At 32.5% G+C, this 288,358-nt stretch overlaps 10 protein-coding genes, 1 long non-coding RNA gene and 1 other non-coding gene across 27 annotated transcripts; 6 read left to right on the forward strand and 6 right to left on the reverse strand.

The window, feature by feature from the left end:
* The first annotated feature begins 20,791 nt into the window (after window positions 1-20,791).
* LOC110650730 (pumilio homolog 6, chloroplastic) lies at window positions 20,792-37,987 on the forward strand. Its single transcript, XM_021805843.2, has 10 exons — window positions 20,792-20,948; window positions 21,953-22,617; window positions 22,795-24,200; window positions 24,282-24,423; window positions 24,525-24,632; window positions 30,784-30,996; window positions 31,099-31,209; window positions 33,709-33,903; window positions 36,230-36,401; window positions 37,578-37,987. The coding sequence occupies exons 2-10, from the start codon at window positions 22,024-22,026 to the stop codon at window positions 37,592-37,594; spliced, it is 2,958 nt and encodes a 985-aa protein (XP_021661535.2). The 5' UTR covers window positions 20,792-20,948; window positions 21,953-22,023; the 3' UTR covers window positions 37,595-37,987.
* Window positions 37,988-40,465: 2,478 nt separating this feature from the next.
* On the reverse strand, window positions 40,466-48,806 carry LOC110650728 (18S rRNA (guanine-N(7))-methyltransferase RID2). The gene is made up of 9 exons (XM_021805841.2): window positions 48,555-48,806; window positions 48,401-48,476; window positions 48,235-48,318; window positions 48,081-48,136; window positions 47,404-47,460; window positions 44,651-44,700; window positions 44,342-44,494; window positions 41,138-41,273; window positions 40,466-41,059 (listed from the first exon to the last, which is right to left on the reverse strand). The coding sequence occupies exons 1-9, from the start codon at window positions 48,651-48,653 to the stop codon at window positions 40,895-40,897; spliced, it is 876 nt and encodes a 291-aa protein (XP_021661533.2). The 5' UTR covers window positions 48,654-48,806; the 3' UTR covers window positions 40,466-40,894.
* Window positions 48,807-81,895: 33,089 nt separating this feature from the next.
* On the reverse strand, window positions 81,896-82,934 carry LOC110664976 (60S acidic ribosomal protein P3). Its single transcript, XM_021824891.2, has 2 exons — window positions 82,638-82,934; window positions 81,896-82,181 (listed from the first exon to the last, which is right to left on the reverse strand). The coding sequence occupies exons 1-2, from the start codon at window positions 82,836-82,838 to the stop codon at window positions 82,005-82,007; spliced, it is 378 nt and encodes a 125-aa protein (XP_021680583.2). The 5' UTR covers window positions 82,839-82,934; the 3' UTR covers window positions 81,896-82,004.
* Window positions 82,935-84,133: 1,199 nt separating this feature from the next.
* LOC110664977 (protein NUCLEOLAR FACTOR 1) lies at window positions 84,134-126,914 on the reverse strand. Of its 6 annotated transcripts, none has more exons than XM_021824893.2 (27): window positions 126,758-126,905; window positions 126,475-126,521; window positions 126,168-126,293; window positions 125,775-125,897; window positions 125,414-125,546; window positions 119,926-120,017; window positions 117,639-117,819; window positions 110,140-110,284; window positions 109,586-109,709; window positions 107,679-107,779; window positions 107,443-107,574; window positions 100,288-100,368; window positions 98,737-98,930; window positions 98,008-98,080; window positions 94,869-94,928; window positions 94,701-94,739; window positions 94,514-94,602; window positions 93,656-93,720; window positions 93,236-93,282; window positions 91,621-91,680; window positions 87,316-87,387; window positions 86,729-86,758; window positions 86,541-86,635; window positions 86,284-86,389; window positions 86,054-86,116; window positions 85,857-85,928; window positions 84,134-84,537 (listed from the first exon to the last, which is right to left on the reverse strand). In XM_021824893.2, the coding sequence occupies exons 3-27, from the start codon at window positions 126,193-126,195 to the stop codon at window positions 84,463-84,465; spliced, it is 2,280 nt and encodes a 759-aa protein (XP_021680585.2). In that variant the 5' UTR covers window positions 126,196-126,293; window positions 126,475-126,521; window positions 126,758-126,905; the 3' UTR covers window positions 84,134-84,462. The 6 variants fall into 6 exon arrangements, with proteins under 6 accessions (XP_021680585.2, XP_021680586.2, XP_021680584.2 ...); XM_021824894.2 differs by having other exon boundaries at window positions 126,367-126,521; XM_021824892.2 differs by lacking the exon at window positions 126,475-126,521 and having other exon boundaries at window positions 126,758-126,914.
* Window positions 126,915-148,855: 21,941 nt separating this feature from the next.
* Window positions 148,856-165,640, reverse strand: LOC110664978 (2-methoxy-6-polyprenyl-1,4-benzoquinol methylase, mitochondrial). Of its 3 annotated transcripts, XM_021824898.2 has the most exons (10): window positions 165,335-165,640; window positions 164,591-164,641; window positions 164,382-164,480; window positions 163,380-163,506; window positions 163,223-163,284; window positions 160,954-161,112; window positions 160,707-160,851; window positions 158,914-158,985; window positions 150,448-150,556; window positions 148,856-149,113 (listed from the first exon to the last, which is right to left on the reverse strand). In XM_021824898.2, exons 3-10 carry the CDS (start codon window positions 164,473-164,475, stop codon window positions 149,012-149,014), a joined length of 870 nt encoding a protein of 289 aa, XP_021680590.2. In that variant the 5' UTR covers window positions 164,476-164,480; window positions 164,591-164,641; window positions 165,335-165,640; the 3' UTR covers window positions 148,856-149,011. The 3 variants fall into 3 exon arrangements, with proteins under 3 accessions (XP_021680590.2, XP_021680589.2, XP_021680591.2); XM_021824897.2 differs by lacking the exon at window positions 164,591-164,641 and having other exon boundaries at window positions 165,335-165,624; XM_021824899.2 differs by lacking the exons at window positions 158,914-158,985; window positions 164,591-164,641.
* Window positions 165,641-165,701: 61 nt separating this feature from the next.
* Window positions 165,702-174,746, forward strand: LOC110664980 (flavin mononucleotide hydrolase 1, chloroplatic). Of its 5 annotated transcripts, XM_021824901.2 has the most exons (7): window positions 165,705-165,982; window positions 166,309-166,384; window positions 168,411-168,462; window positions 169,349-169,463; window positions 169,542-169,612; window positions 172,330-172,417; window positions 174,099-174,746. In XM_021824901.2, the coding sequence occupies exons 1-7, from the start codon at window positions 165,768-165,770 to the stop codon at window positions 174,226-174,228; spliced, it is 747 nt and encodes a 248-aa protein (XP_021680593.2). In that variant the 5' UTR covers window positions 165,705-165,767; the 3' UTR covers window positions 174,229-174,746. The 5 variants fall into 5 exon arrangements, with proteins under 5 accessions (XP_021680592.2, XP_021680593.2, XP_021680596.1 ...); XM_021824900.2 differs by having other exon boundaries at window positions 165,702-165,982; window positions 169,349-169,612; XM_058139119.1 differs by having other exon boundaries at window positions 165,942-165,982; window positions 168,341-168,462; window positions 169,349-169,612.
* Window positions 174,747-175,385: 639 nt separating this feature from the next.
* LOC110664981 (uncharacterized) lies at window positions 175,386-176,460 on the forward strand. 2 transcript variants are annotated; one of them, XR_009145796.1, is made up of 3 exons: window positions 175,386-175,827; window positions 175,966-176,007; window positions 176,142-176,460. It is a non-coding gene; the product is annotated as an uncharacterized LOC110664981 (long non-coding RNA). The 2 variants fall into 2 exon arrangements; XR_002496774.2 differs by having other exon boundaries at window positions 175,966-176,460.
* Window positions 176,461-182,163: 5,703 nt separating this feature from the next.
* Window positions 182,164-203,049, forward strand: LOC110664982 (villin-4). 4 transcript variants are annotated; one of them, XR_009145403.1, is made up of 24 exons: window positions 182,164-182,446; window positions 184,055-184,176; window positions 184,379-184,478; window positions 187,879-187,947; window positions 188,036-188,272; window positions 188,362-188,539; window positions 188,636-188,765; window positions 188,963-189,125; window positions 189,226-189,373; window positions 189,541-189,641; window positions 190,422-190,577; window positions 192,993-193,061; window positions 193,154-193,222; window positions 193,343-193,480; window positions 194,347-194,475; window positions 199,641-199,788; window positions 199,932-199,942; window positions 200,188-200,328; window positions 200,600-200,725; window positions 200,811-200,876; window positions 201,639-201,966; window positions 202,059-202,276; window positions 202,361-202,552; window positions 202,642-203,049. XR_009145403.1 is itself a non-coding variant. In XM_058139067.1 (23 exons), exons 2-23 carry the CDS (start codon window positions 184,121-184,123, stop codon window positions 202,472-202,474), a joined length of 2,895 nt encoding a protein of 964 aa, XP_057995050.1. In that variant the 5' UTR covers window positions 182,164-182,446; window positions 184,055-184,120; the 3' UTR covers window positions 202,475-202,589. The 4 variants fall into 4 exon arrangements, 1 of the variants encoding a protein (XP_057995050.1); XR_009145405.1 differs by having other exon boundaries at window positions 202,361-202,526; XR_009145404.1 differs by lacking the exon at window positions 182,164-182,446 and adding an exon at window positions 183,341-183,375.
* Window positions 203,050-208,531: 5,482 nt separating this feature from the next.
* LOC110664983 (putative glucose-6-phosphate 1-epimerase) lies at window positions 208,532-220,311 on the forward strand. The gene is made up of 8 exons (XM_021824910.2): window positions 208,532-208,832; window positions 210,850-210,924; window positions 213,023-213,079; window positions 213,163-213,323; window positions 213,465-213,605; window positions 217,468-217,570; window positions 217,690-217,789; window positions 219,898-220,311. The coding sequence occupies exons 1-8, from the start codon at window positions 208,734-208,736 to the stop codon at window positions 220,110-220,112; spliced, it is 951 nt and encodes a 316-aa protein (XP_021680602.2). The 5' UTR covers window positions 208,532-208,733; the 3' UTR covers window positions 220,113-220,311.
* Window positions 220,312-221,132: 821 nt separating this feature from the next.
* On the reverse strand, window positions 221,133-233,858 carry LOC110664984 (NADPH:adrenodoxin oxidoreductase, mitochondrial). Its single transcript, XM_021824911.2, has 14 exons — window positions 233,288-233,858; window positions 227,209-227,338; window positions 227,012-227,116; window positions 226,499-226,612; window positions 226,333-226,386; window positions 226,064-226,180; window positions 225,572-225,681; window positions 225,407-225,480; window positions 224,892-224,953; window positions 223,187-223,379; window positions 222,752-222,812; window positions 222,317-222,384; window positions 221,735-221,880; window positions 221,133-221,654 (listed from the first exon to the last, which is right to left on the reverse strand). Exons 2-14 carry the CDS (start codon window positions 227,317-227,319, stop codon window positions 221,421-221,423), a joined length of 1,449 nt encoding a protein of 482 aa, XP_021680603.2. The 5' UTR covers window positions 227,320-227,338; window positions 233,288-233,858; the 3' UTR covers window positions 221,133-221,420.
* A 15,647-nt stretch (window positions 233,859-249,505) lies between these two features.
* On the forward strand, window positions 249,506-253,313 carry LOC110665395 (PTI1-like tyrosine-protein kinase At3g15890). Its single transcript, XM_021825482.2, has 4 exons — window positions 249,506-249,552; window positions 249,651-249,801; window positions 250,373-250,635; window positions 252,596-253,313. Exons 1-4 carry the CDS (start codon window positions 249,506-249,508, stop codon window positions 253,311-253,313), a joined length of 1,179 nt encoding a protein of 392 aa, XP_021681174.2.
* Window positions 253,314-286,665: 33,352 nt separating this feature from the next.
* Window positions 286,666-286,772, reverse strand: LOC131175659 (small nucleolar RNA R71). Its single transcript, XR_009145851.1, has one exon. It is a non-coding gene; the product is annotated as a small nucleolar RNA R71 (small nucleolar RNA).
* Between the last annotated feature and the right edge of the window lie 1,586 nt (window positions 286,773-288,358).

Raw genomic sequence — 288,358 nt, forward strand, 5'->3', positions numbered from 1 at the left:
TAGCTAATGAGTACTCATGTAGTCTTACCCCACTAACCGTTATTAATGGGAGACATAATCAATATCAATTATCAACCCCAAGTAACCGTTACTACTAGAGAGTTCTGAAAGGGACTGTCATGCTAACTGTGGTTTCAAAACAGTTTCCAAAAATTTCCCACTCAACAATGACATTTATAAACCAATAAACAGATTTAAATTCATCATAATATCCATATAAAGGTGGCAACACCCAAATTTCTTATATGCAAGAGAAAAACCATATTTCAGTCAAAGTAAACTTGTTCAAAGCAAACTCATTCAATTTAACACATTCCAAGCAATTTACAAGTTTAAAAATGAAGAAAATGTTAGTTGTGTACAAACCTTCAATAATTCTCCTTATTTCTTACTTACTTCTCCTTGTCCGTTCCAACTTTTTTTTCTACTGAAAATACACAAATAGAATACCTCAATACCAATCTCAATTGCTGCTAAGAACTCATTACATGCATGTCTAATGCATCCCAAGTTAGCTTTGAAAATTTTAGAATATTTTGGTTTTGGGACAGCTTGATGCCCCAATCTTTGAACCAAATTTTTACCTAGTTTTGATCATAATTTGGTGAGGTCTTCCTCATGAAAATTGTTCATTTATGTCTTAACTTTATTTTCCTTTTTGAATTTCCTAATTTGGAGTTGTGTAGCTCAAGTTATGACTAAAACACAATTACTGTTCATGTCACTATTCATCCTGCAGATTTAGTTCTGGCAGATTTATCGATCTAACTTCGTTTAGCAATTTGATCAAGTTAAGTCCATAATTTGGCCTAATGTTCTTCACACAAAATGTTCTACTATGTCTTAGGTTTCCATCGGTTCAAGAATCACCCAAATCGGAGTTTTCTAGAGAGAGTTATGGCCATGCAAAATTTACTGTTCATATGGTAAATCTGCAGATTTCTATAGATTCGATGATTCAATTTTGCTCAGCAATTTAATTGGGTTAAGTCCATAATTTGGCCTCAAGTATTTCATATGAAATGTTCTACTATGTCTTAGGTTTCCATCGGTTTAAGAATCGCCTAAATCGGAGTTTTCTAGAGAGAGTTATGGCCATGAAAAGTTTATTGTTTATATGATCAAATTCTGCAGGTTCCAAAATTTTATCTCCCATTTCAAGGCTTATTTCGGGTAGCTTAAGGTCTTTTTCGGGGCAGGGTATCTTCACGAAAATTCTAGCCCTATGTCTTAAGTTTCATTTCCAATTGGTTTCACACCAATTGGAGTTGTGTAACTCAAGTTATGGGCTTCTAAACACACTGAATTCAATGTGCAAAATTCTGCCCTAAGTTCAATTTTTCATTTCTTCAATTGTTCCCTCTAACCAACCTCAATTCACATTTAATTCACCCAAAATGACTATAATTTAGCATTGACACATTAGTGGCACTTCCTAACACAAAACCCACAATTTTCAAATACCAAAGTTTACAATTTTCCCCAATCCTACTATTTCATTACTTCCATTCATCAACCCAATGTCAATTCAAATTAAATAAACTTCAAATGATCATAATTTAACACTACACACACCAATTTCACTCTCTAGCACTAAAACCCAATTTTCTCATGAACCATAATCTTCCATAATTCAATTTATGCAATCCCATGAAATCTTACTACTCCCAATCATGCATACTACCTCAATTTAACTTAGATTTATCATCAATTTAACTAAAATACATCAAAACCCTAATTTTTCCTAAGTTGGCCAAAACCCTAGTTTAGGTTCCATGCATGTTTGCTTTCAATTTCTCATGAAATTTTATCATAAGTTGACTTCATTCAAAGCTTATACAACTAATCTAACATGAAAAGAAACTTACCTCAAGTGATTTCTTTCTAACTTCAATTTTTCTTCTAATTTATTTTTCTCTACTTGCTCCAATGCCTCAATCAAAGTTCTCTTTGATCTTTTCTTTTAGTGGATTATGAGATTTATGAAGGAAATTTAAGAGAATTAAAACTTGGGAGGGGAAATCAATGAGGGGAAGAAGTGGAAGAAGAAGAGAAAAAGAGAGAGAGAGGAGTGGGTGGTGGCACCTTATGAAAAAATAAAAATGAAGAAGACATATATATATATATATATATATATATATATATATATTAACTCCAAAATTAGTTTATTAAAATTATAAATTTTAATTGTGTCATAAGGATAATTAAACTTAAATTTTTATTCTCCTTTTTTTTTACATTTACACTTAATTTTTCCTTTTAATTAAATAATTAAATTTAATTATCAAAAGCCCATAAGTCCTTCATTTTAATTTTGTCATAATAGAAATGAAAGTTTAAGTTTTCATTTCTTAAATTTTCCCTTACGTATTTTTACTTGAATTTTTCTTTAATTTTTACCCCATAATTCAATTCATTAATTTCATTTAATCTAATTGATATTTCGGTCAAAAGTCAACTCTTGAGGTGAATTGACCAAAATGCCCCTTATCGGGTCATAATCCCTCTTTTTCAATATATCCGGTGAATCCTTATATTTTTGGGTCACTTGAATTTTTATTGTGTCTATCTCAATTAATTTTCTATTATTTTTGGTCCTCAAGGTGTCTTTAAATAGTACTAGTCACGGACCAAAAATGGTACTATTCATAACTCAGAGGTTCGGGGTGTTACATATGAGATGGGGATTGGGAGCTATCTCCAATGGTCACTACATTAGCTTTTGGTTTTTTACTAGAAGGTGCCTTATTGTGTTGACCATGACGCTTGAAGCAATTTTTGGCAACATGATTGGCCTTTCCACAAACCCAACATTCTACACCCCTTTTCTGATTAAAATTGTTACCTTTCATTATATTGTTGTTGTTCCTATTAAAATTCTTTTTGGATGCAACCTTCTTAAAACTCTTTGATTTTGGTTTGTGAAAATTTTCACAACATGTGCCTTGGCTTGAAATTCAATTTTTTGGTTTTGGTTTGTGTAAGACGATGCCTATCTTCAATTTTCAAGGAGACAAGCAATTCATCGAAAGAAAAATTTTCAGTTTCTATTTCAAACTTTTAGCAAAATTGGACCATGAAGGTGGTAATTTTTTAATAAGAGATGTAATCAAAATAGAATCATCAATTGAAACATCTTTTATTTTCATGTCAAAAATAATATTTTCAAAATCATGAATTTGGTCAGAAACACTTTTTCCATCAACCATTTGAAAATCAAGCCATTTTCAATTGAACATCTTTTCAAACCCTTTTCTTCAATGCCATATTTATAATCTAAAGCTTCCCACAATTCAAGAGCAGTTTTGGTATGATAGAAAATACGATAAATATTATCAGACAAGGCACTTAAGATTTTCCATAACATAAAATATCTTTATCAGTTAAATCATCCTTAGCAGTAGTAGACTGACTAGTGGATGAAACAACTGCAACAGTTTTTTCAGTGGGAAAGGAAGACTCTTTATCCTTAAATTTAGTCAAAATCACTGAAAATAGTCCTAATTCAGTAAGCCAAAATTTCATTTGTTGTTGCCAACAAAGGAAATTTTGTCTAGTAAATTTTTCTGGTTTGCTAGACAAAGATTTCAACGCATCCATTTCAACAATCAAGCACAAACGATTTTCTCTCAAAGATTAATAGAAAACTTAATACCAAATCAACAATCATATTAAATAAAAAATAGTAAATATAGACCACAAACAAACAATAAAATTATGATGATAACAATATAAAATCAAGAGAAAAAGGATTAGAGTAGCCTGTGAATTTGTGGATTGAAGCACGCTGAATTTTGGCGCTACCCTTTGAAAGGAAACGGCCCGTCTGCACCAAGTAATCAATCAACCACGTCCCTCTCGCAAGATACTTCAATCTGTTGGAGCTATTGTGTGCAGCTAAGAGTTCCCCGAACCGATTATCCTCAATACTCAAAATTTATTGGTCGATATACCCAAAAATATCAGACAGAAAAATTGCTTCCTTTGGTAGAGTAAAAAAAAATTGGTTGCTGGAAGATGTAAAAAATAAATAAATATAAAACGAATATATAACAATCAATTCGTGATAGATAGAAGAAAACAAGATTAAAGGTTAGATGGGATTTAGTGGAGAGTACGTGATGATAATGGTGATTCAAGAACAGAAAAAATATGTGTTTTTCAACGACTAAAAAATCCCTAGTTTTAATCCACTAATCAGAGATATTAGGCCATAAATCCTTAAAAGTAGCAAGCAAGTGACGTTAAAAAATAAAAATAAAATTAGTTCCCAAAAAATAGGGAACAAACTTTACTAGGTCAAAAAGATTTTTTAATTTTTTAATTATTATATATATTTTTTAAATTTTAAATCAAAAATCCAACAGAAAGGACCCCAAAGGTCTACATGTATCAATTCAAATGGTTTATTTGTACTAGAGGTACTAACAGGAAATGAGAGTTTCTTTTATTTAGCAAAATGACAAATGTCATAACTAGCATTATTTACAGGAGAAAAACTAGGAAGATACTATTGAAGAATCTTGAGTCTTGAATAAGATGGATGTCCAAGTCTATAATGCCAAGAATCAAAGGCAGTAGAGGAAGAAGCAAAGACTTTGTGAGAATGGAATGAACTTGCAGGATTGTTTAATGTGTAGAGGCCTCCTTGCACTTCAGTTGTACCAATTATCTTCCAATTTGGAAGTTTTTGAATGAAACACATTTGTTTATGAAAAAATAAACAACAATCAGAAGAAAAAAATTAATTTTGTGACTGAAATGATATTAAAAGCAGGAATATACAAAACATCATACAGAATTGAGTGAAAAGAAAGAATGATAGTACTAGAAATGTTGGTTGTGACTTTAGTACCATTTGGCAAAGTGACAGAAACAGGAGGAATTAATTTTAAAGAAGAAAAAAAACTTTAAAGAATGAGTTTTGTGATCCATGGCTCTAGTGTCAAGGATCCACTGATCAGATTTACTTTAACAAGAAAAGACAAAATGATTATCTATGTTGGAGTCAAAGGAAGAAACAAGATTAGTTGTATGAACAGGAGGAGAATGAACTGAGTTAGAAGCAGTGATGAATTAATTTGTGGAGCCTGAAGTAGGGCCAACAAACCTTGGTATTGATCTTGAGTGAAACCATAACCAGGATTATTACCAAAACTCCCTTGGGACTGACTAATAGGAGCACCTTCAGAATGCTGAACAACAGCAGTAGGATCATCATTTGTACTAACATAATTGGTAGCAGTAGAATATCTCTTAAAACTTAGTGGATAGCCATGCTTTTTATAGCATGTTTCCACAGTATGCCTTGGCTTCCCACAAAAAGTACAAAATTTTGTGTCAACAAAAGGTGTAACTGGTCTTGGACCATTTTTAGCCAATGATCTTAGACCACTGTAAATTGACCTTGGCTTGAATTCCTGTTGATCACGTCTAATAGCTTTATTAACAAGCACTTTGGGTTCAATTTGATTACCCAAGGAACTGATCTGTCTTTCTTATTGAACAACTAAAGAAAATGCTTTGTTGATTGTGGGAAATGAATCCAACATCATTGTCTGAGATCTAACATTAGCATATTGATCATTCAAACCCTTCAAAAATCTGATTACATAATCATGATCCAAATACTCTATAACTTTCAGCAATGCACCACAGTTACAAGTATTTGCACAAGAACAATTAGGAATAGGTCTAAAATTCATTAATTCATTTCATAATATTTTTAATTCTATAAAATATTCAGTAACTATTCGATCACCTTGCTTGAGATAATAAATCTCTTCCTGCATATCTGAAATTCGAAGGATGTCTCCCTGAGAAAACCTCTCTTTCAAATCTTTCCACACATTTGCTGCCTTATCAATCCAAATCACACTATGAGTAATTGATTGAGACAAAGAATGGATTAACCATGATAACACCATAGTGTTGTATCTCTCCCAAGTAGGATACAAAGGATCCGTAGTTGTAGGAGCCCTCAAAGAACCATCAATAAAATGCAACTTATTCTTTGACAGAAGTGTTATCCTCATTACATGAGACCAAGAATGGTAATTAGGACTAGTGAGAACTAGAGATACCAGAACAAGAGCTGGATTTTTATTAGGATGAAGATAATACAGACTAAAGGGGTTTTGGGTAGGATCTCGATTAGTAGCCATGAACAAAGACTTAGGGTTTCAACAAGAAAATGAAGAACAATGAAGCAATCTCGAGAGACAAAAAAATGTGCTCTGATACCATTTGAGAAAAGGGAAAAGAATATTATTGATTGAGAAGAATGAAAAAAATACTGGAGTCTCTTTAGCTTATACATATATATATACAACTAGCTAAAGAAGGAACTAAGAATTTATCTCTAACTCATTGACTAACTAATCAAATGCACGTGGAATAGCTAACTAACTGACTAACTAACTTTTGAAGCTTTAGCGCCTAATTCTATTTTCTAGGCTAATAATTATATACAATATATTATGTCATTGTGTAATGTGCTAAAAAATGACATCTTGGCTTTGTCACAGGATACCATTGGATAGTGGCGAAGCCAGAAACTTTAGTCAGTGGGGTCAATGTTGGATTAATATATAAACTTTCTAAGTTGATTTATTGTTTTAACGATTTTCGCTCATTTTGTCATCCATTAGTTTCTTTGACAATTTGCGGTTAGCATAAGGCATTTGATAAGAAATTTATCCATTACTTAAAAAATAAAATATGTTTCATAATTAAATTCAATTCTTACAAAAAAAAAATAAATAAGTTGTTGCTTTTGTATTACAGTGATATCAAACTATATGGGTTGAAACAAAATATCATATTGACATCACACTAAATGTATTGAAATAATTTCTACATGATTAATTTATTAAAATTTTACTAGTTAAGTCCAGGAAACAAAATAATATCCACATAATGAAGAAAAGATGAAGTTTAATTATTTATCCAATTCATAAATTACAAACTAATTTTCAATAGAAATAAACAAAATTAGAATAATACCTTTTGCTGCTCAATTTTGAGAAAAAAAAAAAACAAATCTTAAGGGGGTATGTTGAATTTTTTATTATAGAATGACAAGAACCAAGTAAAAATGAGGGAGATTAAAAGAATTTTTGATAATGGAATGATAAGAACCAAGTAGAAATGGGGGAGATTAAGAAAAAGGAACAAAAGGAAGAAGGTAATAGAATAGTGGATGCAGGAAAGAGGCTGGACAAATTTATTTTTCTTTCCAATTGGCTTTTTGGACACTTTTCTTTAAAATTTTTAACTATTTGTAGGGTCAAAATTTTTAACCTTGCTGGGTCAAAGTAAGTCAATAATGTGTAATTGTGACACCCCTTACCCGTCTACAGTATATCCGAGTAAGATATGTCACACAGTGTACCGGAACACTCTATTTTATCTCAATCATTTTTATTCTTCCTTAATTTATTTTTATCATAGTTTTGAATATAATTTGTGAAATATAATTCATTTAAGTCATTTATTGAAATTATAATTTATTTGAGGTTTCGAAAATTTTATAAAAAATCCGGCAGAGTACCGACTAAAAATGGAGAAAACAGTTCTTCGGAACTTGTAAAAAACACTTCCAATAATCATTTCCAATCATTCTCAAACTCCAATAATCATCAAAATCTCAATATTTTTCAACAACATTTCCATTTCTCAATCATTCATTTCTCATGGTATTCATATATAAGCAATAAATAAATACTCAATTTTCCATTCATAAACACAATTTTCACTATTTACATTAACATCAAAATACATTACATAAGTCTCAATTACACAAGAGAAAATAAAAGTTAGTTACAAAATACCAAAATGAAACCTAGTGTCCTACCAATGCACTGAAGATGGTGAGGTGACACGGACACTATGCAGAGCTGCAGGAGGTCTCACCCAGTCTATGGTCTACTGGGCTCTCGGTCAGTATCTCCAGAACCTACGCGTGGCAAAAGCAACGCGCTAAGCAATAATGCTTAGTGGTGCCAATAATAAAATAAAAAGAAATAACATGAAGTAAATATGCAGTGCATGTTTTGATGTCTTATGCAAACAATTTTTTTTATCATATTTGGTAATCTTATTTATTATGTACTTGTTCTATTCATTATTTCATTAAATTTGTTCACTTTCATTTTTGGGTGCCCAAGTAACCTATACTGGATGACTGGACTGGATAAACGGGTAAACTAGCACTGGGTATCTAGTACCTCGGGCCGTCACACCATCGATCACATATGCATCTCCCTGTGTGCAACAGAACGGCTAATAAGCTGTAATAACGATAGGCACAAGGCCAAATATCAACACAATGTCAAAATGGCTAAAAGCCATGAAATTACAGAATAGCATAACGCCATGTGCAGTACTGCTAACTGAACCCTATTGGCATGCCAACCTATCCAAACCAATCACATTAGGCCTACTAGGGCATTTAATACTTTTAAGTTTCACAATTTTTGAAAATTAAGTTTTAGTGTTACTATTTCATTCATTAGTCAACAAAAATGTTGACTTTTGCATAGGCAATAGGTACATTGGTTCTAATACTCACAACATACCACATTTTGCATTCAAAATTTGTTGGTATTGGTTGCCAATACCATTTCTAAGCTTAATGTTAATTGGGTAGAATTTTCAATTTTTATGCTTTGTCTTTGCTGTTCCATTAGTCATTTTTACAGTGGAAATTTGGTAAAATAATCAACATGAAAGTTGTTCCTTATTTTGTCTAGTTGAATTTCCTTTTTTGAATCACTCCATTTGGAGTTTTGTAACTCAAGTTATGGCTCAAAAACCACAACTGGCTGGATTGAAATTTTTCCAGAATTTCTGGACTGACCAAATCTACAGTGTTAGGAACAGTGACTGCAACTCACTTTTTGAATATATTCTGGTCATAATTTGGGTTAGGTTTCTTTATAAAAGTTGTTGGTCTATATCTCAGCTTGTTGCTGGTAAAATTTCAGGTTAATTGGACTTTTCTACACTGAGTTATGGCCAAATGACGAAATACTGTTCATTTAATCATTTTGCCCAGGCAGACTGCAGGTCACCCAGATTAGGACAAACTTTTGGTCAACTTGGTTTGGTTTTCTGGGCATGGTTTCTTCACCAAAGTTGTGCCATTATGTGTCTAGTTTCATTTCCAATTGGCCTTGCACCAATTGAGCCTACACAACCCAAGTTATGGCTGCCCAAACAGGCTGGACTCACATCTAAACCTGCAGTTCACACAAGGCAGCCCACCCAAACTCAAATCCCAAGCTACAACTCACTTCATTTCCTCCTCACACACATTCAAATGGTCACTAATTGACCATTACAAGGTTAATAAACCATCACATGAGCAAACCCTAGAATTGTTCAAGTGTCCAATTTTTTTCATTTCACACATGCACAATTCTTGCATTTCATTTACTCAATTATGTTCAATCCCTCATCCACTACCAAAGGCTGCTCATAACCATTTTTTCTACCAAGCAAAATCATCAAACCCTAGCTAACCCTAGCTGCCAAAATTGTATAGTGTACACACACACTTGTTTGTTTTATTTTCTTACATTTCCTACACAATTCATGCCCTTAAACATGAATTAGAGCAAAAGGAACAAGGATTGGACACTAACTTTGAATGGAGCAGAATTTCAAGCTACCCAAACTTCTTTTTTTCTTTCTCTTTTGGCTGCCTAGAGGATGTTCAAGTTGCTAGGTTAATTTTTTTGTGAAGAAGGCTAGGGTTTTGAGGTGAGATTTGGTGAGGTTGGGAGCTTGGGATAGCTTTCATGGAGGTTTTCTTTCCTCTCTCTCTCTCTCTCTCTCCATGTTTTTGGCTACCCCAAAGTTTGAAGAAGCAACTAATTTTTCTTTCTTTTTTTCTGGCCATTAAGTCATTTTAAATAAGTTAATGCCATGTGTCAAAGTTTGATTGGGTGGGAGGATTTTTAATGACATCATAATGATATCATAATTCCAATTCTTTAATTTTCTTTCCTTTTCTTGTCTACTAAATTTCAATTTAATTTTTAGCAATATTTATTCATATTTTATGTCATAATAATTATTTACTTAACTGGACAAGTCGGCCAAAAATTATCTCTGAATATGAAATGACCAAAATGCCCTCATTTGGCTTAACAGACTAAAATTTTCTGTACCAATTGAAAAATTTTTCTAAACCTTTTCTTGGCATTCTAATACCATAGAAACCTCAATGACTCTTCTCTGGAGTGCCAAAAATTATTTTATGAATTTTTCCCTAGGTCTAAGTCTCCTAGTTACGAAAACCGCAACTTCCCACTGGGTTACCCATCGCTAGGGCATCGGCTCATTCAACTTAGTTATATTTTATTTCTAAAATTTTTTATAAATTTTCCTTATTAATATTTGAGTTAATTATGGTTCCTCACTTTAGTTTAAATATTTTTCCGAACGTTCTAGCTGTCCCGACCGACACTGGTCACCGAAATAGTAGAATGTACAGAGTTGCTACAGGGAGGGTGTTACAGTAATATATATGAAAAAGAATATTTAATGGGGTCATTTGACCCCACTTCATTGCATGCGGCGCCGCCACTTGTATTGGACTACCTCCATTTATATGTGTATTTTGACTTTTTTTTTTTATAGGACTGTGGGGCATTGATGCATCTTTTAATTTTAAAAATAAGTCATAAGGAAAAAATGTATCATTAATAGATATTATTTTGCTATTCTAAATTATTTAATTACAAAGTGATAAATATTATTTTAAGTGTAGTAATATATAAAATATGAGTATATTATTTATCTTAATAAAAAAACACAAATACAAGATTATTATGTTAAGTAAAATGAATATAATTATGAATTTATTATTTATTTTATAAGATTGGTATGTTAAGGATATTTTAGGAAATAAATGCAGAATTGAAAATTCATCTATATTTATTTCAAATATGAATTTGTAGAATTCAATTAAAATACATATTTTAAGTTTCAGCATGTCAAACATGAAAATTTGATTACAAATGAATTCTACCTAAAATTCATTTATAAATAATTTTGGCATTTTGAATTTCAGCATGCCAAATGAGGGCTTAAGCATCTCAACCATTTGTCTCTCAAAGTACAACTTTGCATTTACATGAACATTCAATAATATTATACAAAAGTTTAATCTTGTTGAAAACAAAACCTATAATTTTATACTTTCTAACAACAAGTGTAAGTTAGAGTTGATAAGCAAAATAATAAATATAGTATGTGTAATGCCCTCACTTTAGGTAGTTTTGTATATTCCACTGTTCTGGCGACTAACGTCTATTTGGAAGGCTGAAATGTCTGGAACTATCCTTAAATTAAGGTGAGGAGATATAATTTAATCTTAAATTGGTCAATTAAAGGTGAAAGAAATCAAAAGAAATGGATTAGAAAACAATTAAATGTGCTTAAGTCCTGGCAATTAGTGACTCCCATGGGAAGTAGCTAAAAATCGGTGTTTTGGATATGTTTGCTATTTCAATTCATGTAGGACCTTGTAAGATTCTTAATTAAGACTTAAATAAGGTATAATGAAGAATTAATAAGTTAAAGAAACTAAAAAGAAACAAATAAAATGCATTAGAATTAGAAAATATCATATATGGTAATTTTAAGGAAGATTAAGGGCAAAGATGAAACTAACACTTGTCATGTGACTTGCACATGACTATGGCAGCCATAAAACATCTCAAAATTCATATTAGGATGCAGAAAATAAAAAGAAAGGAGAGAGAGAGAGAGGAGGTGGCTGAATAAGGAAAGAAAATGGAGGAAGGAGAACCACCATTTTTCAACTTAAATTTTCACTCCAAATCAAGGAATTTTGCTTCCCAATCACTACTAAGCAACTTATTTCTACTTTTCTTTAGTTTATTTCATGGTTTGAGAGAAAGGAAAGTTAAGTTTTATGTGGGTTGGATTATGGAAGTTGATGGAAAATTAGAAACTCATAAAAGTAACTTGTTTAATTATGTTTAATTTGATTTTTAGCATGATTTTAACATTCTAAACACAAGAAACCAACAAGAATTTTGCATGAATCAACAAAATCCACCTAGGATTCCTTGTGATATGGTTCAGCCAACATTAAAGAAATTAGGGAAAATTTATTTTTGGTCCAATTAACTAGTTAATTTAACTAATTAAGCAACCTATACATGAATTCTAGCATTTGATTAATTTATTTGGTGTTGAATCAAATTTTCCATAACGCAAAGTATGTAGGAAGTTATTGAAACATGGTGAAATTGTCATATTTGGCAGCCACTTTGTTGTGTTGGTTGGTTGATTGAGAATTGCAGGATTAAAGTGCTTTTGACGGAGAATACCAAGGTATTTTCCGAGGGTCCGAAAAACAAAGGAAGCTAGTTCTTTTTTGCATATAAATCTTACACACCAAGTGTTTAATAAAATGCCTAAATGAACTTGACATAATGTGAGAGGTATAACCAATTGGTTAAAAAAAATTGTTATGGTTTATCAGGTAGGAAAATTCTTAAGGAAACAGCAAAATTAGCTCGGCAGGTGTACTTATTAGGAATAATCGAGGAATTTATTCTGAAATGTCTGAATTTTTCTATATGACAGCAATTCCAAAGGAGCAAGGTGGAAGTATTGACTTAGGAACCAAATCCACCTAAACTAGAGATAAACAAGTTTGTGCACAACTAGTATTAAACTATTAAAAGTTTTTACATATTTATGTTGATAAAATGGCTTTATTGATACATGTTTTATAATCTCCAAAATATAACTTTACCACAACAATTGATTGAATTTCATTATTGTTATGATGAATTTTAATTAAAATTATGATTTATATTGTGTTTTGTGTGAAGAGTATATGTTGCTGAGATTTGCAGTAAATGGATCCACATTGAGATTTCATACCCATACAAAAGGAAATGAATTTATGATATTATTTTCACATCTCACAGCTAATGCTTAATATGGTTATTACCCATCTCTTATTTGTTGAGGTGATACACTAATGTTTGGATGGATGTGATCTGGATACTATGGTTTGTGCACATTGATATGATATGATCTCCCTCATGTAAGAGATGAGATAAGATTTGAAGATGGCCCTAGCGGATTATTTATATATATGGTGTTATGGATGGCATGTGCAAAGTGATATGATATGGCCTCCCTTAGGTAAGAGTTAAAATGAGATTTGAAGATGGCCCTTGTGGATTAATCTTGCATTAGGCTGGTGAAATTAAGAATGAAATTTGAATTGTGCAAATGTGTTTTAAAGATGATACCATATGAGTAAATGATATGTAAGAAACTGTTTTCTATATGTGACCCATACTTTTATATTCACCTTATGAGTATATTTGAATATCCATTTCCATAACTTGTTTTGAATATTGTTTTCAGTACTTATTATTTGATAATTTAATTGTTTATGGTTTAATATTTATTGTGCACTACTGCGTACATTTGTACTCAGCGTTAGTTATTTTCCTAACTAACGTAGATAAAGGAAAAGAAAGATTATAGGCAAGTAGGAGCAGCACTTGTTGTCACCAAGATCAGAAGTCAACTTGACGTAGGTGAATTGGTTCCTTGATTTTGTGTATATATGATGTTGTCCATTTACAACAGGATATTTTGTTTTAATATCTGAGCAGAATAAGATAAAATTTTGTTGTCTGTATATAACTATAAACTTTATGAAATGATTTATTAGTTAGTTGATTAAAGAAAACTAGTATGCAATTCTAATATCCATGGGACTATAGAGTTGTGGACTGCCACAGGTTTCCACAGGTGTTAATTTAAGTATTATTTGAACTGTTTTAACCAAAATACAGCAGTTTTTAAATTTTAAATTATTTGATTTAATGCTTTTCTATAGGGAAGCTTATATTTGAAAACTATATCATTTTCTTAAGGTGTACTGCATCTAATTTTAAAACAAAATATATAGTTGCAAAGTACTTTGAAATAGATTAAAATGACTGGTAGCGAATTTCTGATTTACAGTTATTTTGATAATCTTTTTGTAGTATGAAGTTTTGTAGTAAAATATTTCTTACTCTATTATGTTTTGAATTAAAATGATTTTAAATCGTATTCATTTCCTTGTAATGTATTCACCGGGTTCTAAGGATTCGATTTCAGCATCCATTGAACATATTACGGGAGACATGTTACGTCTAGGAGAGGGATAAGGCGTGACAGTATGCACTAGAGATTGATGAGCACTAGAATTTTCTTTTAATATCAAACTTTTAAGACCATTGAATTTGCTTTACATATTACAATCTCTATCACAACCTTAAATTTTTAAATTGGATGTGCTTAAGCTATAAGTGAAAAAATAAAGAATCAATATTTTTCTTAATTGATGTTGCACTCGTATCATGAACATGCACAATACTAGGAAAAATGCTCAATATATAATACATCTATTTCTATTAACATAAAGTATAACAACTCTCCTATACTCTTTTGACTAATATATCCTAGCACTTGTCAACTAAAATAGAAAACAATTGGCTTATTGGATAAAAAAATCCAAATTTTTTAGGGTATTCACAATTGGAGCCAAAATTTTAAATTGTGTATTATAGCCAAATCTTAGTTAATTGTCATAATTGTAGTCAAATGACTAAATTCAATTTGAGAAAGTTAACAATTAACTATAATATAGTCCTTAAAGTTTTATTTGATTAATAAAATAGTTCATTGATTTAAACTTTATATTTAAATATTTTTATTTATTATATAAAATATAATTATAATATAAAATAATTTATATTTATTTTTAATTGAAATTTTATACTAAAAAATAATACATATATTTTTATTTTAAAAATACTTTTTAGCATAAAATTTCAATTAAAAATAAATATAAAATATATTTTAAATTATAAATATTTTATATAATAAAAAATATTTAAATATAAAGTTTAAATCGATTGACTATTTTGTTAATCAAATAAAATTTTAGGGACTATATTGTAATCTACCGTAAACTTTCTCAAATTTAATTTAGTCCTTTAGCTATAATTGTGACAACTAATTAAGATTCGACTATAATACTCACAATTTAAAGTTTTAACTGCAATCGTGAACTCCTTAAAAAATTTTAAATTTTTTTATCTAATAGGCCAAAACAATTCATCTCCAATATTTTTAACGATAATATATGTTATCTCAACTGCAATTGCATTGATGATATCTCTTTGAATATGATGAGATATAAATTTGAGATTTTTAAGAGCATTCTTCAATACAATATTACTAATATTCTCATTATATAAAGCAAGAACTTTTAAAAATTTAATAAAATTTCCTTGATTTAATAAATTTTCTATCTCATCATTCCCTTGAGAAGCCAATCCTTGTATCAAAAGATAGCAATGACAAACAATTAATACATTCAATATACAATAGCACCTAACCTTTACTTGTTCCAATTGTTTAGAAAAGGCAATTGGATGAGAAATTCTAAACATTTATGTCAACTCACATTTATATCTATAAGTTTTAATTTTGTATGAAATAGCCTAACATTTAATATTGTCACAAATGTAGCTAAAAAGGTTAAATTGAATGTGAAAAGTTAATAGAAAATTATAATACAGTACCTAAAATTTTATTTGATTAAGAAAACAGCCCATTGATTAAATTTTATGTTTAAAAAGAAGGCCAAATGGCATAATAAATCCAAATATTTATGTGTATCGCTCATTTTATCAAAAACTTTTAATTTTGGATAATTTTTTTTTTAAATGTGATTTCTCTCTCTCTCTCTCTCTCTCTCTCTCTCTCTCTCTCTCTCTCTCTCTCTCTCTCTCTCTCTATATATATATATATATATATATATATATATATATATAATTTTATGTTTAAAAAGAAGGCCAAATGGCATAATAAATCCAAATATTTATGTGTATCGCTCATTTTATCAAAAACTTTTAATTTTGGATAATTTTTTTTTTAAATGTGATTTCTCTCTCTCTCTCTCTCTCTCTCTCTCTCTCTCTCTCTCTCTCTCTCTCTCTCTCTCTCTATATATATATATATATATATATATATATATATACACACACACCAGTCTGATACTTTGTATATGTGCTCTCGCATATTAGGATTGAACTTTGTGAAATTGAAATTGGTATTTACTATGTATTTTAATGTAAAAAGTAAGGTAAACAAAAATATTAACTAGATGATAATTGCAGAGAAAGATTCTTGATGTAAGGGCAATTTGAGATTGTGTACATCCATGGTTGTGTACTTTGGTTTGCAAATGAGAGAAGGGTTTGCTGCAAGCTTTTGTTTTGTTTCATATTTATTATCAAGATTAATAAATTGATAATAAAGAGGGTTGTTTGTGAACAGAGAAAGCTGGAGAAAGTGTAAAAGGAAAGGAGAAAAAGATTTTATTTATTTCATATATAATTATTGTATATTTTAAAATTTTAAAATTAAAGTTTCATGAACCAAACAAAGGGCATTGCATATATTTTTCTATTTTATATTTCAAAAAGTTTTAAAGATGATAGAAATTATCAGAATTTGACAAGATACACACTCATCATTGAATTTGGCTCAATGGCAAAGCCCAAATTGACTTTACATTACTAACCTAATTCAATTAAAACTAATGCATAACTTCTTCAATTTTATTAAAAAAGGTTAATTTAAACATCTGGTTAGTATATGAGATACGCTAGAGACAAGAAAAAAGAATTAAAAAATAATAAACAAAGCAAAATGGACAGTAGAAAGTAAAAACACTTTACATTGTAGAATGATCATAGGTTATAATTAGAAAAAATAATTAGAAGCTATTAAGGACCTGAAAGCTTGGCCTGGCATGGCCTGGCCTCAGAATCATTAGCACCAAGTGATAAAAATTCAGAGAATGAATTTATGTTGGCTTGATAAGACACAATATCAGGTACTAAAGCTTTAAAATAGGGTATATCGATTGAGAGAGAGAGAGCAACGAGCGATAAAAATTCACAGAATGAATTTATGTTGGCTTGATAAGACACAATATCAGGTACTGAAGCTTTGAAATGGGGTATGGAGAGAGAGAGAGAGAGAGAAATGGTTCAAAGTAGAAGTTTTTTTATAAAATGAGCAATACACGTAAATGTTTAGATTTATTCTGCCATTTGACCTTCTTTTTAAATATAAAATTTAATCAATAGACTATTTTGTTAATTAAATAAAACTTTAAGTACTATATTATAATTTACTATTAACTTTTCAAATTCATTTTAACTCATCTGGCTATAATTGTGAGAAATCTTAAAGGTTAGGGTATTTCATACAAAATTAAGAATTATGGATATAAATATAAATTGACGTAAATTTTTAATATTTTTCATCCAATTGGCCTTCAAAAAAAGACATTGCAATATCTTAAACTTGGTTTATCAAATCTTGACAAAGCGAATTATCATTTGTTATTATCATTATTATAATCTCCAATATGATCTTGCAACCTCTTTCTCATATGTCAAGTGGTAAAACCATCATATACAAAAGCATCATAAGTCATTCCATTATGTCTTGCTATAAAAAGATAACAATATAAATAATATACAATATATTTTGCTAGACTATAGTCAACTCTAAAATTCATCAAACCAAAACACAATAAATTTACGTTTTCTACTCCCTTTTCCATTTAAGTGAACTTATGTTCTCTTGTTTGACATGGATGAAGTAAACTTTATGAACCCAACCCCTCATGTTTGGTGGATAGAACAAGGGGCATACAGAGAAACTGCCAAACCGATCAATCTGACCAACCCGAATAAATCCAAATCAAAATTAGTAGTTTCACATATTTAAATATTAGTTATGATTTGAAAATAATTATAAATTGAATTTTCGGTTTGGGTTTCGGTTTGACAACCGAACTCAAACTGAACCCAAACTATATATATATATATATATATGTAAGAAATACGTGAATAACTTTATTTCATTTTTAATTCTTATTTATTTTTACTGAATAATACATCTTAAGTTAATATTTTATTTTTAATTAATGTATGATAAGATGTATATGAAAAAAAATTTAATTAGAGTTAAATCATAAAAGTCTAAAAAGTATTAAAACAAGTAAAAACTGTCTAAATCGAACTCAACCCAACTAATGTGAAAATTGAACATATGTAGTTTTATAATTTAATTTATTGATTTCGATTTGAATACTATCAAAATCGACTTTTTCAATTTGGTTTAGCAAAATACATTAAACCTATCTAAACTGACCCATGTACATGCCTAGATAGAACATTATATTAGGTCATAGTTCTAGATTACAAGTTTTCAATCATCATCAACAGGGGTGTGCAGTTCTCGTTTCGGTTCCGTATGATTCTTAATTCCGATTTAGTTTGGTATAATTTCGGTTCGATTCTTAAAATAAATTTATGCAATTATTTCTATAAAAAGTCATGCTTGAATTAGCATTAAGTTTTGAAGTGGGTTATTAATAAAAAATATATCTATAATACATATTTTAGCTACTTTTAAATTATATAATATTTAACTATAAGGTGTATGTATAATTTAGTATTAAGCATATTATATAAAATAATAGTACAATTATATCATATAATAGGCCTTTTAGCTATTTATTAATTATGTAATCATTAACTATAAGATACAAATATAATTATGAATTAAGCATATATAGTATAATAATACACTTATAATTTAGAACTATAAGATAATTTAATGTATTTATTACTAAAATTATTAAAAAAGATAGATAGTTATATTTAGTTCATAATTATACATACATATATAAATTATATATAATTTTATTAAAAGTATATAATACATCTAAAAAATCATAGAAAATATAGATATAAATTCAATTTCAATTCAGCTTCAAGTAAATAACTATAATTGAACCAAAAATATTAAAATAGGTTAAGTATAGCTCTTATCAATTCAATTCAAGACCCCAAGATTGTGCATAGCCCTATCATTGACAATTACTTGCTTGGGTGATGATTGAACATCATATTGATTGGCTGATGACAAAACTTTATTGTAATTGATTTTCTTTTCAAACAATTTGATACCTAAAGGAGCAAATATATTCAATAGAATGCAATGTTCAAGCACACTTAAATTGAGAATTGATATTATAATATAACAATTAACATAACTTTTTTTTTAATTTTTATATTGATAAATTTGTTATTGACTCCAACTTTTCAATAATCAAATATCAATTACTTTTTAAATTATTCAAAATTTGATATTAAAATAGAAATTACATATAACTTTTATTAATTCAATTGGACAATAAATTCTAAACGTTTACATTATTTCATGATTATGATTAAACATTCTACTCTTCGACAATAAAGTCCAAACTTTTAACATTGGACACAAAAGCAAAACTAAATGAGAAAAGTTAAGGGTAAAATACAATTTCATTCTTGAGTTTCGGTAAAACCTATAAATTAATTCTTATATTTCAAAATAAAACAATTTACGGTATGTTTAATATCATTGTAAGTTTTTTATTTTTTAAAAGCCGAAAACTATATTTAGTTTTTTAGTTATTGGTTTTTAAAAATTGTTTTTATCGAAATTCTTTTGAATTTTTTGATGTCATTATAGAATCAATAAAAATACTCACATATTTTTTACACATTTAAAAAAATTATAAATATATCAATTTCATTACATTTAACGATACTATTAAAAAAAGGAATGATTAAAAATTTTATTCAGAATTAAACTTCGTTTGTTTTACAAAAAATGACTTATATTTAAAAAATATTTTTTTTAAAAATATTTTCTATAAAAATTATTTTTTGTTGTTTAGTTGTAATATTAAATTAATAATATTTATTTATTTTATATATAAAATTCATTTTTCTTAAAAATGACTCAATTTTCTTTTGATCAGAAAATTTTTTCCGTTGACTAATTTTTATGAGTGCTCATAAATATCAAAAAATATAAAAAATATTTTTCAAGAAATATTTTTCACGAAACAAGCATAGCCTTATATTCATAATTTTTATACAAGTTCAATTAAAAATCATTATCTAATTACTATAACTATTAAATAATATATATAAGTTTAAAGAAGGAAAATAGAAAAGATATCCTTCTTAAAAAAAATCTAAAAAACAATTGCAGTATCTAATGGTAGAGTGGCACGTGGCCACAATAATGCATTTACTTATTAAAAATTACTTTTAATTATATATATAAATTGTTTATTCATCTAATTTTTTTTTAATTAATATTAATTTTAATAAAAATAATTAAAATATTATTTATTATACTTTCAATTTGAAATAATTAAGTTCATAATATTTTTATTTTATTAATAAAATAATTACTTGATTTACACTTTATATTTAAGACTTTATTCATTTCTTAGAAAATAATTTATATGTAAAAATATTATTTAATTATTATTTTAATTTAAAAAATAAAAATTATTTTTTAAAAAAATTAATTTTTATAAAAATAATTTAATTTTTTTAATCAAAAATATTTTTTATTAATTTATTTTTTAAAAATTTTAAATATAAAAAAAATATCATTCTAAAATAAATAGAGCCTAAAAGTAAATATATTTTATATTTATTATATAATATATTTTATTAAACTCGTTTTATAAGGTGCGTCCTGCTTTTTTCCACAGCCACTTTTGCCACATGTCCGTCTCAAACCAGCCTGAAATAGCAAAAACATTGACTGGCAATAGCACTTTTCCTATTCAAACCAACAAATATTTTTAAAATCCCCTGACTCAAACTAAACTCATCATTCTAGAGCTAATCTCTCTCCCTCTCTCGGCGCAGCAAAACGCTCTGTGTCTGTATACGTCTCTCTCTCTAGAAAGAATCTAGGGTTCTCAACAGTGAATCTTCCTCATCACTTGCTAGGTAAGAGAATCTTCACTGTTTCGTTAGGGTTTTCAATAGTCAAGTTCTTGTCTTTACTTCTTCTCTACCTCTGTGCTTCGTGCTTTCTGTGGAACCTGTGTAATATCTTTCATGGGTTGTTATTTATTTGTTTATTTGCTTCCGTTTATGTTCCCTTCAACTGGGTTGTTATTTTTTATTGTTCTAACTGTATGTCTATTTGAATGTTTGAGGATGACTGTGATTCTGTTTAGGCTTTTGTTTATGCTGTATAGGTCGATTAGCATGCCCTGATTGGTTCCTGGGAAATTAGTGATAAGAGAAAAGGAAAGTTTGCAGCTTTTATGCCTGATTTTGGGAAAAAAGGAGTAACTCATTTGAACTGTGTAGAGTGGGAGTGTTGGTTACTGTAGGTTGGAAGTTTTTGTTTTCCTTCATTTGCTTGCCTTCTCTCATCAACCAAACCAAAGGTCAAATTTTGTAGACTCTTGTTGATTATTTCCAGCTGTTTTATTTGCTCATTTGCTTGATATCGTTTCTTTGACTTTAAGAGCACATTTTCATTTATTTTTGTGCCCTGAACTTGAAATTTCTTAATTCTATACTCCAAGAAGTCTCACTGCATCCATTTGTCACAAATTTGCCTGTTTCTCTTGTTAATATGCATAGGGTCAGGTTTGTTAGCTAAGGGTGCGCACACATGGAGATATATAGTTTATGCTTTTCTTGAATTTTTGTTGAACTACTAGCTACCTGTCTCTGAAACAAACAATCCAGTTCTCTATTAGCATATTTTGATTGAGAACAACTCACTGTTAGTGGTTCTTTGTGTAAATATTCCATATGACTCCTAATAGGATTGGGTTTCGGTTATTGATGCTGTAGACTTGGATCTTATTCTGTTGATTTTATTTTGTCGTTTCTAACTATTTCTTTTAAGTGTATACTTTTTCTCTCTTTCAATTCCCCCTTTTTTCTTGTCATTTTGCTTTAAGAATAATGATAAATTGATGGCTTACTTTCAGGGGGACTATGTGGGATATTCTGTTACTCGCTGATTAGGATTAGATAGAGGGCATAACAATATTTTAGTAATATGGCAACTGAGAGCCCGCTTAGAATGCCCTCCCACAGTGAGGCTGCAACTTTTGCACCGTCAACTCCTAACATGGCTATGGAGGACCTAGGATTGCTCAGGAAGGGTCAAAAGTTCCGTGGCAATGGGAGAGACACAGCCCCCAATCGAAGTGGTAGTGCGCCTCCCAGCATGGAAGGTTCATTTCTAGCCATAAATAACCTCATTTGCCAGCAGAGCTCTAACTTGGAGAATTTAAGTAATGCTCTTCAAAACTCTGAGTCAGAGAAGCAATCATATTTGGCTTTTTATGATTCCGATGTGAACCCAAACCCCAGACTTCCTACACCTCCCATTGCTAGGGAGAATCGACATATGAGATGCGATGTTGGTAGATTTGGAAATAATTGGGGGCTGACTTCAATAGATGACAGTGGTGACAATTCCCTGCATTTCTCACAAGTTACCCTTTCTACGCACAAGGAAGAGTATGAAGATGATCACTCATCCCATCAACCCTTTGATGATTTGGTTGACCGGACAAATGGGTTTTGGTCTGGAGAGGACACCTCTTCATTGGTAGGCCAATCCAGAAGCTTGGTTGATTTAATTGAGGTAGGGAATTTGCTGATGATTTCATTCATTGAACTGTGTCTATTTCTCTGACAAGATGTTACTTTGCCTGGATAAATTTCGGGTGGAAATTCCACAGTTGACTTAAAATTTATCGCCCATTGCTTATATATGTGTTCTTTTCCAATTGCATGACTAAAAAATTCATAATTATTTCAGGAAGATTACCCTTGCACTTCACCTGTACATAATCAGTCTCACTCCTTAAGTTCTGGAACAACAGATGAAGCAGCCGATCATGATGTGGCTTCCAGTTCTTTGCATAATCCACCTGTTGGTACATCAAATGCTGTGGCATCAACTCTAGGCGCAGATAGGGTTGGCTTATCTTTGAATGCTGATCCCTCAACTGCTCCTGTTTCTAGCTTATCCCCTCTTAAATGTACAGGAACCACAAAACCCTTACAAACACTTCGTAAAGGAAATTTAAGAATTGCAGATTCTATCATCATTGAATCTGGAATGAGAGATCTTAATATATCTAGCCTTCCAGTTTCCAAAGACCAAAAATATCAGCAGCAAATGCAACACAGCTACCAGGGTAATGTACTGCAACATCAAGTACAACAACAACAGAACAACTCATTTCAAGTTCAAAGTGTCAAGTCTCAAATGAGTTCTCAAGGACTAAATTCCACATACATTGGCATGGATCAGTTTCTACGTGGCCCTTCAAAGTTCTCGGCAGAGGTGCAGCCAGTACTGCAATCATCTGGGTTTACGCCTCCTCTTTATGCATCTGCTGCAGCTTACATGACTTCTCCAAACCCATTTTACTCTAATCTACAGCCTCCTGGATTATATTCTCCGCAATATGGTGTGGGAGGATATGCTTTGAGTTCAGCTGCTGTTCCTCCATTTGTTGCTGGATATCCTCCTCATGGTGCTATTCCAATGGTTTTCGATGGGCCTGCTAGTCCAAACTTTGGTGCCCGCATGCCTGGGACTTCAACTGGAGGGAGCATTGCTCATGGAACTGATATGCAACATTGGAACAAATTTTATGGACAGCTTGGATACCCAACACAAACTCCTTTTACTGATCCTGCACATTCACGATACTATCAGCAGGTTTATGGACCTGCGTATAATATTTCTGGTCAATTTGATCCTCTGGCTTCTGGAATTGGGTTTATTGGGAGCCAAAATAGTGCTCCTGACACAAAGAAAGGATCTGAAGTTACTGCTGGCTCAGATGAGAAGAAATTGCATCACCAGATCAGTGGTGTGAATGACCTGTACCAAGGTAGAGGGGGGATAATTAGTCATTATATTGAGAGCCCATCAAACATGGGTATATTGATGCAGTACCCATCATCCCCACTTGCTAGTCCAGTTTTGCCAGCATCCCCTGTTGGGGGAACGGGGAGTTCTGGAGTGAGAAATGAGCTGAGGTTCCCACCAGGGACTGGTAGATATGCAGCTGCATATTCTGGATGGCAAGGTCAAAGAGGATCAGAAAGTTTTAATGACACAAAAATATATAATTTTATTGAGGAGTTGAAATCTGGCAAAGGTCGCAGATTTGAGCTATCTGATATTGCTGGGAATATTGTTGAATTTAGGTAAGTTCTCATTGTGTTTTATTTCCTTTGTTTTATTTCTTTGTGTTGGAAAGTCAAGTGATGGAGACTTTTAAACTTCAGTGCTGATCAACATGGGAGTCGATTTATTCAGCAGAAGTTAGAGACTTGTAGTCCTGAAGAAAAGGCATCTGTATTTAAGGAAGTTCTTCCATTTGCTCCCAAATTAATGACTGATGTTTTTGGCAATTATGTCATCCAGAAGGTGTGCGTTTGAAATATACGTTTCTTTTGTTTAAGGTTTACCCACCCAGTCTGCTGGCTATGCTAATTGTGTTAATTTTCGTCTCTTTTGTTTACTCCTAGTTTTTTGAGTATGGAAGCCCTGAACAAAGAAAGGAACTTGCTAATCAGCTTACTGGTCAGATTTTGCCTCTAAGTCTGCAGATGTATGGTTGCCGTGTAATCCAGAAGGTATGGTCAATCTTGCCTTGTATCTATATTGCATTGGTGTCGCCATGTGTTTTATTTAATTTTCTTTAGTGATTTTCATTTCCTGTCCATCCTTGACCATTTGCATAGTTTCTCTACTTGGCCTTTTTTATGTTTCTTTTTTTAAAAAAAAAAAAAAATTAGCAATGATTCTGGATTAGAGTTTTGGAGATATTTCTTGTAGCAGTTTTCACCATTCTATGTACTTACCATTATTTGCTGCGAAGAAAAGAAATTTTATATTTCTTTCAATTGTTGTCAGTGTACTGGTTGGGTTGGAATTGTAAGTGGGTACCTATGAAATTTAGCACTGTTAGATTTTTTGGATTATGTACACCTTTTCCTAGGTTAGGAGAAAGTATGAACATTGTGGGGACTGGGGGGCAATTAACCATTCACACTATTGACTATACTATGATGTAAATCTCATCCAGCTGAATATGATAAAGAGTATTTGCCATCATATGTCCAGAAAATTTCAGATTCTGGTCATATTTTTAAATGATTATTCACAATAGTGTTGAAATTTAATTTAGTCTGGGTTACTATGTAGGCATCTGCAGTTACCAGTATGAGGTGTTTCTATATCAATTATCAACACATGGACTGTATATGGGACTTTTGTGGTTTTGCTGTTTTGGTGGTTTCACCTTTGGATTAATCTTGTGAGCCTAAATTAGCAAAGCTGATTCTTAGTAGCCATCCATTCAAGCAGGACTTTTGACTCTAAAATGTTCTATAAGTTCTGTTTCTTTCCCTTTAAAAGGCATCCTTTATCTCTTATTTTTAGATTGAGGTGCATTTTGTTTATTAAAACAGGCTGCTAACTCCATGGCATTTTCTATTATTAGAATTCAGTACAGGAACAAAAGTGAGTGAGAGAGAGAGAGAGAGAGAGAGAGAGAGAGAGAGGGGAGGAGAAATTTAGGCGGTAGTAAGCAACTGTAACAGTTATGATTATGGTACCTCTGGAACATGAGATGTCATGTGTGGGAATTATAGTAATACGATTTAGATTGAATAAAAGCCAAATCCTTCTGACGTATATTCTATGTAGTCATATTAATACATAATAGGAAGATGATATACCTATAACAATTTAAGAATTATATTCCATATAAAATTAGGAAATTTAAGAGTTTTATTCTTTAGAAATTTTATTCTTATTAGATCTATTATTTCGGAATTTTATCATTTCTTATTTTATTTTGGTTTAATTTAGTATTCCTAATAAGGATTGAATTAGGGTTCTAAAATCCTAATGTGATTGGGACTCATAATTCTATAAATAAGAGCTAGGATTTCTATTGTTATTAGAGAAGGTTTGTTAGGATAATTTTTATGAGATCGATAATATCTTGATAGTTAGTTCTCTCTTTAAAGGATTGGTCCTTGATTTCTCTTAGTTCTTTATTCTTCTTTGTTTGTTTTACATCAATTTTGATATCAGAGCCCAATTTCACTCTAAAGCATCCGCAAACATTCAAACCTTCTACTGTTATCTTCCTCACCTCGAAATTCCTTAGTTACTGTTTAAAAAAAAAATTTACAAAACCATAAACAGAGTCTCCGAAAGGAATCAAGCAGTACCGATCAACAAACCAAGGAGTACCAATTGCCTTCTCCTTCACCAACCACCGTTCGACAATCAGAACAACCCCACACCACTGCCAAAATACTTGTCGGCCTGTGGCGAGTCCAAAGGTGCCATTCCAGTCGCTAGAAAATGGCTTGAACTCCAGATTTGATCGGATTGGATTTCTACCCGAATATCAACCCGCTAGAATTTCAGATTTTCCGTCCATCTGACCCTCCCCAGCCCTTCTCCAGTGGCCAATCTGCCCATCTTTGTAGTCGGAACTGCTATCCAACTTCCCAACTGCAAAAATCCATTGGGTCAAGTCAAGGAATCTGCTGAATTCAATTTTTTTTTATGAAAATGACTCCTAAATTGCTAAAATTTCAGTTTTCTTCAATAAGGTATGCTTCTTAAATTTGAAATCTTAATATGAATTAAAAGATTACAAGATGATATTGATGATACTAAGGTACAAGATGAGTTATGGGATACAATTCAAAGAATACAAGATAAAATTGATGATTATTATGAACAACTTGATGAAGTGTGTTATTTGATCGATTTGTATGGAGGTCTTAACTATGCTCCTTGTGGTTTATTTGACGAGTATCAAAATATTCAACTAATCTTATAATATAGGAGAAATCACTTGAAGAATGTAAGAATGAGTATCATGATCAACAGGTTTATCAAAAGTTAAGGATAAAGAACTAGAAGAATTTGAAGCATGGAAAGAAACACATTTGTTCTAATTGAGAGAACAGTTTGATACAGTAAAAAGTATTGAAAATATTAAGGCAAAAAGTCTTGAAAAAGCAAGCCAACAACAAGAGAAGCTTGAATTTGAAAAGCAACTTGAGGTTGAAGATGAAATTGAAGAGGAGCAACATGAAGAACCTGAAGATTTGAGTCTTGAACATTCACATGTTGAAGAACCTATTCTAGAGCAAGAAGTTGATGAAAATGCACAAGCAATGCCTGAGGAGGAAAAAATAGCAGAACAAAGAAGATCACTCTATGGAAACTTCAATAGAGATTGAAGAAAATCAAGTTATTCCTAATAATCTGAAGAGCCTTTTAACGGTTAATAAGCTTATTTTATTTGTCCAGATCCTTTTAGAGATGCAAAGGAAAGCATGAAGTGCTTGATTTCAAGTTTGTTGCCACTATATAATAATGAAGAGTTGATCGTTTTCCTAATGCAGTTTCTGAGTTTCTCGCACTTCAAGGCTTGAGGACGAGTTTTTTCCAACTACGGGAGAATAATGTAGAATAGGAAGATATGTCCCTAATACAATTCTAATGCAATTTAGGAATTATATGCCATGTAAATTTAGAAAATTTAAGAGTTCTATTTTTTAGAAATTTTATTCTTATTAGGCCTATTATTTAGGAATTTTATTATTTCCTAGTTAATTTTGGTTTTTTTAAGTATTCCTAATTAGGATTGAATTAGGGTTCTAAAATCCTAATATGATTGGGATTCTTAATTCTATAAATAAGACCTAGGGTTTCTATTGTTATTAGGGAAGCTTTGTTATGACAATTTTTATAAGATCAATAATATCTTGAGAATTAGTTCTCTCTTTCAAGGATTGATCTTTGATTTCTCCTTCTTCTTGGTTCTTTCCCTTTGTTCTGCATCACATATGATATGAGTTGGCTTGCATTTCTAATGTGGAGGTGATGATTTAACTTTTCTGTACTTATATGTGGAATTGACTAGTGGGGAACTAAAAGAGGAGGGGAGAACAGGAGATGAGGGAAGGGAAGCTTGGGGAAATAAGGGAAGGAAGAATGTTGAGTAAATTAAAAAAAAAAAAAAAAAAAAAGGAAAAGGATAGCAGTGATGGAGAGGCAGTAATTTTGTAAGTTATGCTTCCATAGCAGCTCTAAATGTCAAGGAATATAAAAGGTGCCCTTGATGCAAGCACGAAAAGTCCATTACACAACTGGAAATGGAAATAAGACTCTAGACTTAATTCTATTTATAACTCAACAAGGTTCTTCTACTTAATATTATAGGATCGGTTTTATTGCTGTTATTTGAACTTCTCATTTGCATGCATGTAGGGTTATTGGAACATAAAGTGCAGGCCAAATTTCTCAAAAAGCCATGTCATCAGTCATTCTTTGCACTTTTAGTAGGAAATGGCATCCTCTGTCTGTCTTTGTTTTGGCAGGATAGGGGCGCTAATTAGGTTCTTTTGCTTCTGATCAATGATCAATGTGGTACCAAATGACAAGGGCTTTGATTTTACCCTGTTTTTGTAACATTGGTTATCTATGGTGAAGTATTATTGTTTTGCCCTTGCTGGGTAATTTTCTTGGATTAGGATTTGTGTTGATGGGTTTTGGGTGGTTGTCCAGGAAATTTTCTTCTGTTGTTTTTGACAGCATACAAATTTATGGATCCTTCCTGACCCTTGCAATGCTGTGAGTATCACACACTAAGGGAACCGTATTACAAAGTGTTAAGATAATGGAATCGAAGACGGTCTCATAATTGGATTAAACTGTACAGAGTCAGACACCTTTATCTTGAATTGTTTTACAAAATTTTCAAAAGGACTCGTATCAACTTTGAATACAATTTTAACCATCATAATAATCTTCTATATCTCGTGAAAATATAGTCAAAGAAATTGCTTATTGTAAGCAGTCATTTTTAAGAAAATCATATTTTTATAGTAATGGGTAATAATGCTAGATTATTTAAAAAAACTGAGAAAAAAGTAACAAATAAGGGTTGATGGTCTAAATAAAAAATTATAAAAAATTAAAAGAAATAATCTTTGAAATAATTTGTGTTAAAAATTATAATCACTATTTATATACAAGTCTAAAAGTAAAAATCTAAATACAAATTCAAACGGAACCCTACTATGCATTAGGGCTTAAAAAATAGATTAAGCTTTAGTTTTGGTTTACATGAAATGCTCCAAACTGTTTTCTGCTTTTGTTGCTAGTTTGCTACTTGAAAATAGAATATTAGGATGTCCAAGATAACCATAATGTGTCATTTGGATGGTTATGTGGATTAGTCCAAGAAACCATCCTGTCTCTCTTGCTTTCTTACACACAAACAACGGAGACATGCATGCACAAAGAAATGATAGTACTTTTGTCTCTTGTGAGTTTTCCAGAAGCTTATTAAAGTTACAATACATGTTTCCAATTTCTCTTTTCATACTTTTTCTGTACTAGTGAAAGAGAAGCTCTAGTGAAGTTTTAGTAATGGTAATGTTGGATTAAAAAAAAAAGGGCTTATTTTTCACACATTATGAGACCCAAAAAAAAGAAGAAAATAAATTACAGATGCTAGTATTTGATGTGTTGATCACTCAACATATATGCTAAATGCTAGTGGGCTGTCATTTTGGTCCTGAAAATTGCATGGAATATATAAAACTGTTTGCTCCATGAGGGTAGAGAGAGCCCTATCCTTGAGCTTTAGAAGTTCAATGATTCTTGATCTGTAAAGTTTTTTTTTTTTTTTTTTTTCTGGTGGTCTTTTGTTGTGAATTATTCAGTAAGAGTGCTTTTAGGTATGGTTCTTTTCGTGCTCAGAGTTGTTGCTGTGGTATTCTTCATCTCATTTAGTGATTTCCATATGTATTGGCATTCTAACTGGGTGTATATAAGTGAAGGGGATAGATTGAGGATAGGAATAGTTTTTTGGACTAGAAATTTTTTCACCATTTATTGTAGAAGAAGATAGACACTTTTGAATGTATAGTTGGGATTTTGCAGCTACCAAGTTTCCCAATGGTATATGTGCCCTGTTTGTCATAATCATACTGTACTCCTGGCTATTTGTGCGGTGTGGATCTTTTGGTGATCTTTTTGTTGCAAATATTAGTACTTATTAACCAGCTGGTATGTAGGTTGCGGTTTCTGTAAATATTCGTGTTATTCCATGTTCCAGGTTAAAGTTTGGTTCTCTTTTTTGTTAGTAGACTTGCAAAAACTTTTTTTTTTTTTCTTCCATTTTCTCTGATTTGTTGTGCATGATTGCAGTGTTCTATTCTTTTCTTTTGGGTGGTGGTGGTCCTGTGTTGTTTTTTGTGGTAACCCTCATATTCTTTAATTGGGGGTTTTTGTTGTTAAATGATTGGCTTAGAGACCGAAGCATTCAAACTTTGTTTTTGGTCTGACTGCTTGCATTATTTGTGCATGGTTTAGAAAGAATTTGCAGCTTTATCTAATCTTTTTATTAGACGAAATTGATCAGCTTTGAACTGTATAGGTCAAAACCTTCATAGGCTGTGCCTACTTGTGAAGAGCAAAAGCAATTTGCCAATTGGAAGTGTGAAGTCACTAATACGATCACTCTGGACAACAGAATGTTGCAGCTGTCAGTAAAAGATGATTTTTGCTAGTATCAGGCAGTTAATGAATGTTGTAGAAAACCTACCAGAATAATGCTTAAACGCATTTTTATTTATTGTTTTTGCTTGTCAGATCTCTTACTGAACTGAATGTTAGCTTTCCTGTCTGGAACTATAATTTATATATAAATTTGAGATTTATTTTGATATTATTGTGGTTTAGGCATTGGAAGTAATTGAGCTTGATCAGAAATCACAACTTGTTCTTGAACTGGATGGACATGTTATGCGTTGTGTACGTGATCAAAATGGCAATCATGTGATACAGAAGTGTATTGAGAGCATTCCAACAGAGAAAATTGGCTTCATAATTTCTGCATTTCGTAGTCATGTTGCAGCACTTTCTATGCATCCTTATGGTTGCCGTGTCATACAGGTATATTATTGTGTTGGCAGCACTGTGCACATTTTCCTTATATCTCCTTTGGTTATCTGTGAAAATAGGCTATTAAACTTAGATGTCTATGATTTATTGTAGAGAGTTCTAGAGCGCTGTACAGATGAGCTGCAATGTCAGTTTATAGTTGATGAGATTTTGGATTCTGTCTGTGAACTTGCTCAGGATCAGTATGGCAATTATGTGACTCAGGTCAGTTTTTATCTTGTGCCGTGTCACCAGGAATTTTTCTCCAATTATAACTCCAAAAATACTGTTATGGGTAATGTAAATGCATTCTATAAGAACTATTCTTCAGTTTCATCCCTTGCAAACTTAGTAACATTTCAATCCATCTTGTTATGTTACTGGCATGGTGCTCATACATCATATAATGAGCTTATACCTAAGCTTGAAAAGAACAATTACTGGGTGGCTTGTGGGGGAATCCTGCTTCCCCAGGGAAAAAAGAATGAAAGAATTAAAGGAAGGAAAAAAAAAAGTGAAGTAGAGGAATTTGCCTTAAATAATGTAATCATTTTCTAAGAAATAGAAATTTACCCAACTCGAAGTGTTGTGGTATAGGAGGAAGGTTTAAGCCTCATGAAAGGAAATAATGATGTACACATAACCAACCATTTTCTGTCTCCAAGCAGGGGGATCATTTTTGGAATAGACTTGAATTTGTCAACCTCTTTTTGTTTAGGATTCTTTTGAAGGCTATTCGTAAATACTTCATCAAGAACTCAGCTTTGATTAACTTCAATTATGTCGTACATTGTTCCTTTTATTTGGTTAGTCATCGTCTTTTTTCTTTTTATAGCATGTGAGGAGGATGTTAGTCATAGGATTAAAGCCGGATGGTTGAAGTGGAGATGTGCCACTGGAGTTTTATGTGATCGCAAGATTCCCAATAAGTTGAAAGAAAAATTTTACCGTACAGCCATACGACCGACTATGTTATATGGTAGTGAGTGTTGGGCATTGAAAGAGTTGTATGCGTCTAAGATAAGAGTTGCAGAGATGAGAATGTTAAGGTGGATGAGTGGCCATACTAGACTAGATAAAGTCCGTAATGAGAGTATTAGAGAAAAGGTAGGAGTGGTACCAATTGAGGATAAGTTGAGAGAAGGGAGATTGAGGTGGTTTGGTAATGTGAAGCGTAAACATACGGAGGCTCCAGTTAGACAAGTAGAGCGCATTAGGTTAGAGGATAGAAAGAAAAAAAGGGGTAGACCTAAATTGACTTGGAGGAGAGTAGTACAACATGACCTAGAAGCATTACAAATTTCTGAGGATTTAACCCAAAATCGTTTAGAGTGGAGAAAGCGAATCCATATAGCCGACCTCAAATTTTTGGGATAAAGGCTTAGTTGAGTTGAGTTGATTTGAGTTGAGTTGAGTATAGCATGTTTAGTTACAATATTTGTAGGTTTTCTTATCAAAAATAAAATCAATTAAAGTTAGGTACAAATTACCTTTTAAAGATTTGCCCTGTTTTTGCATCTTCTATATTCTTAAATTTCTTTAAGTTTCCAAGTATATTGTATTGAAAATTGTCCCGACCATTTTAATATCTTTCATTGTAGTCTCTTTTTCTCACTCAATTTCCTGTTATTGCTCTTAGTATCATTTTAATTGAATCTGCTTGAAACTTTCATGTGGATTACATTAACTAATCCAGATTTTGCCAATTTTTTTTTTGGTACTTTTGAAGAAATAAAATGTTGTAATTGGCATTTTCTTAGCAAAATATGTGCATTACTTAGTAATAATTTATTCGTCACAATATTGTGTTAATCAAAATTTTGATATGGAATTCTGGAAGGTTAAATAATGATGAATTGCCATGAAAAACATTGTGATTAAGTTAAATAGATGTGTTAATTGGTAAGTGTTATTATTAGATTAATTATGTATTAGGAAATAAATTAATGGATACAGATTATAATTGAAATTGAGTTCATGGATTATAATATTTCTTTATATTTAACTAATTGAATTAAATTGGATGCTTAGTTCTTTCCTTTCAAAACCTAGCGTATGCAACATGAGAACATATAGCATTAGTTTGTTATGGTGATGGAAATTAAGATAATATGTTGCTATACAAGACTTATTATTAACATTTGAAGGTGTTTTCTATTATTTTTGCATTAAGTTACTTGATTTTCATGTGCTTCGTATTTTTTTTCTCCCCTTATAAAAAGGTAGAAAGTGATGGGAATTAACAGGTTACATGTTCAGGTGAGGTTACTGTTTATATATAGAGTTGGATCTAGATTTATACCTTGTCAACAAGAAGCATGATGTTGCATTACCAACCTGATCATAAGTGCATTACTGCCTTTGTGCCATCACCAAGTCCATGCTATTTAGTTGGTGATTTGGTTTGTTGACAACTCGAATATGCTTGGCATGTATGGTTGCCTTCTAAAGGCATTTCTAAGGGCTCCAATAAGCAATTAAGCATTCTTGTGTTTTAGGTATGATTTGATAAATAAGTTTCTGGCTAGTTGATATTTAGGATGTAGTTTACTGCTATGATCGCCTTGTTTAATGTAGAATCCAATTTTGTTTTAGGTATGTTTGATGAATAATCTTCTGGCTAGATGATGTTGGAATGTAATTTACTGCAATGACTGCATTTCTTAATGAGAATTCAATGTTTCATTTGTTGGATACTAATTTTAAAACTTGTATGTTTAACAGCATGTGTTGGAGAGAGGAAAATCTCAAGAAAGATGCCAAATTATTAGCAAGTTGTCAGGGCATGTTGTACAACTGAGCCAACATAAATTTGCATCTAATGTTGTTGAGAAATGTTTGGAGTATGGTGGTGCCACTGAACGGGAGCTAATAATTGAGGAAATTCTTGGGCAGAATGAGGGTAATGATAATTTATTGGTAAGTCAAACAAAGCTTTTCTAATATGGCTTAAATTCTTAATCAGATCATCTATGTTGCTGTAGTCACTTTTTGAAGGGTTTTGTGAATAAATATATATATTTTTTTAATTTTTGGAATAATCTATAAATTCACTAGCCAAAGGCATACTATTATATGTAGCAAATTTTATTAAAAAAGTTATAGGAACAGATTTAGGATTTATTAAATATTATGTATTAGATTTTTTTTTTTTTAAATATTATATGTTTTTTTTTTCCTGTGAGGAAACTTTATTTTTTTTTTCCATCAAGTTAATAAATTTTTCGTAATTAACTACTATACAGAAAAAATAATTATTCTATGAAAATTTCATGAGATTAGCTGTATAGTTATGTTAAATCACTTTATTTTCCATAACAAAGTAATTTTACTGTGTATGAAACCAAGTAAATATAAAAGGCACCTATAATTTATAAATAAATTATGCTTCATAAGTTTGCTTTATATAGCAAGAAGAGAGCAGTGATAGCTTTCTCTTTACCAGTAATTCTAAATTCAGTCAAAGTTCTTTCACGGTACAAGGGACAACACTAACAGAAAAATAGGGGTAATTTTTATAGCTCATCCCTAAACTTTCTCCTATGTTTCACTTTCGTTCCTTAACTTTAATTTGTATTAAAAAATCCCCTGAATTTTAATTTTGTTTGGCAAAAATCACTAGAACCTGTTACAGCGGGTTTTCAGGTAAAAAAAAAACCAATAAAATTACTTTTTTATCCTCTTTCCTCTCAAACTAAAAAAGTACTGGTTATTTCAACTATCATATGGACTTATAACAAGAATACCAATGCCATCACAACGATCCCTTTCCTGTAAAGGAGGAGGATTTTTCCATAATTGAAAAGTGCTAAAACTACATTTGTAGGCGTCATACCATAGTTTAAAGGGATTTTTTAATTTGAAAATCCGCTATTGCAAGTTGGAGGGTTTTTTTCAAAAAAACAAAATTAAAATTTAAGAATTTTTTAGTAACAAATTGAAGTTAAGGTACAGAAGTGAAACATGGGGCAAAGTTCAGGGATGGACTATAAAAATTACCTAGAAAATAGGCACTTCACTCTATGAGTTCTAATAATATTTTAAATGCTTCTTTGTGCTATCTCATAGATACCTCGTATGATGTACCGAGTTGTGTTAATATATCTGCTGCTTTGTGACCCGTGGATAATAATTCTACTGTTGAGCATTTGAGCGAGTGTGGCTAGATTATCATTTATGCTCTCTCTCTCTCCAGTTACTATAAGAAGGAACTCTTTTAGTGCCTCGATAATCCTGTGTTCAAGTTTTAGATCTGATGAGGTTTGGTGCTTTGTTAAGAGAAACTAAGTCTGTACTACTTTTTATTTTCTTCTTTGATTGAAAATAAATTGTATATAAGCTTTAAAGAAACATTTATTAATATGCCAAGATATCGTCAACTTCCAGCTTTCAATTGCTTCAATAATGGTTTCCAGAATTGGATTGGCCTGGCTGGTTGGACTGGGTAATTGGGAATCAGGCTAGTGTCTGGTTCAGTTCAAATTTTAAAGTCTTTTACCCAGAAACCTGCAAGAAACCACAAACTGGCTGGGAAACCTGTGAACTGGTCTACCTGGTTGTAGTTCAGGCTAGAAAAGCAAGTCAAACGGGGAGATATAACATCTTCACAAGTTGGGGAGAGCCGTTTAGGCTGCAAAGGAAGTTGCGATACTCCTACCAGAAGTGTTTATATATTTCATTTTCATTATTTATTTTTCAATTTAAAAGACTAAACTTTAATTTCTAAAATGATAATGTGCATACGAGGAATGCATACTATTTTTATTTGTGTTAAATATACTTCTTGTTCTCCAAGCTAAACTTTAACTATTCCTTTTATTATTGTTATAAGGAAATGCAAATTAATCGTCAAAAGAATATTTAATATAATTTGATTTGGTTTTAACTTTTAATACTAATTTACTATTTGATATATACATGTATATGCGTACACTTAACTCTTAAATATATATTATATTTAATTTAGCATAAAAAATATATATATATATTTAATTTAGTCCCTGTTGAACCCTTGACACTCGGCCCTTTGAATTCTCCAGTTTGATGATTGGGCCAGGTTTGAAAACCTTAGCTTTGCGCCCCCAATGATGTTTATTTATTCTGCTTGTGTCCAATAAGGAGCACAATTTTAAGTGCAATGATTTATCTTAATAACTGAGTCAACTTTGTCTCTATTTAGTATTATTCATTTTTGAGGCCGACATTTTACTTTTTAAATTTTTTTTGTCTGGTTTCTATGTGCTAGGTAATGATGAAGGACCAGTTTGCAAATTATGTTGTCCAGAAGATTCTTGATACATGTACTGATACACAGCGAGAAATGTTGCTTAATCGCATAAAAACACATGTGCATGCTCTGAAGAAATATACTTACGGGAAGCACATTGTTGCTCGGTTTGAACAGCAATTTGGAGAAGGTAAGTTCTTTTATAATGTGGCTGGCACTGCATGACACTTCATTGAAAACTCAACTCAATTAAGCCTTTATCCCAACTGCATGACAATTCATTATATATTGTAAATTGAACATCAGGAGAATCCTGTTACCTAGCTTGGATTCAGACGCAATCTTATTTACATCCCTTTCTCCCATGAAAAATAATTCATCTGGTCAAAGCATATCTGATATGGATTCATTAGTATAGATGGGCTAATTTCAAAATGTATAATTGGGCTCAAAGTGATTGGTAGTTATCAATCTTGCTTCACCTTTCCATGGTATTTGGGTAGAGTATATATTATTAGGCAAAATGTTCAATTTCACCCCTGTACTCGTTAGGGAAGTTCAATTTAGCTTATTTTCAACTTTTTGTCCAAATTAACCTAGAATTTTCAATTTAAGCTCAATTTAGCCCAAAAATTAAAATTTATGACCTAAATTTCTTGATTTTTTGGGCTATATTTCTTTATTTCTTAATTTAAATAAAAAATCAAGGAGCTCAAATTCTTTATTTTTTGGGCTAAATTAAGTTTAAATTGAAACTTCTTGGCTAAATTGGACAAAAAGTTAAAAATGGACTAAATTGAACTTCTCCAACAAATATAGGGGTGAATTGATCTTTAAGCCATTCTTATAGGTCAATTTCTCCTTGTAAGTTTTTTTAAGGTGTTAGAATATTGCATATGCATTTTTTGGTTGGAGGAAAAACAGAAAAAAAGCCAATATATCATCCAGTGGGCCTGAATTTTAAGATTCCCAGGCCATAGAAATCTGAGGTTTCCTTTTCAGAAGGGACACCAGTGGTTGGATGAACACAATTGATTAGGGGCTCAGGAATAAGTCTTTTGCCATGTAGTCTATTTTCTTTCTGTTTTTGTGGTTCTAAGTAATAAATTAGTATCACAGTTATATATATATATATATATATATATATACATATGGGGGCTTTTGTTTCATTACCAGAATAAGTAGATCACGATCATTACATGCTGTAGTCCCTCTTGAGTAATAGGGGAAAATCATCGTCATGGAATGGGTCATAGATTCCCCTAATATCCTCACTTTGACATCGGAGGATATGAGTATGGGTATTGAATGTCATTCTTTCCACTTTTGCACTGCCTTTTGAACAATGTTCATCTCCCTTTTGCAGAGAATCAAACATCTTGATCGTGATTCATACATTGGGAATCATCTTTAGAGGCATCTGAATGTGTCGCAACGAGATTTCGCCGGACATCTGAAAGAGAATGGGTTAAGACAGATGGAATGAAGCCGTGCAGTGTCCTTCAACGTGATTGTGTTATGATACGATTGCTTCAGCTTCCACCATTAGTAACAATAGAATGATGCTGTAAGATTGGTAAATATGTGTGCCTTAAAAGGGATTGCTTTTACATTTCATAGCTCAGTAATCCAAATATTTAAAAATTAAAAAAAAAAGAGTAATTTTAGGAGTATAGATTGCAGCAAATCCAAAAGGGAATTATTTGGAAGGAAAAGATTGTTGATGGCTGATGTTGTAAAATTATTTACTAGATTTGTTTGGCTGATTTCTGTTTATATGATAAGTCACAGAAATGTATATATATATATCTATAGCTATTGCACTCCTGAAGAAAAGAAGCTTAGTCATAGAAGTTGTTGGCTAGAAATAGGGATCAAAAATTAAATTACGTTAGCTGATTTTTATTAATAATTTGGAATGAAGTAAATTACGGTCATAAGACCCGGCTGACTTGGGAGGATGATCCGGTGAATCGGCGACTCCGACATAAAATTTCAGTGGGATTTTACTGGGGTTATGTACGGTCATCAGGGATTTTAAATCAAACCAAATTGAATTAAAGGGTCACGTTAAATTAACGAAATTTGGACTAAATGGAATTTATTTTAATGTTTTCGTTTGATTTTGATTTTTTAATAAAAATTACATGGAAATCGAATTGAAATTGTACTAAATTAATTTGATATATATGTTTGTCTATATTTTTTTAAATGCATTATATTTTTTTAATGTAATATATTTTTATGTAATTAAATGTGTGTATATATATATATAATTTATAATTATTTTATATCTTATATTTAAAGATTATATATATGCTTAATTCTAAAATTATAACATGTAGCATATAATTAAATATTATATAATTTAAAAATATATTATATAATATATGTTAATAAATTATTTTAAAAACTAAATGTTAATTTATGTATAATTTTTATTGAAACAATTGGATAAAATTATTTTTTAGAAATTGAGAGTTAAATTAGAGTGGTATGGAATTGAATTAGAATTGAAATCGAAATGGAAATAACGAATAATTAAATTAGAATTATATCAAAATTTTGATTCTATTTCAATTTCTAGATAAACTTCGAATCAAAATAGGAATTGCCCACCCTTAATTTTTTTTTTTTTATTGAATTGGAAAAGAGTTGAGAGGAAAAAAAAATTTGATGACTGGTAATTAAACCGCTGATCCGTTAATTGACATAACCTACTTAAAATTCAACAATTAAAAATTTTTTAAAATATCAATGATATTGATATTTTAATATTTATAAATTTAAATTTATATTTAGTCATAAATAAGATGTTTACCTATTACAATTATAGCAATACAAGAAATTTTATATATTATTTTATTTTTAATATATTTTTATTTATAATAATTATAAATTGAGAATAAAACATATTTAAAATTTAATATTTTAAAATTTTTATATAAATTTAAGAGTATTATTAAAATATTTGTAAATATAACTTAATAAATATTGAAATATTAATTCTAAAATTAAAAATTTTAGTTGATTAAACTTATTTAATTATGTTATTAAGTAATATTTTTATTAAAAAAAAGTATAATATTTAATTAATATATATTTAATTAATTTTTTAATAACTCACTAATTAAATTAGTAATTTATCAATTTGATCCTTAAGCTCTGAGCTAGGTTTAATAACTATGACATGAATGAGAATGAGAAGTTGAGAAACAGAAAATTCATATCAAGCATCAATTTAATAACAGGCAGCATTAGAAGATTTGAACAGATAATTGTTTATTTTGTTCACTCTCTCTCTCTCTCTCTCTCTGTGCATGTTTTACCAAAATTGCATTTGATTCCCAAATTAATATTTTAGCTCTTCAAAAGATCAGTTAGATACATTTTAATTATTTATTTGGTTGCTGCTTTAAAAATTTTGAAAACTTTAGCTTCTTGACTTTGCTTTGGCTTGTATTTGATGCCCCTTTTTCACTTTGATTTTCAATAAGCATGCTTGATTCATATAAAACAAATGAAGCATGAAGAAAGCAAGAATTTAGAAAGATTTTAATAGAGAACTAAGAGGGGAATGAATTTTTAATCCATATGTTCTATAAATTTAGTCTATTTTAACAAAATTAATTAGTTGTTAAAAAATATATTAATTAATGCATGAATTTTTCTTTTATTTACCTTTTTAATTCATTCAGTCATTTTAGACACTGTTATAAATTCCATTCAATTTTTATAATTTAAAAAACACTACAATATAATCCATTTTCTAATTCCAGGAACTAAAAAACTATTTAATTTCCGTACCAGTAATCTTCCCCCTATAAATACATTAGCTAATAAAAAATTTAATTTAAATTAGATGAAAGGATTAAATAGTAAATTATGAGTGCATTTTTCAAAATATGAAGATTAAACAGTAAGTTTCAATAAAATAAATTGACCAAATAATAATTTTTTGTTTTATTTATTACGTCAAGAATACTTATGGAATTACTATAATCTTCGCAGAACCAGAAGTAATGAAACATTTAGTTCATTTATTTTAGCAAATCTTAAAGAGTTGCATAGTAATTCACTCTTCACATTTGTCGTCATCAAATATAATAAAAAAATTGCTGCAGGTAAATCATGGCATATGACCACAAAACCAGAATTATTTGCAAAAATAACAGATGGTATCATTAACTTAAAAGATTTCACATGTCCGATTTCAACCAATGAAATTGTTAAGCTATGGATAAAAAATAAAAATAAAAAATTGCAAAGCTTACTAGGCATGAAAGCCAATCTGGACAACTCTCAAACGATTGTTTTTTACTGTTTTGCAAATTGCCATAAAAAGAAATGGGAAACTCTCCATATAAATAAATTCACATGATTAAAAAAAATGATTACTTTTACATGCAAACAAAATAATTTAGGAAAACAAAATTGCAGGATTTTCTTCCTACCATCCTCAAAAAGTAATTCACACCAAAACAGTACCTTTTGGGTTCTGGCTAGAATAATCATCCTTCACCACCTGACTAAATGCTCATGCCACTGAATGTAGCATTCTGTGCACCTCATCAGCTCATCTTAGTTATCTCTAATCATGTCTTAACCAAAAAGTAGCAGGAAACAGGAGTGTGCTCATCAATGTTCAGACGGGAACATCCACACCCAAAATTCAAATAGAGATTAAAACCGAGCTTTCCGTTTTCTAGCAGTATACTTTGTGTTAGGAGGAACATTAATTCCTTTATTTCTCATTTGCTCCTTTTTCCTCAGTACCCATTCTCTGCCCTTCCCTTTCTTGGTTATTTTTTGCATTTTCCTAGGTCTCTGCCTGTCTGAAAAGCGAACCTGGTAAAGGTATATGCAATACGATGATCAGTAATATGAAAAATGCCCTGTAACAGAAAAGTGCAACAAGCAACTTACTGTCTGATTTTCCTCATCTTCACTGATTTCGTCATCAGAACAACTTTCTTCATCTTCACCTTTTGCCTTGGGAATGGCTGTCGTTATGGATGGCGGTCCACAAGTGAGGACAAGGTATTCTTTCCTGCTCTTGGTACTGTAATGAAAAGATTACATATGGATTAGTGACCCATCAAACTAACAATATTGCGAGGCACAATACATTAATTGGCCCTTTACTTTCATTGTAAGTCTAGCAGTACCTAAGCTTTTATTTCGATCAATTAAACATCTCAACTTCTATATTTGCACCTATTAAATGAAAGTTCATTTGATAAACAGATCACGCCAATACACACAAATAAAGAAAAGTGAAAACAACCATAAAAAAGTTCGCATATCCCCTTTAACAATACACTAATATGGGTCATAATTGTTATTTGAGAGCAAGATCATAGTTACGTAATTTGCTCACCCCCTATGGTACTCCAATTTGGGATGCACATTTCAGAACGCAGCTTGTCGGCATTCCAGAATGCTTTGGTAAGCGACCTGGTTTGCTGATATGGGTTTTAAGCATGATTTCAAATAACAGCCGTTACAAGTTTTGGAAGAGCCCATTAAGTGACACACTGTTAGTTACAGGCAAATTTGGAATTGCACATGTAACGGTCATTACAACTGTTATGTAACAGTAACGGCCGTTATTTACCGTTATGTAACAGTAACAACCATTATTTACCGTTACGTAATGGTAACAGCCTTTACTTCCTCTGTTGCAATCACATGGAAACAGTATTATGTTGCTTCTCTTTTCTGCCTTGGCATTCCTTTTTCCACAACTACTATACCTCTCATATTCTCTCAAATTTTCACCCAAATTTCTCCTTTCTACAAATTCTCCCCCTTATTGTTTGCTAAGCTAAGATCATCATTAAATATCTCTATTCTAGCTATAAATTATTTAATGCTAATGATATTTAAACATGATACATTTAATGTCTTTATTTAATGTATTTGTGCTTATTATATAGTTGTGCATCTTAGTTTTACTTGTATCTATCAATATATAATTATTTTATGAACTTTGCAAAATTTTTCAAAAAAATTTGCATAAGCACCAAGCCGTTACCATTACGCTACAGCCATTACAGGCCTGTTTCCATTACTCACGACCATGAACACGATTTGAAACCATGGTTTCAAGCCTAAAGGTAATATACTGTAAAGAAGAAGAAAAACAGAAGAGGAAAAACAGAGAAGAATAAGAAGTAGCAAAGCCCAAAAAAGGTGGAGAAGAAGCATTCAACTCTAGAGAAAGAATTGTCCACTCTTTGATTTAATCTCCCTGCATTGTTAGGATAAAATTGGGCTCTTTGACTCTTCGATTTAATCACTGTTAGGTGGGTTAGATGCATAGTTATTAAAGGCTCAAGACGTACTAAGGCACAAAGAAGTCTCAGAGCCTAGGTGCAAGGCCCAAGAGCGCGCCTGAGTATTGTGAGGCGCCAAAAAAAAAAAATTCAAAGTCAAATAAATGTGAATATTCCATCAAACTTCAAATAACATAAAACTAAAAATAATAATAACTAATAAAAATTCAACTATTAATATATTAAACCTTGAATATTCTTTTAATATTTTAAAACTAAAGTCAAACAATTATAAAATAACTACTCTTCAATCTTAATCAAGAGTAGCATCATAATCTTCTTCAATATCTTAATAATCATCTTTAAAATTAATATCTTCATCATCTTCCTCATCTTTAAGAACTAAAGGAATATTATTTAATTCTCAAGTTAGATGGGCATAGATCTTGAATAGGTGTATATGCGGCTTTTTTTTTTTTTTTTGAAAAAGATAATAAATGGTAGTGTTGAAAATGGAAATATGAGAGGTTCGTGATTCTGAGTGTGGTAGTTTGACGAGATTTTGGTGACTAGTTATCACTAGCAATACTAATTCTGAAAACTTTTAAATCAACAAATTTTGAGTTGAGTAGTAATACTTTTTGTCAATAGAAATGTTCATCGAAGGTGGAAATAAAGAAGGTGCGTCTTTCTAGAGCCTTACACCTGGAATAAGGCGCACACCTAGGCGCATAAGGCGAGGGCTTGGTGAATATCACCCGCCTTTCTCCTGCAAAGGCACTAGTGTTAGAGCCTAGAGCTTGAGGCGCGCCTTTAATAACTATGTTTAGGTGAGACTTTGGAGAGTAAACATTTATTATTCTTTTGTTTGTAATTGTTCCACATCCCATAAAGACCTAAGTTATAACTTATAAGGCATGTTGAACTCTACAACTTGTATCATTAACTAGCAACTCTAGGATTAATATTAGTTAATGCCTATCATATTCAAAATATTATTATGTTTTGAAATCTAATTGATAAAAAAAATTTAATAGTATAATGAAGAAAAATAATAGATTTTTGGGACTTTCTTTTTACTAATATTAATCTTGTAAAATGAATACATCATTAAAAGAAATTATGAAAAAATAAATGGAAACTATTTTAATAGAGTGTTTTTAAACTTAGGGATTATACTAGTTAAGTGTAATTCATGTATCACAAATCAGATTGATACAATTTACGTACGGCATTCTAAATTAGTATGCCAACTAAGCCCATCCCCATGTACCTTATATCCAACTAAGTGCGTAATATGTACCTGTGCCATGATCCAAGGCGTACCATGTCTCAGGTAATTGAGCGAGATATATGTCAGAGATGTGGTAAACAATTGTTAAACAGTTAAAAAAAAAAGGGATGTTAATTTTTTTTTTTTTTTTTTGTATTACCACATGTATGATAAAATAATAATGATGGTAAATCCAATTTCAATGGGCTTTGCAAGTTCCATAATTTGTATAAAACAATAATGATAAGAAATATCTAAATTCTCCAGGATAGTTCAATCCTAAAAATGTCTAGAATGCAGACATTATTATTGCATGGCAAGACAAATGGTACAGTATGTGGATAGCTAGTGCTACAACTACCATAGAACTCTCATCGTATTGTTCACATAGAGAGCATATTCTATCAATCCAACAAGTAGAAGCTATTTTATTCCAACTGCCACTAAAGACATTCAAGAGTATTATTTACCTTATATACTTGGCATTTTGAAAAAGTAAAAACTTCTAAACTAATCATCAATATTCCCACAGATAAAATGAATAGCTGATATAGAGATTCTGATAGATGCCTAGCATACCTGTGTGGATAGTCAATTACCACGCCACCAGCAAATCCAGCATGCATTGCAGATCTCAAAATCAGCTCACGCTGGGCTAGATTTTCAGGATACACTTGAAATACTGCTCTAGCTCCCCTTGCCAGGCATCTATATAATGATCCAAAGAAAGCCCTATATTGAAATTGACAGACAAGTTAATAATGGAAGGGAACACGTATCAGTAGTTCAAAAGTACTCCAATTAAATAAATCATGTGCAATTTTTTTGATGATACTATGTAATAGAGTAGTAGGGTAAATAAGGGAGAGAGGGAGAGAGAAGACATACTTCAATCTCAGTTTTGGCTCATGGGAGGACTTGTCAGCATTGCATAACCACTGCCATGTCAAATCAAAATAAATAAGGTTAGCTGAGCAAGACATTCAATAAAGTGCCATGTAATTTGACAATTAAACAAAAATGTTTATGAACAAGGCTGCTGTACTAAACACTCCAAAACAATGGGAAGTTTCCTGCATAATAATGAATTAGATATCTGGATATGCACCCACATCAAATATTGGAACATTAGTTGACATAACATACACAATAACTTAATACCCTTTCATCCTCCCGTCCAATGCAACTTCCTCGTCCAATTTCAAAAACACTAAATAGCCTACTGTATATGTGTTTAAGAATTGACATCATCAATCCTGGGCCATTTCTTTACCTTGATTTATATATTTTTAACAAAGTAAAGCTTTTGAAAGAAAAGGAAAAAGAAGAAGTACAGATTCATCAAATGCAAGCTTCATCACTGTGGTCTTAGCTCAAATAGTAAACGGGTAGAGGGTGGAAAGGCAGGTATACATTATTAGCATCAAATCAACTGCCATCTATAATCTATAAAACAAAAAGGCACTAAATTTGCCTACTAACAATTTTCAACAAACAAACAGTATAGCCATGTGCTTGAAAATATGAAAATACATGGATTTGTGGGTCCTCTTTCAATGGTCATTCCTATTCTATAGTGTAGTCCCTCTCCCTAAAAGGTGTACTGCTATAAGTAGTCAAGTCAACAGAAACCCATATTATGCTATCATGAAAGTGGAACTCAGTAGTCAGAATGCATCATAACCACAACTGTATGTAATCAAAACTACAAAGCATAAATTAGCTTGCTTTCTTTATTAGATCTTTGCTACATACAGTGACGGACTAACTGATTTATACAACAGGCTGAAACATTTACCTACAAGCTACATGTAACGGAAAAAGAGGCCATAGAGAGCCTCAAATATGATTGAAAAAAAAAAGTGAAATATGATTTAGGAATTTTATTTATATAAACGGAGATGGAGTGGTACTGCCCCAAAGTAATCACTTTAAATATCTCGGCTCAATCCTTCAAGTAAATGGGGGATGTGAGGAGGATATTAGTCATAGGATCAAAGCCGGATGGTTGAAATGGAGAAGTGCCACAGAAGTGTTATGTGATCGCAAAATTCCCAATAAGTTGAAAGGAAAATTTTACCTTACAGCCAAACGACCGGCTATGTTATATGGTAGTGTTGGGTATTGAAGGAATCGTATATGTCTAAGATAAGAGTTGCGGAGATGAGAATGTTAGGTGAATGAGTGGCCATACTAGACTAGATAAAATCCGTAATGAGAGTATTAGAGAAAAGGTAGAAGTGGTGCCAATTGAGGATAAGTTGAGAGAATTGAGATTGAGGTGGTTTGGTCATGTGAAGCGTAAACATACGGAGGCTCCAGTTAGACAAATATAGCACATTAGGTTAGAGGATAGAAAGAAAAGGAGGGGTAGACCTAAACTGACTTGGAGAAAAGTAGTATAACATGACCTAGAAACATTACATATTTCTGAGGATTTAACCCAAAATCGTATAGAATGGAGAAAGAGAATCCATATAGCCGACCCCAAACTATTGGGATAAAGGCTTAGTTGAGTTAAGTTGAGTATTTATGTAAACGGAGATAAGCAAATTACACCACCAAGCCTCCCTTCCAAGAAATGAACACTTAATACATGTCATAGCTTGTCAAGTTACTAAACATATTAATTATGTTTATTCCCTTGTATATAATTTATATTTTCTCTTCCCTGTCACACAATGCAGATCTGCAACTCTTACACTCTACCTTATGTGTAAGGATCAAAGGGGTCTTGAAACCTAGGTGCAAGCCATTAGCTTTAGGCATGTGCTTGAGCGGTAGCTCAAAGGAAAGGCGAAGGTGAATGAATGGGCCAAGACGAGTCCATGAAGAGTGAGATGGGCTTACTTGAGCTTGGACCAACTATTGCTAAAAAGTTAAAACTAACCAATTAGTTAACTGACCCTCCACCTTTATAAGCCGACTCTTGACACTCCCCTCAAGTGGTAACCATTTTAGTTGACACTTGAAACTTAAAATTCTCTCCCTAAAACTTTGAACTTTAATGTAGTGGCAACACCGGGAGCCTTGACACTTGAATTGAACTAGGCCAGACCCGCTTTGATATCATATCACAAACTTGAATTGAACAGGCGAAAGTGAATGAATAGGCCAAAGCAAAAGTCTATAAAGAGTAAGATGGGCTCATTTGGGCTTGAACTAACCATTGTTAAGAGGTTAGAACTAACCAATTAGTTAGTTAGCCCTCCAACCTTACAAGTCTGACTCTTGACAATATTCAAAATTAAGTATCTTAAAATGCACAATGCCAAATTGCAATTGAAGGGGGTAGGGGTCGCAAATGAAGTAAACAAGAGAGAAACTATAAACCCAAAGCATGAGTTTTCCAAAAATAAGCTTATTACTTCCTTTTAGTGAGTAGACGCTTTATCAAAGAATGCATGGAACAAACCTAATGACACAGGGTTGCATAACAATAATGACTCAAACAGGTAGACCATCAGGGAAATAAGGACAAGAAATTGAAGAAATTAGAAAAGCAGACAACAACTTGTACAAAAAAAAAATGGTAACCAACATCACAGTTGTGTAAATCAAAAGAAAAATCTAACACTGTTTTAGCAAAGCTTTCAACACAATATATGCATACAAGCTATCAGCACACGAGTATGTCCAACCTGAACAGCAGAGATACTGATGGCACCATCAATAACTCCAGGACGAAGAGCTAAACCCTGCATATAATGTACACTTATTATTGCCAAAAGAAAACTATCCATTAAAGCCCACAGCAACAAGAATGCAAGTACAATCACATGCCATCATAGTTTTTTACTAAAATAGCATCGAGCAAAAAAATCCATATATAAAAACAACAAAGAGAATTAAGGAATTCATGATGATTATGCAACAAAAGATAACTACAAATGAAGTTGCAAAAACCCTAATTTTATTTCTTAAATTACCCTATCTAGTCCTCCATTTGCACTCAGATTCAGTCACTCTTGTCAACCAAGTGAATTACTAACAGGCCACACATGCCAAATTACAGACCATGTATTGTATATTTTCCGGTGGCCTTGATGCTTGTTTTAATTTCAATTTTTCCTGCTGGCCATATTCATTTCTTCAGCTTGTAGTATGTACTGATTAACCTATTTAAAAATTATCCCCTAAAATGCAAGAAACCAGAAATAACTTCACTTCAAAATTACTCATGCATTTTAACTTCACTTCAAAATTACTCATGCATTTTATGTCTGACATTACATTATAAATGTAATGATTGCTCAACCGTCCTGATGATATGACAAATAAAAATGGAAAAAAAAATAACAGAATTTTAGGTGCATACCTGCCCCATATCACCAAGCAAAAGATCACCCTCAACCTCCCGCTCCAATGCAATATCTAACTTTCACAAATAGTTCTTGCTATAAAATGATCTTATATAAAAAGTGTCACAAGACAATAAATTAACAAATCAACTAAACTGGTAATAGACATACTAAGCATTGATTGTGAAATGTCTAAACCAATCCATTGGTGCCCATTTTCAGTGAGTGTCTCTCCACTAAGTCCTGACCCACAACCTGCAAAAAGAGACAAAAACAGTCAAGATTAACAGAACAAAACATATTCATCTAGATATTTAAGAAATTAGAAATTTAATACCAATGTCAAGAAGTAATCTAGGGACTCCATCATCAGGCAAAGCAAGAAGCTCTACTGCTCTCTCTGATAGCTTTGCCTAAACCAACACGAAAAAAAAAGGGTAATTTATGATTACTTATCAAAAGCTAATTATCAAAATTGGGCACATAAATACCTGAATTTCAATGATACGAGAAGAAGAAGTGTATTTTCGAGCTTCAGCATCATCATAGAATATCTCCGGCGGTGCTAATAACTCAGGCCGACTTGCCATCTCTTCACTCAACAACTAAGAAAGCAGAATTCGGGAATGCAATTACAATCAGAATTTCTTATTATTATTATTTTCTTTGTGTTTGGGAGAAATTCAAGCAATTTACGGTAGCAAATAAAAGGATTTTTACAGCCAAGGATGGAGGCTAGGGTTTGAGAGGGATTTTTATTTGCATTAATGTCCAATTTGCCCCGTTAATTATTTAAATTTTCAATTTAACCCATTTTTCACTTTTAATTCATTAACTATTTTTATATTCTCATATATAATTAAATAAATTTATAAAATTAAAATTGAAATTGAAAACTAAATTGTTATAATTATAAGTAAATAAAATTAAAAAGCATAAAAATATTATATTAATATTTTCATATAATTAATTAAAATTTAAAAAATTATAATCAGTTTAATTAACTAAAATTAAAAATATAAAAATATTATTTTCATATTTTCATATAATTAATTAAAATTAAATAATAAATAATATTTCTATACTTTCATATAATTAATTAAAACTAAAAAATTTAAAATTATTTATAATTAACTAAATTATAAAAAATATTTTTTTATATTTTCATATAATTAATTAAAATTACACAAATGACAATAATTATAATTATAATTAACAAAAATTAAAATTGTATAAAAACACTATTTTTATATTGTATATAATTATTTAAAATTTAAATTTAAATTAAAATTCATTATAAATTAAAATAAAATTAAAACAACTTTAAATTAAAATTAAAAAAAAAAAAACGTACGCACCTTTAGAGGTTGTGGACATCATGCATATCAATTTTGATAATTTGAGCTTTAATGAAAATTTTAAGGATTAATTTAGCTCAAAAGTAGTTAAAAAAATAAAATAAATATGTTCAATAAATATTGAGAATAAATTAAATAATATTTTAATTTTATTTTTATACCAAAAAGGTGGAGGTTAACCCAAAATTAACGAGGAATAAAAATGTATATGAATTATTTCATTTTTTGGTATTTAAAAATTCAATTTTTTTCATTTTCATTCTCACATACTAAGAAATTTGATTACCACAATTAAGAGAATTATCATTTTTCTTTTCAGTCTAGAATTAAAACACAGGAATGAGAATAATTATTTTATTAAATGCTAAATGTTCAATCTTACTCATTTATTTATGTTATATTTTTATATTATTAATTAAAATAAAAATATAAAAATAATATTATATATTTCAAATAATTAATAAAAAATTATAATTATAATTATAAAAATTATAATCATTAAATAATTATAATAACTAAAATAAGTGTAATTATAGTATTTAAAATAATCTTAATAATTAAAATAATTAATTAAAAATAAAATAATTATATTAATAAGTAAAATATAACTATATTATTTTTATATTTTCATATGAATGATTAAAATTGAACATTATAATTATAATTAATTATACCTGACTTAGAATGAAACACAGTAAAAATATAATATTTATATTTTCATATAATCAATTTTAAATAAAAATTTTAATATAATTAATTTTAATTATTTAAAGTAAAAGTATAAAAATATTATTTTTATTTATAATTAAATAAAATTAAAAAATTATAATTATAATTAATTTAAATTAAAAAATATAAAAAAAAATATTATTTTTATAATCTCTTATAATAATTAAAATTAAAAAGTAAAAATATACAAAAAATAATTTTAAATTTATTTTTATTAAATACAAAATAAGTTTGATTTCAATTTTATAATTTATATATGCAAATCAAACACATTGTAGTTTGATTTCGATTTCGATTGTAGTTTTACACATAGCTACTAAAAATTTTAATATATAAATAATTTTAATTTATATATTTTTTAAATTTAATATATAAAAATAAAATAATATTTTAAATTTATCATTAATTACTCTATATTTTATTATTATTTTTGTTTACAAATTAAACTTTTTATCCTTCAAATTTCTTTAATATTGATTTCACAATAAAAATATGAAAAATATAACAATATTAATAGAAGTATTGATTAAAGATATAGGATAATTTGAAGTTGATTAAATTATTTAATATTGCCATCATTTTAAAATATTATTATTTTATATATTATCTTATTATATTGAAGAAGCATAATATACTCAAATATTATCTTTATTTAGTAATATTAATAATATTCTAAAAATAATATTAATAATTTAAAAAGCATAATAATGCTACTTATCATAGCATTAACTTACATATACAATGAATTAATAACCTAATAATTAATTTACTCTAAAAAAAAACTTCATAATTAATTAGTAAAAAATAAGAGAACTTAATGAAATTAAATAAGCATATTCTCATTTAACAATATCATCTTATATTAATAAAACTTTTACGATTATAAAAATTAACTACATTATAATTTTAATAAAAAAAATTAAAATAGCTAAATATATAAATTTCAAAGAAAAAGTTATTCACACCTTTAATTTTTAAAACCTCTCTGTGCACCTCTAAACTTTAAAAACTACAATAAGCTAACCTCTATCCAATTCAACAAAAGTCATGCACCCAATTCTATCTCCTCCTGCTGTAGGGATGACAAAAGTTTTCGAACCCAACCCACTCTGCCCGCTCCAAACCTAATCAAATTCCTCTAACCTTGATTTGTGTAGGGTGGGAACAAAAAAACCTTCTCCCTATGCCCGAAACTTTGTAACCCGCCCGACATAGTAATATATTATTATTTTTTATTAAAAATAATTTATTTTTTATATATTTAAATATTATAATTTTAATAAAATATAAAAATATATTGTTAAAATAATGTGTCAAACTTGTTTTTCTAATTATATTCTATTTTTTAATAAATAAATTTATATTATATACTAATAAATTAAAATAAAACAAAAATAAAAAGAAACCTTCCCCGCCCCATGTCACGACCCAACCTATAGGCCGGACTGGCACTAGGACCTGGGCCAGCCTTGTAACACCCCTAATTTTTAAATTTATTATTTTTGGGTAAATATTGATATTTTATTTTAATTAAATTTTGAGAAATTATTTGAGATTTTTCGGATTTTAGAAATCGGATTCGATTTTCCAAAAATATAAAACTTTGATGATTTTTAAAAATTAATTTAAAGACCATGTGGCAAAACTAAAAATATATTTGGAGTCTACGAATTTTACTGAGTTTTCTAAAATTTTTTCGAAATTTTTGGGCCTCGTTTTCAATCGCAAGGCAGAATAAAAATTTAAAATTTTGTATCCTGAATAGGACCGGCCGAATCGAACAGGATCGGATCGGATCGGTCGAATCAGACCGGCCGCCTTTCTTCTTTTCTTCTCTTCCCCGCGCGTCCCGACCCTCCTTCCTCTCTCTCCCATTTTCTCTCTCCTCCCTCCTCCCCACGCCAGCCAGCTAACGCCCCAGCCTTCCCTCCTCGCCGGCACGCCACCTCGCCCTTCCCTCCTTGCCGGCCGTCGCCTGAAACGCTAGAAAAGCGAGCGTGAAGCCCACCCGACGGGCAGCATGCCGCTTCAGCTTCCCGACCGAAATCCGGCCGATCTAGCCACCGATTGGGCCGGGTCTTGTGTCAAACACCATCTACACCTCAAGAGCTTTTCATAGACACCAAGAACACGAAAATCCATCGAGCGGTTTGTCCAACTTTTGTCTGGGAAGTTTTAGCCCATTTCAATTTTTGGGCTAGATTTCTCGCAAACCGTGAAACCCACGAGAAAACCGAGAGTACTAGAGCGCTCCACTTGTCGAGAGTTTCACAGCAATATAAATTTCAAAATTTTTCGATACCATTTTTCGATAGGTCCCACGAAACTTCGTAGTGTTTTTTCGAGCATTAAATGGGCTTAAAAAATTTCGTAAAAATTATATACTAACCCCCGTGTTGTGGGCTTCGTGTAGGTACCTTCAATTCGCGAAAATTCGACGGTTGCCCAGGTCTGTGAATTTTTGGCCAGACAGACAGGCTACCAAAAAAGTCTCGAAATTGGGTCTAGATTTTGGCTATCCCACCGTTGTCAGACGTCCCGAGCGCGTTCCTGAGATCGGAATCGGCATAGGTAAGCCCGAACCTTACCTTTTCTAAATTTTTTAGTGCTTGAATGGGATTAAAAATCCATAAAATATTCGTGGTAGCTCAGAAAATTATGATTCTTTTTGCATTAGCTTAGTAATATTGCTATGGACCGCGGGGCAAAGTTTTAGAATTTTTAGAGCTTATTTGGATAGTTTTTGCAAAAAGGATCAATTATAAGGACTAAACTGTAATTTTATATATTGTGATTGATTACTGTTTGGATGGGCCTAGGAGGGGCAGTGTGATGTGATTGAGTTGTGGGTGTATGGTTTGTGGATATAGAAGTGTGTTTTAAACCCTTTTACAGATTGGGTAGGTCCTAGGTATAGGGAAGACTCTGCCGGATTTTCGGCACGACTTAGGACGCATTTGGTCTTTTCTTAGTTTATATTGAGTCAATTGTATTAAATAATTGTAATAAAATTGTAAGGTGAGCCGGGACAGCCTTCCTCCTCCGCCCAGCCGCCATAGTGACTTCGATTAAGTCTGTGAGTAAAATATTAATTTTAATTGTAATTTCGATATTATTATATGTTCAAGCATACCCATGCATCACTTATATGTATGTATCTATTTAGTTAAACATTAGGCACGTTTTATGTTGCATTCATAATTGTTAAAGTGCCATGGATGTTGTTGTGGTAATTTGGAGCAGTGTGCGTGAGTTGGCATGCGTGTGGTGTGGTGTTGGCTATGGATAGGACGGGTAGACACGGCTTGAGATCTTCGCTGGGACCCGGTCCTTCGGGGTAGACACGACTTGAGTTCTTCGCTGAGACCCCGATTTGGTTTATTAATCGAAAGTTCGAGCTTGAGTTCTTTGCTGGCACAGTTTGGATTAAGAGGGCTGTATAGGGGATCGGCTCCCATATATTGTTTGACATTATCGGGTGTGTGAGTGCTCCAAATTACCTTTTCGCTGTTATGATGTGAAAATATTACCGATGTTGCATTTCACTCTACAGGGTGCATTAGCTTTAGATAGTTATAGAGATTATGGTTAAACTTGATATTTTACTCTCTGAGTCGAACGCTCACTCCTGTTCAATATTTTTCCAGGCTACAGGAGGATTATTGTTGTGGTTAACCTGCTTTTCTCCTTCGCAGGTCGTCTATTCATGTTTGTATAATTCTGTTAACTTCTAGAATTCCGCATGTGTTAGAAATATTCATTTGATTTGGGTCTGTAATATAATTACCATGTTGGACTTGTAAACTTATTATTATATGCATGTTTGTTGGACTGGATGAGGGAGCTGAGCTCCCATTTATTTTTATGTTGTTATGAGTATGTGGAGGGTGAGCTGAGCTCCCCAATTGATTATATATCATGTTTACAAGTCGGGTGAGTCAAAAACTCCCCATTGAAAGGTCCACTTTATGGCTGGACCCTGTCCTGTTGAATTCTTGAAATTGGGCCCAAATGGGCCTTAGAGTTGGGTTGAGGAATAGTTAGGCTTACTACGGGCCTCGGGGGCTTTAGGCTGGCCCAGGTCCTAGTGCTGGTCCGGCCCATAGGTTGGGTCATGATAAATGTGGTATCAGAGCTTAGGCTTCAGTTTCATATGGAAAAATTGTCTAAAGTGTTGGGAAGAGTCTAATAGGAGTCATATGCGGAAAATAGGGTCCACATTCGTCTTGCATTGTCATCTTTGCTTCTAGTTTTTGCTTCATATATTGTGTGTAAATATGAGTCTATAGAGCTGTGTAATATGCAGTTTTGAAATTTTGTGGGCTAATGCTGTTGAATTTCAGGAAAATGTGTAGAAGCAGGAGAGCTGCCACTGCACCAGAACCAGATGTGCCTGACTAGGTGTCAGCACAGGATGAGGGGCCTGCCCCTAGGAGGCGGGGTAGGAGGCCTAGAGCTGCTCAAGTAGAGGAGCAGCCACCACCAGTACAGGAACAGTCCTTTGTGGCCCCAGGTCCCATGGACCCAATGGCAGCTACTATAGCTGGTTTGCAGAGAACCATCGATATGATGGCGCAGTATATGATTTCACCCCCCACAGCAGCAGCAGTCCACCGCACCAAGAGGGGAACCTTACAAACAGATAATTAATTTCAAGAAATTGGTGCTTGGTACTTATGATGTGTCAGATGATGCCTATTGGTTTTTGGATTCCTGCAGACAGGTAGGAACAGAGTTGCAGTTGACTGATAGGAGACTCATAGAGTGTGTGCAGCATGTCATGGGGTCTATGCCTAGATAATGGATGAATGACTACATATTACCTCGGATGGAGGGTTTGTCATGGACCCAATTTATGGAACTATTTATCAACCGGTTTGTACCAGAAAGTTTCAGAGATCAAAAGCAGTGGGCCTTTGAGGCCTTAAGGTAGAATGGCAGGTCTGTAGATAAATATGTTACAGAATTTCTGAAATTGAGCAGATATGCCCCTACAGCAGTAGCTACAGAAACTATGAAGGTGAAGAGGTTCCTAAAGGGGCTGGACAGGAGGTATGCAAACCTGGCCATGATGTCTGATCAGTCTTTGGATGTGGTAGTTGATCGAGCCTGACAGATTGAGATTAGCTACACTGGAGATGACAGTGGAAGAGCAAAGAAAAATAGAGCAGAGGGTTCTTTAGGTGTTCCCCACATGGGTGCTCCGGACAGTGGAGGCCAAAGTAATTACAGAGGAAAAAGCAGGAACAAGAGGAGTGGTTTTAGACACAAATCTTAAGGATCTGCACTGTGGTACGGATCCAAAGGTGGTCACAGCTCGATACAGCAGCCTGGTGCAGTTCAGGATCCTCCTTTACACCTTGTGCACAGTGTGGAAGAGGACATTCAGGACCTTGTATGATGGGTTCAAGAGTATGCTTCAGGTGTGGCCAACCAGGTCACTTTGCTAGGGAATGCCCCGTGTTCAGCGAGCCACAGATGGGGTCATAGGGTTATATTGCAAATGTTCCTCGTCAGTTGTATCCTAGTGCTTCCAGCATGGCAGGCAGTCCGTTCAGTGGCCAACAGGGCCGAGGACAAGGGGGACGTTGATTTGGAGGCAAATTAGGAGGTAGAAGTCAGTATCAGGATTCTGCCACCCAGGGTAGGGGTCAAGCATGGGTTTTCACCCTGACCCACCAGGATGCTCAAGCTTCCAATGCAGTTGTAGCAGGTATTCTTCTAGTCTGTTCCTATAAGGCTCGTATTTTAATAGATCCGGGTGCTACGCACTCATTTGTCTCCCCAGTGTTTGCCATGAGATTGGGTAGGAACCCTACAACTTTAGAATGTCCTTTGTCTGTAGCTACCCCGCTTAGTGACAATATAGATGTAGATATGGTTTTTCTGGGTAGCATAGTAGTAGTGGATGGAAAGATCCTCCCAGCAGACTTGGTTCCTCTACCAGTAATGGATTTTGATGTAATCTTGGAAATGGATTAGTTGGCAACTCATTATGCCACTTTATACTGTAGGAATAAAAAGGTGTATTTCCACATACCTGGTGTGGAAGAGTTTAGCTTTGATGGTGACAAGAGCGTGGCTCCATATAATTTGGTGTCAGCAATTAGTGCTAGAAAAATGTTGAGGCGTGGATGTCAAGGGTATTTGGCATTGGTGAGAGATACAGCTGTAAAAGGTGTCAACATGGGAAATGTTCCTGTTGTCAGAGAATTTATGGATGTCTTCCCTGAGGAGCTTCCAGGGTTGCCACTAGGAAGGGAAATAGAGTTCTGCATTGATGTTGTGCCGGGTACAAACCCCATATCAATGCCATCTTACAGGATGGCACCAGCAGAATTGAAAGAGCTGAAGGAGCAACTACAGGAGCTTTTGGACAAGGGTTTCATACGTCCGAGCACTTCACCCTGGGGCACTCCTGTTCTATTTGTGAGAAAGAAAGATGGGTCATTGAGGTTGTGTATTGATTATAGACAGCTGAACAGGGTGACTGTGAAGAATAAGTATCCACTTCCTTGGATCGATGATCTGTTTGATCAGCTCCAAGGAGCTAGATTCTTTTCCAAGATAGACCTGCGATCAGGCTACCATCAGTTGAGAATCAGGAATGAGGATGTGTCCAAAACAACATTCAGGACAAGATATGGTCATTATGAGTTCTTGGTGATGTCTTTTGGACTCACTAATGCACCAGCAGCCTTCATAGACTTGATGAACAGAGTGTTCAGGCCATTCCTGGATCGTTTTGTCGTCGTATTCATAGATGACATTTTGGTATACTCTAGGACCAAGGAAGAACACGTGTGGCATTTGAGAATGGTGTTGCAGACTTTGATGGAGCACCAACTATATGCCAAATTTTCAAAATGTGAATTTTGGCTAGAAAGCATCTCATTCTTAGGACACGTGGTTTCTAGTGAAGGCATTCAAGTGGATCCTAAGAAAATTGAGGCTGTAACTGATTGGCTTAGGCCTACAATAGTCACTGAAGTGCGAAGTTTTTTGGGCCTAGCTGGCTACTATAGGCGTTTTGTGCAAGATTTTTCTAGGATAGTAGCTCCCCTAACTAAGTTGACTAGGAAGAATGTTCCATTCATTTGGACAGATGATTGTGAGGAGAGTTTCCAGAAGCTTAAGGAGTGTCTAACCACCGCCCCTGTGTTGACACTACCGATGAGTGGTGAAGGATATACCGTGTACTGTGACTCCTCCAGAGTTGGCTTAGGGTGTGTTTTGATGCAGAATGGAAAAGTAGTGGCTTATGCTTCAAGGCAGCTGAAGAGGCATGAGCAGAACTACCCCACTCATGATTTGGAAATGGCGGCTGCAGTATTTGCACTAAAGATCTAGAGACACTACCTGTATGGTGAAGTGTGCGAGATATACACCGACTACAAGAGTTTGAAGTACATCTTCCAACATAGGGATTTGAACTTGAGACAGAGGAGATGGATGGAGCTTCTAAAGGACTATGATTGCACCATCCAGTAACACCCTGGGTGTAACACCCCATTGCATAGCCTGGTAGATTTCGCTGTTCCGGTGACCGGTGTCGGTCCGGACAATTAAGGGGATTATAACCATACTTAAGACAACTTGAGAAGCCAAAAACACAAATAATTAGTAATGTTTAATTAGTTAAGTATAAACAAGAAAAACAGAACATAAGAGGTTAAACGAGCCGAGAGTCACAGCGATGAGTGACCTCCTCGGGAACGACTGCGAAGTCATTTTAAACTCAAATTTTGAACCGTAAAAAGTGACGCTGCGGTCCTTAGGACCCTTATGGACACAGTGGAAAAGAGAAAATCACGAAAAAGAACTGTTAAGCCAGTCAAATAATTAGGTCAGGGAGCCGGAAGAAATATTGGATTATTTGCAAACCGGGATGAACCGGCGAGGGGCAATTTGGTCAATTGACCGAGAGTCGACTCGACCTAATCACAAATTAAATCAGAGAAAAGAAAATTTCGGAATCGAGAATTAAATTAAAGAACTAATAAAAAAAAAAGAGATGAAAATGAAAAAAGTCAAAAGTTATGACATCATGCATGATGTCATAACTAAATTAATAAATTGAATTAATTAATTTGAATTTAGTGGTCTTCCATAAGCAAAAAACGTATAAAGGAAAGAAAAGAAAAAAAAATATTAAAACCATCTCATTTCTTCTTCTTCTTGGACGTTTCATACCTCTCCCTCCCTCACCACCATGTGCAACCACCATTGATGAATGCATCAAGCTTCCATAACTTGATTTTAGCCTTTCAAAATAAACCCTAAACCCTAAAAAGCTTCCAATCTACACTAGAAAAGAAGATTACAAGAAGGAAAAAGAAGCAAAAGATAGGGTTTTGAAGATTTAAGTTGAGGTTAGTATGTTAACCCTTTTTTTTATCCATTTAAATGCATAATTAGTTGTGAAAATGAGCATAAAATTTATGAAATGAAATAAAATCATGGGAGAAGGACTAAACTGAAATTTTGGTCTGGTTGAAAGGAGTATGGATTGCATGAATTTAATGGGTTTGAATGAGTTTAGGAACCCTACTTAGTTGATTGATTATGGTTTAAAGTTTTGAATTTAGTTAATTGCACAATTTAATTGAATTAGGGTTTGGAGGCTAGGGTTTGTGAACCAAAATTTGGAGAAATGCATAAATGGCATGTTTGACCTATTGTGAAGTGAAATAGTGGTCAATTATGACCAAATGAATTGTGTGGGAATGGTAGGAAATTAAACCAAATTCGTAGGTCAATGGTCATCTTCTTTGGCAAAGATGACCAAACCTACTTTGAAGGACCAAAACTCAAATTTTACAAGCCTAATGGATATGCCACCAATTGGAGATGAAAATAGACATAAAAGAGCACAATTTTCATTAAGGAACCATGGCCAAAAACTGACCAAAACTTGGTGAAACAATTGACCAAAGTGAAATGATAGCAGGCTGCCACTACACTAAACTGACCAAATGAACAGGTCATAACTCGAGTTAGACAGGTCAAATTGACCTAAAATTTGGCCAAGGGTTAGAGGAGGTATAGATCTAAAACTTTCATGAAGAATATCACCCCAAATTATGCCATTAACCCATTCAAATTATTGAGCAAAGTTGAGTTATCAAACCTGCAACTCTGCAGATTTTTATTTGGGCAGTAATGTTTGGATAGCTATAACTCTCTCTAGAAAACTCGGATTTAGACGATTCTTGAACCGATGGAAACCTAAGACATAGTAGAACATTTCATATGAAGAAAGTGAGACCAAATTATGAACTTAACTTGATCAAATTATTGACCAAAATTGGATCAAAATCGAGAACCCAAAATTGCGGCATGAGCGATTGACGTGAGCGATAAACTTATTTTGGCCATAACTTGAGCTACAAAACTCCGATTGAGGTGATCCAAAAATGAGAATACACTTAAGACAATAAGGAACATTTTCTATGAAGGAAGTTTTGTTAAATTCCAAAAGTAGATTGACCAATGGAATAGTGCAACTTCGGAGAACCAAAACCGAAAATTGGCAATTTTGCCAAAATGACCTAAGCTTTAAACAAATGACCAAAACCAACAAGTTTGGTGACCAAAATGTGGTATGTGGGTGAAGTTGGAGTTCCCATACCTATTAAGCCTTAGAAAGTCAATAATTTGACTTGAATAGTACAGTGAATAGTAACCCAAAACACAAAATTTCGAGAACGTCGAATTTAACACGTTAGAGCTAGGTAAATGTGAAGCTAAGTTTATTTTGGATTTATTTTAAGTTCTAGTACTGAAACATTGTGAAATTGCATGTTTCAGTGGAAAAGAATACCGGGACAGAACCCGAGGAGTCGAGTCAAGGCCAACAGGCGACTCGTTTGAGGTTTGTGCACAACATATACTTTTATAATCATCTTTTACATATCGTTTTGAATAATGTGAAATATTGGATTATGGCATTCTTATGATGTTTGATCTAAATTGTTGAAAGTTATTATGTATATTTGAAAAGACAATGTTTAGCAAATTGTTAAGATAAGTTTTGAAAACACAGTGTCATGACCACATATTTGAACACCTCATAGCACGACTAGTGGGGGTAATTAGTTTCGAATTTTGATTCCTTCTCTGGAGAAGTGTTGAGGTGTGCCAGTAGAAGAGGATGTGAATGGATATCCATATATTTGAGCTAGCTAGCCTTGTGATATGATTTCTCTTTAGGCTCTGGCTATTGAGATTCATGTGATTTCTCTTAGCCTCTGGCTATTGAGATTCTATTTGTTTCGAATGGCATGATCTAACTGTGGGTTTTATGAAATGTGTTTTGATACTTTGAAATGAACTTGGTTTACATGTAAAATCTCACAATGCATGATTGTATTTAATTTTCATGTTTAGCCAAATTTTTGAATGAATGTGCTTTAAGTTTTGCATAAAGATTATTTTAGTATATTGTGCACCATCGAGTCCTAGTACTCGTGATAGCTTTATTCTTTGTCGCAGATACAGAGAACTAGAGGAGCAGCAGATCGAGTCTTGAGGTGTGAGAAGCTACCACTAAAGTTTTCGGGTATAATTTATACCCTAATCAGTAAATATTTCTTTTGATGTATATATTGCACATAAATGTATGGACATGTACATGGGTCTTGAGCAGCTTGTACAAAGTTTGTATAAAAGTTGTAATAAATTTTAGTTTGGACTTTCTGAATGTAAATTTTAGTATGATGAATATATAAATTGTTTATCTTGAATGGAATATGAATAAATGTTATTGATGGACAGTATTTTGAAGGAATTATTGAACTTGTGAATTTGATAAATTGATTGAGATTGAGTATTAAATTGAAGCAGCTGTTGAGAAAAATTTTTAGAAGTGCTTTTACAGGTATTCGAAGAACGGTTTTCTCAAAATACAGAGGAAACTCTGTCAAAATTTTTATAAAATTTGCGGATAACTAAAATGGACCAAAAATATTAACTAGTTTTAATATTAACTAAATGTTTTAAATACTTATTAGAAAATGCTCATCACTTATCAAAAATAAGAAAATTGTTTTAAAATCCCTTGTAGGGTACTTAATGAGTTATCGGTAGGCGAAGTGCGGTAGTTCATTAGGTATTTTACGGGATCATGTTATGCCTTACAAAGGGGTAAGGTGTGACATGTTTTAGTGGTATCAGAGCAAATTTTTGAATTATGTTTTAAATTGTGAATTTGTGTCTTTTCTTTGTTAAGTACAACTGCTCAATGTCCATAATTGTTACATACAGTGCATTACATCATGAATATGAACTAACGGAGGGAAATCTCCTTGTGTTACTTGTTCAGGAGATACCCTAACTTCAGCTTGAAATGGAAGAAGGGGATCGCTCAGTTGAGCAGTCTGTTGAAGCTGAGGCATAAGGGGAAGCCCCAGCTTTGCAGAATGTTAGTGGGTCAGCAGCACCAGCCCCACAAATGTGCAGTTCCCTGCACAATTCGTACAACAGATGGCTGCGATGTTTCAGCAAATGGCTGGGGGTATGCCTGTTCAAGCTCCACCCCAACCACCTGTGGCACAACCACTGCCTCCAGCCAGACAGTATGACAAGTTATTGAAGTATGGGGCTGCAGAATTTAAGGGTACAGTAGACCCACTTGAGGCAGAGCAATGGCTTGAAAGAATGGACAGAGTATTTAAGAAGGCGACCTTGCCAAGATGAATTGAAGTTTGAGTATTCTGTGTCTCTATTGCAAGGGGATGCGTATGGTGGTGGAAGACCATCCCCACGCCTTGGTGAACCACGATCTTGACACAGGATGACTTCATCAGAGAGTTCAGAGAGAAATACATCCCAGACGCATATGTTGATCAGAAGTTGCAAGAATTTTTGAGTTTGAAACAAGGAAATCGATCAGTGGCAGAGTATGAGAGGGAGTTCTCCCGCTTGAGTCACTATGCGGAGAGTCTCCTTACTACCAGTAAGGCAAGGTGCAAGAGATTTGAGACGGGTTTGAAGCCCAGCATAAGGATGCTAGTTGTGGGATTTTGACACAAAGAACTTCTCGTAACTTATGTCTCAAGCACTTGAACGAGAGAGTTGAAGCGAAGCAACTTGATGAAGGAAAAAGCTGAGAAATCAGAAAAAGACAAGGGGGAAAAGTCAGTAGAGCCAAGTTCTGGTGCTACCTCTGGAAAGAAAAAGAAGTTTAGTGGACCCAGCAGGGGTCGAGGTGGAAGATTTGGTAGGGGCCGATTCTCTGGACAGAGACCCCCTAGGTGCAGTCGCACTGCCAGGGTTCACATTCTCGCCCGCCTGTGAGACTTGTGGCAAGATTCATGGGGAGTGTTATTGGGCCACTGAGCTGCTTTAATCTGGAGGCAAGGGCCATATGGCTAAAGATTGTACTAGTGCTCAGAGATATGGTCCAGCTCCTACTCTGCGAGGATCTATTGCAGTCCCGCTCCCGAGGTTCACAGTCATTTGGCGAGAGGAAGAGGCAGAGGTAGAGCCTTGCAGGCGATCAGAATGCAGATTGGTCAATCAGCACAAGGAAGTGCTTCAGCCAGAGTCTACACAATGAGACAGCGAGAAGAGGCTGAGACTTTTGATGTGGTAGCTGGTACATTCTCTATCTCTGATCAAGAAGTATTTGTATTGGTTGATCCGGGTTCAACCCATTCATATGTTAGTGCTAGCATTGTCAGTTCACTTGCTGTTCCATGTGTGCAAATGGGTTTTGAAGTGCTAGTAACTAGTCCATTAGGACAAGAGGTCCGGGTCAACAGAATCTATAGAGACTGTCTTTGGTGATCCAAGGACATGTTTTCCTGTCAAACTTGATTGAAATGCCCTTCAGAGAGTATGATATCATCTTGGGCATGGATTGGTTAGCTAGGCATCACGCCATGATTGACTGTAGACTGAAGACAGTCACTTTTGGTCTCCCTTTGTACGGTGATGTGGTAATACACGGGGAGAGGCATTTACTGCCATCAAACATCATTTCGGCTGCACTAGCCAGAAGAATGATTAGAAAGGGGTGTGAAGCATATTTGGCACATGTAATAGACACCCAAGTGCGGAGTCCAGCACTAAAGGACATCCCTATTGTATGTGACTTTTCGGATGTATTTCCTGATGAATTGCCAGGATTACCTCCAGAAAGAGAGGTGCAGTTCGAAATTGATGTTATGCCTGGTGTGGACCCAATCTCCATAACGCTATATAGAATGGCACCTGCAGAATTGAAAGAGTTGAAAGTGCAGTTGCAAGAATTGCTTGACAAGGGCTTTATCCGCCCTAGTGTGTCACCTTGGGGAGCGCCAGTGTTGTTTGTAATGAAGAAAGATGGCACTCTCCGCTTGTGTATTGATTATCGGCAGTTGAATAAGGTGACAATAAAGAATAGATATCCATTGCCCCGCATTGATGACTTGTTTAATCAGTTGAGGGGTGCAGCTGTGTTCTCCAAAATTGACCTGAGATCAGGTTATTATCAGCTGAAGGTACAAGAGCAAAGTATTCCTAAAACTGCCTTCATAACTCGCTATGGCCATTATGAATTCCTAGTCATGCCATTCGGGTTAACTAATGCTCCGGCTGCTTTTATGGATCTGATGAACACTATCTTCAGACCATACCTCGACCAGTTTGTTGTGGTATTCATTGATGATATATTGGTCTACTCGAGGTATGCAGAAGAGTATGATAGACATCTGTGGATTATACTGCAGATTTTGAGGGAGAAACAGCTATATGCCAAATTGTTGAAGTGTGAATTTTGGCTGAAGGAAATATCTTTCTTGGGGCATGTAGTATCAGAAGAGGGCATTAAGGTAGATCCAAGTAAGATTGAAGCTGTCCTTAATTGGAGGCCACCCAGAAATGTCACAGAGATTCGCAGCTTTAGGTTTAGCCGATACTACCGTAGATTTGTGAAGGGATTCTCCATGTTGGCATCTCCATTGACCAAGCTACTTAGAAAAGATGTAAAATTTCAGTGGACGGATAAATGCCAACAGAGTTTTGATGAATTGAAAAGATGTTTGACTGAAGCTCCAGTCCTGACTTTACCTACATCGGGTAAAGAATACACCGTTTATAGTGATGCTTCTCACAATGGGTTAGGCTGTGTATTGATGCAAGATCGAAATGTCATTGCCTATGCATCACGCCAGCTAAAACCGCATGAAGGAAACTATCCAACACATGATTTGGAGCTTGCAGCTATTGTGTTCGCTCTTAAGATCTGGAGGCATTATTTGTATGGGGAGAAGTGCTACATCTATACAGATCATAAGAGTTTGAAGTATTTGGGCACCCAGAAAGAGCTGAATTTGAGACAGAGGAGATGGTTAGAGTTGATAAAAGACTATGATTGTCTGATAGACTATCAGCCAGGGAAAGCTAATGTTGTGTCTGATGCCCTAAGTCGTAAGACTATGGCAAGTCTACAGGTTACTCCTTTGTCTTTGGTACATGAGTTGAGATCATTACATGCCAGCTTAGAGATTAGTGATGATGGGCAGACAGCAGTTGCATGGCATGTACAGCCAGTGTTGATTGATCAGATTAGAATGGTCGTAATGATCGGAAGTATCGAGTCGTTGGAAGAAGTCCGCAGGCAAGAAACCAATTCTCAATCGAGAGATGATGGTTTCTTTGCTACACCGAGCGAATATGTGTTCCTAATGATGTTGAATTGAGGAAGATCATTTTGAAGGAAGCACATGAATCTCCTTTTGCCATGCACCCTGGTGGCACAAAAATGTATAGAGGGCTAAAGGAGCATTACTGGTGGATAGGTATGAAAAGGGATGTGGCAGAGTTTGTATCTAAATGCCTAACTTGTCAGCAAGTAAAGGCAGAGCATCAAGTACCCGCTGGGTTGTTACATCCACTACCAGTGCCAAAGTGGAAATGGGAGAGAATAACGATGGATTTTGTGATGGGACTTCCGAGGACACAGAAGAGTCATGACGCAGTTTGGGTCATTGTTGACAGACTGACTAAATTTGCTCATTTTCTGCTAGTTCGGATGGACTACAGTTTAGAAAGATTGGCCAAGTTATACATCAATGAGATTATGAGACTGCATGGAGTGCCAGTATCCATTGTGTCAGACAGAGATCCTAGGTTCACTTCTAGATTCTGGGGTAGTCTTCAGAGAGCCCTAGGAACTAGATTGAACTTCAGTACTGCATTCCACCCACAGACAGATGGCCAATCTGAGAGGGTAATTCAGATCTTGGAGGATATGCTACAGGCTTGTGTAATTGAGTTTGAGGGCAGTTGGGATACACACTTGCCTTTGATTGAGTTTGCTTACAACAATAGCTACCAATCAAGCATTGGGATGCCTCCATATGAAGCTTTGTATGGCAGAAAATGTAGAATCCCGTTGTGTTGGGATGACGTGGGTGAAAGAAAGATGATCGGACCCGAAATTGTTCAACAGACTGAAGAGAAAATCAGAGTGATCAGAGATCGACTTAAAGCTGCATCAGACAGTCAGAAGTCCTACATTGATCTGAAGAGAAGGGATATTGAGTATGCAGTGGGTGAGAAAGTTTTCCTCAAAGTTTCTCCTTGGAAAAGAATTATGAGATTCGGCAGAAAGGGGAAACTAAGTCCTCGTTTCATTGGGCCATATGAGGTTCTGGAAAGAGTGGGTCCTTTGGCATATCGGTTGGCACTACCTCCAGAGTTGGAGAAGATACATAATGTCTTCCATGTGTCTATGTTGAGGAGGTATCGATCAGACCGATCTCATGTACTACCAGTAGAAGAAATAGAAGTGAATCCAAACCTCACATATGAAGAAGAACCCATAAAGATTCTGGCTTATGAGGTGAAGCAGCTACGGAACAAACAGATACCATTGGTAAAAGTGCTGTGGAACCATCATTCAGGCCAAGAAGCTACTTGGGAACGAGAGGAGGACATGAGGAGACAACATCCACAGCTGTTCAGAGATTGATACCAGGTAAAATTTCGAGACGAAATTTATTTAAGGGGGGGAGAATTGTAACACCCCATTGCATAGCCTGGTAGATTTCGCTGTTCCGGTGATCGGTGTCGGTCCGGACAATTAAGGGGATTAGAACCATACTTAAGACAACTTGAGAAGCCAAAAACACAAATAATTAGTAATGTTTAATTAGTTAAGTATAAACAAGAAAAACAGAACATAAGAGGTTAAACGAGCCGAGAGTCACAGCGATGAGTGACCTCCTCGGGAACGACTGCGAAGTCATTTTAAACTCAAATTTTGAACCGTAAAAAGTGACGCTGCAGTCCTTAGGACCCTTATGGACACAGTGGAAAAGAGAAAATCATGAAAAAGAACTGTTAAGCCAGTCAAATAATTAGGTTAGGGAGCCGGAAGAAATATTGGATTATTTGCAAACCGGGATGAATCGGCGAGGGGCAATTTGGTCAATTGACCCCGAGAGCTGACTCCTGACCTAACTGTCAAATTAAATCAGAGAAAAGAAAATTTTGGAATCAAGAATTAAATTAAAGAACTAATAAAAAAAAAAGAGATGAAAATGAAAAAAGTCAAAAGTTATGACATCATGCATGATGTTATAACTAAATTAATAAATTGAATTAATTAATTTGAATTTAGTGGTCTTCCATAAGCAAAAAACGTATAAAGGAAATAAAAGAAAAAAAAATTAAAACCATCTCATTTCTTCTTCTTCTTGGACGTTTCATACCTCTCCCTCCCTCACCACCATGTGCAACCACCATTGATGAATGCATCAAGCTTCCATAACTTGATTTTAGCCTTTCAAAATAAACCCTAAACCCTAAAAAGCTTCCAATCTACACTAGAAAAGAAGATTACAAGAAGGAAAAAGAAGCAAAAGATAGGGTTTTGAAGATTTAAGTTGAGGTTAGTATGTTAACCCTTTTTTTTATCCATTTAAATGCATAATTAGTTGTGAAAATGAGCATGGAATTTATGAAATGAAATAAAATCATGGGAGAAGGACTAAACTAAAATTTTGGTCTGGTTGAAGGGAGTATGGATTGCATGAATTTAATGGGTTTGAATGAGTTTAGGAACCCTACTTAGTTGATTGATTATGGTTTAAAGTTTTGAATTTAGTTAATTGCACAATTTAAGTGAATTAGGGTTTGGAGGCTAGGGTTTGTGAACCAAAATTTGGAAAAATGCATAAATGGCATGTTTGACCTATTGTGAAGTGAAATAGTGGTCAATTATGACCAAATGAATTGTGTGGGAATGGTAGGAAATTAAACCAAATTCGTAGGTCAATGGTCATGCTGCTGGCAGCATGACCAAACCTACTTTGAAGGACCAAAACTCAAATTTTACAAGCCTAATGGATATGCCACCAATTGGAGATGAAAATAGACATAAAAGAGCACAATTTTCATTGAGGAACCATGGCCAAAAACTAACCAAAACTTGGTGAAACAATTGACCAAAGTGAAATGGTAGCAGGCTGCCACTGCACTAAACTGACCAAATGAACAGGTCATAACTCGAGTTAGACAGGTCAAATTGACCTGAAATTTGGCCAGGGGTTAGAGGAGGTATAGATCTAAAACTTTCATGAAGAACATCACCCCAAATTATGCCATTAACCCATTCAAATTATTGAGCAAAGTTGAGTTATCAAACCTGCAACTCTGCAGATTTTTATTTGGGCAGTAATGTTTGGATAGCTATAACTCTCTCTAGAAAACTCGGATTTAGGCGATTCTTGAACCGATGGAAACCTAAGCCATAGTAGAACATTTCATATGAAGAAAGTGAGACCAAATTATGAACTTAACTTGATCAAATTATTGACCAAAGTTGGATCAAAATCTGCCAGAACCCAAAATTGCAGCATGAGCGATTGCGTGAGCGATAAACTTATTTTGGCCATAACTTGAGCTACAAAACTCCGATTGAGGTGACCCAAAAATGAGAATACACTTAAGACAATAAGGAACATTTTCTATGAAGGAAGTTTTGTTAAATTCCAACAGTAGATCGACCAATGGAATAGTGCAACTTCGGAGAACCAAAACCGAAAATTGGCAATTTTGCCAAAATAACCTAAGCTTTAAACAAATGACCAAAACCAACAAGTTTGGTGACCAAAATGTGGTATGTGGGTGAAGTTGGAGTTCCCATACCTATTAAGCCTTAGAAAGTCAATAATTTGATTTGAATAGTGCAGTGAATAGTAACCCAAAACACAAAATTTTGAGAACGTCGAATTTAACACGTTAGAGCTAGGTAAATGTGAAGCTAACTTTATTTTGGATTTATTTTAAGTTATAGTACTGAAACATTGTGAAATTGCGTGTTTCAGTGGAAAAGAATACCGGGACAGAAACCGAGGAGTCGAGTCAAGGCCAACAGGCGACTCGTTTGAGGTTTGTGCACAACATATACTTTTATAATCATCTTTTGCATATCGTTTTGAATAATGTGAAATATTGGATTATGGCATTCTTATGATGTTTGATCTAAATTGTTGAAAGTTATTATGTATATTTGAAAAGACAATGTTTAGCAAATTGTTAAGATAAGTTTTGAAACCACAGTGTCATGATCACATATTTGAACACCTCACTAGCATGACTAGTGGGGGTAATTAGTTTCGAATTTTGATTCCTTCTCTGGAGAAGTGTTGAGGTGTGCCAGTAGAAGAGGATGTGAATGGATATCCATATATTTGAGTTAGCTAGCCTTGTGATATGATTTCTCTTTAGCCTCTGGCTATTGAGATTCATGTGATTTCTCTTAGCCTCTGGCTATTGAGATTCTATTTGTTTCGAATGGCATGATCTAACTGTGGGTTTTATGAAATGTATTTTGATACTTTGAAATGAACTTGGTTTACATGTAAAATCTCACAATACATGATTGTATTTAATTTTCATGTTTAGCCAAATTTTTGAATGAATATGCTTTAAGTTTTGCATAAAGATTATTTTAGTATATTGTGCACCACTGAGTCCTAGTACTCAGCGATAGCTTTTATTGCTGTCGCAGATACAGAGACTAGAGGAGCAGATCGAGTCTTGAGGTGTGAGAAGCTACCAGCCTAAAGTTTTCGGGTATAATTTATACCCTAACTGTAAATATTTCTTTTGATGTATATATTGCACATAAATGTATGGACATGTACATGGGTCTTGAGCAGCTTGTACAAAGTTTGTATAAAAGTTGTAATAAATTTTAGTTTGGACTTTCTGAATGTAAATTTTAGTATGATGAATATATAAATTGTTTATCTTGAATGGAATATGAATAAATGTTATTGATGGACAGTATTTTGAAGGAATTATTGAACTTATGAATTTGATAAATTGATTGAGATTGAGTATTAAATTGAAGCAGCTGTTGAGAAAAATTTTTAGAAGTGCTTTTACAGGTATTCGAAGAACGGTTTTCTCAAAATACAGAGGAAACTCTGTCAAAATTTTTATAAAATTTGCGGATAACTAAAATGGACCAAAAATATTAACTAGTTTTAATATTAACTAAATGTTTTAAATACTTATTAGAAAATGCTCACCACTTATCAAAAATAAGAAAATTGTTTTAAAATCCCTTGTAGGGTACTTAATGAGTTATCGGTAGGCGAAGTGCGGTAGTTCATTAGGTATTCTACGGGATCATGTTATGTCTTACAAAGGGGTAAGGTGTGACACTGGGAAGGCCAATGTAGTAGCAGATGCTTTGAGCAAAAAATCTTCTGGTAGCTTAGCGCACATATCAGCGGAGAAGAGCCCGTTGATTCAGGAAGTACATGAGTTGATGGATCAAGGTCTAATCCTAGATCTTTCATATGAAGGGGTATTGTTGGCTCATTTTTCAGTGAGACCAGACCTACGAGACAGAGACAACTGATGAAGATCATAGAAAGAGTACAGCAGGGTGAAGGTGATGAGTTTGGATTTGCCAATGATGGCGCCCTTATGCAAGGTTCCAGGATATGAGTGCCCGATGTGGACAATCTTAGAAATGAAATCATGCGAGAGGCACACTATACACTGTACAATATCCACCCAGGCTCCACCAAGATGTACCATGATGTGAAAGATAGTTACTAGTGGAATGGCATGAAGAGAGACATAGCAGATTTTGTATCTAAGTGCTTGTCTTGTCAGAAGGTGAAATTTGAACATCAGAGGCCGTTAGGGAAGCTGCAAGAGCTCCCTATCCCAGAATAGAAGTGGAAAATGATTACTATGGATTTTGTGACTGGGTTGCCTCGTACCATGTGAGGATATGATTCGATATGGGTAATTATAGACCGCCTAACTAAATAAGCTCATTTCTTGCCTGTGAAGACCACATATTCTGTGGCACAGTACGCTCGGCTTTATATTTGAGAAATAGTCAGATTGCATGGAGTTTCTGCTTCCATAATATCTAACAGAAGGCCCCAGTTCACTTCTCGATTTTGGAGAAAGTTTCAGGAGGCATTTGGCACACAGTTGAACTTTAGTACTGCTTTCCACCCTCAGACAGACGGACAGTCCGAAAGGACAATCCAAACACTGGAAGACATGCTTCGCATGAGTGTCTTAGATTTTGGAGGTCAATGGGATGATCAGCTACCTTTGGTGGAGTTTGCCTACAACAACAGTTATCATTCCAGCATAGGGATGGCACCCTATGAGGTACTATATGGGAGAAAGTGTAGGTCTCCTTTGTGTTGGACGGAAATGGGAGAAGCGAAGGTGCATGATGTGGACCTAGTGCAGTACACTTCAGAGATAGTTCCTTTAATTAGGGAACAATTGAAAACAGCTTTCAGTAGGCAGAAGAGTTATGCAGACCCCAGACGGAGGGATGTAGAGTTTGCAGTAGGCGACTACATATTCCTGAAGGTTTCTCCAATGAAAGGAGTCATGAGATTTGGGAAGAAGGGCAAGTTGGCACCTCGGTATATTGGACCTTTTGAGGTTACTGATAGAGTTGGAGCAGTTGCCTACCGGTTGGAGTTACCACCCAATCTTTCTCACATTCATCCTGTATTTCACATCTCCATGCTCAGGAAATACATTCCTGATCCTTATCATGTGCTACAGCCAGATGTAATAGAGCTGAAAGGAAACTTGACGTTTGAGGAGCAACCTGTAGCCATAGTGGACTACCAAGTGAGGCAGCTAAGATCAAAACAGATCCTTATGGTTAAGGTTTTGTGGAGGAGCCAATCAGTGGAAGAGTGCACCTGGGAGTCAGAGCGGGACATGCATAGCAAGTACCCTTATTTATTCAATATGTAATTCTGTACTTTATTCTGCCTTGTGTAAAATTCGAGAACGAATTTTCTGTAAGGGGGGAAGAATATAACACCCCTAATTTTTAAATTTATTATTTTTGGGTAAATATTGATATTTTATTTTAATTAAATTTTGGAAAATTATTTGAGATTTTTTGGATTTTAGAAATCGGGTTCGATTTTTCAAAAATATAAAACTTTGATGATTTTTAAAAATTAATTTAAAGACTATGTGACAAAACTAAAAATATATTTGGAGTCTACGAATTTTTTTGAGTTTTCTAAAAATTTTTCTAAATTTTTGGGCCTCGTTTTCGGTTTCAAGGCAGAGTAAAAATTTAAAATTTTGTATCTTAAATCGGATCGACCGAATCAAACCGGACCGGATCGGACAGGTCGAATCGGACTGGCCTCCTTCCTTCTTTTCTTCTCTTCCCCGCGCGTCCCGACCCTCCTTCCTCTCTCTCCCGTTTTCTCTCTCCTCCCTCCTCCCCACGCCGGCCAGCCACCGCCCTAGTCTCCCCACCTGTAACGTCGGGAAGCATGCGCGAATACCACCCGACGCACAGCGCACCGCTTCAGCTTCCTGATCAAAATCCGGTCGATCCAGTAACCGATTAGGCCGGGTCTTGTGTCAAACACCATCTACACTTCGAGAGCTTTCCATAAACACCAAGAACACCAAAATCCATTGAGCGGTTTGTCCAATTTTTGTCCAGAAAGTTTTAGACCATTTCGACTTTTGGGCTAGATTTCTCGCAAACCGTGAACCCCAAGAGAAAACCAAGAATACCAGAGCGCTTCACTCGTTGAGAGTTTCGCGGCAATATAAATTTCAAAATTTTTCAACACTGTTTTTTGGTGGGTCCCACGAAACTTCATAGTATTTTTTTGAGCATTAAATGAGCTTAGAAAATTTCGTAAAAATTATATACTAATCCTCGTGTTATGGGCTTCGCGTAGGTACCTTCAATTCGCATAAATTCGACGGTTGCCCGGGTCTTTGAATTTCCGGTCAGACAGACAGGCTACCGAAAAAGTATAGGAATTAGGTCGAGATTTTGGCTACCCCACCATTGTCAGATATCCCGAGCGCATTTCCTAGATCTGAATCGGCATAGGTAAACCCGAACCTTACCTTTTCTAAATTTTTTAGTGCTTGAATGGGATTAAAAATTCATAAAATATTCGTGGTAGCTCAGAAAATTATGATTCTCTTTGTATTAGCTTAGTAATATTGCTAAGGACCACAGGGCAAAGTTTTAGAATTTTTAGAGCTTATTTGGGTAGTTTTTGCAAAAAGGGTCAATTATAAGGACTAAACTGTAATTTTATATATTGTGATTGATGACTATTTGGATGGGCCCAAGAGGGGCTGTGTGATGTGATTGAGTTGTGGGTATATGGTTTGTGGATATAGAAGTGTTTTTGAAGCCCTTTTGCAGGTTGGGTAGGTCCTAGGTATAGGGGAGACTCTGTCGGATTTTCGGCACGACTTAGGACGTATTTGGTCTTTTCTTTGTTTGTATTGAGTCAATTGTATTAAATAATTGTAATAAGATTGTCAAGTGAGCCAGGACAGCCTTCCTCCTCCGCTCAGTCGCCACAGTGACTTCGGTTAAGTCTGTGAGTAATGTTAGTAGTATGCCCTAGATCATATCATTTAGTATGTATCTTGTACATGTTTTTATTAATAAAAGGCATTACCACTTTTCCATTTACATATATATTTATGTGTAATAGAAAATGTCCATTAATATTTTGTTAGAAATTCAATTCTTAAGTTGTTAAGAATATGAGTGATAGTATTTCTAGTACAAAGTATCATAAATAGGTTCACAATCGAGGATACTTCATAATAAGGACATGAGTTATCCAGAAAAATTGTATTCATGTTTGTTCCCAAGTTATTTATATGAGATACAAATAAGATGGAATGGTGAGTCTCATGCCATATGACAAACATGATAGGCACTTATACATGATAAGTAGGCCGAACCAGTGAAACTTATGACAAGCATATGGAGTTTACTCTTGTCAATGTTTTGTCATAAATCATATCAATGCATATAATTTTTAGACCTGAGATAGCACAGTTATCTTATATATAGGTAGTTTGAGTTTGATACTGCTTTCATACTTGTACTGTGTATGGGTTATATGGGCATGTGTTGGCTCCTACTAGTTATATATGGAGGTAGGTGTTGATCAAGATGGAATCTGTTCCTCTAAGTAAATAGAGATAAAATCCTATATTCATTTAATTGTTCTTGATGTTTCAAGTTTCTGGCCAGGACAGATAGATTTAATCAGAAAAGAGTTTCTGATGAGAAAATCTTTTTAATCAAGAACTGAAATTAAAAGAGAACATAATATTCATAGCAAATGGAGTTTGACATAAACCATGACTCCAGCTTGAGTTGGGATTTTGTAACAGAGAGATTTTAGTGCATGGTAACATATGATTATGAGTTCATTTAAGGTAAACCTTATTACTAATTAGGTGGCCATGGCATGCTATTGTAGGTGTTAACCATAGTCTATGAGGTGCATAAAATGACTTAGAGAAATCATTTATGGTAAGAAAGAGTTCTAATGATATTAAGAGTTGATATCATGTCTCATTGCCAATTAGTGATGAGCCTAGTAAGTCACACACATACACAAGTTATCACCTAATTAAATATGATTTAATTAATTAATTAAAGAGTTTAATTGATTAATTAAATAGGTTTGGTTTGCAATTAGATTGCAAAGTCCCTAGCATGACTTGAAACCAAATCTAGGTTATTGGATGCACAGTATAAGTTAAATTTATATTTAAAGTATTTAAATATGAATTTAATTAATGAGAAATTAATTAATAAAGATTAATTAATTAATTTATATTTGATATAAATTGATTAGAAGAAGAGAAATAATTATTTTGAGTTGAGAATTCAAAATTAAGACACAGGGGCATTTTGGTCATTTCACAGGGTGACATGTAGCACCATGAGATGGTGACACATGGCATTACACATAAGCTTGCCAAATGTCTTTTAATCATGTAAGATGATTAAAATTAAGATTAAATATAGGTTTGACACTTGGCACAATGTGATTGGGTCAGTTAAACCTAGAACCAATCAGAGGGTGACATGTGGCAAGGGTTTAATGTGTCAACCTAGCTATATAGGTGTTGTTATGAAGAGAAAAATTACAACCAGCAGCCTCTTTCTTTGGTGCCGCCACCCAAGAAGGTTTCTCTCTCCTTCATCTTCTTCTCTCATTTATTCCAAGAGATTAGCAAACAATCTCTTGAATTAAAAACACTAGAAATTGTTTCTAGTGTCCTGTTTACATCTTTAATCTCTTAAAAGCCAGAACTTGATTTTCTAAATAATAGAAAAAGCTTTAGAAGTTGTTTAAGGGCTGCCATAGGTGTTCTTGGTGTGGACAAGCTAGAGGGACAACATCTGGTGTCCTGAAGACGCATCTCAAAGGCGCAAATACACTGCAGTGCATCAAGAGGTTAGTGTGTTTGTTCTTGATTTAATCTAGGGTTCTAAAATTAATTTGATTAATTTTAAAATCTTAAATGGCAAATACAGATCCAAAAACATATTAAAAGTGTTTTAATATGTTGTTTATCATTGAAATCAAATAGATAAAAATAAATCTTGCATGATGCTTGTGACCCTAGGTGAAAATTTTTGAATTCAATGGTATAAACTTGTGTTTTTCACGCTTCCGTTCCTTCAAGTAAAATATTAATTTTAATTGTAATTTTGATATTATTATATGTTCAAGCATGCCCATGCATCGCTTATATGTATGTATCTATTTAGTTAAACAATAGGCACGTTTTATGTTGCATTCATAATTGTTAAAGTGCCATGGATGTTGTTGTGGTAATTTGGAGCAGTGTGCGTGAGTTGGCGTGCGTGTGGTGTGGTGTTGGCTATGGACAGGACGGGTAGACACGACTTGAGATCTTTACTAGGACTCGGTTCTTCGGGGTAGACACGGCTTGAGTTCTTCGCTGGGACCTCGATTTGGTTTATTAAGCGAAAGTCCGAGCTTGAGTTCTTTGCTGGCACAGTTTGGATTAAGAGAGCTGTATAGGGGATCAGCTCCCATATATGTATTATTTGACATTATCGGGTGTGTGAGTGCTCCAAATTACCTTTTTGCTGTTATGATGTGAAAATATTGCCGATGTTGCATTTCACTCTACAGGGTGCATTAGCTTTAGATAGTTATAGAGATTATGGTTAAAATTGATATTTTACTCTCTGAGTCGAACGCTCACTCCTGTTCAATATTTTTCCAGGCTACAGGAGGATTATTGTTGTGGTTAACCTGCTTTTCTCCTTCGCAGGTCGTCTATTCATGTTTGTATAATTCTGTTAACTTCTAGAATTCCTCATGTGTTATAAATATTTATTTGATTTGGGTCTGTAATATAGTTACCATATTGGACCTGTAAACTTATTATTATATGCATGTTTGTTGGACTGGATGAGGGAGCTGAGCTCCCATTTATTTTTATGTTGTTATGAGTATGTGGAGGGTGAGCTGAGCTCCCCAATTGATTATATATCATGTTTACAGGTCGAGTGAGTCAAAAACTCCTCTTTGAAAGGTCCACTTTATGGCCGAACTCTGTCCGGTTGAATTCTTGAAATTGGGCCCAAATGGGCCTTAGAGTTAGGTTGAGGAATAGTTAGGCTTACTACGGGCCTCGGGGGCTTTAGGCTGGCCCAGGTCCTAGTGCCGGTCAGGCCCATAGGTTGGGTCGTGACAAGCCTAAAGCCCCCGAGGCCCGTAGTAAGCCTAACTATTCCTCAACCCAACTCTAAGGCCCATTTGGGCCCAATTTCAAGAATTCAACCGGACAGAGTCCGACCATAAAATGGACCTTTCAACGAAGAGTTTTTGACTCACCCGACCTGTAAACATAATATATAATCAATTGGGGAGCTCAGCTCACCCTCCATATACTCAAATATCATAAAAATAAATGGGAGCTCAACTCCCCCATCCAGTCCAATATACATGCATATAATACGTTTACAGGTCCAACATGGTAATTATATTACAGACCCAAATCAAATGAATATTTCTAACACATGCGAAATTCTAGAAGTTAACAGAATTATACAAACATGAATAAACGATCTGTGAAGGAGAAAAGCAGGTTAACCACAACAATAATCCTTCTGTAGCCTGGAAAAATAATGAACAGAAGTGAGCGTTCGACTCAGAGAGTAGAGTATCAATTTTAACCATAATCTCTATAAGTATCTAAAGCTAATGCACCCTATAGAGTAAAATGCAATATCATCAATATTTTCACATCATAACAGCAAAAAGGTAATCTGGAGCACTCACACACCCGATAAGGTCAAACAATACATATATGGGAGCTGATCCCCTATACAGCCCTCTTAATCCAACCTGTGCCAGCGAAGAACTCAAGACGGACTTTCGCTTTATAAACAAAATTGGGCTCCCAGCGAAGAACTCAAGCCGTGTCTACCTCGAAAGACAGGGTCCCAGCGAAGATCTCAAGCCGTGTCTACCCGTCTTGTCCATAGCCAACACCACACCACACGCACACCAACTCACGCACACTGCTCTAAATTACCACAACAACATCCATGGCACTTTAATAATTATGAATGCAATATAAAATGTGCCTACTGTTTAACTACATAAATACATATTTATAAGTGATGCATGGCATGTTTGAACCTATAATAATATCGAAATTACAATTAAAATTAATATTTTACTCACGAATTTCTTATGATCCTTTGTGGTGGTAGGCGGAGGAGGAAGGTCATTAAGCTCACCTGATAATTTTTATTACAATTATTTAGTACATTTGACTCAATACAAACTAAGAAAAGACCAAAGATGTCCTAAGTCGTGCCGAAAATCCGTCAGAGTCTTCCCTATATCTAGGACCTACCCAACCTGGAAAAAGGCTTAAAACACACTTCTATATCTACGAACCATACACCCACAACTCAATCACATCACACAACCCCTTCTGGGCCCATCCAAACAGTCATCAATCACGCTATGTAAAATTACAGTTTAGTCCTTATAATTGACCCTTTTTGCAAAAACTACCCAAATAAGCTCTAAAAATTCTAAAACTTTGCCCCGCAGTCCTTAGCAATATTACTAAGCTAATGCAAAAAGAATCATAATTTTCTGAGCTATCACAAATATTTTATGAATTTTTAATCCCATTCAAGCACTAGAAAATTAAGAAAAAGTAAGGTTCGGGTTTAACTATGCCGATTCCGATATCAGGAACGCGCTCGGGACGTCTGACAACGATGGGGTAGCCAAAATCTCGATCCAATTCCAAAACTTTTTTGGTAGCTTGTCTGTCTGGCCGGAATTTGTAGACCGGGGCAACCGTCGAATTTCCACGAATTAAAGGTACCTACACGAAGCTCACAACACGGGAGTTAGTATATAATTTTTACAAAATTTTCTAAGCTCATTTAATGCTCGAAAAAACACTACGAAGTTTCGTGGGACCCACCGAAAAATGGTATTGAAAAATTTAAAATTTATATTGCCGCGAAGCTCTCGACGAGTGGAGCGCTCTAGTACTCTTGGTTTTCTTGTGGGGTTCACGGTTTGCGAGAAATCTAGCCCAAAAGTCAAAATTGACTAAAACTTTTCAGACAAAAATTGGACAAACCGCTCGATGGATTTTAGTGTTCTTGGTGTCTATGGAAAGCTCTCGAGGTGTAAATGGTGTTTGACACAAGACCCGGCTCAAACAGTGACCGGATCGGCTGGATTTCGGCCGGGAAGGAGAGGCGTTGTGTTGCTCGTCGTGTGACTTCGCGCACATTTTCCCAGCGTTCCAAGTGGCGGCCGGCGATGGGGAAGCACTGGGGCGGCGCGTCGGCGAGGTGGGGAGGCTGGGGTGGCTACTGGCCGGCGAGGGGAGGTGAGAAGAGAGAGAAAACTGGAGGGGAAGGAGGGACGTCGGGCGCGCGAGGGAGAAAGAAGAAGAAAAAGAAAAGGACCGGTCTGATTCGACTGGTCCGATTCGATCTGGTTCGATTCGGCCGGTCCGATTCAAGATACAAAATTTTGAATTTTTACTCTGCCTTGGGACCGAAAACGAGACCCAAAAATTCCGAAAAAAAATTCTAGAAAACTCAAAAAAATTCGTTGAGTCCAAATATATTTTTAGTTTTGCCATGTGGTTTTTAAATTAATTTTTAAAAATCATCAAAGTTTTATATTTTCGAAAATCGAACCCAATTTCTAAAACCCAAAAAATCTCAAATAATTTCTCAAAATTTAATTAAAATAAAATATCAATATTTACTCACAAAATAATAAATTTAAAAATTAGGGTGTTACACCCCACATCCTTGACCGGAAATGTCTTGCTTCTACTCCAAACTCTTGTGGGGCAAAAATAAGAGGAGCGATATTCACCCCTAACCCGTTCCATTGTCATTCCTAACCTGCCCCATTGGCAGAGTGGGTGAATATAGTGTTGGGGGAATTGTGTAAGGCGTATAGACCTGGGAATGAGAATTGGATTATTGGGTTGCAGCAACCCATCATTGATAATCTGAGGAAGTCTGATTATTTGGAGAGAGAGTTGAGATTAGATAACTTGGTTCTGCGATGCTGTGGGATAGTGGCTTGGGGAAATTAGGGATTTAGATTAAATGAATTGAGTTTTGGGTCATTTTACAAGTCAAATTGTTTTATTATATATTTTTTTATTATTTATTTACGTTGACTCCAATAATTTATGTTAGTGCGATTGTTTTTTACGCTATCTCATCTTGGATTCGCATGGTTATTTTAATTTTAATTTTTTAAAAGTTAAGTGTGTAATGAAATTTATACTGCCACTATTTTTTTTATTTTTATACAATTAAGAGTTAACTTATATATTCAATCAAATTAAAATTAAAATTAAAATTAAGAGTTTATAGATTCTAGAAATGAATATATTTTCTACAAGTAGACTGTTTTATTATTACTCTTATATTGCTAATATTAAGAAATCAAAGCATCTTATGGAACCTAATTATATAAAAATAGGAGTTTTTGTGAATAAAATTATATAAAAATAGGAATAACTGTGAATAAAATGATTATTGAATGAAAAAGTTTATTATCAGAAAAACAAATAATCATTGAGAAAAATATAATTGATAAGAGTAATGACTACATGTGGTTACTTAATTTTATGAATATTTTTATAAAAATTAATTTTATTTATAAAATAGTTGACAAGTCAGTAAATTAATTTGATATTTTATGAAATTAAATTAAAATTCAGTGAGTTTTATGAAATAAATTAAAATTTAATAACTTTTATTTAAATACTTATAAAATTGAGTGATTACGGGTGATATTTACTCTAATTGATGATGATAAGGATGAACAATAATATATAAAAAATAAAATGTTACACTTAAAAAAATATAGTGTAACTTTGTTTAGAATTAATAAATTAAATGTATAAAAAAAATACAAACCAACTTTAATTAAGAGTAAAATATATTCATGGTAATTCAATCATAAATTTGAAATCCATTTCAATTGAATTCTTACGAAACACAATTTAAAATATATAATTTAATTAAATTTTATATAATTCATGTTAATTAGAAATCCATTTATTCTCACTAAATTATCTTCAAGAGTAAATTAAAAAATTATAATTTTCTATTTTATTCAAATATCTTATTCCTAAGAAATTTATAACAATTATAACATAAATTCGCATATTTCATAATACTAGTATTTGACGGACATGATTTGCGCGTACATCAAATAATTTGTAATTTATAATTATTTTATTTATATATAATAATTAAATATAAATATTAATTATTTAAATAAAATACTAACATTTTATAATAATTAATATTAAAATTTAAATAGTGTAATATAATATATAAGTATTTAAAATTTTTCATACCTATTATTTTATTATTCTTATCAAATTCTTCCATAACATAAAATTTTTTTGAAATATGATAATGTGATTATCTTTGACAATTATATTTTGTGAAAGTATTAATAAAAAATTTTCATTTATATTAATATATTTAGCATCAAATAATTTAACTATATGCACCATTGGTGATGATATAGGTCTTAAAATAATTGTTATATTAGTAAATATTATAATTATTATTTTGATTCTCCAAAATATAAAAAAGATGATAGTAAAATATAATTAAGAAAAAAATTACTATATTATTCATTTATTTTCTCATTATCAATAATTTTTGTACTTATTATTATTATTATTATAATGTTTAATACAACTTTTTTTTTTAAAAATATCATGATTTTAATCCTTCATTCTTTTTAATATTTTCAGTGATAATTTTAAGGGAAAAAAAAAACTTATTTCAATTAGGATGATCATAGATTTTGGTTCCAATATAGAATTATCAGTTTTCATATCTGAAATTAGAAGCTTCATAAAATTTTTTAATTTCTATTTCAATTACTTTTTTCGATATTTGAAAATTATTTTAATTTTTTACTTCAAAAAATTATTTTGATCATAAATTGGATAATTTAATTTCAATTTATAAAAAAAAATAAAAATGTTTGATTTCAACTTATCCTAATGATATTTAAATCTCAAATTAAAATGACAAATTTTAGTATAATTTTAAATTTTAAACATATTATGAACATGCCTTATTTAAATTTATAAGTGATCATAAGTCATAAGATTGTGTGATTTTAATTATGATTTGAGACTATCTAAAAATGTATTAAGATTTTAATATGATTTCAGTTAAATTCTTTAATATTTTAATTTTAATTTAATTTTATTTTCGATTCTGCAATTATAGTTGAATTTAATTAAGTTTCAGTTTAATTTTTTATTTTGAAATAATTTTATGTTATTGATATTAATTTACACCAAAATTAAGATTAATTAGACTATAATTATCATAAATAATTAATTATATAAAAATATTTTCATATCAAATAAACTAATTTTATTTAATAATTTTTATATTAAATAATTAATTAAATTAATAAAGAACTCAAATAGATAGGAAAGTTCGAAAATTTTTTTATTATTAAAAATTTTAATTTAATTATAATTTTTAAAGTATTAATATTTTATTATTTATTTATTATTTTTTTTGAAAACATTTATTTATTAATAATATTTTATAAATATATTAAAGGTATATTTATCAGTCATTCATATATATATATATTATAGATAAGAGATTTATATGAACATTTTAATTTAAAAAATACTATTATATAAAATTTATACCATTCATTCTAAATATTTTCAAATTTAATAAAAATTGATTTTAATTATAACTAATTTCACAGAATTAAAATCCCAAATTTTTATTCAAACTAAACACATAAAATTCAATTGCAAAATTTTGTAGAGAGTTGAATTGAATCAAACAAGCTCTAAAACTTGAAATTGCTAAATTGGGTGAACAGACAAATGCTAAATAAAGCATTGAAAATCTTCAAAAATATATATATTTTTCAATTAATACAAAAAGTTTCTCTACTTAAAAATGGTTAACGTCATATAAATCCAATTCACTAGAAATATTTTCTAATCAAATAGAGAGAATCCCATGTCATCATCACTTTCCTCTGCTGGCTCTTCCTTCTTTTCCTCAGCTGCAGCTGCATCAGCTGTGGCTGCTGCACCTCCTGCTGGAGCCGCTGCAGCAGCACCACCACCTCCACCAAAGAAAGCTCCTCCACCACCACCACCACCAATGATCACCTGTGCCGAACAATATAGAGTCCAAATCATATCAGACAAAACCAAATTCATCCATACACTTAAAATGGAGAACTGTTACTGCTGAAAAACCCAATTAGTCATAATTTTAGTTCCTAGAAAGCCGATCAACTAAACCAAAATCATCAAAACACCAATTACAAAATCAAACAAGGAAAAACAAAACTAGGTCTACAGAGTGTTATTAACTTCAGATACTGAGCTCCCCATCACAACCGCATTTAGATTTTTTTTTTTTTTTTAAGAAATAACCATATTCAGATAGTGAAATCCATATCATAAATTTTTTTCACAGCAAATTAATTTCTTAATCAACTTTAAAGGAAGACAAGCATAACACAAATCACAATTCTCACCAAGAAAACACTAAATATGATTCAAAGAATCAGTTTCTATCTAATAACATCTTAAACAAATGTAGGAGAGAGAGAGAGAGACCTGAAAAACGGCCGAGGAGGGGGTGATGAAAGAGAAAGAGGACTGGACACCGCCGGAGGAGTCAGCGGAGAGAGAGGTCTGGACGAGCTTCCTCTGTAGCTCGAAGGTGGATGAAGCGGAGGCCTCGAGGTCGCCGTCGGAGAGCTGCTTGGCAATCCATTGGCCATCAGAGTGGCGGCACACGAAGGTGAAGACTCCCATGGTGGATGGCTGCAGCGTCCGTGTTTTGGGCAGTCTTCAGAAAACCTAACAAAGTAAGAAGATGCCCTTTTTTATGTACAAAGTTATACATCAGATGCCTCGCCAAAACCCTAGGATATATTTTCCACCAAGAGACAAATTTGCCCCGAGCTTTTTCTTAATTCCATCGGTACCCTCCTGCACCTTTTATATATATATGTATTCTAAAAAGCCTTTTCTATTCTTTGTCAACACATAGAAAATCTTTATAAGAAATTAAAAAATTCATATAAAATTTTACAAAACATTTTAATTAAATTTAATTAAAAAAGGTATTTTCTATGTATAATTTTACATGATTTCTAGATTAAACAATTACATCAAAGAATTTTAAATATATTTTTTTTAAAATTAATAAATTATAATTTAATATTATTGAATTTTTAGACATAAGATATTGAGTTTAGATTCCTTAAAATTAAATAAAAAATAGCAAAAAAAGACATTGAAAAGAGATTTTACCCAACTACTAGCATATATTCTGTGTAAAAATATTCTAATAATTTAAATGCTAATTGATATAATAACTTTGCATAATATTGTATTCACTCTATTTATCTATATTATATAAATTCATTTGTTGCGTAGCAATTTATTACATTTATTAATAGCCTTTTTAGAACAATTTAAATTGAAGTATTCATTTAAATTAAATAAATATATAATAAATAATAAAAAAATTTATTATAATAAGAAAGTGATTGACTTAATTTTATGAAAAATTAACTTGTAAGTATTTAAAATTTTAAGTAATTATGCGTTTACTTAAAATATTTATAAATAATTGATTAATCATTGATGCGTTTAGTAAAAAATAATCTATAATTACTTCTATCATTAATATGATAAAAAAAGATATTGCATAAAATTTATATATAAACTTATGAAAATTAAATGAAAATAATATAATATAATAAAATAAAATATTTAATTAAACTAACTTATTAGCACATGACTTATAAACACTTAAATAAATAGTTTAATTTTCAATTTTTTTTAAAATTTTTTTAGCTTATAAACTCAAATATTATTATAAAAATCTAACCTATTTTTGAGGTTTGTCGATTGATTTAATTAACTTATAAACTAAAACAAACACTCAATATTCATGATTTTTTTTTCTATAAATATACTTCATTTACCGGTAATGTATGCTTTCTTCATTCTATTTGTCTTACATATTTTTTAATTTATAAACATTTAATTTACAATGATCAATTAATTTTGATTATTTAGGTAATCTAACAATTATTAGATAAAACAATAAAAAAATTATTAATTTAATAATTATAAAATCTATTAGTTATTCAATGAAACCAAGAAAAAAAATAAAACACTAATAACTAGTAGTTTCTAAGTAACCAAAGCCCTTTTATCTTCTGCTTTGGCCTCCCACCCACACTTTTTTTTTTTTTGGGAAAATCCCTCTTAGAATGCTACCATCATAATTTTGTCATTCTAAGCTAATTATATCAATTCTTCTGCCAGATGAGTTGTTAGCAATCAAATGGTTTTGGTTAGCCCGTCGAGCTTCCAGACTTTCCATGTTGCAGTAGTGAAACTTTATAGAGAACGAACAGGTCTTCTAACAGAATAAAAAGACATTCTTTTCCGATTTGATCATCCTTCTTGCAGAAGCAGTTCCAACGATTCTTTCCAGCTAAAGCATGCAGGAAATAAAATATATGTGTTAATTCATTGACATCACCAGTATGGTACTTCAAGAAGGAAAGGGCATGCACATGCAGCTTGATAAACTAATTATCAATTCTCTCATGATAAATAATTAGTTTTTCAGAGTTTGGCTAAATACCATACTACTAGTATGTCTTAACCTCACTGATGAACATTAGTTATATGAGCAGGAATCAAATCAGATTACACAAATGCAAGTTCATACTTTTTTAGTCTGCTACTTTCTTTTGTAGTTCATATTTTCACAAATCAATTGTTTAATTTATTGCATGCCAATTCTCATCTCAATTGTACATTTGAAGGTTATTAATCTAAAATAATATTTAAATTGAGCTTTTTATTAAATATTATTATAAGAAAATTTGTTGAAATACTAAATCCATATTGATGGACTTGAAATTTAGAATGCATAGCTGATTTATGAAAATGTGAATTAGAGAAAAAGTAAGACCCCACATAAAAACCTCTGTACCTCATAAATACACATGCAGATTCCTTCCTCCACTATTTCAAGTGTATTAGTGCTAAGGTTCATAGATAAGAAAAATATGGATGTGGTGAACAGTTTGTGTGATTCCCATGGCTTTTTTTACCCCCAATACATGTATCCCTCTATTTCAAGTATATTAGGCTTAGGTTCATGGCTAAGAAAAATAGGAATGTGGTGAACTGTTTTGAGTGATTCTCATGGCTTTTTCCTCCAATATATGTATGGCACTATTTCAATTGTATTAGTGCAAAGGTTCATGGCTAAGAAAAATAAGGAAGCAGTGAACTGCTTGTGTGATTCTCATGGCTGGTGACATTATGGGTAAAGAGCTCTATGGCTCTTTAAAAAAGCAATGGATTCTAGCGTATAAGATGTATAATGCAATTCTTGGGATAGATGATAAGTGTGGAGACTCCAAGAACAGCAAGCTCTGAAAGGAATTCTTGGTGTTGCTGAAGAAAAAGGGCATTAGAATTGATGAGATTCTCCTTAATCTAAGGGATAAAATTACTCCTTAATTTATGGGATGAGATTTTTCCTTAGTTCTTAGAAAAATCCCATTATATAAGATAGTTCGAATCCTTTCTTAATCTATGAAATATGTCTTGCGCTTCTCATTATAAATATGGACTATATATTATGTAAATGTGCAAGAGTGAAGTGAACAAAGATGTAGTCTTTGTGGTTCTTCCCTTCTCCTTCCTTTCCTCCTTTTTATTCTCTTTCGAAAAACTTAACAAGGGGAAAGGAAATTAAAAACAAAGGGAAGAAAAAGAAGAAAACAGAGTTTATACCCGTATTTGATCAAATTGAGAAAAAAGTACAGTGCATGTCATGTTATTGGCCCCTTCAAGCATGTTAACCACCTACAAGTAGGAAAGATTCCAAAAATGAAAAAACTCCAAAATGTCAGGGGGAAAAAGATACTTCAATAGTCAGCAGGCCAATGATGGGCAAACTAATCAGTTTTTGAGAGCTATACAGTGCTCACCTCAGGATAGAACTCCTTCCTCTCCGGAAGAGAATAGATAATCAAGTTTTGAATGCCCCGAATCTATTCACCAGGAAAATAAATATAAGGTTTACTGTTATGTGATATCAAATGATTGATTGTAATATTTGTAAACGACATTTTCATGCGAGAAAAGACCATCTGAATAAGCTTTTAGAAATGTAGCAAAAGTAATTGGCTATTTAATAAAATAACCAGGTTTAGAGAACCTTATATCTGTGGAAGAAATGAACTCTCTCGGTATAAAGCATGATCTTCTTTCTCCCTTCAAAAAACCAAACTCGAGCACGAGATACGTCACTCGGTTCAGTGTAGCTAAAGAAAAAAGTTAACATATTAGAATTGCAGTCAACAGTGGAATTTTTGTTTCTGATCAATAGTTTTTAGTTTTCTGATAAGATGCCCAATTTTTGGTAGGGAAGAAAAAAAAAAAAACTAGATCAAAGATGGAAAGGCAGCTTCTTACTCTGCTAGTACGCAGAAAGATGCATTCTGTGACTTCAAATAGTTGCGAAGTCTCACATATTCGAAGTAAGAACTAATAAATAGCATAATTCCTCCCTGCACAAAAGTTCCACGGATGGATGCTCAAAGCATAGCTGCACAAAAAAATTCCTATTTCTGTTTGCAATAAAAATAAAATAAAATAAATACCTGAGTAGAATCTTTGATCTTTGGGAACACCTGCATCAAGAAAACCATCAATCCACCTCAATGTTTTACCATGGCAAATGAGAGAGCAAGTTTATTTCACTCATTCTCAGAAACTTTAAAGTCCATAAACCCTATTCACTCCCCTTTTTTTTTCCTTTCCTTCATTAAGTTCCTTAATCCTTACACCCTTCAGCTAAATAATAATAATAATAATAATAATAATAATAATAAGAAAGCAAACTCAAGTATTATAGCTTTAAAGGTGTTTCTCTCTATACAATGATCACATGTGAGATAAATAGGATGATTCAAACAAAGCAGTCACTTGAATCTACTCTTACAGCCTGCTATTGCAAATATTACAATAAGAAAATTGTAAGGCCTTCGCTAGCCTAAAGTAAAAAAAAAAATCAATAAGAAAATCAATCTGCTGCTGAACTCGAGGAAAGTTGTAAGGCCTTTCTATAGCCTATAGTGAAGCAAAATGAGAAATTGATGCACTGGCCAAAAGAAAATGTACTATCTTACATAGTTTATCCACAGAAGTTTACATTGACAAAACTAAAAGAGCAACTTGAGAAACAAACCATTTTAATGAAATATTCAAGACGAGCATCATCAACATTTGCCACTGAGTTTACATCAAATCGCTCGTAAACCTGTTATAATAGAAAGCAACAGTATAAATAAAAAATTCAGAGGCTGAAACAAACTCCACTTATCAGTGTAAAGTTCATTATCTTGCCAAGTAAGAAACAAATCAAACTAGTAACACATCTAAATAAACAACAGAACCACACTACCCATTGGGAAGAAGTGATAGAAATATCCTTGAAGATTCAAGAATATAATAAGCACATCATGTGCTTCAGTATGAATACATTGTGTGAATGTTCTCTAGCTGTGATGTATGGGTGGGTTGTGTACAATTGTGTGTATTTTTTTCTTGCACGTCTGCAGTTTTTGTGTTTTTTATGTGAACCTGGTGTCTAACAGAGCTGAATGGCGAAAAAATATCCATATAACTTACCTCAACTAGTTTGACATTAAGGCTTAACTGTTATTGCATGCAGTTTGTGTTTGCATGCAATTGTGCATACATGTGGTCATAAGCATGGGTATCTATATGTATTGTGGATGTAGAGGTGGCCATAGTTGGTTTGAAACCGGACCGGTACAGCGTGGAACTGAAACTAGTCAAAACAGAATTTACCGAAGCCAATCCTGGATTTGTAGAAACCAACTTGAACTGGAGCAGAACAAACAGGTCTGTTTTTAGGTCAAAACTGAATTTTTCCCTTAAAAGAAGGGAAAATTTTGACCATTGGATTTGATCATTGGAATATCACTTGGGGGAACAAGTCCTACTTTGGTGGTGAACTAGAAAATTAGAAGGCATATAAGTACTAGCAAATCAAACTAAAATGACTTAGGCAATTTTGGTGATGGGGAACCCTATTTCAAGAGCCCAGTTTCAAGCCTAGTTCAGTGTGTAGCCTGCCAATTTGATATTTACACTCTTAGATACATAATCCTTAACATGGTATGAAAGCAGGTTAGAGCTCGATTTCAGTTTTAGTTCAATTTCCCCGTGTTGTCGCTGCATTTCAGTTTCAGGTTTCAAGTGTCAACCGAATGTCCTAGTTGTCACTTGATGGGGTATGTTGGAATATCACTTGTGGGAATAAGTCCCACATTTGTAGTGTGCAAGAAAATTAAAGAACATATAATTGTTGGCAAACCAAATCAAAATAACTTGTGCCATTTTGATAATGGGGAGCCCAATTTCAAGCCTAGTTCATCGTACAGCTTGTCAATTTGATACACACTCTTGGTTCCTTAATCCTTAACAGATCAAATTCGAAAGTTGAATCAGACCAAGTCGAAACTGAAATTGGAACCCAGGGGACCTTTAGGTCCAATCTAGGTCCCCATAGCCTTGGAATCGAAACTGCCAGTAAAGCTTTGGCTTGGAACTACACCGTGGCTGGCCCTATGTAGATGTATCCACATCTACATGAGTTTCCATGAGAATGTGCATAGTTACCTGAAACAAGGTACATCTCATGTTGAGGTAGGGGCATAGGGATGAGATACACCACTTAATTTAGTGTATAGTGCATAGGCATAGGCTTAGTTGGTACATTAATTTGGATTGCAACAAATGAATCATACCTATTTAGGTTGTAAGGCTTTTTATTAAATAATTCTATTAGATCTAATGTACTTTTTCCATCTAATAAGTACCTTGTATCAGAGTTGAGAAATTCTATGGCTCAAATCTTTAGTATTCTCTTACTTGTTACCTGTGTCTACTCTTTAGACAAAATACCGTCAGCCCTTTTTATTAAGAAATTAAGAAACTTTAGAAATGGAAGGAAGGAAGAAACAGATGTAGAAATAGAAAAAACTTGTGATTTTACATTTAATTTGATAATTTCCTTCTTACCATAGTAGACGTAATAATGAAAAGTATCTAATTTCAATTAGAATGGAAATTACAATTATTTTAAATATATCAATGAATAGTTATTGAAATGAAAGTCTTCTTTAAACAATTTAAAAATTGGTCTACCTAACCCCACAAACACCTTCAAAAACCCTAATGTTAAATAAGCCTACACAAGAAAGTCACCAAACTAGAATTATGAGAGCCCAAAAAATAGTCACTAACTTTTCCTTCTTATTGTTCTTTCCTATTACCTCTCTCTCTCTCTCTCTCTCTCTCTCTCAAAATCCATCTTCAATATCTTTCTCACTGCCCCCCTTGGCTCTTGCTCTCACTCTCCCTCTATGAATTCAATTTGAAAAAAAAAAAAGGAAAGAAATGGGATCTCCTGTTTTGGCAAATCCAAAATGTGCACCACCTAAATGGCTAAATCCAAGCAGCATTACTATGATCTTAGACACGTCCTGGACTGTGGTACTATCAAGGGGTGCGTATTGGGTAACTGTGAACATGGGTATGTATACATGAGCTTAGAAGGGGTGGACAAAAATCCATAGCTATATTAGCATTTTTTTCAACTAATTATCTATTTCTCTACCAACCTATCCATATAATATCTAAAAGTGCAAATCTTGACAACAACATATTGGAGAAAGAAGTCCCTTGTAATTTACGGATAAATTATTTGTTCGATTTAAAATTTTCTGATATCTACCTGCTTATATATCCACACATGATCTCATCCTCCTCTATGGACTTGTAGTGGTTATATAAGGCCCTTCTTACAAAGAAAGAGCCATGAGATTAATAAAGGCAATGATTTTTGGAAATATATTAACGTACTTTCGTGCCAATACTAAGTACTGCTGCTAATGCCATTACTGCTACCAGGACACACTTTACATCCTTACATTAAGTAACTGCTAAAAACCATTTAGCCAAGAACTCAACTATTGGCTTCATGGTTCATTGTCTCAAATTTCGGAAGTCCTAGCATCAAGCTGTAAGCTAGTCACACCGTTAGGAAATAGCATTGTTGCAATTAAAGTTCAGCAACAAAATTAAATATCAGTATGCAAGAATATCAAGTTTCAAATTTTGTTAAGACAAATGACTAAGGCACATTTTGGTCATTAGATAACAAAAATTTGGAATAGAAGCTGGGAAAAAAATCTAGCTGATCAATCCTTTGAAGGAAAGGAGGCAGAAATAAACTTTAGTTTTGAATTGCAATGTTTTGTATTCCCTGATTGCAGTAAAATATTTTATTTTGACAAAAAAGATAAACATTCAGTAAGCAGTTGAGCAAAACGTGACATACATGACCTTATTTCAATGAAATTTCATGTTGGGTGAATTTGAAGCAACAAATTAATTTTACTTACAATGTAGAAAGCAGGTGCTAATTTTAATGACCAAGGGAAAGATAACCACGATATCAAGTTATAGGAAGTCGCAAGAAAATTCCTAAAGCCTAGATTATAATTGGGGCGTGTTATTTGCACTCCACTAATTTATATTCACACTCCCCATTTATACTTTTCAAAAGTAAATAACAAAATTTCCCTTGACCTAAAATCACAACCTTTAATCAATAAAAATTACCCGAAATGACAAGTTATAGTCTACACCAACCATTATTCTCCCTAGCTGAATTATTTATCACAAGGACTGGAATCTGCATCTCAATACATAAGGCTTTAAAAGTTCACTTAAAATGATATTATCATATTTATACAAGGTTTTAACTGCTATGTTCTATATGAAATTCATTCACTAGGCTGAATTTCTTCATAAACACAGGAAATATAGCCAAAATTTGATTATTAGCCCTACCACTAAACTGCAAAGAATTGTAGTTGTTTGACAATGGTGATATTTTTACTAGAACATTTTCATTCTAGTTATATGGTAATTTAGCAGGAAGTCAAAGCAGCAAAATGACATCAGTTTTTTTTTTTTTGGTCGAACAAAATAATGTAAATTAAACAACTAATTGCAAGGCTTTTTTACTTTTACACAGAGACTTCTTGTTAGCACCTTCTTTGCACAAAAGGTGTCAAGCAAGAAGAGAAATAAACCGTAAGTTGAACAATTATGAATATTCGAATTAATTATCATTCCAGATTAAAGTTTACTTGTCAAAAGATTAATTTATAGTGCAAGTATAAATGAGTAGATACAGTTCCATCCCAGAAGCTTAAATGTGCCTTGCTCTTGAAAACTTCATTAAGCAGACATTAACAACCAGGATTATAGCATATTGTTTGAAAAGGGAAAAACAAAACAATGATTATAAATGAACGTTCAGGGAATAAGGATTATAAACCAAAACTAACAACCTAAGCAGACAGAGAAAAATACAGCAATATAAATCAATTTGGCTAATTTATCATATCAAAACTAATTTCACAATTGAAACAAACAAGACAAGCAACCATACCTGTCGCACTTGGAGTAAGACTTTTGAAAGAACACCTTTATACTCGCAAACTAACTTTACCTGTCAACACCACCAAACAAATGATCCTTGCATAACATTTGAAGATGATGGAAAAGAAAATGCAATATTATTTGGATAAATAAAATTTATGGATGATGCATATCTATTTCACATGCAAAAGCAAAGAACAAGACATTACATGACAACAAAAATAGGCAAAACCTTTCAATTTCCTACATATAAATAACTTCATATAGATCTTCCTTCCTCAACGTATTTGCAAACGCATGTTATGGGTATTCTTAGTTTCCTGTGTGGCAGTACTGGTTGTGTTTTGGTTTTTGATCATTTAAGTGATCAGACCCTCATTAGCTATCTAAAAGCCTCAAATTTCAGCATAAATCAATTTTTTACCATGTTAGTCATAGGATTAAAACCGGATTATTGAAGTGGAGACATGCCACAGGAGTTTTATGTGATCGCAAGATTCCCAATAAGTTGAAAGGAAAATTTTACCGTATGGCCATACGACCGGCCATGTTATATGGTCGTGAATGTTGGGCAATGAAGGAGCCGTATATGTCTAAGATGAGAGTTGCGAAGATAAGAATGTTAAGGTGGATGAGTGACCATTCTAGACTAGATAAAGTTCATAATGAGAGTATTAGAGAAAATGTAGGAGGGGTGCCAATTGAGGATAAGTTGACAGAAGGGAGATTGAGGTGGTTTGGTCATATGAAGCGTAGATATACGGACGCTCCAGTTAGACAAGTAGAGCACATTGGGTTAGAGGATAAAAAGAAAAGAAGTAGTAGGCCTAAACTAACTTAGAGGAGAGTAGTACAACATGACCTATAAGCATTACACATTTATGAGGATTTAACCCAAAATCATTTAGAGTGGAGAAAGAGAATCCATATAGCCGACCCTAACAAATTTTTTGGATAAAAGCTTAGCTGAATTGAGTTGAGTTGAGTTCATACTTCTTGCAGCTTCACAACAAAAGAAAAGAAAGCATACTTACTTAGGACAGTGTACATATGACTAACTAATATTGAATTGTGCGTAGTGATGGTAGCATTTTTTTTTCCTTTTACCCATGCTCACACAAATTACATTGAACTAGCCACAATAGTTATATCATCTGCAGTAATTATGAAGTTTTTGTTATTGGAAGTCAACTAACCCTATATATATGTCCTTACTATTTTCCTAAATGGGTAGCTCAATCTTAGGGATTGTTTTCCTAAATAGCTAGAAATAATTGTATATAAATTTTTATCAATTATACTTGATCAATACAACAAGAAATTCAATTCCCTTACAGTTGGGATACTTTTGCATTCAATCGCTACTACCCAAAAATTGAAAACACCAAGATCTTAACAAGAGTTAAAAACTTAATAGAAGGAGCATATGGCTCTTGAAACTAGGTATAAAAAAGAAAGGTTGTCTCCACTTGCAATGAATGCACCTAGGTGCAGGAGCATACAGCTCTTAAATGAGACCTATGCAGCCTCAATGCAATGCAGAACCACATAGAAAAAGGACCTGAAACTGCCTCCTAAAATTCAGATGTGTAGCACAAGAAAAAAAAGAGAAGTAATAATCGCACCTTCCCTTGGTGGTTAGCACATTGGTGAGTGAATGAAGCATTAATGTCTGGAACAAGAAAGCATAGTCATAAAGAGTCATAAATTAATCAATTTGGGCAGAGATACTTTGCAACATACTAACTGCATCATAGCATGCATAATACACAGAGATGATAATTAAAATAAAGCACATAATCATAAATCCATAGTATGAGAAAAATTGTTGTAGCCTACTCCGAAAAAAGCAGGATGAATCAACATATGGGATTTCACAGTAAGTGTCATCAATTAAACCAAGCAAACTCTGTTCTTTAAGCTCCTTGAATTGCATAATTAAGGGGGAAAATTACAGTAACATCATTGAAATGCTTTTGTGATTAAGTAGGAAAAACTATCAAAAGCCTGCATGTAGTAGGAGAAACACACAAGAAATAAATTACCTGGGTTTACATAATGACCTAAAACAATTGTTTGCCGATAAAATCTTGCATTTCCATCCAGATACCTAACATGAAAACCAGTTCCAATGAATCAACATATTTCAAGGAGATATGACAAATAATTCCAACTTGTGCAAGCACCCATTACGTTAAGACTGAATGATCAACAAAATCCTAAAGTTTATGTACAGTATCAATTTTGGTTGTGTATTAACATTAGAAACAATTGCTCCTAGGGCTAGCATGTTGGTTTAAGGTCATGACTTGTGTATTTTCTGAGTTGGTGCCAATATGACAATGTTGACTAGGATTCTAACTGAATAGTAGGTTCTAATTTGACTGATTAAACAAACTCAATTACAATGAAAAATGCATTAATTCGGTCAAAGAGGCGATTAGTAGTCGATCAAAGTCCTAGTCAACATGATTTGTTTCTATTATGGAAAGTCAATCACTATATTATTTCTCTGTATATTCTGTATTCTGTATTCCTATTTAGAATTTCTTATTTAGGATTTCTTCCTAATTAGTAGAACACAATTATAGGAATCAATTGTATATATATACCCATGTACAGATTAATTGAAATTAAGGAGAATCATCTCTTTCTACAGTCCCAATCAGCGTGCCACCAAAGCTAGCTTATCAAAGGCATGCACCCTTAAATCCCAGCTCCATGCATAGGAATAGTTGTTGCCAATGTCAAATCACATAGCCAAATTGAAAAGAAAAAAATTGACAATATTGAAAATGCATAAAAAATTCAAATTTTGCTTTATCATTCGCCCTAACATCAATGGTAAGCATCAAACCTAAAGAAGAAGCTTTATAAAAGCTTAATAGAGATGGTACACATACCACTTTCTAATTCGCATAATATCAGTCCCATGTTGCTTAGAAGGTATATGGTTCAATTGTCCGAGAACCTTAGTGAGAAAGTTCCAATTCTGGATATTATTTGCCAAAAAGAGGAAGGAGAGAAAAAGGATATCAACACTGTCAGCCATAAATGCATACAATTAAACCAATAAATTTCTTGACTTACCTGCATTGTTATTACATCTGCATGATCAATAACAAGAACCTGCTCATACCAATTAAACATAATGTGCCTGTTAGCTTTAAGCATTCTAAAGATAGAATTAAAAGAAACAAGCTGACAAAATCTAAAGGAATTTTTGTAAAACCAGCAAATAATTAAAAATATTATTACCTCTATGGAAGAAAGATAATCAACATCTGTTTCCTTGTCAAGTATGGCCTTCTCAATTCTCTGGCAATGACAAAATATTATTAATAGGATACTTAAGAAAATTACATAAAACATTTGCCAATCCTCTGCGTTTGAGTAAAGAATTAATGATGGTACGAAAATAGTCATCACACATTACGCCATCCCTTAGTAACTTCACATAAATACAGTACACCATTGTTAAACTGTATAATAATCTTTGACATTTTCGTTTCTCTATTTAAACTAAAAATTCGCTACCTCTCGATGCCATCTAGCTAAAAATAAAATAAAAGGAACAAAACAATAAAAGGGAAAAGGTCCAAAACAAACCCTCTGGTTTATCACATTGGCCCTTCAAGAACTAGGGTATTGTTAGTCAATGCCAGGGATATCTTTTGTTATTTATTAGGGAATTTACAATTTAATTTCTGTACTTTAATGAGACTAACTATTTGGTCCCTGTATTTTGAAAATTATACTATTTAGTTCCTATATTTTTTTCGGTTAAACCATTTAGTCCCTTCATCAAATTTACCGTTATTAATGCTATTCAAACAACTATTTAGTCCCTTTATTTAAGGAAACTAATTAATTGATCCATGTATTTTGAAAAATACAATCCCTCAATTTTAGAGAAAATAATTAGTTGACATCTGTATTTTGAAAAGTACATTTTTTTGAAAACTATATTCTTAGATAAAAATAAAAATTTTGCTATGTGAAGACTAAATCTGAATTTACATTTTTTTTTTAAATTCCAATTCCTTTGACATTATTTTTGTATTTTCTCTACCACGAAATAATTTTCCTAATTACTTGGAAATTCAAGGAATCTAATTAACTTTTTTGTGTAAATAACTTGTATTATTTTTATCAACAGATGAAAAGAAAGAGAGAATAAGGGGGAGAAGAGTATTGGTGTAGAGGAAAAGAAACATGGAGAGAGAGAGAGACAGAGAGAGAGAGAAAGATAAAGGAAGATAAAAGAGAAATAAGAAGAAGAGGATTAGGGTAATTTAGGTATAAAAATAATTATGGAATTAAATAGTGAACAGAGTCAAATTACAAAGACTAACTAATGTATTTTTCCAAAATTTAGGGATTAGTTTTATTAAAATAGAAGACTAAATAATAGTTTGACTAGTATTGACTAATGAAAAAATTTACAGAGGACTAAACGGTTTAACGGAAGCAAATTACAAGAAATAAATATTGTATTTTTCAAAATATAGGGACCATGTAGTTTCATTAAAATACAGGGACTACCTATTTATTATCACTTCTAGCAAAAGATAATAAGCGCACATTTCACATGGTGGTTATCCATCAATACTCTACACAATTGAACTAAACCTTAATCACTTAATTTTGCAAACCTTTACTTCATTTTGTGATTTATAATCAATTCTTTTTTATTTTATCAACTATATGCACTACTTTTCAAGTTGGTGTCAATTGTAGCCAATTTGGAGAGCACATGCCACAATTCCCAACTTGCTAACATGGCACGTATATTGATAAAAAAAAGATTCACGTAAACATATTTGAAGAGAGGGAGGGAGGAGTAGATAGTGAGAACACTGAAAATTTCATACTATTTTCTTTTTTGACTTTTTAAACCATTTCTTAATAAAATATATGTTACCAGCAATTTAAGAGTCTTGGCATATGCCCTTCTAAACTTGCTTTCAATATACACCAATTTCAAAGGTTGTATATATAATTGACAAAATCAAAAGAATTGGTTATAGTTGCAATTTTAGGCAAAGGTTAGGATTTTTTCCCATAGATAAATGCATTCATAATTTTAGAAGAAACAATCATGGTGGGGACTTGGGCCTACACTTCTTGCCTTATGCACAAGAGCCTTCCTAGTCGGCTTCATAATTATACATATATATTGAAAATTTGTATCAAATCTTATGATTCAACTCTCAATTTGACAACTTAGGCTTAATTTGATTCATGAAATAAAACAAAGTAGGAATGGAATGACAATCCATGGTCATAGAATAGTTATTCTCATTCTATGCAATAACTATTCCATATTTAAAATTCAACAAAAAGTTGACATTTACAATAGATATTCTATGAAATAACAATTCCACAGCCCCATATAAAACTTGAACCAAATTTTCGAATAAATATTCAACATTGGATAATTATTCTATTCCCACGCTATTCCATTATGAAGATCTCAAACCTCAACAAGAATCTCATAGACACTGGTCAACAAGCTACTATGAAGAATCTCAAACCTCGATAAGAATCTTATAGACACTAGTCAACAAGCTACTAGCACTAGTTAAAAAATCCTTAGCATTACTAGACCTATCCTTTTAGGAAAAGGAGAAAAAAAAAATGGAATCTAACTTTTCTTGATCACAATTGACAAAAATTAATGAAAGACTTGCAAGTAAATCATCCTTAACAATATCTCAACAATTTTCGTAGTAAGCAACCAAGAAATCATCGAGCTAAAATGCTTCATCCCGTCCATTCCAAAAACCAAATCCCTAATATTCTCCCCAGAATCTTGGGCACCAATCTAGTCAAAATAACAAAGGTGTTGTCTCCACCACTTTAGAAATGGGGAACACTATAAAAATGGGTACCACAAATATATCATTTATTGTTGGTCCTCCTACCAATTAGTCGCCCTACGAAATTACAAGGTATTGCAATAAGAACAATGCATACGATAAAATAACTATAGTAAACAAGAATTCACAAGCTTAACAAACCATAGGAACAATGTGTGTAGAATGAGATGATTCTCCTTAATTTCAATTAATCTGTACATGGGTATATATATATAATTGATTCCTATAATTGTGTTTTACTAATTAGGAAGAAATCCTAAATAAGAAATCCTAAATAGGAATACAGAATACAGAATATACAGAGAAATAATATAGTGATTGACTTTCCATAACAATGTGCATGAATTGTGACATAACAACAACAATAAACCTTAATCCCAAACTAGCTGGGGTCGGCTATATAGATCCTTTTTCGCCATTCACGTCTATTTGAGACCAATTCTACATCAACATTCGAAAATTGTACAAACCATGACATAAAGATAAGAAAATTCAAGGATAGGGTACAAACTTACAGCATGCAAGTTGAGAGGAGAAGCGACAATCATGTCGGAGGAATAGAAATCACTGTATAATTTTATGCTCCTCCTACAAGAGAACAAAAGGGGAAAAAAGTAAGTAGTACAAAGAAGAATTACAAGCTAATTGATTCTCTATCTGTTTCTTCTTTATTAAATAAGCACAGTGGAGAAAAGATAAGAGGGTTATTTCGGTTGTTCTCATCATATTAAAAGGCTTTAAATGCCAAAGCATGGTTAAACATAATTTACTGAATAAAATACCATAAGGTAAAGAATCAGGCAAAATTAAGACAAATAGCCACAGAAATAATGCTTTTCAAGCATGGGTATTTATAACCCCAAACCTTTAATTGGATTCCTGTTCCATGAGAAATTTGGACCCAGACTCCTCTATTTGACTAGGATTATAACTTAAAAGACTCATTTATTTGAGACCTGTGATGACTAGGATTATCAATAAATAAAATAAATTAAGAGTTTAAGACTCATAGCACTAGCACTCAAAATTGACAAAAATTACAGAAACACCCTGTTGAATCCTGTAGCAAAATAATTGATACCATAGGAATTACCTTACTCTTTGCATCAAAAACTCCCCTAATTTAATTTAGATCTCAAAAATGAAGCATTTTAAGTAATCAGAACACTGAAATTCATTTAACAACTTGGTCAAATTATAACACGAATCTGAAACAGCCCACAAATATAAGAGCAATAATTTACCTTGTGAACTTAATGCCTATCATAAAGTCATCATCATAATTTCCACTAAAAAGTGCTTTATAGTCGCATGGTTTTGAAGACTTCGAACGTTTTGAATTTCCAACATTTTGCATGAATTCATCACCATCTACAATTTCTTCATCATCCCGTGTTCCAAACTGATTATAGAAACGATCAGCATGCTCTACATTGACCTGTGAAATTGAGTAGAAGGGTAAAAATATAGAAAACTGTTGCTCAAGAAAGAGGGAGTGAGAGGGATGAGACATTGAGACCCTTCAATGCTCTGTCATCATTTGTGAATCAAATAAGAATTTTGCACAAATTCAGATGAGGAACAATGAGACAGTACAAATTGAAATGGGTCCCCTATATAAAACATAGTTTGAATTTAAGTGATGATCACAAAATTTAATATCAGCAGTATTTGTGCGATCAGCCATTATTGCATTCAAATGTTGAGTAATCTTATTATAAGAAAGAAGAATCCATGCTACAACAATCATAGCATCCCATGCAAATAGATGACAAACCATCCAATCATGATTTCATAAAAAATCAATACCAGAAACCCAGCACTTTGAACCCTTCTGCAAATTTCATAGGTTTCAAAAACTCAGACTTTCAGAGGCACCACTTTGCATTAAGAAATTATTAGCAAGAGTCTAACAATGAAAATCTTATTGCAAGCTATCAAACTGTATCATTATTAAAGAACACATTAAGAATGAATATGAAGCCTCTGCACAGGTTGGGCAGCGAAGAATTCATTGTTAGTCTCTTGGCAAAACCTCAACCACCTAAATAGAAAATCAAAGATAAATGACAGAGAAATAGTTACAACCATAATGCTCATAAAACAAATGTGACAATTGATGGAGTATTATGCTAAAAAAAAGCCAACACATAATACCTGTTAAATAAAATAATTTAACTGCATGCTGTCCTTGTCTTCATAACCACTTTGATATGTGTGTGCAAAGGCTTTGAAAAGTCATTGGCTTATTTAAATATTTAACTTTACTTGAATATCTTTCGAAAAGAAAATATACTTTCCAAAATGTAACAAAAGAATATGAATAAGCCATTCAAGAAATTCAGCATAGGACTATATTTACTGAACCATTTGATGTGCAGTAAATTTGAGCAAAAGCAAATGGGGATGAGTGTTTCAGAAACTTCAACAAAAAGCATAACTTGTTGAAATAGTTTATTTATACCATTAGGAATTCTCTCATATGCAATAAATAAACAAGACGATGAGGAACACATGTTCCAGTTTAAGTGAAACAGCCAAAAAAATAAAACAAAATTACAAGATAAATAAAGATTCCATATGAGGGCAAATCTGAACATTCCGCTGAATCAGACAATTCACAGACAAATCACCAGTGGTTTAATGACTAACAAAAACTAGTTACACAAATAGATATCTGTCATATAAAATGTAAACAAGCAATCTTAGGCATTAAATCAAGTGTTTGAAACTACAATATCATGCTGGTGGCACTGGTTCAAAAGAATGCGTCACAAATAAAAAAGACAGAATACCTTGTATGCTTGAGGCGTCAGTTGTATTAGCCTCCTAACAACCCGAAGTGCTATATTTCTAAAAGGCAATAAGATCAAAACCTGTAATCACAGCATCACAACAAGTATTATTGAGTGTTCTTGTAAATAATGCAATTAAAGAAAAGTGGCAACTAACGAGAAAGAATAGGAGGACAAAAATTCAACCATTCATTATGTTTTGATAGATGATACATTTCTTTCACTGAATTATGGTGAATAAAATTACTTCATGGAAGCGTATCAGTTGGTAACTCCTTAAACTCTGGATGCCATGGTTGACAATAAAATTATAAATGGCTGGTCCAAGAGTAGATGTGATGCAGTCACGGAAGATTTATGTTGATTTAATTTTTCATTGTAAAGTTGGAAGTTTTATGTTTATATTAATTAGGAAATTTATATTATTAAGAATTTTATTATTATTATGGAAGTAGCAATGGTGAAGCATAAATTAAAAAAATATAAAATATAGTCGAGCTATACCTTTACCCCAAATAAATTTAACCTTTTATTAATTTCGCTATAATTTTACCACAAGTTAAAATTTTTATAAATTTCTTTTGAAATTACTTTTTAATCAATAAAGACAATTAGAAAATTAAAGTGTTTTTAATTAATTAAGATAATTAGAAAATCAAATTTCCATTAATAAAGCAAAATAGAATAAAGGTAATAATAATAAATTACAAAACAATTAATTGTTTTATTGCTTTTTTTTTTTTAATTTTGCTATTATTCATAATCATGAAAAAGTTTAAATATGGCCCCTTCAAAGTTAAAGGTCTAACTCCACCATTGGAAAGTAGTATTTTATTTTATTTAGGAAGTTAAGTTGTTTTTGGATTTCCAATAAGAATTTGCCAAGTATTTTCCTTTTTAGAATTCCTAATCCTAATACTAGTAGAATCATAAATACTACTATAAATACCTATGTCCTCTAGGTATTTTGAGAGAGAATTTACCATGATTATAATAGATATTGAGAATTAATGAAGTGATGAGAATATGTTTCTCTACCCTTTATGCTCTTCTTATTCCACATCAATATGGTATCAGAGCCCGAAAATCCAACCTGTGTTTTGGCTTTGAAATTTTCATTCCTTAGTTTACTATTAAACAAACAAACTCCCCGCTACCATATAAAGCCTCACAACAAGCCTAACCTCACTACCTCTCACTTCCCACCTCTTGCTGCCTAACCTTTCACCTAATGTTTCAAAGTCCTTCGTTTGCTGTTTTCTTCCTTGCAAAAAGTAAAGGGGAAAAAAATAAAAAGAAAAAAGAAAACTCCCCGACCATCACAAAATAGAGTTTTGTCATTGAAAAAACCCCACCGGTTGGTCATTGTACCACAGCACCACCACCGCCAATCCACAAGCGACCTATAGGTGACATCCCGGAGCAAATCCCACCACCTAAAGTCACCTAGAAGCCGAGATCCAATCAGGTTGGAATCTAGCCCAAATCGCAACCTGATCGAAACTTGACAATTTCCGAAATTTGAACTTCCCTTGCAACTCAACATCTATCGGTGACTTCTTTCCTACTATTGGAACATCCATCTGATGGCCCATAAGCCCAAACCCAACAAGTCAAGTTTCAAATCGAACTAGAACAGCAGTTGAGCTAACACATCAATGGTGTTTTGCATACTTCTGTTTCACCCGATCTTGCGCCAAACGCCAGTCACTAACACATCACCTGCAACCTAACACATCATCTCCACCTCACTTGCCACATCAACAAATTTTTGACAATACGAAATGTTGATTTGACAACGGAAATTGAAGATTTAGCTAATTCTTTTGCTCCTAGCAGATTGAACGTGAAGAGCCTTTCAACTTTAATTGCCACTGATTTTCTATGTTTAGATGTTTCAAGGGATGCGATGAAAAAAAATAGAATTCTTTGTTTAAATCTGACTACTACCAATCAAGAAGATCAAGTTGTTTATTCTCCAAATTCAATTTTTAAGTCCTCGGCACTACAAAACTTGAGGTTAAGTTTTCTCCCATCAAGAGAGAATGATACAGTCAAGGAAGATTCAATTTGACAATTATATTGAATTAATTTTTCATTGTGAATTAGGAATTATAGGTTTCTGTTAATTTGGAAGTTCATATTATTTAGGATTTTATTATTATTATTTAGAAAGTAGTGTTGTTTTATTTACAACTCTAATTAGAATTTGCTCAGTATTTTCTTGTTTACAATTCTAAATCCGAATACTATAAATATATACCTATGTCCTCAAGGTATTTTGGGAGAGAGTTTATTATGATTATAGTTGATTCAGAATTAATAAGTGTTGAAAACTTATTTCTCTACACTTTGTGTTCTTGCAACATTAAGGTGGTTCTAGCAGCTGCTGCGTTTCACATGTTTTATCCATGACTAGGTTATTCTGAGGACAAGCCAAATACAATCCCAAAGCATAGCAATAGAAAGAAACAACATAGAACAAATATAACCATGTTTGAGAAGATGTAGAATAGTTAACTTATGCAAATGGACTGAAGTATATGGTCTACACTTCCAAGCTCCCATGGACTTCCCAAAAGGGCATATATATTTACATTTATATTTGCAGTCAATACATGTGGATAGAGACAGTGATAGGTAGCAATTGGAGGGAGGTCATAATATAGCTCAAAACGAAGCCTAAGCACAAAGACCCTACAAGGTTTATTTTAGATTTTAAGGGAAAAAAAATAATAAGAAAGAGGAGGGAACACGTGAGTTGTGAGCTGGAGTTTGTTATACTAGAGAAACAATATATATAGAGGGAGTTATGAAAATAAGAGGCATGCTTTTTGAGTCCATTTTTCTAGTTAAAGGCAGCGTGTTCTACTTGGGGATATTTCTTAGGGCCATTGTTGGTCATTTTGTTATCTTTTTCTTTCTTTTCATGATTACCCAAGTAAGAATGATATATCAGATATGCTAAGCTGTAACTCTAGAAGTTGTCAATATACAATTCAGTGTGGCTTTTTTTTTCCATTTCTACTCTGCATTTTTGAACTCTTTTATTATAATTGTTCTTTTCTCTACCAAATTGGTCCAACCTACCGGCGTTAGCTCATAACCAAAACACAAATGGATTCTAGAATCGATCAGGAGGAGAAGAACATGGAGCAAGTGGATTGCAAAATGAGTACTTTAGAAGAAGCATTGGAGCCTTTTCGCCTTGACTAGGATCAACGCCTTTCCAAACTCGAATCTCTCATTATTTCCATGTCACGTAGCAAACCCATTTCCGAAGAGGGTGAATCTTCTATTCTAGTTATCCAAAAACCCACCACAAAGACGGTTTTTACCCCAAGACCCAATCCTCGTGATTTGTTATTGGATGACGAAACACTTTCAGCGAAGAAGGTCGAAATGCCTACCTTCAATGGCACAAATCCGTGGGCTGGATTGCTCGTGCTGAACAGCATTTTGACTTGCATGCCAACACCGATGCTCTCAAGAACTATTTAGCTCTTGTTAGGATGGAAGGGGCTCCTCTCCATTAACTTCGTTGGCTTTGCCTGCGTCAACCTCTTCTATCTTGGTCTCAATTAACATTAGCTCTCTTGCAGTAGTATAGTGTGGTTGTTACTGATAATCCCATTGAATATTTGGCTTCCATTCGGCAAGAGGGTACAGTTGCTGAATATAGATTTTATTTCGCGTGCCACGCATGTTCCAGATCTCACTGATTACCAATATTTGGGATTCTTCTTGAATGGATTAAGGATATTAGGATTCGTCTCCATTCCCATGACACGACGGATTTGTGCTACATCATGAAGCTTTCTCACGAAATCAAGCGCGAGCATCTATTCCTTACCAACCTCAAAGCTTTCTCTAGTTCTCTAGGGCACGATGGTAAAGTTAAATTGGGCCATGGACAGGGTTCAAAGTCCAGCTTCTTGACAACAAGCCCAACGGCTTCCTGGAGCCCCAACGTGGATTTTCCTTCATCAGGTCCTCCTTAAACAGAGTCTCCTTCCTCTCAAGTGACAGTAAAACCTATATCAACCCCTGCTTCTTTGCCACAACTTCCACCTCATGCCTCTAAACATCCAATCTCTACGCGGAAATAGCGTGGTCTTCGTCACTATTCTGATTCGGAGTATCAAGAGCTCCGTGCTAAGGGATTATGTTTCTGTTGTAAGCAACCTTACTCTCCTCTACATGAATGCCCTAACAAATCACTTGAGCCTTAATTGCAAGTGAGGATGAATCCCCTTTGGTGGAGACTGAATTGTCACTCCTGGAGGATCCCCAATTACAACTTCTTTTTAATTAAAGTCATTTCTCTTCTGGAATTGCCTCTTTTCTTCGTCAGTGGCATTTCTCAACCTAAGACAATGAAATTGCAAGGGTTTATTGCTGGGTTGCCAGTGGTGGTTATAATCGATAATGGGGCCAACCACAATTTTATCTCCCATCAGTTTTGTCAGTTGGCAAATTCATGTATCAACTCCATAATTAATTTCTGAGTTTGCCTTGGTGATGGACATTGTATTCCAGCCTCTGGTGCCAATTGCTATACAGTTCCGTTGAGAGGCATGGAATCTATTACACATGAATTTTCAGAGGTATTTTCAGATATCACTCAACTTCCTCCTCAACGCCCCGTAGACCACCGCATTCCTCTACAAACTGGAGCTAGCCCTATTAGTGTAAAACCTTACAGATATGGGCACATACAAAAAGATGAGATTGAAAAATTGGTCTCCTAAATGTTGTCTATCGATATCATTCGCCCCAATTACAGTTTTTTCTCTAGTCTAGTTCTTGGGCAGAACAAGGAAGGTAGTTGGCGTTTTTGTGTTGACTATTGCCAACTCAATAAAGCTACAATTACAGATAAAAAACCGATTCCCGTAATTCATGAGATGCTGGATGAATTCAGTGGTGCCGGTTATTTTTCAAAGCTAGACCTTAAATTGGCCTACCACAAATTCAGACAGCTGATTCGAACATCCACAAGACTGCCTTCCACTCACATTCGTGGCATTATGAATTAGTTGTCCCTCCATCATCCTCTCTGGTGCCAAAATTAATTTATGAACGTCATAATACTCCCTCTGGTGGCCACTCTGGTGCCTATAGAACATACCGCCATCTCACTGCCACATTTTATTGGAAAGGTATGATGCATATGGTTCATAATTTTGTTGCTGCTTGTCTTGTTTGCCAACATAATAAATATGAGGCTCAGTGCCCTGCAGGGTTGCTTCAGCCCCTGCCAATTCCTCAGAATATTTGGAAAGATGTGGCTATTGATTTTATTACGGGGTTGCCTCGTTCAAATGATGTTGATTGCATATTAGTGGTAGTTGACCGGTTGTCACAGTATGGGCATTTCATTCCACTTAAGCATCCTTTCACAGCTCGATCAGCAGCGGAGATCTTGATCTGGGAGATTGTGTGGCTCCATGGCATTCCTCGCACAATGGTTAGTGACGGGACCCACTATTCCTTAGTTCTTTTTGGATAGAAATTTTCAGGTTGCAGGGCACTATTCTGAAGTTTAGTTCGGCCTATCGTCCTCAAACGAATGGCCAAACTGAAGTTCTCAATCGTAGCATTGAGGCCTATTTGCGATGCTTCTCTTCTGAACAGCCTAAATCCTAGTCAAAAAGGTTAAGCTAGGTGGAATTCTGGTATAATACATCTTCCCATGGTGCTACTGGCAAAACCCCATTAGTAGTAGTGTATGGACGTCCTTCCCCCTCTATTCTCAGTTATTTACTAGGTGAAACTCATGTGGACTCAGTTGGTGAATGTTTGACAGATGGGATGAGATCATTCGACAGCTCAAGTACAATTTAAGTTGAGCTCAACAGCAAATGGTTAAGTTTGCCAATTCCCATCGTCGTGACCTGCAATTTGCTATTTGGGAAAAGGTCCCGCTCAAGTTGTGCCCTCATCGCCAACATTCTGTTACTAAATGAGTGTATTAAAAGTTAGCTGCCCGTTATCATGGACCAATTGTGATATTCTACCAAATAGGGGTTGTTGCTCATAAATTGCATTTGCCTATTTCTTCTCGCATTCACCCCTTTTTTCATGTGTCTCAATTGAAGAAATTGAAGGGTGATCATCCAATGGTTACTTCTCTTCCTATTGATATGGCAATAGATGATTATCCCCTTATTGAACCTCCGGCTGTTTGTGATACTAGATTGGTTCAGCGTCATGGCATTTCTGTTAAACAATTTTAATTCATGGCAAGGGCAAACTGTAGATGAGGCTACATGGATAGATGAAGCTAATATAAGAGGTCAATTTCCTCAATTCAGCCTTGAGGACAAGGCATGTTCATTGGGGGGAAGTAATGATAGGCAGCAATTGGAGGGAGGTCAAAATATAGCTAAAAATGAAGCCCAAGCACAGAGACCCTTCAAGGTTTATTCTAGATTTCAAGGAAAAAAAATAACAGGAGAGAGGAGGGAACACGTGAGGTGTGAGCTGGAGTTTGTTATGCTACAGAAACAATATAGAGAGAGGGAGTTATGGAAATAAGAGGCATGCTTTTTGAGTCCATTTTTCTGGTTAAAGGCAGAGTGATCTGCTTGGGGATATTTCCTAGGGCCATTGTTGGTCATTTTGTTATCTTTTTCTTTCTTTTCATGATTAGCCAAGTAAGAACGATATATCAGACATACTGAGTTGTAATTCCAGAAGTTGTCAATATACAATTCAGTGTTTTTTTTTCCCCCATTTCTACTCTGCATTTCTGAAAGCTTCTATTATAATTGTTCTTTTCTCTACCAGGCAGCTTTAAACTTTCTAAAAATTTCCATTAGCAAAAAGTCTATCTTTTTGATATTGCACTGCCTTGTTTCCCCCTAAACTATTATTTCATTTGCTTATCATGAACAAATAAAAAGAAAATGTGAACTTAAAGTTCCACAACAATGTCCGTCATTTACATTGAGAGCATTGATGCATACAGAAAAATAAACTAAATATTTACACAGAAAACTACCATGTATGTAAGTAAACATAATGCTTATGTAAATGCATTGTCAAAATCAATAGGAGTCAATGATCCTGATACTGAAATGTGAAAGGCTTTAATACTATGTCAAATTACAGTTAGTTAAACAAGCAGTCACGGGAACAGCTAAACAGTACCTTTGGACGAGTAAATCCATGATCAAGGAAACCATCAACAGTAAGTGATTCATCCCCAGCACTCTCTTGATGCTTTTCCATTTTTGAATCATTCTTTCTTATAAGATCTCTAGTTCTGAATACATGATTCAGCTGCATGATTTTTCAATGCATTCAGTATAAGAGAATAAAATATTAAAATTTATCACAAACAATACCAAATCAAATCTGTAAAGGACAAGGGCATTGGTACACACAGAATGCATAATATAAGCGTCCATGATACTGGAATCCTCTTCCAAACCTTTGAGATAAAAGGGTTTCTTGTTACAGTGCAGTATATCCCTGTAGCTGTTACCTAGTAAAAACAGATGACATTACCCACATAACCACAAAATAGGAACACTTGTTATTGATCGTAGTTGTGATGTCACAAGGATGTATCAATAAACTAAAGTGGGAAATTTAGCAATACAACATTTCATGATTTACAATGTTATTGGTCATAGCATGATGCCACAAAATGCAGAACAAGGTATCATATTGGTTGAGACTACCATGATTTAAGAAAATGGCTTGAAGTAATGGTTTGTCAATAATTTAGATAGATATTTAATATACTAATACTCCCAATACCTAGAGGAACAATTAATTGAGAAAAAAATATATATTAAATTAATGCCAAGATTGATATAGTAGCAATAATGTCTAATACAACAACAACTAGGCCTTAATCCCAAATTAATTAGGGTCAGCCAGTAATGCCCAAAAAAAAATTGCATTTATTTTCAATTTTAGCTAAAACTTTTAATTTTATTAACTTTCGAAGCCTTGATTCTCAACCTTTGACATTTGCTTCAATTTTAGCAATCAAGTTATTGGATGGGTGAAAATACATGAAATTGGCAACATAGTGTGCTGATTTGGACAAGAAATTATATTTTATAAATAGGTTCTATATTTCTTATTTAAAAGTAATTTTATGAATTAAAAACTAAATTCAACATAAGCGATTTTTTGTACAAATGACCCAATTGCTAAAAATTGAAACTAATGTCAAAGTTTGAGGATCGAACTAATAAAACTAAAAGTTTTGGCTAAAATTAAAAATACGCGTAAAGATTTGAATTTTCTTGGTCATTTGGCCATAGCAATAACAATGTTCAAAATTGACAAATGCATACATGATAAAATATTTCAAAATTTTATCTTAAAAAAAACTGCAATAATTTGGTAAAACATAGTGATTTTATATGAATGGGTTGATAATGCTTTATATAGTTTAAAAAACATAACATGAAACCCATCCCTAATAAAACTTTGAAAGATGGAAAACAAGTATCACTTTAAAAGGAGGCCCAAATAAAAAATTAAAAAAAAAAAGAGGGGAAGAAAGAGATGCCCAATAATAGGCATGCCACTCTTTTTTCCTCCTCATCATCATGTTTTTTATTACGGGTGAGCATTCGGTTCAAACCAAATCGAACAACCAAAACCGAATTGTTGCTGTGGCCAAGGAACGCATGTGAAAGAAAGAACAGAAAGGAAAAGAAAAGAGAAGCAAACATTCGATTGAATCAAAGTCCACCACAAACAGCATAAGAGAAGAGAAACAAGATGATGCACGGGTAGAGATGCACGACAACGAATGATGTCTGGGGGTGAGGCAAGAGGCAGTCAGGCAGAGGATTTCGGCAAGGATTTGAGTAGAAAGGAAAATGATAGAAAAAGAGCAGCTGGGGCTAGGTGGGTACTGGGTAGCAGAAGAAATTAGGGATTAGGGAATATGAGTGTTAGACTTAGGTATATATATCAACTCTACATAAAACGGTGTTTTTGTTCGGTTCAGTATGGTTCAACCAAATTTTTTCCCTCCAAAATCGAACCCAACCGAAATAACCGAAATTCTTTAAAATTAAAACCGAACCAAACCGAATTACCGAATTAAGGCGGTTCGGTCCAATTTATTCGGTTTGAACCGAATACTGCTCACCCCTATTTTTAATGGTCAGTACGCCCATTACCCTTTATGTGATACAATGTATGACAACTATACTTGACCAAGGATCTTCCATGAATAGGAGTAAGAAAAGATGAAAACAAGAACAAATTAAGACAAGATGAAAAAAGGACAACTGAAGCTCCATCAGAGTAAGAGACTTACAAAGGGAGAAGAACAATCTCTGCTTAGATGAATGAAAGTCATTGCCTCCACTTATTTTGTAATCATCCAACCAGTGCTTAAATAATCTTTGCTTTACACCATAATTAGAATCGATGTCAACACCCTGCATAAAAAGAAACATAAAAGTTAGTGACATAAATGAATAAAACAATGCAAGAGGTTTTTAGAGATGCTCAAAGTATCAGATTCCTTGGAGGATTCCAATGCCAAACTAATCATAGGTACTCCATTTAATATACCTAAACTGTGGAAGGGAGTGGATTAAATAAACTACAAAAAATGATGCATGTCGATTGTCTACTCGTTCAACTGCTTATACCATATAAATACAGCATTAACTAGCAACATTTCTTCATTCTTACCTCCTTTTCTTCACTTACTATTTCATGGTCTCGAAGTAATAAATATTTGCAAAGGCATAATTTGAAAGTTTAAACAATGACAGTGGGATATGAATATCCACATAAAACTAAGCAAGAAAAGAAGAAGATATAAAAAGATCAGCGGAGCCGGACATATAATATTGAAAATACCTTTAGAAAACACTTCCCTGTCCCTATCCACTTGCAATTTGACATGTCAAATGCAGGCACCTCCCATTTATACTCCCACTTTTTGTTTGATAGATTCTCAATCTCTCCCTCTGATATCTTTTGGCCCAAGTGATCGTGAAAAGAACTGCATAAAAAATTCACATTGAAGATTGAACTTTAATGTAGACAAGAAAACTACAAGCCAAATGTAAGTTATAATGCAAAGCTAAAATCACATATTCAGATGTGCAAGAGATACAACAAAAATAAGTTTAACTCCAAAGAGATATTTCATGCATCAATAAAATAATGGAAAATAGGAAGCAGGTACAGAGAATAGCTCATGCATTCTTCACATTTTACTTGTCATTGAGCAAGTGATACATAGCCCAAATGCCAAAACTAGAAGAAAACTATCAAAGATATTATGATTGTTGTCCTTTATATCATAGAAAAAGCAAAGTCTCAATATTGACGCTTTAGTTTTATTTATGAGATCCAGAGCTTTGAAGTTTTATTAAACAGATTTTCAATAGCAGCAACTACCATTTTACTTAAAGCCTAATGGTAAACCCAAACCCTCCAAACCTACACGCTTTTTCAATTTAAAATCTTTTAATTTGGGCAATTTTACACAACACTGCAAGATTGGCATAAATTTTACCCACTAATGAAGACTGAAAATGAAAAATAATATTTTTATTATTAAAATTATATTAAATCATTTTTATTTTCCTCTCTTTTTCTCTCCACAACCCCCACCACTCTCACCCTCATCTAAATTATTACAAATGAACTTTTATTTAATTTTAGTAATAACATATTATTATTTTATTTCAATTTTGATCAACTTAGGTCAATTGAGTAAATATTACACTAATTTTACAATGCTTGGTAAAATTGCCCAAATTAAAATATTGGCATAAAAGTTTAAAAGCGAGCGAAGGTTAGGGGTTCTTTAACCATTATACCTTTCATCAACCTACAAATCATATTTAATATATTAACAAATAACTGAAAGCATTTTAAGAGGCTGACTTTTGATGGTCTGAAATCTATTAATTCATTCAATTCTAGGACTGTAACATGATAGTTTCATATCGTGCACATGCAATGCAGATTTTGGCCCATTTTAATAGACATTAAAAACAAATCAAAGAATAGGAGAATTGCTTACTGCATTACACATAAGAGATGGTATGATAAATTTCCTTTTAAATAAAAATCCTACAAATGATTATTTATTGATAAAAGGGTCTACCATTCATGTCCAATAGCAGGAGAGCTTTGGTGCTTTATTTAACACACACGCACACTCGCATGCATTTATGTTTTATTTAAGACATACACATGCAACCATCATTCAACGAAAGCATAAATCTGAACACATAAAATATCTACAAACAGAAGAAACCAACCAAGAAAACAGAGATCATAAAATCATTTTTACACCTGTGTGGAATGATCTTGAATACACAACTATTGCTCCCTAACCAATATATTCCACATCACAGACAACAGCATTGCCCTCCCTCCCCATTGCCTTCTGCCTCTTCACGATTCACAACTTAACTTACTAACACTCACCTGATGTGAGTCATTCAACTCCAAGTAAAGAGATTGAAATTGATTATTATTCCGATGCAGCAGGTAAATGAAATAGAAAATTTTTAATTATTTCCCATCACTATAATACATGCAATTACCAACTAATTTTTTTTCACCATTTGACCATCTTTTTCAGTGTCAGAATGTGAGAATGCACACTGCTAGGGAGGGAGCTAACATAAACAACAACTTTCTAAACACTCTGGAAAAGAGATTCTTAAATGATACTTGACCAAGTACATACTTCCCGTTTTCCAAAAGGTTCACTTTTAAAAGCCCCTAAGCTAGGAAGGATATACAAGGGATAAGATCAGCAAATGACCAAATTGAGAAAGCAATGTCAACTGGTCAAAGATTCAATCTGAACACTGGTGAAACAATGAAATTCTAGCAGAAATGTATTCGTAAGACATGTCTCGAAGAAGGGCTTCCACAAACTTCCATACTATTACTATTTACTTAATGAGAATAGCCGCTGATAAGCACATGATTTTGAGATGGATACGAATAGATTAGGAACCAGGGGAGCAGAAGAAAGTTTTTGTTCGGGAACAAAAACAAAGTTCTATTTTGGCAAACATGATCAGCATCCAAATCAGTCTCTCCTCTTTCAATAAATTTCTCAAGATATGACGATTCCATCTTCTTTTATTTTATTTATTTATTTATTTTTTGGTGATATAATTTCATCTACTTCAACATGTTGTGTGAGTATTAATTTAAATTTTTCATATATATTAATATGTCATATAATTTGACTACACATACCATTAGACAAACTGATAATCAAAATGAATTAAATTTAAGTTTCACATATGCTATTTATTAAAATGATGCAGGAATAATTATCAAATACATAAATTATGCTATTTCACTTCCATTAGGGCATTCAATGAATTTACATGTTCTCCTACCAATAACAATATTAATTTATAAGAATTAGATTTCAAAATTATAAAAATTATTTAAAAAATTGGCAGTGTTGCTACATCAGTGATAAAGATTGTATGCTAGTAAAATAATAAAAATAAATTAAAAAAAAAAACTACACCTCATACAATCGATCATTGATGAACTATTTATGCTATATGTTCAAAGACAAAATTTCATTTATAGAATATATATTACATGATATTAATAGAATTAAAATTAAATAAATAAGAATAATAGTTAAATTCAAATTAAAATAAAATTTTCATATAATTAATTCAAAAATTTTATGAAATTGGAATTCTAGCCTTTTTTTATAATTCTTAGGCAAAACGAATATCTCGTCATCTATAATATGGCAAGCGTAGTAAATGCGTAGGAAGTTGCCATTTAATTTATATTACCTTTGGAATAAGATTTATAATGAGATTAAATTTTTAATTTTATATGAATTAGCTAGTATTTATCAAACTTTTAAATATATAATATTAAATTCACATTTAATAAAAAAAATATTAAATCAGCACATTTGTACCTATTTTTAAAAATAAGGGAGACATACAGAGTTGCTCAAATTATAGGGGAATTAAACTCATGAGCCATACTATGAAGTTGTGGGAGAGAGTTGTGGAACATCGACTACGTCATGATACTTATATCTCTTCCAATCAATTTGACTTCATGCCCATTCGTTAAACTATGGAAGCGATCTTTCTCATTAAAAGCTTAATGGAAAAACATAGAGATGTGAAGAAAGATCTACACATGGTTTTTATCGATTTGGAGAAGGCTTATGATAGTATTCCAAGAGATATCTTATAGAGAGTGTTAGAACAAAAGAGGGTATCTATTAGGTACATACAAGTGTTGAAAGATATGTATGAAGGAGCAACTACTATTAGGCGTATAGTGGGAGGAGGCACAAGAGATTTTCCTATCTCAGTTTGATTACACCAAGGTTCAGCTGTAAGCCCTTACCTTTTTACGTTAGTTTTAGATGAATTAACGAAACATATACAAGAGAGTATCCCTTGATGCATGATGTTTGTGAATGATATAGTTCTGATAGATGAGACGTGAGAAGGAGTCAATAGAAAGTTAGAATTTTGGAAAAGTACTCTAGAGTCAAAGGGCTTTAAGTTAAATAGAACAAAGACAAAATATATACATTGCAAGTTCAGTGAAGGCCGAACTGGTGATAGGGAAAGAGTTAGTTTGAATGGAGTGGTACTGTCCCAAAGTAATCACTTTAAATATCTCGGCTCAGTCCTTCAAGTAGATGGGAGATGTGAGGAGGATGTTAGTCATAAGATTAAAACCGGATGGCTGAAGTGGAGACGTGCCACGGGAATTTTATGTGATCGCAATATTCCCAATAAGTTGAAAGGAAAATTTTACCGTACAGCCATACGACCGGCCATGTTATATGATAGTGAGTGTTGGGCACTGAAGGAGTCGTATGTGTCTAAAATAAGAGTTGCGAAGATGAGAATGTTAAAGTGGATGAGTGGCCATACTAGACTAGATAAAGTCCATAATGAGAGTATTAGAGAAAAGGTAGGAATGGTGCCAATCGATGATAAGTTGAGAAAAGGGAGATTGAGGTGGTTTGGTCATGTGAAGCGTAGACATACGGAGGCTCCAGTTAGACAAGTAGAGCATATTAGGTTAGAGGATAGAAAGAAAAGAAGAGGTAGACCTAAACTGACTTTGAAGAGAGTAGTACAACATGACCTAGAAGCATTACACATTTTCGAGGATTTAACCCTAAATCGTTTAGAGTGGAGAAAGAGAATCCATATAGTCGACCCCAAATTTTTAGGATAAAGACTTAGTTGAGTTGAGTATTAAATCAGCACATTTGCAATAATATTATTACACATATTAAATAAGTAAACATAATTTCATCACGGTTTAAAAGACAAAAATAAATAAAAGCTCATTATTATTTAATATGCTCTAAATACAAGACGTTAAAAAGATTAAAAAAAATAAAAAAAAATGTGTAGGAGATATAATGCCAATCTGCAGGCGCAGATGATTGAGCAACATATGTATAAAAATAAATTTAAATTAATTTTGATAAAAATTTAATCAACGAAAAATTAAAAATCTTAACCAATATAAAAGCAAAACTTTTTTTAATATTCTCTTATATGTAAAATTATTAATTTAAAATGTGTTTCAATTTGTTATATGTAAAATTATTTTTAATGTGTTATAGAGAAAAGATTAAAAAAAAAATCTTCTAAAACAATATTGCCAGTATTGATATTCAAAATAAAATCATACAAAAAGTACAAATATATTTATTTTAAGATAGTACTTTTAAAAAAATAGAACTCTATAATATTTAATATTTTAATGTAAATAAAATCTTATTTAATATTACAGACTGCATTATTTCCTAATACTCTTAAATGGTCTCTATTAATCATAATCTAGGGTGCACTATATCATTCTTTTCAGCAACATAAATTCATCAATTTTCCAAACACCTCCTCAAAAAATCAACTTGTGATAGAAAAACTCCTTTTATATGATATTATAGAACAATAATTAAATTCAAATCAAAATAAAATTAAACTATAATTAAATTCAAATTACAATAACATTCTAAAATAGTTTTTTTTTATCCTACTTGCAAGACATCATTTTGATTTTTTAAATTAATTATTAATGTGAATAAATATGTACGAATAGGAATTCTTCTACAAACATGAATGTAGCTAGGAAGTAGGAGCTCTATCCTTGTGCAATTTCTAAAATTTATATGGTATTACTAATAATTAATATCATGTGCAAGTATTTTTGAAATAGGAATTATAATAAAATTTTATATTAATTAATTTTATTTGCAAATAATATAAGTTAATAAGGATAGGGTGTTAATTAGTTGAATATAAATTAAAATAGAACTAAAATAAATAATATAATCCAAATAAAATAGAATCATATTGAAATAGAAAAGAATTTATAGAAACAATGAAGAGGAAACATGGACCATGGTAAATTGCAATTGGAATTGCAAGTGACATAGGAATTGTAATTAAAAAAGTGGACCATGGTGAACTATAATAAGAATTGCAAGTTAAATAGAAATTGCCATTGAAAAAATGTGTTCACAATTAAAGGAATTTTGTAATATTAATTACTTTTTATAGTAACATAAAGAATTAGGGGTACTTTTGTCTACTCACAAATATATATATATATATATATATATATATATATATATATATATATATAGAGAGAGAGAGAGAGAGAGAGAGAGAGAGAGAGAGAGAGAGAGAGAGATTGTTAGTACAAGGTACCAACCTTTGGCAATGACATGAAGAATTGGAAAAACCATGGTTATCTAACCCGGACCAGACCGGCTGGTCCTACTAGTTTAACCAAAACCGAAGCCCAGTCCAATCCGGTTTAATAACCAAACCCTATTTTTTGAAAAGACTGGAGTAAGGCGATATGAACCGACTAGGTAACAGGAAAACCAAACAACCCCACCAGGTTTGAACCGAGTAAACCAATTTGATTACTCAATGTAAAAAAGATTGCAAAGGAGGGCTACAGGGATTAGAACCCAAGATCATGAGGAGTATTTTCACATCAACAACCATTTGAACAACAAACTCATTTTGCATTTCTTCTAGTGCAGTCAAAAGCACAAAAAGCACTTGCTAAAGCACAAAAGCACAGCGACAAATGGGAAAGTGCTTTTACATATGCAAAGCGAAATGCATTTAGTATAACAAGAGCATTTTGCACTTAAAGAGCAAAAAGCCTCAACTTCAAGGCCAACTTTAGAAGACGTTGAGATTGATTTAGATGAAGATATCAATAGAAATGGATCTTATTTTGGAGATGAGGATAAAAATGTTGAGGACTTTGATGTGAAATCTAGTGAAGATAGTTAAATTATGACTATGAATTGGAATGCTAAAAACTTTTGGATGTTTGACAATTTTTCAAGGGTTTAAATTTTATATAGGGGATTGTATTACATATTATACTACTAGTTAATTTTTCTTTTTAATAATTTTGTGCTTCCTTCAATGAAACAAGCGCTTTTTTGCGTTTACGCCTTAAGCAATGTGGTGATGCATCACTTCAAGTGCGTCTTATGCTTTTAACTACCTTAATTTCTTATATATATATATATATATATATATATATATATATATATATATATATATATATTCCTTTTGCTTAAATTATAGTATACTAATATAAATAATTAATAAATATTAGAAAGAAAAATAAAAAAAAAATAACTTAACCACTTACAACTTAATAATTAATAAATCAATAATATATTTTATTAATATATTAACTTGAATTATTGAATTATTTTTCCAATTTATTATTTTTACACATTAAAAAATATATGTAATTTTTTCTATAAGTATTATATAATTTTAATATATTAACATTTATTTTTCATTAATATGAATAAATATTATTATTATTATTATTATTATTATTATTATTATTATTATTATTATTATTATCAAGATTTTAATCTTAACTAATTCTTTATTATAATAATCAAATATTATTATTTAAAACTTTAATTATTTTTAAATAATATGTACATATTAAAATTTAATTAAATTTATTTTAATAATTAGTTTTAAACATATAGAAGTATTAATTACAATAAAGTATTATTATAAATTTTATAATATTCATTTAATAATGAACTGGTTAAACCCCAATTCAATCCCAGTTAAATCTCAAACTCTTAAACTCTATCTTCACTAGTTCAATGACCTTATTTGGATTTGAAAACCTTGGGAACAACCCAGTGAGGTAATCAAATCTCAAAATGTAGGCTTAATTTGGCTCCTCCATGACAAGAATTTCTAACATATCTAAAGTATCAATCTCAATCTCAAATCTTAAATGTAACAATATTATATAATAAAATCCACATAAAGATCAAAATCATCAAAAGGTACCTTGTAGGCATTGATGCCTTAACATCAGTTTCGATATTGACACCCAAGTTGTTCTCTTGATCTGCATCAGAAGCCTCATGATCATCTTCTGATTCAGCATCTTCACTCTTGTCCACGATGCTAATCATGCTAGGCTCTTGCAATTTACTATCTATAATATGACTTCTTTCATTATCAGTTCCTACACGCCAACATGAACAAACCCAACGGCAGAAATTTCAGAATGAAAAGCAAATAGGAAACAGGACAATGGAACTTATATAAAAAAATCTGCAACCTGAAAATACTAATGGCATATACACGGCATAAATGAGTATCCATATAATAGAACAAATTCAATGAATGAAAAGAAAAGTTTAGAACAATGCATAAAGTTATTAACAACTTATGACATAACAAGATATCATCCACCATAAACTGCTTGTTCTTTAATGAACTCCAATGGAGCAGACAAAATGCATCTTTGAAGCATGACAATTGCCATAAGGCCCATAAAATAGGTTCAACTGATTCATTCATCGGATCAAGCCTACTTGTGGAATATGATTTTGCATTCCAGATTCCCCATTTATTAACTGCTGGAAAGTAGCAGATCCATTACACCAAAACCTAAGTAGCTACTCCATTCCCTCCTTTAACCATTATTCTAAAATAGAAATAAGAGAGAAATAAGATGACCAGTGGGTAAGATAGGATCAATCTGATGGTGAGAATTGATGTTAGTCTTCTGTTGGGAGAAATGGAAGGTAGAACTAATGAAACTAAATTTGCCAAAGAATTAAGTTTGCAGTCTACACTCTACATAATCAATTTTATCATCACTCAGAAATCAGATTACACCATAATAATTGGAGACCATTTGTGGGATGGCTTGTGATCTAAGCTCGTCTGATACAGTTGACCTTGGCATAAATCCACTCATAAATGTACAATTGTCTTTCTGATCCATGCCTATCTGCCAGCTACTTCATTTTATTGAGTAAATGCTCTTAAACATGTTCCAAACAAAGCGCAAACTCATTGTCTTGCAAAGCTTTCATTGATTGACACAGGACATCATGCATATTTTGTTATGGGATAGGTTATGATAGATTTACTTGCTTAACGGTAGAATTGTACATCTGAATCCCAAATAAAGGTTCAGACCGCTTCTTAGTAAGAGCTTGTACTTCAGAATGACCAATAATGTTAATGTGGTGGATTAGGCAAATAATTTTGCGTTTGAGCGCACTGCAATCGCTTAACACCTGTTTCCCTTTTCTCTTCAATTGACTAGAATTCCAAGTGTAAGGAGCATCACTAATGGCAACTTCTTTTAATGTATGAGATAGTTACAGCAGATGAGGATCTTTCCCAAAATGATTGAATTTCATGAGCAAAACATAGAGTATGGTTGAGATTGCTAGAGAGAGTAGCTCTAAATATGGATTCTATATAAAGCATCAGCAGGTACACTTTATTTCCTATTCTTACATCAGATATCATGGTCATCATATCTAATAAATTTAGCAAATCATCCTAACTTGTATTACATTGGTTATCTTCTACTCAATTAAGTGTTTTTCCTTTCAATAGATGAAATCAATTTGACCCTAAGTTTACATACAATGTTCTTAATCTTCTACCATATAAAAATCCACCAAAAGGCTCTTAGACGTTAATTTTCTGAAGCAGCCCTACAAATTCAACTGTTCAGACTCTCTACTATACAGGCTATTTAAACTCCATGCCCTTAAAGATTTAGCAATATATTAGTCTATCAATAAGCAAGTAAACCTTTCACTAGATGCAGATAAAATTACAGAATTTTAAACTTTTATGAATCTTAGGGATTTTTTTGATACAATTCTAACCTTAAATGTGAAGCTCAATAACTGACAAGTTCTTAGATATAAAATTCAAATAAACTCAAAAAATCTTATAATTTATTTGATTTGGCAAGTGAATTAAATTCTACACAATTTAGATAATTTCCCCATTTTAATCTCTCTGCAATAACATCAAATAAGAATTTAAAAAAAAAATGAAAATATACATGGAAATAGAAAATGCGATGCATCAAGAAGAGTACTACTGCAGTCTTCAATAAAGGTTGAAAGTCAGATTATATGGACTAGTGACCAAACCCCAAACCCTTAAGCAAATACAATCTGAACAGATAGGAATGACAAATATAGCAAAAATAACCATAACATCAAGAAACTAATATAATATATGCATAAAAAAACAATTAAGTACAACAAAATTTTTCAAGGATACAGTTATGGAAAACTATAAAATTATTTACCTTCTTCACCACTATCTTCCTCATTGGAAACACTAAGAGATCCAGAGTCATCTTCTTCTTCTGAGTCACTTTTACCTTCTTCTTCTCTTTTTCTATTTTCAAAACAAGGATATGCTCAAGAATTAATCATAAATGCCTCAAATACCTCGAGTTTACATACAGATAGATAAGAAAAACAAATCATCTGCAATTTAACTAATAGTTAGCCTATTAGAAGAAATAGATATAATAATAGCAGTCAATTTTGAACTTTATAATTGCCTATATATACTATTCTAATTAACAGAGAAACTGATATACAAGAATACATCATCTGACAAGTAAACCACCATCTATCGAAACATCCAGCATAATGTGAGATCATGAAAGAAGTATACTTCAGAATATTACCTAATAGCAAAATGGAGTAAGCTTATTAAAATTAAGTAACTTCATTATGTAAGCTTATTAAAATTAAGTGGCTTCTACTCAATAAATTTATAAATAGTGAGGTGAAGGAACAAGAAGAATCACAATATTAGTTAAAACAAAAATGGCCTAATAAACATTACAAATGAAAATTCATCACCGCGTATATTAATGTGCACTTGACAAGAAAGGAAAAAAATTGATAATTGCCTAAGTAACTGAATACCAAGTGCATCATGAAACAAACAACAATATCACAAAAAAAGTTCATCCCTGGCTAAGGGTAACAATTCCCATCCCCACAAGGACCTGATCAATCCACCACAATTATGGCAGGGAATGCAGCCCTTTGACTAGGTTCAAGGTGAGTTCAAGAAAATTATAATTTAATTAACAAGGAAGGACATAAGAAAGGTATTAGCATCTTTTACCCAAATCTACCCCAACTACAAAGTTTATTATTCATGTCTCTAATCTCTTGATTCTAGGAGAAAGGGCCTAGGATTCAAATTTATAACCCTACCTTCCCCCATGCATATAAACTGAGCAAGCCCCAATTTGCCAACAAGCAAGGTTCAAACAGATTTCTTAAATCATAGATTGCTCTGGCTTGTGAACAATGAACAAGATGTTGCTTATGCAACAAAAGCATGCATCTCTTGTTTTGAAACTATGGAACTAAAAATAATGTTTGGAATTTGATTTTTTCCCCTAGGATTTCTTTGTGATTATTCATCATTGCCAACTTGCTCTGTATTCTGTATTGGATTTGAAATCAATTTGACGATTGCTTTCAGGACAACAAGCAAGATCAAGGGTACCCATAAGCCTTGGAGATGGGAATCGGAATGAAATTTCATAACCCATAATGGGCATGGGTTAAAAAATGAGATTAGAGAGACCAAGATGGCTACATTTACTCACCCAACACCACCGGCATTACTATAAGAAGGGTTGATACTGATATCTTTTATAAACTATGATATGCCATTTGTAAAACTAACTAAACCCACATCAGTGTCAACAATTGCTGATAGCATGATTTATCAAGATGCTTATTACCTTGCCACAAGTAAAACATGTATAATACTCAACTCAACTAAGTCTTTATCTCAAAAATTTGGGGTCAGCTATATGGATTCTCTTTCTCCACTCTAAACGATTTTGGGTTAAATCTTTGAAAATGTGTAATGCTTCTAGGTCATATTGTACTACTCTCCTCCAAATCAATTTAGGTATGTCTTTTCTTTTCTTTCTATGCTCTAACCTAATGTGCTCTACTTGTCTAACTAAAGCCTCCGTATGTCTACGCTTCACATGACTAAACCACCTCAATCTCTCTTCTCTCAACTTATCCTCAATTGGCACCACTCCTACCTTTTCTCTAATACTCTCATTATGGACTTTATCTAGTCTAGTATAACCATTCATCCACCTTAACATTCTCATCTCCGCAACTCTTATCTTAGACACATACGACTCCTTCAGTGCCCAACACTCACTACCATATAACATGGCCGGTCATATGGCTGTGCGGTAAAATTTTCCTTTCAACTTAGGAATCTTGCGATCACATAAAACTCCCATGGCACGTCTCCACTTCAACCATCTGGCTTTAATCCTATAACTAACATCCTCCTCACATCCCCCATCTGCTTGAAGGATTGAGCTGAGATATTTAAAGTGATTACTTTGGGGCAGTACCACTCCATCCAAACTAACTCCTTCCCTATCACCAATTCGGCCTTCACTGCACTTGCAATGCACATATTCTGTCTTCGTTCTACTTAACTTAAAGCCCTTTGACTCTAGAGTACTTCTCCAAAGCTCTAACTTTCTATTGACTCTTTCTCGTGTCTCATCTATCAGAGCTATATCATCCGAAAACATAATGTACCAATGGATACTCTCTTGTATATGTTTCGTCAATTCATCTAAAACTAATATAAAAAGATAAGGGCTTACAGCTGAACCTTGGTGCAATCCAACTGAGATAGAAAAATCTCTTGTGTCCCTCCCACTGTGCGCACAATAATAGTTGCTCCTTCATACATGTCTTTCAACACTTGTATCTACCTAATAGATACCCTCTTTTGTTCTAACACTCTGTATAAGACATATCTTGGAACACTATCATAAGCCTTCTCCAAATCGATAAAAACCATTTGTAGATCTTTCTTCACATATCTATATTTCTCCACCGAGCTTCTAATGAAAAAGATCGCTTCCATAGTTGAACGACTGGACATGAAGCCAATTTGATTGTGAGAGATAGAAGTGTCATGACGTAGTCGATGTTCCACAACTCTCTTCCACAACTTCATAGTATGACTCATGAGTTTAATTCCCCTATATTTTGAGCAACTCTGTATATCTCTCTTATTTTTAAAAATAGGTACTAAAATACTCCTCCATTCATCAGACATTTTCTTTGAGTTTAGAATTTTATTAAACAATTTAGTTAACCATGCCACTATCATATCTCCCAAACAATTCCACACTTCAATTGGTATTCCATCGGGCCTACAAGCTTTACCCACTTTCATTATCTTAAATGCTTCTTTTACTTCTAAAGATCTAATCATTCTAGTATAATTCATATTTTTTTTCTATTACTCTATAGTCTATATTCACGCTATTACCACTTTGACTATTATTAAAGAGATCATCAAAATAATTTCTCCATCTTTCTTTAATGTCCTTATCTTTCGCCAACATTTTTCCTTCTTTATCCTCAATGCACGTAACTTGATTAAGATCTTGACATTTCTTTTCTCTTCTCCTTGCTAATCTATAAATATCTTTCCCCTCTTATTTAGTTTCAAGTTTCTCATATAACTTTTCAAATGCCTACGCTCTTGCTTGACTAACTGCCTTTTTTGCCTATTTCTTTGCTATCATGTACTGTTCATATGCCTCATTATTATCACACTTAGGTAATTTCTTATACCATTCCTTCTTTCTCTTCACTGCCTTTTGTACATCCTCATTCCACCACCATCTCTCTTTTAAGGGTGGTCCATATCCTCTAGACTCTCCAACTACTTTTTTAGCTACTTCTCTAATCTTTAATATCATCTGTATCCGCATACCATTGGCCTCCACATCCAGCTTCCATACTTCGGACTCGATAAGCTCATTTTTGAACTTCACTTGCTTTACTCCTTTAAACTCCCACCATTTTGTTTGAGCTAAACTATTTCTTCTAACCTTACTTGAATTCAGTGTTATCAAAGGCGAGCGAGGCACCCAGGCAAGGCGCCAGGCGAGGGGAGGCGCCCCTCTGTTGCCTCGACTGGAACGCCTAGCTGGGCTTTGGAGTGGCGACGCCTCAGGCCGGCGAGGCGAGAGGCGACGCCTCATCAAAGCAATGGCAAGTTTTTTTTTTTTAAAATGAAAAAACTAATAAACCTACCACTCACCTGATGCCAACAAAAGAGCCGCACCATGAAGACAACAACCCCGCTCTCTTCCTCGACCTCACGCTCGCGACAAAGACAGAACAGGACCAACAGGTAGGCCCTCTCTCTCTCTCTCTCTCTCTCTCTTCTTCTTCTTCTTCTTCTTTCCTCTCTTTGATCTCTCTCCCTCACGTCTTCTTCTTTCCTCTCTCCGATCTCCCTCTCTCACGTCGTCTTCTTCTTCTTTCCTCTCTCCGATCTCTCTCTCTCACGTCTTTTTCTCCTTGGCTTTCTCCCTCTCCACTTATTCTGCTTTCCCTGCTGCTTAGACCACCTTTTTTTTTTTTCTTTTTTTTTTTCCCTCTCCTCTCCTTCTTTCAGTAGTTCCTCTTTATTTTATTTTTTCCCCCTCCACTCCTTATTATTAATTAGTTATTATTAATTATTTATTTATTTATTGTTAATTTAATTATTTTATTTTTATTTTTGTTAATTAATTATTTAAATTTTATGGGTATTGCTAAATTGATTATTTTACTTTGTATTCTTGTTCAATTAGTTGATTAATTAACATGGGTATCGTCGATTTGTTGGTAATTAGTTTAATTTTTATTTGTTATTCTTGTTAATTTGATTAGTTTTACTTTTTGCCTTGTTAAGACATTAGTTGTTAATTAATTATTTATTTTATATAGGTATTATTAATTTATTGTTAATTTGATTTTTTTACTTTTTATTATTGTTAATTAATTGTTTAATTTATATGAGTATTGTTAATTTGTTATTAATTAGTTTACTTTTTACTTGTTATTCTTATTAATTAGTTTAGTTTGATTAATTTTGCTTTTTCCTTGTTAATTAGATATTAATTGTTTATTTTATATGGGTATTATTAATTTATTGTTAATTTGATTATTTTCTTTTTGTTCTTGGTAAGTAATTGTGTAATTTATATGGACATTATTAATTTGTTGTTAATTAGTTTACTTTTTACTTCTTATTATTGTTAATTATTTTTTTTTCTTTTTAATATGCTTTTTTACTTATCAACTATTTAAAAGTATGAATATATATATATATACACAATTAAGGTTATGGCGCCTTGCTTCAAAAAGGCCCTCGCCTCCCCTCTCACCTCTCACCTAAGGCCATAGAGTACTCTATCGATTTAGTGTCGCCTTTCGCCTAGATAACACTGCTTGAAATGTTTCTAAACTTGACATCCAAGATGGAGTGCAACCATAGAACACTCTGTAGAATGTGCCAACTAAAGATATTAGTTTGTCTCTGCCACTACTCTTTTTTATCCTAACATACTTATGCATATAATATATCAAAGGTAACTATGTTCAAATTACAAGGAAACATTACAAAAGAAATATTCAATACACCTATGTCAAACATGGAGGCACATAGTTTCGTACAAAACCCATACTCGAGTTCACAACAACATATATATGTCCAATCATAAAATATGCAGCTCAAATTAAACTATACACCTATAAAACAGGCCCAATAAGTTCATCCAATTAATTTTTTAAGATGATTTTTATTGACATTTAGTAGGATTGAAGTTTGAACTGATTAAAAACTTCAATTAACTTATCCAATTAATTTTTTAACACTACTTTTAAGGTAAAAATTAAAAAATAAATAAATAAAATAATTAGAGCATTTACCTCTTCTTGCAAGCATCATAAAGAGATTTGTTACATGATTGTAGTTTCATCAACAAACTATCATATATTGATGACTCCTTTTGATTTACTTCTCCTGAAGTAACAGCAGTAGAGTTCTCTTCAGATAAATCCCCTGTATTAAACATCAAACAAGAATTTCAGTTTATGTATTAAAGTCAAATCTTTATTAGTTCCCACCTTTCTTCCTAGTCTAAAAATTAAGCAACAAAGCCCAAAAATCAAATTGCTTTTTATATCTATTACAAACTCTCAACAATTGAACCAGAGCTCCACAAAATCAGCAGGAATAATTTATTTCAACAATTACTAAAACAAAAATGAGTAGGAATAGAATACATGCCTGAGGAATGCGAAGATGGGCTATAAGCAGCTGCTTCTTCAATATGACCATTCCTTTTCACATGTTTCCTCGTGTTAAAATTCTCAGGCTCAGGCATTCCATGCCTCCTGCACCTCCCCAATCCTGCTTAAAAGAATTACTACATATAATTACCGCCAACATTATAAAAATTAATAATTTCGACAGAAAATTTGATGCTTCATCACAAAAATTCAAGACTCTAGATTTAGTAGTTATTGCGTTGTTGGTAGTAATTAGGGCTTAGGGGGAGCTGTTTTTGTAAACAATCAAATTGATAGGGAGCAAAAGCTTCAAATTTCAACTTTTAATTTCAGTCCCCATAGTTTTTGTAAAATAAATTCGATTCCTGAAACGCAGAACAATAGAACCAACCTCGTTTTGTGCTCAACTGTTTCCTCATGTCGTCAGAGTGGGGGAGAGAGAGAGTGATGGATTGCTTCTGTGATGCGTGGAGATTGAGCTGCTGCGAAATTGAGGAGCGGGCACTTTGCTTCTGTGCTGCGTAGAAAATAGCAAAGTTGAGAGAGTGAATAGACAGAAAGTTGAGAGAGAGCAGTGACTGCGTGAGTACAAGAAAGCGAGCCAGAGGCCTTCAAGGTTTAGACTTTGAAGCTGGCCCCGGACATTGCTGCGTATTTACAAAAATTTTTTTTTTTATTTTATAACAAGTAGAGCCCACCCAGTTGATGAAAGTCCAACTGCAGCCAGAGACAGCAAGCGGGCGTTCTACAATTGGAAGGTACAGCAGAGCAAGATACTGAACTTGATCAGAATCAATTGATAAAGCAAATTATACACCAACCCAGATCGACAAAGCATACATACACACATTATTCTCTGTATTTAATGAAGCGAAAAGCCAAAGAGCTGTTTTTGAATACAAGACTTCAATTTTTATCAACTATTTCTCTCACAGGATCGCCAAACGGAAACTTGGTATTAAAAGAGAGAGACAGTCGTACCTTAAGTTGGCAAGAATAGTATCCTTCTCCGAAAGTGCTCGCCGGGATGCAGGTACGACGGCTGAAATTGGACAGGGATTGGGTTCCAAGTAAAGACGCCGAACGACGAGACCTCAAGAAGGAATTTTTTATATGAAATTTGTTAAAAAATTAAAAAATATATATTTATATTTAGGGTATTTGATTTAAGTATTGAATTAGTCCATAGTTATTACTATTAATTAATAATTATTTTATATTAAATATTTAATAAAATTATATTTAATTATTATTGTTGATACATGAAATGATTAATAAAAATATATGTCATATAATTTATTTTATTATTTAAATAAATATAAAATTATAAATTTATTACATTATATTATTTATTTTATTAGTAAATTAAATATATAATTATTAAATTAATATATTATATTATTTAAATAAATATATAATTATTAATCTATTATATTATATCATTTATTTTATTATTGAAATAAGAAAATAATTATTTTTTAACATAATTAAATAATTTTAAAAATATAGAAAAAATAATAAAATAATTATTATTGTTAGAAAAATTTATAATTAATTTTAAATTTTTAGATATAAATAAATATTTTATATTTTATGTTATTAATAAAAAATATTTTAACAAAAATATGTTAATTAAAATATTAAAATTATAAATAAAAAAATAAAAATATTAATAATATTAATTTTCAAGTTAAATAAAAAAGGATAATATGGTAAAAAAAAAATAAAACCAAACTGCAGCTGATAGGTATCATATCAGTTGTCCATCAGCTATCAGCTCTATTTTTTTAAGCTTATCAAACACTATAATTTATCTGTTTTTGTGTCTATTAGCTATTAACTGCACCCAACAGCTATGTCACGACCTAACCTATGGGCCGGACCGGCACTAGGACCTGGGCCAGCCTAAAGCCCCCGAGGCCCGTAGTAAGCCTAACTATTCATCAATTCAACTCTAAGGCCCATTTGGGCCCAATTTCAAGAAATCAACCGGATAGAGTCCGGCCATAAAGTGGACCTTTCAACGGGGAGTTTTTTACTCACTCGACCTGTAAACAAAATATATCATCAATTGGGGAGCTCAGCTCACCCTCCACATACTCAAATCAACATAAAGATAAATGGGAGTCAGCTCCCTCATCCAGTCCATCAAACATGCATATAATAATTTTACAGGTCCACATGACAATTTATATTACAGACCCGAATCATTTAAATATTTTTAACACATGCGAAAATTCTAGGAGTAAATAAAATTACACAAATATTGATAAAACAACCTGCGAAGGAGAAAAGCAGGTTAACCACAATAAAATCCTCCTGTAGCCTGAAAAAAATGTTGAACAGGAGTGAGCGTTTGACTCAGAGAGTAAAATATCAATTTTAACTATAATCTCTATAACTATCTAAAACTAATGCACCCTGTAGAGTGAAATGCAACACCAGCAATAATTTCACATCATAACATCAAAAAGGTAATTTAGAGCACTCACACATCCAGTAATAGCAATCATAATATATGGGAGCTGATCCCCTATACAGCTCTCTTAAATCCAACCTGTGCCAGCGAAGAACTCAGCTCGGACTTCCACTTAATAACCAAATCGGGGTCCCAGCGAAGAACTCAAGCCGTGTCTACCCTGAAGGACCGGGTCCCAGTGAAGATCTCAAGCCGTATCTACCCGTCCTATCCATAGTCCACACCACATCACGCGCACGCCAACGCACTCACACTGCTCCAAATTACCACAACAACATCTATGGCACTTTAACAGTTGTGAATATAACATAAAACGTGCCTAGAGTTTAACTACATAGATATATGCATATAAGTGATGCATGGGCATGCTTGAACATATAATAATATCGAAATTACAATTAAAATTAATATTTTACTCACAGACTTGACAACGGTCCTTTGTGGCGGTGGCGAAGGAAAAGGTCATTCCGCCAATTGACAATTACATTACAATTATTTAATACAAATGACTCAATACAAATCAAGAAAAGACCAAATACGTCCTAAGTCGTGCCGAAAATCCGGCAGAGTCTCCCTTATATCTAGGACTTACCCAACCTGCAAAATGGCTCAAAACACACTTCTATGTTCACAACCCATATATCCACAACTCAATCACATCACACAGCCCTTTCTGGGCCCATCAAATCAGTCATCCATCACAATATGTAAAATTTCAATTTAGTCCTTATAATTGATCATTTTTGTAAAAACTACCCAAATAAGCTCTAAAAATTCTAAAACTTTGCCCCGCGGTCCTTAGCAATATTACTAGGCTATTGCAAAAAGAATCATAATTTTCTGAGCTACCACGAATATTTTATGAATTTTTAATCCTATTTAAGCACTAGAAAATTACGAAAAAGCAAGGTTCGCGTTTACCTTTGCCGATTCCTACTTCGGGGACGCGCTCGTGACGTCTGACAATAGGGGGATAGCCAAAACCTCGGTCCAATTCGGAGACTTTTCCGATAACAGGTCTGTCTGGCCGGAAATTTACAGACCCGGACAACTGTCGAATTTCTGCGAATTGAGGATACCTACACGAAGCCCATAACACGGGGGTTAGCACATAAATTTTTCAGAATTTTCTAAGCTCATTTAATGCTCAGAAATACACTGCGAAATTCCGTGGGACCCATCGAAAAACGGTGTCGGAAAAATTCTATATTTATGTCGTCGCGAAGCTCTCGACGAGTGGAGCGCTCTGGTACTCTCGGTTTTCTCGTGGGGTTTACGGTTTGTGAGAAATCTAGCCCAAAAGTCAAAATGGGCTAAAACTTCCCGGGCAAAAATTGGACAAACCGCTAGATGGATTTCGGTGTTCTTGGTGTTTATGGAAAGCTCTCGACGAGTAGATGAGTTTAGACACAAAACTCGATCCGATTGGTGGCCGAATCGGCCGAATTTTGGTCGGGAAGACGAACAGTCGCGCGCGTGTGCGCATCACTTCAGGAGCCGTTTTCCGGCGTTCCAGGCGACGGCCGGCCGTGGGGGAGGGGTGAGGTGGCTCACCGGCGAGCTGGAGTGGCAGGGGAGGTGGCGGCGCGGCAAGGGGAGGAGGGAGGAGAGAGAAAAAGAGAGAGAAAGGGAGGAGGAGAAACGCGCGCGGAAGAGGAAGAAAAAGGAAGAATAAGGCCGGTCCGATTCGATCGGTCCGATCCGGTCCAGTTTGATTCGGCCGGTTCGATTCAGAATACAAAATTTTGAATTTTTACTCTGCCTCGGGAACGAAAACGAGGTCCAAAAATTCCGAAAAAAATTTCAGAAAACTCAGAAAAATTCATAGACTCCAAATATATTTTTAATTTTGCCACGTGGTCTTTAAATTAATTTTTAAAAATCATCAAAGTTTATATTTTCGGAAAATCGAACCCGATTTTTAAAATCCGAAAAATATCAAATAATTTTCTTAAAATTTAAATAATTAAAATATCAATATTACTCATAAAATAATAAAATTTAAAATTTTTGGGGTGTTACATTCTTCCCCCCTTACAAAAAATTCGTCCTCGAATTTTACACAAGGCAGAATAAAGTACATGATTGCACATTAAACAGATAAGGGTACTTGCTACGCATGTCCCGTTCTGACTCCCAGGTGCACTCTTCCACTGACTGGCTCCTCCACAAAACCTTCACCATAGGGATCTGTTTTGATCTTAGCTGTCTCACTTGGTAGTCCATTATGGCTACAGGTTGCTCCTCAAATGTCAAATTCTCTTTTAGTTCTATTACATCCGGCTGTAGTACATGAGAAGGATCTGGAATGTATTTCCTGAGCATGGAGATGTGAAACACAGGATGAACGTGAGAAAGGTTGAGTGGTAGCTCCAACCGTTAGGCAACTGTGCCAACTCTATCAGTAACCTCAAAAGGTCCAATATACCGAGGTGCCAACTTGCCTTTCTTTCCAAATCTCATGACTCCCTTCATTGGAGAAACCTTCAGAAATACATAGTCGCCTACTGCAAACTCCACATCCCTCCGTCTGGGGTCTGCATAACTCTTCTGCCTACTAAAAGCTGTTTTCAATCGTTCCCTGATTAAAGGAACTATCTCTGAAGTGTACTGCACTAGGTCTACATCATGCATCTTCGCTTCCCCCATTTCTGTCCAACACAGAGGAGACCTACACTTTCTTCCATATAGTGCCTCATAGGGTGCCATCCCTATGCTGGAATGGTAACTGTTGTTGTAGGCAAACTCCACCAAAGCTAGCCGATCATCCCATTGACCTCTAAAATCCAAAACACTCATGCGAAGCATGTCCTCCAGTGTTTGGATTGTCCTTTCGGACTGTCCGTCTGTCTGAGGGTGGAAAGCAGTACTAAAGTTCAACTGTGTGCCAAGTGCCTCCTGCAACTTTCTCCAAAATCGAGAAGTGAACTGGGGCCCTCTGTCAGATATTATGGAAGCAGAAACTCTATGCAATCTGACTATTTCTCGAATGTAGAGTCGGGCGTACTGTGCCACAGAATATGTAGTCTTCACAGGCAAGAAGTGAGCTGATTTAGTCAGGCGATCTACAATTACCCATATCGAATCATATCCTCGCGTGGTACGAGGCAGCCCAGTCACAAAATCCATAGTAATCATTTCCCACTTCTATTATGGGATAGGGAGCTCTTGCAGCTTTCCTGACGGTCTCTGGTGTTCAAACTTCACCTTCTGACAAGTCAAGCACTTGGACACGAAGTCTGCTATGTCTCTCTTCATGCCATTCCACCAATAGCTATCTTTCACATCATGGTACATCTTGGTGGAGCCTGGGTGGACATTGTACAGTGTATAGTGTGCCTCTCTCATCATTTCATCTCTGAGATTGTCCACATCGGGCACACATATCCTAGAACCTTGCACTAGGGTGCCATCATTGGCAAATCCAAACTCACCACCTTCACCTTGCTGTACTCTTCTATGATCTTCATCAATTGTTGGTCTCTGTGCTGGGAAACTCTAACTCCGTCTCTTAAGTCTGGCCTCACTGAAAAATGAGCAAACAATACCCCCTCATCTGAAAGATCTAGGATTAAACCTTGATCCATCAACTCCTGTACTTCCTGAATCAATGGTCTCTTCTCTACTGAAATGTGCGCCAAACTGCCAGAAGATTTCCTGCTCAAAGCATCTGCTACAACATTGGCCTTCCCAGGGTGGTACTGGATGGTACAATCATAGTCTTTCAGAAGCTCCATCCATCTCCTCTATCTCAAGTTTAAATCCCTCTGTTGGAAGATGTACTTCAAACTCTTATGGTCAGTGTATATCTCGCACACTTCACCATACAGGTAGTGTCTCCAGATTTTTAGTGCAAAGACTATAGCCGCCATTTCCAAATCATGGGTGGGGTAGTTCTGCTCATGCCTCTTTAGCTGCCTTGAAGCATAAGCCACTACTTTTCCATTCTGCATCAAAACACACCCTAAGCCAACTCTGGAGGCGTCTACAAGACAGTGTATCCTTCACCACTCATAGGTAGTGTCAACACAGGGGCAGTGGTTAGACACTCCTTAAGCTTCTGGAAACTCTCCTCACAGTCATCTATCCAAATGAATGGAACATTCTTCCTAGTCAACTTAGTTAGGGAGCCGCTATCCTGGAGAAATCTTGCACAAAACGCCTATAGTAGCCAGCTAGACCTAGAAAACTTCACACCTCAGTGACTGTTGTAGGCCTAAGCCAATCAGTTACAGCTTCAATTTTCTTGGGATCCACTTGAATACCTTCACTAGAAACCACGTGTCCCAAGAATGAGATGCTTTCTAGCCAAAATTCACATTTTGAAAATTTGGCATATAGCTGGTGCTCCCTCAAAGTCTGCAACACCATCCTCAAGTGCCACACGTGTTCTTCCTCGGTCCGAGAGTATACCAAAATGTCATCTATGAATACGATGACAAAACGGTCCAAAAATAGCTTGAACACCCTGTTCATCAAGTCCATGAAGGCTGCTGGTGCATTAGTGAGTCTAAAAGACATCACCAAGAACTCATAGTGACCATATCTTGTCCTGAATGCCATTTTGGACACGTCCTCATCCCTGATTCTCAACTGATGGTAGCCTGATCGCAGGTCTATCTTGGAAAAGAATCTAGCCCCTTGGAGCTGATCAAACGGGTCATCAATTCGAGGAAGTGGATACTTGTTCTTCACAGTCACCTTGTTCAGCTGTCTGTAGTCAATACACAACCTCAATGACCCATCCTTCTTTCTCACGAATAGAACAGGAGCACCCCAGGGTGAAGTGCTCGGACGTATGAAACCCTTGTCCAAAAGCTCATATAGTTGCTCCTTCAGCTCTTTCAATTTTGCTGGTGCCATCCTGCAAGGTGGCATTGATATGGGGTTCGTACCCAGCACAACATCAATGTAAAACTCTATTTCCCTTTCTGGTGGCAATCCTGGAAGCTCCTCAGGGAAGACATCCATGAATTCTCTGACAACAGGAACATTTTTCATGTTGACACTTTCTACAGAGGTATCTCTCACCAATGCCAAATACCCTTGACATCCACGCTTCAACATTTTTCTAGCACTGATTGCTGACACCAAATTATATGGAGCCACGCTCCTGTCACCGTCAAAGCTAAACTCTATTAAAATTAACATAGTTTTAACAACGGTCTATTCACCCATATGAGTTATATAGTATTTAATTATTTAATTATTAAATTTTAAATAATTTAATTAATTTTTTTTTAAAAAAAATGAGCATTAGAAGCAAGTGTATTGCATGTACATCAAATAATTTATAAAATAATTATTTTATTTGTATATGTATGTAAAATTAAAATTAATTTAATTACTTAAATTAAAATATTAAAATTTTGTAATAATTAATATTAGAATTTAATTAATTTAATATAATAAATAGATATGCAAAATGTTTTGATACCTAATATTGTTATTGTTCTACTTAAATTATTTCATATCTTCAAATGTTGTAAATTGCAAAATAAAATTTCCCCATATATGATAATATTTTATAATTATATATTAAGTATTAACTCAAAATTTTATTCATACTAATATATTTAATATCAAATAATTTCACTACAAATTTCATTAGTGATTGTACAAGTCCTCCCTTGAAAGAAGATTTTTATTTATTTTATTACAATTAATATTTAATTCCCTAAATAATATAATGAAATGTGAGTAAAAATATAATTATATAAAAATTTCAGTTTTTTATATTATATTTTTTATTTATTATCTCATTATATTGATCAAAATTCTTTTTCATTGTTTTCATATATTTGGTATAGGATTGTATATAACATTTTCAAAATACTATTATTTTAATGTTTCATACTTTCTTATGTGTTTGAAGTGAATCTATTGAAATAATTAATTTGGTATTAACACAATTTGACCTTGGAAAAAAAATTAAAAAATAGGGTAAAGAAAAAATATGAAATTTGAAAAAGACATGAATTAAAAAATTTTCATAGTGCTATATAATATTAATTAATAAAGATAATTTAAAAATATATATATTAAAAAAAACCTTTGTTGAATTGAAGAAATTTGATTTTTATGCTATAAATTTAAACATAAGGGGAAAAACAATGATAGGAAAATTTACACAAAATACTTGTTATAAAATACATATTACATAACATTAATTGAAGTGAAATTAAAATACAATATGATATAATTAATTCAAATAAAATTTTGTAAAATACAAATTCTTGTACTTTTGTAATTCTTATACTAATTGTTATTATTATCTATAATACAGAGCCTGTTTAGTATTGCTGTTAAAACTATTAGTGAGAAAATTATTTTTTTAAAATACTAGTAAGAGAATATTAAAAAATAATTTAAAATTAAATTTAATAAATTTTAATTACAAAAATATTAAAATAATAAAATAATTTTTTTTAAATTATTTTTTTAGCAACATTTAAAATGCTACTTTTATTCAAAAAAAATAATTTCGATTATCCTAATGCAATGCTAAACAGGCACATAGTAGGTGTAGAGAATGTCTAAAAGGGTGTGATATAATTTAAATTACTTTTATTTATAATTTATAATAAAATTAAAATTTTAATTTATATTAATAATCTACTATTTAAAGAACTTTTTAACATGTAATATTAATTAATAATTAATAAAAATAAATAATAATATATTAAATAAACACAATTGCAACAATAACGTTATATGCATATTGAATAAATAATTGCTAGTTTTCTCAAATTAAAAGACTATAACAAATAAAAAATTATTATTATTAAATTAAAAATAAATTAAAAAATTTTAATAAAATTCTATTGTATATGAGATACAATGCAATTCTTTATTTAACTGTTTATTACTGCTTATATTTTATGGCTTAAAACAAAATTTTCAAAATGTATTAGAAGATCATTAAAAATATTTTTTTTAAGCATATGTAGAATGAAATTTTAATAAATCAATATAATATGTTATACTCTTGTACTATATTTTATATACAGTAATAACATATACATACTAGACAAACTTTTATGAGATATTATTATCTTATAATATATTATTCAAATTTTATGATTATTTTTATTATTTATTAATTTATTATGATTATATTTTCATATATAAATAAAATTCTATAGTTTAATATAAATTTATATATAAAAGAAGCTTCACAGATGTCTTTATTTTAAAAAAAAAAGAGAATTTTTTTATTCTCTTTAAATATGAACATAAAATTAAAATTATTATTATATTTGAATTATATAAAAGTAATTAATTAGAAATCAAATTCTTATATAAGTAGAATAACTTCTAATTTTAAATTAATTATTATAATAGGACTTCTTGTATAGTTAGAATTATTCATATAGTCGAATTTATAATAATATTAGAATTTTAATTTACATTATTAACTTTAATTAATATTTATAAGGATATTTTTATCCGTATAAAAGTTTTACCTTCCCATTCGTACATTTATATAGATTATTATATATAAAATTGTAGAGAAATAAATTATATACCACATGGCAATATTACAAATACTATGTGGCTTAATTTTATAAGTTTATGGTAATTTTTTAAACACATTTATTAAATGAAAGTGACATAATTTTATAAGCAATGACATCATCATCATCATTAAAAAAAAAAAAAGGAATACAATTATTTCTAAAATTATTGTCTTTGTAAATTGTGATTTTGGATATAATTTTGTTTAGATTTATTTTGGATATAATTTTAGTATATATAATGTTATAATATAAATAAAATCATTTAAAATTATTTTAACAAAAAATAATTAAGTAAATATAAAAGAAAAACTGAATGAAAAAAAAAAGGTTGTTTAAAAGAAATGAATACTGGTATTTGATAATTTGATATATTGAATAAAAATCTTCTATAATTTAATAATTTTATATTCAAAAATATAAAATTACAAAAAAAAATTGTAGTGAGGTAAATCCTCAAATTGAAGTATTTGAGGTTTTTGAATTCCATATGAAATGTGAATGTGTTTTTACACATTGCAAAAGAAAAAATTAAGATATCAATTGTCCATTGATAAATTTTATTATTTTTTAATCTCTCAAATTGGTTTATTAGATGAGTGGACTGATACTTTTATAAAAAAAAAAGATAAATGATATTTAAAAAAAAATAAAAAATAAATAAAATAGGACTAATCCTAAAATTAAAGTTGTTGGAGTTTGATGTCACGACCCAATCTATGGACCAAATCGGTATTAGGACTTGGGTCAACTTAAAGCTCCTGAGAGCCGCAGTAAGCCTAATTATTCCTTAACCCAATCTTAAAGCCCATATTGAGCCAAATTTTAAGAAATCAACCGGACAGAGTCCAGTCATAACATGGACCATCCAACGAGGAGTTTTTAACTCACCCGACCTATAAGCACAATATATATAACAATTTGGGGAGCTCAACTCACCCTCTACATACTCATAACAATACTATTTGAAATGGGAGCTCAGCTTCCTCATTCAACCCAATAATCATCCATGCATACTCATACATCATACTTATACTTTCAGTTAATTCATACATAACAAATCCAAATGAATACATCACTAATAATAATAATACATGCCGAGTTCTAGAACAGAATAAAAGGACAAAATACAATTAAATGTAGATAATAGACCTGTGAAGAAGAGAACAGGTTAAACTCAATAAAGGGCCTCCTGTATCCTGGAAAAATAGGTGAATAGGAGTGAGCGTTCAACTCAGAGAGTAAAATACTGATTTTAAGTACAATTTCTATAGCTATCTAAAGCTAATACGTCATAAAGAGTAGAATGCAACACCTTCATAGTTTTCATACAAATCACATCATAAACAACAAAAAGGTAATTTGGAGCACTCACACACCCATAAAATATTTAAACAGTACATATATGAGAGTTGATCCCCCTATACAGCTCTCTTAATCTAACCTCTGTTAGCGAGAATATCTCAAGCTGGACTTTCTCTTAATAGACCAAATGCGGGGGCCAGCGAGATCATCTCAAGCCGTGCCTACCCTAATTTATCCATAAAGGGATGGGTCCCAGCAAGTTAAGCTCCCGCCGCATCTACCTGTCCTGTCCATATCCAATATCACACACCACACGCACTCCAACACACGCACATTGTTCTAAATTACCATAAAACAACATTAATAATACTTCATCAAATAAAGATGCAATATAAAATATGCCTAATATTTAATTACATAAATATATATATTTATAAAACCAACAAATATACACACCCAGACCACCCACCCAAAAAAAAATAGAATAGAGTGTTGTACACCACGATTTATAAGTGATGCATGAGAATGCCTGAACATATAATAATATTGAAATTATAATTAAGATCAATATTTTACTCACAGATGTAAACCGAGGTTACTGTGGTGACTGGGCGGAGGAGGAAGGTTGTCCCGGCCCACATAATAATTATATTACAATTATTTAATATAATTGACTCAATACAAGTTTAAAAAGAATAAAAGATACCCTAAGTTGTGCCGAAAATCTGGCAGAGTTTCCCCTATACCTAGGACCTACTCATCCTGCAAAAGAATTAAAAAATATACTTCTATATCTACAAGTCACACAACCATATCTCAATCACATCACATGGCCCCTCCTAGACTCATCAAAACAGTGAACAACCACAATTTTGAAAAATTATAATTTAATCCCTACAACTAACCCTTTTTGTTAAAACTACCGAAATGAGCTCTAAAAGTTCTAAAATTTTACCCCGCGGTCCTTAGCAATATTACTAAGTTAATATAAAAGGAATTACAATTTTCTAACTGCTCACGGATATTTTATGAAGTTTTATTCTAAACCCAGCATTATAAAATTGAAGAAACTTTGAGTTTGGGTTTACCTATGCCAATTTTGACGCTTGGAACGCGTTCGAGGCATCTGAAAATAGTGGGATAGCCTATAACTTTGAACCCGCTCCGAAGTGATTCCACCAGCTTATCTGCTCAGCTCAAAATTATAGATCTGGGAGATGGTTGAATTGTCATTAAATGAAAATACCTACGTAAAGCCTACAACACCAGGGATTAGACTAAAATATTTATATTTATATATAAAATAATTATTTAAAAATTAGGGGTGTTACATTCTCCCCCCCTTACAGAAAATTTATCCTCGAATTTTACGCAAGACATAATAAATAATTATAAGATTACACAATAGACAAGTGCGAGTACATATTGCGCATGTCCTGCTCTGACTCCTTGGTACACTATTCCATTGATTGGCTCATCTACAAACCCTTAACCATAGGGATCTGTCTTGATCTTTGCTACCTCATCTGAAAGTCCACTACGGCTATTGGCTGCTCCTCAAAGGTTAGGTTTTCCTTCACTCCACTGTATCGGGTTGTAACACATGGAAATGATCAGGTATGTACTTTCTAAGCACAGAAATGTGGAATACTGGGTGGACGTGAGAAAGACTTGGTGGTAACTCCAACTAGTCAACAATTATTCCAACTCTATCAATGACCTCAAAAGGTCCTATGTGTCTAGGTGGTAGCTTGCCTTCCTTCCCAAACCTCATGACTCCTTTCATTGGGGAGACCTTTCGGAATACAAATCACCCACTGCAAACTCTACATCCTTTCGCCTAGGATCCGCATAGCTCTTTTGCCTGCTATAGTATCCTAGCTATCATCTTTATTTCACAGTGAAACTCATACCTCAAGCCACTCCTTAATCTTTTTCTGACATCTTCAGTACTCACTATACCTCCACTGTGTTTGACTTGATATCTCATAACTTCTATTAGCTTTAGTGCTTACCTCTCCTTCATTGTGCCCTAATGTATCTCTTAGTGACTTCATTCCCCATAGCTTCAACAATCTCTACTTCCTACAGACATGACTTATGTTCTTTATCCTATAGTATCCTATGAGATGCTTTCCTGTAGCACCTATCATAGGTATCTTGTTCGACATCTTTACTTATCCTATGGCCCCATTGGTCAATACCTATGCATCTTCTCATTTCGATGATACTTCGAATTCCCAATTTACTTGTGTCATTACTAAGGTCCTCAAATCAACCCCTGTCTATCTTATGTAACTAATTATGTAGAGCTCTATCCAAGTGTTGAGCGTTCATATTCTATCTATTAATAATAGAAAGTGGGCTAGGCCTTTTCTCTAACCTAACAAATGTCTACGTATTCCTAAGCTATCCAGTCAAAACAACTTATCATGTCCTAATCCTTTTCTGAAAAGAGAGTTACTTGCCTTTTGCTTAAAATTTCTTACCATCTGACGTGCTTCCAAACACATTGGTACTTAAATCGAGGCTCCATTATTCCTTTATCTTACCATTTCACCATAATTTGTTTTAAACATCCCTTAGCGTGTCCCTAGCGTACTTACTCCTTCTTATCCTCATTATTGTAACTAACTCTACTGAGCTTTTCACCTATCATTTGGATCTTTTACATTTTTTTTTCCTATTTTTGCTAGTGTTGATATCTTTCCAACTTATTGTACATATTCTTTAACCTTTGTCCTCTCTCACCCTTATGCCTTTCCTTCAAGGATATCCATCCCAACATCCATTTTGACTTTCTTTTTATTTCTTAGTCCTATCTTGATTATTAGTTCTATTACTTCTAGGATTCTAACCTTACGATTGGCTCCTATCAGCACATCTTTTACATTATGTAACACTTGTAATTAACCCTAGAAAATTCTTTTTGTGTCTCCTCTCCTAACTTAACCATTAGAACATTATCATTCCCTACTACCCTTTATAGGAAATTGCTCATCATAGTTAGATAAGAACCCTTGAAACTACAAGTTATAGCTGAACTAACATGGTTCTGGGAAATGTGGGCTAGGCTATAATTTCGTTCAAGATACTTCACGTGTTCATTCTCCTTAATACAATCACATATACAACCCATGGCTCTCCAAACTTCAACCTTAAAGTTACCCATCAACAATAATTTCATCCACTAAAACTTATTCACAACTACCTCTTCCTCTAGCTTATAGTTCAGAAGGGTAGGTTGCGAGTCCTGATGACTAACTCGACTTAATTTTGGTCACTACTCTGATCGTCCTTTCATACATAACATCAGGTACAAGCTTACCATCAATTTCTTTTTAAGAAGAATATGTACAGACTAGTGCCTATTAGGTTCTTAAATCCTAGGTCATAACAACATTATTTCCCTTGCTTATGTAGACTTCGAGAGCCAAAGGTGCGATCTAAACTTGAAGAGAAGGAGAAATCTCCTCCTACTGACATCGACACATCATTCATGTCTCTTGGTCTGCTCCCTGAAATTTCATTATCTCTATATAAGATATTAACTGCAACAATCCTTCTATTGTACCACCGATTTGCCTAATATATCATCTTAAGATTTTCTATCTCCATTTGTACTCCATTTCTATCTTTTTATGCTTACCTTAACTCTTTTGCATCCTTATATTTTACTATATTCAATAAGATACCTCTCACTAATAAACTCTTCTAAAATGGATTCCAATCATGCTTACTGTCATAACTCTTATCTCTGTACTTCTCAGTGAGTTATGACTGTCACTCATACATATCTCTTTCTGCTCTATCTCCTTCTGTCGTTCTGTCACTCATTTTCATTCATATTTCCTTATAAAGTGACCTTATTGGTCATACTAAAAATGCTTACCTAATCCTTGATCGTAGACCCTGTAATTGCTATCTCACCACCTCTACTCAGGTCCTGAGCCTATGTGCCATTTTCCACCATCCTTTTTGTTCGTCATGTTTATTTGAACCATTAGGTTTACTTTTATTTAACTTACTAGTTATCAATTCACTCATTTGCCTGATAGGACAGTTCAAGACACTATTGCACATCCTATAACTTTTACTTGCTCTGGTTGCATTCCTCAACTAGCTTTCCTCATACTGTTAGAAGTCTAAATGGACTTATTCCATTGCTACCTATTCGATCTTGGAAACAGGAACAGACAGAGTTTGATTCATATCCTGTAACTCTGAACCCCATGTTTTGGCTCCTGACACTGCCCGAACCATGACCTGCTCTAAGTCCTACACTTTTGGATTCTATATCTTGATAGCTATCCTCACTCATGTACCCTCGTTTTAGGTTTTCTAATATTGTCTTTTAGTTTATCTTATTTACCTTGCTCAGGATGGCACTTTATATACCTTGTATCACACTTTGATCTTCCTGACCTTATCCTATTTTTGGCTATTCGATTTGCTCTTTAATTCATCTCTTTTATCTTATCCAAAGTAGAACTTGACTATTCTATTCTTTAGTACTACTCTCTTTCTTAATCTGACTATCATGTCAGGAACTTATATCCCTTCACTGTTTCTATCAAGTTATCAACACCTTGATGTTACTCAAAATTGGAGCTCTAACCACTCTGGCCGGTACTTCCACTGTCATTCAAATATCTCTCCTATTGCATCTAAAACCAACTATCCAAATTTTCATTTCTATATTTCCTTTTATTTACTGATATTTTATGACTTATTTTTGTTGACTTGTAGTCATTATCCTTTTCTCTGTTTAACTCTAAACTACCCTCTAATACCTCAAGGAGGGAATCTACAGGATCCTTTTTTTTCCCCCTTTACTACTCCAAAGCTTTGCATCCATCATGATCTGATCTCTTATGATCCTTACAATGAAAATTATACTCTCCCTAAGGGGATGCCTTAGCCACTATTTTCTATCACACTACAGTCCCATTTAGGACATTATTCCATAGATCGTTATATTTATTAGTAGTATGCCCTAGAGCATATCATTTAGTATGTATCTTGTGCATGTTTTATTAATAAAAGGCATTTTTACTTTTTCGTTTACATAATATATTTATGTGTAATAGAAAAGGTCCATTGATATTTTGTTAAAAATATTATTCTTAAGTTGTTAAGAATATGAGTGGCAGTATTTCTAGCACAAAGTATCACAAATAGGTTCACAATCGAGGATACTTCATAATAAGGACATGACTTATCCAGAAATATTGTAATCATGTTTGTTCCCAAGTTATTTATATGAGATATAAATAAGATGGAATGGTTAGTCTTATGCCATATAACAAACATGGTAGGCACTTATACATGATAAGTAGGCCGAACCAGTGACATTTATGACAAGCACATGAAGTTTACTCTTGTCAATGTATTATCATAAATCATATTAGTGCATATAATCTTTAAACCTAATATAGCATAATTATCTTGTATATAGGTGGTTTTAGTTTGATACTGCTTTCATACTTATATTGTTTATAGGTATATGGGCATGTGTTGGCTCCTACTAGTTATATATGGAGGTAGGTATTGATCAAGATGGAATCTGTTCCTCTAAGTAAATAGGGATAAAATCCTATGTTCATTTAATTGTTCTTAATATTTCAAGTTGAGTTTACGATGAGAAAAATTTTTAATCAAGAACTAGAATTAAAAGAGAACATAATATTCAAATCAAATGGGGTTTGACATAAACTATGACTAATTGGATTTTAGTGCATGGTAACATATGATTATAGGTTCATTTAAGGTAAACCTTATTACTAATTGGGTGGCTATGGCATGCTATGCTAGGTGTTAACCATGGTCTATGAGGTGCATAAAATAATTTAGAAAAATCATTTATGGTAAAAAAGAGTTCTGATGATATTAAGAGTTGATATCATGTCTCATTGCCAATTAGTGATGAGCCTAGTAAGTCACACACATACACAAGTAATCACCAAATTAAATATGATTTAATTAATTAATTAAGGATTTTAATTGATTAATTAAATAGGTTTGGTTTGTAATTAGATTGTAAAGTCCCTAGCATGGCTTGAAATCAAATCTAGGTTATTGGATGTATAGTATAAGTTAAATTTATATTTAAAGTGTTTAAATATGAGTTTAATTAATAAGAAATTAATTAATAAAGATTAATTAATTAATTTATATTTGATATAAATTGATTAGAAGAAGAGAAATAATTATTTTGGGTTGAAAACTCAAAATTAAGACACATGGGTATTTTGGTCATTTCACAGAGTGACATGTGGCACTATGAGATGGTGACACATGGCACTACACATAAGCTTGTCATATGTCTTTTAATCATGTAAGATGATCAAAGTCAATATTAAATATAGATTTGACACTTGGCACAATGTGATTGAGTCAGTTAAACCTAAAGCTAATCAAAAGGTGACATGTGACAAGGGTTTTAAGTGGTGACCTAGCTATATAATGTGTTGTTATGAAAAGAAAAAATAACAAGCTGCTGTATTCTCTTGGTGCCGCCACCCTTAGCTGCCTCTCCCTCTCTTCTTCTTATCTCTCATCAATTCAAAGAGATTAGCCAACAATCTCTTGAATTAAAATTACATTTGTAATATCTTAAAAGGCAAAACTTGATTTTCTAATTGATTGAAAAAGCTTTAGAAGCTGTTCAAGGGGCTGCCATTGGTGATCTGGTGTCCTAGGCGCATCCCAAAGGTGCTAAACATACTACAGTGCATAAAAAAGATTAGTGCACTTATTCTTGATCTAATCTAGGGTTCTAATGAATTAATGTGTTAATTTTAAAATCTTAAATGGCAAATGTAGATCCAAAAATATATTAAAAGAGTTTTAATATACTGTTTATCATTGAAATCAAATAAATAAAAATGAATCTTGCATGATGCATGTGACCCTAGATGAAAAATTTTTGAATTCAATGATCTACACTTGTGTTTTTCATGCTTTCACTCCTTCAATATTAGTGGTACTCTTCTGTCTCTCTTCAGAAAATATTATCATACTTTATAGTATAACTGACTACAAGAGAGGTACTACCTCAACCCCATTACCACAACTATATAAAGCCGTCTGCTCTCTTTTTATATTATCAGCCTTCCTATAATGTCATTTTGCAAGCTACGAATATTATTCATAACCTCCAATCTCCTTTAGGGAGTAGAGTCATACTTACGCTTCAATGTCACACGAAGGAGGTGCTATCTTCATTAAACTTTAGGCAATACGTCCACTGTAATGCCAACACTGCCAATGATCTCATACCAGAGACCAAATGATCCCACCAAGTAGGTGTCACCATTACACTACAATCATACTAAAAACCTCTAGTCTTGTGCCACTTATGCTCTAACTCTGTGCTCAAAGTAGGATAACTGAGTCACTGACTCTAGTTATCACTCTACTGCGACTTTTGGTGTTCAATCTCTAGGGTTTTAAACCCTAACTAAGAGTTTTCCTAACTCCTCTGCAGAAATAAAACTCTGTCTTGACATAACTGTACTAAAATAAAGGTTGTTTACAAACACCCTAATCATGGTGCACCATGGGGAAGCACATGGCTCTACACTATAATCCCATGTTGGTTCTATAATCTGTAGCTTACAGCACAAACATTGGGAATATTGCATAGTTTCCGACATACTAGATCTCTTGATCTCTTATCTCTCTTGAATCCACTGATAGCATGAACTTACTATGACTAGGCTATCCACCGATGACTATCAGCAGTGGTACCCTCACTCTCACTTAGGGCAGCTATATTGCTAAAAATCACCTTTATGTCCTCATGTCTTGCACCAAATAGGCACGCCACTTAAACCCATACTGACAGAAACATAGCATTTCTTGGAGTACGTATCCTCATGGCAGACCTCAATATGCCTGCTAACTCTATTTTACATCTCTATGTACTTCACGAATACCAATACACTAACTGAAACACTCTTATATTACCCGAGGTATAACGCAGAAGTTAGAAACAAGGAGTTACAGAAGAAAATGAAATAGGATTCTATACTCCATATGTGAACCCCTAACCAGACTCTTCTTAAGCCTTAGACATGTATTTGACATGAATCTAGAGCCTAAGCTCTGATACCATAATTGTCACGACCCAAACTAAGGACCAGTCCGGCACTAGGACCTGGGTCAGCCTAAAGCCCCCGATGCTCGTAGTAAGTCTAACTATTTCTTAACCCAATCTTAACGCCCATATTGAGCCTAATTTCAAGAAATCAACCGGACAGAGTTCGGCCATAACATGGATCATCCAACAGGGAGTTTTTGACTCACCTGACCTATAAGCACAATATATATAACAATTTGGGGAGCCCAGCTCACCCTCCATATACTCATAACAATATTATTTCAAATGGGAGCTCAGCTCCCTCATTCAACCCAATAATCATCCATGCATACTGATATATAATGCTTACAATTTCAATTAATTCATACATAACAGATCCAAATGAATACATCACTAATAATAATAATACATGCGGAGTTCTAGAACAGAATACAAGGACAAAATACAATTAAATACTGATAATAGCCTAAGAAGAAAAGAGCAGGTTAAACTCAATAAAGGGCGTCCTGTATCCTGGAAAAATAGGTAAACAAGAGTGAGCGTTAAACTCAGAGAGTAAAATACCGATTTTAAATACAATTTCTATAGCTATCTAAAGCTAATGGGTCATAAAGAGTGGAATGCAACACCTTCATAGTTTTCATACAAATCACATCACAAACAACAAAAAGGTAATTTGGAGCACTCACACACCCATAAAATATTCAAACAATACATATATGGGAGCTGATTCCCTATATAGCTCTCTTAATCCAACCTCTGCTAGAGAGTACATCTCAAGCCGGACTTTCTCTTAATAGCCCAAATGCAGGGCCCAGCAAGATCATCTCGAGCCGTGCCTAACCCAACTTATTCATAAAAGGATTGGGTCCAGTGAGTCAAGCTCCAGCCATGTCTACCCGTCCTGTCCATATCCAATATCACACACCACATGCACGCCAACATATGCACACTGCTCCAAATTACCATAAAACAACATTTATAACCTTTCATCAAATAAAGATGCAATATAAAATGTACCTAGTATTTAATTACATATATATATATATATATATATATATATATATATATATATATATATATATATATATATATATATATATTTATAAGTGATGCATGGGCATGCTTGAATATATAATAATATTGAAATTATAATTAAAATTAATATTTTACTAACAGACGTAAACCGAGGTCACTGTGGTGGCTGGGCGAAGGAGGAAGGCTGTCTCGACCCACCTGATAATTATATTATAATTATTTAATATAATTGATTTAATACAAGTTTAAAAAGAATCAAAGACACCCAAAGTTGTGTCGAAAATCCTACAGAGTTTTTCCTATACCTAAGACCTATTCAACCTGCAAAATAGCTCAAAAATACACTTCTATACCCACAAGTCACACAACCATATCTCAATCATATTACATGGCCCCTCTTGGGCCCATCCAAACAGTCAACAATCACAATTTTGAAAAATTATAATTTAATCCCTACAATTAATCCTTTTTACAAAAACTACCCAAATGAGCTCTAAAAATTCTAAAATTTTACCCCGCGGTCCTTAGCAATATTACTAAGCTAATACAAAAGGAATTATAATTTTCTAACTGCCCAATAATATTTTATGGAATTTTATTCTAAACCCAACACTATAAAATTGAAGAAACTCAGAGTTTGGGTTTACCTATGCTAATTCTAACACTTGGAACGCATCTGAGGCATCTGAAAATAGTGAGATAGCCTATAACTTTGATCTGGTTCCTAAATAATTTCAGTAGCTTATTTGCTCAGCCCGAATTTGTAGATTCGGGAGATGGTTGAATTGCCATGAAACGAAAGTACCTACGCAAAGCCCACAACACCAGAGATTAGACTAAAATATTTATATTTATATATAAAATAATTATTTCAAAATTAGGGGTGTTACATTTGAATTCTATATAAATTATTTATATGCTTTAGACCAATTGAAGAAAATAAAAAAAGTATATACATCACTTATTAGTTCACTAATCTTATCATAAGTAAAATGAGATCAACTGATGGATAAATTAATAATTTTGAGTATAAACGGTAAATAATTTCATAAAAAAGTATAAAAAAATGATAGAATATTGCCAATCCTAAAGTGTTTGGAATTTAAATTATACATGGTAAATTGTATTAACCGTCATTGAACTTTAGGGTTATTTTATTTTTGTTCTTAAACTCCAACTTACTACAATAAAGGTAGTTGATATCCTTTCAGAGCCTAGGACTGCATTTTTTTTTTCAATCAAACCAAGGTGCCAAGCAAATTGTTACATAAGTAACTCAATATTATAGTTGTTTCCAGCGTTTTTAAACATTCTAAACATATTTTAAGTAGTAGTTTTGATAATGGTAAACCCAAACCAAACTTGTTTTCCAATGTGGTAGGCTTTGTTCGGTGCCTAAATTAATATCTCTAATTTAACATAATTAATTAAAATGAGTTGAGATAATAAAATAATGATATAAAGGACAGGACTCTCAGGATTCTTTTTGAATTTTTTGAGCATACGAAATAAATTTTAAATTGTAATGAGTTTCACTGTGATTGGGCTAAAGTTTGATGAGGGAGGTAGTTAGGTAGGCTTGATAGGCCCTATATGGGCAATGAGTAATGAGTTATAGCCTTAGACCATTGAGTGGTCGTTGGATATCTCAAATTATGTTTTATTTATGGAGAGTTAAGTTTTAGGTATGGGAAAAATTTTGTCAAAATTTACGTCAGATCCTTGTTTTATTATTTTGCTTTTTTGATTATTTATTTATTTTTTGTTAGTTGTTAATAAATGGTTGTGCATTTACATAAGTGATATAAGTCAACCGTTTTCTTTTTCCCAATCAAATCTAGTAGCAACTAGATCAAATTAGTTTATAAATTAGATATTGAATATTTTTTTTTGAAAAAATTAAACAGATTTTAGAGATGAATAAAATAATTCAATATTTTTCAAGCTACGATGAGAGAGTATAATTCTATTCAAACTAAAAAAATTCACCAAATCGATTTAATTCAAAAATTTAATCTATTATTTTAGGTAATTCAATTTTGTTTGATTTCTTATTTTGAGAAATTCAATCCATTCGATTCAATTTTCTACATAAAAATCGATAGAATAAAGCTAGATTGAATACTTTTTAATTAATTATTATTAAATCTTACATTAGAGTTTAGAATAAAAGATAAGATATAACTAAAATTAAATTGGAAAAGGGTCTAAGATAAATAAAAAAATTAAAATAAAACCTAAATTAATATATCAAATCGAATGAAACTGAATTGATTTTACTTAGATTCAATTTAATTTGTTTAAAATTTCATTAATTCGATTAAATTTTCCCTCTAATTCAGTTTATTCAATCTGCTAAAAATATAGACTTATTGAAAGCTTCAAATTGTGTCTACTTTTAAAACTAGTTCATATATTTGTATCCTAGAGAATAAGAGGCAAGGATAGGAGACCATACTTTGGTTAAATAAAAATTAATTACATATTCATTAATATTAATTATTTAGACAAGGCACTATTAAAGTCTACAATTAAATTCAATTACGTTTATTTCAAAAATCATGATGAAGTTGTTTGTGGTGTTTATTATAAGTTTATAATGCATCATCTTATTGAAGTACAAATTGATATTGCTATGACTAGTTAAAGAACTTGACATGAGATTCAGAATGCCAAGCTAAAATTTCCATAAAACAAAGCAAGACAAAATTCAATGCCCAAAAAATCATGTACAAATGATCCATTGACAAGAACATGAGTTGAAAAAGCTATATGTGTTTCCATAAACTCCTTCAAAACTTCAATCCTGAATGAATGGCAACCACTCCACCAACAAGATTTTCATACTCAACTTTCTGAAACCCTGCATCTGCTATCATTGAAGCAAACTTGTCCTGCATACATTTATAACAAATAAATTTATAAACAAATACAAAGAACCAAATATATATATATATATATATATATATATATATATATATATATATATATATAAGTAATTAGTCCCTAGTTACCCAATTTTTCACTAGCTTGTGCAATTGGTATAGCTCTAGCCACTATTCTCAAGTTGCCCTCTTTCTCTGTGTTTTTTTCCCTCTTTTAGGGCTAGGTAATTTATTCAGATATGGTGGTTTATTCAGCCAATTGCATATGGTTTCAAAGCACTGGAGGCCATTTTACGTTCTTTCAGTGAGGAAGGTTCCCCAAACTAGTGAAAGGCCTTATTTCGATTAAACTTTCAGTCATCATACATACCTAGTGCAAACAGTAGACCCAGCTACGGTCCAGTTCAAAACTGGACCAGTCCAAGATATTAAATCGGTCAAAACCAGATTCACTAAAAACGGCTGGTCCAATTCCAGGTCAAAAACCGGATTTTATCTTCTAGAAAAATTTTTGAAAATTTCAATTGTCGGATTTGATCAAAACCGGAACCGTAAGGAACCCTACAGTCCAGTCTGGTCCTTATGAACCTTGAACGCAAAACTGCTGATTTTGCCCCGGAGGCCACCCCTAGCAAACAGCAATGTGAAATAGCAGAGCCAAAGCATTAACTAGTGATCACTTAGTCCTCCATCTGCTTTGTCCAGGTGGATTAGCATGCAGATGAAATGAGCAAGGAACATATAAACAAGAACAAGATGGGCATGAGAAGTAAGAGGTACTTAAATTTTCTGATTGACCAATAAATCCATGATGCCATTAGGTTTAGTATGATTTTGGGAGGGGTTAAAATTTTTTATTTGGGCTCTAATAATAAGGGGCATATTAATGTGTGTAGGACAAAATTTGTGGAAGACGAATGATAAATGATAAACAAACAAGTAGAAAAAATATAGGTGGAAGATTCAATTTGATACATAAGACTTCTGAATCATTTACATGCAGTGCCTATTCCGTCCTTTACAGGTTCAAATATTAAAAATGAACATGCAAGCAATCCATGTTTATACTACCACTAAAATCTCCAATTCTGAATTCTTGGAATATGTTACTGGCATGTATCCTCGAAGTACACCAGATGCTATAACACGTACTATGAATTTTATGGTGACAAATAAGAGAGATTCTAGCACAATTTTGTTTTCAACAAAATAAACCTTACTTTGCAAGTCACAACCTCCATGAAAAGGAAAAAAAAATTATGATTCTATGGCTAAGAAAGCAAAGTGAAAACAAAGTTGACATTGTACAGAAATTTGAAAGGGCATAAGGACCAAATCAAGACCTGAGACGGAAAACGACGAATGCTCTCAACTAAGTACTGATAAGATTCCCGATCACCTGCAACCAGCTCTCCAAGGGCTGGAATGACTGAGAATGAATAGTAGTCATATCTGCAGTAGGAGTTAAAACAAGATTAAAGAACATAGAGTTCCAAAAAATAATTCACAAAAATTGAAATAAAGGATGCCAAACTTCAATAAGACCAGCTGGGCAATTAAATGCCAGGATATGCAGAAAGAAAGAATAAACAAGATAACCAACAGTACTAAATTCTATCGAGATTGCAACGGATTATCATTCACGAACAGGAGTGAATGTGGTTGCTAATAGACATAAACATCTGTTATCATTTACCAACGGAGTACAGCTTCCGCTTTTAATCTGTTGAATTCCAATTTGTTACAACCCGCAATATTTTGATTTACAGGTTTTAGGGTCAAATAAATGTGTGAATCAAATGTGAGTTTGCCAACTACTTAAGTTACCAACGAATTATCTGCTGTTAATACAAACGGAACTAACAATCCATTGGTAAAAAAAAAAAAAAAAAAAAAAAAACCAACAACAACAACAAAAGTGTCCAATTACCAACAGACCACCAACGACAAAGCCGTTGGAAATAGCAACGGCATGAATCCATTGGAAGTTAGCCACACTCTCCAAACCAAACACCAACGGATTACCAATCACCAATTGTTGGTAATATTCAATTCCATTGGTAATTCCTTCTCAGATATGCGTTGAAATTCATTTCATTTGCCAACAGATTGGCTAATCTGATGCCAATGCCAACCGAATGTCTGTTGGTAATCACCAACGGATTGTGTAGTCTGTTGCTGAGAAATTACCAACGTGGTTGCCAACAACAGACATAATCTGTTGGTAAAGTCAAAATTCCTTGTAGTGTTGCAAGTTCAACAACTCAAAGCTTCAAAGCAAAGCAACTGGATCAGATTCATAAAAAATCTTTAAAGCAATTCTAGGTCTATCTAGTAAGAAACAGATGATTTCTTCAATTTCTCCTTGTTCATGTACCTAGCTTCCCATGCAGTAGTTCCTAATTTGGAGTACAACATCAACAATTAGCTGAGGGTTAACGATCCCGTCAAAACTTGCATGGATTGTCAATTACACGTGATTTTTAAAAATTTTATCAATTTTATCCCAGACTTTGTAATTGACAGCAATTGTGTTGGGCGCTAGGAATCATAAGAAGAGACTAATGAGCTAGCACTAAATCGGGTTGCTGACATGACTGCATAAGCTGAGAAGGCATAAACTATTCCATCGAAGCCCACTTGAAACTCTGGGGAAAGGCACAACCTAACCCTTGAACTTATATCCAAAAATAAATAAGCACTCTTTAACCTTCTTCTTCTTCTTCTTCTTCTTCTTCTTCTTCTTTTTCCCTCTTACCCCCCATTAGGCAAAAGGCTCATTCAAGCCACTGTGAAGTAGTCCAATAGTCATATAAGTCTCGATCAATCCATTTGGTCCATTTAAACCCTTAAAAATTTTAAAAAATAGTAATAAGGCCCAAATTTTTCTTTAACTGATCAAATAAGTCCAAAAAACATCATATGCACATCACGTGACAAACATAAATTAATAGCTCAGTCATTTCTTTGCATCTTGTAACTTCTCTTCAATTCCTTTCATTTCTTGCTCTAGGGATTCTAGTTCCTTCTTCCCCTTTGCCTTTAACTTTTCCACCTCTTCCTCTCACTTGTTTCGCTTTACCTTTAAAACAGCTTCCGATTCCAGCAACTTCCTTAGTGATGAAATTCCTGGTTCCATACCCGGTTGCAATGGTGTTAATATTATTGAATGGGTTCAGGAGGAGAAGGTTATGTTGTTCACCACTGAGGGGCTCATTAAAATCGGAGGCTTTGCAGTTCCACAACTAATCAATTTTCATATAAGAAACAAGGAAGGTCAAAAACTTCTTTCAGATTTCAAAGATTTTAGAAGAGTGATTATATGGACCCAAAGCAGGGCTTATGTTTTGGGTTTGTCGTTCAATTAAGATGCTACACTATTGCAATCATCATAATCTTCAAATTTGATCTTCCATTTTGGTCTTCTACTTATCTTTGGATATTGGACTTGTCAAGAAACCACTCAACCTAAAAGTTTAAGCTTGTAAATGAAGGCTCCAACAATAGTTCACACCCCGCACATGAAAACCCACTAGACTTAAAGCGTGAACAAGCACAGGCCCCATTTGCTTTATACTAAAATATTCAACTAGTAAGTGATTGAGTTATTTTACATATCAAAATGACTAACCAATTTAATATTGTAACCCAACTACTTATATATTGTCCTTTTATTTCATATTCTTTCAACGTGCGATTCTCAATACTCTCCCCTCAAGTGCAACCACATAGTTATCACTTGATAATTAGTTAGTATTTTAATTCAATACGGGCCCAATTATACAATCTTATGGGCGGTTGAAACCCACAACCCAGTTCGAGCTTTGATATCATGTTAAATTTTTTAGAAAGAAAGAAGAAAAAAGAGGGATAAATTTTAACAACCATCCCTGAACTTATCTAGTTGTAACATTAGATTCCCTCAACTAAAAAATATAATATAAAACCCCATTAACTTTCACATTTTTCATAGTAAAATTTATCGAACCTCTAATTACCGATTTTTCAGTTAGACATTGACCTGGACAATTCCAGCATGAAGCTTAGTCATAATTTCTTTTTTTTCTCTCAAGCTATGTGTAAATCGAATCATTCTCCTCTCTATAGACAGAATAATTTTTCGCATGTAGAGCGAATAATTTTACATTGCATAAGAAATGAGAGAGAAACGAGAGAGAAACATTGATAAAACACCATGTGAGAGCTGTTCACATCAGTTTCTAACTGGAAAATCAATAATTGAAAGTCAGAAGGATTTTACTGTGCAAAATTTGAAAGTTTAGGGGTTTTATGTTACATTTTAAAGTTAAAGGACTGTAGTGTTACAACCTTATAAATTTAGGGAAAGTTGTTAAAATTCATTCGAAAAAAGAGAAAAAGAGAAAGAATTGGAATGAACCTTAAAGAATTACATTTTCATTTACTTGTAATCGGCATAATATATAAGAGTCCATATTTATAATGGAAGATACATGATATATGGTATTCCTTAAATTACTCCTTAATACAGGCACTAATTAAGCTAATCAATCACATGATTTTCTCATAAGCACATCTCAAAAATTAAAGTAAAATCTCATCAATTCTAACAGAACTATTTGATTTCAAGCACTATTGTCTGCGCTACATCTTTGCCAATCTCTTCATTGTTGGTTTTTGATTTAATTTCTCTGCTTTTTGTTTAGAAAATTGGGAAGGGTTAGGATTGTTGATACGTTCTTTTCAATTTTTGTTATGCTTGCAGCTGTTCTTTCTTTTATGTAAAGTTTTCATTTATAATAGGTTTGTTTTCTTGAGTTGAATACTTGAGACTGGGCACTTGATTCTGGGTTAGTTAACCCTTTGCTCGATCTCCCCTTTCCTCTTTTCCAATTAATAAAATTTTTTCTTACTTATATAAAAAAGTTATGTTGATGAAGAAACTTTCTTGGAACACGGTGGGAAGGCGTGACATATTGGAATAAAGATTTTTTTGGCTAGTTTTGCTTGTTTTAATTAAAATGATTTACTAGCATTAGCAATAAATATATATTGCAATCGCAAAAATAGTTGATGGAGGTTGTTGTGTACTTGTTCTAGCTCATAATCCATTCATGTATCATTTGTGCTCTTCTTCTATGGTGGGTATTTAAAATATACTTTTCCATTTTTGTTTTTTCATTAATGAAACTTTATAAAATTGTAGAGATTACTTTGCTTCAATGATCCAACTTAGTCGTAGTAGGATAGTGGAGTTCTCCTACTATGGCAAAAGAAAGTATTAACTTTATTTTGTTATATAAAACATAAATTTTAATGGAGAGTTGACAGTGTTAGGTTGGGGCTTTTTTATGCTTTTTTTTTTTTTTTTAATATTCATAGGGGCTTAAATGGACCAAATGGATTAACTAAGGGTTATATGACTATTAAACTATTTAACAGGGGCTTAAAAGGGTCTTTTGCCAAAAAATTAACGCAAAATGAAAAAAGATGCCCAAAAAATTAGTATATTGCTTCAAAGTGACTTACTTTGATTATCAATTTTAACTAGTTTAAATATTGACAAAATGACTTTTTAAACTCCTGATAATTACTTTTAGAGTCAAATAAGCCCATGTTAAATTGATCAATTTAAATCCCTGACAATTATTGTTAGAGTGAAATAAACTTTCGTCAATTTAGTTGATCCATTTAAGCCCTTGACAATTACAGTTAGAGTTAAAACATTGAAAATTTTGGTCAAAAAGGCCTGAACTCTATCACGTGACTTATATGTGAGATGGATGGACGTTTATTTCATGCCCATTTTTGTTACATAACCTAAGAGCTAAACTCTCTAGTACTCACTCACTCTCTCTGTCTGCAACTTAATTCCATCAATGGAAGATAAATAATTGAAAATATGGTGTTGTGCACTGTTATTGCCATTTAACATACCGATTATTGAATTCAATGCTTTTCATCATGTCCCATGCATAATACAAAAGAGGAGTTTCAGGCGTTGCATGACCCAATGGCACCAGGCATGCTGAACTCACGTTTAACAAAGCACACGCAATGTCAAGGGGGGGCTTGTAAAAGCGAATTCTCGATTCATAGGGGTTTAAATGGATCAAGTAAATTGAAAAAAGTTTATTTGACTTTAAATTAATAAGAACTTATTTGACTCTACCAGTAATTACGAGGGGGCTTAAAAAGATCAATTAAATTGACAAGAATTTATTTCATTTTAAGAGTCATTGTCAAAGGCTTAAAAAGGCTTTTTGCCTTAAATATATCCTTGAATCTTCCAACAACAGCCACTCATTGGGGACTTAAGCTTAACCATAGTCATGGATCAAACTTTCAACCACACACTTCCATCCTTTATTTTGCTAGGCGCACCTCAAGCACAAGGCGCACCCCTTGGCACCCAAGGCTCGAGGTGCACCCCAAGGGGGCAAGGCGTAGTAGAAAATAAGTGGCTAGGGTTTCTTTTAAAACTGCTCCAGCAGCCAGAAAAGAAAAAAAAAAGAAAAAGAAAAAAGTGTCCAGCAGCCAACGAGGAAAAGAAGAAGAAAAAGAAGAAGAAAAGGGAAAGGAGAAATCAAACTTGAGATTTCCAGCAGGTATGTTTAGATTTTTCACTACTGCCATGCTCTCTTCCTACCCATATGCGCCTCTCTCTCTCTCTCTCTCTCTCTCTCTCTCTCTCTCTTTGCCAGCAACTGTACTTTTTATTTTTTTTCCCTTTATTTGCTATGCTCTCTCCTTTCCTTGTGCCATATGCTGCTTTTCTTTTCCTTTTTTGTTTCTACTCTAAATTTGTGATTTTGTTTATTGGGAATGTGTGAAAGTATGTTGAGACTTGAGACGCTATTATGCTAATTCCATTACTCTTATTAGCTTTTAATTTTATTATTGAATTAAAAATGGTTTATTATTTTATTTTCTTATTGCTAATTGCTAGTAGGTCTCATTATAAATTATTAGAAATATCGTAATTGAGTTTATGTTATCATAAATTATTAATTTCTATTATTATAATTGGATTATGATATTATAAATTGGTATGTATGTTATAAATTAGATTATGTTATCATAGTTACCTCTTTTGGATTGTAAAATTATTATTACTTGAATGTTTGTTAGTTATCATTATGTAGTTTTATGTTACTTGAGGTGTGATAGCATACTTATAATTTTTTTTATTTTTTATTTTTTATTTTTATTTTTGCACCTCAGGAGCGCGCCTGTGCCTTACGCCTAGGCTCCAGGACACCGCCTAGGCTCTAGGACACCTTGGCGCCTGGTGCACCTTGAGCCTTTGATAACTATGGCTTTGCTTTGGTTGAGGTTATCTTTGTCTAATCTTAGAATAATATTTATCTTCTCTAGAGTTGGAAATTTGTATACCCCTTAGTGGGTTTTCTACTATTTGAATCTAAATCTATCAAGATCTTCATATGCTAAAGATGTCCACAGCTGTTGTTCTTCAAGGATATCTTGAATTTGGAAGGAGGAAAATCAATGATATTTGATCTTGGCATCGAAGATGGCTCAAGAAGTTATCAAATCAAGGAGGCTTCTTTTTCCTCCTCACCTTGATTAGGTTTGATAAAGCAACCTCCTTCATTATCTGAGCATAGATTAGGGTTCTTTGTTTCTAGCCTTCTTATTATTGTGTTAGATATATTATTTGGCTGATTTAGGATTTGAATTGAAGGAATGTTTATATTTTGCTCCTGCTACAATCACTTGTTGCAATGAAGTTATCATTTACCAAGAAAAATGGCTCCTAGGTTTTGCAGAGTTCACGAAGATGGGATTTTCTAGAAAATTTTCTTGGTTTTCTTTTTCAATTTGGTCTTTTCTTTTTAATTAAATTTGAGTTTAAATGTTTAGAATTTTTTAATAATATTTACTTATTTTATGGGTCCCACAAAGTTACTGCAATAATTTGGGAACGATATTATTCAAATGTTTCAATTTTGGATTAAGTATCCCTATCTTACACATGGGTGCAATTATAGCCAAAACCCAAAATTAATTTTGAGAATTTTAAATTTTATCTACTAAACTTATAATTATAATAATCAAACGTCCTAAACTTTAAATTTTATCACCAAAATCCATAGAAATCCATCTATACATGTTTTAAATGAGCCAATTCTATTCTTTTGATTGATGTGGTTATAATTTTTAAAACAATTAATTAGCTTAATTACTAAGGTACAGAACCTTTTTAGGGCACTTGTTTACCATAATTGTAAGTTTAGAACATTCGGTTAACATAATTATAAGTTTGGTAGATAAAATTTAAATTTTTTAAAATCAATTTTAGACTTTGGCTATAATTGTACCCAATGTGAAATTTTGGGATATTTAATCCAAAATTGAAACGTTTGGATAAAGTTGCAAAAGATATACGAAGTTTGGTGTTTTATGTTCGGCTGACCAAAAAAAAAAAAAAGAGTTAAATGACTCATTGAAGCCTTGGGTAAATTCAAGGGCTAGGTTGTACCTTTATAACAATGAAATGTTGTGGACTTGCATTTAGAGGCCTTCAGGTAGGAATCCCATTCAGCTTTTTTAGCCCTTTTCGCATGCCCAATTTTAGCACTAAGTTAGTATACACACGTGCCCCATGGCACGATTCCTACCCATAGTTACAATTTCTACCAATTATCAAGTCACAAGTAAAATCAATAAAATTCATAGAATTAAAATTTCACAAAGTTTGTGATTTATGCTATCAACAGCTCATTCACTAACTACCTACATGATGTTAATAGTCTGCATTTTCTTCAATCAATCAATGTGTTCCCACATAGCTCTGATATGTTTGCACCCAAACAAATCTTCAAGTTTTTTCATAAGATGGATGGAAATTTTGGTCCAAACATATGATACAAGGTAACAATTTTAATATAAATAGAAAACAATGCATGAGTTGTGCAAAAGAATTTATTTTTGTATCCGTTAGAAAGGACACCGTCAAAACCTATGAAAAGAGATTGACCTTTATAAGGACACCACACAAAATTATGTGCCACGATCAACCAAGCTATTATTGTCCTTGATATAATATTAGTTTATGGAAAAAAAGATCAAATAAACCCTTGTACTTTTAGTCGAGGGTCAAATAAACCCAAAATCAAGTCTCTTGTCAAATAAGGAAAGAACTTTCTAATTAAAGCTAAATAGACCCAATTTTTGCCACAAAAAATTAAAAAAATTATTTCCCCTATTTTTTTAATAATAAAATATTAAAAATAATAATTTTAATATTAAATAATTTTTGTTTGTCATTTTCTTCAAATGCTTTTTTTTTAAAATTTCATTTCAATTAAAAATAATAAATAATTTTTAATATTTAAAATTAGAAAAAAATATATGTTTTACTAGGTAAAAACTTATTTGACCCTAATTAGAAAGTTTAATCCTTATTTGACCCAAAACTTAAGCTTATTTGGCCTTTTTTCCGTTAGTTTATTGTTATAGTATTTGAAACTTTAAAATTTTCAATTGCCATCTTACTTTTCCAAAAACCAATAAATAAATAAATAAAATAAAATAAGGACTAAAGAAGAGTTGAAACTGTTATGGCCATTAAAAAACTCACGGGATTTTTAAACTCTTAAAGGTGTATATCAAAAAATAACCAAAATACGATATGGAGTAGAAAAAATTGCAAAGAATATAAATAAGAATCTGATGCTAGTCTAGTGCAACATATGGTCAATCGGTCAATTTGTTAGTATTTTAATAAGAAAAGCTACTTTGAGCTAGTTAAGTTTTTAAATAGTGAAGGATTTGTATCATAAATTAAACAAGACAAAGATACTTACAAGTCTTTTAACACGGGAACTTCCACATGACTTAGTTCAAGGCAAAGAAATCTTCCTCCTCTCTTCAATACCCTAATAAGCAAAAACATAAAAACTTGCATGGTAATACATCAACAATAAATTGAATGTGAGCAAGAAGTTTTCTGCAAAAAGAAATGAGAAACAAGAAATTCACCAGTTTGTCTTGAATATTGAAAAAGACATCCTCACACTATCAAGATCAATGACTCACTCCTATCTAGAAACCCTTATATTTTCTAGGTAAGAATTACACCACACAATTGAAGAAATATACATGTTAGGATTTTATGCAATAAAAGATTGATCAATAAAGCACTACAATAATGGTATTTGTATACACAATTAACTCTAGACCTATAAGGACTTGGACATTGGATTCCTAATCCATATGATATTTGAACTCATAAATAAGAATAAGAGCCCTCTTTTATTTGACTGCTCGACTATGTAGGACTTCTAATAAAACTCAAGATATAAATATCCACTCAGTCCATTTCAAACAGAGCTAAAAATTACTAGTTTAGCCTCAACCCTAACACCAAAGATAAATATTTGACCCATAGTTAATTAACTTGAAAAAAGTAAAAATAAATAAATATAAAACTAAATTACTAGGGAAAAACTTTATAAGGTCCCAAAATAAATCTAGGCCTACACCATAAATTTATTCGTCTTTCTAGATCTTCTCGTTGGCTGCATCAACATCATCACTACTAAATTGATCTATACCTATCTTCTTAGCTTCACAGTTCAATTCCTTAATAAGAAAATATAGAAAAACATACAGAAGTATAAGGATGTTACCATATCTTCGTGCTTCATACAAATACCATTTCGATTAAACTTTCTGTTTCTTTGCTACCTAATTATGAACTATCCTTATGCATCAATTCCTTAGGCATATGACAGCATATTTTCTTACCTCAAATTTCAACTGCAACCACTGATATCGGCCTAAAGACCTGCCCACCCAGTTTGCCAAAAAGCCAAGCCTGATTGAGAGGTTTTGTCCCTAGGCTTAACCTCACAGCCTCCAAGGTGGGGTAGGCTAGGATTTACATTTACCAACTGCTCAGTTCATATAATGAATAAAATATTACTATATATGGTATTTTATTAAGTTACACTGAGCCTAGTCAATGAATGAAGCCTAATCTTTTGGGATATGCTGAGGCTGAGGCTGAGGCTGAGGCCAAGGCCTAAAAAATTTGACACCTGATTTGGCTTGGCTTACCCCCCAACCCACACAAAAAAAGTCTATTAAGACTCTAAGAATAAGATCAATAATAACATAGCTAGCTATACCATCTTGTAGTACCATCAATGGGTTCAAATCCCTTCTTATCAGACATTGAAGTAATGCTCTTGTTAAGAGAACATAGGGCCACCATTGCTGTAATATGTAGGCAACTTATTGTTGCCAATTTTCCATGTACTTTCATTTGCTAGAAAAAAAAATTAAAATGCATCAGATTTGGAAATAAGGTGGGTGTTCAAAGGCAAACAAAATGCCTAATGTTTCAAACTGATATCCCCCTTTGAACTGTTAACACTGTTATTTTTGGTGGTCCAATTTTAGCAATGAAATGAAGGACAAACAATTCAATACAAGTACTCCTCCATTTCACATTCATATGAGAAGCATGTGACACCGACATGAATGAGAAAGGTGAGAGCAAGAAACCATTTGCACTAGATAATTCCTTGTTAATGAGATAATACCTAGAGCAGTTGGATGTGAAAGAAAACAGGCCAAGGAGTTATAAGCATACCTATATGCTTCAGCAAGAACTTTCTCTATATGTGTAACATTCCTAATTCCAAATGCTATTGTGTAACCATCCATTGACTGATCTTGAAAACTCAACTTTTCAGCATTTCCTTCCACCCATATAAGGGAATTGTCTTCTCCATAACCTATAAGTGTGAAAATAAGGTAAAAAATAAAGAAAAAATTTCCTTCTACACAAAACTGAATTACTCAAACCAATTTTCAAATTAGCTACTCCAGGATCTTACCTCTCTCTATAGCCCACTTTCTGCCAACATTTAACATGTTTGGGTTTATGTCACACACATAGATATGAGTTTCTTCCAGTAAATGATCATTAAGAGGATCTCGAATTGCTCTATATTTGATACTTTTTACGGTGTCTAAGATCCTGAAAGCAACATCCCCTGCAAATAAGTGTTTTAAACTCACTCACTGCAGAAATCCCATGCCAAACCATGAGAAACAATTATAAAAACCGCATCAATTAACATAATTTTTACTTCATGAAAAGAACAATATTCATTGTATAGAAGTTCATTTAAAGGATTTCACATGTAGGACAGCATACAGAAGTTGAATAAATTTCCTAACTGCGGCTAGAAGCAGCAGAAAAGTTAGTTAAAAGGCATTTGTGCAATATACAAGGGCAGCAAACTGAAGCCAAAAAAGGGTAAAGCATGTTTAGGGTTTGGATCTGCTCAGGTTGAATTTGAAATTGATTTGAGGCAGAAATAACAGAATTTTGGCGCCGTTTACACTTTCCATGTAGGTTGACAATAAATGGTGCATGCAAATTGTAACTTTTGGTTATCTCACTCTCTCTCTGTTTTTAAAGGTTGCATTTGGATAAGAAATTTTAAATCCATATATTTTTATTAAAATTTTAGTTTTAAATATTGACTTACAATAAGGGAAATACACAGGGGGGAAATGTTTCAATAAAAATTACATTTTTTGAATAGGTAATTCAAATGCATTACCAAACCAATCTTCATGCACAGTTGTGAATTTAATCTCCATTCATAATTATAGACAACTGAAGAAAATCCACGTATTATAAATCTCATTCAAGTATTTTTAAGCTCCAATATCAAATCTTTAAATTCAACTCCTCACCTATGTTAATGTGACCAAAGACTGCTGTGTTCGTTTATCAGATCAGTTGGTTTTCAAGGGTATGATTTATACAAGGTTAAATGACAAAAAAATTTGAAAGTACTAGCTGAAGTTGAAAGAAAATTTTTTAGTTTCGCAGCTAGAATTCCTTGTACAATATACAAGGATTGTCAACATCATACTAGGACTATTATTGCGTAATCAATCATAATGAGGGTCAGATCTTCTACAAATGTCTAAAAGAATTGATCTTAATCTTATAGAAAGGATTTCATAAGCAAATACAAGCACACACAAATAAATGTATGTGCACAAGCACACTTGGGCAAGAAGAAATTCATCCCCCAAACTGATTTCAAATGACAAAATGGTACTCAAACTGATTTAAAATCATTCCAACAGATCAAGAAACTACTTTGAAACACCCATCTTTACTAATGTCAAACACCCAACCTAACAATAAGACTTCATATTAATTCCACAAGGCTAGGTTGGATCACTATGAATTTTTGTTATCTATGTATATAACCAAATGACACACTTAAATCCCAATGAATAATTTTAACTATTTAACATTCAATCTAGCTTTTCTGTATTATTGCCCACTCTCACATCAGATTTAGAGGAGAAATAAATTGCATTTCTGCTACTTTAAAGGAATAAATTGATTACAATATGAAGCTCAGAATATTAACTATCTTTCAACTTGTTTAAACACCAAATTCCCTGTAATATATTTTATATTGCTTTAGAATTTTTGAAATCATTTTCACACAATAATGACACATTAAGTATTAAAACCATTGATAACTAGTAAATATAAAAGTTATAAAGACAAAAACCTAACCTTCCTTTTTTCTTTCTAGTGAATAAAGAGATAAAAAAACCATTAAAATGAAATCACAGGTCCCATTTCATTTTCCTTGCCAGTACAAAATGATCTAGTCATCTAAGTTATCATCTTTTAGCTATTTTGCTAATTATAATAAACCATCCAAAAAAGGATGTGACAATGTTAGGACCATCCTTGCTAGTACAAAATGAAACAAACATATCATGTAGAACTATGCCATTTATCATATGTTTCTTTTTTTCCCCTACCTATGACAGAACTCAGAACTGTCTGTTTGAGTGAAATTTTCAGGGAGTAAACTTTAGGTGAACATAAATAGCTGCAGAACAAAGATAAAGAGTAGCCAACAAGTAGACTTTTTTAATAGCTGAAAAAGCCATTCAATTTCCACTTTAGTTTATAACAACACATTTTATTCTGAGGTAAAAAAATATCATCTTCCACTTCATATTTTCAAGTTGTCTTTTCTTCATAGTTCTTATCACCGAGTTTCCAGCTTGTAGACATCAAATACAACTTAGAGCTATTAAATCAGGAAAGCCTACCTGTTCCACCAGCCACATCAAGGTGTTTCATTCCAGGGAATGGATTTAGTTTGGAGACCAATCTGAACAATGTACAGACAACAAATGTCAACAAGAAGGCTGGGTGTGGTCCATAAGAGAATTAAACAATCATTAAATCACATTCTCAGCATCTGACCTGTCTTTCCATAGTCTATGCAATCCACCACTCATCAGATCATTCATAAGATCATAATTTGAGGCAACACTACTGAAGACATTGCTCACCAGTTGACTTTTGTCTTCTTCCTTTACTTCTTTAAATCCTGAAAGTGAATCAGTAAAGTATTATTTAAGAATTTTGTCAATGGAAAATGAGGTTCTTCAAGTCAAAATTAAATTAATACTATCTTGCGTATAAATAGTGATAAGAGCAACATGGGTACATTCTTAACTCTAATCACAAGAAACATCAGGACTAGGACATGGGGTGTATGCATTTCATTTGCTTTTTAACACACATTGTTTGCTAAATAACATCAGTTCCAAGTAAATAAGGAAAAAAAAAAAGAGCTTATTTTTTCTATAGTCTCAACCCACTAATAGTTAGATCTAGATAGTTGATCTTCAATTCCCAGTTTCTAGTAAAATGCAGTGCATCCTCATGTTTGTATCTGATCACAATTACAAGTCATTATCCCTGAAAAATGCAACCACATTTATGTTATTTCTAAAGATTTTCGGAGATATCCTTTCAACACTGTTGGTTGAAATGAAGCCTAACATTTGTCGACAACTATAAAAACTAAAAACTTGAAAAAGTTGATGATAATTAAGGAAAAAAGAAAAGCTTATTTTCTCTTAGTCTCAACCCAACAAAGGTTACATCTAAATAGCTGAAAATTTCCACCCAGGTACTAGTGTAATGCTATGCATCCTCATGTTTGAATCTGAAAGCATCTATGCAATCATCATCCTAGAAAAGTTGCAACCATACTATTTTATTTCTACAAAACTTTTGAAAATATCATTTCAATATTGTTGGTGAAATAGCACTAACTAATGAAAGCCTATGCTTCTGTGTACATTCTAAATGAACATGTGTTCACAACTTTAAAACTCAAAACTTGAATTTAGTTATCCTAATAACTGTTGTAGGAAAGGATCAGAAAAAAACTATAAATCAGTCCTGAAAACCCACCAAAACTTGTGGCATGTGAATGCAGTTGAGAAGTGAAAGAAAGCATAGGGAAAAATCTGCTACCCAACTTCCTGCTCACCAATCTCAGTGCCATAGTTGCTGCAAAGAATTATATGACCAAAAGTCAAATAAATTTCAGATTAAACAAAATAATAACGGGTCCAGCCTCAAAATTCCAAAAACAAAAATTAAAAAAGTTTAATTAATACCTTATGAAATACAAGGTAATCAGAAAGTCACAGCACTGCTTTATTACACTTCTAAAAGAAGTTGAAACAGGGAAATTTATTATCAAAGATTTGATAAGTTATAGAACACCTTTCGCACTGAATGAAAACAAGAACAAAGCATTGCCACAGAAAAACTAAAATTATTAAATTTTCAACTGCTATCATTCCTTTTGATGGAGAAATTCACGCACTGAATTGTCTCATCAACTAATATTATTAAAAGAAATAAACCATTGGAAAGAAAAACCCAAATAGGATTCACTCATTGCTATCTGTATCCATCCCAAATCTAAGCACCAAACCCACATACTACCCAAACTTGCACAAACCCATTTGTCTCCTCTTTTGCTGAAAATTTAATCAAAGGCAACGCAAATTGTTTGGGTATCCAATTTATATATATACAAAATCAAAAAAATAATGACTAAATTCAAGCTAGCAACACATCATTTCTCAATTATAATTGCACTATAACACACACTTTCATCAACTAAATCATACCCAGAATTTGCAGGAGTAAATGATATCCAACAAAACACACAACAGATACTCTGACATCAACAGAGGCAAATCTTCTTATATGCAGGGTTAAGAAGTGGCAATGTGAAATAACCATAATCTCAAATCACTTTAATTTACTGCACTTTACAAGCATCCATAAAGAAAATGAAATGAATAGCCAAAGAATAAGTCTCCAATTTTTAATTCGAAAGATCAACTCACACCACACTGAACAGCACCAGCGACGTGGACAATGCAGTTAGGCCTCCTTCAATTCAATTAAAACAACCACGGAAATGGCGTCGAAGTGGTGAATGACAGCGACAGTTATGAAAAAGGGCAATGGTAAACGAACGCGATGTGAGGGAGAACCACAACGGTAGAGAAAGCGTCGGCCACAGTAATGGAGAGCAGCGATGGCGGTGCTGCGGCTGCGGCGTAAAACGAAACAACGAGAGGGAACGCAGGTATTTATCCTTCAAAGTTGTCACTTTAAATTTCCGATAAAGAAGGCATACGGTGTCGTTTCGTGATGATATTTTGTAAAATTATCTACAAAAATAATATATACTTAAATAAGCTCACAGCTCACACTGTCGTGGGCAAGAATTTTCAAATATATATATGAAAGATTTGATTGGATATGTAAAACCAAATGGCAATGCTCTTGAGCCTGAGAGTAACCACAGGATTCTCTTTCCAAAGTTGCAGAAAAATGAGTGTAAATCCCACTTTCAGCGGCCAAAAGAGTCGCATAGCCTCCGCCGCATCCTCCCAGAATATTGATAGAAAGCTACCCATATTGCTTTTTGATATCATGGACACCATTGTTCGAGACCCTTTTTACCACGACGTCCCTCCCTTCTTTGGGTATTCTCAATCTTCTCTTTATTGTGGAACAATTGAATTAAAATGCCAGAAATTTGCTGTTTTTTGGTTCTGATTTTGCTTTGCTGATTTGTTGGTGCTCTTGATCACTTTATCATCATGAAGTTGTAAATGGGTTTTCGACTACTGACCTTGAATATGGTATTTTTGATTTTGTGCATTGCAAAGTCATTTGCATCTCTACAACTACAAGTGTATCAGTATAATTGGTTTTCTTGATGGATGGTTACTACTGATTTAATTTTTATGACCATGAAAAATGCTTTTTCTTTTCTTTTGAGATAATCAAATCAGATTTTTATCTGCAGAATGTCTTTTGAGGAACTGATAGAAAGTAAGCACCCAACTGCGTGGATTGAGTTTGAAAAGGGGATGATTGATGAGGTAATCTTAATTGGTGTTGGAACATTGTATATTGTAAGATTATTATTGCTACATGAAGAATTTGTATGCAGTTGAAATGGAGCTCGGTATTGAGGCATCTTTATTGGTATATTGAATGGTGAAATAACTTAAAATTGCTAATTACACCTTTGATAATGTGGTTTCCAAAGCCATAACAAACTTCTGATTTCTTGAATGCTATTTTCCTATGATGAGCAAAAATTCTTTACCGCATGTAATGAGCTTGAATTTATTTAATTTTTCCTAATTGTTTCAAGTCATCAATATGATACATATACTTGTTCAAGTGTACTAATTTTGGGCGGTGTTAGGTGATGTTTTATAAGATTAAAGATTTTATTTTTTCTAGTTTTTCGTAATTGTTTCACTTCATTAATATGATGCATATACTTTGTTCAATAGTACTTATTTTGGGGTGTTTAGGAAATATTTTGTAAAATTGAAAAATAAGGGCTGAATGACTAGTAAGTGCTGAATTTTAAAACGCAAAAATAAGTTGTGGATATGTTTATATTGTTTGATAAATATAGGGAAAAGTAAAACAAAAAAGAAAAAGTATTGTGAGATTTTGTGCTTTCACACTTAGGAGCCAATGGTCCAATTTTTGACAATATGGTAGTCTGAGCTTTTTTCCATTAGCACTTAAAGGATACATGCTTTAACATTGTTAAATTTGATCACATGGCAGTGCACAATAAATAAAATAAATTTTTTCTTTTCATTAAAAATTGTTAATTCAATTTTTCTTTTTTGTTTTCATGTTATTTGTGGAAGCTAAGAAAACTTTTAAAAAATAAACTTTTATTAGACTCGCACTGCCACGTTAGCAAAATTAACAATATTAGAGCATTTTTCCTTAAATTTCTAGTAAAGTTCAGGATACCATTTTGTCAAAAATTGAACCATAGGCCCTAAGTGTTAATGCACAAAATCTCAAGGTAATTTTTTGTACTTTTTCCTAAATATAATAACACAATTTGACAAAAGGAATTTTCAATTTGGTAGAATAGTGTGGTTATGATGATGGTGGAGGCAGTGGGGAACTAGGGATGATGATCAGCGTTTAAGCAGTGGTTACTGGTTAGTGGTGGTTATAAGGTTGTGGTGGTGTTGTTAGTGTGACAATAATTACTGTGCTTGTAATCCTTAGCAGTAATAGTGATGATAATGCCGGTGATCATGATGGTGGATGTGGGTAGTCGTTTCAGTTTTAGTGATTGTGTTGTTAGGGTGGCAACAAAAGTGACAATAGCTTAGTTGATAACAATCAAAAGTAGCCAAAATATGGGTGTGGATTCAGTTGAAGGGATGCACTTGCTTTAGGTTCCTCCTAATAAGGTGTTGCAGTTGGTGAGAGAGGACTCTCAGGCCTAGATTGATGAGGGCTGGTTGATTTCTCTTGTTGTTTTCGGGTTCCCCCCTTCTTTGTATCAAAAGAAAAAAGGTAGTGATTATTGTGTCAATTGAGAAAAGAATCATTATTGGATTGAAAAATTAAGTAGGAAATTTCCACTCAATTTATTGAGTGATTTTAATGAATGAAGTTCTCCTAGTTAAAATATTATCACCTCCAAGTTAAAATATTATTACTCTAATAAATAGTTAAGTGTTAGCAAAAACAATTGTGGTGTCAAAAAATTTTAATTATAACTCCATTGAGCACCTTTTTTGGTTACTCACTTGGAGTTACTAGCATTCTATTGTGGAAAATATCCTTTTATTTTTTGTTCTTTGAAAATTCTTGAAAAGGATTGTTGCCAATGTTTGAACCCTTAATCTCTTGCATGGAAGTTGATTATTTATCGATGGCCTTTTATTATTCTCTTTCTGCCTTTCTCTTATTTTTAATATTTTCATTTTATTGTTCTTCCTTACTACCACTCTCTCTCTCTCTCTCTCTCTCTCTCTCTCTCTCTTTGTCCCTTATCCAAACAGCCTTTCTTTCTCTAACCTCCAAAAATCGCATCATGTCAACCTTTGATGAAGAATATTTTTTCTCCTTCAGATGCAGCTGTCCAAAAAGTTCTTCAAAGATGGAAGATCTTTTGATTTGGAAGGTTGAGGATTTGGTATTAGGAGATGTTATGTTTTGTTGATCTTGTTGCTGTTGATTAGCATTTTTCCTTTTACCTGGCTATGCTGACCATACTAACATGATGAGATTTTAACTAAATATTCAGAGTTGGTAGACATTCATGTACTTCATCAAGCTGTTCTTTCATCACATGCTAGTCTCTACTCCTTGATAGCACTTTTTCAGTATAATTACCACTGATTGACTCATGGGTAATGGTAAACAGATTTATGATTTTGTTACCCATGGTGTCATAGGCTTGTAAAAAGTTCCACATATCAATGTTTAGAAAATTACTTCCCCACAAGAATTGGGACACCATGATAATGAAACCAAATCCTATTTTATGTCTTATTTCCTATTTAATCTTCTTCTTTTCCCTTTTCTTATTCACAGAAATATGCTGTCATTCATGATTTATTGTGCCTGTTGGCCACCTGCTGTGGTTTATGGTGCTGTAAGACGTTGGATATTTGCAGAGAAAATATTATCATATGATAGGAACTTTGACATGTGCCATCTACAATTTTCTAGCCAAATATGTTGCAATTATTCATTTTGTAATACCATTTGCATTTCTCATTGCATATTATCCTTTTGGAAAATATATTATGCCTTTTTTTCCCTTGGTTAACTTTCATGCCCATTTCATAAATTACTTAGCAACTTCTTCAATCTAGGCTGCAAATGGTGGTTATGCAGTCGTGGTGTGATATCATTTAGGCTAGGAGAAAAATTAAAATTTTCTTAGTTTTTAACTTCTAATAGTATGATTTAAAATAAGTGCTTATATAAGCAGCATGTTTCAGTGCTTTTGCTTTTACTTCCATGATTACAGAGGCACTAACTTCATTGATTTGTCTTCACAGGGCTTAAAAATTGTATGAGGAGAGGATATTCCTACATAGATGGTGTTGCAGAGTTGCTTTATGATTTAAAACAAAATAACTATGAGATGCATGCTTTTACAAATTATCCCATCTGGTATGATGAAATAGATTTATCATATTATCGCTTACGTGCTGAAATGGCTCATCATCCTCTTCAGATTGTGATTTATAGGTATAAAATGATTGAGGAGAAGTTAAATATCTCAACGTACTTATCCTGGACATTTTGTTCGTGTATATATGGTATGTCCAGTAGTTTGATCTGTCTACTCTGTATGCGAATGTCTACACGTCTACACATGCACGTGTTTGCCTGTGCACTTGGTTCAGTAGCTTAGGCAGGATTTTGGTTCTTTGCCATTCATTTGCAATGTTTATTCCTTTTATGTGGCTCTTAATTTATTTTAAATGTTTTTTCTAGTATTCTAATATCCTTATTTATGTTTTATTGTTTCATTCATTTACTACTTTTTTGGGATGAAAAAAAGTGCAGTTTGAGTTCGCTAGAATAGTCGTGATTGAATTTTATTTTTGTCTGTATCTTTGAAATGGAATACTTTAAATCAATTTGAAAACAACAAAATGAAACGGAAACAATTCAAGAAACTTTTTTTCTAAGCAGATAGTATCAGACTCAAAATAACTCCATTTCCATTATGACTAGGGGCATGCAAGTTCAATGTTAGGGTTTTAGAAACCCTAACAGAGATTAAAGAAGAAATAGAAGAAAGAGAGATAGAATAGGTAGAAGAGAATAAGAATTGAGAGAATAAGAATTGAGAGAATAAGAGAGATATTGTATTTCTTGATAATTCTTGGAATGGAATTACAAGAAAAGCACAATTGAGCTATATAGGCTCATAACAGCAACTGCCTCAACTGATCCAACAGAATCAGTTGCTAAAACTACCCTTCCCGCCAATTACAACTGCACTATAATTCTTTACAACACTACTTACACTTTATTCCTATACTTCTTCCTATAACATGTATCGGTTCCATTCCGTCTTGGTTCTTGCGAAGAACCAGAACCTATCATAATCAAAATTTTGGTTACTGTTCAAGTCTTGGTTCTTGAAAAAAAAAAAAATGCAATTGTTGTCATGAAGAGTCGAATCCATAATAGTTGAATTTGAATACTAACATTCACTTATATATAATGTCAACTTTACCATTAGAATAAGAAACTAATTATAATCAAATTCATTTTAATCAATTTAAGTTTATTAGTAATTATCGGTATAAAATTAAGGGATTTGAGAGGTATTTTTAGACATAACTTACAATTTATTCTTGCATGGTTTAACTAGTTATAATGAAATCAATTCAAGGACTAGAATGTATATTATATAATATACTAACACTCTTATAATTAAGGACTGTAAGTTGATTTAATTCATTCATTATAATTATTAAAAAAATCTAAAGAAATGGAAGATAATATTAAATTGTATATAGTCTATAATTATAATTATTATATATATATACATACACACATGCATTTCTATCTTAATTGCACATAAATATGTACAATTATATTGAAATTATACAATATATCTACAAAATTATAGGAAAACTTATGTATAAAATCTGTTTTTCTATTCCTTTTTGATTCTTGATGGAGAACAAGAACTACAACCAAACCAAAATAGTAAAATAAAAAACAAATTCAGTTTGGCATGGTTCAGTTTCTATAATAATGATTTTTTTTTTTAGTTCTGGTTCAATATAGTTCAGTTCTTTGGTTCAATCTTGCACAACCTTAATCATAACATGTTTTGTTCCTTCAATGGTAGGTTTGAACTTCTCGAGTTCTTGTTGAGCTTGTTTCTTATTAGAGATATAAAACTATTCTTAGAACCCTCACCTATAAGTTTAAACTTTTAGGTTGAGTAGTTTTTTTACATGATATTAGAGCCTTTCAAACCGAAAGGTCTAAAGTTCGAATCCTAACAACCCCCATTTATTAATTAAATATTTCAGTACAAGGTAATGTGGGCTTGCCCTTGTTCACGCTTCAAGTCCAATGGGCATTCGTGCGTGGGGGTGTGTTAGAGATATAAAAATATCCTTAGAACCCTCACCTAAAAGTTTAAGGTTTTAGGTTGAGTTGTGTCTCGACATTTCTTAACAATAGTAGTTTGACTTTTTGTAAGAATCAAATGAAACAAATTATCAAATACCAGTTGGTATTCACTTTGGCCAAGAATCAATTGGCAGGTTTTTTATGTTTTTTTATTATTGAGTGTATGGTACTATAGTCATCGAAATTTTGCCAGTAGATGACCTTGAGTTTCCATTGAGAATTGAACCAGAAGTGGGAATCAATCAAATCTTCATCCCCTTTTCTTGAGTGTTTGCTAACTTAGAATGAAGAGAATGGGAGCTAGATATCATATCAAATATAAAAAGGTCTATGTAACTTGATATCTGCATAAAAGCCAGGTGTCACAACTCAGGAACTAGTAAAGTAAGAACTAGTAACCTTTTATTAAGATTTCCAAGTATGACACATGGTTATGTCAGTAGAAATATACTTGTTTTATACCATTAAACTTGCATTAGTATTTCACTGATAAACATGTTCAATGGTATTGGAATCGTTTCTAAGGTTATAAGGTCTCGAGTTCAAGTCTTCATTAGAGCCACATGAACCAAAAAAAAAAAAAATCATGACCTGTTTCCCCATGACATGGGTACGTGCACATGTTTTGGGAAGTATATGCTGATTTTGGAAGATTGTTGATCTTATGCCCTCTTTTGCGGCATCATTTCAATAGGCTACCAAGATAAGGTTTTATTTTCTTTTCCCCTTTAGTTATTTATTTTCTTTGTTTTGGTTGTTGTTGTTGTTATTAATATTATGTGGTTATATAAATTTCTGCTGATTTATGCTTTAAATGGTGATTGTAAATAGTGTTGAACTGATTTTAATGATGAAGATCCACTTTATATTTTAGGAAAGAGGAAGCCTGATCTTGATTTCTATCTGGAAGTGCTTAGACATCTTAATGTTGATCCAACAAGTTGTATTTTCGTTGATGACAGGTTCTCTTTCTTTTTGCCTCAATTATATATATACGTAAATTTGTAATGGTGTTGGAATTTTGATTTCTTGGCCAGGTTTATGTTTTCCTGATTTCTATGGTTAATGCTATGATGAATTACTATTTACCTCCAGAGGTTAGATCATAATCACTAGTAGGTTCCTATTGTTTGAAAAGCAAATTAATTGGTTTGTGACATTTAATTCAGTTAACCTTTTATTCTATCCATCCACTTTTCTATTAGTCAACTTTTAAAACAGTAGTAAAAGGTAAAATTCATGTGAAGTTCCAAATATACTGCCTTTACCAAAAAATTTCCTACAGATATTATTTAAAGAAACATTTTCAAACAATCTTTTTCATTTTCAAACAGTTTTTTTTTTATAGTTTTCAAAAAGTTAATTTTAAAAAATCAAAGAAAAAATTGTTATTAGTTGTTTTTTTCTCTTTTTTGGAATTTTCATAGGCATTTTAGATTTGTGATTACTTTTTTAACAGCTGACTAATGTAAAAGTGGACAAAGGGACTAAATGGTTAGTCGAATTAAATGCCAGAGGCCAATTAATTTGATATTCAAATAACAAAGATCTACAATTGTGATTATAACCTAACCTTTGGGACAAATAGTAATTCACCCTTAATTTTACAACCAGTACACTAAGAATATACTCAAGATTAATGTTTATGAAAGATATCAACAAGATAAGTGAATGAGAAGAAGAGGGAGCAAAATCACCTCCTCATGCCCTCCAATTTCATACGCTTTTGAATATAATTGAAGAGACCATAAGAAATAAAAATAAAAGAAAAGACAACTAATTGTCATGTTACATTTCCAAGAAATCCTCAATCACATGATTAGAAGCCTTTTAAAGATCCAAATGCAATCTCGTAGCATCATTAACAATTTCATTTACCACCATAACATCTTAAGTTTGCCTTGTTCTTTTTTATTTTTCAACACATCCATTTAATTCAATTGCATTTGAAACTCTTAAATTGCCATACCAAAAATATTCAGCTCTGAAACTTTTCAACATTTGTACTATCTCAAGCTTATTTTCACTCACCATCATTGAAATTGTTCCTAATGCACTTAAATGTCACTAAATTTCAATTTATTGCTTAAAAAAATCCTTGCACATCAATTTAAATGTCATTAATATCATTGATTAGTATTTCTGACCAATGTTCTCAAAAAAACGTGTAATGATAAAAACAATTTCTCAGTACCTTGTTTTTACAATCTTCCAAGTTTTCTACAAGTTTCTCAGTACCTTGTTTCTGGTCTCCTAGCAAAAATTTCTTGCTTCACACAATCTCAGCATTATTAAATACCTTTTATGGCTATTGCTATTATTTCTTGTTTTTCCGTGTTCTTTTTAAAGCAATTCTGGCCTCTTTATTGCTTGCAAGTGAACTTTGAAAGCAGCTCTTTTCCAGGCCATCACATGCACTTGTGGGACCGAATTTCCTTTCTAGATGTCAATAGCATTTTAATTCTTTCTAATGATTCTTCCATTTCAAGGAACTGTGGAAGTTGAAGGGACTTGTCATATTTTGTAATTAGCTTAGTATTGGTTTAGTGTAAGTGCCATCATAAAGTGAACACACAGTTGCTTTATTATGTAATGTGATTTGCTGGCTTCACTTTACTAATCTGCTGCATGGAATCACTACAGGTTGACAAATGTAAAGGCTGCAACTGAAGTTGGAATTGTTGGCCTTCATTTTAAAAGTGCAAATATGCTGCGTGAAGATCTTTCTCGGATAGGGATTAACATTTCAGCGGATGAACATCACAAAAACTAAAGCATACAGAACACACATCTTGATCTCTAATTTCATTAACGGTCTTACGGTTACCCTTATTGTTCCTGAAATGATCAGTGCAATCCGGCCACTAATTCATGTTATTATTAGCATTCTTTTTGCTATATATGTCCTGGTTCAGGTTTAGAAACACTTTTCTTCCTGATTTTGATAAAAAAAAAAAAGGCACTGATTTTGCAAGTTCATTGAATTTCTGCATAAATCTTTGATTTCCTGGTAAATTCCTTTTTTACATGCCACTTTTCACCATATTACCCCGTTGGTTGTTGGTACTTATTCATTGATCTGGAGATTGAAACTGAGAACTCAATGAGTTTCTTTCAATGCTTTTCACTATAGTTATCTCACCATAGCAGTCACACTCATCATCCATATATTTAATGTCATATGGTTCAATTTTTGTTGGATGCCAGATTGTGTTTAGAGTTGGAGTACAAACCTTTTTAACAAATAGAGTTGAATGTTGAATAAAGATCCGTATGGCTGATTTTTAACTAGTTGGGATTAAGACCTAGTTGTTGTTTGTTTTAATCTTAACTTTTGGGGAAGTGATTAGTGAATTTTGAATTTTATTGGGGGACTTGATCAGTGGCTATTAAATTAGTTTTTGAATTCTATTGTGGTCATAAACATCAATTTATTATAATTAAGGCTTCATTTGTTTTACAGAAAATAACTTGTTAATGAAAAATATGTTCTAAAAAAATATTTTTTATAAAAATATTTTTCGTTATTTGTTTGTAATGTTAAATTAATAATATATATTTATTTTATATATATATAAATGTGCTCACATTTTAATAAGATTATCAAAATTTAGGAAATGGAAAATTACTTCTTATTTTGAAAAATAGAAGTTATTTTCTTAAAAATAATTTAATTTTTCTTTGATCAGCAAAATATTTTTCGTTAATTACTTTTTCTGAGCGCTCTGAATACTAGAAAATGCGAAAATTGTTTTTTAAGAAAATATTTTTCGTGAAATAAATAGAGCTTAAATCGATAAATCTTAATTTTATGTAACAGAGCTTAATTGAACAAAAATCTTTGGATCATTTTATATTATTTTCTTAGGTTGATTTCAAACGATATTAGATCTTTTTTCTATTGAATTTGTTAGTTTTCCTGCCGTGTATAAAGGCTCTCTCTTCAGTTAATGACTCACAAGTTTCGGTTTTCATTTCATTTCTTATTATGGTCTCAGAGCAATAACTGCTCATTTGCATTTGAGATCTGAATCTGTTTTTCAGTTTTTGTTCAATTTTCCCTCATTTTCTATTTGTTTCTCATCCGTTTCTTGATCAAGATTGTTAATCAAAGTTCGTGGCAACTGAATCTACTTCTCTATCTGCAAAATCAAGCTCCGGATCATTTGACAAATTCATCTAATCCATATTTTCTGCATCCAAGTGAGAAACTAGCCTCGATTCTCGTATCTCCAGTTTTTACTGGCCCCCATTGCCATTCATGTGCAAGAGCTATGACGATGGCATTGCAATCCAAGGATAAATTGAAGTTCATTGACAAATCTCTAGAGATGCCAACAAGCACTAATCCTTTGTTTTCTTCTTGAGAAAGGTGCAATACTATATGGTGTTATCTTGGATCACACATTCTCTGTCGTATTCAATTGCACGCAGCATCTTATGGATTAATATTGCATTTGATGTCTGGAACAACCTCTGAAACAGATTTTCTCGGTGTTTCGTATTTTAGGTATTTTAGATCTGCAAGAAGAGATTTACAGTTTCAAACAAGGTGATTTACTTGTCACTGATTACTTCACTCCATTGAAGATCTTGTGAGATGAATTGGATAATTTTAGGCCAATACTTCAGTGCTCATGTCCTGTTCAATGTAAATGTGATGCACTTATAGTTTTTCTTCTCCAGGAGCAGATAACAAAAGATGTGATACTCAGAATATACCAAAGTCTGCACCTACTGTGGTAAGCCACATCACACTGAAGAAATTTGCTATAAGAAACATGGATTTCCACCTAGTTTTATGTTTAGAAATTCTTCTGGTGTAACCATCAGTAATGTCTATTTTGACTCCATTAAAAATTGTGACAAATATGCTAGTCCTGATAGATCATAAGAAGAACATGAGAACACATGCTTTGTTTTAGCTCCATAATAGTGTCAACGTTTACTGGCCCTGATCCGACCATCTAATTCTAATCAAGGCTATGTTTGTTTTGATGGAAAATATTTTTTGTTATTTGGTTACGGGTTAAACTAATGATATGTGTTCTTTTGTTTTAAATGAAAGAACACACGCACGCAGAGGTTCAGTGACGAGAATAGACTACTACCAAAACTGTGGCAATTTTGATAGTATCCTTATTCTTATACAAACCCCCCACCCACACACACACACGCACACACACTTCACAGGTGATGTGAGACGTCGAAACGCCAACTATAAAGTCCATGCAAACGCAATACATATATTTTAATAAGATTATTTTATATATTTATAAGTATTTACATTTTAATAAGATTATCAAAATTTAAAAAAAAATAATTTAATTTTTTAAAGCTATCTTTCTTAATCTTTTAAACGCCAGAAAATGCATAAAATATTTTCAGAAGAATATTTTTCACATGATAAACGGGGCCCAAGACTCACATTTAAACAATCAAGTAAGCAGTGCTATTCATCCATTTGTTACCCCCCTATCCAATCATGTTTGTGATCCTTGTCACTGTATTAATCAAACTATTTGTGTAAAGACACCGCAGCAAAATGTTGTGGAAAGGAAGCATGGGCACATTCTAAATGCTTCAATAGGCCTTGTCTTTCATGCTAATCTTCTTAAGGTATTGCGGTCCTATGTTGCGTTACATTCAATCCATTTCATCAGCATGTTACCAACTCCATTACTTTAGAATACAACACCTTTAGAATTTATCCATAAAACTGTTCCAAATTTCAGCACCTTAAGAGTCATTGATTCTTTGTGTTTTGCTACCTAAATTTGATCCAAAAGCTCACAAATATCTCTTTCTTATATACAAAAAGGTAGTTATCACATACACTCAATTTTATGAATATTTTTATAAAAATTATTAAATTTTAAATTTTACTTAGAAAAGTCACTGTGATCAGAAATACCCATGCAGCAACTATATTACAAATAAAATTATCTAATTAATAGTTACTGGTAGAGAATAAATAGAGAAAAATGAGAGATTTGATGGCAAGAAAGGTAGTTGCATGCATTTTATACATTTTATTTTCTTTTTTTAATAAATTAATAAAATAAAGTAATTTTATTTATAAACCAGTTGGTAATAAATCATAAATTAAAAGTTTTTATAACATCTTTAATTTTCAAATAATTATTTTATATATATATATATATATATATATATATATATATATATATATATATATATATATATTATTCTAACTCTGGTATTGTGGACTTCACGTATATACTTTCATTTCGTGGAAATTGGATCGTCGCTTGGATCTGCAATTTCGGGCCGAGCAGATAAGTTTCTAGAACCATTTCAGAACCGAGTCAAGATTATAGGCTACCCTAACATTTTCAGACGTTCTAGATGCGTTCCAGTTGTCAGATTTGACATAAGTAAACTCGAACTCTACATTACTCAATTTTTGCCTTGTAGTGGGTTAGAATAAAATTTATAAAATATTCGTGGATGATAGGAAAATTACGATTCCTATTGCAATAGCCTTATAATATTGTTAAGGACAACGGGATAGGTTTATAGAATTTTTAAAGTTAGTTTGAATAATTTTTGAAAAATATTAGTTTTGAAATCTTATAATTGAGTTGTCTGATGTTGTGATTATTATTTGATTTGGAGGGCCCAGGAGGGGCCATATAATGATGATGAAATATGGGTTGAGTTTAAAAGTGTTATTTAAACCATTTTGCAGGTTGAGTAGGTCATAGATATAGGAGAGACTCTGTCAGATTTTCAGCACAATTTAGGGTGTCTTTGGTCTTTTCTAAACTTGTATTGAGTCAAATATATTAAATAATTGCAATGAAATTGTCAGGTAAGCCGGGATAGCCTTTCTCCTCCGCCCAGCCGCCGCAGTGACCTCGGTTCAAGTTTGTGAATAAAATATTAATTTTAATTGTAATTTCGATATTATTATATGTTCAAGCATGCCCATGCATTACTTATAAATATGTATCTATGTAGTTAAACACTAGGCACGTTTTATATTGCATTCATAATTGTTGAAGTGTCATGAATGTTGTTTGTGGTAATTTAGAGCAGTGTGTGTGTGGTATGGTATTGGATATGGACAGGACGGGTAGACACGACTTGAGAGACACTCGTTGAGACCCGGTCTTTTAGGGTAGACACGACTTGAGAGACACTCGCTGGGACTCCGCATTTGGTTTATTAAGCGAAAAGTTCGGCTTGATAGACACTCGCTGACAGAGGTTGGATTAAGAGGGCTGTATAGGGGATCAGCTCTCATATATGTATTGCTTGACAGTATTAGGTGTGTGAGTGCTCCAAATTGCCTTTTTGCTGTTATTATATGAAAATTATGATGATATTGCATTTCATTCCACATAGTGCATTAGCTTTAAATAGTTATAGAGATTATGATTAAAATTGGTATTTTAATCTCTAAGTTGAATGCTCACTTCTGTTCATCTATTTTTCCAGGTTACAGAAGGATTATTTGTTGTGGCTAACCTGCTCTTCTTCTTCGCAGGTCCATTAATAGTATTTAATATATTTTGTACAATTAAGTTAAATTTTAGACTCATAATGTATTAGAAGCACTTATTTTATTTTGGGCCTGTATTATAAAAGTTATGTTAGACCTATAAAATTATTAACTGTATGCATGATGGGATTGGATGAGGGAGCTGAGCTCCCATTTGAGTTATGACCCTTTGATTATGATTATGTGGAGGGTGAGCTGAACTCTCAAATTTATTATATATTGTGTTTACAGGTCGGACGAGTCAAAAACTCCATGTTAAATGGTTCATTTTATGGTCAGACTCTGTCCGGTTGAATTCTTGAAATTGAGCCCAAATGGGCCTTATAGTTAGGTTGAGGAATAGTTAGGCTTACTACGGGTCTCGAGGGTTTTAGGCTGGCCCAGGTTCTAATGCCGGTCCGACTCATAGGTTGAGTAGTGACAAATGTGGCTATAAATATAAATTTGCATTAATGCTCTATTTGTTTCACGAAAAATATTTTTCTGAAAAATATTTTTTATATTTTGGTGTTTGAAGTGTTTAGGAAAATTGATTAACAGAAAATACTTTTCTGATAAAAGAAAAAATTAAGTCATTCTTAAGGAAAATGACTTCCATTTTCTAAAAAGATAAAGTCCATTTTTTAAATTTTAATAATCTTATTAAAATATAAACACATATAAACATATATGAAATAGAAATGTATCTTTAGTTTAAAATTGTTACTAAGCAACAAAAAATATTTTCATAGAAAAATATTTTTTAAAAAACCTAATATTTAAATTTTTCTATCTAATAGGTCAAAGTGAACACACGTGTGTAATGAACTCCACAAAATTATAATTATCAAGTAACTAAATTAGAAAAAAAAAATAACAACTATAGATTAATTTATTATTATTTTCATATAAAATCACTATTTCATAATATGATTTATCAAATATATGATAAAAAAAAAATGAAAAGACTAGAAACTCTAGTCCCCCGTTGAACGCAGCCCACCTTTTTTGGCTTTTAAACGGCAATGCATGAATAATGGACGGTGACCGACCTCTCTTCCTTTCCACTTTTCATATTCCTTTCCTTTCCTCACAAAGCGGAACTCAGCCTTCCTCCATCCATCACCAACCATAAGCCTATAACCATTCTTGTACTGTTCTTATTTATTTTTTTCATGTTTTTGTCATTATTATTTGAAAATTTTATAATTTGATATCTGAATTTTACTACTTTATTCCGAAATTTTAAAAATTAATTATTTAATTTTTAAATTTTAAAAATAAATTATTTAATTACTTTAATTTTGATATATAAAATAATTTAATTCTCATAATTTTAAAATTTTTAACAATTTAATTTATTACTATAAGAACTAAATTATTCAATATATTAAAATTACAGACCTAAATTATGATACAATTCAAAATCTAATAGCTAAATAATTAATTTTCAAAATTTTAATAATTAATTTATAATATAATTTAAATTTTAAAGATTAAATAATTATTTTTTAAAATATATAGACAAAAGTGTAAAATAAAATAATATTTAAAAATTAAATAATAAATTTTCTTATTATTATTTAATAAAATAAAATTAAAAAAAATCCCTAATAATTGATACACTTTCTAGATACAGAATACAAAAGAATCTTTGATTACAGCAAGAACAACTGCTAATTCTATCTGGAAAATATTGATAGAGATAGACTTGTAAATAAAGGCACATCAACTTTTTCCCCATTTTTTAAAATTTTTTTTATTCTTCTTTATACTCATTGTATTAAAACAGTAATGCCCTGCTTCAACTGTTTGATTCACCCTTTTTTGAGTTTTTCTCATTGAAACAAAGTCAGAAGTAATCATGCTTTTTGAATTTATCTATCTTAGTTATCTTTATTGATTTAATAAATATTAAATTTCTATCTTAAAATTAATTTTATTGAATTCAAAAAATAAAATTTTTTGATAAATTATAAAATATATTTAATGTATTAAAAAATAATACACTTATTATTCATAACAGTCATCATTTGATTTTACGAGTATGAAACTCATTACTTTATAAGTGAGGGTGCACATAAATACTTTAATATAACTGTAAAGAAAATAAGAATAGTGTGTTTAGATGAAGCGCATAAAAATTTTATAAAATAAAATAAGATAAGGTAACGAACATTAAGGTAGAAATTTTTTTTTTTTAATCTGTCAATTTAATAGTTTAAAAAATTAAATGTTCTTCTACAATAGGCCCAATGTAAAAATACCTCTAGAACCGTGTAACACTTACTTAAATTCTTTAAAGAGAGAGTATCATGATAATCTGTTTAATAAAATGAATTGCTATCTTAAAATTAATTTTATTGAATTCAGAAAATAAAATTTCTTGATAAATTATAAGATATATCTAATGTACTAAAAAATAATGTACTTATTACTCATAATAGTTATCGTTTGATTTTAAGGGTATGAAATCTATTACTTTATGAGTGAGGGTGCACATAAACACTTCAATACATTTGCAAAGAAAACAAGAATAGTATATTTCGATGGAGTATGTAAAAGTTTTATAAAATAAAATAAGATAAGATAACGAAAGTTAAGATAGAAAAAAAACCTTTTTAATATGTCAATTTAATAGTTGAAAAAAATTAAATGTTGTTATAAAATGGGCTCAATATAAAAATACTTATAGGACCGTGTAACGTTTACTTAAATTTTTTTAAAAGAGAATCTCACGATAATTTATCTAATAAAATACTTTGGTAAGTTAATTAAGAAAATATTATAGTATTAGATATGAGGAAATATCTCAAATGTAATAAATAATAAGATACAAATATATCATAGCCGATTACTTTATTTATTCATATAATATAATCAATGTAATATGATAAATAACTAATTAATGTGAAATTACAAGTGTATCTAGTCATATTTTAAAACTCATACCTTATTTTTAAAAACCTCTTCAAAAAAGCTGGAAATCAATAAATCTACCTTTAAGAAAAATCATTTTGATCTTTGTGTAGAAAACCATAAATTCTTTGGAATTAATCTTTCTATTCTTGAAATTAAAATGATAATTTATTATATATAAATATTTTTAAATGCTAATTACAGTTCAAAGAGTTCTTGTGGGGTGGCCTTTGTTGCCGTTGGTGATAAGCACGCCTGGCACTCATCATTCCCTCCAACCCCTCTCTCTCTCTCTCTCTCTCTCTCTCTCTCCTTTTCCCTCTTTTCTCTCTCTAGCTTTTCTCTCTCTAAACTTTATTTGCTATTCTTCTTCTTAGCCCCACTTCTCTCTCTCTCTCTCCCACCTTTTTCTCTCTGTACCAGCTTTTCTCTGCCTCTGCCAGTCCGGGAAAATTAGAAGAAAAATAAAAAAGCTAGTTCTCTCCTAATTCCGGTCATTAGATTGGATCTGGGCTGCTTGTTTATTGCGATATCTCCTCCAATATTGCGATATCTCCTCCAATAGCAGGTATTTCCGTTTCCAGATTGAGAATTTTGTACGTTTGCATTCACTTTTAATGCTTTTGACATCTTGGTTTTGAATAAACTCTACTTTGCTAAATCCAATAAAGTCATTATAAGGGGACTGTTTGGTGAGGTGGAATTGAACGTGGGTTCTATCTTTATATTGTTTTTTTTTTAATGAATTGCTATTGGAAGTAGCAAAATTCTATTCCTTATAGCTTGGTTTGTTCGTTTTCGGCCGTGGGTATTTGATCTGGTTTTTGGAAAGCTGTGAGTTTTCAGAAAACTCTTTCAGAAATGAATTTCTGATTGATCTGGGTTGTGTTAGCTTTATTATGTTGTGAGATTTTGCTCAAAGAGGCAATGGTGGGCAACATGATGAGGCTCTTATTCTGTTTTTGTATGTGAATTTTAGTATTGTACTTTTCGAGGTATATGGTGTTATTAGATTTCGATATTTGGGAAATTGAAAATATCTGGTTTTAGAATTTTGGATTTCCAATATGAGTTTAGTTCTTTTATTATTATTATTATTATTATTATTATTATTATTATTATTATTATTATTATTATTTCCTCATTCCTATGGAAGTATGCTTGGATTACTATGTACTAATATTTTAATACATGGTTGATGGATTGTTTTTTATTTTGTTATTCCATGTTACTAAAACTATGCAGTTCTAGAATTCTTAGTTTCTTTGAGTTGCTTGCATTATTTGTCCTGTTGATATTGGAGGTAACAACTTTAGTAAGGAATTAATTCCTGACTGCACATAAAAACACTATTGGAGTCGTTACTGAATGTACCAGGGTATACTTGAAAAGTATTTGCAATTCCACAGTTCTATTTCTCACGTTTGAATGATATTGTAGTGTGCTGTAATTCTCAACCTGGGAAGCAGGAGTAGGGGGAAGAAAAACAGGACACATGTGAGTGAATTTGCAAGACTAAAACTCTTGGAAAGATGTGATTGAAAGAGTTTTTTAGACTAAGTTGTACAAAATTCTGATGATAAACTGTGAAATTGTCTATGAAGCATCCCAATAAATTGGGATTCTCATTTCTGAAACTATTTAGGAGACTTTTCCTCATAGGATTATTACGGTACCTAAGCTCTTCTGCTGATGATACGCATTGTAAAAGGACATTTAATAGGTTTCTGCAAGTTTTAGCGAATGGTTTCAGGTCACTTATTTATTTATTTCATTTCTTTTATTGTGATGTATAAATGTGGGAGGATAGTGAGTTGTGTTATATGTGCCTATTAGTGGAGTTTAAAGTTTTGACCAGCCTACCCAATTCAAGGAATATTCATATTTTACTGCCAAAATTAAGTTAGCATAACCATGAAGTCTTGATGAAAATTTTTGATAACTACTAGGTTTTAATTTGAAGTGTAGGCATGATGTAGTAGTCATGTTTGACATATCTTTCACTTGTTTTAGGTTCAATGATTTGTTTTCCTCTTTAACTGGAAGTCTTTATGTATCATCTTGTCTCCATTTTATAGAGTTATATCCTGGAACTATTCGTTTATATGCTTCCCATAGTAGTTTATGACTTGTTTTCATTTCAATTTTCAAAATCACGGTGCCTGTTCTATTTCAGGGCACTCTTGTTTCTGTAATCAAGCCAAAGTGTTGGAAATACAAATAACTGAAGTGCAGATACAATATGGCTGTTTCCATGAGAGATCTGGATCCAGCTTTCCAAGGAGCTGGACAGAAGGCGTATCCTTAATGAAATATACATCTTTGTGTCATCACATTCACAAATGATTTAATATTCTGATTTTCTTTTCATAGTTACAGTTGGCATGAGGGGTTGCATACAGTAGTTTCATACTAAATCAAGGGACTAGGATTTTTGCTACTGCTGCTGTTAATCTTTTATTGATCTCTTCATGCAATACTGTCCTTAACCAATATATAGGGGACTTGAAATATGGCGGATTGAAAACTTTCGTCCTGTTCCCATCCCAAAGTCTTCTTATGGCAAATTTTTCACGGGCGACTCCTATGTTGTTTTGAAGGTTAGTGGTGTCTTTAATGTCCATCTGTGATTCATATGCATGTATTCTCTACTTGGCTTTGAAAGAGATAGACTTGATATCATCAGCTAAAAATTGTTGGTGATGGGATTTTTCTCCATTTTTTTCATTGTGATGTTGATCCACAAAACAGTAACAATCTGAATCAAGGGACAGTGAAATCATGAGAATGAGTATGGACTCCCATTATAGTTTAGGCAAATTGGACCAAAAAAGTCAAAACTTTTCGCTAATTGGTAATTATATCAAAATGTTCTAATTTTGGCATTTTGTTGTGGATAACTAAATGAACCCAAATATCAGTTTAACACCTTAAAATCTGCATTTTAATGCTATATATTTTGAGGTTTGAGTGAATGAGTGGCCATACTAGACTAGATAAAGTCCGTAATGAGAGTATTAGAGAAAAGGTAGGAGTTGTGCCAATTGAAGATAAGTTGAGAGAAGGGAGATTGAGGTGGTTTGCCCATGTGAAGCATAGATATACGAAGGCTCCAGTTAGACAAGTAGAGCACATTAGGTTAGAGGATAGAAATGACAAAAGGGGTAGACCTAAATTAACTTGGAGGAGAGTAGTACAACATGACCTAGAAGCATTACACATTTCTGAGTATTTAACCCAAAATCGTTTAGAGTGGAGAAAACGAATCCATATAGCTGACCCCAAATTTTTGGAATAAAGGCTTAGTTGAGTTTGAGTTATATTTTGAGGTTTGACTATAATTGCTCATAATCTTAAAGGTTGGGATATGTGGTCCAAAATTAGAATGTTTGGATATAGTTGCCAGTTAGGGAAAATGTTTGGCATTTTTTGACCAATTGGCATATATTTTATCATTGTGGAATGTCATAATGTTTTTCTGTGTATATGACAACCAACATCAAAATTTACCTTGATCATTAGGACTACTACTTTCTTGCATATTTTTGTAGCTATATTTGAATTCCTACATCTTGATTTTTATGCTTTGATTATACTGTCGCTCTTGTTCATGTTTTGTTTACTTTGTTGGTGACATGTACATGTATAGAAATCAAAAACTGCAGATGTGAAACTGTGCTCTATTTTCTGATAAATGATTTGTTCAAATATAATATGTAATCCAAATATGGTCCCAGTAATACAAGTAGGAAACAACCTCTCCAAAAACGATCCTGCATTTTAAAGTGGGGCCCTTTTCATTTTGAAGGGGGAAGAGACACCACTTGGAAAAAGAATGTGATGATAAATATAGGAGCTGCTTTCTATAATTTTTTTGCTCCTTTCTTTAGTTTCCAATCAAAATGAGAAACACGTCAAAGGCAAGGTATTTTTTTGTTGCTAATTTTGACAAAAAAAGCAAGGAAGAGAGCCAGAAACGCATTTCCACAACTTTTGAAAGAAGAAAATGGTAATTTTCATAAAAGTTGTGCCAACTGGTTGCCATGTTGAACTTTGTCTATAAGTGCATTAGGGTTGCCAGGTTGCCATTGCAATCACCATTACCACATGACCATTGCTGTTGCAATACCACCTGATGTAGAACCAATAGAACAATTGAGAAAAAAAATTCTCAATTTTATTAATTCTTAAATAAATTGGCAATCATAGAAAATGTCTACCAAAATATCTAGAGGACATAGGTATTTATAATATTATTATTAATCCTATTAGTGCTAGGATTTGGAAACCTAAACAATAAAATACTAAACAATTCTAATTAAAAATCCCAAACCAGTATTTCTTCCTAAATAAAATAAAACTCTACATCCTATAAAATAATAGAATTCCTAAATAATATAAACTTCCAAATTAATACAAACCTTTACTTGTTAAGTTTACATTGAAAAATTAAATCAAAATAATTCTGCATCGCCACCATTGCTGCTGTTGCCAGTAGCACAACCCCAACATTTGCTACCATTATCACTATTCTGCTGCTTGCTGATCACCACTATTATTGCTGCCCACAACACCCCTTTCATCACTGTGCTGTAACAAACACCATCATTGCCGCAACATTGCCACCTTTGTTGTTGCCACTGCCTCCATGTTCACACAACTTCCAATGCCACTGCTATATCTTGCCACTGCCTGATACAGTATGGGAAGATGAAGGTCCTAATACAATTTAGGAATTATATTCCATGTAAAATTAGGAAATTAGCATTTCATTTATTTTGGAAATCTATTACTATTATTATTATATTTAAGAATTATTTTATTTTGGAAGTTTAATTAATTTAGCATTCGTAATTAGAGTTGAATTGGGATTTCTATTCCTAATTTGATTAGTGTTGTAAGCTCCATAAAATAGGGCTAGTTTTCTATTATTATTAGTTTTGAGTATGATTATAGTTGAGAATAAAATAATTGAGAATTACTTCTCTTTTTTCTAAGGATTTGTATTTTCCTAAGGACTTGTTTTGCCTTTGTTCTTTCTGGTGCTACATAACTGCCACTATATCACAGCACTACCACTGCAGCTGTTGTTGCTATTGCAAATCTGCCACCAGGATATGTTTGAGGAGAAATTTGTTGAAATCATGAAAAATTTATGTGCTGCAATTAGTATGGGAAAGCTAACCAAACTTTCAGTTTGTATTTTATGTTTCATGAGAACAACCCAAGCCCTAGTTATTCATTTTTTCTCTCTTATTATTTTTTTTTTCAAGAAAAATTTATGCAGCTATCACTTCCATAAATTTTTAGCAGTAATATCAAAAGGCACCATATTTTATTTGGTTGGTCTTATTTGTTTACCCATTCTTGGTCTCCAATATGTTTACTGAAGTCTATTAATTGCACAGTGGCATAAAACTAGACTTCAACCCTTTTTCTTCTTTTCTTACTTCACAATATACAAATTGAATAATTTTTTTTTGACATGTATATGTTTCTGTTGTGTTTTCTTTATGTTTAAGCTATTAAAATAGTCAATAAAGAGTCTTAACTGTAGTAATTTCTGTTTCTATCAATCAGATAACTATTGTTCTATGAATAACTTAACAATTTACTCTAGATTTTTGGTTCAAAAGGTGATTGATATTTCTTTCTCTGCTAACTATTGATATTTCTTTCTCTGCTAACTATGAGTCCACACTTTCATTAATATAAATTATTTTGTTGTGATGCTACTTTTCCCTTTGCAGACAACTTCCCTAAGAAATGGTGCCTTATGCCACAATACTAATGATATTTCTTTCTCTGCTAACTATGAGTCCACACTTTCATTAATATAAATTATTTTGTTGTGATGCTACTTTTCCCTTTGCAGACAACTTCCCTAAGAAGTGGTGCCTTATGCCATGATACTAATGATATTTCTTTCTCTGCTAACAATGAGTCTACACTTTCATTAATATAAATTATTTTGTTGTGATGCTACTTTTCCCTTTGCAGACAACTTCCCTAAAAAGTGGTGCTTTACGCCATGATATTCATTATTGGCTGGGTAAAGATACCTCGCAGGTGACTATTTTCCATGTATTTTTGGTGTTTGTCAATATTTGTATCCTGCTCTTTGCCTTGGCTCACGTGACAACTCTTCTAAAAATAGGATGAAGCAGGTGCTGCTGCCATCAAAACAGTTGAACTTGATGCAGCGCTTGGAGGTCGTGCCGTACAGTACCGTGAAGTACAGGGCCATGAAACAGAGAAGTTCCTATCTTATTTTAAACCGTGTATTATACCTCAAGAAGGTGGTGTTGCATCTGGGTTCAAACATGCTGAAGCTGAAGAACACCAGACCCGCTTGTTTGTCTGCAAAGGAAAACACGTTGTTCATGTAAAAGAGGCAAGTCTGTTAGTTTAGCTTTTCCATTGATGAAATCATTATGTATATTGGTTTCTATTTTAAGGTTTTATTTTTGGTGCTGGTGATAGGTTCCTTTTGCTCGATCCTCACTAAGCCATGATGATATTTTTATTCTTGATACCAAGTCAAAAATTTTTCAATTTAATGGTTCCAATTCATCTATCCAAGAGAGAGCTAAAGCTTTAGAAGTAGTCCAGTACATTAAGGATACTTATCATGATGGAAAGTGCGAGGTAGCTGCCATTGGTAAGTGATGCACTACATTGTAAAGTTGAATATTATACAAGAATGGCTATGGCTTTTTTTTTTTTTTTTTAAATCTAATTGTTTGCTGTTTTACAGAGGATGGGAAATTGATGGCTGATGCTGACACTGGGGAATTCTGGGGTTTCTTTGGCGGTTTTGCTCCACTTCCTAGGAAAACAACAACTGATGAGGATAAGATAGCTGATTCTCCTACTAAGCTGTTTTGGTAATGATCTGGTCTGAGTTTACCTTTTGTTTTTTATTTTGTACTGATTCTATGTTTTTGTTTGCCATATTTGATACCAAATTAGATAGCAATGCCAATGATTTCGTGTTCTGTATAAAAATTTAAGTTTCATTTTGAGATGAGAATAATCAGATCCCATGGTGTGGTAATTCTGACTGATTTGTTTTCCCTTAAAGGGTTGAGAAGGGGCAGGCAGAACCTGTTGATACAGATTCTTTGACAAGGGAATTACTAGACACATACAAGTGCTATATTCTAGATTGTGGATTGGAAGTGTTTGTATGGATGGGGAGAAATACCTCACTTGATGAAAGAAAGGTTGCAAGTGGAGCTGCAGAGGTACTGCTTAGTCCTTTCATTTTCAATATGGAAATTTTATGATATTTACTTTAATGTAAATGCTCAGTCATCTGAGCTAATTGTTGATGATGTTAATCAGGAGTTAGTCCGTGGAGCTGATCGACCAAAGTCCCACATTATTCGTGTAATCGAGGGTTTCGAGACAGTGATGTTTCGGTCAAAGTTTGAATCATGGCCAGAGACAACTGATGTAGCTGTGTCTGAGGATGGTAGAGGCAAAGTTGCAGGTAACTCAATAGTTTAGATGTTTTAATATTCTTGCATTTTGTTTCCTACCTAAGAATCTATCATAATCAGCTTTAATCTCACTAATAATACTATCATTGGTGCTGTTATTTTATTATCGCTAACGTGTTGAAGTTCTCTTAGTTCTTATTTGTTGGTGATTCTGCAGCACTTCTAAGACGGCAGGGGGTAAATGTCAAGGGCCTTTTGAAAGCTGCTCCTGCAAAGGAAGAACCTCAACCGTATATTGATGTCACAGGAAATCTGCAGGTGCTGTATGTAATTTTCTTTTTCTAATAATTTATTTAACTTGAAATTCTAGGTTTTAGGAGGCTGGTTCTTGATTAATTTTCCTCTTCTGGTTTTAAATCTTTAAAAGTACACCAACAATTTATAGAAGGGAAATTTTAACGTGTGGGGTAAGGGTTTTGTTTCCTAAATTCTTTTTGCAACGAGGGTGCTGTTACGTATATTTTGCTTCCTTTGGATCCAATATCCAGCATCTGCCTGTTGGCAAAGTAGTGAATAGATGTGTATATATTGGTAGCTGAAGCAGGAGACATCATCTAAAAGACATATGGAACACATGAAATAGAGTTTCACTGGAAATAATTTAGAATTATGTAAATGAAGTGGGAAAGTGAGAAGTTGTGTGTTATGCTTCAGGAACATGGCATTTTATTAGAAGTGTTTAAAAGATTCTAGAAATGTTACTGAAATGTCAAAGGACCATAAATCAATAAGCAAATTATGAGAGATTTGCTACTTACATGCATAAAATTATATCAGTAAGCAAATTTATGGGAAAAAAAAATCATAGAAATGAGTTTTCTGTGAGTTTGATAAATAGTTATAGCTTCAAGTTTCTCTATATATGAAATGATTCTTTGGCATTTTGCAAATGCGTCTTTGTGTTTTCTTCTCTCTATAATCAAATTTATCTGCGTCTTTGACCGTTTGGAAATATGGTGATCATACTTAATCCATGTCATACCTATAAATAAAACTTTGATCGTGTTGCTAATTATATCTGCAAGCTTGATTACACAGGTTTGGCGTGTGGATGGCAAGGACAAGGTTCTCCTTGACGCTTCAGATCATTCAAAATTTTACGGTGGAGACTGCTATATTTTTCAATATTCATATCCAGGAGAAGACAAGGAGGAATATCTTATAGGAACATGGTTTGGGAAGAAGAGCGTTGAGGTAAATTTCAAGCATTTTCTATTAAATTTATTCCTTGATCCCTCTCCTTATTGATTGTGCTCTTAAATCCCGATTTTGAAAGAGGCTTGACGAGTAATGAGAGTGTGAAAGATCCTTCACTTACTCGTTCCTTTATATGGCTTGAGGGTTGGCTTGCTTGTGCGAGTAAAATGGTGCTGCCGCTAACACCTTGAGAAAATGTTAAAAGAAACAGTTAGGATATTAAGGGCCTATTCACTTGTGGAAAATACGGGTAGTTTTCTTGAAAAGTTTCTAAGAAATTGGAAAACCAAGTTTCGTGTTCACGTGTATCAGTTTTCCAAATGGAGAGCTGGAAAACTAGTTTTCTAGTTTTTCAAAAGTTGACTACGATTTCGAAAACAATTTTAATTTGTTTTCCATTGTTTTCCTTTATAACAAAAGTCATGTTATGTTTTCTAGTAACTTTTCTATATCCAAAATTATATTAAACTTTTCCATATCAAATATTGAATAATTATTTATGAAAATATTTGTTTACAATGATAAAAAATTAATCATATTATTATAAAATAAATGAATAACACATATTAAAAAATTTAGAAGTAAAATAAGTTTCAAAATACTTTTTATAATGATTTATTTATTTTTCTTAATTATGAAAGATATGAATATTTTTTTTTAATTTTTTGAATTAGAAAACTGTTTTTTATTGTTGATAGGTGAACACATTTTTCATATTTTCTTTGCCATCCATGAAAAATGAAGAGTCGAGTTTTCTTAAAAAATGAAAAATGAAAAACAAAGAAATGTTTTCCACAAGTAAATAAGCCTAAGGGTCTGTTTAGTTGTAAAAAACATTTTCTATTTTCATTTTTTAGTTTTCTTTTTCTATTTCTCTGTTTTGCTGTTTTTTATTTTCCAAATAGAAAATTGAAAAATAAGAAACCATGCTCACTTGTTCTCCATTTTCCTTCTTTTCTTTATAAGATTAACTCAACTCAACTCAACTAAGCCTTTATCCCAAAAATTTGGGGTCGGCTATATGGCTATATGGATTCGCTTTCTCTACTCTAAATGATTTTGGGTTAAATCCTCAGAAATGTGTAATGCTTCTAGGTCATGTTGTACTACTCTCCTTCAAGTCAATTTAGGTCTATCCATTTTTTTCTTTCTATCCTCTAACCTAATGTGCTCTACTTGTCTAACTGGAGCCTCCGTATGTCTACGCTTCACATGACTAAATCACCTCAATCTCCCTTCTCTCAACTTATCTTCAATTGGCACCACTCCTACCTTTTCTCTAATACTCTCATTACGGATTTTATCTAGTCCAATATGGCCACTCATCCACCTTAACATTCTCATCTCTGCAACTCTTATCTTAGACGCATACGACTCTTTCAGTGTTCAATACTTACCACCATATAACATGGCCGGTCTTATCTTTTCTTTATAAGATTATTTTAGACATTTTTAACTAAGTTAGTCTTATTACCTATAGTAGTTTCACAATCCAATCACTTGAATATCAATTTTTTTTTTATCAAAAAATATATTTTAAATTTAAGGATTATCATGAGAATTATTATAGAAGTATTTCAATCTAATATTTCAAAATTGATATTAAATTTATATATTATTACATAAATTTTTTATTTGAAAAATAAATGAAAATATGAAGAATGTTTAATAAAAAAAAAAAATCTAATGAGTCTGATATCTTAAATTTAAATTTAAATGTTTTAATATATATTATTATAAAAGAAAGTTAATAATATATATATAAAAAAAATAAGATAATGTTTATTGACCCGTCACCAAGTGTTAAGTTTAAAAGTATATGCTAATTTCACTCATAGTATTTCAACTTAGGTTGATGTATCCAGTGTTGTTAAACCTGGATAGGACCAGCCGATCTGACCAGTTTCACAGGGAATCTAAACTTGCTCCTATCCGGTTTAACTACCAAACCCAGTTTTTCAGAAAACCAGAATGAAATGGAGAGAATCGGCCTGTTAACGGGCAAACGGGAAACCTGGCCAGTTTGAAACCTATATTCAAATCATTCTTTGGCTTCTCTTGCTAATCGTTGAAAGTGAAAAATTGCAAAAAGATAAAATGTAGCTAAATTGATGCGCGTTCTTTATCATATAATGCAAATGGACAATTTTTTTAAGCATTAAGCTCAATTATATATGGTCTAAACTTAATATACACATCAAATCATTGCGTTTGTTTGTGTTGACTTTTATTGGATAATAGCAGTAAAGAAACCACCATCTGGTAATTTGGCATATTTACTAACCTGATTGACAAAATTAATACTCTTGATTTTATGTTGTAAAACTGTAGAAGTACCAACCAGTATTTACACGATGGCATGTTTTATTGATTTGTTTGTATACTTATAATACATTACTGATTGATTTATAGGAGGAAAGAGCTTCTGCTATTTCACTAGCAAGCAAGATGGTTGAATCATTAAAGTTTCTGCCCTCCCAGGTGGTTTCTCATGCCAGCAATCGCTTTTATCAAAATGTTAACATGTATTTTCTGCTAGCTCTTTCTGATCCTATTCTACAATTATTTCTTAGGCTCGCATCTATGAAGGAAATGAACCAATTCAGTTCCTTACAATCTTGCAGAGCTTTATTGTTTTTAAGGTTTGTGCGAATTTTAGATATACTGGAATAAGCTTTAAATAAGAATCCATTCATTGTTTATAGTTTAGCCTTGACCTTTTCCAAACATACTATCAACTAAACTAATCTACAATTTATCAGGGTGGTCTTAGCACTGGATACAAGAATTATATTGCGGAGACGGAACTCCCAGATGAGACATATAAGGAGGACAGCGTTGCATTATTCCGGGTTCAGGGTTCTGGACCAGATAATATGCAATCAATACAAGTTGAACCAGTATGTGATTCTATTTTTTTTTTCAATTACTATTGGAAGTTTGGAACATTTTTGTTACGCGATTTTAAATGTTTAAGTTGGAACTCAATTTGGAATTTGGAAATTTTTACTATGAAACTTTTAAATGGCCAGGCGATTTAGATTAACCTTTCTCATCAAAGATTTTAAACATGACAATAGTCTACTAATTATGTTCTATTCATTGATTATTTTGGCATTTGGATGCCGTGGATTTATTTGGGTGCATAGTTTTTATAAATTCATTAAACATTAGGGTTTCCACAATTCCACTAAAAGCTTTCATGTATGTGTGTGAATGTAAATGAATCCTTTTCTGGGACTCATGCAATTGCAAACAGTCATATGATGGACATTTTTTTACTTTTCACTTTCAACTGAATATTAATTTTGCAATATGAAATACTTTTCTAGTAAATATGTGTACATAATTTACACTCTCACATTGGACAATGCAACTACTTGCATAGTTTGATTTTGCTAGGATTGCCATTTTGTTATTTATTTATTTCGTAAAAGAATAATTCCTTGAAGGGAAGAAGGGAATAATTTGAGGATGATACTGTATCCTCCTAAAGTGATGCTTAATGCGTTTTGTTGTTATTCATTAATTCAGCAGCACCATAAGAGATCTCATTTGTATGTAGTTACCATATAGAAAGATTTGCAAGTCTGTCGTTTGCCACACTAGCTATCCTAACTGCAATTTTAGAGTGTAATCTCCAGCTACATGTTGGATATGGATCTACGTTCTAATTAAATGCACTTTTTGTAGGTTCACTAGAATCACTACTATTTTATATATAAGATGATGCTCACTTTTATTTATTTATTTGAACTTCAATCAGGTTGCATCGTCACTGAATTCCTCTTACTGTTACATATTGCACAATGACTCCTCTGTATTTACATGGTCTGGAAACCTTACAACTTCAGATGACCATGAACTTGTGGAAAGGCAGTTGGATCTGATAAAGGTTTGATTAATCTTCTCAATGATTTCTTTAACTAGTTTGATTTAAGATATACAAATTTATTGAGTTATTTGTATAGCAAAACATATGTAATGGACTGATGCAGCATGCTGGGAGCAGCCAATAGATTCATTTGAAAGAAATGGCTATGCAAGTTCTCATGCCAAAGCATTAATTTAGTATATCAAATGATTATAAGTTTATTCTGGAAGGTTAAATAGGCCTTATAACTAATAGTGAGTCTTGAATTTATGTTAGTTTGGAAGTTGCAAATTTTATTTTGGTGTAGAAAATTTTTTTATCTAGTGGAATATATGATTGAATTATATGTCTTAGTTTTAATCTGGGCTCCAATTCTTCCAAGAAAAAGTAAAACAACTAAGGTTGAAACAGAGATAATCCTGATGAGGCCTCGCTAATGCACGTGATTATTCAAGTGGTGTAAATGAGAGAGAGAGTAAGGCTTCTCATCTTGGCTTACTCATATGTATCTGTGCGCGCGCGCGCACACACACACACACGCACACTCTCTCTCTCACAGAAAGAGAGAGAGAGAGAGAGAGAGAGAGAAGTGGGAAAGGGATTCTTTATTTATGATTATATCTATATTATACATAGAAGTACACTGGGTGGGAGAACATTCAAATAAAAAAAAAAGGTGTTAAAAGAACTAATAAATAAATAATAACCCAAGTGTAATCCTACTTATATATGAAAATTTAAACCAATCTTATTATAATATAAACTCCTAATTCTATATGGAATTTTATCTTTATATGTAAATCTAAAGCCTATTACCATTGAATTACTATTGACTAAAATGTCTGTGTATACTGACAAAAGCAAAATTTAGTGGAAAAATTGCATGTGAATTTATGCTTTGATTTCATTATTATATTTATTTGGTTCGACAATGAGCTGTTTAAAATCATTACTAATATTTTTATTTAAAATAGCAGTATATTGCTTTTATCTTTAAGTTTCAAAAAACATGGAATTTGATACCTCTCAAATAACTTTAAACATGAAATTTGATGATGGAATATCTATTTTTGCTGAAATAATAATAGAAAGAAATAAAAATTTAATAATAGAAAGAAACAAGATATTTGAAAGAACATTTGATGAATTTAATTGTTACAACTTACAATAGAGGTTGTGCCTTTGAACGTGATGCATTAGATGCAGTACTAATTAGTTTATGGGAACCATAAGTGCTAATATTTTTCTCATAGCTGCGCAATTGATATGTTCGACTTTTTTTTTAATTTATGCAATAAATGTAGAAAATGGTAATATATATATATATATATATATATATATATATATATATAATCTAGTAGATAAACTTGAGTAATCAAAGACTGAAAAAAGGGGAATCAAAGCATTGTTTTACATTCAATAATTCATAAATCTATTATAAGATATATTTTATTTGCAACAGCTTTCATTTAAGATCTATTCTACTAAAAATTCAACTCAACTCAACTAAGCCTTTATCCAAAAAATTTGAGTCGGCTACATAGATTCGCTTTCTCCACTCTAAACGATTTTGGGTTAAATCCTCAGAAATGTGTAATGCTTCTAGGTCATGTTGTACTACTCTCCTCTAAGTCAATTTAGGTCTACTTCTTTTTTTTCTTTCTATCCTCTAACCTAATGTGCTCTATTTGTCTAACTGGAGCCTCCGTATGTCTACGCTTCACATGACCAAACCACCTCAATCTCCCTTCTCTCAACTTATCTTCAATTGGCACCACTCCTACCTTTTCTCTAATACTCTCATTACGGACTTTATCTAGTCTAGTATGGCCACTCATCCACTTTAACATTCTTATCTCTGCAACTCTTATCTTAGACGCATACGACTCTTTCAGTGCCCAACATTCACTACCATATAACATAGCCGGTCATATGACTGTACAGTAAAATTTTCCTTTCAACTTATTGGGAATCTTACGATCACATAAAACTCCCTTGGCACGTCTCCACATCAACCATCCGGCTTTAATCCTATGACTAACATCCTCCTCACATCCCCCATCTACTTGAATGACTGAGCCTAGATATTTAAAGTGATTACTTTGGGAGAGTACCACTCTATTCAAACTAACTCCTTCCCTATCACCAGTTTGGCCTTCACTGAACTTGCAATGCATGTTTTCTGTCTTCGTTCTACTTAAACTTAAAACCCTTTGACTCTAGAGTATTTCTCCAAAGCTCTAGCTTTCTATTGACTCCTTCTCGTGTCTCATCTATCAGAACAATATCATCCGCAAACATCATGCACCAAGGAATACTCTCTTGTATATATTTCGTCAATTCATCTAAAACTAATGTAAAAAGGTAAGGGCTTATGGCTGATCCTTGGTGTAATCCAATTGAGATCGAAAAATCTCTTGTGTTCCCTCCCACTGTGCGCACAATAGTAATTGCTCCTTCATATATATCTTTCAACACTTGTATATACCTAATAGATACCCTCTTTTGTTCTAACACATTCTATAAGACATCTCTTGGAACACTATCATAAGCCTTCTCCAAATCAATAAAAATCATGTGTAGATCTTTCTTCACATCTCTATATGTCTCCATCAAGCTTCTAATGAGAAAGATCGCTTCCATAGTTGAACGATCGGGCATGAAACCAAATTGATTGAGAGAGATAGAAGTATTATGAGGCAGTCGATGCTCCACAACTCTCTCCCACAACTTCATAGTATGGCTCATGAGTTTAATTCCCCTGTAGTTTGAGCAACTCTGTATGTTTCCCTTATTTTTAAAAATAGGTACTAAAATACTCCTCTTCTATTCATCAGACATTTTCTTTGAGTTTAGAATCTTATTAAATAATTTAGTTAACCATGCCACTCTCATATCTCCCAAACACTTACACACTTCAATTGGTATTTCATCGGGTCAACAGGCTTTACCCATTTTCATTCTCTTAAGTGCTTCATTTACTTCTAAATATCTAATCTTTCTAGTATAATTCACATTCTTTTCTATTGTTCTATAGTTTATATTCACGCTATTACCATTTTGACTATTATTAAAGAGATCATTAAAATAATTTCTCCATCTTTCTTTAATGTCCTCATCTTTCACCAACACTTTTCCTTTTTTATCCTTAATGCACCTAACTTGATTGAGATCTTGACATTTCCTTTCTCTCCTCCTTGCTAATCTATAAATATTTTCTCCCTTTCTTTAATTCCAAGTTTCTCATATAACTTTTCAAAGGCCTGTGCTCTTGCTTGACTAACTGTCTTTTTTGCCTCTTTTTTTGCTATCTTGTACTGTTCATATGCCTCATTATTATCACATTTAGATAATTTCTTATACCATTCCCTTTTTCTCTTCACTGCCTTTTGTACTTCCTTATTCCACCACCATCTCTCTTTTGAGGGTGGTCCATGTCCTTTGGACTCTCCAAATACTTTTCTAGTTACTTCTCTAATCTTTGATGCCATCTGTATTCACATATCATTGGCCTCCATATCCAGCTTCCATACTTTGAACTCAAGAAGCTCATTTTTGAACTTCACTTGCTTTACTCCTTTGAACTCTCATCACTTTGTTCGAGCTACACTATTTCTTCTGACCTTACTTGAATTGTTTCTAAACTTGACATCGAAGACCACCAACCGATGTTCTTGTTAAAGCCTCTCCTGGAATGACCTTGCAATCCTTGCATAGAGCTCTATTTGTCTTCCTGGTTAAGAGGAAGTCGATTTGGCTTCTATGTTGCCCACTTTTGAAAGTCACTAAATGTGATTGACTCTCTTTATAAAGTAGGTATTTACTAGTATTAGGTCGTATGCCATAGCAAAATCCATGATGCTTTTTTCCTCCTCATTTCGACTGCCAAAATCAAAACCTCTATGAACATTCTCATAACCTTGTCTATCACTTCCTACATGTCCATTCAAACCTCCACCAATGAAAACATTCTCTTCATTCGGTATGCTTTGCATTAAATCATCCATATATTCCGAAAATCTTTGTTTACTCTCACTGTCTAGTCCTATTTGTGGGGCATAAGCACTAACTATATTTATTGTTTTTCCTTCTAGTGTTAGCTTTACTAGTATAATTCTATCTCCTACTCTTTTCACAGCTATTACTGCGTCTTTCAATGTCCTGTCTATAATTATGCTCACTCCGTTCTTGTTTCTCTCCTTTCCGGTAAACCACAGTTTGTACTATGAATTATTCACTTTCTTACTTTTCTCTCCTACCCGTTTAATCTCTTGAATGCAAGCAATATTCACCATTCTCCTTTCTAAGGTATCCACAAGTTGCATTAATTTTCCTGTAAGTGATCCAACATTCTGAGTACCAACCCTGATCCTCCTCCTATCCTGCTCCTTCCTAATTGGTCTCCTTTTATGATATCTTCTATTATTTTATATGTCTATCTTGTGTTCTGTTCCACTATCTGTTATACTATCTGTCCTATGGACTAACTTCTTTACCCACACCCGTCCATGATGTGAGAACTCTTGCTCATTTAACACCACACCCGGGCGCCGTCATAGTGCGTCGCTTACGGTGAATGCCCTACACCCTTGCATATTTCTCACTGCACCTGGGCTCCGATGTAGCGCGTCGTAAGTAGAGGACGCTCCAACGTTTATATCATTTGAATCCATATCATAAGGTGTGACAGAAATTTTTACGCTGGTTGTCACCTACCACAACCCTCCTTCTTTATTCGGGCTTGGAACTGGCTAAGCGCAAACTACTTAGGCGGAGTTATTCTACTACTAGAAATTCAATTAGAAAAAAATTTAGTTCCATCATTGCTTTATTATTTATAATAATTAATGTATTAACTTGCACAAAAATACATTCACTAGTTAATAAATCGTGGAGAAGGATGTGCGAGACACACAATAATAATGATAACAACTATTATAGTGTAAATATGTATTTAACATAATTTTGAGGCACATCATAATTCTTTAGAAGTTATGTTGGATTTTAGGGGTTGGATGGAGGTACTATAAAGTTTCACACTTTGTTGTCTTTGTTGATCAACCCAACTGTGTTGCTTATATGAGTAATCAAATCCTTGAATTACTTATTTCAAATGTCTTATGCATAAGTATTTCTGGTATAATCTCTTGTTAATTACTCCTTTTTTGTTTATGAACTTTCTGCAGCCAAATGTACAGTCCAAGCCACAAAAGGAAGGTTCAGAATCTGAGCAATTTTGGGATCTGTTAGGAGGAAAAACTGAATATCCCAGCCAAAAAATTGGAAGGGAAGCTGAAAAGGATCCTCGCCTTTTCTCTTGCACATTCTCAAACGGTAGGGAAATTGACTTTTTTGCTGGTAGATTCATTCCATTATCTTTTAGTTCTGTTTTTATCTTGTTTACAATTGTAAATATTTGATTGCTAATCCTTTCTCTTTCTTGGTGTAATTACTGCAAAATGCATGCTGATCTGCAGGAAATCTGAAGGTGTGTATGCTTCGTGGGTTATCATTCCCTGCTTCATAATAATATACTGATATATTCTTAAGTTATGGACTTACTCTTGTTTTCAACCTGTTGTTTTTTTCAAAAGTATTTCCCATTTTTATCTGTATTAATGTGTTGATGGATTCTGGAAGCAGTAGTCATTCGGATGGCTTCTAATGTGTTATGTAAAAGAAACTATATTGCAAGTTTTACTCCATGGTTGTAACTTGCATTTGTTATTGCAGGTGGCTGAGATATACAACTTTACCCAAGATGATTTGATGACTGAAGACATATACATCTTGAATTGTCACTCCGAGATCTTTGTCTGGGTAGGGCAAGAGGTTGACTCCAGGAGCAAATTGCATGCTTTAACTATTGGAGAGGTATGTTTTTACTAGATCCTGGCAGGGTTCCACAAATGGTACTTCGTTTTTGATGGTTAAAGCTTGCATTTGAAGCAATGTACTAATATTTTTTTTTAGCCTGATGGTTGATTGAAGTAGGATGCCACTCAATTAATTTTGTTATTTGATTCTTAAACCTCAATGAAATTTGACTTGGCTAGGCCTCTAGAATTGGGTGTATATTAGTTTTACAATGATTTACTGTATATATCACCATCTATGTTAATTTCTTTTTGCTCACCTTCAACAGAAATTTCTTGAAAATGATTTTCTGTTGGAAAAGTTATCTCGTGAAACTCCCATATACATTGTTATGGAAGGGAGTGAGCCACCTTTCTTCACACGTTTCTTTGAATGGGACTCTGCAAAATCTGCTGTAAGTTAAATTATAATTATGGTAAACCACTTAGTATGACTTCGGATTGCTGTAGGGGATTTTAATGTTTTTCATTTGCATGCAGATGCATGGAAACTCATTCCAGAGAAAGCTTGCAATTGTCAAAAATGGGGGTACTCCTATTGTAGATGTAAGGCGTTTTCATTTGCTTTTTAAGTTTCTCAAGACAATTGAGTAATACCTTTCTGAGTTTTGCCCACACATTGAGCACTATCTCTCTCTCTCTCTCTCTCTAGATATATATATATATATATATATATATATATATATATATATATAGTTAGTTAGTTAGTTAGTTAGTTCTTTTATCATATATTATTGAATCTTGGGATCTTTCCTACAGTATCTTCTATTCAATTTCAAGCATGGATCTGTGGTTGAATTGAAACTATAGTGCCTGGGTGATTTAAGTACCACAGCTTTTGATTTCTCTTATGACTTGGAATCAAATAAACATGAGAAAAGTTTAGATAAATACTATGTACAAAGCCTGCACCAAAATCATAGCCTACTCAAAAATCATTCAAGGAAAAGCTATGGTATGAAATTGAAAGACTAAAGATGGAAGAAACAGTGTAAATCTGATGTGAATGTGATGCATTTACAGTTATTTCTATATATGCCTATTTATATATTGGTTTTAGATAGAAAATCTCTAAGGCTGCCTTATAAATTGAATAACAAAATGCTACGTTCAAACATCTGAGATTTTTCTATCTTTAATTGCAAGTAAATAGGCAACTTCTGGGTGCACTATATGATTATGAAATGATTCAAGTGCATACGAATCCTAGTTTGTACAACCATTAGATTCCTTTTAATAGATATAAGCTGTTGCTGCCACCATACAGTTTAACAGTTGTTTCTGATTACACAAATCTTGCATGATTAGAAACCCAAACGAAGAACACCTGTATCCTATGGAGGAAGGTCTAGTGTGCCAGAAAAATCTCAACGTTCCAGAAGCATGTCTTTCAGTCCTGAAAGAGTTCGTGTCAGGGGCAGGTCGCCGGCTTTCAGTGCCCTGGCTGCTAATTTTGAGAACCCTAATGCCAGGAACCTTTCAACCCCACCACCAGTTGTCAGAAAGCTTTATCCAAGATCTGTGACCCCAGATTCAGCAAAACAGGCTTCCAAATCTGCAGCTATAACGGCGCTTAGTGCATCTTTTGAACAACCGCCACCAGCAAGACAAGTTATCATGCCTCGGTCTGTCAAAGGTATTTATTATTCAAGCTTCTTGAAGGCAATTGATTTTTCTATTACATCTTCTGCTTCATAAATTTGAGATGACTGCTTCTCTTTTGTGAAGCGAGCCCTGAAAGACCGAAATCAACTCCTGAAAAATCAACACCTGAGTCAAACAATAAGGAGAACTCTATAAGCAGCAGAATAGAATCCCTCACCATACAGGAGGATGTGAAGGAAGGTGAAGTTGAGGATGAGGAAGGCCTCCCAATATTTCCATATGAACGCCTTAAAATTAGCTCAACAGATCCTGTTACTGAAATTGATGTGACAAAGCGAGAGGTAAACTATAAACAATTGGCAATAAATTATATGAACCATCCATTTATGGAACTGTTCTTAGATATTTCTGTTTTGTTGCTGCAGACTTACCTCTCATCAGCAGAGTTCAGGGAGAAATTTGGGATGGCAAAGGATGCCTTTTATAAGATGCCAAAATGGAAACAGAACAAACTTAAAATGGCCCTTCAATTGTTCTGAGTCTCCTTCATATCTCTGCTTTTCCTTAAGCTTCCTGCAGCCTGAGCTGCAGGTGGAAGAAAGCTTATTTGTGAATCTGTACAACTTTTTCCCCTAGAAAGAAACATTTTTTGCATCTTTAATTTCTATCAAGTATTCTAAATGCTGCACTCAATTTCTTCCTGCAGTGAAGGGAGCTCAGTTTTTCAGAAGTGAAAGGGACAGCATCAGTGCATTTTTAGCTGCTTCTGGTCCCGGGAAGCTTGTTTTCTTGATTGATGGACAAGACCAGAGATTTTTTCCCCATTTTTCTGTTTTCCATCTGTTGGTTTGAACTTCTAGCCTTATAAAAATTTCCCCCTCTTTTTGGTTGAGTTAGTTGTTTGGTATTGTTTATGGTCACAGGTTTGTTGTGAGCTTGCATTTTTGTTTTTCATTTTTCAATTGAAAATTTGTTCTGTAGTGATTAGGTGATTGTGAATGCAGACAGTTTAGGATGTAATGTACAACTGAGGATGGAATTATGTACAGCAGAGTGTAAAAAGGCAGTCCATTCATCATTTCATTTGTTTTTAATAAAAGTGTGCTTATATATATTCTTTTCAGGTCTTTTATCTTCACCATCTTGGCTTCAAATTTTTGTATTGTTGTGGTGGGTGGGGTGTGGTCGGTGTTGTAATTGTTGGCCTATATCTATTCAAGGGATTTTTTTTTTGTCTTATAGCTCATCAATTTTTTTTTAATTTGAAATTTAGTTAAAACTCTGATAATTCTTCATATTAGTTCTTATAACTTCCATAGTTTATTTTGATCAAGTATGCATTATGAGCACTCTCTCTCTCTCTCGTTCTTTATTCTAGTTATATTTATTTTGTTCTAATTGAAAATCTCATTTCTGCTGTGTGTAATTGTGCTCTCAGGAGAAGCTATTGTCAACGGATTCATATATCTTGAGAAAGACATTCTTTTTTTTTTATTATTATTATTAGAATTAATCAATTTTTTTTTTAATTTTTTTTTGTCTAAACTTCAAATTTTAGAGCAATTTTTCTTAATTTGCATCACGTGTTGTCATGTGATGAATATATATATATATATTTTCCATACACTGTCTTCTTTTTCTCAACATTAAAATAGCTTAGCCTTAACTCTTTCAATCCAATGATCGAAGACCAACGGCGGCGAAAGGGAGGATCGATGAAGCAAAGGAGCAACGACAATGCTAATCGAAACTTGAGGGGAGAGATACTTAGAGAATCGAAGTAGCGGGTTGATTCATTTATTTATTTTTTCTGCTTTTTGGTCTTCTTCATTTTTGGAATCAATTTACCAACGCAGCCATATTGGGATTTCATTCAATTTACCTACACTTAAGAGATTTAGATTTGTGGCATTTGATTATACTGGATATTTTGTGACATGTGCTGAGACGGAATGTGCAATGAAAATTCTTTTCTTCTTTTTGGTGTTTCTCCTAACTTTCTCGCAAATTTTGTGTTTGATTTTTCATGGACATGAAAATAATATGGTCTAAAGTAAGGGTCTGCATATTGCTAGTCAACTACTCCACTAGCACACTAATACTATAGATTTGCTCCAACTCCGCTAATCACGTCGTTCTTAATCTACTCTAGTTTTTTCTTGGATATTGCAGACCAGTCTCTGAGAAACTCTTTGAAAGTCTTTAAGTGGAGGTGGAACATGCATTAAGATTTTGTTGCCAAGCGGTAGGAAGGCAATCAGTAGCTATGGCAGGTGAGAGATGTTTGAGGGACAGCTAAGGTGTGTGATTTAAGGGATTTGTAGCACGGTTTGCAGGAGGAATCATGGGAGGATATAATTGAGATTCTCCTCGAATGATGGAATCTGGTTTGCGTGATTCACGTATAACTTGCCATGCAGAAAATGTTAGCAATTAGGACAACATGGACGTTAACATGGTACAACGTGACGGGCTGAATCAGGATTTGTTTTTAATGAGTTTAATGGGCCTTCAAATCCTAAAAAAGTAGATAGTATTCTAGACATTGAAGAAAATAAAATAAAGACAAAGAACGTATCAAGACCAGATGAACCAGTGTGGCATGCGTTTATGAAGGAACTATAAGCTTCTGTTTTTTTTTTCACAAATGACGATTAGGCACCGACTAGATTTGGATTCTAGGCCTGCCAAGAGCCATGAATCTTCGAAGCTGATACTGTCGAGGGCTTGGTAACACTCGAGCAATCTTAGCTTTTTGTGAGCTTGTTGCCAAAGACGAGCTCAATGTCGTCTTCCTTATTGAAACACTAGTTTTTATGGAGACTGACCAGTTTTTATGGCTATCCAGAAAGGCATCGCGGGCAAATTCTTGGAATCAATTATGGAGCTTGGCAGGTTTAAGCTCTTTAAATTGGATGCCCATGAGGAGTTTTAATGACTTATTGTTGGTGGAGGACAAAGCAGAAGGTGTCAAGCATCCAAAAAATTTGTTTGCAGGTTTTGAAGAAACTGTGAAGGCTTGGAAGTCACAGGATATTCCTTTAGTTGGTTATACCTTCACATGGAAGTGCGGTAGAAGTGCAAGCCACTGTGTCTAAGAAAAGCTTAATCTTGCTGCGGCAACACCGCAATGGTTAGGGATATTCCCAAGTAATAAGCTTGTTAGCTTGTTAATCTCATAGCTTCTGTTTCTGATCATTCTCATATTCAGTTAGAATTAGAGAGAAAGCAAGTGTGTGGCAAGATTTTGAGATTTAAATTTGAGAATGTACCGTTAGTAAAACCTGAATTAATAGAGGCGGTCTCTAATAGCTGAGAATAAGCCATATACTGTGTTAGATTCCGAAAATTGGGTATCGTGAAAGGGCTCTACAAAGCTAGGGTAAAGGATTGACTAAAATTTTTAAAACACATATCAATAATTTTAAAGAAAGAATAGCGGCTGGTAGGAGTCTTGATGATGCAAAATCTGATGAAAGTTTGCACAGACCTAGAGAGGAGTTGAATCAGTTACTTGCACAGGAAGAAATATTTTAGAAGCAACGATAAAAAGTCTTTTGGCCTTAGCATGGTGATAGCAGCATAAGGTTTGCTCATGCTCAAGCATCTAACTTCAAACGTATTAATCACATTAGATCTTTGCAAGATTCCGATCGCAATTGTATCAGTGACCAGGAAGGGGTTGAGCAATATGGTGTATGACTATTTTTCGAATTTATAACGGCATGTTGCTAGCTCCATTTCACCTATGATGAGTTTTGCCATGCAGTGTTTCATATGCACTCTAAAGAGTTCTGGCCTTTAATTGGTAATGAAGAGGTGAAAATTTGCCAGCAATGGCTGATGCAAGGTATTTTCCTTGACACGCTTAATGACACAATTATTTTGCTTATCCCTAAAAAAAGGCCAAGGCTACTTTAAAAGACCTTAGGTCTATATCTCTTTATATTTTGTTGAACAAGATAATGGCTAAGGTTCTTGCTAATGGGCCAAAAATGCCATTGCCATCTCTTATATCTCCCTTCTGATATGCTTTTGCTGCTGGGAGATTGGTCATAGATAATATGATGGTGGCTTTTGAGATTATTCACTTTATGAAAAGGAATAAAAGACTTGTCTTTTCCTTTTTAAAAGATAACTTTAGAAAAGAATATAAAGCTGGTGAGGTATGCTTGTATCAAGAGCAGGGAATGAAATTTTGCTGAAATTAATTGCTCAAGCCATACCTTCTCATTGCATGAATGTGTTTCTTGTTCCTTTATCCACATGTGAGGAGTTGAAAAGAATGATGAATTCCTTTTGGTGGGTTTTAATGCTGAATAGGAGTAGAAGTATTAATTGGCTAAGTTGGGATAGACTGTGAGTGCCTAAAGAAAATGGTGGAATGACTTTCAAAAATCTTCATGCCTTCAATCTAGTAATGATTGGTAAATAGGGTGGCTGATAGTTAGATCCCTAAGTCTTTTCCTTCACTTCCTAAGGTAAAATCTTCACATAATCTCCAAATCCATTGGGTTTCACAACTTATGCATCTACATAGTTGTGATTGGAATATTGAAGTTCTATAGGAGAATTTCTAACATGAAGAAGTAAATAATATCCTTTCTATCACCTTGTCTATGTTTAAAACTATAGATCAATTAATTTGGCATTTTACCAAATATCCTTGTGGAATGTTAAAACTCTCTAGTAAATTATCTATTTTCCTTTGGAAATTACTCAAAGAGTGCCATCTTTGTGGTGATCTGTTGCATAGGAGAATCTCATTCTTTCCTCCAGAATGTAGATTTTATGGAGAAATAGAAACTCTGCAACATCTCCTTTTCCAGTGCCCAAAAGCAGTAGATGTTTGGCTACATTCGCCCTTTCAAGAAAGATCGTCACTTCTTACTAATATTACTCTTGCAAATTATTTGTCTTGAGTTATTGGCAGTCTTATTCACTTTATCCGGATTTCAGACCTACGTCTAAGATGATTGTTTACCTCATCTGGTGTATTTGGAAAGGTCAAAATTCTCTTGCTCTTGATGATCGTAACTACTAGGGATGAGTATTATTTGGTTCAAACAGAATAAATCGAACCGAATCATCTTAATTCGGTAATTCAGTTCGGTTTTATATTATAAAAATTTCAGTTATTTCTATTCGGTTCGATTTTGAAGAGAAAAAAATAGGTTAAGCCGAACTGAACCGAATAGTTTTATTAATTTTTGAATTGATTTATTTTTATGGAGAATTTATGAATTATATGTAATTTTATATGTATAAATTGTTTAATTTTATTAATTATATATAATTTTATATGTATAAATTGTTTAATTTTATTAATTAATGGTTTAGGTTCGAACCAAGATCAAAATCAGATCAAATAACTTGAAAATCAAGTTTAAATTAAAAAATCAATAAAAAATAAAACCGATCAGTTTCAACCGAATCGAAATAGAACAGTTCGATTTGATTCGATTTTTATCCATTTCGGTTCGATTCAGTTTCTAAAATATGTAATTTGATTTTTTCATGATTTAATTCGGTTTGGTTTGAACCGAATGCTCACCCCTAAGCCTACTCCTTCCAGGAAATTATAACTATGCTATTTCTGCTGTGAATTTGCTTCCACACAATAGGACAATCTTCTAATCCTGTCTTCTCCACCTCTTTGTGTGGTTACTTGGACTGGCTTGGCTTCCACTTTAACTCCATCAAAGTTAACTTTGATACTACAGTCAGTAAACAAAGGAATCTGGGATCCATTGCTGCTGTTGCTAGGAATTCTCTTGGTCACTCATTAGGTTGGTATACCAAACGCCGTTATTTTTAAAGGAGATTACTTATAATATCTATGGCTATTGATGGATTTATTCCTAGTGATTTTAGGGGAATTTTTCATGATTTATTGATTTTATCTCAAGAACTTCATATTTTTAGTTTTTATTTTATTCATAGAAAATGGATTAGGGCCGACTGCTCATTCCATTGCTCAACGAATGCTTCATAATGACTTTTTTGTTATAATCTTTTGGAGAAAACCAACTTTATATATATATATATATTTTTTTTTCTTAAGGCTTAATATATTAATTTTGTAATCTTTCGGTATCCCACGTCAGTTGTATAGTGTATGTGCGCAGGATTTATATTAAATGAAAGATCTTGATAAAATTATTATTGTTTTACCAAGATGTCAAGTCTTATTCTTAAATTTCGTGTGCGTGTATTCTGCCTAAAAATAAAAAAAAATAAGCTTCGTGAAGGGTAAGTGCGACATCATAATTGAGATCCGTACTTATATAGACATGCCCAGAAGCTAATAATTCGGGATTTCACATTAATAATTACGGAATACGTGTGCATAGAATTTATATGAAATGAAGTGTCTTGATAAATTACAATATAAAATTTTATAAAAATAAAAATATATATATATTAGCTTTTTTACAAATATATATATATATATATATATATATATATATATATATATATATATACGCCTATCGTTTTGACTTTTGGGAAACTTTTGAAAAAAAAGGACATGTCTACTTTTGTCCTTTTCTGTAATTAATTAATTATTTAATTAAAATATGTAAATCCCAAAAAAAGCCGTGTCAGCACTGTGCTCCGAAAAAGCAAATATTAAAATAAAATCGAAATTTCAGGAACGCAGTAATTAATGAATTAAGTCCCAAAATCAACACCGGGACTGTGATTTGCGTACTTTGCACAGATTTGTATGGTAATTTTGTTCTGTGACAAGAAGAAGAAGAAGAAGCAGTAGCTTCAGGCTGAGGCACTGTGCTAATAATGGCTATGGGCAGCGATATGGTACCGGTCGAGCTCTGTAAAGGCATCAATGGTCTCGACAAAATCGTTCTCCGCGAGTCAGGCGGCAGTTCTGCTGAGGTAATTTCTCGATGACGCGTTGTTACCTTATTCTCACTTCCCTGATTTTGGATTTCTATGTTGTAACTCCTTTTGCTTTTTAATCTACTTCCTATTATGAATATACTCAGATCAGATCTTTTGATGGAATTGTATTTAGTTATTGTATACTCTGTGTCTGAATGCATGAAAGAATTCCATCGGTTTTTTTTTTCTTTTCTTTTTGTGCAATCTTATATGGAATGTGTGTATGACAGTGTTTGCAATGTAATTTTCCAGAAGTTTTTGTATAGAGAGATATACTACAAGTGGATTGTTTTGTCAATAGAGGGTTTGTGCAGACTGAAATCGTGGGCTAAATATAAGTTCCTAGTTCTGATCAGTTTAAGGTGTTTGCTCGTTGAATATTATTTCTTACCTATTTAAAAGGTGCCAAGTTTCGTTATTTGTCAGTTGTCATTTGTTTCTGATAAACCCAATTCTAATAATTGAAATTTAACAATGAAATTTTCTATAGATGGAATTAAGTGGCAACTCTACTGGATTTGCATTACCCATAAGCAAAATGTAACATGAATGCACACACCCACATACAAGCCTATTTACGCATATGATTTAGATCAATGCATGTGGAGAAGGATTCAGATGGATAGGGGTTATTTGTTCATAAGTAACTTGCCTAGTGAGTATGAGTTCATGGAATTTAACTATTGTTAAAACCTACAGCTGTATGGGGATCCTTTGAATGTTCTTTAGAATGAGGAAACTGAATTGACTTTCTGCCAATCCTTATAGGAAAATCATGGTATGGCCATTATTTAAAGGGATTTTAGCTTGCCATTATTTAATAGATTTTTAAAACTGTAACTGTAAAGGCCGTTACGGCAAATATATAATGGCCATTACTGATTGTTAAGTAAGTGCAGTTATTTTTCCAACTGAGAATCTTTGAATTATTTTTATTTTTATTTTTTTAAAATGTAGTAGAGGAACTTTTTTTTTTTTTTAGGTCGAAGACTATCTTGGCTCATTCATTTTAGCTCCTTGTCATTTTCTCTCTAGGCAGCTAAACTATTTTCTCTCAACTCTCTCTCAAATTTCTCCCCCAACTATACACTCATTGTGATGGTAATAAGGTTAATTATTCACCATCTACTTAGTCATTTTGGTTTTAAATTGATTAATATTAATAATGTATAAGAATGATGGATTTATATCCTTATGTGATATGCTTATGCTTATTATTTAGTTCTATATCTTAGTTTTAATTATATTTTTTAATATTTATGCATTTCATGAACTTTTGCAAAATTTTCAACAGGCCGTTCTTGTTACGTCAGCGCGACTGTGACCGGGAACACGGCCGCAACCGCGATTTAAAACCATCCTATGAATAAAAGAAAAAAAAAATTAAATTTGATTTTTGCGTTCTGTCACTTCTGTTGGACCATTGAATTGTGGTTATTATGGTACCTTAGCGCAAAGTGACGAGTTGAAGAAGTTATGACTTTTAAGCATATTTTAACTTAATTGAATTTTATTATTTTAAATGAATGATTCTTTTTGTCATGGACGTTGAGTATGCATTAATTTCTGATTTTCTCTTTTAGCACTGCTAAAGTACAGGGTGATTATTATGGATTTTGGATAATCATGAATTTTTGTTGTTCTACAACGTACTCAATGGTTAAATTTCCTTAGATGTTTCAAATAACAAAGGTGGACTGTTTGCTGCACAATGGATATTAGGAATGTGATTAGGGCAAATTTTTATTCATGATCATGTAAGGAAAATCAGGGAAACTTGATTTAGGTCATTTTTTGTGTAAATTATCTGAGAAAATTGAAGAAACTTTGCTGAGCTTGGTTAGCATTTAATGCCATGAATTTTAATATTATGTCCTTCTATTTTACCGTCTTATCTAATTTTTTTTTTTTTTTTACATATTTATAAGGCTGAAAATCATAAGAATATTCTTGTACTCCATGTAAAATAGTTATTTTGTACTTCTTATTAACTTACCTTTTGTTTCTCCAGGTATACTTGTATGGGGGCCAAGTTACATCTTGGAAAAATGACCATGGGGAGGAGTTACTTTTTGTTAGCAGTAAGGTGTAATGTGATAATATAATTATTCCTGCTTTTCATAATGATGTGCAGTTTTACAGTTTTGGGATGTCATTGAAGTTTTGATACCCTTTCTATAATCTATAGTAATATCCCCCACCAAAACTTCAGTTACATGTAAAGAAGAGATTTAATTTTCTTTTTTAATGCATGTGAATGCACTTATTGCATGTTTCTAAACTACTGTGTTTATACTAACAAGTAAGATCTAGAAATAGTGTAACTGTCTTTGTTTCACTTGTCGATGCATTGGGAAAAACAATCCTTTGCTGGTAGTAAAGGTTCTATGCATACTTTAATTCAAGAAGTCTTCTAAAATTTTCAGCAAATCCACTCTATCTATTCAGTTGGCTCTGATACCTGAAAGCCTGTTTATTTAGGCATCATTTGTAGTTTATAGGTGATTCTAGTGCTTATGTGTCTCATAAAGGTTATCTACAAGTAATCACAATATACAAGTACCAATTATGAGGTTTTGGTTCATGTCCGTGCACAATATTCTCACTGGCAGTTCTTCCAACTGGTGTTCTACATTGTGGTTAGTGGTTACCATCAGCTTTTGTGTGCAACAAATTAGTAAGAGAGACATGAGTAGATGTGAGAATATCTGCATGTAGTTTTTACCCTGAAAGGTACTGAGGATCAGCTGTGTAAGGAATTGTCATTCTATGCAAACTCATACGTACTTAAATACAGCTCTGTTGAAAATGAGCAATTTTATTTGCAACATTTTGAAGTCACCTAGACAATTGATTGTGAAAATTTTTAATTTGTCTGTGAAAATCTGGTTTCCTGATTCTTAATCAATAAAAGAGTTTAATGCTCATGGTTGGTGATGTCTTCAGTTATAATCATGTGGTGCTCCCCAACCTCCCTTTCTTGAGAGGTTTTTGTTGGGCTGAATTTTTCCATTCTTCTTGGTATTAGTAGATTATGTCGTATATGATTGTTTTTAAAATGAGTTGTTTAATTGGTTGGTCTGCTGATATATTAATTGTGTTATTGTTGAGATTTTTGCGCTTTGATGTTCTATTTGAATTATTTCCTCGTTATTTTGACATGAAGTTAAAACAATCACATGACTACCATTTCGTAACAACCATCGTGACATGGGCCTGTCATTAACTCAAATCCTTAACATCCAATGTTGTTAGATGCACATGGACACACATATTTGTGTAAGGTGAAAGGAGGATTCAATAATCTTATCCAAATTGTGCACTTTTACCATGGCAAGTTAATATTTATGAAATGAATGAAATATAAAAGATCTCTCTCTCTCTCTCTCTCCACCCCCCCCCCCCCCCTTTCTCTCTCTCTCCTTCCCCTTTACATTTCTAAGAAAGAATTTGGAGATTGAGATATGTGTCTTTTCTTTTTCATATCATGTTAAATGCTTTTCATTTGAACCTATTAAGTACTTGTTTGGCATTGTGTTTTGGAGCATAGAAGATGCTTTTCGGAAAAAAACACCCTTTTAGATGTTGCTAGTAAAAGTAGATGTTGTTAGTAAAAGCAGTTTGAAACTGATGTTTAACTAAAAAAGGTTCTTATGGCTAAAAAGTGTCAAATTTAATTTAATAAAGGCTTTAATAGCTTGCAACTAACATATCTATGGTGGTGCTTTTTTGAACAGCAGCTTGAACAACAATCTAAACATCACCAAATTCTCTCTCTCTCTCTCTCTCTCTCTCTCTCTAGTGCACGGATGAGGATAAAGTTATATGTATTTCATGCTTTTGTTGATGTTGGTGTCATAGTTCTTTTGCTTCTAGGCCATAGATGATCAGATAGGGCCAACAGTACTTATTGGCATCTTTCCTTCTTAGTTCTTGCCTTTTTTATTTGTATTTCTTCATTTGGGTTTGGTGAACCTTGCTGTAATGATAAGGTTGGCCATTAAGGAGTTGCATGTTCAAACTTTAGAAACAGCTTTCTTGTAATGCACAAGAAGGTTGCACGTTTCTGGCCCTACCTTGATGAAGCCTTGTGTACCAAGACACCATCTTTTCTACTTTATATCTAAGTCTACTTTTGTTTTCCCAAATAAACACAATTTGACTTTGTTGAATGTATTGTGCAGGCTATATTTAAACCTCCAAAGGCAATTCGTGGAGGTATTCCGATATGCTTTCCTCAAGTATGTACTTATTCCTTGATCTTCCTTCTTGCTTGTTTTGATCAAGTTCATCTTTCTGAAGAGAACTTGTTCTATATATGCAGTTTGCGAGTCATGGTGGTCTTGAGTCGCATGGCTTTGCAAGGAATAGAATTTGGAGCATTGACTCTGACCCACCTTCTTTTCCAACAGTTTCTTCTAGTAAGGTTTTTATTGATTTGATCCTTAAGCCCACTGAAGAAGATATGAAGATCTGGCCTCACAGGTGAAGTACCTTAGATCTTTTATATCTTCCATCTCCTTATATATGATTATAGCTTATTGAAATCTTCATATTGATTTTTCTCTGGGATGAACTTGCATAACAATCTTTTGCTAAATCATCTCACCCTCTCTCCTTTTTTAGTTTTGAATTCCGTTTGAGGGTAGCTTTGGGACCTGGTGGAGATTTGATGCTGACATCTCGCATCAGGAATACCAGTGCTGATGGAAAGCCATTTTCATTCACATTTGCATATCACACTTATTTCTCTGTTTCAGACATCAGGTAAAAAATTAACTTGGTTTATGCTATTTTGGCTGTATGTAATTTTTTCAGTTTTAATATTATTGTTATATTGTTTCCACATGCATGATACAAACATAATTTTCTCTCATGTAGGGTTCACAATTATTCTTACCATTAGTGTGTCAGGTTTATGTTGTTGATTCTTCTAACTATTTAAGGCAGAGCTAACCTATAGAGACCTTTCATAGTAGTGTCAAAAGATTCTTTTTGGTAATGTGTAAACTTTAAATCCGTGATCTGAAAATCTCTTAGTGGTTACGAGGGTAAATTACAACTTGACCCCTAAGGTTTTGGCAAAAATAATAACTAAATCCATGTATTTTCAGTTTGAAATTATAATGTTCCTGAGCTTTGATTTCGTTTACAACTTAGTCCTTTTGTCTAAGTTCCATCAATTTGCTGTTAATGGAGTAGGAAATGAAAAAAAATAGCCTCATTCTCTCCCTATTCTTTTCACCTCTATCTATGTGCGTATTTTCCCTTTTCCAATCTCTCTCTCTCTTTCGCCCAAAATCTCTATCTGCTCTCTCTCTCTCTCTCTCTCTCTCTCTCTCTCTCACACACACACACACACACACACACACACACACACACCTCTTCCCTCCATCTCTCACACACACCCAAAATCACAACTGTCATGCCCAGGAACCTAAAATTGTAACCAAAAACACTGCAAGCTAACACCTTCTTCATGTCCCAAGATCAAACATCTCAAACCCACAATAATCAATTTCACAAATCCACAAAAATCAAGCAAAGAAATTTTAGATATACCTAGCTTTGATTTAAAAAAAAAATCCCAGTAGTAAAATTACTCAACCCAATAGAAGTTTCAATCAATCTCACCAATTCAATTCAATCGAATTTCACCATCTCCAAGATGCTAGAGAAGAAGTCAAAGGAAGGCAATGGCCGCGGGGGCCCACCGGGGGGGGGGGGGGGGGGGGGGTGTGGGGGCCGTGAGGGAATGCTTGATGTGTGATAGGGGGGAGGTGGGTGGGGTACAGCGGATTAATGTATTGGGTTGGCAATTTTTTTTTAGGGTTGCTTTTTTTGTTTTGGTTTTGGGGGGGGGGGGGGGGGGGGGGGGTGCGGGGTTGTTTTGTGGTGTTGGGGGGTGTTGCAGGAGAGGGTAGGTGATGTTGGGTTTTGTGAGTGTGACGGGAGGGGAGAGGGTTGGGCAAAGATGAGCAAGCATGTTTCACTGTTTTTTTATTTCTTTTCTTTTTGGTCAATGGGTAGTCTTGGAATTTTGATTATTATTATTATTATTATTATTTACTAACAGTAAATTCATTGAATTTTTAATGGGAGGACCATATTGTTGCCAGAATCAAAATTGGAGGACTTAATTATTTCAAATTGAAAATAAAATTTTTAGTTATTTACCCTAAATTTAATTTGCTTTTGAGAAGTTCATGGAATCTGAAACTGCTGTGACATTACTCTTGTTTTTTTCTGGCAATAAGAAATTTTGGTTCTGACATGTGAAGCTTTTGAATTTAAAGAATGTTCCTTGATTGCTCAGTTGCTTTTAAGAATGAATACTTGTTATATCCTTGTGCTTGTTTTTGCTTGCTATTATGTAATGCAAATCATATTCCCCCAAGATTGAAAAGTAGTAATTTAATATCCAAGTTGACTTTGCCTAATCTGTTGAGAGGGTCTTATAATCTAGTATTGGTTATCATTGATTGAAATGCTTATCCCTCTTCAAAGACAACTTCTGATGCATTAGCGTACAACTCACTCATGGTCAGGTTCATCTGCTAGAGCTGTATTAGCTCTTGCAGAAAGCAGTTCATGATTACTTGCTTGGGACAATGGTTGTTTTTCTATGGGGATACAAGTAGGGGTGAGCAAAAGAAACCATGAAATCAAAAAATTAAACCGAAAATTTTGGTTAACTAGTCCATTTCATTCAGTTTTGATTCATTATATTTAATAATTTCAATTTGATTTCTGTCCTCATAATTCAAACTACACAATTAACTGAAACCAAACTGATAGCATATGTATAAAATAAATTTTTTATGTAATTAATCTTCACTTCATTTGAAGAGTGAAATATTAATTGAATTATTGAACACCTTATAGCATGTTTAAGTGAGCTGGTACAACACCTCATTTGTTTCCAATATGGGATAAGAGGAAAAAAAAATCCTTTTTCTTTTTATTCTTTTGGAATAAATTTAAAATTGGCCATGAATATTCTTAAAAACATAAATATCCATAGAAGTAATGAAGAATAAAATTAAAATCAACAACAATAAGCCATCAATTATCATCATTTCTCTTGATTTTGAGCTCGTGGAATTGGATGTTGAATTGCCCAAGTATCTGTTCTAGTTACTCTAAAACCTATAGTCTTGAGTCTCCAAAGACCAATTATTGGAAACGTAATAGATTTGAAATGTCAACATTGACCAATAACGGAGGGATTATTGATAACACTCAGATTTTGTGTGATGTCAGCATCAAGAGGTGTGTGTTGTCATGTTGTGATAATAGGGGAGTGAAGCCATGTAATATAAGGTGTATCAGACTTGCTGCACCCAGAAAAGGCCAGCCAACTCACTGTTGTGGTTGAAGAGCTTTGGTAGGGGCACCATTTTAACTTCATTCCTAAGAGGTGCAGTGTCCATTGTTGGAGAAGAGTTTAGTACCCCTCTGGTTTACCTTGTTTTTAAAAAAAAAAAAAATGAATAGAATGATACAAACACCGTCAAAATTAATTGAGATGTAAGGTCAAATCATGTCAAATTGTCAATATAAAAATGGGCTACTTGTTACAATGGAGGGAAAGTTATCAAGACCCTTTATATCCTTATGTACAAAGAGGAAGTATGAGTTTATTGTGAAAGATTTATCGCGTAAAGTTGAGGATACTTAATGATGTGCCGAAATGTCTCAGATGCGACAAGTAAAAAGGAAATAACAGATATTATTGCTTTGAAATCTGTTACTTCATGGAAAATTAAAATTGAGCTTGAGGGGAATCTATTTGGAATTGAGATCTGATTGAGGCATAACATCAAATTCTTAGTACAGTTGTAGTGTATTGTAGTGCTCTATTGTTTATAAATACTGTAGTAGTACATTTGTGTACTAGAGTATTTCTTGTAATTAGGGATTTTTATTTCGTTTTAAGTCTTTATTTTGTTATTTTGAACTGTTTAGACTTATTTTGGGAGTTAGAATTTACTTTTGATTATGATTTTAGGGATGACTATATTAAAATTATGTTTATGGCAATTGCCATCCACATATAGTGTTGACTTGAGAGTAATGCTATCTGAATAAGTTTTATGTATTTGCATCTTGTTTGGATATATTTTTCTTTTGTTTAATGGTTTCCTTATTAGAAATTTATGCTTTCGTGGCGTATGAAAGAAATCTCCTAATACTGCAATGATCCAACTTGTACCTGATGATAGATTCACAATAAAACTCTCTCATCTTTTCCCCCTTTTCAAATCCTTCAACCCTTGATCTAGGTGGCCTAGATGATGTTCATGTGTGCTGCTAACCACTGAGACATCAAAACTCACCTATCAGATTTGAAATAAAAATCTGAAAATTATATTAAAAATTTAAACATTTCCAGTCCATTACTATTAAGTTAATATTTGGTTTCCTAACTAATGAATCTATCAGTTGTTCACAAATGTTTGGCGCACGCTGTTATAGATCTTTATTTCTGCATTTTTTACTGTACTGCTATTCTAATGGTCAAAACCATTCATAGTTCTTGTTTAATTGTGGTCAGATATTTTGGGTAGTTGCCTTAGTATTTGTGGGTTTGAATGGTTTTAGATTAGCTTAGTTGTTTATTTTGCAGTGAAGTTCGGGTTGAAGGCTTAGAGACACTGGATTATCTTGACAACCTACAGAATAAGGAGCGTTTCACTGAGCAAGGGGATGCTATAACTTTTGAATCAGAAGTTAGTCAAGGATTCTAGCGTTTTCTATTTCAAGGGAAAAAATAAGGATTCTATTGTTTCCCTTTTTACTTATGGTAATCTGGTTGTGATGTTTAACATATGCTTTTAACATCATATAGATAGACAAGATATACGTCAGCACTCCTACAAAGATAGCAATTCTGGATCATGAAAAGAAGAGAACATTTGTTTTACGCAAAGATGGACTTCCAGATGCTGGTGAGATTGATACTTCTCTATGTTCTTTTTATTTGCATAAGAGTGATCTTGTTTTGAGAAGGGATAACGACAATGGAAGTCTTAAAAGTAGACCTGTTTTTACAATTAAGTCCTAAAAGTAAAATATTTTACAATCAAGTCCTAATTCTTTTAAAGTCACTCATTGCTTATCTGTTAGTCAACTCCAAATTTCATTAGTTAACGCTAAAGATTCTCCATTTTTACAATTTAGTTCTATTTTTCCAATTTAGTTCTAAAACTTCAAAAAAATTACATTATTTTCTTTTCTTTTTCTGTTTTTGCATTTTCTTCTTCAACTTTACTTTCAAACTTATGAAACCATATAAAAAGATAATAACTTTAAAATTAACAATATATATATATATATATATATATATATATATATATATATATATATATATATATATATATATATATATATATTTCATTTGTGAAACAATAAATTAAAATATTTCAACAACTAATTCCTAAATATCTTTTTATATGATTTTATATTTTGATTTTATTGTTTCAATGTTATGGAATCATATATAAAAAGATGATGTACAAAATACTTTTAGAACTAAACAGTTGAAATATTATGATTTATCATTTCAGGAAAGAGAGTATCATTTAAAAAATAACAAGGTAAATTACAATTTAGTTTCTAAGGTTTGACAAAATTTAAAACTTAGTTTTTGTATTTTCAAAACTAAGCAATTTAGTCTCTAAAATTTGGCAAATCCTAAAATTTAGTCCCTACTTCCAATTTTTCATCCAATTGACCATTAATTTTAAAAAAAAAAATGACTAAAAGCCCTTAACTCTATATATTTTCTAACTGAAACGATTTAGTCCCTAAGGTTTTGTATTATAAACAATGTTGCCCCTTGATTTAAACTTTATAAACAAAATAGTCATTTAATTTAAACTATTTTTTATAATACAAAATCTCAGGGACTAAATTATTTAAGTTGGAAAATATATGAAGTTAAGGGCAAATAGTCACTCGATTTAAATTTTATAAACAAAATAGTCCTTTGATTTAAATATTTTGTTTATAATACAAAACCTCAGGAACTAAATTGTTTAAGTTGGAAAATATATAAAGTTAAGGGCATTTTAGTTATTTTTGGCATAATTAACAATAAATTGGATAGAGGGACTAAATTGTAGGTTTTGTCAAATCTTAGAGGGTAAATTGTTTGGTTTTAAAAATACCGGGATTAAGTTGTAGGTTTTACCAAACCTTAGGGAATAAATTATAGTTTATACAAAATAATATTTTGTTGATTTTAAACCTAAAAGAAAAATAGAAGAAGCCAATACATAAAAAGAAAGGATAAGTGTAATTTTTTAAAAGTTTTAGGACTAAAATATTTAAAAAAAAAAAGGGTAAAATCTTTAGGACTGAAATATTACTTATATCAGTCATTGCGTGTACAACCTGTGTACCTTTCCCTGATAAGGATAACATTTGACCCTACCATTCATATGAAATTGAAATCAAACTTTTATGAATCAGCTTGTTATATTTTGCAATTAGCATAAGCAGAATAACTAGTATTGTTAATGTTTTATCATTTTGTTTTTCCCATGCAATAGATATGATCTGTAAGAACTACACTGTGAAGGCAAAATTCCCAGATTCACTTAGTCCAGTATGATGGATGCTGCCTAATTATTTCACTTGCTTGCTATTACTACTGTCAGCCACTAGTTAAACAAGACTTCATATGCTATGTACAATAGAAACTAGATGCAATATTGCCATGACTAATCAGTTCGTTCCTTGGATCTACTTTATTGAAATTTAAAACAAACGACATTTAATCAGTAATGGAGGGATTACTGTCTCTCTTGGTTCTCTGAATGTTTGTTTACATTGCGAAACTGGAGTGCTTATTAAAGTAGATCTAATGACTTTAAGTCCTTTTAGAGAATTAGTATATAGAAAGATGAATGCTTTATAAGAAGTGGGATCAATCTTGGGGAACAAAGTGACTTGCATTTCTAAACTGAGCCATAAATTTCTTCTCTAACGTCTTTAGTTTAGAAGCACTACAATTTGTTGATTGTTGTCGTTTTTCCCCCTCTCTTTCATGCAGTGGTCTGGAATCCATGGGATAAGAAGGCCAAGGCTATGGCTGATTTTGGAGATGATGAATACAAGCATATGTTGTGTGTGGAAGCTGCTGCTGTTGAAAAGCCTATTACATTAAAACCTGGTGAAGAGTGGAGAGGAAGACTTGAACTTTCTGCTGTTCCTTCCAGTTACTGTAGTGGCCAACTTGATCCTCAGAAGGTTCTTCTGAGCAGCTAAGAAATGCACTATTTTGGTCTGCATTTCTGTAAGTTTAAATTAAGTGCTATAAATATTTGGTTCTTCTATTTCAATATTGGAATTTCACTTCTTTGTTGAGGTATCATGTATGCTTTGCTTGAGAAGATGTTGTAAGATTGAACATTGTAATTTTGATACAGCAATATTGTGAAAAGAAATGGTTCCTTTTTTATGTTCATGGTAAGGTTAGTTCATGGATGGTATTGTTGAAGGAGCAATATGGACATTTGCAATTTTAAATTTAATAATGTAATTTTCTACACAAGCAAAGCAATCTAATATCTAATATAATTTGAGTATGTTATTTTTTTTTTAGATTTTCACTTTTTTTTAGTTCATTTAATTTTGATTAAACTTTGAATTTAAGACTCATAATTTCGGAGACCATTTTAATATTATTGAGCTAAAATTAATTAGTTAGATTCACAGTTGGATAAACAAGACAATTGACGCTGAGAGATGGATTGATGCTTATTGAAATAATGCAATTTGATACAAAATTTTGAAGTTATCTATCATATATATCACACGGATTTGAGCATTCAATATATATCAAAAGAAAGATGCACTGCTATTCAAAGATTTTCATTGCAAAAATAGAAGACAATTTTTAAGGTCAAGCCAAGTTACAGTCATTAATAGTATAAAAAATTAATTTTAATTTGATATTTTATATTATAGGAGGAATTTTACTATAAATTTGGTATGATTATTTACAAATAAAAATTTCTCCTTACTGTAAAAAAAAAAAAAGGATTTTTCCATTGGGAGATTGTGGTAAGAAGAGAAGGCAATTGTACTTTTAGAGATGTCCAGAATATGACAATTGTTGACTAAGCTATTTTTAATCAATATTTGTTTATATTAATAATGAGGTTGTGTCGCTAGAATTGTTTATATTAATCATACTCATCTTCCACCTCAAAACTAGAGTATGATTTCCACAATCATTAACCTCACAGTTACTGATAGGGCATAAATCCAATTAGAAGGCTAGAGTGGATTAAATGATTCCTTCTTGGTGTAAAAAAAAACAGATATAATTGTTTCAACAAGTTAAGGAGAATTATTTTCCCTATGAGAAACAAAATTATTATTCTCAATATAATACTGCAAAGAATAGGACTGACAATTGAAATCAAATATAACTTACTTTTTATCTTATGCAGTTATAAAAATGAACTCTAACAAAAAGCTTTAGTTCAATAGTTCTGGAGCTGTCTCTGAAACTGTGAGGTCTTGAGGCAATTGTGTATATAGAAAAAGAACTTTGAAGAGGGACTCATATCATTCTGTGCCAACTTTCAGCAAGTCCTCCCATGTGGTTAATTTTTCTCTAGGCTTGTTTCTCAGACTCCCAAGTCTCCTCTCCTCAGAATCTATCTTTTCCCATCCGCTGAATGGAACAATTCTAACATTTCTATCATCAAGTAACTGAAGGAGTCCCTCTCTGCCAGGCTTTGGTAAACTAGTCACGGCTGCAAGCGTTCCTTGTTCAAGGTCTTGTGATATGCTGGCAACCTATTATGTCATTTTTTCAATCACCATTCTGCTAATGAAAAGTTAGGTTTTCAAATATACAACATCCAACAGAAACTTACAGTTTCTTTGGCACAATAGAGGTTTGTAGCAATAATTCCAGTTGGTCCTCTCTTCAACCACCCGCACACATACAAGCCCTTTTCAAGCAATGTTTGATCTCCCAAAGCATCAGTAAGAACTCGACCGCTGGCATTTGGGACCACACCTGGGAAAGAAGCCATGTGATTAACAGTGAGTATTAAGCTTATGCAGTGCAGTACACTCAGAACAATGAGCGAGAGAGGTGTCTTCCAGATGGTTTTGATGGATACTGAAGGCTTAATCAGTACACATGCAAATGCCCTCCACATATCTATGAACTTGAAAACATAGAATTGGATGCATAGAATCATAACGGTAAAGTGAACAGCATAGTTCTTATTTTCTAGTGTTGAAAGTTTCTTCTCAAACTTTGTGTCCACGATGAGTTGAATTCTTTGTCCAGCAACTTCGGAAGAAATCACAAGGTTGGTTTGAAGAACATTTCAGACAAAATATAGCTTCAAATGCATTTTTGGAGACATTAAACTGCAACTTATAAGAAGAAAAATGCAGAAATTCCTAATGCTGTGGCAGACAGAACACCCGCATTTTCTAATTACCTTTCTGATGATCAAAGGGTAAACCATCAACTGGTACTGATTTGTAGCCAATGCTCTTTAGCACCATCCTACACACAGAGTAGAGTAGAACAATGAAATCAATAGAGCATCCCAGAAAATTAGTTTCACAACAGAACTAACTCAAAATTGTCCAGTTACACAGTTAATTTTTCCAACTCACATTAGGCTTCATTTGTGAAACAAAACTAACTGTAAATTATAATCCCAATTCCTTTTTTTTTGGAAGAGAAGGGGGAGGGGGTTATTCTGTTTGTAGAGATCACATCTCCCATGGTCCTTATGATACAATATGATGTGGATTGAAACTAGTCAATAATAAATCAAGAAATGGAACCACAGACAGCAATATTGAAAAAGTCAACTGATTTTGGTAAAATATATAATTAATCCAAACTAGGCATGCCAAAAATTTACCCACAGTCGAGGTCCTCAAATTTTCCAGTACCTACGGCAACCTGTTTTCCAGGGCCAACACCTGCAGTATCATACAAAGTGAGTGAGGTACTAGCATTTTGAAACCAAACTAAATATGAGTCTAGCCATTTTGTTGTGATTCCTCATAACACTTAAAACAAGCCCATCAATTTTACAGAACAAGAATTAGGTTTTCCAAAAAGAATAGAAAAACAATAAAAAAAGTTTTCTGGATTTCAACAGTTGATATAGTTGCTTCATTATCATTTTAATTATTATGATGTTGAATCAGAAAATAAGTTTGTGCATAAAATGCTATGTCAGAGAAGTTTGGTCACAGCATAGTTTGTTACAGAACACCAAAATCCAACAATTAGAAGTGAAGAAACCTAAATGAACCTAATCCATCAGAAGTATTCATAGAGAGAAAAGCACCTTTAAGCACAGTCTTCTCAAAGTGCACACCGGCAACATGGCCAGTTCCTGAATCCAAAAAACAAGCAGGTTTTCGGAAGAAAACAAAGTGAAGTTCTCCTTGCCCAGAACTGGAATGGGAATTTCCTGAGGTGGCAGCCTTAGAGAGCAACTCATAAACCCTCCTCTGAATTCGATTGTTTTTCAACACTTCCTTTGTTAAAAAAACAAAAAAAATGAAACAGGAAAACATCAATACAAGATACTAAAAATGGAAAAATGTAAACAGAAGACTAAAGATAGAAGATGGCTATTTAGAGCCCGTTTGGGATTGAGGAGTAGACCTGCTTTTTGGAAAAGAAGCATTTTAAATTCTATCAGAAAGAGTGGTTTGAAATTGTTTAACTATTCTAGAGTTATTATGACTAAAATATTTCAAATTTAACTTAAAAACAATTATTGATGGGTTTTAATTAACACATTCAAAGTGATTTCTCAGTAGCAATGCAAACAGCAAGGTCAAATATACCCCCAATCAAGTTGTTGTCTACCTGCCTGCCTGGTATTGTTGAAGTACACCAAGTATTAATCAACCAACATATATAGCTTTGCTTATCATTTTCCTCAACAAAGCTTCAACATTTCTTCCATCATAATTGGATTTATCAATTACATATTAAGCAAAATGGGTGACACACATCCACCTGAGAGGCCCCCAGTTCATTTAAGCAATTTCAGACTTTTTTTAATACTGGTTAAATAGTTAATTGGTTAAGCAAATTTATCAATTTTACCAGTTCAGTTAATCGATTTCTAGTTAGGAAGCCCATTTTTCAGTTCAAACTATTGAACCAAATCAGACTACTGAATTATACAGTTTATTTTGGTTTGGTTTTAAAAGTTTCCAAATTTTTTTTAACACAGTTTGATTTAATTCATTAAAAAATAAAACTTGAACTGTATAAACTTTTTTAATATATGATCAAATTATTTATTTATACCATTTGTCTTATCATATATTATAATGAAATATAATTAAATACACAGTATATTCTATAAATATTTTATTTCATTTATGTGGACATGCATTAATTTTTAATTTAGAAAAATTATATCATTAATAGTAATACATTAAGAATGCCTGTCAACCCCCGACTGCAAGAGGTCACAATTCAAACCTTACTAACTCCTCTCCCCTTTAACAATTTCCAATATTCCAAACATAAAACTACATTAAGACCTACATCAACGCAAATAAATAGCCCTCCTTTGAAACTCGAGACAAAGTAACAGACAGTAAGTGGAGCAAAATTTTAAACCTACCCTTTAGTTTAGGCATGCCTGAGGAGCCTAAACTAAGGCCTTTCACATTTATATTGGTGTTTCAGTACCTCATTTAAATTGCCTTGCATGCATACTTCTAAGAACAGACATCAAATTCTCAATTAGCCTTGATAACCTTTGACTATACTGTATGATGGATGAGTCAAAAGATCTCCTATAAAATTTCGATGCATTTTGATAAATATAATGAAGAAATAAAGGGATTTTCTATTGTTCACAATCGTCTCAACTGGAAGGGTCAATTTTAGATTGCAGCAAAGTTGTATAAATCAGGGAAAAATTACCAAAATGAACTCATCAACCCAATAATCTTTAATATCTAATCCATAAAATATATATATTATGTCCCCTAACTGAACGAGGTGCTTGAGTTGACACATACCTCATCTTCAGAGCTTTTTAATAAGTCAACCTCCTTGATGTGAATATACAAATCTTTAATGCCTGCAATAGAATTGCATTGGAAGTGATGTTCTGAAAGTAATAAAAGACAAAACCAAAACCTGACTAACAAATAAAGTCAAATTAAAAAAAAAAAAAAGAAACAATAAATACGTATAACAAGACAATAAAGAGGTAAATACCATTCAAATGCAATACAATGCCTGCTAATTTAAACACCATGAAAGCAATGAAACTACTTGCATGTGTTTAGATCAGTGGATTCAGAAATTGGTGCTAGTAGGGGGTTATTAACATGCATTCATTCGTTCCCTCCCCCCTTTTTCTTTCCTTTTGAGTGTTTGTGTGCATAAATGATTGATGTTTTGGGTAAAATGATCCTTTCACGAGTTAAACAACACAAATTGAGTACCCTTTTAAACATCCATGAAACATAACACAACAATTTATTAATGCGATTGATAGAGGTAAACATAACAAGATGCTAAGAACTACCAAGAACTTCACGCAGCTCTTTTGCAGTACAAGCTGCTTGGACTGGGCCACGTCTTCCAACTAGATAAACTTTCCTGAGATACATTCACACCGTTAAATGTGTGTAACTCTTGCAAGGTAGCAATAGATGTATCTAGTCAATATCAGATGTTAAAGAAAACAAACCGTATAGAGCTTTGATTGAGAGCAGCCAAAGCATGGCTAGCAATATCAGTTGTTGCCAATTCTGTTGTCGGTCGTAAAAGGATGCGAGCAACATCAAGAGCTACATTTCCCTGAGAAATAAGTGAAGTTGATTGTTACTTTCAAGTTTCATACATATTTGGTCATTACATCCTTTGATAAGTGTTGCATTCCATGATAGCTCAGGCACAACAAGAAAAAAGAGAACTTGGTAAATTCTTAGAATTCTAAAATTCTCATCTATTACATATGTGAAACTAACATAGAAACTTGGCATTAACACCTTGTACAATGAGACACATTTTCCATTTGAATAAATCAATAACATTATAATAGTACAATCTAACACTAAGTAACATAATTCAATCTGTTATAAATTAAATTAAAATATCATTAGTCTTGACATTACCCAAAATTCATGAATAATGATAATATTCTTAACCTAGTTTCACACCAATAAAAAAATGAATAAACCTGGCCCAGAATAATAGCTGTATCAGTGCTCTTCAAATCAGGATTCAGGTTTTTGCCATCTGGGTGGCCATTATACCACCAAACAAATTCTCTAGCTGAGTGTATCCCTGACAAATCCTACAAAAAACATGCACATAGATAATCACCACATAGTCAGATGCATCAGTCATTGACGCTACACTCAATCTCAGTAATGGCAATGAATATATAGAGCATCTAAAAACTTCTAAAACAAGGAAAAAAACAAATTTTACTTTTATGATACATACTTCTCCTGGAATGCCAAGGTCTCTATCACTTTCAGCACCGTAGGCAAGTACAACCTGTTTGATTGCATTTTTTAAGAGTTAGCCCACCAAATAAGCAGACAAAACAAACATGTAATTACAAAGCACTTTATTCAGCAAAATAGGCTAATAGATCAGAAAAACTTACCACATGATACAGCTCACGAAGCTCAGCCAGAGAAATGGACGAGCCAAGAGTGACATTTCCAAAGAATGAGCACCGTTCATGTTGCACAACCCTTGTAAATTGGTTTATCACAATCTGTTGCAGGTTTTCTGGTAAACTAAGCTTAAATAAGGGAATTATTTAATCTAATAAAAAACAAATAGAAATTTATAAAAAGCCTGGAACTTTTAACATAAATGAAAATGCCAAACTATCACAATGTCTCACATAGCACTCCTAAAAATGCAAGGCAGCAACATTAAACTCCTAATGATTCAATATGACCTCAAAGTGTTATCATAAAAATTATAACAATTTGAACTCTTAATATTCCACTTTTTACCTTCACACTTGTTTTGAGACCAAAAAATAAACAAGCTAGCTTTTAATGGGATATCACTGCCCCACAAATTCTGTACGTCTAACCAATAAATTTTGGAAACTTAGACAAGGCATCAGAGGAAAATCTCCAGCTGTAACAAAGAGAAATCACACCTTTGTTTCAGGATGATCAGGTGCAACACCAGAGCGTACTAATCCAAATGGTGTCAGCAATCGATCTATGATATCAACTTCTGCTCCTTGGTGAGCCTTCAACATCTGATATTGCAATTTAATCACAACCAATCATATCAACCAAACACATGCCTGACTAATTTAGCCCAACATTATCATATTGTTTAAAGCATTACTTTTTCAGCAGTGTAAAAGCCAGCTGGTCCGCTACCAACTACGCAAACGCGTAGAGGATGAGAAGAGATATTTGAGAAGCTTCTTGACAACCACGTCCTTGCTGGATACATTGCTACTTCTTCCCTTTTCCTGAAAATAATTTTTCCAATAAAATTGAGCAGAAATTGAAGTTCGAATAATTTTTTATTCAAACTTTGCAAAACTTGCACAGATTCAGAATTAAACTAAACATTAAACCTACAAGAAAATGAGCGGTAAAGCAGCTGAAATGAATAGAAAACCACCAGAATCCTTCCAGTCGATTAAGTACAGCAAAGTGGAAAATCTGGAGCAATAGTTAGTTAGACATTGCTTGCTATAGTGAGGCAATTAAATGTAGACCAAACATACACCCAACAACCATGAAACCACCAAATTCAGAATAAAAAAATAAGCACAAAATCACAATCCAGATACGTAAAATTACTTTATGGAAAAACTATTAGAAGAAACAGGTAAGAAAAAGGACAAATTTTAACTGGGAAGCTAACCTCACCCACGCTGCACAGTGACACGATTTGGACAAGGGAGAGGCGTATGCAGCCATTTAGGGTGGCTACCCTCTTTCAATTCAATTACAAACGGCCACAGTAATAGCTGCAAATAGGCGAACGATGGCAATGGAGACGGCTACGATGAGGGAAAACAGCAATGGTGAAGAAAGCGACAGCAATGGCTTAAAGTGGCGAAAGAAAGCGACAGCAAAGGTGAACGACAATGGCAGTGAACCAGCGGTGGCTTTGACGTGGTGCTACAATTGGAGGGCAGGGGAATCATGTAAAAGGTGGGTTTGGTTAATTGATATCTATATTTTATAAAGTAATTACTTCAAAAAAAATATTAAATTAATAAAAAAATATAATATTTTAAAATGCAATATAATATTTTTTACAAATTTATTCGAAAATAAAAAAAATATTATTATATAGTGATATTTTTATATAAATTAATTATTTCAATAAAATATTAAATTAAAAATAGTAACATTTTATAAAAATATAAAAAAAGATTGATATATTTTTTTATAAATAATATAATAAGATTATTTTAAACTAAAAATAATTATATTAGATTTCTTATTATTAAAAACAGATAATTCAATTTATTGTTATTAATTTAACACAACTCCTAATTATATTAATTTACAAAAATATTATATTTACATATTTTTTGAATATTATGATTTTTTATTAATTTAATATATTTTCTATTAATTAATTACCTTATAAAAAATATCACTTTATAAAAAATATATATGTAATAAAATATAAAGAGTGAAGTTTAAATTATTTCTGTGACGCAAATAATTATACTTTATTATTTTAAATAAATCAATTGTAGACATTATTATAAAATAAAGTCACATCATATTTTCTTTTTCTTTATATTTGATTGAATGATATTAGATTTAACTTTAATTCATATAAAATGATATAGTACAAATAGTAACCTGCCATTCTCTTTTTTTTTTTTTTTTGGTGGGGGGGGGGGTGCGGAGGTGGTGTGAGGGTAGGAGAGGGGTGATTAGGGGAAAAAGAATGAAATAGAAAAGAAATAAAGATTAAAAGATAAGGAAAAATGGCAACAAAACAAGCACAACTCTCTTCTCTTTAGAAACTCCTCCTTCTCCTCCATTCTTTTCATCATTTTTCCATTCATCTTTTCATTTTCTCCTTTAGATCTCCTCTTTGGGCGATCACTGATACCGATAAGTTTCTCACTGGTGGCTGCTTGCTACCCCAAGATCCATATATCTCCTCAAATCTATAACCATTAGAAACACATCTGAGATTCTCTCAATATTGGAATCCTACCCTCCCCATTACTGAAGTCTTATTTTCTCACCCTTAGCAGGGTTTTGTTTGTTCCTCGTTGTATTTAATGGACTTTTTAGCAATTCAAGATACAGCATGGATCGTTGAATCCTTTTGGTTAGAGACTTTAGATTTTCAAATACAAGTAATGATTTCTATCAATGAAGCCTAATAGTACAGTCATAATTTGGGTTAGATTTCTTCATGAAAGCTGTTGATCTATATCTCAGCTTGTTGCTGGTAGAATTTCAGGTCAATTGGACCTTTATACACTGAGTTATGGCCAAATGACCAAACACTGTTCATTTGGTCATTTTGCCCAGGCAGAATGCAGGTCACCCGGATTAGGGCAATCTTTTGATCAACTTAGTTTGGTTTTCTGGGCATGGTTTTTTCACTAAAGTTGTGCCATTATGTGTCTAGTTTCATGTCCAATTAGCCTTGCACCAATTGAAGCCCTACAATTCCAGTTATTGCTGCCCAAACCTGCTGGACTCATGCCCAGTCCTGCAGGTCACCAAGGGCAGCCACACCAAACTCCAATCCCACTACACAATTCACTTCATTTTTTATTTAAACAGAACCAAATGGTCACTAATTGACCATTAAAACCTACTTCCATCATCACATGATAAAAGTCTCATTTTTCACCCCAAACCCTAACTCAAACATCACAAACCATGCATTATCATTACATTTCAACAATTCACTTAAGAGATACACATTAAGGGCAGCCATACTAGCATCTTAGCTCCATAAAACTCATCACAAGCATACCCCAACCAAGGCTGCCGAAATTTTGGGATGTCATACAAATGATATTCAATAATTTTTCTTTGTAATTTACACTCATTCAAAGTCCCTAAACATAAATTTAAGGTGAAATCCAAGGTTAGGCCACAAACCTCTATGGAGTGAGATTTCCCACTTGCTAGAATTCTTGTTTTTCTTTTCTTTTTGCTCCCAAAAGACTCACCAAGATGCAAGAACACTTTTTTGTGTTAGGAATATAGGGTTTAGTGGGGTGAGAGCTAGGGAAATCAAGCTTTTAAAAGCTTGAAAATGGGTGGCTATGGAGGGAAGGTGACGGCAAGGAAGAAGAAGAAGAGAAGGTTCTGATTTTTTTTTTTTCATTTTTCAGCTCATTTAGTCTCTTTTATATAAGTTTATGTCATGTGTCAACATTGGATTGGTTGGGAGAGTTTTAATGACAATATGATGATGTCATAATTCTATTTTCTTTCATTTTCTCTCCATTTCTTGTATATTTAATTTCAATTAAATTTTTAACAACATTTTAGTGATTTCAATTCTTCTGTGACCCACAGAGGTAGCAAGTTTTTGAAAAGGCAATGTTACATAAGGTTTATTTGATCGTCCAAAATGAAAATGGAGTAATTACTATCTAAAAAATTATTCTCTTCTACCCAAATCATATCTGAGCAAAAGTTTCTAATTGTCTATATTTATATTTTTTTTCTCTTATGAGAAGGTCATGTTATACTTATATTAGATACTTATTAATAAATTGCCAAATTTTGTCTCAAAAAAAAAAGAAAGAAAAATGAAAAAAAATAAAGAGAAACTATATTTTTAATTTGTCTCCAAATGCCACTTTTTATTTTCTTCAATTTTAGAAGGAAAATGAAGGGAAATAAGAGAATGTTTAGTTTGGCTTACAAATCAATCAAGCTTACTTGTAAGTAGAAAGTCATAAGTAGATTAGTATTTATTTTGGCTTATATATATATATATAGTTAAAATAAGTCAAAATCGTAAGTAAGGTGGCTACTCTACTTATTTAAAAACTTCTATTTGACCAAATAAAGGGCTATATAATCCTAATAATTTTTAAAAATAATCACTCATTATTACTAATTAAATTCCTCCCTCATCCAAATTGAGACTCCAATTCTTGAAGAGAAGTCATTTAGTTCCTAGAGATTTTGACGAGCTGTGGGACTCCCAGTCCACCCTTCACTAATCCCATCATCAATGTTCAAATAATAGTGGGTTTTATGTGTGAAATGAGCATTTTATTTGATATGACAATCACGACGAAATGTAAGAATATAAATGCGTACATATCACATATATTTACCAGATATAAAATGTAAGTAACGCTTGAAGAATACACTTCTATTAATAAAATTGAGTTAATACAGGTCTAGATTTTTTACTCCTTTCAATTAGGACTTCAATTTAAAATAAATGTGTTAATTAATACTGTTAATTAATACTTAAAAAGTTCAATTCATTAGTGGGGATTCCCACTCAACAAATCAAAGTCTCATCATTGCATAATTAACAATTAATCCTAACCCGTATTAATTCAATTTAATATATTAAGTGAATTAAAATAAACACAAATATGCATACACTTTATTATTCACAAATTTGCCGAAAATTCGACAAACTCTCCCCCTAAAAACTGAATGTTTTCCAATTATCAAAATACTCAACCTGCATAATAATTATTATCCTAACTTGCACATTTATTCACACATCTTCCTCAACTCAAACATCACACATAAAAGCAATGAATAAAATTAGGTTTACTAAAAGAGGTTCTAAGTTCCAATTAAAGTCTCAATTTCAGTGAAGTAATAAAAACAAATGAATTTATACTTGTTTAAGAGTGTTTGATTCCCATTGCAACTAGGAAATTATTTTACTCATTTACTTTATTTATTCATTGAATTATTCCGAACACCAGGAGCAACTGCTTAAAGGCAGCCCTTTGGATCACTAAAAGGAAACGCGTTTAAATATGGTAGAAGGGTTTTTGGAGGAAAAAGATGGTTCAATAGGGGGACTATTGAAAAGCCAAGTTTTGAAATGATTTTCACAAAATGAGGGTGGTTCAAGGGGGACTCTCCTTCAAACCACTGAAATTACATATAGACTAAAATTTTAAAAGAGATTGAAGTGGTTCAAAGGGAACTGCCCTTTAAACATTAAAATCGTATTTCTTAAATTTAAAAAAGGATGGAAGTGGTTCAAGGGGGACTCCCCTTCGAACCATTAAAAAACATATTTTTGAATTCAAAAGAATAGAGGTGGCTCAAGGCAAGGGAGAGTCCCCTCTGAAACATTAAAAGTCGCATTTTTGAATTTAAAAGAATAGAGGTGGTTCACAGGTGACTCCCTCACGAACCATTAAAAATCATATTTTTGAATTCAAAAAGAATAGAGTTGGTTTAAGGGTGACTCCCCTTCGACCCATTAAAAATCGTATTTTGGAATTTAAAAAGAATAGAGGTGGTTCAAATGGGACTCCCCTCGAATCACCAAAATGACTTTTAATGCTTTATTTTATTCATTTATTTATTTATTATTAAAATTTTTTTAAAAAAAGTTTTGGTGAAGTGAATATGGATAGCCTTGAGAAGCATAGTAGCAAGAAGGTGTTCTAAGCAGGCTTTCAAACAAAGCAGTATCTACTTGAAACTGATAGTAGTTTTAACAAATTAATTAAAAAAGTTGTTTAAAAAAAAGGAAGAAGAAGAAGTCGCCTACACAGGATATAATTTGAATCAGCTAAAAACCATGTTTGCAGAGTATCATTAAATCAAGAAAAAGCCATTCCAACTAATAATGAAATATAAACAGCTTAGAATTAATGAATCCAACAATGAATCTGACGGACAAGGCAACATCGCAGTTCACAAAACTTGATTCAAACTGACTGAACTATCATACTAGAACAAAATCAGTGTAATAAAACACATTTGGACATACAAATTCACAAGGAACAATAATAAACAAAGTCATACCAAAGTTTATTACAATATAGATCATGAACTATACCCAAATGAAACCCTATAGGTGACTACGCAGATGGAAGTGAAGGTGACGCAGAGCATTAATGAATCTGAATTTCTAACGTTATTAATCTCATTAGGAACCAAGCACTCAACTTCAAAGTTAAAAAAGTACACACTTATGAAAAGCAAAGCTTCATCCTCACGCCAACAATGACAAACTCAATGTATTTTTCGGTGTAACAAAGTTCAAGACACATAGAAATCAATAGAGAATCATCAAAACATGGATTTACGGGGATGAAATAAGACCCATTTTCATCTTTATCACAGAAGCATAACCAAAGAATCATGAGAATTCATCTAGATGACATTCTGAAAATAGTAAATTGACAACCAAAACAGGAACATCAGCTCAAAATACAAACTTACAAGAAATAACACCAGGATTGAGGCTTTACCCACGCCACAACAGACGACTTGGAATAGAGAAAGTAGAGGCGTTGCAGATAGAGAGAACTCTGGTGTAAGCTGTGGAAAATGGCGTGAAGCTGGAACTAGCGGCGTGACTCTGTAACTATGGCACTGGCGAGGGTAGCACGGTGGTGCTACGGGGTCCAATGGTGTGCGGGTGGTTAATTTGGGACCAAGGATGGGTCTTGACAGGGGTGAACCTTCAAAGTAATGGGTTAAACGTGTTGCGTCGTGACCGAAAGGGCTGGGGGAGAAGGGCGCGATCTGCTAAAGGTGGGAGGTCGAGATGGTGGCGTTCAGCTAGGTGGTGGGTCTACGTTGATGGAGATTTGACCGAAAATTCGCTGAGAGCTGCTGGGATTTCTCTTGCTTCAAGCTCTACACTCGCTGGTCTAGAGGCAGCGCTATGTGATTGAATGGGTGGTAATTTCAGGAGATGAAGGGAGATGGACCGGTGAAGGAGGAATTGTAGTGGTGTCGGGCTCTGTAGAGAGGGAGGGAGGAGCTTTTGTGGGTAAGGGGAAGTAGGTCTGTTTAAGGGGAAATGTGGAAGGGAAGGTCTAGGCGGTGTCGTTTTTGTTTGAGGTTTGTTTTTTTTGGTAAGACGGCAAGAAAAAGAATCTCGTTGCTGTAGTTTTTCTTTTTCATTAGTTATTTTTAATTTTTTATTTAAATTAATTTATAAAATTTAATTTAATCTAAAAATTTTAAAAATTAAAAAATTAAATTTCTTACTTTTTTTAGATTTACAGTAAAAGAAATTAAGAAATTTAACATAAAAATTAAGAAATTAAATTTATTAATTTTTTTATTTTAATCAATAAATTAATAAATTTAGATTATAAATTTTAATTTTTAAATAAATCTAATTTAAATAAAAATTTTTGAATTAATTTAAATAAAAATTTTAAATATATAAAATTAAATTTTTCCGATAAGTATGTAGTAAAATTGAATATTATATATATATTTTTTTCATCTTTCTTTCTCTATTTGCCTCAAACGGAGCATGTTTTACAATGAAAAAATGAGAAAAAAAAACATTTTGCAATGAAAAAAATGGAGAAAAAAATAAAAAGAGATAAAAAAATTTAATTGTTTTATTAGAAGGAAAAAAAAATAAAAGAAAAAAAAATTAAAATCTTGTTTATTTTGACTATTAGATATATAATTAATAAGTTGATAATTAATTGTAATTAATATATTCTAAAAATTTGATGAAATTATATATAATTATTATTATTAATATATAAAATACTTAATAAAATAACTAATAACAGTGTATAATTTATTTTAGATAATTTATATTGTTAGTTTGTTTTTAATTGGCTTTGTTTATACTTCGTTTTTTTAACCAATATATTAATTTTACCAATTCATCTATATTAGTTATTAAAAAGTAAATTTTATTTTGTAAAAAATAAAGTTATTATAGAAATTTATTTATTTTATCATTAAAATAGACGTATAATTATTAATTTATTTATAGCATATCATATTTTATTATTGATAATAATAAATAAAAATTAAAAAATAAAGAAAATATAATTATAAAATAATATAATATTTAATATATTTATTTTTAAATTATAAATAAATTTAGTAAATAAATGTATTTATATTTAAATATGGTGTGGTAATTTAAATTTTTTCAATATCTTTAATAAAATAACTAAATATAATAATAATAAGTTTAAAATAAAATTTTAATTTTAATAAAATAATGTTATTATAATTTTTAAAATAGTTACTCGCACGCCTTGAAACAAGGCACCGTCACTTTAATTACTAGAAAGAGTGGGATTCAAAAATTAAGATTAAATATTATTTTTATAAATTTTAATATTAAAAAAATATAATTATTAAATTAATTTTTAAATATTAATATTTAATTTTTAAAAAATATATAAATATTAGTAAAATAAAAAATTAATTAATTTTCTTTTAAGTATATAAATAATATTAATAATATTTAAATTTAAAAAATAATAATTATACCTTGTTAACTCCATATTAAACACCTCATAAAAGTCTAATTTTCATATTTTATAAGGAGGAGAGGTAAAAAAAAAATAATAATTGTAAGTATTTATGTGAAAAATGCCCTAAAAACATTTGAGCCATTTTATTTTCCTTTCAAATTGAGAGGGAAAAAGTGAAAAGTAATATTAATTTATCCGTTTTCATTTTATGGGTTTTTTTTCTCTTCTTTATAGCTATTTTTTTAATATAACTTTTTTAATCAATATGAGTATAATAATTAAAATTTAATAATTTTTTCTTTTTATTTTTCTCTTTAATAAAATATAAAAAATAAATAAATCACTTCTTTTTTTATAAAAAAAATTATTAAAAAAATAATAATTTTTCTTTCTTTTTTATACAAATTTTATTTTTCTTATAATTTCACTCACTTTTCTCTTCTGTCTTTCTTTGTACAAAATAGGCCTCTAGTCATGAACAATAAAAATGAAATTTATAGAGGGATAAATTGGATGGTTAAGATTAAATTAGCACTATTTTAATTTCTTCACTTTTTGATCCAATGATCTAAAATCATCTTTACATAAATTAGTGGCTAAGATCCAATTGTACACAATTTTATTTTTATCACTTTAACAAACTTTAAACCCAATGGTGAAATTGAACTCCAATAAATAAATAGTTAAGATTTAATTAGGTATTTATTTGTATTTTTAATTCTTTTTAATCTAATGGTTAAGAAAAAAAAATGCAAATAAAACTAAAAAAAAAAAGGTGAAGAATAAATTTATTTCTTATTTTCCTAAAGCAAAACCCTAAATTTGATGGGCAAAATTAATTTTTTATTAAAATCAAGGGCTAAATTTCAGTTGTATGAATTTCTCTTCATCCCATCTCATAAACCTTAGATTTAAAGGCTAAAATTAAATCTAAAGAAAATAAAGGGACAAGATTTAATTGGAATATTTTTTGTTTTTTGATTTTAAAGAAACTTAAATCCAATGGCTATGAAAATTCTAATAAAATTAATGACTAAGATTGAATCAAGTACATTTTTGTCCTCTTAAAAAAATACCCTAAATATAATTGTTAAAATTAAATTTAATGAAAACGAAGGGTCAAATTTTAATTAAAATATTTTAATTTTGTTTTTTATTTTAAAGAAAATTAAGTCTAGTGGCTAGAAAATAACTTTATTAATGAAATTAATGGTCAAGATTAAATTAAATGCAATTTTTTTTTCTTAAAAAAAAATCCTAAATGTAAAAGCTACAATAAAAACCCTAAACTTGATGGTCAAGATTAAAGCTGTCTTCTTCGCTTTTCAAATCTAAAGGCTAAAATAAACTCCAAAATCAAGGGTCAAGATTAAATCATTTAAAAAGTATGTTCAAGGAAGATTAAATTAAAGTTAGGTATAATTAAAATTGAGGTTGAAATTAAAATTAAAATTAAAATTTTGTTTAAAATTAAAATTGAAATTGAATTGAAAAAAAAGATTAAAACTAAGACTCCGTTTGTTTCGTAGAAAACAACTTGTATTTAGAGAAAATATTTTTATGAAAAATATTTTTCGTTATTTTGTTGCACTGTTAAATTAACAATATATATATATATATATAAATGGTTTTACATTTTAATAAAATTATCGAAGTCTATATAATGTAGAAAATGATTTAATTTTTCTTTTAATCAGAAATATATTTTTCATTAACTCATTTTTCCGAATGCTTCAAATGTTAGAAAATGTAAAAAATATTTTCTTATTTTTCATAAAACAAAATAGTCTAAATTTAAAAACTGAAATTAAAATTAAATTTGATGTTAAAATTATCAATTTACAATTAAGGCTAAAATTAAATGAAAATGAGAATTAAATTAAGTTATAGACAAAAATAAAAATTAACAACTTAAAATTTTTTAATAAGGGCCCAAATAAAATATGGTGTCCATGATCATAATAATTTTTTAAAAATATCAATACTAATAAACTCTGAGACTTTCTATTTAACTTGCATATTCCAATTTCAATTGCCTTCATCCTCTTATTCAGCAGAGAAAAAATTGTATGAATTTTCTCCATGTACGCCTTGATCTCCTTCTCTCTTTTGATCTGCTCAATTTTGTAATTTAGAAATTAGGTTTATTTTGCTTATAACATTAGGTTTATTAGGCTTATAATAATAGTTGCATATTTTATTATTATTTTATTTTTTTATATTATTTTATTTTTATCTATTAATTGTATATTCTATATCAAATAATATTGTTATTTATATTATATCAAATAATATTGTTACTTATATTATATCAAATAATATTTTTATTTATATTTTTATTTATATTATATCAAATATTATTATTTATTATATAAATTATTCTATTATATAGATTTTTTTAAAATTATATAGAATTTAAAATTTTTTATATATTATTTTATTATTTATATTTTTCATTTAATTATTAATGTTATTTAAATTTTATTTATTTATTTATTTTTATCCTATATATTTTTAGTCATTTTGAACTATTTATTTTTAAATTGACTTATAAATTAAAAGATATATTTTAAGTAAAAAATTAAAAATAAATAGTTAAAACAAACACTCTACAAGTTAAAAGATTAATATTTCTTGGTATATTTTATAAATAGAAAGAATAATAAATTATAAATTAGTCATTAAAATATGTTAAAAATAACAGGTTAGTCTTTACTTTTTATATGAATAACAATTTAGTACGAGAGCTTTGATTTCATTATCGCTACCATTTAAATTGATAATTAATTTTATTAACTTTCTTTTAATTTGAAATAATTTAATCCTTAAAGTTTCACTTCATTAACAAATTTGTTCTTATATTTAAATTTTATATTTTAAATAATTATTTATTTTGTATAAATATAATTTTTTGAGAATGTATAGAAAATAAACTTGAAATAAATTAAATTAAGATAAAAACTCTGCCGGATTTCTAGTGGAATCCTCCATAAATAAATTGGGAATTTCATACAAGGTTTTACCTTCTTTAGTTGCGAAGCCACGTTGTAGAGAAGGGGCAATTGCCCCCTATTCTCTCTTTTAATTTTTTTATTTTTATTTTTTTAATTTATTTATTTATTTATTTATTTTTATAGATTTTACAATTTGAATCTAAGACTCCCCTATTCTTTAAATTTTTTTTTTAAAGGATTTGTCTCCATCTCCTTTAATTTATTTTATTTTATTTTTTTTAAGGATTTGCTTCCTTTCAACTTATTGCTATTGATAATCAGTTATAAACATATATTATTGATATGAATTTCAATTGTGAGTTTTCAGATGTGATTAGTTGTAACGATCGAGCTCTAACCACTAGAGGAATTGTCCGCTTTAGTCATAAGCCTCACGATTTTGTTCATAAAGTAACCTTGGAGTTCTTCTAACTCTCCGTGTCATTCCACCAAAAGGCACCTCTAGAAAGGTCCTTTAGGCAAATCCCACATCCATAAAACACGAAGCTGGTATTGGGTTCAAAAAGTAATGATATATAAAATGGGAGAACTAATCACTGGAGGCACCTTTTGGTAGAATGGCCTGAAGAGTTGAAAGAACTACAAAGTTAAGCGTGCTTGCTTGAGAGAAATCCTAAGATGGGTGACCTCCTGGGAAGTTCTTCATTTCACCTATAGGACAAAACCGTGAGGCCTATGACCAAAACGGACAATTCCTCTAGTAGTTAGAGCCCGATCGTTACATTAGTGATCTTGCTTAGAAAATCGCAACGACAAATAAGTAAATTTTGCATTAATTTATAAATTTATAATATTATATTCATTAGTTTATAAGTTTGTAACTTTGGTTTTGGTTTTAATCTATTGCAATTGTATCCACTGAAAGGACATTTTTTCTATGAAAATGGTGAATAAATGGTTAAATAATAGAATTGGAAATTAATAGATAGTTAATTGTTTCATCACATTAATTGAGAATGATATTTTTAATAAGATTGCCAATGAAACTATCATGCAATATTGTTAAAGCGCGAAAACTCGTAAAAGGAGAATTATAATATTTTTTAAATTTTAATTAATGTAAAAGATACGAGAGATATTTAATAGTTACTTTATTGAATTTTTTTTACTATAAAAATTATTTTATTTTTATGTAAAAATATTAAAAATTTGCTCTACTGCATTAAAATCCTGCTTCAACCCTGGTCTTCCTTATCAAAATCATCAACAAATTCAAATTAAAACTAGAAACCAATAAGATCAAACTTATCCAAGTGAAATCCTCTTTGTAAATAAGTTTAGAAGCTCAAAAGAAGTTAATTTGAAACTATAGTCATGTTATACACCCGCGCCATCTAGCGCCATTGCCTTAGCCACAAACCACCATCGATGGAGTCACTCAATGTAGGCACATTACTTGGTGCTCCTCAACCTATCATTCATGTGCTAGGATATATGTTTAGTGGTTTGAGAAATTGAAGCTCCAAAGATTCAGCTAAGAATCATAGTTTGCAACAAGCTCAGGGGTTGCATCTAGGGGCAAAGCCAAAAAATTTATTTTTGAGGAGACCAACATTATATATACTCGAAAAATGATTAATTATATTCATTGTTTATGTATTTTAAATATATAATTTATATTATAAATATATAAGAGAATAATTCTAATTATTATATATAATTTGTTGAGAAGCAAAATCTATGAGCATACAGTGGAATAGCTCAAAGCATCAAAGAAATGGCATTATAGTTACATCCATTAAGGTCAGCATCAACGTTAATTTGCTTCCTTCTAATAATATATTGGTGGGTTGAATGCTGCAATTCATGCTCTTTGTGGTTGGCCTACTAGAAAATGATCAAAGATAAATTTAAGACCTCGTGGGCATTCAAAGACTACAATTTTTAGTATCTAATTAGTAGAGAGACCATCTGAAATTGATTTGGAATAGCTTCTTGTTGCTAAAGATTAAGTCATATATACGGCTGGTTTAGTAGAGGGAAATTTTTTGGTAAGAAATGTTGGAAGTATAAAATTATTTTTGAAACTTTCACCCATATGTTTAGGCTTATAAATTGAGTGCGTCTTGTCATAGTATTTGAGCCTCTCATACTAAACAGTTTAGAGTTTTAATGCCGATAACTCTTATATATTAATTAAATATTTTAGTATAAGTAGGGGCGAAGCTAGAAAATTAGATTTGTGGGATCAAAAAATTTTATTTTACTTAATTTTAAAGAAAAAAATATGTGTAATAATAAATTATCTACTGAAAAGAAAAAAAAACGTAATGTACATAAATTTTTAATATGTAATAATAATAGAGTAAAAAGTAAAATAAATACATAAAATAATAATTCTTACTATTATTTTAAATTTGTAGTTGTTAATGATGTGAAAATATTATTGTAAATAATTAAAAAATAATAAATTCCCGTTGTGATCTCATAATAATTCACCTTACAAAATAATACATATTATTAATATAACTATTAATGTGATTATCACCCGCTAACATTTTAACTTGTGTTACAAAGATGAATGATATTCTTTCTGCTTATGTTTAAATTTTGTAGCATTATGTTTATAAAAATAGTTCTAAAAACAAAATAATAATAATAATAATAATAATAATAATAATAATAATAATAATAATAATAATAATAATAATAATAATAATAATAATAACTTTTGTAATATAATATATAACATGATATATTAAATTTTTAATTACAATTAAAACTTGAAATAAATTAATCAATTATAATTAAAAATTAATTTCAACAAATAAATTTTAACAATTAAGACATTTTACGGTTATTTTAGTATGTTAAATATTAAAATAATTATTTCACTTTAAAAATAATTCTCTTCTTATTTATTTTACCTAATAGATTTTAAATATAAAATATATTTATGTATGTTAGAAAAAAGAATACAAGTAATGAAGGAAAGGATTATGTATTTATCTGTTTCTTATTTACGGAGATATTACATCTATTTATACATGAGAATATGAGTTAATTTAAACAAGAATAATAATTGTTATAATTATGCTATACAAATCTCCTATAATCATGCTAATTGCTGTAATTATGCTACACAAATCTCCTATAATCATGATAATTGCTATAATTATGCTAACATCCCCCCCTCAAACTCAAGGTGGTAGCATAGGTGCCAACTTGAGTTTGCTTAAGAGATCCTGAAAGCGAGCGGGAGGATGCGTTTTGGTGAATATATCAGCGGTTTGGCTGACAGAGGAGACAGGAATCAAACATATGGTGCCATGAGCAACATGATGACATACAAAATGACAATCAATTTCGATATATTTGGTATGCTCATGAAATACATCATTATAAGAAATCTGTATGGCACTTCTATTATCGCAATGAAGTATTGTAGCAGAAGAATGAGTGACACCCAAATTAGTTAATAACCACCGTAACCAAAGTAATTCAGATGTAGCATCAGCAAGAGCACGATATTCAGATTCTGTGCTAGAACGTGCAACAACAATTTACTTTTTACTATGCCAAGAGATAAGAGAATTACCCAAGAAGAAACAATAACTAGTTGTAGAGCGATGATCTGTCAGATCACCAGCCCAATCAGCATCAGAGTAGCTAGATAATACTAGGGAGGAGGTAGCGAAAAAGTGCAAACCATGAAAAAGAGTGCCTTTGATATAACGAAGGATTTGAAGTGCTGCAGAGAAATGAGTTGAACGAGGAGCAGACATAAACTTCTTGACGGATGATGAACAAAGATATGAAATATCAGGTCGAGTAACTGTGAGATAAACAAGACTCCCGACAAGCTGTCGATATAAAGTAGGATCATCAAGAGGAGTGCCATCAAGAGGTATAAGTTTGCAATTGAGCTCCAATGGGGTTGATACTGTTTTGCTATCAGTGATGCCTGCTCGAAAAAGTAAGTCGGATGCATACTTGACTTGAGATAGATAATAGCCATCAGAATTTTAAGAAACTTTAAGACCCAAAAAATAGCTGAGAGAACCCAGGTCTTTCATTTCAAAATGCTGATTGAGATAATGTTGTAACTTTAAAATATCAGATGAATCATCTCCTGTTATTATCATATCATCAACATAAAGCAACAGAAGAACAATACCGCTGTCAGTTCGACCAGTGAATAATGCAAAATCATGTGGACTAGAGAGAAAACCAAGTTGAGCAAGAGTGGAACTAAATTTGGCAAACCAAGCCTTGGGAGCTTGTTTTAATCCATATAAGGTTCGCCGAAGTTTTCAAACCTTATGAGGAGAATGATAACCAGGAGGAGGATGTATATAAACCTCTTCTATTAAATCACCATGAAGAAAAGCATTTTTGACATCCATCTGGAAAAGTTTCCATTTACGAACTGCAGCAATAGCTAAGAGACTGCGAATAGATGTTAATCGGGCCACTGGAGCAAAAGTTTCTTCATAGTCGATACCATACTCTTGAGTGTACCCTTTGGCTACTAAGCGAGCTTTGTAGCGTTCAATAGTTCCATCAAAATGGGTCTTGATTTTGTAAATCCATTTGCAACCAATAGGGGTCTTGTTTGGTGGAAGATCAACTAAATCCCAAGTATGAGTTTTCTCTAAAGCCTGAAGTTTGTCAATCATAGCTTGCTGCCAAAGAGGGTCAGTACTTGCCTCAAGATAAGAACGAGGCTCATGAAGGGTTGCAATAGTAGAGTAACAGTGAAAATCAGAAAGATAATGAGGAGTTTCTCTTACACGGGTAGAACGACGAAGAGTAGTGCTAGGAGGAGATACAGCAGTCTGGATCAACAATCCAGTGCAGATTCAACGAGCGGTGTAGTTGGGCTAATATTGAGCATATCACAATCACCTGGATCAGGACTTGGAAACAGCTCTTTGGAGGAGTCAGTGAAAAATAGAGAGTCAGTATTGATAGAGTGATGAAATTTGGAAAGAGAAGAAAATATAGTATTGTCCCAAAAGGTAACATGACGAGAGATGCGTAACTTATTAGAAACAGGATCCCAACAACGATACCCTTTGTGTTCAATGCCATAACCAAGAAAACAACATAGACGAGCATGGGGTTCTAATTTGGTATTTTCATGAGGTTGTAAAAGAACAAAAGAAACACATCCAAAAGGTTTAAGGATGGAATAGTCAGGAGGTTGTCCAAACAACTTTTCAAAAGGAGATAAATTATGAAGAACTAAGGTAGGAAGACGGTTAATAATATAAACAGTATGAAGAGCTGCTTCTCCCCAAAATTTTTCTGGACATGAGGCAGAAAGAAGAAGAGTACGTATAGAATCAAGAATATGGCGATGCTTGCGTTCGGCTCGCCCATTCTGTTGAGAGGTGTGAGGACAAGAACATTGAACAACAGTGCCTTGTTGACTAAGAAACTGAAGTAAAGAAGAATCCCGATATTTTATGGCATTGTCTGTTCGGAGAATTTTAATGTCACAAGAGAACTGAGTTTTAATCATTTTTACAAATGTGATGTAAATTTGTGATAACTCAGATCGATGTTTCAAAAAATATATCCAAGTAAATCAAGAATAATTATCAATAAATATCACAAAATAACGAAAACCATTTATTGAAGAAATAGGAGAAGGACCCAAAATGTCAAAATGAATTAAACCAAAAGGAGTGTCTGAAGTAGTATTATTATGAGAAAAAGATAATGAAGGTTGTTTTGTAAGCTGACAATTTAAACAATTAAATGACTCAAACTTAGTAGATCCTAATAATCCACGAGAAATTAAAGGTTTAATTTTACTGGCAGAAGCATGACCAAGACGAAGATGCCATTAGTGAATGGAAGAATTAGGGATTATAGCTGCAGACACAAATCTCTGAGGAAGATGTAAAGATGCAAGCTCAAATAATCGACCCACTCTACGACCCTCCCCAAGAATCTGTCCCATTTGTGGATCTTGTACCTGGACACCATGTGGAGAAAAAATAACATTTAGTCCTTTTTCACACAACTGACCAACAGAAATAAGATTGAGTGCCAAATTAGGGATATAATAGGTGTCAGGGAGATGAAGATTTGAGGTAGACACATGACCAGTATGTGTGATGTTCATTTTAGTACCATTTGCAGTATGGATTGGTGGTAAGGAAGATACAGGTTTTGCAGAATACAAGAATTTAAGATTAGTGGTCATATGATTACAACATGCAGAGTCAAAAAGCCAATAAGAATTACCTGGAGTGGCAGACATGACAGCAGGAGAATTAAAAGAGATAACCTGTTTGAATAGTGCCTCAAGATCACTCATGGTGATGGCAGTAGAACCCTCAGTAGCAGCAACAACAGTGACAGAGGAAGATCCAGGCTTTGAGACATTCTTGAATTTAAAATGCCCTCCTTTTGGTCTTGGAGGGCGTGTGGGACAATGTTCAAGAATATGACCATAACCATGACAATATCTGCATTCTATAGTAGGACAATATGCAAAAGTATGACCAATTTGATTACAATTCTTACAGAGGTGATTGCCAGATTTCTGATGTGAGGATCGAGTAGTTGTAAGAGCAGTTTCAAATTGAGGAGTTTTATCCAAACTGAGACGAGTCTCTTCAAAAATAATCTCTTGAATAGCAGTATCCAATGATGGGAGTGGATTTCGATGTAGCAGGGACGCTCGAACGGCCTCATATTCTGATCGAAGAGCCATTAGAACTTGAATGAGATGAAGATGATCTTCAGTGATTTTGGCATGAGATATTTGATTCCAAATGAGTTGGACCTGGGCAAGAAAATCATTCACAGATTGACCTGCTTCTTATTTCAGATTATGAAGAGTAGTCCACAACTGATAATAGTGGGCAAGTCCAGTGGTCTGATATTGATTAGCCAAAAAATCCCAAATTTTTTTTTGCAGAGTCATAATAAGCAAATTGGATGTGGATGGACGAGACAGAGGTATTGCAAAACCAGGTGATGATCTGATGATTTTTACTATCCCAGTCCTCAAGACGGTCAGTAAATTTTGCATCAGTTTCATCGTTCTCTCTTGTCAGCATAGTGATATCTCTGGTAACAATACGCCAAAGCTTGCAACCTATCAAAAAACTTTTCATTCTTTGAACTCAAAGATTATAGTTGGAACTAGTCAGAACTATTGCAATAGGTTTTGAAATATCAGATTTCTCCATTGATAACAAGATGAGGAGAAAAAAAAATGGTATAATAACAGGAATGAAATAATGAACCAGAACAGGTTGTAGAGAGAGAATAGAGATCATAGAAACTAAAAATAAAAGCTAACTAGGCTCTAATACCATGTTAGAAGAAAGAATACAAGTAATGAAGGAAATGATCGTGTATTTATCTGTGTCTTATTTACAGAGATATTACATGAGAATATGAGCTAATTTAGACAAGAATAATAATTGCTGTAATTATACCACACAAATCTCCTATGATCATGCTAATTGCTGTATTTATGCTACACAAATCTCCTATAATCATACTAATTATTGTAATTATGCTAACAATGTACATCTTAAACCTTCATGTATTATTTCAAAGATTAAAGATACAATTATGTAAATGAATTACATAGTTATAAAATATTTAAATTTGAAGTCTTTTATATATATAAATTTAAAATATAAAATTAACCCTAATTTATATTTTTTATTAAATTAAATGAAATTCATTTATTGAATATTAATAAAAAAAAATATAAATTAGGCTTAATTTTATATTTTAAATATATATATATATATTAATTTTTTTAATAAAGTTGAGTGGGTGAATTGATCTACTCAACCTAATGTGGCTCGGCCACGAAATATAAGCAAAGTGAGTTTATGTTTGTTCACACTTCAAATTTAGTGAGCATTCGTGTGTGGGGATGTGTTAGCGATATAAAATTATTTTTTAAACCTTAGCTTGAGTAATTTCTTAATAAGTAAGAGGGATAAATTTCCATAGCCGTATTTAAACTTTAAGAGTTGTAGCAGAGCCCTTTTTTAACTTAAAAATGTAATATAAAACTTCTTAAACTTTGAAATTTTATACAATAAAATTTTTAACTCTCAATAATTGGTTTATAAGTAATACATGTGAACAATTTAAAATAGCAATACTGTGAATGATTACTATTTTTTTTTAAGGTAGAGTTTTTTTAATCAACTGTTATACATTTAGTATTTTATTATTTCATTCGACTAAAATTTTTTTATGATAATTTGTAAAGAAAATCATAATTGATTTTACCACTATCATATAGAAAAAAAATAATTATTTACCTCACTATTATTCTGGATTACATAAATTAGATATTGAAGATGAGTAAATTATTGTGCAAAATTTTAAAGTTTAAGAGTTTTATATTATATTTTTAAATTTAGGAATGATTCTATTATAATCCCTAAAATTTAGGGGTGACTCTTAAAATTTTCTCATGAGAGAGTACACCAATAATTGAGAGTTGAATTTGGATTAGATTTCGATACATAATAATCACAGCCCTAGAGAAAATTTCAATTTGATATTTTATAATCAAATTCATTCTGGAGATGATTTTATTTCTTTGTTTTTATGGTCAATTTTTTTGAGGTATGATGAATCCTATTGACTTATATAGTTTATTGAATGTCCTATTTGGTGAACAAATATAATCTCTAGCCTACCAATGAAAAAGACAGTAGAGTTTATAAGAGAAGACCTTCCATATGGAACAAATATAACTTAAAAAAAAATAAATAATAATTATAGTAAAATGTACAGAAATTATTGGGTTTTGAAATCTTATAAGCTTTTCAATTTCTTTAGCTTACTATGGTGAAGTCACTTGAGTGTCCACATTCATTTGTTGTCAACTAGACAGTATCTTGGCATTTAATATTTAGGGAGGTTGACCAAATGTTCATTATTTACTTATTTATTTTCAGAAGATTTGAGAATTTAATTGTTTTAATTACAATAATAATTAATGACATTTATTGATTAATTAAATACTCTTTTAATTAAGAGATTAGAATTCTCCACTAATTTATGATGCAGATGGGTAAGATGTTTTCTTTTTTAAAATAAATAAAATCCATTCACAAAAATAAAATGCTTTTTTTATTAATAAATTTTAATTTAATAATATAAAAAAATTTAAAGCATTTTTTCTTTGACATTTTTTATCATTTGAAGCACTTGAAAAATTAATTAACGAAAATTATTTTCTTAGTTAAATAAAAAATTAAGTTATTTTCTGTATTTTGATAATTTTATTAAAATGTAAAAATTAACAATTGAATCAAATAATGAAAAATATTTTTTCAGAAAATAATTTTCGTGAAAAATATTTTTCATTTATAAGTTATTTTTCGTAAATAAGTGGATCTTTCATTATATTTTAAATTAAATATTTAAATTATATTTTAATTTTTGAAAATTTATATTTAATTACATATAATTTAGTTTTTAAAATTTTTTTTATTGAAAAATATTATATTTTATTTAATGATAAAAATGAAAACTTCAATTTTAAAACATCAAAAATCCAAATGTATTTTATGGAGGGAAAGAGTATACTTTTCATTCTCAATATGTTTTATACTTTAGTCTTGCATCTCTAAATAGAAAAACATATAATAGCCTGAGCCCAACAATAAAAAAAAAAAAATGGAGGGTTGTTTTTTGACTTTTGACCAACAAGGGGAGGCCAATTGGCAAGATAATGTGAGATAGGCACCAAAAAGAAAAGGCTGAACTTAGCTAGTAGGCGTAAAACCATTATTCTATGAGTTGTAATGAGATCATTTTTATTTAAAAAAATCAAGAATTAAAATATTTGTTAATTTAAAAACTGATGAATTACAAAAATATTATTAAAAAATTTCATAATTATGAAAAATTATGTAATTAATTGAATAACGTCAATGATTAGTACTTAGTCTATGGATTCAGAGCAAATTGGGATTTACTCACCAGAAGCTCTTTCTTCAATGGTACTATCAGTGTTTGTTTTTAATTGATTTTGATTAATAATGAAACCCAAGATGGCCCAACTCAAAATAATTTAAAATCAAAGACACGAGAGATTTATTTAGTATTATTATTGAAAAAATTATTTTTTTAAATATATTAGTCAGAGAGTATTAAAAAATAATTAAAAATTAAATTTAATAAGTTTTAATTATAAGAATATTAAAATAACAAAATATTTTTTTTCAAAATACTTTTTTTAATAACATCTAAAATTATACTTTTATTCAGACAAATAATTTCAGCATTTAAAATCTAATGCCAAATAGACTAGAACTTATCCAACCCGTTCTACACCTGTATTGTTATTCATTATTTTGAATATATATATATAGATAATCCATCATAAAAAATGATTAAAATGAAAACGTTATGCATTTAATAGCATTATTGCAATTTCCATCATTATCAACTAACCATTGTTAATATTAGACTGATGAATCATTTTTATTTAAACTCGATTCATATATACCTATACATAAATGGATAGGCACTTTTCATACAACATTAATGAGTCCACATTAAATATATCTCCCCACATGCCTTTCAATTTATATAAACCAACCCTAAATAAAAATTTCCATGAAGTAACAAGCATCTCTAAACATTTTTTTTTTAATTTTATTTTATATGGAGAAGAAAAGATGAACATAGGTCTTTCATATTTAACATATATGCAGCTATCAATAAAGAAAGAAATTATGTTTGATGAGGTTTTGCACCCACTGCAATCAAAATTTCATTTTTACCATTATTATATATATATATATATATATATATATATATATTGTTTATGCTTTAGTTTATATATAGATGCACCAAATTTACTATAATAGTTGTATTATAATTATTAAATATGATAAATTTTATGTGAGTCCATCATAATCAATAAACGTATCCATTATACATATAACAATTGTACTGATTAAATTCTCCATTCCATGTGGTAACTCAACAGAAAGGCTTTTAAGTCCGCACAGATACGCTGACAGTGGGAATCAATCTTTACTTCTTTTTAATATGCAAAATTTTTTTTAACAAAAACTTTCATTACTCAGTTACATCCGTTCCAACTACAACTAGCAAAACAAAACCCGGCCGGGGTCGGCTGCCACTCCAATTGAAATGACTACATTGCCATTTGTCTTGTTTAAAATGTGGAGGAAGCTCTTCCTTCACTGAAAACTCAATCCATCAATGCTTGTGGGACAATCCTCTGCTAGCAATGGGATCATCCTCGAGTTGCTGTGGCAAAGATAATATTGAAGATGGGTAATAATATTCGTCTCTACACACACTTGTATCTATTTTAATTGCTCTTAACTTGGAAAATAATTGCTTTAATATTCATGTCGGTTGTGATGATATAGGGCTAACATGGTTGCTGGAGGTAGCAGTTCATGGAGGATATTCACATGCAAGGAGTTGGATGCAGCAACTAATGGATTCAGTGAAGATAACAAACTTGGAGAAGGAGGCTTTGGAAGTGTCTATTGGGGTAAAACCAGTGACGGCCTTCAGGTAAATTACCCTTATTTCTATATTATTACTCATATTTGCTAGCTCATTTTTCTGCAAAATGAAGATAGCTTGATTCAATTTTTCCATAAAAATGAGGGTCGCTTTAGCTTAGTGCATGGTATTTGAGACATCTTCAATGTTGCTGTGAGATTTTGAGTTCGAATTTTAATACGAGCCAATTAAACAAAACATAATGATTTATTTAATTATTTAGCTCTAATTAAAGATTAAATTTGAGATCTTACAGTTCTGGCAAATTCATTATAAATGACTTTGTGAACTATGATAGACCCTCAATTATTGTATTATTTACTTAGTGTTAGACATATTAGAGACGTAATTCTTATTCTTGACCCTTCAAACGCCATGCTTGATTATGTTTAGTATACCGATAATATAATGTAATGCAATCAAATTTTCTATTATGATTTTATAGAAATTTTAATTGTATTATGGCCTACCAAACATAGCATTAAACACTTATATATATATATATATATATATATATATATATATATATATATATATATTGTACACACAAAGTCTAAAATTGAAGCTGTTAAATAAGTAGATTGCAGTGAAAAAGTTGAAAGCAATGACTTCAAAAGCAGAAATGGAATTTGCTGTGGAAGTAGAAGTGCTTGGAAGGGTTCGGCACAAGAATTTGCTAGGGCTTAGAGGATATTGCGTTGGGGCAGACCAAAGGCTTATAGTATATGATTACATGCCTAATCTCAGCTTGCTGTCTCATCTCCATGGTCAATTTGCTGGTGAAGTTCAGTTAGATTGGAGGAGGAGGATCAAGATTGTACTTGGTTCAGCAGAAGGCCTCTTGTAAGCTTAATTAACACCTTTTTTTAAAAATTTTTTTTATTGCAGTAAATTAAGTGGTATGTTATTGATTGCTTTCATACAAACACATTGAGTTTACATTCCCAATCTGACAAAGAAAAAATTTATCAAATTATAATATATTAGTCTCATTCATTTTTACGTGGATTTCACTATACATATTATGTGTTGAATTTATAATAAATCAGGTTTAAGCAATATAATTTTTTTTAATTAAAAAATTAAATTATCCCTATGAAGATTAAAGAACCCATAAAAGAAAAAAATATAGTTCTATTTTATTTAGGATAAACTACAATATAGTCTCTAAGATTTGCTTAAACCTATAATTTAATTCTTGACATTTTAATAAATTTATAAGTTAGTTCCTCCTATTAGAATTTCGGTTAAAGCTAGTAATAAACCAGTAATTAACGTAGGATTAAAACCAGTAATTAAATTAGTTTAATAATTGAGACAATATCCTTGGACATACATTTTTGATATTTAGTGACCCATCAAGCAAAGACAAATGTATATAATTTTATTGTTGGCCTTGACCTAGAGATCCCACTCCATTTGGCCGCCATTTGGCAGGCAACAACATTGTTACAAACTATAATAACGTTATCTATTTGTTTATTATATGTTGTTTAGTGTTAAACAACAATTTGTTATAAAAAAAATGTCAACTCTATAAAAAATATTGGATGAAATCGATGTATGTATATTAAATTTATCAGAGTTATTAATTATGTTAAGATCTATGTAAAATCATTACAATTAATGAATAAAATAAAATTATTTTACATACATGGATTTTAATAATAAATTTCTTCTTACTCTAACATAAAGCTTACCTCATTTGCAAAATTTGTTGAGTGGTAGTTTTCATCAAGTGAACATTGAAAAAATAGTAAATGGTATTTGAGATATTTTAAGTAGATTTAGTTAAATCACTTCAAATCATTCATATTTATTTATAATCATATAAATATAAAAAATTAAAAATTAAAAATTAAATTACATATTTATTTATAATTATATTTTTCTATATAGATGGAATCTACCTAAAAATTTCTCATTATATTAATATAATTAATTTTACAACAACTTTGCTCCTAATTATTAGAATAATAATTTTTTCCCTTATTTACTCACCAAATCAAAATAATTTCTCTCGATTCTAACCAAAAGCATATTAAAAAATAAAAAAATATTCAATGCAATATTTAATTCGAGTCAATTTTTATAAAGAAATTAATTTTTAAAAAATAAGTTGTTGTGCCAAGAAAATTAGTTTTTTTTTTCTCTATTGTAATAACTTATTTTTCTATTTTTAAAAAATAAAAATTAACATATTTTAATTATATAAACAATAAAAATAAAAATAGATGGACTTAGAAGGTGTTTGGCTTAACTTATAAAAATTAACTTTACAAGCTACTTTGAACTTATAAGCGTTTAAAATTTTAAACAGTTTAGTTAAAATACTTATAAGTGACTGATAAATCATTAATGTGTTTGATAAAAAATAATTTATAAGTATATTTATTATTTAAGTGACTAAAAATAATATTTTGAATGAGATTTATAATAAAATTTTAAAAATTAAATGAAGATAATATTAAAATACTTAGTTAAACTAGTTTATAAACACTAAAGTTATAAGCACCAAAATGAAAAGTTAGTGTTTCCCAGCATTTTATTTTAGCTTATAAGTTTAAAAAATATTATAAATAATAGATAATTTTATTTTTAGAAATTATAAGTTAATTTGATTAGCTTATAAACTAAGTCAAACACCCTCTTGGTATGGTACTTCCTCCAATCTATTTCTCTTATATTTATTAATGAATAATTTCTGTACTTATAAAAAAAAAAAGAAAATCAACAGGCCTTAGGTCCTTGAACCCTCAGAATTTCTTATGGTTTCTTTTGATCTTGTTTTCTAATGTCATAGGTACTTGCACCATGAGGTTACGCCCCACATAATTCACAGGGACATAAAGGCCAGCAACATCCTGTTAGATTCAGACTTTGAGCCACTAGTGGCAGATTTTGGGTTTGCAAAGCTAATCCCAGAAGGTGTTAGCCATATGACAACTCGAGTTAAGGGCACATTAGGGTACTTAGCACCTGAATACGCCATGTGGGGTAAGGTCTCAGAGAGCTGTGATGTGTATAGCTTTGGAATTCTCTTGCTTGAAATCCTCACAGGAAGGAAACCAATAGAGAAGCTCCCTGGTGGAGTCAAGAGAACTATCACAGAATGGGCTGAGCCATTGATAGTCCAAGGGAAGTTCAATGACCTTGTTGATCCAAAACTTCGAGGAAATTTCGACGAAAACCAGCTTAAACAGGCTATTAATGTTGCTGCTCTATGTGTGCAGAATGAGCCTGATAGACGACCAAATATGAAGGAAGTTGTTAGTATGCTTAAAGGATATGATCCTAGAGGTAGGGTTATGCAAAGTAGGATAGAAAGTGCCAAATATAATGAAGAATTGCTTGCACTTGACCAAACTAGTGATGATGATGATGGTGGTGGTGGCTGTGGTGGCGATGATGGTGGTCCTGAGGAAAGTGGGTATGGTGTTTTTGGTGCGATGGAGGCGCAGAAAATGCAAGACCCTTATAAGCGTTTTGGAGATAACATGAAAATGGCCAAATATGTGTAGAAGTTATATATATATATATATATATATATATATATATATATATATATATATATTTTAATTTGAATATGTATTATTTTTTCCTACTGGAAAATGGGTTTGGTAATTGAAAATTTGTAGGTCATATACATTTGTACTTCAAAAAAAAAAAGATATATATATACATGTATATGTGTGCGCGCGCGTTTGAAATTGTTGAAAAAATTGGGTCCATTAATGATAAGTCAATCCAATTCATACCAGCGGATATGAATTTACTGTACAGTAATTATGCTTACTATGTAATTATTTGATAATGATGTTAAAGAGTTTAAAACTCTTAATTAAATAAAAAAATAACAGCTAACCTTATGAGAAAGGTTTTTTTTTTATAGCATATTATTATAATAAATAATATATATAATATCATGCATAGTAATACTATGAATTAATATAAAATTATTATTAAAATTTTATGTTATGAAATTTATACACATCATTAGATATTAATTTATTAATAATTTTTATTAGTAATATATTTTAAATTTTTAATAGCATATAAAATATATTATTAAAACTTAAATTTATTATAGTACATCTTGCCTCTAAAAATTATATTTTCCTATGTATCTAACATAAACGAACATTATAGTTTTAGCAACTTAATATTAGTAATTTTGGAGCTAATTTCATTTATGATAATTGAACATTTTATTAAACTTTAGGAAAATTTATAAAAAAATATCTTGTAATTTCACTCATATTTTATTTCAAGATTTGTGATTCAAATAAAATGGTACCTTAAGTTTCACTCTTTTAATAAATCACAACTTTATTTTTCTATCAAAATCTGCTGATGTAGCATTGAATATTTAATTAAAATTTTTTATTATAATTATGATCCAACTTTTCTTTCCACGCGTTCTCCTCCTCCTCCTCTTCCTTTCTTATTCTTCGCCTCCTCCTCCTTTTTTCCAGCCATTTTCTGCTCATAAGCTATGGTTTATTTATCGACCTCTAAGATCAATTTGATGCCGTCATTATGTGCATTTTGTGGCAATTGACTAAAACGGGTATTCCTTGGTTCCCTCCGAGAAGCTGAGATTGAAAGGTTGAATGAAACAGAGAGAAGTAATGGAAATCCTGTTGTTATCACTATTTTCAGAGAGGACTTTTTAGTGACATTCCTAGAGGTAAGGTTAGTATGCAGTCGTGGACTTTTCGCAATCAAATATGAAGTTGTTAGTATGCTTAAAGGATATGATCCTAGAGGTAAGGTTATGCAAAGTATAGGATTGAAAGTGCTAAATATAATAGAGAATTGCTTGCACTTGACCAAACTAGTGATGATGATGGTGTTAATGGCAGCGATGATAGTGGTCCGAAGCAGTGGCTGAGTCAAGGGGGGGCTAGGGGTGGCCAAGTCCACCCCTAACATTTTTTTAAAATATTTTAATGAATATAAATTTCAATATTTTTATTAATTATTTTTAAAAATTTGTATTAATTACTCTAAATATTTATAAAAAATACTATTGGCCCACTCAAATTTCTTATTGGTCTCTAATCATTTATAATTTATATATTATCATATAAATTTAAATATTAAATTAATTTTATCGTCATTAAATAATTATAAAATTTTAATTAAAATTTAATTATTCAGAACTTGATATTTACAAATTGAAACTATTTTTCTATTTTATTTTTGCTCTTCCTCTTTTTATATGAGTAAATATAATTTTTTTTCTTTATTTTCTCTCTAATTTTGCTTTTTCCCCTTTATTTCATTTAAATTGAAAAATTATTTTATTTACATACATAGAAGTAAATAAAATTAATGATCTAAAACCTCATATAAATTTTGGATGGATTAGTTTAAATATACATTTATTTTTCTATGATATATTTACTTTATTATTTTATAAATCTCTAACTTTTTATATCTGTTTAAATTTAATAACTTTTATTTTTTTAATATTATATTATTATGCGATATAATCTAATTATTTGGGGTTAATATTTATTTTTTGGACTTTGAATCAATGAATTTTAAATAAACATTTAATATAATATTTTGATGCCAATTGATTTTTTTTTTAAATATAATTTGTATTGTGAAGTTATACAATAATCAAAACTACAATTTTATAATGCTTATATTTATTATAGAGATTTTGTTATAATTTTTTAATTGATAAAAAATTCTTATAATTTGATATTTTGTGTTATTTTATTATATATATATATAGAGGCGTGTAATAATTTTATTGATATATTATGATTAACTCGGCCCCTCAATAAAAATTTTCTAACTCTACCCTTGAAGGAAAGTGAGTAGGGTGCTTTTGGTGCTATGAAGCTGCAGAAAATGCAATGCCCTTATAATCGTTTTGGAGATGATATGAAAATGGCCAAATATGTGGAGGATCACTCGTGATAGGTCATGTAACACCCCTGATTTTTTATATATTATTATTGGGCTTCGTGTAGGTATCCTCAATTCGCGGAAATTCGACAGTTGTCCAGATCTGTGAATTTCCGGTCAGACAGACCAGTTACCGGAAAAGTCTCCGAATTGGACCGAGGTTTTGGCTAGCCCCCCATTGTCAGACGTCCCGAGCGCGTTCCCGAAGTCGAAATCGGCAAAGGTAAACCCGAACCTTGCTTTTTCATAATTTTCTACTGCTTAAATAGGATTAAAAATCCATAAAATATTCGTGGTAGCTTAGAAAATTATGATTCTTCTTGCAATAGCTTAGTAATATTGCTAAGGACCGCGGGGCAAAGTTTTGGAATTTTTAGAGCTGATTTGGGCAGTTTTTGCAAAAATGATCAATAATAAGGACTAAATTGAAACTTTGCGTATTGTGATGGATGACTGATTTGATGGGCCCAAGAGGGGCTGTGTGATATGATTGAACTGTGGATATATGGATTGTGAATATAGAAGTGTGTTTTGAGCCATTTTGCAGGTTGGGTAGGTCCTAGGTATAGGGGAGACTCTGCCGGATTTTCGGCACGACTTAGGACGTATTGGTCTTTTTCTTTGTTTGTATTGAGTCAAATTTATTAAATGATTGTAATAAAATTGTCAGGTGAGCCGGGACAGCCTTCTTCCTCCGCCCAGCCGCCTCAGTGACCATCGTCAAGTCTGTGAGTAGAATATTAATTTTAATTGTAATTTCGATATTATTATATGTTCAAGCATGCCCATGCATCACTTATATGCATATATTTATGTAGTTAAACTCTAGGCACGATTTATGTTGCATTCATAACTGTTGATGTGCCATGGATGTTGTTGTGGTAATTTGGAGCGGTGCGTGCGTTGGCGTCGTGTGATGTGGTGTGGACTATGGATAGACGGGGTAGTCACGGCTTGAGTAATTCGCTGGGACCCGATCCTTCGAGGGTAGTCACGGCTTGAGTAATTCGCTGGGACCCTCGATTTGGTTATTAAGTGGAAGTCCGAGCTTGAGTAATTCGCTGGCACCAGGTTGGATTTAAGAGAGCTGTATAGGGGATCAGCTCCCATATGTTATGATTGATACTACAGGGTGTGTGAGTGCTCCAAATTACCTTTTTGATGCTATGATGTGAATTTATTGCTGATGTTGCATTTCATTCCACAGGTTGCATTAGTTTTAGATAGTTATAGAGATTATGGTTAAAATTGATATTTTACTCGAGTCGAACGCTCACTCTGTTCAAAAATTTTTACAGCCACAGGAGGATATTTCTTTGAGGTTAACTCGCTTTCTCCTCGCAGTCAATTATTAATGTTTGTGTAAATGGTTAAATCTTAGAATTTCCGCATGTGTTAGAAATGTTTATTTGATTTGGGTCGTAAATTAAATTATTATTTTGGGACACAGAAACTTAATATGCTATGCATGTTTGATGGATTGGATGAGGGAGCTGAGCTCCCATTTATTTTTATGTTGATGAGTATGTGGAGGGTGAGCTGAGCTCCCCAAATGACTATATATTGTGTTTATAGGTCGGGTGAGTCAAAAACTCCCTGTTGGAAAGTCCATTTTATGGCCGGACTCTGTCCATTTGTTTTCTTGAAATTGGGCCCAATGGGCCTTAGAATTGGGTAAATGAACAGTTAGGCTTACTACGGGCCTCGGGGCTTTAGGTGGCCTGTGTCCTAGTCTTGGTCCGGCCCATAGGTTGGGTCGTGACAAATGTGGTATCAGAGCTTAGGCTCCAGATTCATAGGGAAAAATTATCTAAGTGTTGAAAAGAGTCTACTAGGAGTCACATGCGGAGTATAGGATTCTGTTTCGTCTTTTCCTGTAATTCTTTGTTTCTAGATTCTACGTTATACCTTGGGAAATATAAGATTACCTCAGTTAGTGTCTTGATTTTCGTGGAGTACACAGAAATGTGAAATAGAGTTAGTAGACATGTGAGGTCTATCATGAGGATACGTACTCCAAGAAATGTTATATTTTTGTCAGTATGGGTTTAAATGGTGTGCCCATTTCGTGTAAGGCACGAGTATATAAAAGTGAGTCTTAAAAGTACAGTTGCCCTAGATAAGGATGAGGATACCACTACTGGCAGTCATCAGTAGATGACCCTGTCAGAATAAGTTTGTGATAATAGAAGATTCAGGAGAGATAAGAAATTAGGAGACCTAGTGCCGGAGACGTATCGTAGTAACTATACAATGTTCTCGATGTCCGCTCTGTAAGCTGCATTATAAATCGACATGAGATTATTGTGTAGAGTCTGCGTGCATCCCCATGGTGCTCCATAATGAGGGTGTTTGAGATGGCTTGCTTTGGCATAGCTTATGCGAGCGAGTTCTGTATTTGCAGAGGAGTTGGGAACTCTTAGTTAAGAGTCTAGAGTTAGAATATTGAAAGGTCAGTTGGGTGATAACTAGAGTCGGTTGACTTCTACTCCCAAAGATGAGCTAGAGTTACATCAAGAGTTGCCATCGGACTGAAGTTTGGACTAGTTGCAAAGTAAAGGTGACACTTATAGAGTGAGAATAGTATACCTTGTGTGTATCAGTATGGAATAAAGTACAACTCTACTACCTAGAGAAGGTCGAAACTATGAATTGATGATTTATAGAGCTATGATATGATAAAAGAGTCATTAACTTGACATGGTTCTGGCAAGGTGGTAGATGTAGTACCTTTGTTGCAGCAAGTTAGGATATAGTCCTATCTTTTCAGAATGGATCGAAGGTTATTACTGATAATGATGACTTATGGAATAGTGTCCCAGATGGGACTGTAGAGTGTGGTAGAGAGTAGTTGGCTCGGGTATCCTGGAGAGGATACAAGTTCCATTATAGGAATCATATATAATCAGATCATGATGGATGTAAATCCTTTGAATTGGATGACAGGTTTGGGTGCCCGGAATCTTAAGTTTTGGCTAGTTGAGTAAACATGGAAAATAATAATAATAATAATAATAATAAAATTACTGCAAAATTAGTTCTCGAGGTAGTAAGGGTATTATGTAAGCTAAAGGATAAGAATAGAGATCATACAATAAAAGTATGACTGTAATTTGCTGAGTTCCTTTCTAATTTAAAATTATTCAAAACAATAGTATAATCTAATTATAATAGTGTTAAGAGTAATAAATTAGCGAAGATAAATCACAGAAGGCCAATGGATAAAGAAAGTGCAGAATGAAAGTTTGGACAATTGATTGCAGATGCAATATAATCTAAATGCTAGTGAAAGTACTAGCTAGAGTGGTCAAAGGACCAAATCTGAGTAGCACAGACATATGATAACGCGATAGAGACTCTGAAAGATATAGTTAGCAAATGCTATTATGTTAGGAAAAAGAATGGAACCAGGGATAGAATAGTCAAGTTCTATTTTGGGTAAGACAAAGGAAATAAATGAAAGGACAACCTAAAGAGCGCATAATAAAAGGAACAAAGTTAAGATATAGGATAGGCTAAGTGTTATTCTTGGCAAAGAGAATGACAAGGATGGAAAACCCAAAATGGGACCACATTAGTGAGAAAAGTGATGGAGGTATGGAATACAATAATAATGAGTAAATGTTAGAAGGTGTGCGATGGTATTGCGGACTACCTAAATAGGTAGAGAAAGAGAAGTTAGTAAGCAGTAAGTTGAATAAAAGTCAGTCTAAGGGATCAAATAGGTATGATGAGAGGAAAAGAATGATAGATAATGACACATAGATTTTAGGTTAGACTTTTGAGATAGTGAGAAGGTAGTTAGAGGTTCGTTATGAATGTCGTGCAAACATTTTTAGTGTGATCAAGAATCACTTTGCGATGACGCAATAACGACAGAGCAACGATGAGGGGTAGAATAAAAAGTGACAAGTATGGATGGTAATAAATCACTAGAAAGTTTAAGGATCAAATTAATGACCATAAATAAGGGTGGAATTAGTGTTTGAAGAATCTATTAGCGAGAGAAATCTTTCAGGATTCAACAAGGGTTAAGGGCACAATATAAACGATGATAGATATGAATCATAGGTCGAGTATAAGTAAAGTTAATAAATTATAAAATATTATGTCAGGAAGGACGATGGTATAGTAAAGGGTTCATGCATGATACCTTATAGGTAGAGCACAATTGTGCTAGGAGATGATGAAATTTGAAGAGAAAAACTAAGAAACATAGGTTAAACATTATTATATGGACAATCGGGCGTAGTTGAATATAGAGGATATTTTTCTTTCTTTTCAAGTTTAGCTCGTGTTTTTGATTCCAGAGCGTTATATAAGAAGCAGAGACTGAGGCAAGGAGACCTAGTTATTTGAGATTTTGATAGGCACCAATTCATATACAATTTCCTGATATGAGAATGACAGTAAGTGCATACCTAGTGTTAAGTATGAAAGGACGATCAGAGTAATGACATGAGTTAAATTGAGTTAGCTACTAAGGCTTGCAACTGTTTTAAACTATGAGCTAGAGGAAATACTAATTGTGGATGAGTTTCAATAGATGAAATTATTGCTAATGGGTAATTTGAGGTTGAAGTTTGGAAAGTTGTGGGCAGTATATGTGATTATATTAAAGAGAATAAACACGTGAAGTATCTTATTTAGAATTAAGGCATGACACACATTTCCCACAGCCGTGTTAGTTCAGGTGGAACTTATAGTTTCTGGAGCTCCTATCCATCCAGGATGAGCAATTTCCTACTAAGGCTGGTAGGGAATGATAATGTTCTAATAGTTAAGTTGGAAAAGGGGTTACAAAAATGAATTTTCTATGGTTAATTATAAGTGTTACAAAAGGTGAAGAATGTGCTGGCAGGAGTAAGCTGTAAGGTTAGAATTTTCGAAGTAATGGAACTAGTAATCAAGATAAGACTAAGAAATAAAAAGAAAGTTAAAGTTGATGATGGGATAGACATCTTTGAAGGAAAAGGTGTAAGGATGAGATAGGACTAAAATTAAGGAATAAGTACAGCAGGTTGAAAAGATACCAACAATACCAAAAATAGGAAAAGGGAAGTGGATAACATGCAAAGGACAGGAAGAGAGCTCGATAGAGTCAGTTATAATGACGAGGATAATGAGTGTCTAACCACTGCCCCTGTGTTAACACTACCTATGAGCGGTGAATGATACACCGTGTACTGTGACGCCTCTAGAGTTGGCCTAGGGTGTGTTTTGATGCGGAATGGAAAGGTAGTGGCTTATGCTTCAAGGCAGCTGAAGAGGCATGAACAGAACTACCCCACCCATGATTTGGAAATGGCGGCTGTAATCTTTGCACTAAAGATCTGGAGATACTACCTGTATGGTGAAGTGTGCGAGATATACACCGACCACAAGAGTTTGAAGTACATCTTCCAGCAGAGGGATTTAAACTTGAGACAGAGGAGATGGATGGAGCTTCTGAAAGACTATGATTGCACCATCCAGTACCACCCTGGGAAGGCCAATGTTGTGGCAGATGCTTTGAGCAGGAAATCTTCTGGCAGTTTGGCGCACATTTCAGCAGAGAAGAGACCGTTGATTCAGGAAGTACATGAGTTTATGGATCAATGTTTAATCCTAGATCTTTCAGACGAGGGGGTATTGTTGGCTCACTTTTGGTGAGGCGGACTTGAGGGACGAGTTAGAGTTTCCCGGACACGAGACCAACAACTGATAAAGATTATAGAAAGAGTACAGCAAGGTGAAGGTGGTGAGTTTGGATTTGCCAATGATGGCGCCCTAGTGCAAGGTTTTAGGATATGTGTGCCCGATGTGGACAACCTCAGGAATGAAATCATGCGAGAGGCACACTACACACTGTACAGTGTCCACCCAGGTTCCACCAAATGTACCATGATGTGAAAGATAGCTATTGGTGGAATGGCATGAAGAGAGACATAACAGACTTTGTGTCCAAGTGCTTGACTTGTCAGAAGGTGAAGTTTGAACACCAGAGATCGTCAGGGAAGCTGCAAGAGCTCCCTATCCCAGAATGGAAGTGGGAAATGATCACTATGGATTTTGTGACTGGGTTGCCTCGTACCACGTGAGGATATGATTCGATATGGGTAATTGTAGACCGCTTGACCAAATCAGCTCACTTCTTACCTGTAAAGACTACATACTCTGTGGCACAGTATGCCCGGCTCTACATTCGAGAAATAGTCAGATTGCATGGAGTTTCAGCTTCCATAATATCGGCAGAGGGCCGATTCACTTCTCGGTTTTGGAGAAAGTTGCAGGAGGCACTTGGCACACAGTTGAACTTCAGTACAACTTTCCACCCTCAGACAGATGGACAGTCCGAAAGGACAATCCAAACACTGGAAGACATGCTTCGCATGAGTGTCTTGGATTTTGGAGGTCAATGGGATGAGCAGCTAGCTTTGGTGGAATTTGCCTACAACAACAGTTACCATTCCAGCATAAGGATGGCACCCTATGAGGCACTATATGGAAGAAAGTGTAGGTGTCCTCTGTGTTGGACGGAAATGGGGGAAGCGAAGGTGCATGATGTAGACCTAGTGCAGTACACTTCAGAGATAATCAGGGAACGACTGAAAACAGCTTTCAGTAGGCAGAAGAGTTATGCAGACCCCAGACGGAGGGATGTAGAGTTTGCAGTGGGCGACTATGTATTCCTGAAGATTTCTCCAATGAAGGGAGTCATGAGATTTGGAAGAAGGGCAAGTTGGCACCTCGGTATATTGGACCTTTTGAGGTTACTAATAGAGTTGGAGCAGTTGCCTACCGGTTGGAGCTACCACCCAACCTTTCTCACGTTCATCCCGTGTTTCACATCTCCATGCTCAGGAAATACATTCTCGATCCTTCTCATGTACTACAGTCAGATGTAATAGAACTAAAGGAGAACTTGACATTTGAGGAGCAACCTGTAGCCATAGTGGACTACCAAGTGAGACAGCTAAGATCAAAACAGATCCCTATAGTTAAGGTTTTGTGGAGGAGCCAGTCAGTGGAAGAGTGCACCTGGGAGTCAGAATGGGACATGCGTAGCAAGTACCCTTATCTGTTCAATGTGTAATAATGTACTTTATTCTGCCTTGTGTAAAATTCGAGGACGAATTTTCTGTAAGGGGGGAAGAATGTAACACCCCTGATTTTTTATATATTATTATTGGGCTTCGTGTAGGTATCCTCAATTAGCGAAAATTCGACAGTTGTCCGGATCTGTGAATTTCCGGCCAGACAGACCAGTTACCGGAAAAGTCTCCGAATTGGACCGAGGTTTTGGCTAGCCCCCCATTGTCGGACGTCCCGAGCGCGTTCCCGAAGTCGGAATCGGCAAAGGTAAACCCGAACCTTGCTTTTTCATAATTTTCTACTGCTTAAATAGGATTAAAAATCCATAAAATATTCGTGGTAGCTTAGAAAATTATGATTCTTCTTGCAATAGCTTAGTAATATTGCTAAGGACCGCGGGGCAAAGTTTTGGAATTTTTAGAGCTGATTTGGGCAGTTTTTGCAAAAATGATCAATAATAAGGACTAAATTGAAACTTTGTGTATTGTGATGGATGACTGATTTGATGGGCCCAGGAGGGGCTGTGTGATATGATTGAACTGTGGATATATGGATTGTGAATATAGAAGTGTGTTTTGAGCCATTTTGCAGGTTGGGTAGGTCCTAGGTATAGGGAGACTCTGTAGGATTTTACACGACTTAGGGCGTATTGGTCTTTTCTTTGTTTGTATTGAGTCAAATTTATTAAATGATTGTAATAAAATTGTCGTGAGCCAGGATGACCTTCTTCCTCCGCCCGCCTCAGTGACCATCGTCAAGTCTGTGAGTAGAATATTAATTTTAATTGTAATTTCGATATTATTATATGTTCAAGCATGCCCATGCATCACTTATATGCATATATTTATGTAGTTAAACTCTAGGCACGATTTATGTTGCATTCATAACTGTTGATGTGCCATAGATGTTGTTGTGGTAATTTGGAGCAGTGTGCGTGCGTTGGCGTGCGTGTGATGTGGTGTGGACTATGGATAGGACGGGGTAGTCACGGCTTGAGTAATTCGCTGGGACCCGATCCTTCGAGGGGTAGTCACGGCTTGAGTAATTCTTTTGGACCCTTGATTTGTTTATTAAGTGGAAGTCCGAGCTTGAGTAATTACCGGCACCAGTTGGATTTAAGAGAGTGTATAGGGATCAGCTCCCATATGTTATGATTGATACTACAGGGTGTGTGAGTGCTCCAAATTACCTTTTTGATGCTCTGATGTGAATTTATTGCTGATGTTGCATTTCATTCTACAGGGTGCATTAGTTTTAGATAGTTATAGGGATTATGGTTAAAATTGATATTTTACTCTCTGAGTCGAACGCTCACTCCTGTTCAAAAATTTTTACAGGCCACAGGAGGATATTTCTTTGAGGTTAACCTGCTTTCTCCCTCGCAGGTCAATTATTAATGTTTGTGTAAACTGGTTAAATCTTAGAATTTCCGCATGTGTTAGAAATGTTTATTTGATTTGGGTCTGTAAATTAAATTATTATTTTGGGACCTGTAAACTTAATATGCTATGCATGTTTGATGGATTGGATGAGGGAGCTGAGCTCCCATTTATTTTTATGTTGATGAGTATGTGGAGGGTGAGCTGAGCTCCCCAAATGACTATATATTGTGTTTACAGGTCGGGTGAGTCAAAAACTCCCTGTTGGAAAGTCCATTTTATGGCCGGACTCTGTCCGTTTGTTTTCTTGAAATTGGGCCCAATGGGCCTTAGAATTGGGTAAATGAACAGTTAGGCTTACTACGGGCCTCGGGGGCTTTAGGCTGGCCCAGGTCCTAGTGCCGGTCCGGCCCATAGGTTGGGTCGTGACAGGTCAATCCAACTTAAATCTATACCAGTGGATATAAATTTATTGTACAATAATAAATGCTTACAGTGCAATTATTTGATAAGAACCATAAAGAGTTCAGAATTATTAATCAAATAAAAACTAACAACTAACTTTAAGAGAGAGGGTTATCAGTTTAGAGAAAAGACTGGTGTTTTTTCCCTCAATCTCCTCCCTGTGAACTAAACTCAACAACAGTGCCAACTAGATAACAAAGAAAAAAAATTTTCTATGGACTTATTGTCCTGTGCCTACCGAGATGGCCCCTATCTACTAGTTTTTAAGAGCAATTTCGTGTGAGTTCTCAGCAAACTCTAAGCTATGAAATTGTTAATATACACCATAAATTTAGATTTTAATAACATTTTTTTAATATTATTTTATACGTTATGTTAAATAAATAAATAACATCAAAATGGTATATTTAGACATTAAAATAATATATAAAATAATAAATAAAATATAATAACATCATGTATAATAGTATTGTAAATTAGTGTAAAAATGTTATTCAAGACTTTAAGTTATGGGGTTTATGCACATCACTAGATGCTTACTGATAATTTTTATTAACAATATACTTGAGAATTTTAACAGCATATAAGACATACTAGTAAAGTTTAGATTTATTGTAGTTAGGAGTATTCGAGTTCGGTTCTAGCTAAGAATAGCAGCAGGAATCAAACCTTTAGTTTTTTAACTTTTAAGGTTCAAACTTGAAACCAAATTTCAGTTCAGGTTTCAGTTCAGGTTTCAGTTCTAAGTAATTTCAATACGGTTCTAGTTCTAGTCTTGATACTATTTTGATTTCAATTTTGATTATAATTTCATTTTAAATCTCGATTTTACACCTAAAAATACGACACCCTTTTTTTCTTTTTAAAATTGAAAATACAATATTAAATTTCTAATATGAAAACAACAATAAAAATAATAATATTAATATAAAAGATATATTCCTTAATAAGAATATTATATTATTTTTTACATATTTCTTAATTAAATAGCCTTTAACTAAAAGATATATATGTTATGATTAGAGATTATAATATTATTTAATATATTTAAGACAAACTATTTTAAAAAGTTAAAAAATAAAAAATAAAATAAAATTATATGCACTTATAATTAAAGGTAACTTTATATATATATATATATATATATATATATATATATATATATATATATATATATATATATATATATCTTAATTACATATAAATATACATAAATTTATTGAAATTATAAAATATATCTAAAAAATATAAAAAAAATATACGTATTGATTCTTTGGTTCGATGTTGGTTTAATATAATTTCAGTTCAGTTCTTGATGAAGGATTAGAATTGAATTAAAATAGTAAATATAAGTTCGATTTGATTCGGTTCTTATAGTAACGGTTCTTTTTTTATTCTAGTACGATTTTTCGGTTCAGTCCAAAACCCTAGAAATCATGCACAACCTTAGTTGTAATGTGTCTTGCCTATAAAAATTCTATTATCTTATGTATATAACATAAATGAAAGAATTAAACATACATTATAGGTTTAGTAACTTAATATTTGCAATTTTTGAGCTAATTTCATTTATGATCATTTAACATTTTACTAAATTTTATTAGGATGATTAAAGAAAAAAAAATAGTGCCTTTAAAATAACTCAATTAATTACAAATTTTTTAATTAAATATTATGACTTCATATCACCGGACTGTTGGCTGCAAAAGCTAATGTAGTAAAGTAAAATAGTTTTTTTATTTGGAAAAGATGATAAGTGGGTCCATAATAATATGTATTAATATAAATATATATGTAGCCTTTGAGGTGGTCCACAGAATTTAATGAGAAATCTTACTCAACATTTGGAAAGATTTAGCCAAGATACAATCTTTGATTGTTGGATACTTTGGGTCACCTATATGAGTCAATCCAAATTCATTAGATTTAAAATCAGAACCAAGAATAACCGTATGAAAAGTCATGTCATTGTCAAAAGGTGACAAAATCTAAAAGTCAGGTATATTGATTGAAAGATGTAACCACGTGAAGAGATGCAACTCTTCTTAATAGTTATATACATGTGATGCAACTACTAGTCAAAAGGTGTCATGACTTATAAATAGTCAAGTTTTGTCTTCATTAGAGAATAAAAGAAAAACATACAGAAGTGTGAAGTGTGTGCACTAAGTGGTGGTGAATTGGCTTTTGTTCTTGGTGTCTTTAAAAGACTCTCACTTGATTTATTTATGGAGCAATTAATTTCTGTAAATAAGGTATACATCTAAATTGTGAACTAATCTATATAGTTCATATTACTCACTTAATTATTTAGTAGACTAATGAAATAAATATGTGAAGACCTTAGGGTTGTATAAACATGGGTTATGATCCATGCATTTAAATCCATGTGTTTGATCTTTATATTTTTCTTCATTCGTATTAGAGCCCTAATTATTTGTTTCTTAGTATAATTAATTTGTATATTTTGATGATAGCATGTTATATTATTGCAATTAATGTTGATTTGTGAATCAATTTAAGTAATTTGTCTCTTCTTCCTTTGTCTAGAATTGTTCTGGAACAGTCTTATTTTTTTTCTAGATGTTTTATGAAAATTGATTTTCACATATAGAAGATTTGATTTAATTTTTTTTGGTCAAATTCTAGAATTGTTTTGGAATATTTTTTTCGACTTCCAAATTTGTCTTATCTTCTAATAATGGGAGATGAAGGAATTTGGTACACCCATTGTTAGAAAAATAATAATAACAATGGCAATAGGCTTTGATTGTAGTTTGAGCAGATCTCTCCTGGATAACAAAGCTAAAAAAAAAATTCTAGACAATAATTCTAAAATTCTCCCAAGAACGAATTAAAAAATAATAACATTGAGTATAAGTAGAAGTGAAGAGAGGAGATAGAAGAGAAAGAGACGATAAATTTCTATTCAAAACTACTGCTAGTTATAAAGCATTTTACACCTCTTCGAACAGATAAAACAATTTACTTTGTATCTATTAGAATAATCACATTTGTTCACTTGTAACTTTTATAATAGATATAACAATTTACTTTATATCTCTTAAAAAAATTATATCTGTTTACTTATACCTCTTAGAATAGAATAATTACATCTGTTTTTATATACCTCTTAGAATAGATACAATTGTTGGTAATCAATAGTTTTTTTTGATGCTTTTTAATGAACAGATATAACTATTTCGATAAACTTTTATATCATTAACTATTTATAACACTCATGTACACTTTGACTTTGGTTAAAGAAATATGGAAAGGACATAATGATTCATCATAAACATGTGTATGATGTGAGTGTCTTTTTGTTACCAAGGAACTAAAGTAAAATGAATAACAAAAATGCAATAAGTTGCATTTTGGCAGGTGGTCCTGGACTGCCACTGAATGGTTGGTTGGTTGTGGCGCTGCGTATTGGGTGGTCAGAATCTGTGATCTGGAAATTATTTTTAGATCTGCCATGTTGTGTGCAACATCAAAGAAGAGGCAGAAAGCATGGTTACTGGCATGAACTAGTACCATCGCTAGTGTTGTTGTAGCCGCCTATGGCCAGAGCGATGTCAGGGGATGTCCTTGGCAGTCCTCTTGCTAAAGTTTCCCATAGAAGTTGCTGGTTCGATCGTGAACCAGAAGGAAGGAGAAGAAGCGTTCTTCTTACTGCCTCTCAAGTTAACAATATTTATGATAATGCCATGAAGTGCCCCTACCATTGTTTTTTATTTTAATTACAATTCTACCAATAATCAATCATGCCTATTTTTCTTGTAAAATTTACAAGTTTGCCATTCAAATTTCTTTTACCCTAATTGCCCTTAATCTTTCCTATTTTGACTAAAATGTAAATTACATATTTTATTTTGATTCAATTGGGACATAAATTTAAACATTTTAATTTTAGCCTGCGGCAACATGAGAGGGAAAGTCCCAAATCCGTGCTGGTGGCTGACGGCTATTACGCTCTGGCTAGTGGCAGCGCTGTGCTTGGCTTGCGTCCTTGACTTATCATTGAACTGCCATGGATGTGGTTAAGGGCAATCCTCACATAGCTGGATAGCACTGTGTGGCTGCGGCATTATGAAAGGAAGACCACCGAACGTCTCCTGCAACGCACGGCCTGTGGTGGGCTACAGCACCACTAAAAATGGCGTTGTTCTTTCTTCACATGGTGGTGTTTGGTCTCCATGGCGGTTACTGGTTCATCGTGACCCTAGAGGAAGAAGGAATTCCATCTCATGGCTACCCCTTGTTCTTGAAGATTTTCCAAAACTACCTTAGAATTAATTAAAAATACAAATGGTTCTTATGCCCATGCCATCGGTCCTTTAGTAAAATGAGGTGCCATGAGCTTTGTTAAAATTTACATAAAATGCCATCATTTGTCTTTGGCTGGAGAAAGTTCAATGGCTCATGTGAGTGCATGCCCTTTTTTTTTTTTTTAAGAAAACTATAGAATTGCCATTAGTAATAAGTTGCCATCTTTTTTCGAGAGAATTACCAACATGCCGCCATATGCTACCCTTATTTTTCAATTAGGATTTGAATTAAATTAGTATAATTCAAATAAAATTATTTTTTTAATCCTAATTGAATTAGGACTCGAATTAAAATTGTTAATTTATTTTTAAATTTGTAATTTAATTCTAGTCGATTTGGTATATAATTAATTTTTTTAATTTAAATTAATTCTAAAAAAAATGTTTTCTTAAATTAATCAAAGGTGACATGTAAATTATTTGGTATTAGAATTAAATTATTTAATTCTATATTAATTTTAGAAATTAGTTTCTAAAATTAATTAAAGGGCAATTGGAGGAATGATTTATTGAATTAAATTGTTTAATTCAATATTAATTTTAGAAATTATTTTTTGAAATTAATTGAGGGTAATTGAAAAACAAATTATTGAATTAAATTGTTTAATTCAATATTTAATTTTAGAAAAAATAATAGCAAATAGTGGGGCAAATAAATTAATTCGATGCTATCAATTAAAATTAGTTTTAATTGTCGTCATTAAAATTAATTATATTAATTTCAAAATTGTTTTGGAATCAATGTTCCTATGATTAGGAAATAAAATTAGAAGTGTTTAATTCATTTGTATTTTAGAAAAAGAGTTTTTAAAATGATATGGGGCAAACTAAAATTAATATTTTGATGAATTCAATTAAAAAAATTAATTTTAACTTCCAAATTTGTTTTAGAATTATATCTCTAAATGGATTAGAGATTGAATTCAATTTATTTATTTGATGTGAATATATATATATATATATATTGTTGATATCTTTATGCATATAAGATATATATGTGTGTATGTGTGTCTTATAAAATATTTCAATATTAGATATTGAATATATTGTTGATTAATCTTAAATTTATGTATATGAATTTAAGATTTATTGCATATTATCTCATATTAGTTTATATTTATATGTTAATATGAAAATCCTATATGTCCTGAAAGAGTAAGAGACTCTTAATTTTTTGGTTACCTATTGGGGCAATAAATTGTTTACCACTGCATTTGTCCTTAACCAAGTTCCATCTAAATCAGTTACTATAACTCCATATGCGTATGGACTCATATATAACTCGACTTAAGTGTTATTGAAACCTTAAGGGTGTGCTATTTTTGTTCACAATCATTCTCATAAACATGGAAATTAGATCTAAGGGAAAGAAAATGCATCTTTATCAAATACACAAAACAATCAAAAGGACATGTATTTATGGGTGAACAAAAATGTGGCACAGTAACTGAATTTGAATCGAGAGATGTCACATTCTTAGAGAAATGACCTTCCTCAATAGGATGGGATAGGTAAAGATCTATCACTATATATAAAATTGTGGACCAGACTGCTTCCGCTATACAACCTTAAATGGATTTTTTTCCAAGTGGAAGAGTATTTCATTTATCAAGGAATTGGTTCCTATTAACCTGAAATACCACTTATAGTGAATCCATTTAATATTGCTGGTGTAACGCTCCTTATCCGTCTACTGTATAGCCGAGTAAGAAGTGCCACATTCGGTGCCGGAGCACCCTATCTTGTTTTATCATATATGTTGTAAACTTTTGGTGTCATTTAAAACATGTATTTTATGTGTAGAATTTTTTTTTTTTTTATATCTTATTTCTGTGGAGACCCGGACAGAGCCTTCCCTGTTTTATTAGCATCTGGCGGGTTTCACTAATCACTTGTTAACATGTCCATATTCATTTCACATATTTCCATATCATATTCTCTTGTATCATATTATTTACAATTATTTATGAGATCTCAAAATGAAGTATCATCTATTGCATTCATATAGAAATTCATAGATAAAAAATTACAGTATTTACAAATGTAATGGCTCGGCCCACTAGTGATATTGTTCGCTTTGGGCCGAAGCCCTCACGGTTTTAAAACGCGTCACTAGGGGTTACGAACCACTAACTTATAAACCCAGCATCTCTCCCGTGTTTTGCCGATGTGGGATTTGCCTAGGGTGTTACAGCTGGTCCTAGTGGGAGTAACATAAATATTGACATGGTTACTCCATAAGATAAAGAAAGAGGTGATATAAGTACATCCCTCACGTGCCCTACCAAGAATGAATGAATTAAGGCAATAAAAGCTTGAGATGGATTCTACTAAATTAAACCAAGTATGAGAATTGGTTGACTTATCAAAAAGAGAGCAAATGGGAAAAGTCCTTTATGCTAATGCAATTATCTATGCTATGTTGTTGGGTTGGCTATTAGACACCGATTCAATTTAAGATATCAACATTGGAAAATAGTTAAGAGGATACTAAGGTATCTATAAGCATATTGATATTAAATATAATTATTGGAGACGTAGTTGCAAGATAAGAGATGAACATGAAGTACACATTTAGCTTGATATGGTAACTTATTGTAAAAGATGTTTACAATAAGCACGTTAAATCTTTGGATTTGTGTAGATGTTTGTTGTACTTGTATTATATATTTTTCCTAAACATGTTCATATGCCTAAATTATATTTGTTGATTCATATACATATGTGGGTATATGTATTTGGAACATATATTAGAACTTATGAAGTATGTTAGATAGATAAAAAGATAGGCTTTCTCACGCAGGTAATCACCTCCATAGCTTTAGCAGTGGATGGAGATGAGAGAGTTGCAAGCTTATTATTATTTATGTAATAATAATATAAGGAGCTCAAAGCTTATAATATGAAATGTCACCTTCGAAAAGAAATAAGTAACTAGGGTCATTACAAGCTAAGTAATTGCATTGACTATATGTGATTTGAGTCACTTTATCTGTCTTGAACACTAAATGTGAGTTTTGATGTAAAAGAATAGATAAGTGAACTCAAAGTTAGACACTAAAATGTCTGAACTATCATCTGTGTGGTATTTAATAAAGACATACCTCCATGGAAAAGGAGCAAATACCATAGCATGTGATTCATACCACATGTGCGATTTGTGTCTATCAAGGGGAATACAAGTGTGATCTCTACTTAATATTGTATGAAACCCTAAAGATTATAAGTAATCTTTACCTAGTACCCTCATGATTCTAATTAGTTATTTGAAATTTAGTTTAATGTTTGCTATCTTAGGGTGTTACCAAAGGACTATAAAAGATTCAGTCTAGAGGGGCATTCCTAGAAAAGCAAGTTAATTTATGGTTGAGAGTATCATGAAAAGAGAAAGATCATTAAAATTGTCACATTAGTTTGTATTCATAGGCTGACCAATTATGTTTATCTTTAAGATAAAGACATAATTATGAATTCAGGATATGTAAATGAGATCAAAGGAGATTTGAATGTGATAAATGATCTAGGGTGCTGCATACTATATCTACTTTAAGCTCCATCAGTCGAGATACTATATTATCCTAATAGCTATATAGCAAACGAGCTCTCAAAGTATGCACTAGTCACAAAGTCTATTTGTAAAGTATGAAATTTGCAAAAATTGAAACTAGAGTGGACCCATCATGTGTGAGTGGGAGATGTTGGAAATATGGTATGGGTCATCTATATGGTGTTAGTAGTATGCCCTAGAGCATATCATTTAGTATGTATCTTGTACATATTTTTATTAATAAAAGGCATTTCCACTTTTTCGTTTACATAATATATTTATGTGTAATAAAAAAGGTCCATTGATATTTTGTTAGAAATATTATTCTTAAGTTGTTAAGAATATGAGTGACAATATTTCTAGCATAAAGTATCATAAATAGGTTCACAATCGAGGATACTTCATAATAAAGACATGACTTATCCAGAAAGATTGTATTCATATTTGTTCCCAAGTTATTTATATGAGATATAAATAAGATGGAATGGTGAGTCTCATGCCATATAACAAATATGATAGGCACTTATAAATGATAAGTAGGCCGAACCAGTGACACTTATGACAAGTACATGGAGTTTACTCTTGCCAATGTTTTGTCATAAGCCATATCAGTGCATATAATCTTTAGACTTGAGATAGCACAGTTATCTTGTATATAGGTAGTTTGAGTTTGATACTGCTTTCATACTTGTACTATGTATGGGTATATGGGCATGTGTTGGCTCCTACTAGTTATATATGGAGGTAGGTGTTGATCAAGATAGAATCTGTTCCTCTAAGTAAATAGAGATAAAATCCTATGTTCATTTAGTTGTTCTTAATGTTTCAAGTTCCTGGCCAGGACAGATAGATTTATTCAGAAAAGAGTTTCTGATGAGAAAATCTTTTTAATCAAGAACTGGAATTAAAAGAGAACATAATATTTATAGCAAATAGAGTTTGACATAAACCATGACTCCAGCTTGAGTTAGGATTTTGTAACAGAGAGATTCTAGTGCATGGTAACATATGATTATAGGATCATTTAAGGTAAACCTTATTACTAATTGGATGGCCATGGCATGCTATACTAGGTGTTAACCATGGTCTATGAGGTTCATAAAATGATTTAGAGAAATCATTTATGGTAAGAAAGAGTTCTGATGATATTAAGAGTTGATATCATATCGCATTGTCAATTAGTGATGAGCCTAGTAAGTCACACACATACACAAGTTATCACCTAATTAAATATGATTTAATTAATTAATTAAAGAGTTTAATTGATTAATTAAATAGGTTTGGTTTGTAATTAAATTGCAAAGTCCCTAGCATGACTTGAAACCAAATCTAGATTATTGGATGTATAATATAAGTTAAATTTATATTTAAAGTGTTTAAATATGAATTTAATTAATGAGAAATTAATTAATAGAGATTAATTAATTAATTTATATTTGATATAAATTAGAAGAAGAAAAATAATTATTTTGGGTTAAGAACTCAAAATTAAGACACAGGGGCATTTTGGTCATTTCACAGTGTGACACGTGGCACCATGAGATGGTGACACATGGGATTACATATAAGCTTGCCAAATATTTTTTTTAATTATGTAAGATGATTAAAATCAAGATTAAATATAGGTTTGACACTTGGCACAATGTGATTGGGTCACTTAAACCTAGAGCTAATAAAAGGGTGACATGTGGCAAGGGTTTAATGTGTTAACCTAGCTATATAAGTGTTGTTATGAAAAAGAAAAACAACTAGCAGCCACTCCTCTCCTTTGTCACGCCATTTTGAGGTTCTCCATCTATTCTTCTTCATCTCTCATCAATTCAAAGAAATTAATCATCAATCTCTTGAATTAAGAACAATAGAAATTGTTTCTAGTGTCATGTTTATATCTCTAATCTCTTAAAAGGCAGAATTTGTTTTTCTAATTAATAGAAAAAGCTTTAGAAGCTGTTCAAGGGCAACCATAGGTGTTCTTGGTGTGGACAAACTAGAGGGGCAACATTTGGTGTCCTGAATACAAATCTCAAAGGCGCAAACACGCTGTAGTGCATCAAGAGGTTAGTGTAATCGTTCTTGATTTAATCTAGGGTTCTAAAATTAATCTGATTAATTTTTAAAATCTTAAATGGCAAATACAGATCCAAAAACATATTAAAAGAGTTTTAATATGTTTTTTATCATTGAAATCAAATAGATAAAAATAAATCTTGCATGATGCATGTGACCCTAGGTGAAAATTTTGAATTCAATGGTATAAACTTGTGTTTTTCACGCTTCCGTTCCTTCAATTGGTATCAGAGCCACTATATTTGCCATTTAGATTGATGTTTATATGATTTAATTTTGTGTTTGATCATGAGATCAAAAGTTCATTGCTGGTTGCAAAGCCAAGGTGGCGGCACAAATGATGAACACCATGGTGAGCATGGTTGATGCACCACAATGGTGTGCAAAGGTAAATGGATGGTGAATGTGTAATTGTTGTATGATCTAAGATTCATTTTATGTCTAATTAAATTGTTTAATTAGAATTTTTATCACACAATTAAATTATGATTCAAATCAGAATTTTAAAAAATTGTTTGAATGTGATTCAAATCTGAATTTTAAAAATTGTTTGAATGTGATTCAAATCTAAATTTTTAAAGTTGTTTGAATCATATTTAAATCTGATTTTTTAAAATTGATTGAATAAAATTCAGATCTGATTTTTTAAAAAATGTTTGAATGTGATTCAAATATGATTTTTTTAAAAATATTTGAATGTGATTCAAATATGAATTTTTAAAGTTGTTTGAATGTGATTCAAATATGAATTTTTAAATTTGTTTGAATGAGATTCAAATCTGAATTTTTAAATTTATTTGAATCATATTCAAATCTGGATTTTTAAGTTGAATATGAGATATTCAATTTAATTTAAGTATGTATGTTTTATTTAATTGTTAAATAGTGATATGCATGATGGATGATCATGGACTATAAAAGACCAATGTGATTGGATTTATTTCTTTTATGTTTCTTTGGGATTAAAAATTAATTAATTTTTTTAATTTATTTTGGGCATGTATTATTAAGTTTGTAATAATTTTTGGATTGTAATTTCATTTATTTAAGTTCTTGCAAATTCGCCTTGGTATGCCAAGGATTACTATGTAATATTGGATTGCAAGAAGTTCAGGGAGGTCAAGAGCATTGGTGGGACCAGTGGGAGGAATTCAAGATCAAGTGTTGATTATGTACTCCTTTAGCAACTCTTGTAAAATGAATGAATGAAATGCACCTAGGAATGCCCTGATTCAATTCTTGGTGGCTCAGAATTGAATCCCTTAGAAAGTCCATGATCATATCATATTTATTGCTTATCCATGAATGCATAAGATGTATGGGAATGTATGCTATTATATGATATATGCATGCTAATTGGATAATGTGCAAAGTGAGACCTTAATAGTAATTAAAATGACCATAAAATCTTCCAAACAAATGATTAAGTTGGAAATGCTATAATTAAAGTAATTATAACATAGGCCCTCCATTGGGGCAATTATTTTAAGAAATTTTAAATAGTTGCATAAGATGCAATTAATTTAAGAGATTTTCTTAATAATAATTATTAAACATGAGATGTTGTAAATATGTAAATAGTTTGGTGGCCAATATTGGATGTACCTGAGGACATTAAAATTATTTGCATAATTACTGGCTCAATGGGATCAACTTAACTAATGCAAGATAAGTCAATAATGGATGTACCTGAGATTTTGAGCATTAGGGGCTAGGTAAAGGATTGAACCTCACATGAGATGTGATGGGCAAGGAGTTGCTCACTTATAGTTTATTGTAATTCCAATAATGGATGTACCTGAGGATGATCAATAGAATTATAAGAATTCAATCACCCACTAGAAATCCATCCAACTAGGATTTCCATTTTCTACTTTGGAAGTGTAGGATTCGCTAAGTTAGTGGGAGGACCAATTTGATTAAAAGACCATAATCATTTTGGTTAATTACATGATATATTTACTAATTAATCTGCTTATTTTCTGCAGTTAATTTTCTGATAAAAATGAGCACAGAACAACCACTACCATCCAATATCCTTGCAAGCATACTTGATCGCAATAGGTTGACAGGACCTAATCTGTCTGATTGGCTAAGAAATTTGAAACTTTTCCTGAACCTTGAACATATAGGATATATTTTAGATTCAAATGTTCCTGGTCCCTTACCTCCAGAGGCCACACAAGAGGAACATGAAACTTTGGATAAGTGGAAAGAGCATGATATGAGAGCTAAGTGTTACATGCTTGCTTCCATGAGTAATGAGTTACAAAAGCAGCATGAGAACATGTTGAGTGCAAGTGAGATCCTCCTTCACCTACAAGAGTTGTATGGTGAGCACAACAGGAATGCTAGGTATGAGATATCTAGGCAGCTGTTCCGCATGAGGATGTCTGAGGGACAGAATGTTGGGGATCATTTCCACAAGATGATTCGGCTGATTGAGCAGTTGGAACATCTTAACTTCAACATGGATTTCCAACTACAGACGGATTTGATCCTTCAGTCCCTTCCTGAGTCTTTTGGGAATTTTGTGACAAATTTCCATATGACTCAACAGGAATGTACCTTAGCTGGTTTACTCAACATGCTGGTTATTGCTCAAAAGAATATGTCGGGCAATAAAGGAAAAGAGGTAGCTTTGATTGCATCTTCTTCTACTGGAAAGTCCAACAAGAAGAAGGGCAATAAGAAAAAGAAACCTCAGATTCTTGGTCCTTCCAAGAAAATAGCTAAACAAAAAGGGAAGACCAAAGCTGACAAAGGTAAAGGAAAGTGTTTCCACTGCCAACAGGAAAGTGTTTCCATTGCCAGTAAGAAAGTATTTCCACTGGCCAGAGTATAGCAATCTAAATGAATGCAATGCCATGGTGAAAACCAACTCAAGTTCAAAATATATTTGGCACTTAAGGTTATGTCATGTTGCAGAAGATAGGATTACAAAATTGGAGAAAATGGGGATTCTATCCTTATTAGACTCTGAGCCTACTCCAACTTGTGAATCTTGCCTTCAGGGCAAAATGACTAGATCACCCTTTGTTGGACAAGTGCTAAGGGCTGAAAATATTTTGGAGTTAATACATAGTGATGTATGTGGACCATTTAAGGAAATGGCTAGAGGCGGTTTTCATTATTTTATTACCTTTACTGATGATAAATCAAAGTTTGAGTATTTGTATTTGATGAAATATAAACATGAATTCTTTGAAAAGTTTAAAGAATTTAAATCTGAAGTAGAAAATCAAACAGGAAAGAGTATTAAAGCTCTTCGATCAGATCGTGGAGGTGAATATTTGAGTATTGAATTTGATGAATACTTAAGAGAGCATGGCATTGTTTCTCAGCTGACTCCTCCAGGAACGCCACAGCTGAATGGCGTATCTGAAAGGAGAAATCGTACCCTGTTGGATATGGTACGTAGTATAATGAGCTATACTGATATGCCAATCTCCTTTTGGGGATTTGCATTAGAATCAGCTTTGTATATTCTGAATAGGATTCCATCAAAATCAGTTTCTTCCACACCTTATGAGATATGGCATGGAACAAAATCAAGTCTTAAGCATGTTAAGATTTGGGGTTGTCCAGCTTATATCAAAAAGCTGAACACTGATAAATTGGAGACCAGATTAGAAAAAGGTCGATTTGTTGGATATCCAAAAGATAGTTTTGGATATTATTTTTATTTGCCTACTTCACAAAATGTTGTGATAAGTAGAGATGCCACATTTCTTGAATAACAGTTTGTTCAAGAAGGAGGCAAAGGAAGGCAAATAGAGTTAGAATTGGAGAATTCTGACCAACCAATGCATCGATGGATATAGATCCATCTAGTCAACCTATACCTGTTGATGAAACATCTACAGCTGTTCCTCGTAGAACAACCAGGGTATCTCACCCACCAGTGAGATATGGTTTTCTTCATGAAGAAGAACAAGAGTTGTCTACTCATGAAGAAGTAGATCATGGAGATGATCCACTGACCTATGAAGAAGCTATATCAGATATAGACTCTTTAAAATGGATTGATGCTATGAAATCCGAGATTGATTCCATGTATAAGAATCAAGTTTGGGATCTTGTTGACCCACCTGAAGGTATTGTACCTATAGGGAACAAATGGGTTTTCAAGAAGAAATTTGGTTCTGATGGAAAGGTAGAGACCTATAAGGCAAGGCTAGTAGCGAAAGGGTTTTGCTAAGGGCAAGAGTCGACTATGAGGAGACTTTCTCGCCTGTTGCCATGCTTAAATCAATTAGGATTTTATTAGCAATAGCTACATACTATGATTATGAGATTTGGTAGATGGATGTCAAAACAGCTTTTCTCAATGGATACATTGAAGAAAACATTTTCATGGAACAACCTAGGGATTTTGAATCCCAAGATGGTTCCAAGGTATGCAAGCTAAAGCGATCCATTTATGGGTTGAAACAAGCTTCAAGGAGTTGGAACATCCGTTTTGATGAAGCCATTAAATCCTTTGGTTTTATCAAAAATGAGGATGAGCCATGTGTATATAAGAAGGTTAGTGACAGTGCTATCACTTTCCTTGTCTTATATATGGATGACATACTGTTGATGGGTAATGACACAGGTATGTTGACAACTATAAAGGTATGGTTGTCAAATACATTCTCTATGAAAGACTTAGGGGAGGCAACCTATATTCTTGGGATTCGCATCTATAGAGATAGAGCGAAAAGAATAATTGGTTTATCCCAAAGTCTATACTTTGAAAAAGGTGTTAAAGAGGTTTAACATGCTTGATTCCAAGAGAGGGTTGTTACCAGTGAGACATGGTATCCATCTTTCTAAAGAGATGTCTCTAAAGACACCTGAAGAAAGAGATAAGATGGCTAGGATTCCATATGCTTCGGTTATTGGAAGTTTAATATATGCAATGTTGTGTACTAGGCCGGATATCACATATGCTGTTAGTTTAACTAGCAGGTATCAATCCAATCCAGGTTTGAAACACTGGATAGCTGTCAAGAATATCCTTAAGTACTTGAGAAGAACTAAGGATTTGTTCTTGATCTATGGAGGTGGAGACTTGCAATTGGATGGTTATACTGATTCTGATTTCCAATCAGATATCGATGATAGAAATCTACCTCTGGATATGTGTTCATTTGTAATGGAGGTGCAGTCAGTTGGAAGAGTTCCAAACAGGGCACGACTGTAGATTCCACTACCGAGGCTGAGTATATTGCTGCATTAGATGCTGCAAAGGAAGCTGTTTGGATAAAGAAGTTCGTGACAGAACTTACAGTAGTTCTTTCCATTGAGTCAGCAGTTTCACTACACTGTGACAACAATGGAGCAGTCATACAGGCTAAGGAACTAAGGTCTCACCAAAAATCCAAACACATAGAAAGGCACTACCACATTATTTGAGATATAGTTGGGCAAGGCGATATAGCCATGCAGAAAAATAACATCAGCTGAAAAATCCAGCTGATCCATTCACTAAGCCTATGTCACGTACTCAGTTAGACCGACATCTTGAGAAGATAGGTCTAAGATATTGTAATGAATGGCTCTAGTGCTAGTGGAAGATTGTTAGTAGTATGCCCTAGAGCATATCATTTAGTATGTATCTTGTACATATTTTTATTAATAAAAGGCATTTCCACTTTTTCATTTACATAATATATTTATGTGTAATAGAAAAGGTCCATTGATATTTTGTTAGAAATATTATTCTTAAGTTGTTAAGAATATGAGTGACAATATTTCTAGCACAAAGTATCATAAATAGGTTCACAATCGAGGATACTTCATAATAAGGACATGACTTATCCAGAAAGATTGTATTCATATTTGTTCTCAAGTTATTTATATGAGATATAAATAAGATGGAATGGTGAGTCTTATGCCATATAACAAATATGATAGGCACTTATAAATGATAAGTAGGCAGAACTAGTGACACTTATGACAAGCACATGGAGTTTACTCTTGTCAATGTTTTGTTATAAATCATATCAGTGCATATAATCTTTAGACCTGAGATAGCACAGTTATCTTGTATATAGGTAGTTTGAATTTGATACTGCTTTCATACTTGTACTATGTATGGGTATATGGGCATGTGTTGGCTCCTACTAGTTATATATGGAGGTAGGTGTTGATCAAGATGGAATCTGTTCCTCTAAGTAAATAGAGATAAAATCCTATGTTCATTTAATTGTTCTTGATGTTTCAAGTTCCTAGCCATGACAGATAGATTTATTTAGAAAAAAGTTTCTGATGAGAAAATCTTTTTAATCAAGAACTGGAATTAAAAGAGAACATTATATTCATAGCAAATAGAGTTTGACATAAACCATGACTCCAGCTTGAGTTGGGATTTTGTAACAGAGTGATTCTAGTGCATGGTAACATATGATTATAGGTTCATTTAAGGTAAACCTTATTACTAATTGGGTGGCCATGGCATGCTATGCTAGGTGTTAACCATGGTCTATGAGGTTCATAAAATGATTTAGAGAAATCATTTATGGTAAGAAAGAGTTCTGATGATATTAAGAGTTGATATCATGAAGCATTGCCAATTAGTGATGAGCTAAGTAAGTCACACACATACACAAGTTATCACCTAATTAAATATGATTTAATTAATGAATTAAAGAGTTTAATTGATTAATTAAATAGGTTTGGTTTGCAATTAAATTGCAAAGTCCCTAGCATAACTTAAAACCAAATCTAGATTATTGGATGTATAGTATAAATTAAATTTATATTTAAAGTGTTTAAATATGAATTTAATTAATGAGAAATTAATTAATAGGGATTAATTAATTAATTTATATTTGATATAAATTAGAAGAAGAAAAATAATTATTTTGGGTTAAGAACTCAAAATTAAGACACAGGGGTATTTTGGTCATTTCACAGTGTGACACGTGGCATCATGAGATGGTGACACATGGGATTACATATAAGCTTGCCAAATATTTTTTTTAATCATGTAAGATGATTAAAATCAAGATTAAATATAGGTTTGACACTTGGCACAATGTGATTGGATCACTTAAACCTATAGCTAATAAAAGGGTGACATGTGGCAAGGGTTTAATGTGTTAACCTAGCTATATAAGTGTTGTTATGAAAAAGAAAAACAACTAGCAGCCACTCCTCTCCTTTGTCACGCTATTTTGAGGTTCTCCATCTATTCTTCTTCATCTCTCATCAATTCAAAGAAATTAGCCATCAATCTCTTGAATTAAGAACACTAGAAATTGTTTCTAGTGTCCTGTTTACATCTCTAATCTCTTAAAAGGCAGAACTTATTTTTCTAATTAATAGAAAAAGCTTTAGAAGCTGTTCAAGGGCAGCCATAGGTGTTCTTGGTGTGGACAAACTAGAGGGACAATATTTGGTGTCCTGAAGACAAATCTCAAAAGCGCAGACACGCTGCAGTGCATCAAGAGGTTAGTGTAATCGTTCTTGATTTAATCTAGGGTTCTAAAATTAATCTGATTAATTTTTAAAATCTTAAATGGCAAATACAGATCCAAAAAAATATTAAAAGAGTTTTAATATGTTGTTTATCATTGAAATCAAATAGATAAAAATAAATCTTGCATGATGCATGTGACCCTAGGTGAAAATTTTGAATTCAATGGTATAAACTTGTGTTTTTCACGCTTCCGTTCGTTCGTATGGGTCAACCTAAATCCATTAGACTTAAAACCAAAATCAAGAATAACCATATGAAAAGTCATGTACATTGCCAAAAGGTGGCAAAATCCAAAAATCATGTATATTGATTAAAAGATGTAACTACATGAAGAGATGTAACTTTTTTTAATAGTTATATACATGTGATGTAACTATTAGCTAAAAGGTGCTATGACTTATAAATATCCAAGTCTTGTCTTCATTTGAGAATAGAAGAAAAACACATATAGAAGTGTGAAGTGAGTGCACTAAGTGGTGGTAAATTGGCTTTTGTTATTGGTGTCTTTAAAAGACTCTCACTTGATTTATTTATGGAGCAATTGATTTCTGCAAATAAGGTATGCATCTAGACTATGAACTAATATATATATATATATATATATATATAATCCATGTTCATGCAATCCTAAGATCTCCACCACATTTGTTTTACTAGTCTATATAGTAAAACAAATGTGGTGGAGATCTTAAACAAATGTGGTGGAGATCTTAGGATTGTATGAACATGGATTATATATATATATATATTTCATGTTATTCATGTAATTATATGGTAGACTAGTAAAACAAATGTGGTGGAGATCTTAGGATTGTATGAATATGGATTAGGATCCATGTATTTGAATCCATGTGTTGGGTCTTTATATTTTTCTTCATTAACTATGCAAGAAACCTGCCATAAATTCATGGTGACTTGAAAAGATTGTGAATGATTCAATCTTCAAGCAATTAATGGAGAGATTTGCTCATTGTTTACTTGATTGGAATGTAAGGTTTTGGCCATTAACTAAATTTAAGACGTGCATTAACATGCTTCATAGAATGAAGTGAAAGAGGAAGAAGATGGAAATGATGGAGTTGAAAAAAATTGTGAATTCATGATAAAATAAAAAATCACTCATTTTTGTACACCATAGAAGTGTGTAAATTATAAAGAAATAAAACAAACACAAAACACTAATATTTTTGTGGTACACCCTTTTTACATAAAACTATATCCATGATCATGTCATCTTTCACTATCAATAAAATAATCAACAAATACATGCTCAAAGCTATAAAGTTTCATTATTATTTTCAAATGGCTAACTTAAAAAGTCAAGTGGGTTCAAGCATGGAGGATACTAAGTGGAGCATGAATTCCCTTCCTCCCTCCTCTGCCTCCCAACCCATGTCAACCCCATAGCCATTACCAACAAGCTCACAGATATATATATATGTATATATAAACACCTTCTATTTACTTTGAAAACTTCCCTTCTAATTAGGATACCAATTCTTTCAAGTGCTTGTTTTGCAGTTCATCGTCTGTTTTGGACATTTATATTCCTAAGAAACTCACTAAACGAAAAAGTTGCTTTGGCTTCATACATCTCCAGGATCCATCCCACAATAATGCCTTTTCAAACTACTTGAACAAACTTTGGATTGGGACTTACAAAGTCAAGGCATTCATTTCAAGATATGACAGAGGGTAATTCAAACATTCCAATTCATGGAATTGTTCAAAGGTAAACTTTCACCTCAATGCAAAGTCATCATTCAACGGCAATCTCACAACCACATAGATGAAAGGGAAAAATGTACAATTGGGAGAAAAGGACTCCCATCAAGGCCACATTAAGGATGGCAATTTTGATATTTGTCAAGGCCTCCCTAAGCCGGCATATATCATGACAGGCTCTTACAACCCTTCCTTTTACAATGAAGACTGGCTTAGGCAAAGTGCAATTGGCATTCTAAGGGATCCCATCTAACTCTTACTATTGAAAACTCTTTTCTTACAGAGGGGGTACTATCAATCTCTTTCACACCCATGGGTGGTTCAGCGGTCATTCTCACTTTTCTTGATGTAAAAAATATGGCAAAGTGATAAGTGCATAATTAATATTTTTACTCCCATCACATTTAATGTTTCTAGTGTATTTTTATGCTTAATTTAGTTGATTAAAGTATAATTATCAATTAGGCATATTTTTAGAGAGTTGTTGGAATACTTGTGTTAAATTGAGAAATTTTCAGCATTTGCATTAATTTGACCTTTGCTATATTTTTTAGGTGTTTCTAAAGTTGTGGGTCTCCAAATCTAATGCTGTTTAATTCATTGAAGAGCTAAGTCAGAGCACTACAAATGACAAAGAGGGACTAAAGCCCAAATCAGTCTCCAAGGTTATCAAAATTAGCTATGAATCTATTACAAAAGTCCACACTTGATGTGTCATGACCAGTTTTGGGATTTATTTTATATTTGGAGCTCTAGATATCCAAATGAAGCAAACCTAGGCCCAATTGAACTTTAAGAACCACCTCTACAATTTCTATGAAGGGCTGAAGATAAGACTACATCGTTTTGATGGTTAAAAACGGCAATGAAGTCAAATTTATGGGCTGGATCCTCTGTCAGAACTAATTTTGGTTTTTAGCCCATAACTTGGGTTGTAGACCTCTGATTTGGGCAAATAAAGACTCGTTGGAAAGCTAAGAAGTAGGGCTATAACTTTCCTGAAGAAGTCAAAAACATAATCAGAAGGAAAGTAGCTGAAAATTGGCCGTGATTGCAGAGCAAAGAATCTGTCTTTTTAAATTTCAAAAATTTTCCAAGTTTGATTCTTATATGTGGATTAGGTTTTTTATTATAAAGATCATCTTTAACAGTAGTGGAGACACACCTTCAAGACCTTTATTCTCCATTCACATTCATAGTTTTATATTTTTTCATTATTTTACTTATATTTTGTAAGCTATGAACATGAGCGGCTAAGTTTCTAAATTCAGTTCAAGGGATTCTAGTTCTTATGCATGATTTGTGAGACCAGGTTCTTAATTTAAACTATGCCTTTTTGAATATCTATTGTTTCTTGATTTCATTATTTTTTATCTATTGAATGATTTGCTAAAAAGGTATGTTAGTTAATTGCTTGATGTGATTAATTGCTAGTTCATTTTCATAACCCGTAATTGTTGTGTAAGATTGAATGTGAGTAGCCATTAGGTATTATTGATTATGATCCAAGTTTTCGATAATAACCTAAGAAAACAATAGGGTGAATCAAATGATTTATGCTTTATAAATCGTTGTTCAAGCTTAATTACTTCCTGTTCTTACAGCAGTTATTAAATTAATGAGGATTGCTTAACGCCAATTCAGTTAATAATTAGAGTCAACAAGAGTGCTGGGCTCGAATTGACAAGTATAGGGAAGTTAGGTGTTTTACCTCGCCGTTTGGTAAATCTACGTTAAGTATTCAATAAGAGATAATTATATTTCTTTTGTCTATGATCGAGTCATGCATTGGAATACAAATTACCTTAGACTGAAGTTTGTTTAAATTGAGAGTTTTATACCTAAATTTAGTTCTTTAATTTCTGAACTTGATTTCTTCTGATTTAGTGTTACAACCACCCCCCCCCTCCCACCTTTATTTTTTTTTTCTGTTACACACGTGTATGAAATTTAGTAACTCAGTCTCTAGGGCTCGACCTGGATTACCACTTATTGCATTCATTCAGAAAATATTTCAATACTGGTAATTTTAGTTAATTTTTGGTGGAATCAGCAACCATCAAAATTTTGGCGCCGTTGCTGGGGACTGAAAGTTTATTGGATTTCATGTTTTTAGTGTTAGGATATTCTGTTATTATCTCTGTTTGTGAAGTGTTGCTGTTTTTAGGTTTTCGGTGAAAATTACGATGTTACTATTCATTGATAGAATTTTGGTTGAATTAAGAGGGCATTCTATACTTGTTTTGGAGGAAACGACATTCTAAAAATAACCAATGAATCCACCCTCTTGAGGCCAAATTCCATTGTTTTATATAGTTTTGAGGCATTTTTCTGTCTTTTAGTTTGATTTTTTTTTGTTTATGACAAGAACTTCTCAATCTAGTGAGTTGTTCTTTGATCCAGAAGAAGAAAAAAACAGCTAAATAGTTGAGAAAATTAGCTAAGCAAGCTAAGCAGATCCCGAGTACATCTGAAGGAGTCCAATCTCCAAGGAAATTAAGTTCAGATTCAGATTTCGAAAACGAAACTATGGCTGTTAGGACTTTGAAAGAGTTGGCTGCTCCTAATCTAAACCAACAGCCTTTGTGTATTCAATTCCCTGCTTTAAATGTTGATTTTGAGATAAAGTCTGGACTAATCCATTTGTTGCCTAAGTTTCATGGTCTTTCAGGTGAGTATCCACATAAGCATTTAAAAGAATTTCATGTTGTGTATTCCAGCATGAAACCTCAAGGAGTTTCAGAGGACCAGATTAAGCTTCAAGCTTTCCCTTTCTCACTGAAAGGCACAGCTAAGGATTGGTTGTATTACCTTCCTTCTAGATTTGTCAACTCATAGAATGAAATGAAGTGAATATTTTTGGAGAAGTATTTTCCTGCTTCCCATACTGCTAACATAAGAAAAGAAATTTGTGGCATCCGGCAGTACAATGGAGAGAGTTTGTATGAGTATTGGGAGTGATTTAAAAAGCTGTGTGCAAGTTGTCCCCATCATCAAATAAGTGAGCAGCTTTTGATTCAATATTTCTATGAGGGACTTTTACCAATGGACCACAGTATAATAGATGCTGCTAGTGGAGGAGCTTTGGTTGACAAGACACCAGAAGAAGCAAGGAGGCTGATTGCTAACATGGCATCAAACTTTCAGCAGTTTAGAATGAGAATGGATTACACACTTAAGAAGGTTAATGAGGCAAGTACATCTAACCTTGAGAAACAGATTTATGATTTAACTTCTTTGGCGAGGCAATTGGCTGTAGAGAACATGCAAATAGTTAAGGTATGTGGAATTTGTTCGGGTTCGAGTCATGCTACTGACATGTGTCCTACATTACAAGAGGATGAATCAATGCAACATGCTAATGCAGTAGGAAATTATGGACAACCACAATGCAGGTATGACCCCTTTTCTAATACTTATAATTGGGGATGGCAAGATCATCCCAATTTGAGTTATGGGAATCAACCAGTACAAAACCGATATCAGCAGTAGAGACCACAAGTGAATCAACCACCTCTACCTCCCTCAAATCAAGGTATGTTACTCGATGAAATTGTTAAGGCTTTGGCTAGCAATACACAACAGTTTCAACAGGAGACCAGAAATAGCATTCAAAACATAGAGAAACAGATTTGTCAGTTAGCTTCATCTGTGAGTAAGCTTGAAGCTCAAGGTTCTGAAAAGCTTCCATCACAAACAGTTATGAATCCCAGAGAAAATGCAAGTGCTATAATGTTGCAGAGTGGGAAAGAAGTTGATAATCAGACTCCACATGAGTCAATGAAAAAGAAGAAGCAAGGAGCAAAAGAGTTTGAAGTTCCTGAAGTTGAGGTAAATATTGAACTTGAACTGAATAAGGCTAATAATTCTGTTCTCCCTCCATTCCCTAGCAGGTTGGCCAAGACTAAGAGTGAAGAACAAGAGAAAGAAATTTTAGAGACTTTCAGAAAGTTAGAGGTCAATATACCTTTACTTGATGTGATCAAACAAGTCCCCAGGTACACTAAATTCCTTAAGGAATTATGCACTACAAGGCGTAAGTTGAGGAATAATGAGAAGATCAGTGTTGGAGAAAATGTGTCTGCATTAATTCAGCAGAAATTACCCCCTAAGTGTAAGGATCCAGGTTCATTTTCTATTCCTTGCAAAATAGGTGATTCTAGATTTGAACGTGCAATGGCAGATTTAGGAGCATCTATTAATGTTATGTCATATTCAGTTTTTCAAACTTTAAATTTGGGTCCATTGAAAGAAACCAGTGTCATTATTCAGTTAGCTGATCGTTCTAATGCTTACCCATTGGGAGTAGTTGAGGATGTTTTGGTGCAGGTTGGAGAGTTGATTTTTCCTACAGATTTCTACATTTTGGATATGGAGGATAGTGCTGCGTCATCAAACTCAGCTTTGATTTTGTTCGGAAGACCTTTCCTAAAAACTTCAAAGACAAAAATTGATGTGGATGATGGTACCTTAACTATAGAGTTTGATGGAGAGACTATCAAATTTAATATCTTTGATGCCATGAAGTATCCTGCTGATGATTATTCTGTCTTTTCTATTGATGTTGTTGATACATTTGTGCAGG

Source organism: Hevea brasiliensis, chromosome 17 (assembly GCF_030052815.1).
Source record: "Hevea brasiliensis isolate MT/VB/25A 57/8 chromosome 17, ASM3005281v1, whole genome shotgun sequence".
NCBI classification, from domain to species: domain Eukaryota; kingdom Viridiplantae; phylum Streptophyta; class Magnoliopsida; order Malpighiales; family Euphorbiaceae; genus Hevea; species Hevea brasiliensis.

Bases quoted from the DNA above. Each gene is read 5' to 3' on its own strand.
- LOC110650730 (XM_021805843.2), top strand. From the start codon at position 22,024: ATGGCAACTGAGAGCCCGCTTAGAATGCCCTCCCACAGTGAGGCTGCA. The intron at 24,201-24,281 runs GTAAGTTCTCAT...TTTAAACTTCAG, and splicing joins GGGAATATTGTTGAATTTAG to TGCTGATCAACATGGGAGTC. The intron at 24,424-24,524 runs GTGTGCGTTTGA...GTTTACTCCTAG, and splicing joins GCAATTATGTCATCCAGAAG to TTTTTTGAGTATGGAAGCCC.
- LOC110650728 (XM_021805841.2), bottom strand. From the start codon at position 48,653: ATGGCAAGTCGGCCTGAGTTATTAGCACCGCCGGAGATATTCTATGAT. The intron at 48,137-48,234 runs GTATGTCTATTA...TGTGAAAGTTAG, and splicing joins CATTTCACAATCAATGCTTA to ATATTGCATTGGAGCGGGAG. The intron at 44,701-47,403 runs GTTGGACATACT...TTGACATGGCAG, and splicing joins TCAGTATCTCTGCTGTTCAG to TGGTTATGCAATGCTGACAA.
- LOC110664976 (XM_021824891.2), bottom strand. From the start codon at position 82,838: ATGGGAGTCTTCACCTTCGTGTGCCGCCACTCTGATGGCCAATGGATT. The intron at 82,182-82,637 runs GTCTCTCTCTCT...TGTTCGGCACAG, and splicing joins CCTCCTCGGCCGTTTTTCAG to GTGATCATTGGTGGTGGTGG.
- LOC110664977 (XM_021824892.2), bottom strand. From the start codon at position 126,195: ATGAGGAAACAGTTGAGCACAAAACGAG. The intron at 125,547-125,774 runs GCATGTATTCTA...TGTTTAATACAG, and splicing joins CCCATCTTCGCATTCCTCAG to GGGATTTATCTGAAGAGAAC. The intron at 98,081-98,736 runs GTAAATTATTGC...GTTCTCTTGTAG, and splicing joins ATAGGCATTAAGTTCACAAG to GAGGAGCATAAAATTATACA.
- LOC110664978 (XM_021824898.2), bottom strand. From the start codon at position 164,475: ATGGCACTGAGATTGGTGAGCAGGAAGTTGGGTAGCAGATTTTTCCCT. The intron at 161,113-163,222 runs GTAGGCTTTCCT...ACTTATTTGCAG, and splicing joins TGATGTGGCTGGTGGAACAG to GGGATGTTGCTTTCAGGATC. The intron at 150,557-158,913 runs GTAAGTATCTTT...CTCCTACTGCAG, and splicing joins GTTCCCGTGTTAAAAGACTT to ATATGACTACTATTCATTCT.
- LOC110664980 (XM_021824900.2), top strand. From the start codon at position 165,768: ATGGCAATGCTCTTGAGCCTGAGAGTAACCACAGGATTCTCTTTCCAA. The intron at 166,385-168,410 runs GTAATCTTAATT...TTTCTCCTTCAG, and splicing joins AAAAGGGGATGATTGATGAG to ATGCAGCTGTCCAAAAAGTT. The intron at 172,418-174,098 runs GTTCTCTTTCTT...GAATCACTACAG, and splicing joins TGTATTTTCGTTGATGACAG to GTTGACAAATGTAAAGGCTG.
- LOC110664982 (XM_058139067.1), top strand. From the start codon at position 184,121: ATGGCTGTTTCCATGAGAGATCTGGATCCAGCTTTCCAAGGAGCTGGA. The intron at 194,476-199,640 runs GTTTGATTAATC...AACTTTCTGCAG, and splicing joins GGCAGTTGGATCTGATAAAG to CCAAATGTACAGTCCAAGCC. The intron at 201,967-202,058 runs GTATTTATTATT...TCTTTTGTGAAG, and splicing joins CATGCCTCGGTCTGTCAAAG to CGAGCCCTGAAAGACCGAAA.
- LOC110664983 (XM_021824910.2), top strand. From the start codon at position 208,734: ATGGCTATGGGCAGCGATATGGTACCGGTCGAGCTCTGTAAAGGCATC. The intron at 208,833-210,849 runs GTAATTTCTCGA...TTGTTTCTCCAG, and splicing joins CAGGCGGCAGTTCTGCTGAG to GTATACTTGTATGGGGGCCA. The intron at 210,925-213,022 runs GTGTAATGTGAT...TGTATTGTGCAG, and splicing joins TACTTTTTGTTAGCAGTAAG to GCTATATTTAAACCTCCAAA.
- LOC110664984 (XM_021824911.2), bottom strand. From the start codon at position 227,319: ATGTATCCAGCAAGGACGTGGTTGTCAAGAAGCTTCTCAAATATCTCT. The intron at 226,181-226,332 runs GTATGTATCATA...TGTTTTTTGTAG, and splicing joins ACCTTGGCATTCCAGGAGAA to GATTTGTCAGGGATACACTC. The intron at 222,813-223,186 runs GTGCTTTTCTCT...ATGATACTGCAG, and splicing joins TGAGAAGACTGTGCTTAAAG to GTGTTGGCCCTGGAAAACAG.
- LOC110665395 (XM_021825482.2), top strand. From the start codon at position 249,506: ATGGGATCATCCTCGAGTTGCTGTGGCAAAGATAATATTGAAGATGG. The intron at 249,553-249,650 runs GTAATAATATTC...GTGATGATATAG, and splicing joins AAAGATAATATTGAAGATGG to GGCTAACATGGTTGCTGGAG. The intron at 249,802-250,372 runs GTAAATTACCCT...TTAAATAAGTAG, and splicing joins AAACCAGTGACGGCCTTCAG to ATTGCAGTGAAAAAGTTGAA.